This window comes from Varanus komodoensis, unplaced genomic scaffold (assembly GCF_004798865.1).
Source record: "Varanus komodoensis strain SLA01 unplaced genomic scaffold, ASM479886v1 scaffold32, whole genome shotgun sequence".
Classification (NCBI taxonomy): domain Eukaryota; kingdom Metazoa; phylum Chordata; class Lepidosauria; order Squamata; family Varanidae; genus Varanus; species Varanus komodoensis.
In genome coordinates, this window is record NW_025335798.1 from 2438921 (window position 1) to 2687008 (window position 248088).

At 46.9% G+C, this 248088-nt stretch overlaps 7 protein-coding genes across 21 annotated transcripts in view; 4 read left to right on the forward strand and 3 right to left on the reverse strand.

Annotated features, from left to right (window-relative positions):
• Window positions 1-3115: 3115 nt before the first annotated feature.
• ABCB6 (ATP binding cassette subfamily B member 6 (Langereis blood group)) lies at window positions 3116-45494 on the forward strand. 4 transcript variants are annotated; one of them, XM_044438091.1, is made up of 20 exons: window positions 3116-3226; window positions 5035-5566; window positions 9130-9267; window positions 16974-17163; window positions 22794-22886; window positions 24147-24339; window positions 24495-24616; window positions 26187-26296; window positions 26567-26632; window positions 27753-27878; window positions 32309-32385; window positions 34019-34082; window positions 34479-34564; window positions 37001-37058; window positions 37250-37354; window positions 39728-39902; window positions 40968-41080; window positions 41723-41817; window positions 43701-43769; window positions 44681-45494. In XM_044438091.1, the coding sequence occupies exons 2-20, from the start codon at window positions 5051-5053 to the stop codon at window positions 44955-44957; spliced, it is 2673 nt and encodes an 890-aa protein (XP_044294026.1). In that variant the 5' UTR covers window positions 3116-3226; window positions 5035-5050; the 3' UTR covers window positions 44958-45494. The 4 variants fall into 4 exon arrangements, with proteins under 4 accessions (XP_044294026.1, XP_044294027.1, XP_044294028.1 ...); XM_044438092.1 differs by lacking the exon at window positions 3116-3226 and adding an exon at window positions 3795-3951; XM_044438093.1 differs by lacking the exon at window positions 3116-3226 and adding an exon at window positions 4105-4124.
• A 21812-nt stretch (window positions 45495-67306) lies between these two features.
• ZFAND2B (zinc finger AN1-type containing 2B) lies at window positions 67307-78882 on the reverse strand. 6 transcript variants are annotated; one of them, XM_044438125.1, is made up of 10 exons: window positions 78696-78882; window positions 78146-78252; window positions 74284-74378; window positions 72828-72959; window positions 71614-71765; window positions 71124-71228; window positions 70598-70670; window positions 69476-69552; window positions 69030-69114; window positions 67307-68481 (listed from the first exon to the last, which is right to left on the reverse strand). In XM_044438125.1, the coding sequence occupies exons 2-10, from the start codon at window positions 78198-78200 to the stop codon at window positions 68443-68445; spliced, it is 813 nt and encodes a 270-aa protein (XP_044294060.1). In that variant the 5' UTR covers window positions 78201-78252; window positions 78696-78882; the 3' UTR covers window positions 67307-68442. The 6 variants fall into 6 exon arrangements, with proteins under 6 accessions (XP_044294060.1, XP_044294064.1, XP_044294062.1 ...); XM_044438129.1 differs by lacking the exon at window positions 78696-78882 and adding an exon at window positions 78592-78612; XM_044438127.1 differs by lacking the exon at window positions 78696-78882 and adding an exon at window positions 78484-78550.
• Window positions 78883-78901: 19 nt separating this feature from the next.
• On the forward strand, window positions 78902-110841 carry TTLL4 (tubulin tyrosine ligase like 4). Of its 4 annotated transcripts, none has more exons than XM_044438120.1 (19): window positions 78902-79020; window positions 87045-88516; window positions 89290-89411; window positions 92145-92208; window positions 92619-92743; window positions 93920-94030; window positions 95056-95132; window positions 95545-95901; window positions 98709-98791; window positions 99227-99355; window positions 99655-99777; window positions 100056-100154; window positions 100620-100754; window positions 101195-101332; window positions 105346-105448; window positions 107252-107462; window positions 107702-107772; window positions 108226-108308; window positions 110414-110841. In XM_044438120.1, the coding sequence occupies exons 2-19, from the start codon at window positions 87123-87125 to the stop codon at window positions 110565-110567; spliced, it is 3579 nt and encodes a 1192-aa protein (XP_044294055.1). In that variant the 5' UTR covers window positions 78902-79020; window positions 87045-87122; the 3' UTR covers window positions 110568-110841. The 4 variants fall into 4 exon arrangements, with proteins under 4 accessions (XP_044294055.1, XP_044294053.1, XP_044294056.1 ...); XM_044438118.1 differs by lacking the exon at window positions 78902-79020 and adding an exon at window positions 79047-79284; XM_044438121.1 differs by lacking the exon at window positions 78902-79020 and adding an exon at window positions 79049-79284 and having other exon boundaries at window positions 95545-95739.
• An 11133-nt stretch (window positions 110842-121974) lies between these two features.
• Window positions 121975-153151, forward strand: PRKAG3 (protein kinase AMP-activated non-catalytic subunit gamma 3). Of its 4 annotated transcripts, XR_006415510.1 has the most exons (14): window positions 121975-122370; window positions 125002-125041; window positions 125740-125816; window positions 126125-126783; window positions 130955-131036; window positions 131772-131830; window positions 134379-134424; window positions 136655-136709; window positions 137447-137573; window positions 137911-138076; window positions 142966-143003; window positions 143585-143731; window positions 145535-145716; window positions 149754-153151. XR_006415510.1 is itself a non-coding variant. In XM_044438237.1 (13 exons), the coding sequence occupies exons 1-13, from the start codon at window positions 122203-122205 to the stop codon at window positions 149774-149776; spliced, it is 1704 nt and encodes a 567-aa protein (XP_044294172.1). In that variant the 5' UTR covers window positions 121975-122202; the 3' UTR covers window positions 149777-153151. The 4 variants fall into 4 exon arrangements, 1 of the variants encoding a protein (XP_044294172.1); XR_006415509.1 differs by lacking the exon at window positions 125740-125816; XM_044438237.1 differs by lacking the exon at window positions 125740-125816 and having other exon boundaries at window positions 145535-145628.
• Window positions 152256-173045, reverse strand: LOC123027530 (rac GTPase-activating protein 1-like). The gene is made up of 15 exons (XM_044438464.1): window positions 172964-173045; window positions 171200-171402; window positions 170240-170376; window positions 168923-168995; window positions 164292-164327; window positions 163840-163917; window positions 162495-162546; window positions 158997-159172; window positions 157729-157884; window positions 157463-157558; window positions 154866-155067; window positions 153870-153975; window positions 153571-153703; window positions 152510-152621; window positions 152256-152377 (listed from the first exon to the last, which is right to left on the reverse strand). Exons 1-15 carry the CDS (start codon window positions 173043-173045, stop codon window positions 152256-152258), a joined length of 1764 nt encoding a protein of 587 aa, XP_044294399.1.
• Window positions 173046-177320: 4275 nt separating this feature from the next.
• On the reverse strand, window positions 177321-197554 carry LOC123027531 (sterol 26-hydroxylase, mitochondrial). The gene is made up of 9 exons (XM_044438465.1): window positions 197318-197554; window positions 188611-188801; window positions 185359-185558; window positions 183132-183329; window positions 182710-182870; window positions 180299-180465; window positions 180020-180101; window positions 178853-179056; window positions 177321-178125 (listed from the first exon to the last, which is right to left on the reverse strand). The coding sequence occupies exons 1-9, from the start codon at window positions 197552-197554 to the stop codon at window positions 177988-177990; spliced, it is 1578 nt and encodes a 525-aa protein (XP_044294400.1). The 3' UTR covers window positions 177321-177987.
• Window positions 197555-235995: 38441 nt separating this feature from the next.
• WNT6 (Wnt family member 6) overlaps window positions 235996-248088 on the forward strand; it is a 43178-nt gene continuing 31085 nt past the window's right edge. Inside the window, exon 1 of the mRNA XM_044438288.1 lies at window positions 235996-236072. Within this exon, the coding sequence (XP_044294223.1) occupies window positions 235996-236072 (77 nt within the window). The remainder of the gene's footprint in view (window positions 236073-248088) is intronic.

Here is a 248088-nt window from a genome sequence, read left to right on the forward strand (position 1 = left end):
AGGGCACCAGAATGAGCAGGCTGAGGCAGGTGTTGAATGGGTGGTTGGTGAGCAGCAGCTCCGGGTTGTCTTGTCAAGCACTTTAGAACGGCCTTCCCCAGCCCGATGGCCTCCAGATGTTCTGGGCTACAACTTCCATTATGTCCATGGTGCTTGGGGACAATGGAGGTTTTACTCAGATGTGCTGCAGTGAACACCAGTTTGGGAAGGTTGGCTTAAAATCATGGATGGGGTTGGGGTCAAGCTTCTGCTTTCTTTTACTAGTATATTTGCTGGCCTTCCCTAACCTGGTGCCCTCCAGCTATATTGAACACACAACTGCTGTGCTAGCTGGGGATGATGGGAGATGTATTTAACATGTCTGGAGGGCACCAGGTTAGGGAAAATTGTTTTCGGGCATTCAAAACAACTGGTGGGACAATATTCATTTGCTGCTATGTCCCCTTTATACACTACATAGCCCTGGCCTGTAGGAAGTAGAAAAGCTTCATAAACTGCAGTTCTGTATTGTGCCTGTTAGGCATCCTAACAGAATGGGACTGCTCCATATTGGTGAAAATACTTGCAGCCACGGCCTAGCCGGGAGTGAAGGGATTGGTGGGGGTTTACTACCAGCCATGTATTACGCTTGTCTTTGCCCACCTCCATGTGCATGGTACAGCTACTTGCTGCCTCCTGTTTTATTAGTGACACTAGAAAGGCTGAGCTGTGAATATGTGGAGCACTGCAAGTGGTTTGTGAAACAGAGCTTATGTTTGACATCCTGTACAGTGCTATATCTACTGAATAAAGCAGGGTGCTCCATTCTTCAATGGCCTCGATACTTCTGTGGGATTGTCCATCGTCCAGAGTGTCCTACTACCTATCATCACAGTGCTTCTGCAGCATTGCCGGGTAGCTGTGTTCCCCAAGTCAACTTCTGTATGTCAGTTTGTATCCTTATATGGGCTTATGTCAACCACATTCCAATTTTGCTGAAAAGAGAGAAGCTGGTGAATCTCTCCTGGAAACAAGAGGAGCTTTCGAATTTGTTGGCTGCTTGAAGACCCGGATGCCTGTGTTGTCTCTTGAGGCTAGTTTCTGCACACAGAACACTGTTACTGCTTTTAATGTATATTGCTTGGTGTGTTAGTTTTGTTTTTAACCACAATTCTGGGTAGTGAGGGGATACAGAGTATGAGAGGGCATATAAATATGTAAGAATTGTGGCCATGACCTGTGGAGATGCTCTTGACCATGAAATATTCCTTGATCACAATTCCATTCTTAATCTGAAGAACTGATTGCCTTTTTTGAAGGAAGCTGCATTCAGGCCTGCCTAGTAGAGAAACATGCTTAGTTATGCATGAGAGTGCTTGTGGCTTTTACTATTACTGCAATTTTTCAGCTCTGGCTTTTAATTTTAGGATGCCAGGACAGGGGTATGTAAATTAAGTTGCCTATACCAAGATGAATATGGAGTTTCTGTGGGGCTTGGAAAAGGGGGGTGGTGGCTATATGTGTTAGGTCTTGTTTTTCTAATTTGTGTAACAAGAAGTGAAGATCACTGCTTCTTTGGCTCTAGACCTAGACCGGAGGGGGGGGGGCATTGTGCCCCTGAACACCCTTTTTTTGAAAGGGGGGGGGGGGGGGGGGAGGGAGCAAGCAAGAGCGTGTATGGACAGTGATCCAGAATGAGAAAGGTGAAGAGACTGGGGAGAGTTGGCAGACATGAGGAGAAAAAAAAATAGGTGAAATGGATGTGTTCTGTGAAATAGATTACTGTTGGTGCTGAAAACTAGGTTCAAACAAGTTTACTGTGTTGTGGTGGCTTGGATCCCACTTCTGCCTTATACAGAATTGCTTAGATAGGTTATTAGTTTTTCTTTGTTACTTGCTGTGCCTCATGGCATCCATTTTGTGATGCTGCCCATGACAGTTTCTCAAATTGCTAAATGTGTTGACAGGTCAAGACTCTCCTTAATTTAGACAATCAGTCTCAGTGTTACCTTCTGAATTTGTCAAGCTTCTACCAATCACTGTCCAGGTGTTTTTGCTTTTAATAGGTTCACTTTCCTAACACAGTCACAAGAGCATCTGAGAAATATTCTACAAATGAATATGTTTTTGAGTGTATCAAAGTGTCTGAGTGAATCAAAACAATAGTGGCATTCAATATTTCTGATCAAGAGAAATATGAAACATGTCTGTTTTAATTAATGATAACATTTTAAAAGCATGCTTATTTTTTACATTTCAAAAAGATAGGGCTGCATTACTTCTAAAAGGAAAAGTTCAGCCCTCCCAACACTTGCTTCCTAACTTGAGATATCAGAGAATGAGTTCTAGAGTTTTCATTGACTGTGAGAGCCAGGAGATAGTATGTTCATTATATGGGAAGCCACTCCCCATTCATGTATATTCAGAGCTGAGATCTTGTGAACCTCAGCTCTATTATAAAGTTATAACAGAATGCTGTTGCTGATTATTGATTATATATGTATTCCAGAGCTCCTTCGAGGAGCTCAGTAAGGCTTGCAAGAAAGTAAATTATCCCATGTCATTTATTTTATTACATTTCTATCCTGTCCTTTTCCCTCTTGCAAGGAACCCGAGGTGGCTTGCTTAATCCTCATGCTCTCCGTTTCATTATCTCAACAATCCTATGAGCTAGTTTAAGCAGTGTTGTATGTGTCTGGCTGGCTCAAGGTTGCAAGCACCCAGGGTCACCTGAGCACTGGAACCTAGGCTTAAGGCTTCAACTCTTATGCACCTTTCCTTGGAAGTAAGTTTTACTACATGCAGTAACACGGCCTTCCGAAAGCACAAGCATTGCCTTTTGCTGACTCATGCCTCTTACCTCTGTGCAGCGCTGGATTCTTACAAGTATGCCTGGCTTTCTTATTTAGAGCGGTACAAAGGGGAAGGGGGTGGTCTATTAAAGCTGAGCGCGGGATAAGCTGTCATGTGTTTATCCTTGCAAGCCGCTTCATGCACTCGTTTTGGAGCGAAAGGAGGACAGAAATACACATAAAACAGGACAGGGAACGTACCCTGCGCACCGAAACTGTGGCAACTAGGACCCAGCGGGCGTTTTCTCTCAGCGTGGGATCCCGGCGCTAGGGCCCCGGGGAAGCCACCAGGGCCCGCCGCGGCTCCGAGGCTGCGGTCCAGAGAACGCGGAGTGGGACGCGCGGCACCGGCGCCCGAGCAACCAGAGCTGCGCTGGTCGGAACCGGAGCAGGAGGCAAGTGGCCGTTAGATGCGCTTGGGTGTTGGAAGGGGCGTGCCGGCCGACGGGTGACAGTCCCTGCCGAGGGCCGCTGGAGAGCGGGACGGAGCAGAGGCACTTGGGCCACCTTGCGCTGCCCTCGCCGGCTGGCAGGACGCGGCGCGCGGGAGGCGCCCCCAATTCCCATCGCATCGCCCGCACAGCGCACTCGCCCGTTCCGCGGCACCGTGCCAGGAGGCAGCCGCCGCCGCATGTGCCGGGGTGATCGGAGATCCATCTTGCTCTCTCGCCCCCCGTCCCCGCTGCTGCTTGTAATGGGGCAGTGACCCACTGGCTGGATATCCCTCTTTCGTGAATATCCTGCTTCCCGTGCACGCCGCCCCGGCGCTCGGGCCTGCTCGCCGTGCACAGGGGAGACGGGACGGAGCCAGGGTGGGGGGAGGGGAGCCGTGCGTCTCCTTCCCAGCCGCTTGCAGTTAAGCCTCTTGAGTATATCCTGCGGGGCGGCAAAGGACAGCGCGGAAAACACACGCGAGTGGCTATTCTTAGTTGAAAGCAAGCAGCGTGGGTGCTGCTGCTGCAGCTGCTGTCGCCACAAGCCATGCGGCCAGTGCTGGAATTACTGGCACTGGGCTCGCTGGAGTCCCCTGGGCAAGCGGCTACATTCCGTGGGGCCATGAAAATCCTTCACTTGTGCTTAAAAAATGGGCTCCCCTAGCAGCAGACTTCAAAGGGTGGACGTAAGTACGGACGGGAGCAGGATTTCGAAGACCCCCTTGTCTTGAGTGTGCAGCGTAGTCATAACGACCTGATGTGAAGGTTACTATTTTCATGTCGCACGTCAGAAAGGAAAGAGCAGAACAATGTTGAGAGGCAGAGGAAGGCATCAGAAATAGCACTAACCTCCTGCCATGTAAGCAGAGGCTAAAATAATTGTAATAAAAAAAGCTGAATGACTTAATTCAAGTCCCATTAGCTCCAGGCACAGGAGCCAGTGGTCAGCAATATTGGGAGTTGTCGTGCAAAATGTCTGGACAGAGCCAGCTTGAGGAAAGTTGGAATAGTAGGATGGTACAGATGAGATGCAAACAGTTGGTGGATGACAGGGCAAGTTGCATGAACCGCAGAGCAGAAACCAGTACATACCTGACGTTAGCACCACGAAGGTTGTTTGCTCATTGATGGGGTGTGTTTCTGTAGCGCCCCACAGCAGAAGCTCTCTGGCACATTCAACCTATAAAGTACAGGAACATGATAATAAAAACATAATGTAAAATCAAAGACAAATTTAAGCAGCCATAGAGTAAAACCAAAGTCCGGAGGGATTTATTCCCAGGTAAATATAGGTGAAATTATTTCTTGTTCGTTTATGGAAGCTATTGCTCTAGGATCATGCTATCATAAACACGTAGCATGAGTATATTTTTTTTAAAAATCAGTTTTATTAACAGACTCTCAACATCTATAGAACTGAATGATCCAAACAGCATAGAAGTCTTCAAGTCAACATTTCTTTAAGCCAGACCCTGAGGTGAACAAGATGTGTCTTCTTTGCCAAAAGCCATATAATTTCTGCTGGATTTTCCCATGGAACATCTTTCTTCCTCTTGTCTGGGCAATCTTGGGCAGGATGATGTTTTTCAAAAAGTTTGTCCCCGATTGGTGAACATACTCCTGCCTAGATAAGCTTATATGCCAGTGCATGGTGTTCACTTTTGCACTTGCACATGGGAACATGATGTGCCTCTAAGTGCATTTCCACCCATGAGCCCAAGCACGCATCTTAACCTCCTCCCTCCTGTCTTTCATTGGTGTTTCTGCAGTTCTTCAGCCAGCACGATGGTGGTGTTACAGAGCTACTGTGAGGGAAATGAGTCCCTGGCACAAGCCTGGACCCAGCAGGGGCTGTGTCCCTGCTTCTACTTCACACTGGTGCCAGCAGTGCTGCTCAGTGTCTGCCTCCTGTTGGGTGCCCTGCAATATGCCTGTTATGCCCGGTTCAGCCGTACCATGGAACCGAAGTACATCCCACGCTCCCGCCTATACCACCTCCAAGTCCTCCTCTCAGTGCTCCTTGCACTGCTTCCCTTTATCACCTTCCTGTGGCAAATGCTGGGCATGCAGCAACTCTATGGGTATATGGTGCTGTATGCCTGCCTCTCTGCTGTGGGCTGGGCCGGCTCAGTTGGGCTGCTGCACTTGGAGCGCACCAGAGTGATGGCGCAAGACCGGATCCGAGGCCACGGCGCCATCCTTCTCCTCTACTGGGCTCTGGCTTTTGCTGCAGAGAACCTGGCCTTCATCTCTTGGAACAGCCCACTCTGGTGGTGGGGTTTAGAAGACACCAACCAGAAGGTAAGTTATTGGGGGATCGTGGAGGGAAGACCCTGGGGATGTGGCCTGTCTGGTGTTGTGGTGCAGGAATGCAGGAATATGGCAAATTTCCCAGGAAAAGGCAGATAGCCTTTTCCCTTGAGATGCCACCACACTCAAAGCAGGAAGCTGTCCAAGCAGACCATTCAGTTCGCTCAGCTGATACCTGTCAGAGTCCACGTCGGGAGTGTCAAATGTTTTTCAGCCTGAAGGCCTTAAGTAGCTCTTGGGGAATAAGTTTACAGTGGTGAGTGGGGTCCGAGGTGAAAAAGAGCAGACTCAAAGGCACAAAGGGTAGGCAACAAATGACAGCCTATTGAAGCTTTTACTGTCAGAAACTAGTCGTAGGAGAGACATTTCAACATTTCTGAATGTGCAGGAAAACTCTGCAAAAGCCAGGAAACCGCCAGGCAATCAGTGTTCAGGCAAAGGCTGGTGTGGTTATCTGGGGAAAATAGAGGAACTGATTGGGACCTCAGGTGAGCCAAATTTGGCTCCCGATCTATATCAACATATGAACTGACACAAGCGGAAATATCTCAGTAAGTGCACAAATAAGATGTTCTGAAAGTTTTGACACTAAGGAAAACTTTAAGATGTGTTGGGAATGTAGGTGCTTGAGCTAGAAGTGGGCAAACAGTGGGATCTACCCAAAAGGAGGGGGAGATTTCCCTGCCAGTGACACTTGCAAGATTTTCTGCGGATGCCTGCAAGCTGTTCTACTGGATCCTATTTGATCCTTCCTGTGTGAGGATCAAATATGGTTACCACCTTCTTATTTTACATAAAAGTTGACTGAAACGCAGAAAACTAATAACTGAAAGTGAGGCTTTTCCTGGGTTAGAGATGGGGAAAGCCTTACCTGTTGTTTTTTTGCCTCTGAAGCAGCCTCACACACAGCCCTGCCCCAGTACAGGTGGCAGTCTTAGTGTGGAGATCGTTTCAATCCAGTAATATGTCCACATATATCTATGTGGATCTTTCCACATATATCTTTTCAATATATTGTTGGAAAGAGATGGATTTTCCCTCGGCTCCATGGGAGACTAGTTGTTATGCTCAGTCTCAGCAGGCATCCCTACAAGGGATAAATACCCTCAATTTTAGCCATCAGTTAATGCATGTACTGTATTTTTCACAGTACCTTGTGCTGAAAGTGGTTTCCAAAAACATGACAAAACAAAACAATCTTGCCACCATTGCAGTTTGTTTAAAAATTTTAAAAATTGTCAACACACAGAAAACCCCAGAAGTAGATCAGTTACCAATATCCAGACAGTGTTGAGTATTTGGATATCTAGTACCCAATAATATTTTCCAATGTATGGGGACTGTGAGTCAGGAAAGAAGGTATTTAACCTGGATTTTTCTTCTTATAATCATTTAGCAAAGGAGAGAAGCTTGGGGCCAAGCAAACGTGCTGATGTCAGTGAGACATACCCGTGTTTGCTGTTACTTGAGTCCCAGCCGAGCTTGTCTTTCCCCTCCCAGACTACTCTTCTCAGCTTAGTTTTGCTGAGTCACTTTAGTTGTTCAACAGGCTCACGTGAGCACATGGTGCATAGCCATACATGTTCTTTCTCTCTCTAACACACACAACACATGGACAAAGATGGACGAGGCTGTCAACTTTAGGGGACTTTGCCCAATGACTTGGTGTAAATTTTCACTTAAGAGGTTTCTAGCCACAGGATGCGAGTTCCATTGGCAGCCAATATCCTTGCCTTCTAACAACAGGTTGGAAAGAGAGAGATCAAAATCCTGCTGCTGGCTTTGTGTTAAGATATCTTCCAGTCAAGTGATTCAGGTCTTTTCCTCTCTTCCCACTAGGAAGCAGAACAGATAGTGAGCTCTCTCTGCTTTAAGATCAGGCAACTGGGCCTAAATAGACCATCCTGAGACACCAGTAGTTGGACAGAATATAAAAGCTTTCTATAAATAAATAAATTTGGGAATAAGAAATACAGTGTGATGCCGTCAGCACTGTATACCTTCTGCTTTAAACATGGATAGAACTAATTGTCTAATGCTTTCATCCCTGCTTTTTTGCCCCCCTCACACCATGGGTCAAGTAGCTATATTTTATACCATACACTTGTGACCATTTGCCATCAAGCTATTGCTATTCCCACGATAACTAACCTAATTTCACTTGTCACTGTAGACCAGAACCAGCCCTGCCATTAGGCAGAGTGATGTAGCTGCTTCAGGGAATTGGTATTCAGGGGTTGAGAATGGGTGGAACTGCACGGGCCACGTGGCCAGCCCTGTGCCCCCTGACCTGCCTTGTTGCAACGGAAGACTGTCTCCTGGAGCCATTTTTGAAGAGATTCTTGTCTAGCCTAGCTGGCTTTTGTACATGGAGTCAAGATGCCTTCTAGTCCTTTGTCTCAAGCAGCAAAATGCTTGGGGTCATTTGTGGCACAGGCAAGATTTAGGGCTGACCTATTCATATAAGCTGGGGGAATCCGGGATTGTCCATTTGGAGCCGTACAGTTGAGGTGGACACTCTGCAGATGGTTTGGCCTATAACTCTGGTAGCTTACTTTGGTTTTATTGTTTTAAGCCTCATGGTTTTGTGTCTTGCTTGTGAATTGCTCATAGGACTTTGGCTATTGGGAGGGGTAAAATAAAAGCAAGTAATAAATAATAGTACAACTCCCAGCCTCCCTCATCTTTAGCTATACTAGCTGGAATTCTGAAGGGTGTTCTATTCCAAAACATCTGGAGGGCCACATCCATGCCATCTATCCACCAAGAGCTTAAGGGGCCTCAGTCTTATTTAGTCTTGATGGGGGGCAGCCCATATATTCACAAAGGCGGGGGCAGAGCTGGAAATGCTGCTTGGCTGACAGCTGATGTATTCGAGCAAATACTGTGTGATGTTGATGGGACCCTTGTACGAGAGGCAGCCTACCTTTTGACAGCATCAGGCTCTCGTCTGAAAGCCATGGAAGGCATGAGGTGCCCCTGCTCCCCAGGCTTGTATGAGCCAGGCACACGCGCACCCCTCATTCAGAAGCCACCCTCCAGGCAGCTCAAGAGAGCAGCTGTGCCCTTCTGGCCTCCCAGTTCAGTCACATGACCCACCTCCTCCTACTGGCCGTGTGCTGGAACTGCACCATCTCCACCCAGGAGCGGACCTCAGGAAGCGAACTCAGCCAAGCTGCCCCTGCCAAAGGCTTTGGGGGCCAGGACCTCCAGCAAATGCTTTGTGACGTGTCTGGGAGGGACTGGATATGGGGTTTTCTAGAAGAAGGTAGTTGCCTTTTGGGTAACTATTACCATAATTCTTTCTCTTCCAAAAAATGACTGCTATACATGCTTGGCTATTATTTGACCAGTTGGGGATCAATTGACTTGAAGTATGTTTTTGGCAGAATTTAGTGGGTGGCTTGCCCTGCTAATCCAGATCACTTGTCCTAGTGGTTGAACTCTGAGGAAAGAATCGTTGCCTGGTTTGTAGTGGGTGGGTGCTCAGGAGGGGGAAGGACAGGAAGCGGGGCTGCTGGAATAGTAAAACTGACATCTGCTGAACTCCTCAGGTCCAACTGAGCCTGTGGTTACTCCGCTACATCAGCACCTTCTTCCTCTTCACTTTGGGAATAAAGGCCCCAGGGCTGCCCCGAAAACCCTACATGCTGCTAATCAATGAGGACGAGCGCGACGTGGAGAACAGCCAGGTGAGCTTCTGTTCCGCAAGATGGGGTGACCCTCCTGTCTCTCTGTCCTGCTTCTTTCTACTTCCCACCCCACCCTGTGGAGCAAGTACTAGGTGTGGGAGGAAGCAAATGTGTGAGTCATTGCAGTCAGGAGCACCTGTTTGTCAAGAACAGAGCTTGCAGCCACAGCCTCTTGCTTATTGTAGCTGCCACTTGGCTGAAAATCTTGGAAGGGTCAGAACCCAGATCCAGAGCACATGCTACAGTTGAAGCAAACCTCTCTCTCAAAAAGCTTCTCAGACAGGAGAAGACTTTCCCCAGACTATTAGACATGTTAGTTTGCCATCTTTATATTTTGAAGCTCCCGATCCCTCCGGAGGCCTCTTTTCAGCAGCATCCTGCAGTGACTGTCAAGTTTGCTCCAGTTTACATGTCTACTGGAGGCAAGACTTGGGCTGGAAAAGAGGTGGTCTTGATGCCACCTCTTTTTCAGACAACATGAGAGCCCATAGTTGAGTGGCAGAGCAGGTGCTTGGCATGTAGATGCTTTCGATCTCTGGCATCTCCAGTTGGAAGATTCAGATAGTGGGCCTGGGGAAGACGTCTGACTGAGCTTGGAAAGCTGCCACTGGCTGACATGAACCGATGGCCCGGCTTGGTATAAGCAAGTGCCACTTGCTTAAAGCAGCAGTGGGGACCCCAGGGCCTCCTGTTTAACTGCTGGACTTTGGCCACCAGCAGTCCCACCCCGTGTGGTCAATGGTCAGGAATGATGGGATCTGTAGGCTAACACCACCCTCAGTTTGAAAGGCTCCTGAGTGTGTGATGCCTAGAACTTCAGCAGGCCTTTCCTTTCTGATTGTGCAGCTGCAGTGATAAGGAAAAGCAACCCCTGCTGTGATGATCAGATCATGACAGTGTGGCCTAGGGATTGAGAGTGGCAGGTCTGGGACTCAGATGATGTGGGTTCTAGTCCCCACTCGGCCACGCAGCCAAGTGGGTGACTTTGGGCCAGGCACAGAGACTCTCAGCCCAACCTACCTCACAGGGTTGGTGTTGTAGGGATAAGATTGAGAGCAGCAGGAGGAGACTGATGTAAACTACTTTGAGTTCTTTAAAATGGAATATAAATATAATAAATAAATAGCACCAGATTGTCCTTTCTGGAAGAAGTGGCAGACCTCAAACACATTTTAAATGTTAGTGTTGTCTTTAATATTTATTTCATACTTTATATGTGATGCTGTGTCCTGTTGATGTTATCACTGCCCTGAGACATTGTAAAGGGCGGGATACAAAAATTTTAAAACAAATAAACAAATGAAGATTAAAGGAGGAGAGCAAGCTGTAGGGAAAAGTTCACAGAAGCTGTGAGTTAACAGACAGTCCAGTAAATCTGGTTCAGTTATGCAGAGCCCACGATCAGGTTCAGTTGCTTTGCTCTGAGGCGGAGCTGCTGGCTCACCACCCAGCGCCTCTCCGGCACAGTCCCAGCTGGGCGAGGGAAGAGGGGAAACAAGCCTTGCCTCTGTCCAGGCCTTGTGGTGAGCGGTGGGAAGGGCTGAACGAGACAAGTCCATGACGGTTAAACATAAGCCAGTTGTCTGTAAAGCAGGTGTGGTTCCTAATGTTTATGTCAGAATGAGGACATGGCAGCGAAGAACCAAACCTGCTCACTCTTTTGGCATTATGCCAGCAAGCTTGGCCGCTTTAAGCCATTTTCCCTCAGCCCACTTTGCGTTCAAGCGCTGGGGCAGGCCGGGGAAGGTCAGTGTGAAGTGGCCAGGCAAGGTGGAGCATGGGAGGGAGGACTGAGGAAGGAAGAGCTTCTGTGCTAGAGCAGCTGCTTGGCAAGTGGGAGGCTCCATCTCTGGCACCTCCAGGAAAGCTCTGAGAAACTCCTGCCGGACACCCCGGAGAGCCACTTCTGGTCAGTGCTCACAGCACTGGGCTGGATGAAAGAAGGGTCTGAATCAGGGTAGGGCAGCTTCCTACGTTCCTTTGCTGGGTATCTTTCCTCTCCCTTGTGCAATCATTTGATAAAATGCTGGCATGGGCCATCACCCACTGCAGCTGGCGGGGGGAGACGGGGGACTCTGCAGAGGATCAAGGCAAGTTTGGGAGCCAGTACCGCTGCCGCCTTGCTGGGGTTGAACCTCAGTGGTGGGACTTCTGGCTCGCCTCCTTGCAGATGCAGCTCCAGCAAAATGCCCCCCTATCCCCCACCACAACAGTTGAGGGAGCTGGGGCTAGCACTGAAGAGTGGGAGGGTGAGGGCCTCTCGCCTCGCGTGCTGAACAGTGGCCTGTAGGGCTGCCTGCCGCAAGTCTCACGGACGGGCAGTGGCAGCCCGCAGCACCGCAAATGTGCTCCCAGGGAAATGGGGAGAGGTTGGGAGTCAGGAGCAGCCACCGCAGTTATTCGGGGCAGAGGAGGATGGGCGGGGAGTGGCTGTGCTGCGGCAAGGGGTGTTGGCCGTCCCTACCTTGTCCCACAGCTCAAATAACCTGCATGGCTCTGCAAAAGGCCGAAACTGTTGGTGAGTGGTAAAGCAGCTGCACTCCTGGACTTGCTCTGAATGAGCGTGCTGGCCTGACCTCTATTACAGAGACCTGTTGAATGTAGCGGGGGGGGGGGGGTCGTTCCCCGCCGTGTCGTTGAGGGGCTTAGACTTCCTGATGATGCTCAGAGCTCTGCAGGGATGAAGGGCCAATGAAGATGGGCCATCCCAGGGGGCTGATGGATCTGAAAGCTTTCTGGATGGCTTTTAGGACTTTCTCTGTTGCCTCAGCAGGCATTTCTGTTGAAGGCCTGCCTCTGGAATGAAGAAATTACCGGGGTGGTAGACAGAATTGCTCCTGAGCATCCTCTCTCGTGAAGCAGAAACACTCCATTGCCCTGGCTGGTGGCAATGAAAGACGTGCAGTCATGGCTTACTTGGCATTGGTGGAAAATGCAGAATGAATCTGTTTAAATACAGGCTAGTGCCTGTTTGAAGGCCTACTCTGGAGCAATAAGGGCAGCAAAGAAGCCCCCCCCCCCCCGCTCCTATTGAATCTGCAAAGATCTGTCCTGTGGAGCTATTCTGGGTGGTCGGGGGTCTTCTCCAAGCCAGCCCACAGCAGGAGGACTTAGACCTTTTGACAGCTGGCTGTGAATACTTGGTGCAGCACTTTCCAGACAAAGTTGCTCAGATCTGCTCCAGTTGGAATGTTGTGGTTGATGCAGACCCAGTGGATGCAGCTCTCGTTCTTGCTTGCCCGGTATGATTGGATGCTTCAATTTGTGCATCCTGGACAGATTCCTTGGGGAGCCCCCACGTGTGCCCTGGATCCTTGCCCTTCTTGGCTCATAAAAGCCGCCAGATGGGGACTGTGTGGCTAATCCTCTTTTGGTCAAGACAGGGATCCAGCCTGCCTGAAGAAGACGGGAATGAAACCCATGTTCAAAAAGCTCTCCCTGAATCCCACTACACTGGATAATTACTGACCAGTCTCCGAGTCCAGGCTCCCCAACTCCAGGGTTTCCTGAGACGGAGAATCTACAGCCATTTCCGTCTGGCTTCAGACCTTGTTATGGAGTGGAAGCAGCCTTGGCCAGCTTGGTAGTTGACCTGCACAAAGAGCCAGACGGAAGAGTGTGTCCCTGTTGGTTCTGCTGGACCTTTCAGCAGCTCTTGATACCATTTTCCATGGTATCTTCATCAGCTGGAATGGGAATTGGACGCACTGTCCTACAGTGGCCTCATTCCTTTCTGGAGTCATGGACTCAGAAGCTGGTATTGGAGGACTTCTGTCTGACTCCCTGGACAGTGAATTGGGGAGTTCCTCAGGGTTCCCTTCTGTCCCTCATGCTGTTTAACTTTATATGAAGATGCTGGGAAAGGTCTGGAGTTTTGGAGTTCAGTGTCACCAGTCTGCTGATGACACCCGACTCTTATTTCCCCTTTGTACCTCTCTCCAGGGAAGCTGTTTCAGTGCTAAATGAATGGATGAGGGCAACCAAATTGAAGCTTAATGCAGAAGTGCTCTTGGTCAGTCAGAAGGTGCATGAAGGCACAGGGATGCAGCCTGTGCTGGATGGGGCTACACTCTCCCTGAAGACACCGGTCCACAGCTTGCATGTACTTGTGGATTTAACTCTGAACCTGGATGCCCAGGTCTTGGTGGTGGCCAGGAGTGCATTTGCCCAGTTAAAATTAATGTGCTCATTCCTCAAGGTGCCTTGTTTGGCCCTAGTGACACATGCCTTAGTTCCACCCCATTTGGATTACTGTGATGCGCTGTACATGGGGCTGCCTCTGAAGAGTGTTCTGAAGCTTCAGATGGCTCAGAGGGCTGCTGCCAGACTGTTGACTGGCCCTGGCTGCAGGAAGCCAAAAACCCTTTGCCAAAACAGCTTCACTGGCTACCAGTCTGTTTCCAGGCATAATTCAAAGTGCTGGTAATGGCCTACAAAGCCCCATATGGCTCAGGTCTGGGCTATTTGAAAGACTGTGTTCTGCCCTATGAGACAGTTTGTGCCTTAAGATCTTCAGGAGAAGCCCTTCTCATTATTCCTCCTCTTTTCCAGGCATGGTTGGTGGGAATATGGGAGAGGGTCTTCTTGGTGGCTGCCTCAAGGTGCTGGAACTCCCTTTCCGGGAAACTGAAGCGTTTCCTCCTGTTATGCTTTTGGAGACAGGCAAAACTTTTCTATTCCAGCAGATGTTTGCAAATACTCTGGACCTATGAGAATACATAGAACTAGTTCTGTTGATATGTTGTTTTTGTTGCTGCTTTAATTTTAGCACTTACATAATTCTAATATTCTAGCTGATTCAATTATATTTTAACTTGTGTATATTTCTGCTAATGTTTTAATTGTATAATTTTTAACGTTGTAAGCCACCTTGGGTTCCAGAACTGGGAGTAAGCAGAATATAAATGAATATGTGAATGATTACAATAGCAAGAACGCACACACACCAGCCATTGCTTTATACACAAATAATCAAGTGTGTACTTAATAAACATATGGACATCTAGTTTGGTTATACAATAATATTTGTGGAATACTTTGAACATCTGAAATGGGCTGTGTTAACTGCTAAGCATTATTAGTATTGCTGTATTGTGGCAATGATTTTCAAGATGAGGATAATCTTATTATAAATAAAATTAATTGCTCATGCTGAGAGAGCTAATAACCTGAGTTCCAGTTTTGAAAGGGTTCCTTGCCTTTATGCCAGTGCATAATGAAAACAGTTTTGCAATGCTCTCATCCATATCTGATCTATTCCTAATGCTTATTGACCTTAGAGATTTGAATCAGTTGGGGTGGTGTGGAATCTAGCAGATGGGAAAGATCACCAGCAGGTGGCACTGTGGAGCTTTCCCATATGCCTAGTCCAAACTTAATTCAAACTTTTACTGTCCCATGCAGCAAAAGAAGCTGAGTTCTGCTATCAGTATAAATTAAACCCAATTTAATTTTATTATTATTATTATTATTATTATTATTCAATCAAATTTCAAACAATTTCCTCTTTGGTATAATTTTGCAATTTTAAGAACTAGCTTGCATAATTCATTTGGGGTCTGCTTGCCATTAAAAGGGCCAAGGAATTATGTGAGCCACAGAAATTAAGCTGCTAACCACTGGAGATCATTTTTCAGCTGCTCTCCTGGGCTTCTGAGACTTCAGTAGGTATTGCCTTTTCAGCATCTCTTCTCAGCCTTTAGGGCCAGAAACTTGCTTAAAAATCAAAGGAATATTGAAAGCTTCCAGAGATTCCCAGTCAGGCATGCTTCTAGAACATGGGTCCTCAAGCTATGGCCCGCGGGCCGGATCTGGCCGGCCGTGCCCATTTATCCAGCCCGCCATAGAGGTTTTGGACTCACCGCATGCGTACAGTGAAGTGGCGGCTTGCTTGTGTGGAGATCGTTTTGGACTCGCTTGGAGGAAACGATCTCTGCGCATGCACGCCCTTGCCTTGCTGCGTGCGTGCCCCCTCCCCGCCATGGCCTGCGCCCCCCACCCGCACTGCCTTGGCAGCCTGCGCCCACTGCCAGCACCGTTCAACTGGCCCCCTGTTGAAAAAGTTTGAGGACCCCTGTTCTAGAATAATGGCAAGCAGAGAGTACAGCCTGTACCATTGTACCTGCAGAGCACTGGTGCAATACAATTACTTGCTCCAAAATTACACCAGCACAGGGAGGTGAAATAATCCTACTTTCATATATGTGATGATGGGATCTACACAGGCTGTTATCATCCAATAAAGAGTAGAAATGCTGCAAATGTTGTCTTAGTGGACTGTGTACAAGGTAAACTCAGCATTAGGCATGATTAAGAAAGAGGCTGACAAGAAAACAGGAAGTATCCTAATGCCAGAATATACATTTTTGCTGTGCCCCATGGATTATTGTATGCTATCCTTCCCCTAGTCTGGAACCTTTCAGGGGTGTTGAACTACAACTCCGAGCATCTCAGGCATGATGGTCCATCACCACAATGGTTGGAGATAATGAGGTGGTTAGTCCAAAACTGCTGGAGGTTCATCATGCAGTCCTGGTCATTCCAACTCAAAAAGAACTTTATAGAGTTCAAAAAAGGATAGAGGAGAGCAAGTAAAATAGCTTTAAACAAGCTAAAGTGACTGAGGCAGTGGAGTTTGGAGAAAACAGGAAATGGTGATTTATTAGAGGTTTTGAAATAATTTGATTGATAATGAAGACAATTGTCAGAGATACAGTATTCTCTCACAAAAGTCAAGGTCTTATGGTCAAACATTAGAACTGAATGATAGAGGATAAGCTGAAGGAAGTGGATGGGTGGCGAAGTCCACAAAACCTCTGCAGAACGTCAGCTTGGAAAAGGTGCATCATTATTATGTTTTTCTAATGAGTTTCCTCTGGCATTTAATTGGCCAAGGATGGAGATAGAGGCCTCATTCACATATAACATGGCTATTCCTTGCTCACTGTGAAGGAGAGGTGTGTTGGTATGTGTAGCCCCCTTGTCTGAGCAGGTAAAACAAGCCAGGGAGACATAGCTTACGCCTGGCTGAGATATCTGCCCTCAGGATCCTAGTTTATTGTTCCCAAAAAAGCCAGGATTCATAAGCCATCAGGATTTGCTGCCCACTTACCAATTCGGGCTTGTTTGGGAACAATAAACCAGGATCCTGGGCTTGTGTGCCACAGTGAACTGTCTTTTGCTGTAGTTACCCACATGGAGATTGAAGTAAATGGTTTGCATACAAAAGCAGGTTGCAAGGCAGGTTGGCTTATCCTTGTGTGCAATTGTAGCTACAGTAAGAATATTTGGTTTATTCCAGCAGATCAGTTCCTAATTACTTCAACTGTACTAACATTTGGGAGGTCAGTGAATGTCTGTTGTATACTGCAAGGCCACCTACTACTCTTGCAGCAATTTTCTCCTACAATTCTTATTGTCAAATACATTCCTGGCCTTCAAATGTCTTTTTTTTTTTCAAAAGTACTTTAGAAAAGGCAGATACGGGTAATCAACCTTTAAAAAATGTCTAGACATTTACAAGCATGGTGGGTGATAAAAGCTAAAAGTAAATTCTAGGTAAACCTTTAGCCATGCATGTGTCGTACAGGAAGTACATGCCAGCTGTCATTGGGACGGTAGTGGTCATCTTGACTGGGTTCAGGACAGCTCATAAAAATCACCTCCTCTTCTTCCTTCCCCGACTCACTTCCATTTCTGTATTGTAGCCCCTGCTCTCAGATGCCAGGCACCGCCCTTCCACCTGGAAGGATTTCGGCCGGAAGATGCGTCTCCTTACAAAGTACATGTGGCCGGGGAGAAACCTCCTGCTCCAGAGCCTGGTGATCTTCTGCCTGATGCTTATGGGCCTGGAGCGTGCCATCAACGTCTTTGTGCCCATCTACTACAAGAACATTGGTAAGCGGAGCAGGGGCCTTCCAGGGGGGCATAGAACTGCCTCCAGCAGAGGCCCAGAAATGCATGGGAGAGGGGGCATAATATAAATACAGGGTTTTAGAAAGGTGGGGTAGGGCCAGAGCAGGTTTCTTAGCTGCAGGTCAGAGGGAGAACAAATGCTTTGTATGCAGAAGGTCCAAGGTTTAATCCCCGGCATCTTCAGAGAGTGGAAAAACTCCTGCTTAAAACCCTGAAGAGATGCCAGTTGGCAGGAACAATACTGGGCTAGGTGGACCGAGGGTGTAAGGCAGCTGCCTGGGTTCCTGTGGCAGGACGAGAGTGACGTTTTCTGATTTTTCTCATATGCCAAATTGGCCAGCAGAGGGCGCAGCTTGCGCAAGCATTTGCAGAGTGCAGTGGATTTACAACAAGGAAAAGGAGTTAGCGCAAGGATCTTTGTCGAGCACCTTCATGTAAGCCTTCTAATAAATATGAGCCTGGGGGAGCGACAGCCAGCTGGAAGGGCTTCAGTGCATGGATCCTTACTAGAACTTTGCTTTCAAGCCCTGCATGTTGCAGGCACACACTCAAGACGAAATGCTCGAGGGGGATTTGGCGCAACCCCTTTCTTTAGGCTGAGTAACTGCATAGCCCTTGACATACTGAGAGACACGGTGTGCCTGTCCAGCATCCAGCAGTATGAGGACTCGGATCTCCCCTCCCGTATGATGAGAGGGCGGAGGGGTGTGCAGCTGCTAATCTGTTGCCAAGATGGAAAGCAATCCATCTCGGCCTTTCTGATCATGAATGATCAAGTTCACACCTTCTGAGTCAGGCACAGACTTGAATGCAATCTGTGACTGAAGTCTGTACATACCCAAGTTTGCATTATGTCGCATGAACTGAGTTCCCCGCTTTAGACAGCATGTGTACCTTGAAAACCACCCATGGAAAAGTGTGTGGTCTTGAAAAACATGCACAGCATGCTTTAATCAATGCAAGAAGAATGTGTGTGTATACAATTCGTGCACACACTTGGAGAAACACAAACTATTTTTGTTTGCTTTTTGGAAAAAGAAAAAAAGCGCAAAGCTTGCAAGCTAATATAGACGCGGTTGGGAGCAAGCTTCAGGTGGAATCAGGCTGAGTTTTGCTAGTTCACACATCCCTAATCTGGAGAGGTTCTGTTTGCTTACTGAAGTGGCACAGCAATTTTTCAGCACAGTCCTTGCCTGGCAGTGAAATGCAAATGCCTGGAATGTGGGAGGGGGGCTGCAGCTCCATGCAGAAGGTCCAGTTTAGATCCTCGGCATCCCAGGGAGGGACAAAACCCCGAGAGCTGCTGCCAGTCTGTGCTGACGACACTGACCTGGGTGAAGGAACAGTCTGAGTAGGGAGATACCAGTTTCTTATGTTCTGATGTTACTCCTCACGCAAATGAATGGTTGTTTATGCTTGGAGCATGTTCTCTTTGAGGCGGAGCCAGTGGGCAGTGCGAGCGCAGGATGGCCGGATACGTTCCACTCCTCCTGTCCTGTTTCTCCCTATCCCTTCTGTCCTTTAGAGGCGCCCCATGTGCTGTGAAGAACGAGGCAGTGTTCCGGGCTGGAGAATTATTGGGTGTACTAGTGGAATAGGGTCGGTCCACTTGTATGCCAAGTCATCTGGAAGGCCACAACTCCCGTCAGCCTGAACTAGCAGAAAGGGATGATGGGAGCTGTGGCCCTCCAGTTTTGGCCTCCAAGTGGCCCACTCCACGTTGCAGAATGCCCCTCCTTCTGATCAGGTTTACTTCCAAGTTCCTCCTGAAAGTCTACTTCTGCCGCAAAAATTTCCTTGACCAGCTGTAGCCTGGCTTGACCCGTGTGTCCTCTGCGGCCTAACAACCCCTCTCTCACACTCGCTGTCTCTGCTAAACTCCTGAGCACATTCCTGCCCTCCCTTCAGCGATACCTTGTGCATCCCATGCACACTTTAAGCCATCAGCCGGGATGCACGGCTGAGGCGCAGAGACCCTGTGAATTTGCAGGGAGAGCAGAGCGAGGACTGTGTGCCCAGCTGATTTCTGCAAGGTCAGGGTGAACTGCTCAGGTGGCAGCAGAGGGTGTGGAAAGTCTGTGGGGAGGGCTTTGCTCAGTGGAGATGTGGGGGAATGCATTTCCCTCCTGGATCTCCCCAGAGCCCTGCTGTGACCTTCCATCCCGCTTACTCCCAGGCTAACTCTGTGCTGAACCTCTGCAGGGGGAGGGGAGCAGCCTCTCTTTGTTAGTAGGAGCTGCTGGTGTGTGCCAGGTTCCCATGCCCCGGTGGGCGGTGCGAGTGCCAGCTCAGGGCGGCTATTGAGAGGTGCCTGAATAGGGGAGGATGGACTTTGGACCTGCCTTTCAGCCCTGACTTTTAGACTTTACAAAGGAGTCACTGCAGGCGGGAGGCACGGAGTGCGGACTGCATACACAATTGTCTGATGGGAATGGAGCCGAGAACGGGGAAGACTCTGCCCTACATGCTAAACAGCTGCCAGGCAGAGAGATGCTCATCGATTCCACCTGGGAGAGGCTGCACCTGCTCCTCCCCGTCTAGGTGGCTCTGGTTGCTGTTCCTGCCAGTCCTGTGCCCCAGCACCCATCCTTGCTCCTGGGGAGACTGAAGAAGATGAGCATCCCTGCCACGGGGCCAGAGTGGTGTTCCACATAGCTCACCAGCACGTCTTTGCCGAATGAGCCTGATGCGGGAGGCTGACCGTTTCACTAGCATGGTAGCATGGCAGATTCCCCTGCATGGTAGACTGGAATATAGGCAGGGAGCTGCCTTATACTTGGTCCATCTAGCCCAGTGTTGACAACACTGACTGGCAGCAGCTTTCCAGGGTATCAGGCAGGAGTGGAGATGAAAATACCTGGACCTGGGACCTTTTGCATGCAAAGCAGAAGCATTACCACACAGATACAGCCCCAGTTCCTGAAAGCAGAGAATTATCCTGCATCTGCCAGTCCTTTCTATAGGTTTACTTTTCATGTTTGCCTAATCCTTTTCTCTTAATTGTTCATGCAGCCGGTCTGCAGGATGCAACTTCTTGGGGCAATGAGTTACCTAGGCCAGTCATGCAGGGCGGAGTGGGGTATTCAGCTGCACACTAGCTTCCACAGGTGCAGTCTCCTCTGGGATTTGTGTTCCTAAGGAGTTCTTAGGCCAGGGAAATGCTGTCTGGACCAAGTGGTTTGTTAATATTTAGCTCAGAGGCCTACACGGCATAGTCTGTTAAGTGCATCCCTGACGATTTCCCAGCTCTCTATAGTCCCTCCTTCCTTGACTTGCAGGCGTTCAAGTTCTGTCCTTATTATTTCTCATATACACTTGGTGCACCAGATGCTGCTAGATACCAAATCCGTAGCCTCAAGTTCTGGGGTGGTTACATTGCCATTCCTGCCTGTTTCCTGCTGAATGGGAGAACAAACAGTTACAGATGGAGGGTTCCGAGTGCTGCCTGGATCTCCTCCAAAGCTCCATGAATGTGGCAAGACAACAGAGCCGCAACCCCCTTGCGTGGAAGTGAGCTCCGTGAGGCCAGTGGCTCTGCAGGAGCACAAACCCCAGAGAAGCCTCGCGGTGCTTGCAACAGGCCCCTCTCCCTCGGTGGCACACTCTGGCAGGGGGTGTGGGCTGAGAGCTGAAACCCACGTCTGGCACTTGCTCTGCGAGACCCCGCTCGGACTGCCGTCTGTGCCAGAGATCTGCTGCCATGGCCGACCGGCGTTGCTCAGCCTCACTTTGCCCACGCTGGACAGCAGGAACGGCCCACTTCCCCTCTGTGGTCAGCGCTCCGCACGAAAAGGCTTTGGATCAGTTATTTAGCAGCACAAAGCACCACGCTGGAGAAGTACAATCTCAGCAAGCAAGCCTGAGGTCCAGGTCACCTGCCCTCCTCTGAGCAGCCCACCTTGGGTGTCCACCTTTTCCGTGCCTTTTTTCCAAGAGAGCCGTTTCAGTCTGTGCTTGAGCTGCTCTCCGGGGACGGGATGGTACGGGGGGGGGGGGGGCCCCCCCCCCACCTCCCCTGCCGCCAGCAAAGAGAATGAAAGGCGAGGGAGGGGCGCTCCCACATGGGGTCACCCACCCTGCCAGTTAGGATTACCCAGCAAAGTGCCGCTGGCCGGGGAACAGACAAGGGCCCTTTGTGTGCCAGGCCTGTCTCCCCGCAGGGGGCGGGGCTGGGGTGCTGGTTGCTGTGTGGTTCCTTGAAAGAGAATAAAGGGAGCCAAGAGACTCCGCCAGTGTCTCCCCAAGGAAAGGAGAGTGGCGGGCTCTGGGGCCAGGGGAGTGTGAGATGCGCAGCAATTGCGACGGCCCAGGGAGGGCGACCGGCGGAAGAGAGCAAGGTCTGGCCCCAGAGCACAAAGGTTGGTCGTGTAACGCCTGGTGGGATCTGAGAGAACACGTCCTTGTTTCTTCTCTCAAGAACCGCGCGCCTTATCATCCTTGAGGATCCCAGCAATGTACATAAAAAGGCAGAAAGACAAAGATCAATCGGGAATCTACCTTGGTACAGAGTGGTATACAACTACTGTAAAAATACTAGTACAGTATAGCAACCATGATAAATTACAAGAGAAGGAGCAGAGAAACTGCTGCCAGAGACCGCAGTCGGGATCTCTGTGCTCTGCTCCAGTCCAGAAGCGGCAGTGCCTCTGCAGTGGGCTCCGTTGCTGAGGGGGCCTGTGCCCCATTGTTGACTGTGCATGGCTGCAGGCCAACATCTGCTTGAGGCTTTGTATTTCCCCAGGTGGGCCGAGGCACAGGTGGGGGGGGGGGCTTTCCTGCTGCACTGCACTCACTCCCCCAACACACATCTCTCAAGACTCAGTGGTGTTTTCCTGGAGAGGAGAATATCTTGCTTGAAGCCCCCTTGAAGGTCAAGTCTGTTTCCACACGGCAAGCGCCACTGAACTGTGCTGTCCTAGGCAGCTGCCAGTCTGTGCTGTCAAGCTAGCCCTTCACCAAACATTACTTGGGTGCAGATAGTCATGTCCAACCTGGCACCCTCCACATGTGATGGGCTACATGTGGGGTTGATGGGAGTTGTTGACCAACAAATCTAGAGGGCAGCAACTCAAAAAAGCCTGGATTAAGATGCCAACTCCTGTTGTTGTTGCTGTGCAGCTACGTGGCGTTCCCGTATGCGTTGAATCAGATTGGCCCTGGGCCTGGGAGGACATGTATCCATGTGTGAGGTCCTGTAGTGTGGACTGATGCGCATCCTCAGCTGTGTATTGCTACTTAGTGCATGGATACGCATGTCTGCAGGAGTATCCTTTAAACACCTAGAGTAAGTTCTAAATGTACATTGTATGGTGGTTTGCCTACATAGGAAGGGAAGAGGAGGAAAGGTGGAAACACACTATTTTGCCTGTTTCACCTTCCCCTTGTGGAACAGGCCATTGTCAGTTTGTAATGGACACCCAACAGGGAGGTTATAAGGTGAGATCAGCGCAGCATCATAGAACAGTAGCGTTGGAAGGGGCCGACTGATGCGTGAGTTTGTATGTGGGAAAGGGTTTGTAAGCGACTGATACGTGAGTAGGCAAGAGAGGTGCAAGTGAGTCAGGTTGAGGTTAATGCTCTTCTCAGGCTGATTCTTCTTGCCTCCCATTCAGTGAATGAACTCACAGCTGGAGCTGCCTGGCGTATCCTCCTTCAGACAGTCTGCATCTATGTGGCTCTCAAGTTTCTCCAGGGAGGAGGGGCTGGTGAGTCGGCCTGGTGTGTGATGGCTGTGAGTGCGGGTGTCTGTCAAAAACTACTTTGGGCCCAACAATCTTCACCCCCAGCCTCTGAGTGCGCCACTTTCTTCCCATTTCTAATCTCTCCACCCGCTGAGGAAGCAAAGCCTTCCTTTAACCCAAACCTGTTTCTCTATTACCGAGCCACCTGCTGTCAACTGGCAAAAACTGGCAAAAAAGTCCAAAGGAAGGATATTTTTTTCTGTAGCCCAAAGGAGGGAACCTTCTACAAACCCCCACATCCTGGGCTGTCCAAACAGATGTGCCTTCCCTAAGAATCCTGGCCTTCCCTGATTGTGAGGGCACTAGGTAGCTCTTCTTCTCATCTTTGCGTTCTTCTCTCCTGATGATATTGGAAAGTGGGGCTACTGGGGTGAAAGGGATGTTGGGGTGGGGGTGTCCTTCCATGCAGAGGAAGGACAGATTAGATCCTGCGAGAGCAAGTTACCTCTGCAAGGTACACACCCAGCTTGTTAGAAACCCAGTGCTCTGCAGAGTGAAGCAAATGCGTATTTTGGTGTGACAGGAAGGCCAAGAGTCTTGGCCGACATTGCCCCCTGCAACTGCAGCAACCCTATGAGTAGTAAGTGGACTGCCTCAGGCAGCAGTTTGAGTAGAGGTGGGTGAGAAATTTGTTCCCTTCAAATTTCAGTGTGGATTTGCCAGATGTGCACTTCCTAAACTTAAGCATCAACTGGAGCACAATTGCAAGTTACAATTCCTTACTATCCCAAAGTTTGTGGTGGAGTTTCCCAAAAGAGCATATATTTAGGAAACTACACACAAAATAGAGGTACATTTGAAACTGTGCTTGTAAAATGTGTTTGTTTATGTATTTATTTTATTTCAATACTGCCCAATAGCCAAGGCTTTCTGGGCGGTTTACAACAATGCATTAAAAATCCAATATAAAATGCACCATAGCTTCAAGTTCTGATTGAGACCTCTCTCCTAAGGTTTAGTTACTGGCAATCTTTTAGAATGGGAACAAGCTGCACAAAAGACAGGAAACCAACAAACAACTGGGAATGGGGTGAGGTCTGGGGGAAGCACCATGGATACCTGGGGATCTGCTGGTGGGGTACCTTGGTTCCCCATCCTGAGTGTCCCCAGAGCTGCTCTAAAGATCATTTGTCACTTCCTTCCAAAGTATGGCCCTCATTCAAGGTGGCGAGACACCGGTTTTCATTGGAAACATAAACATACGTGCACACCTCCTCTCCACAGGCTCTACTGGCTTCATTAGCAACTTGCGCAGTTTCTTCTGGATCCGGGTGCAACAGTTCACCAGCCGCGAAGTCCAGGTGCAGCTCTTCCGGCATCTCCATGGCCTGTCTCTTCGCTGGCACCTGGAGCGCAAGACGGGCGAGGTGCTGCGCAGCATTGACAGAGGCACAAGCAGCATCAACAGTCTTCTCAGGTGCGTGGGCACATCTGGCCAGCGGGAAACTCATCAGCTGGGCAGCTGAACCAGAGGGACGTGCATTCACAAATTCTCTTTCGAGACCTGTTAGGGTAAGTGGTGGGGGCTTGTGTATTATCTGGCCTGACTGGTCCCCCCTTCCTATCCTGCAGCTACATCGTGTTCAGCATCTTCCCCACGGTGGCTGATATCATAATAGCTATTGTGTATTTCACCTCCATCTTCAGTGCCTGGTTTGGTCTCATCATCTTCCTCTGCATGATCCTTTACCTTGGTGAGTGCTTGGGGAGGCCAGGGGTGAGGGCCTGTGGTGAATGGGAGGGAGAGGGTGATCCACTGATCGGATTACATTGTGCCACACTCAATAATCCATTCTGGGTGGTGAGACATTAAATGCATAAAAATGCAAATTGGCAATAAAACAAGACCAGTAAAAACATGAGGTAAAATTTGATTCACTCAGCAGGAGCACATAATAAAATCAAGATTCAAATGAACAATGGGACGGCTTTGTGTGAGCCATCCCGAGGCTATATAGCAAAGGACGGCATACAAAAACTCTAAATAAATTAAATACATAAATAAAGCATTGGCTGGGTTCAGACAGCACAGTAACCTACATTCAGTGGTTGAGTTTAGATTGAGTGTGGGTTGTTGAATCATGCGCTGTTGTGGAAACATGTTGTCTTGAAGCTAACAAACTGGCTTGTTAACGATGAACAACCCATGAACCCATGTTAAGTTGCTGGGTTGTGAATTCTAGATTGTTCGTGGTTAACAAGCCATGATTTGTTAGCATGCTTGCATTCAGACAACACAATAACCCTTGTTTTGACAACCATACATAGTTCGACAACAGCCCACACTCAATTCATACTCAACCCTCAAGTGTGGTTTATTGTGTTGAGTGAAGGTCGTACGTCTTTTACATTGGCCTAAGAGTAGCTCCTAAAATATAAAGGAAAATGAAAAGGATCTTCAGCTGGTGCTGAGAAGACTGAACATTGCCACTGTCCCAGGCCCACTGGAGTTGAGACCCATAGCCCCAGAGCACCTCTCCTATGTCCCATGGGCCAAACACATCTCTCTTGGGTCCCAATCCAACCCCCTTGTGTTTCCAGAGGCTCATGCCCCTTCCTCCCAACCACCAATCATTTGTGCAGCCTTTTCCCCAATTCTGAAAGCTTGAAATGCTTCTCCCAAGGCTCAGTTGCTGGCAGGAAGAGCTTTCAGCTATTATGTAGTGGTATTTGGTGCATTTCTTACTACCCTTTTAGCCCTGCTTACCCCAAGATTTTCTCCAGCACTGAACTTGGCCCTTGAGCTTGAAAGTGATTCCTTACTCCCACCGTAGCTCCTCTCAGAACCTCCAGAGCAGGGAATGCAACTGTAGAGACTACAATATCCTGCATCCATGCTGTGATGAGTAGCAGCAAAATACATTGTGCCAAGCAAGCAGATCTGTGCTCACGTGCTTAATTTGCTTTGGCTTAGATCCCGGCTGCTTTAGTCCAACTTACATTAATGAGACTTGAGTTAGTTGTTACTGATCTGTTCCATTCATTCCAGCAGGACTGAAGCATGGCATAACTTCCTTTGGATCCAGCCCATAATTTATTATGGCCTTTATAAAGTATGCAAATGAAGCATAGCTGCACAAATTTACTCCTCTTTGGCTAGTCTTTGCATGCATGCAGATGCAGGCAAGTCTCTGCTCAGCTGCCCCTCATCTGCTGCACAGCTTCTGAGAATATCAGTAAAGCTTTGGATATATGCTTTCAAGATAGCTTCATAAGGGCCAGAAACCTGTTGGAGTGATTTAGGGCCTCTTTCTGTCCCCGCAGCACTGACAATCATACTGACTGAGTGGCGAACCAAGTACCGCCGTGAGATGAACACTTGTGACAATGCCGCCAAGTCACGTGCCATTGACTCGCTTCTCAACTTTGAGACGGTACTCAGAACCCCCGACCGCAGGGGCTGCGTGTGGGGAGGACTGGCAGGGAGGGGCGTGCCTGGGAGCCTTTTTGGGTGGCTTTCTTGCCCAGGACATCTACAATGGATGTGCTTCCAGGTTTTGGTTTAGTGGAGGATTCCACCCACTGGTTTACAACTGAAACCTCTAGCCAAGTGCTTGTCTCTTGTTTATGGAGAGAAGCTGGATGGCTTAGAGCGGGGAAAACCTATCCTGGCACCAACCAACCTCTGCTCTGGTTTGTTGCAGGTGAAATATTATAATGCTGAGAACTATGAGGCCAGGCGCTTCAACGATTCCATTGTCAAGTACCAGGTATTGCGGGACCGTGATTCAGTGACGGGGGTTGTTTACTCCATGTCCGTTGGATGCATTCTTTGCCCGGCGTGCTCTTCTCCATGGGGAAGCCCTCTCCCTTCCCCGTCCCCCCTTCACCACCACTGCTGTGTGCACATTGAATATCCATGCGCGCACACAGGGCAGTTTGGATGGGAAGGACTGGACCTGGTTCCTATGGAGGACAAATGCTGCCAATAAATACACAGAAGGAAAACTGGGAGTTGGGAAGGATCCTGATAATGTCAGAGGGGCTAAACTATGGAGGTCCCAAGGGGTTCCCGTTCTCTGACACTGGCATGTTGGTCAAAGGCCATCCTGCCATCAACCCTCGGATGCTGCTCTCCTCTTGGATTTGCCGCCTGAGACGTGGGGGCAGCAGGAGCAAAGAGGATCTGGGGTGTGGGGGAATCTGGGCTGGCTCACTGCCAAAAATGCAGAGCAGGGAGAAGAACCTTCATACGCTGGACCATTTCTTTCCTGTAAGTGGGGAAGCAGCCATATTAGGAGGAGATGGGCTTGGTTTCCAAATAGTATGAAGTGGGCAGACATCAGGCAGACCAGATCTATCCCTATTTTTGTTGTTATTATTTTTGTTACTATAACTCCAAGGCTGGCCAACCAGAGCCAGGCAAAAAGACATACACGTAACATTCAAGAGCATGACACCTCTGAGCATGTTCTGAGCTTCGAAATATGTTTCAGCTATCAAATCCATCAGTACACCAATCCCCTCTGGTTGCCCCAAGTTTTCTTCAGCTCAGCAAAGTAATTCAGGGGAAGGGAGGAGTTAGTCTGTCATTACTATCATTAAACAACTGGAAATCAAGATGCTCTTGCTGATCTACTGCAAATCATCTCTAGGTCTACCAGTAGCATCCCAGTCTACAGTCAGCCTGCTGCTTGGTGTGGAGGACTGTGGGAAGTCCTCCACACCAGGGATGCGCCTCTTCTCCACTGTCTTGCAGTGGGGCAGGGAAGCCCTCCTTCTTTCCCTCCCTTGAGGCAGCTGCCCAGCTATGTGGAGACAGAGGGGAGCCAGGACCTGCTGGGTGTGGGCCGTGCTGGAGCAGCCTGCTGCCTTCTCTCCTCTCGGCAGGACTCGGAATGGAAAGTCAATGCATCGCTGGCCCTGTTGAACCAAACGCAGAACCTGGTGATCGGGCTGGGGCTACTGACTGGATCCCTGCTGTGTGCTTACTATGTAACCAAGAAGAAGCTCCAGGTAAGTCCTTTCCCATGGCAGGCCCAGAGGAATCGGTAGGTTGGGGCATCTCTGGCTACAAGGAACCCACAGCCGAGAGCCAGCGTACAGGTCACCGAAGGAGGTGGCTTTCAGCAGAGTCAGGCCGTTGATCCATCTAACCCAGTATGGCCCTTTACGGTTTCAGGTAGGAGCCTTTCCCAACCTAGCTAGTGATGCGAGGGATCAAACCCAGGACCCCTGCCTGTGCTCTACCACTGAGCTGCAGCCACAGTTGGTGGGGTAGCTGACGACATACATTGACCTCCATTATATGGAGCCTTTCCGCGCCATTGCTGACCAACACCCCAAAAAGGGGCGACCAGGCCGTTCTCCACACAACAGGGCCAATCGTCATGGAGAAATGGAGAGCCGATATCTAGATTCGGACAACACGATAGCTCACACCTCAAGGTTATTGTGTTGTCTGAACAGAAATGAGACAACAAGCCATCATGAACACCCCACAGTTGGCTGCCCGGTAACCTAGTATGGGTTTTCTTCATGGGTTGTTTGTAAATAACAGGCCATAGCTTGTGAGTGCAGCTGGGTTCAGCCGACACGGTAACTCATGTTCCAGTGAGAACGCATGGCTCAGTGACAACTTCACACACCAGAATTAAAGTTTGTGAGGCAGTTTATGAAACAAATTAAGAACTGTGCATAAAAACGTATACAATTGGAACGGTTGCTATAGAAACGTGTGCGTTTGGGAAACATGCACACAAATGCGTTCACTTGAAAAAATGCATATAAAATGTGCACGACAGCATTCTCATGTAGACAGGAAATATTTTGAAATCTGTGGAAATGGAAGGGGACCAACTTAGCAGAGGAAGCACAAGAGCCTAAATGAAATCAAGCTTAAGAGATTAATCCATCCCTAGTGCTCCTTGATGGCTCTGGGGCAGCTGCCGTGCACTTTTAGGGACCAACCACGCTGGGAAGGCGTGCAGGTGGGGTGTTCTGCAGAGAACTTGCCACTTCAGAGCCATGAAAAAGGCTTGCAGGAGCTGCCACATTCAGTGATGAAACATTTGCTTTGCACCCAGAAGGTCCCAGTTTCAATCCGTAGCTTCTCCAGGTAGGGTTAAGGTAGAATGTGTTTATTTATTAGATTGATATCTAACATATCAGAATCCTTCCTGAAATCCTTGAGATCTGCTGCCAGTCAGTGTTGATAATACTGGGCTAGATGGATCAATGGCCTGATTCATCTTAAGGCAGCTCCCTGTGTTCCTAGACTGCAGAACGGAGCCGGATTAAGTCATGGAATGGGGTGGCTGCAGTCGGCACTGGGGGCAGGGAGCATAAGAGCTCTGCTGTTTCTGAAACGTCTTTGTGAAGGTTAATTAGTGTTTGCTGAATTCAGTGCTGAGTGGAAATTGAAGCTAGTGCTTGACTCATGCTGAGAAAAATGGGCAGTCGAGGGTGCCGGAGATTAAAACAAAAACAGATTGAGGAATTAAACCTCTCTTTGAGAACAAAAGCAATTGCAAACAAGAGCTGAGGCTGGAAAAGGTTTCTCACCAATTAGGAGATCTAAAGAGAGAGAGAGCGAGCAAGCAAGTGAGTGAGCATGCATGTGTATCTGCGAGCACTGGAGGTGGGGGTGGACCTATCCAAATGGCAGCTAGCTTCCACTGACATCAGAGGAAAGAGGCCAACGTGTTTTGGGTTTGTATTCCAGATGTGAAGGCACACATTCCCACATGGAGTGCAGTTCTAATGGCAGGGGAGAGCAGGGAGATGTTCCTTTTCAGAAACAGAGGAGGAGGTGAAGGAAGGATGTAGGTATAAAATTGTAAGTGGGCTGGGGCAGCAAATTGAATGTGAATTATAAGGAAAGAGAGCTTAGTTAAGTGCCAAGGAAAGCATCTCTTGTCATATGGAAACTGTTCAGTTGCTTAGCCATGCTGCACTCAGTCAGCTTTGCTGTGGAGCAGTGCAGCCTATGGGCTTTATGCACAGCCTGGCCTGGCCTCAGCATTTGAGGTTTTGGGAAGATCTCTCCCCCTATCCCTTGCCAAATCGGTTTGGCTCGTGGACTTGGGCTGCCTTCCATTCCCTTACCGCAGGGACAGGGAACCTGTGGTCCAGGAGATGCCATTGGACTGCATCCCTCCCATCCTCCCCTTGGCCTTGTGAGCTGGACTTAATGAGAGTAGGAGTCCCAGCACCATCTGGAGGGCCACATGTCCCCCATTGCCTGCTGGAAGAGTGCATGTCATTGCTTCCTTGCATGGGTTACTTGCAACTACTTCTACATATGGTTTGGCCTTGTTGTAACTGGGATGGAGAAGCTATATCTGGGCTGCCGCTCTTCAGATTTTTAGACTCTTCTGTGCCAAACAGATGGCAAAATTAAAATCTCTTCTCATAAAAAATCAGCGTACCAGGGAGAAGGTTCTACCATATTCCTCTCCTTGATAGCTAGTTTTCTGTGGAGAAGAGTTTTTTTGTACGGAGGAGTAATCACACATGCACTGCACCACCGTAAGTCTGAAACACAGAGAGCTCTTGTGCAGCCCGGACACATGGAATGGGCCAACACAGAAGTTACATGGAATCCCTTCCTTCCCGAAAGCTGCTTTGGCAGGCTTCCGTTCCAGCAGAGGGAGGATAGGCAGGGAAAAGAGACTGCTTAATTCTTTTCACCCACATTTTAGCTCACACACACAGAGACCAACTGCTTTTCTTTTCTCAGAGCACAAGTGCAGAGACCTGGGGTAGCATCCAGGGTAGGCATGATTGGGTAATTGGCACAAAGCTTAGCACAGGCCCGCTGACAAGCCCCCCCCCCCCCCCGCCGGCATGTTCCTCCTGTTCTTCATCACACTCGGCTTGCTTCCCTGCCTCTTGCTCTGGCCTCTTCAGCGGTAACAGGGAGAAGAGGAGCAGCGGACGGCACCACTGGCATGTGCAGTGGTCTCTCTGCCTTTCAAGCAAGCAGGTGGGGGCAATGTGGGGAGAGAGGAGGAGGGTGACAAGGCACAGTGGCCAATGAGAAGGGAGCTCGACAGAGGGAGGGAACTGTCTGAGGGTACCTTGCACAACCTGGAGCTGGCGCAGGGGAGACCTCTTACCTCTCGCATGGGGGTTGACAGCAGCTTACAAGAAGAGTTATGATTCTGAACAAAAGACCAGGAGATGATGAGTTAAACGATATACTTTCCACTTGCAAAACAGACAACCGGGCTTTTGATGGAGAAAGAAAAGTATGGCCATAAGAACTAAGTTGCATCTGAATTGCATAGAGCATCCTTCCCCAATCTGGAACCCCCCCCCCCCGAAGTTTTGGACTACAGTTCCCAGCATTCCTGGCCATTGGCCATGCTGGCTAGGGTCGATGAGAGTTGAAACTTAAAACATCTTGGGGATATCAGAATGGGAAAGGGCAGCACAGAGTCCCTCTCCCCAACACATTTGTTTATACATTATTTGTAGCAAATGTCCTTGTGTGTGGTGCATAACCAACCCGACATATGGTCCTACTTTGCTCAAGGAGATTGAGAAACAAAGAATTAAGAGAAAAATAAGATTTTGGTCCTACATAGAGCAGACCCATTGAAATGAATAAGACTTGAGTTAACTATATTTAACTTAAGTTTCATTTATTTCAGTGCCCCTACTCTATGCAAGACTAATATTTTATACTAGCCTTACCTTCTTTAACTTTTGTTTCAATGACATAAGTTTCTGGTCCTTATGATTCAGGGGTGAATGGACTGTGTGTGTGCAGAAGAGTCTGTAGTAGTCTTATAAAGAGGAACTTGGAGTCTTTATAAAGTGGGTCTTCGAGTGGTCTTGAAGCACATACGGTGCACAAGTCTTTGTCCCATCACGTGGATCCATCTCAGCCTTTTATCATTCTGCCCTGAAAATCCCTGAACCACTTTTCCATAGCATGTATTTGTTATTTTTCTGATCATAAATGTGATTTTTTCCCATGATAAACTCTTTTTGATTGTCAGTAAAAACACTTCTCTCTGCTTCTCAGTAGTGTCTTGAGTAAAAGGAACCCATTTTGCTGACCTGGGGCTAACGGTGCTTTTGGGAGACATTTCATATTCAAGACATAAATCCACATTTTCAGCACATGAAGCTGAAAGTGAAAACTCCCCCTTGTAGAGTCACATGTAGAGTTACTGCCAACTGGGCAAGAGTGGTGCACCTAATGACTAGTGAACATCTGTTGATTTATTCTCCCTTGGGAACAAACCTCATTTCTGAGCAAGAACATCGGACTCTGAGATGGTGGTGAGATCCAAGTGTGTCTTGCTGTAAAGCTGCCTCCAGGTTGCCCTGTATGAGCGTGTCCATTACACTTTTCTACAAAAGCTCAGACCACGGCTTCCAAAGTGCTTCCGTGCTCTGCCTCAGGCGCTGACCCACATCTCTGTTCCCTCCAGGTGGGTGATTATGTTCTCTTTGGCACTTACATCATCCAGCTGTACACCCCACTGAACTGGTTTGGCACCTATTACAGGTAACCTTCATGGGTAGGCTATTCTTTTCTTCTCTGGTGGTTAACAATTTGAGTGATGCAAAGAGGAGAATGTAGATGGCATTTGAGAAGGCAAGAATTGGAAGATACACAGAAGCAAACTGATCCTGGTATTGTGCCTGTGCTTCTTCCTCCGAGATGCAGATTCGTCTGTAACAGGAAAGCACCATGCAACTCAGTTTTTATGTAAGGAATACCCACACGTTGTTTAGCATATGTAAGGGGTGAATGAGCTCGTTGCCACCTACTCACTCGCTGTTTCCACTTAATGTCTTCTTCTTTGAACAACTCAGGAAGACCTCAGCAGCCCAGAATTCCAGGTTCAGTCATCATAGGTTGTTTATCTCATATTCCTGGGTTGATTACAAAAGTGGAAAAGTTGTGGAAGCAGCGAGTGTGTGGGAGGCAATGCGCTCGTGCTCACCTTCATGGACCTGACCAGCTCTGGGTTGCTTAACCAGGTGACGGAGGATTACGAATTCTGTGCCGTAATCCCTAGAGGGAACCACTTGTCAGTTAGGTTCAAGCAGGGATGTATGAAGCAAACGAGGCAAGAAGCCGGAACAAAAAGGCAGGGGTGAGAGGAGAGACTAATGGAAGGAGTTGAGACTTTTTTAAAGTTTATTTTGAGAGAATGCAACCTCTTTATCGTGCAAGAAAGGAAGCTTACCAAAAATGTGATGGCACTTTACAACTGTATCATCAGTAGGGCAGAGATGTGTTGGGGTTAAGAGATTATAGGCTAGAATAGCCCGTAACCCATACCTTGTTAATATTTTGCTTGTAAACTAGAAGATGGCTTCTAAAAATCTGGATGAATCCTGATAATTTATTAAGTGAGCCAGAAAACATTTCTGAATTAAAAATAAATAGTGGAAGAGAAGTAATATATGCAATAAAATACATACTAGATGTACAGGGTAGATTAAAAATATTTTAAGTGGAAACATGCACAGTATAGCAATACAGAAATGGCCCCATACTTTCATAACAGTTTCTTCTCTGCTTTTAGAGTAGACTGATACTAATAAGAAACTGAATATTAAGTTCAGAACCGAGTTCCTTACAAGTATCAGTCACAAAGCACAGATGCTTGTTACCCATGTCGTTTCCCTCCAACAAATTTTTTCGCTCCTCCTCGCATGGATTCCCTTTGCAGAAACACTTAACAACTCCAGCAATGAAAAAGGAATGTCACAAAGTCTACAAAGTAAACTTTAAACACAAAGTTTAAAATCAGGCTTGGAAAATTGAAACCTGCCTTGTTGATTGTTCATTTGTATCATGAAAGGTTTCTCTGAGAGCATATGGTTTGCCATCTCGCATCCCCTTCCTCTGAAGTTTCAGTGATTGCTACAACGGAGGTGTGACTTCATTTAGTGTGTGGGCGTGTGCTAACCATTTGCAAATGTTTGCTGGTGGCGAGGAGGCATGGCAGGTGGGGCTTGATTTCATGCTTGCGGTCTAATTGAGGGACATCTTGGAGTATGATTGCGAGGCTGCCCTCACTCCCGTCTCTTTCCTTACCAGAGAGAGAACGGGTTAGTCTCATGCCTCCCCCTTGTACCTAGTTGCCTGTAAAGGATGCAGCAGAGGCTCCGTTTTTCCTTTTCAGAATGATCCAAAGTGCCTTTGTCGACATGGAGAACATGTTTGAACTCTTCAACGAGGAGCAGGAGGTAGGTCCACAGCTCACTTGTGCAGCACCGGATCTGCTCTGTAGGATCTGCATCCTACCCATATCCATGGGGGCAGAGGAAACTGCCTTACTGTATACTAAGTCAGGACGTTGGCCCATGTAGCCAAAGACTAGCAGTGTCTCTCCAGGGTTTCGGGCAGGACTCCTCCTAATCCCAGTCTGGAGATGCTGGGCATTGAACTGGGGCCCTTCTGGATGCAAAGCAGGTGCTTTGCCGCTGAGCGATGGCCCCTCACACTGGGAGTTGTGCCTCCACATAGCTTGTAACTGTGGTCTCTGGGGAAAAAGAGAAACTCCCTGGCCAGTCAGTTGGGATGGTCCAGCTCTTGGTTAGCCCAGCACCAGCCACATAGCTCACAGGTGTGTTAACTTGCAGGTAAAGGATGAACCAGGTGCTGGGGATCTTCGGCTTCTGGCAGGACGCATGGAGTTTGAAAACATCCACTTTGGCTATGTGGATGGGTAAGGAGGAACATGGGGAGAAGTTGGCAGCAGCAGATGTGTGTAATGGGTCAGGAAATGAGGGACTGACGAGAAGTGAAGGGGCTGAGGAAGGCAACCTGGGGAGGTGGAAAAGGCCCAGAGGCCGCAGTAAAGTATGTGGATGCGAGGGCACAGACAGGAGGTGTGTTGCATCTTGCTGAACTTTCCAGTGGAATTCAGTCAAGTGAATCAAAGGCCTGTGGGTATGAAGATGATTGGCAGCTCCTTCCTGACCTAGAACCAGTGGAAACCAGGTCATATTCCTGGGAACCAGAAGTATCCATTTCAGAAGAACACCGAACCCAGTATAAACCAAGGCTCTTAGGCCTCTCTCCTGGCTCAGGAAACAGGTCTGCACCACAGCCACCCTTGCTAAGGGGCTGCTTCACCACTCCACACGTTGGCCGGGCCCCTGGCCAGGGCTGTGGCGTGAGTTGGAGGAGCACTCCTCCACTCTGTACCTCCGCTGGGGCACTTTCACCCCCTGGGGGAGGAACCAAGGCAGGTGAAGCACTTAGTTCTCTGCCTCTGCTTCCAGTTGATAGGAGGACTGGTATCCTAATTAAGGAGACTATTCCTCTTAAAAATAAGGGTGGATTCTTCCTCCTGCCTACCCTTGCCCCCTATAGCTGCATGGGATGGCAACTTGGGGCCCTAAGAGGGAGTCCGAGCCTGGTGCACTGGCGGTTCCCCGTCCTTGTTAGGAAAGCTGTATATATCCTGGTCATAGTTATACTTAGACCTTCCGCAGAGCATCCTGTTTTACTCTGGGTGGTACTTGGAAGGAAAATTATGCCTGAGACAGGCTGGGTCTGGGGGTGAAGTATGGTGTAGTGGTTAGCGTCCGTCCAGCTGGGACACTGGAGAGCTTACCTCTGGTACCCACCTAGCCACAAAGTTCACTGGGCCAGTTTGCAGCTGGGATTGGATACCATGCTATCCACAAACCACGCAGTGGGGATACTTGCCTGTGGCCCCGCAATGTGCCGCCCTCGATCTCCCCCCGGAATCCCTGTGTCCAGAAGGGCTTACCGCAGCAACCGTGCAGGGGGAAGCAGGGTTTGCTTGAGGCAGCTGTCCAGCCAGCTGACATGATCCCTACTTCCCACCGTGGCAGAGAGCACTTTTAAGTGTGCTGCAGTGGTGGAGGGCAGAGATCAGAGAAGCCGCATCGATAGCCAGCTGAGACATTCCCAGCTCCAGTGCACCTTGTTGCAACAGGAAGGGGGAAAGCCTCTGACAGCCCCCTCCGGGTGCCGCTTGGGCACTCTGGGGGCAACTGGCAGTGGCCCATGCCTGCCAGCAGTTTGGCAAAAGTGACGAGTGGTTTGCATGTCGTTGGGCTTGATCCATGATGGCTTGTGCTGCCCAGGTTTGGATGGCACAACAACCCAGTGTGAGTAAAACCCACCCAAGGTTTGGCTCTCAGGGTCACCTATAAGCCAAAATTAAGTCACTGTGACAAACCTGTCCCAGGTTTGCACAACACGAAAAATTACCGTGCCTTCTAAACAATGGTATGTGGTTGTTTCATGTGCTCAGAGCCACAGTGGGCTAGCGTGTTGTCTGAACCCGTGATGGCTTAATTTTGACTTATAAGCCATCCTGACACCTAGGACTCATAGCTGGGTCTATTTCACCCACGAGCAGTTGTCATGTCACCCAAACCTGAATTACCTGGCTCATGGTGGGTCGAGCCAGGCAGCTGCAGAGCTGCCTGCCACTCTTGCCAAGTGGCTACCTTGTGGCAGCAATCGCCAGCTGCCTCAAAAGTGCCCAAGAAGCATTTGGAGTGGCTGGCAAAGGCTTTCTGTGGGGAGAAATGCAAAACAGACAGCTAACTCCCTCCCCCCAAAAAGTAGAGTGTCCTGCTGAGAAAGGGGGGAGCATCCTGTTTTTACAAATAAAGACCTCTCAGTGCCTTGCAAGGCTCTGTTGGTTGGCATCTCGCACTCGTCACAGGCTGGAAAAGGGGGGAAATACTTGCTGGCAGCCTGGGGTAGGCACTGCAAGGATGGATACCTTCTTGAATTGATTGTTTTGGGTAGGGCGGCTTCTAAACTACTTTACATAACTTGCTATGCAATGTGGCTTATGTCATGCAACCCCTCCCACTGACTCTCAACCTAAACCTACCTTGCAGGGTTGTTGTGAGGATAAGATGGAGAGGAGGAGGAGGACTATGTAAGTCACCCTGGGTTCCTTGCAAGAGGAGGAAAAACATATCCAAGTAGTAAAGTGCATGCAAGCATGCATCTCTGTGCTCTTTTGTAATGTCACAGAGTGCCTTAGTTTATAATCTGGAAGGGGGTTCTTGAGCCTCACATTTGGGGTGAGTACAGCAGGGCGAAGGAAGATGAGGGTGGATGGTCTGAGAAAGGGCTGACTTCTCCCTTGTGTCCGCTCTCCCCACAGAAGGGAAATCCTGCATGATGTGTCCTTCACAGTGATGCCTGGGCAGACCGTAGCACTGGTAAGGAGACATACACGTACCCCGGTGGGGGGGGGGGCTCATAGCCCTGCCTTTCCCACCCCCATTTTTTGCATCTCTGAAATGAGGGCAGCAACAGAACCCCAAAAGGGACCCTCAAGCTTCCCCCTGCCCTCCACTTCTCCCCACTGGCTCTGTCCCTATTGACCTCCTCCTACTCTCTCTCTGCCCAGGTGGGACCCACTGGCTCAGGAAAGACCACTATTCTTCGCTTGCTTTTCCGTTTCTATGACGTCTGGGGAGGCTGCATCCGGATTGATGGGCAAGATATCTCCAAGGTAACAGGGATGCCACACTGGGAGAATACATGCAGGCTGTGCGCACAAGGTGTCCGACGGCGGGCCCGTTGTCCATCATGGAGCAAGGAGTGGAGGCAAGATTCATGTTGCTGGGGGAGCGGGGAGGAGCTGTACCCGGAGCAGCAGGTTCTCTCAAGAGAAGATCCCAGCCCTGTCTCAGCCTTTGCGGCTTGCAAAGCCCAGGACACAGTGGAATCCAGGGCACTGTGTGCAGTTTTGGTTGCCCTGGAACAGATGAGCAAATTGTAAAACTAGAGAAGAAGCAGAAAAAGACACTCCACTTCTAAAAAATGGGGTGATGAGCCAGTGACAGCCTCTTGGGCACATGGCGAAGTGGGCAACTGGAGAGGCTGTCACCTTGGAGAATGCAAAGTGCACGTTCCAGGGGAAAGGTTGGTGAGAGCCACAGCAAGTGAACAAGAGCGCACAATCGCAGCTGGGAGAGGAGGTGGAGCATTTGCTGGCGTGATAGCCTTTCCGAAAAAGTTAGGATCTTGCAGCGTTCTAATCCAGGCACACAGCACAATTCTGTACATAGTGACTTAGAAGTCGCACTCTCTGTGTTCAGTGAGGAGCACTGGACGGAAACCTTCGGTTGCTGGTGGCTGCCTGCTGTGGCAAAAGGCACTCCCACACGCACACACGGCACTGTGTAGCTTTGGCATAGGAAAAGCCCAGAGGAACTCCCTGACCCCTCGGGGCACGTGGCACAAGGTTCTCGGGCTGTGGCAGGCACATTCGGGTCAGTCACACATGTTTTCCTACTCCTCAGGACTTCTGCTGCCACAGTCCATCTGCTTTATTCCTGGTTCATGTTCATTGCCCCCAGCAAAGCAGAGACGTGTGATTCCACTTAAGAGAAGGATGAAAGGGTTGTGCTGGGGGAGGCAGAACTGCAGTGTGCCTCCACCCCGACCCCCCTCCTTTTGCCACCCAGGCTCACGGAGGAGGGGCTACAGGGAGTGTACACACACACACACACACACACACACCCCCTAAGTGTTCCATCTGTGTCCCAGGATTTCAAGGAGTTTGGAAGGCTGAAGGGGAGGATTGAAAGGATGGCTGTTCCTTTAATATGTTCTTTAATTTTTAACTATTCTGCAAGGTTCTTTTTAGTTGATCACTGTAGCAATATGCAGTTGGGTTTAAATAGCAGAGGACTTAACAGGAGCAATTGAATGCAGTTTGAAAGATGCAGCACTCCCTGTGAATGCACACAAGACATTTCTTTTGTCGCTTCCCCTTCTCCCTATTTTCAAATAACAAAAACCTACAAAACCTTTTTACAAGAGGCAATGTAAGAGTGAGTGTACATCCCACAGGCTGTGATTCCTCTTTCAAAGTGCCTGAAACCCTTTTGATTTAAACCATCATCCCTGTCTAATTGGTCTCTGTCTTTCTCCTACTGCCTGCATATACTATAAGAGGAAGGACCCAGACATCAAGTTCCCTATAACAGCTTTCCCAACCTGTCAGAGCAATAGTTCCCTAGAGAGGTGGTGGGCTCTCCCACACTAGAGACATTCAACAAGAGACTGGACAATCATCTGAGTGGGATGGTGTGAATTGGTGTCCTCCACTGAGCAACGGGTTGGACCCGATGACCTTCTAGGCCCCTTCTAACTCTACTATTCTATAATTCTATGCTTCTATAAACATGGTACCCTCCAGTTTTGAACTTCAAGTCCCAGCATTCCTGGCCATTGGCCATGCTAGGTGGTGCTGATGGGAGTGGAAGTCTGAAAACATGGTGGGCACTAGGTTGGAGGAGGTGACTCTAGAGCAGGGGTCTCAAACTCAACTTACCTGGGGGCCGCTGGAAGTAGAGTCTGGGTGAGACTGGGCCACATCAAGCGGTGGTGGTGGGCTGCTCATCCCGCGTCGCTCCCGGAGGCCGGCCCAGGCGCCGCCGGTGCTTTGAAGGCCGCAGGGCCCCTCCCCCATGCGCTGCCCGTCCCGGCAATTGGCCCATGGGCCGCGAGTTTGAGACCCCTGCTCTAGAGGGAATATAAGTGATGCTGAGCAAGATAAGACTAAATAACAGAATGTATCCTGCACCCTGCAAGGGCCTGACATTCTGAGTGACTCGTATGCCCTAAAATGCAGAGTTGCCCCAAACACCACCCACACTCTGCATTCTCCCCTGGGTCCTTTGCTGCTACCTAATCTGGGGATTTCCTGGTGGGTTCCTTCCCCGGTTCATCATGATGACAGTACATCCTAAGCTCAGGCCAAGCTCCCCATAAGACCTTGGGCCCGTTTTGGGGCACTGGCCCTTTTCCAACCGCTAACCTTGGTGCCGTGTGCATTCATGCTCTCTCTCTTGCTCACCCCTCCTAATGCCGGCAGGTGAAGCAGGTCTCATTGCGCTCGCACATCGGTGTGGTGCCTCAGGACACCGTTCTCTTCAACGATACCATTCGCAACAACATCCGCTACGGCCGTATTGATGCCACCAATGAAGAGGTGATAGAGGCAGCGATCACTGCTAACATCCATGAACGTATCCTCACCTTCCCGGATGGTGAGAGCCACTTCTCTGGTTCATCCACTCCTCTTCCCTAAGGCCTCTAACCTACCCTGTGGGTGGCGGTGGCAGCTGTTATAAGGAGGCCCCCTGTCCTGCATAGGCAGAGCAGCAGCTTGGTTCAATCCCTGGCATATCCAGGGAGGGCTAAGGAGGTACCCTGGGGTACCACAGAAGGTCAGTATGGAGATAGTCCAAGGCTAGATGGTCCAATGATCTAGCCTGGCGTAAGGCAGCTTCCGATGTTCCTATGGAATCTGAACCGAAAGGGCTTGTTCCCCATGGCTTACCCTTTCCCTCCAAGGAAATAAAGCCAGACTTTGGACTTTCAGGGGAGTGTGGATTGTCACAGGACTCTCCTAATTTCAAATATAATCCTTTTAAAAGTGTTAAAAAAACTAGAAAATAAATGACCATGAAGGTCCAGCCCTCCACCTATAAGCCCAATAGAGTACTCGAAGGAGGGCCTTCTCTGTGATGGCGCCCTGACTATGGAATGCGCTCCCTAGAGAGGTCCACCTGGCACCGTCATTATATGCTTTTCGGCACCAGGTCAAGACCTTTTTATTTGGCCAATATTTTACCACATAGTAATTTTAATTGTGAAATGACTTATTTAGTTTATTTTAAATGATGCTCAGTATGGAGTAGTTAATTTATCTTATTTTATTGAAGTCTGGAATAATGTTGTAAGCCATCCAGAGACGACAATAATGAACGGCCTAAAATTTTTTAAAATAAATAAAATATGAGCAGTTGATTTTGGTTTAGTCTAGCAAAACTAGACTAAACAAAAGAGACCTTGGCCAATGAGAAAAACAAGACTGGCTTTATAGGCTATGCTTTAAGAGTTGTCTCATTTCCTTTTCCTATTGCCAGGCGCCCCAACTAGTAGTCTTTGGGACTGCTAAGCCTGTTTCTGGAGATAGCAACTAATCCTCTTTGGCAGCAAGACTGGGAGGTCTAGCAAGGAGCCAGAAACAGCCCTAGATTTACAGCGCTTTGCCAGTCTGCCCTCCTCGCGTAGCATTCTGCTCCTCCCCATCTGTGTGTGTCTGGCAGGTTATGATACGCAGGTTGGCGAGCGGGGCCTGAAGCTGAGCGGTGGGGAGAAGCAGCGCGTCGCCATTGCTCGCACCATCTTAAAGAACCCCCAGATCATCATCTTTGATGAGGTAAAGGACAAGAATCACTGGCTGTACTATTGGTAGCACTATCAGTTCCCCAAGTGGCAGCCAGTATGTGGCCCAGATGGGAAGGTGTCAGTAGGCCGGAGTGAACCCCAGAGTGTTGCAGAAGTGTCAGCAGACCTTTAGGGGGAAGCCCTCTGGGGGGGAAGAATCCATCCCTAAAGAGCCCAGTGGGGACTGTGTGAGCCCAGTGGACCCAGAAGGAAAAAACAGGAAGGAGGGAGGGCGGGAATGACCCCCGTCCCCACTGAGGTGCTTTGTTGCTGGTCCTCCTTGGAATTCCCTTTCCCCGCTTTCCTTTGCCCTCTCTGCATCCTCTCTCCTGCAGCCTAGTCTCTGGAAACAGTTGGGAGGAGGTTAATGCTTCAGCTGGATGCATGTGGGAGTCTCCCTCCCTCTCCACCATGGCACCTGGCGACCCGATCATCTCCCTTGTAGTTTCTTTTGACCCAGTGGGACCTCCCCACTTCTCCTGTCAGTGCTCTCGGCAAGGGCAAGAACACGAAGGTCCCCCCTCAGGCTTTGTGCCATGGTGCCACCATGCTCTGGGTAACTTGCAAGTGCAGATCTTGAGTGTGAGGGTCCATGACCTTTGCTCCTCTGTCCGACTGTACCCGGATCTTACAGGCAACATCAGCTCTGGACACCAAGACTGAGAGAATCATCCAGGCATCCCTGGCTAAGGTTTGTGCAAACCGCACCACCATCATTGTGGCTCACAGGTAAGTTGAAGTATCCTGCCAAAGGAACTTTATGGGGGGAACAGTTGCCACAGCCAGTGGGATAGGTTGGTAATTGTAGACCCTGGACATAATGGTCGTATGCCCTCCACCCCCCACTGTTTAGACAGCCATGTGAATTATTTCAGTTGCAAAAGAGAGAACTAATGTTTTCATTGTCTTTCTACTCATGTGCGTGTGCTTTCTCTCACACACACACCACCACAATTCTCTGCTTTACAGCTGGTTTTATATTCCTGATACATTAGAGAAGAAAATTCCTTGTGCTAAACCTGATAAAAATTAGAATACTCTGAGCATGTGCTGTCTTGCATTTTAAATTCACTGATTCATGGCAGCATCCTAACTAAGGGTCTAAAATGGAAGTTTGCCTTTGCTGCCCTGACTCTAAGGAGTGCATACTGTTTCGTTCTAGAGAAGGGCAGTCTATTTAAAAGTAAACGATAAACATCTATAACCGCAGGCATCCTGGCTACTCTGAAAATTAAACAGCAAGAAAGAACACTGTGATGCTCTGGTCCAGATGTTGATGCCACTGTCTGGGTGGGCCTTTGGGCACCCTCGGGCTACCAGGCCCTGGGCTTTGGCCCCCAATTCCAGCTCTAGCCACATCACTGGCCAGAGTTTTAGCACAGGGCTGAACAACCTTGGAGATCTGTCAGGGATGAGAACTGGCTAGAGTAGGCATCCTCCAGATCTGTTGGACATCTCCCAGTATCCCCCCTGGGATGAGGCCTGCTGTTGAATGGCCACGTAAGACCAAACTCTTCTGGAGGGTGCCAAGCTGGAGTAGGGGATCCAAAGGACAGGAGCACCAGTAGTGTGGCGGAACCCGGGCAGATGTGGCACTGGTACTTCTTTATTAATGGGGATGTGGAGGTCATGGCTCACGCCTCCAGAATTCCCTGTCTCCTCCAAGTTGCAATTCTTGGAATGCTTGGGGCACAAGGGAAGAATGAATTTTCTCAACAATATATTGTTCCCCCTGAGTTACTTTGGAGGCTACGTGGTGTTCAGTGAGCAATTAAGAGCTATTCATGTTACAAAAGATTTGCTGAAAAATCCTAGAATTAATATGGATCAGAACAGCTGCCTGCATTTCTGGACCCTTCCTGAGGCATGGGTATGGGGACTGTCATGATGAGTGCCTGCACTTCAGTGTCTGCTGTAAACCTCTAAGAAAGCCTTCCCGGCCATGCAGATTTGAAAGCAATCCTTGGTAGTAGTGCTTGTAATGATGTCAAGATGCAGAGCGGTGGTAGTCCTAGAACGGGGTCTGCTGCTTTGCCCTTGTTCATTGTTGCAGCAGAGAATTGTTGCATCTCTGGCTGTTCCTCCAGCTTGCATTTTGGCTGGACTGCCTGGTCTCCCAGCAACTCGCCGTTCTTCCCTCTCCCTGCCCTTTTTTCAGAACCTGGGAAAAGGGGCAAGTGAATGCTTTTGGCCCCAACCCTCCAGAGGCCCCATGCTTCACCTAAGCACTGAACGTGAGCTGAAGACTGGCAGGGTGTGGGGGTGAGGCAGTTGTGTGTGGCAGTACGCCAAGTCAGAATGGTGTTTGAGTGTCCATTCATGCTGGTGAGTCAGCAAGCTAAGACTCTGCAGAGCAGCTCTCCATGGAGCCCGGCACATCTTGTGCCTGCCTTTGCTATCTGCCCAGGGCTGAACACATTCTCCGTGCTGCTGCCGCTCCGCCCGTTTAAGGCCGCTTCATGGCAGCACAGTTGCCTATAGGTAGCTCTTGCATCAGGGCCGGTTTTTGTTGGAGAGGACAGAGCTTCATCCTGTGCTCTCCACTGGGTCGAGGGGGCAGGGATCATTCTGGCTTCTTGGTAACAGCCGTAGTGATGGCAGTTTCTTTGCAGATTGTCCACTGTGGTTAAGGCGGATCAAATCCTCGTCATCCGGGAGGGCCGAGTGGTGGAGCGAGGAAGGTAAAGTTGTGGACTGTGCCCAGGGCTGCATGCATTCCATGATAAATAAAGGCTGTGTTTAGGTATTGCAAGCAAGTACTCTGTATAAATTATACAAATAGAGACAACTTGCATAACGTCTTTATTTTGCATAATTTATCCCCATGTTATTAGTCATGGAAAGTGGCAGCAAGTGACACAAAACACTGGAGCCAAACCATCAGAAGTCCCTGGCTTCTTGGATTTCAGTCTGTTCATATTTAACCATATCTTTATAACCCCAAAGGACTAGAAACTTACTCCTTCTTTAAAAAGAAAGCTGAGAATTCTTGCATAAAGACTCAGAGACACTGAGTACCTTTTTTTTTTTTTTTTGGAATAACGCTATTTTCCTCCTAACCCGGCTTCAACTGGAGATCCCTTTCACAGGACCGAAGGGACGAAAGATGTATAAGCACCCACTCTTTAACACCCATCTGGCCAGTTCGCACAGGAGAGGGAAAACAAAAGCCGCCTCCGTGTTCCAGCATTCCATCTGCTTTCATGCCAAACTCCCACACGCCACCTGCCAAGTCTTTGCCACTCCATCCTACTCCAAGGGTGACCAATATGGAGATATTTAAACTGCAGAAATCTGCAACTGACATGCTGAGTAGCTTTTGCCTACTTGGAGGCAACCCTGCATCTTGGAGGGTTCACCATAAACCTGCCTTTTATCTTTGGTTCCAGCAGTGTTTTCCCTCTTGGCCAGGTTGTGGCGACCTATTTATGGAAGTTGGCCAGATACCAGCAGAGTGGCCTCAGAGTGTATGTGTGTATGTCTGAAAAGACACCCGGTGAATAGTGGGAAATGGTGGCTCTGCGGACGGCTCTTTCAGACTCAATGTGCCCTCCAGGGAGTCCTTGGCATTAACTATCCCTTCACCTTACAGGCACGAACAACTGATGAGGAAGGGCGGCATGTATTCCGACATGTGGCTGCAACAAGGGAGTGAGAAGCCAGGCGGCTTGGATGTGGAGAGCAAGGAGAGTGCAGAGACTGAGAACAAGGCGCAGAGCAAGGAGAACACAGAGGCGGAGAGCAAGGAGGGTGGTACTATCTACAACCAGCCTGCTAGTTCTGAAGCTGCAGCTGAGTCCACAGCTGAGTCCGCCAGCACAGCATCACACCCAAGCACCGGCAGGAGCACCGCCACTTCTGAGTCATAGCCAAGCAAAGGGGTACACTATTGAGCAGCCGACAGGGATGATCCACAGCCCCTGCTGGCTCAAAAGAAGAGGCAGGGACCACCTCTGCCATCCTATTTGTGACTTTTGGTGTCAACAGGGAAGAAGCTGAAGTCCCCAGAGCACATGGCGGCAGATCCACCTTAGAAATGTGCTCCAGGAAACCAGGCATGAAGAAGGCTAGACTGAACAGCTCCCAGTGTTTTCCTTTCTTCATGAGTGGGGTCTGCCCGTAGTGTTAATGTATCCTCCTAGCCGCTGCCAGACATCCAGAGAAGTGTTGCTCCGTGATCCAGGGGTGTTACCAGTGATTACTGGAAGAGGAGACAAGGGCCAGGGCCATCCTGCCCAGCCGTTGTCCTTGCTGAGATGAATTGTGGGAGAGGTGGGGGCATGCAGGAGTGTTGCCAGCCTTTGGTATGCAGCTGCAAAAGATGCCTGGAAAAAGGCTGTGTGTTTTCACAGGTTCTGATGTTGGAATGTCTGTTTTGATTTTCATAAACTCTGTTTTCAGATCCACCCATGGATCCAATGTTTTCCACTGTCGGCTACAATACGACTGACTAGGAGGGATGCTGGATGGTGGTTCATTTTTCCTACTAGTGTGAGGATAGCAAGCAGTGGTTCTCAAAGTAGGTTTCAATACAGGTCACACTAACTTGGGTTGTGGGGCCCAAAAGGCACAGGGGATCCACACACATTGAGTGATTGTTTAAATTTAACATACATGCAATCGGATTCAAGCACACACCCCAGCAAAAAACCTCTAGTATTGGCTAGAAAGGCCAGGGCAGAGGAAGAGAACTGCCCATCTACCTTTCTTCCAGCCCAGCCTGTTTCTTCGGCCTGATGGCTCAGTAAAGCTAACGTGCAGAAGGATGCCGTGTTTATGGCCATCGGTTTCAAGGCCACCCTTGCAGCTTCAGGCATGGAGTTTACAGGAGGGATCCAGTGAATGTAGCTGTAAGAGGAGTCTTGCTGGATCAGACCAAAGCTTTATCTAATCCAGCTTTCTGGGCACCAGGAGGCTGGCCCAAATGTGTGACAAAGGATGGTGCCTAGGGACAGGTTGAGGGCTGTCTCCCGCAGCCCCCTCCCCCAAAATGCAGCAGGGTTGCAGCCCTGCTTAGGCAACTACTCCTCCAGCATGCAAGGCTTTTGAAATAGCAGCAATTTCAAAATGAGCTGAGAACTATGAAGGTGGGGGAGGCAGCACTCCTGCATTACACTGTCATCCTGCAAACAAGCCAATTTGTTGACTTATCTCGGCCTTGGTGCCATCCAAAATGTGTTGGAGTGTAATTCCCATGCTTCTCAGCCAGCATCACTTCTTGGAAACAGGGCAGAAAAATGACTGCATGGCAGAGCTTTAAAGTCAGGGGTCCTTGCTTTCTTCCTTTCCATGATCCAGTTGGTCTGGTGGTTGAGAGCACGGGACTGGGACTCAGGCAACCTGGGTTCTAACTCCTGCTCAGCCATGGAGCCAGCTGGGTGAGTTTGGGCCAGCCTCCTGGGCCGTCACAGACTCTCAGTCCAACCTACCTCACAGGGTGGTCCTTGTGGGGATAAGACTGAGGAGGAGAATGATGGAAGCTGCTTTGAGTTCTTAAGAAAAAAAAGCAGGCTATAAATCTAATAAATAAATGATCCAGACATTGAACCCATTTACCTCCCAGTGCACCTGGAAGGTCTAGCTCCCAGTTTATTCCCATAGAATGAGTCACACTGAGTGCTCATTATAAAATGAAAGCTGCTGCGGGCCATGATTCTCACAGCCACAGAGTGTAGCCAGTCTAGGCCCCAGCCAGTTCTCAGCACGAAGAAAGCCAAGACACAGGGACACAGGCCAGTGAGTCTCTACAGCTATCCATGGATCACTTCTTGGAAACAGAAGAGCAGTGACTCGGAAGCCTGGCATAAAGGTCAGCACTTTTGCTCTGGAAGACGAAGATAGAGAACTTGTGCGATGTCAGGCGAGGAGAACAGTAATGGCCACACTGGCGATGTACCAGATACCAACTAGTGTCCCCCCGCCGCCTTTCTTTCCTCCTGTGCAGGGGGAACAACAGCTGTGTGTCCTTGTGTCCTCCACTGACTTTCCGTTGCAGGCAGGCTTGCGGCTCGCAGCACTTCTCACCCCAGCAATGACGTGCACACGGCAACAGCAGAAGCAACCCAGAGGAGCGGCACTTTATTTCATGGGATTTGTCGTTTCACTGCATGCTCTTGCCCACTTCTTTTTGTCCCCAGAGGGCCTTTCGCTATTTACAGCCAACGAAATGGCAGTTGGGGGGGGGGGGACGCACGGCCTGCTTCTCCAGGTCTAGCACGGAAGAGGGGGAGGAAGCAGCGCTTCTCAGGGCAACGGGGACAGGAGGGCATGTGCTGCGCATTGATGGCACGCTGCCCTATTGGCCCATCCCTGCTTGCCCTCTTCCTGTCCCCCTGGGGGCCATATTCCCAGCAGTGCTATCCCCCTGCGCTGCGTGTGTGTGTGTGTGCGCGCGCACGTGTGCCTGCGGTGGGGAATTCCCTATTTCCACGTGCATACTGTTGGCAGGGCGTTGGGTCAGGATCTTGCTACACCTGGCTTTTTTGGCAGCTGGAGATGGCCTTGGAGAGTCCAGTGCAGCAGCTTACTCCTAAAGGCCTCAGCAGTGTTCAGAACAGTCCCACACGTAGCCCACCGGGGGGCTGCAACAGAGAGAGCCACCCACGGGCTTGGAAGCCGCCTGGGCAGTGGGAGTAGGGGAAGGGTCCACGGCTACAGAGCAAGGCTTTGATCCTCAGGCTCAGTCCTCCTCCTGGGGCAGCTGCTGGTGCCGACTCTGATACCACAGCATGGTGGGCAGGTTCTGGCAGCCCTGGTAGCGACGCTGGCGCTCCTCCTCGCCCAGCGGGGGCACGGAGTGGCAGGGGGCTCCTGCTAGCGTGACGTTGAGCAGCTGGGCTGGGGTACCAGAGGCAAAGACTGCAGACCAAGGGCCCACCTGGAGGAAAGGAGAAGCCGCTTCAGTCTGGATGGCCACTTGGTAAGTCGTAAGCCCGAGGTGAGGAACCACTCTCAGCCAGAGGGCCAAATTCAGTCTTACTGGGCAGGGCCAAGGGCAAAGCACGTAGAGCCAAAACAAAATTCTTGCCACCGGGAACTAAGCTTCGGGAGAAGCATTGCAGCCCTTAGAATGTGCAAGTGGGGACTGCACGAAAGCCGGCCAAATGTCCAAGAACTGCTGGTTGGGGCCTTCTGGGGAACTCGGGAAGGCTGGATTTGGTTTTCAGCCTGGAAGAGCCACACCCCTGACATAAGCATTTATACAGCCCTTTAAGGTGTCTGAAGTGCTTCAACTATAACGTGCTTGGTGATCTGTACAATTACCCTGTAAAGTTGGCCAGCAAAATAAAACAGATTAAACCAGGCTTGCAATTTCTTATCTGCTCTAAAAAGTGCAGATTTTAAATGGAATTACATTAGGTTCTGTTCCACTTGAAATCAATGAGAATAGTTAGACCTTATTTGAGTTGTACTCATTTCAATGGGAATTGGGGACAACTAACTTAATCTGTATCCGATTGATGGATTGCAAATATCTGTTCCAACTACTTCAGATGGCACCACCTTTTTTTCCTATTGACAACAGTGTACTTTCCAAGCAGTCAAACTAGTGAAGCACAAAGTAATGAAACTCAAGTTTTTTCCTGCCCAAGGATTCACAGTGCACATCAAAAGGCAACTTTGCCGCACATTTCCACAGGCTTTGCATATTTTCACTGCAGCTGAACCATGTGCACATTTTAAAAAGCATTCATTTCCTCAAAGTCAGCAGTGGCCATGTGGCAACTTCAGTGTGTCTCATGAAACCGTCTGTAGCTAAGCATTTCTCTGTATTGTTGCTTTCCAGCAACTTTCCCGAGAGGTCGTTTTTGCCCTACACAGCACTTCAGCGGCTGAAAACTAGCCAGGCAGGGAGATCAGAAGACGGCTCAGCTGCGTAAGCAGCAGCTCTGTGCATCGCACGTGCTGCAGCTGCGTTCACCGCTTCTGGCCCTGAAGACACCGTGCCCGGCCTCCTCCTGCCTTTGAACTGAAGCGGCACCTGTTGCTCAGGCCACATGCCAAACCTCAATGTTAGGACAAGGGCCTCCTACGCACTATTTTGGGGACCCTGGTATTGTGATCAAAATGAACAAGCCGCGTTGGGGTCGCTTTAGGAGCGATAGCTCATTAGCAGAGCGATGCTTGGCACACAGATGGCCCTGGGTTCAACCCTGATACTTCCAGCTAAAAGCAGGGTTAGGGTTAGGATTGGGCAGTGCCTGCCGGTCAGTGCAGACAAGACTGGGCTACATGGACAGTCCAAGCTAGTATAAAGTGGCCTCTTCAGTTACGAAGAGCTCCTAACTTGGCACCCTCTAAAGCCAGGGCCCTTGAGAATCATCATGCTGCTTCCCCTGGCTGGTTTTGCTCCTCATGACACTTACCGGCAAGATATGCTGAAGCAGACACTGGTCAGGCTGTAGCCCGGCCCAGAATTCGGCAAACGCTGACCCACCACTGGCGGTGGTGGCAGTGCTGCGCACCAGCACCACATTGGGATGGCGTCGTGATGCCCGCAGCTTCTTTGCCAGCGGGCCCGAATAGCTCTGGTCCAAAAAGAGGAAGACTCTGCGGGCATTGCAGTTCTCCAAATCAGCCAGGAGCTCAGAGATGGGGTACCGCTCCTTAGGATCTGCCTATTGTGGGGGGAAAGGCCAGCTCATTAGCACCTGCCCCTTTGTCACGGCCCCTTCCCTGCAATGCTGCAGTTCAGAGATCAAGGGAATTCCACTGCCTGGGAGTTAAAAGAGAAGGATTAAGTGGGAAAGAGCAAGCCAGGGCCAGCACCCACTGCAGAAACCAGTGTGGTTTTCTCCCCACAGGCACACATGAAAGGACTGGACGGGCCTTTGAAGAAAACCGATGGAGGGGGCTGGAGCCTCCACCTGCAATTCCATCCTCATCAGTCTTTTGTCTCCCAGTTGGACTGTCCAGGACATGCTGGGACAGGTGGGGTGACCCCTCCCCTCTCTCTGCAAGAGGAGTTCAGTTCGTTCTCTATTTGCACTCAGTGCAATTTGGTCACTTGCAGATGGACAAACGCAGGCCAAGAAAGGGCCTTTTAGGAGGGCTGTCACTGCTTGGTGTACCTTTGGGAGCAGCCCAACATTTTCTTCTCCTTCTCTGGCCATCGAATGAACTTGATTGCTGGCTGCAGGTGTGAGAGGAGGCAAAGCCACCGCGGCACCCGCCCCAAACTGTGAGCCTTTCCTGGGCCTCATTTTCACTTGGGAATCAGTATATAATTCAGATTCCATACTGAATATTTTGTGCCTGCTATGTATGCTCCACAGTTGTACACAAGGGCAGGAGAATGGGGGACAAGATGACCTCCTCACCTCACCACACCCTACTTGGATTGTGCCCCCCCCCCCACACACACACAGACAGACACACATTCAGTAGCCTCAGGACAGTCCAACAACAAAGGCACAGCATAATATCTATGATAAAAGCCTGACTAAAATAAATATTAAGTCTTAAAATAATGGGAAAATAAAAAGGGTTTGGCCTGGAGCCGAAAAGAATAAAGTGTTAGTGCCAGGTGCACCTCTCTCTAAATAAAAAGGTCTAATCGGGAAAAGCCACCATCTGTTTTGCGCACAGAGAACAATTTTCCTCGATCAAGACTGGATCACTTTCAGTAAAAGGAAATTTCAGCCAGAGGGACACATTTTGCTTTGGAGAGTCTCCTGAGGGCTGCGTTTCAGGCACAAGCAGACCAAAGGGTAGGTTCTTATTGCTTAACTCTCCAGAGAAAGTCTTCAGAGAGATGTTTCTGCATGGGGGGGAACATTAAAAAAAAAGCCAGGAAACCACAGGATGATTGGTGGCCAGGGGAAGGGGTGTACGGCTGTCTGGGCAATCCTGCAGGGTTGGCTTTGGCACCCACCCCTGAGGTTCTGCACCCTCTTATCATGCTTGGGTAATAGTGACAGAAGGGTTTGGCTTGGTGATACCATCCTGGACAAGAAGAGGAGGGAAGGGTCATGTCAGTGAGTGAGGCGGCCTATGGCATGATCAGTGCCAGGGCAGAGCACGCTTGTGAGTTAGTCCTTCCCAGGAGAGCCCACTCAAGCCGCCCTGTGGCCTAAGTGGCCCACTGGGCAACCACTCCTCCATCCTTCAGGCCAGATCCACTTACAACGCCGTTGCGGTTGGCATCCCACAGCAGTGCAGTCCCATCGCTGGCTGCGGGGCTGTTGAGGTAGAGCACCAGTGAGTCAGCGCAGTGGAGGCTCCGGCAGAGCAAGGCCAAGTGGGAACGGATCGCCAGCTTCTCTGTGGCTGGATGCACATCGCCCACCTCCACGGCTGCTGTGCAGGAGGGAAGGCGCGAATGACCCTCTGTGTGCGGCTGTTTCCTCCCACCCGAGCCCTCAAGGTGCCAGTGGACCTCTTCTCACTTGAGATGCTCACATCCCACTTACCTTGCCCTTTTGGGAAGCAGCCAGCACTGGGAAGGGGCCCCTTTGGATGGGCATGGGGGTACTTGCCCAATAAATTGCTTTGTCCGTGTCATTCACACTGGCCATTGTTGTTAGGGGCACCAAGAGTCCAAAGGCCATACCCACCACCAGAGGCTGATTGCTTGTGCTTTCATACCTGGCACTGGCTATGGCAGGATGGCACTTTCAAATGGAAGACCCCATTTGGCACGTGATGCATGATGGGAGTAGCTGGAGCAAATCAACAGCAGTTGAGGATCAAGGGGTTCCAGCCATTGAGTACTAGTCCTTGGTATCCAAATCCTATTGGCAGGGAAAGGGCACCCACCCGGGAAAGCAAGGGGCCTTCCCACCCCCTGCACTGGCCATCTGGCCATCTTGCACTGGTACCTGAGGCCTGCCCTTCGCTGGCAAAGAAGGCCTTGATGTGCTCTTGGCGGAAGCCATTCCGTCGAAGCATCTGATGGAAAAGCATCAGGTTCTGAGCATGGTGGGGGTAGATGACCTGTTCCTGCCAGCCACCTAGGAGAGAGGCACCATCAACAACCCAGAAAACTGGGGGAAGAAAGCCTGGCTTTGGCTGCAAAGGGTCAAGAAAGAAAAAGCATTAATTCTGCCCCTCGAGGAGAAAGATCCTTAAGCTCAAGCCCGAACAAGAGGGACTGAACATTAGATTGGACACATCCTCTCTCAAGGCATCCATCCCCATCCTACCAGCAACCTCAACCATTGTTCTGCCACTGCAACCAATAAGAAAATGGTGATCTGGGAAACCAGGGAACAAAGTTTGCCCTCCCCTGACAGCCAGCTGGACTATAGGAGGAAATGACTGGCATCCTGCAAGCCACAGTGCTGCAGGCTGTGCGAAGGGCTCAAGCTCCTGCCTTTCCCATCCATTCCAAAGGGAACCGGCACCTCCTAAGAGCCCCCATGTGCTCCTCCCACAGGCCACACCTGCAATCAGTACTGCATGGTCACACGTTTGATACATGCGGCACAACTTGTACATCGGAAGCTGCTGGCGATGGCACCTCCGTGTGTTCTTGTTGAGCTCACAGTAGGCAGCTGTGGAGCTGGAGCTAACGAGAGGCAGAGGCTGAGGGCATGGGCTGTATCCTCGGAGATCTGCAAAAAGGAAGAAACATAAAAACACAAAAAAGAGCGAACCAGGAGGGGTCTCCTTGGCCATCTAGTCTGACCCCGGCTTCAGTCGGCTCTGCTCATGGCACGCTTACCATGCAACAGAAGCGGGAAGAATAGGAAGGCCCCTAAAAATGGAACAAGGAAAGGATGTGTGGGGTGTGGCAGGTGAAGGACAGGCTCAGGCCAGTGAGAACTGAACGGTCCTCCCAATGCAAGAATACAGAAGCTGCCTTATACTGAGTCGGGTCATTGGTCTAGCTCACTATTGTCTACAATGACTGGCAGCAGCTCCCCAGGATTCCAGGCAGGTGTTTCTCCAGCCCTACGTGGAGATGCCAGGAATTAAACTGAGACCCTCCTGCGTGCAAAGTGGGTGCTCTGCCACTGAGCTACAGCCCCTCCAAAATTCTAAGCTCTTCTTGCATATATCTCCTCGAATTTACCACTGCTGCATCTCATCTTGCGTCATGACCTACCTAACAACCTTTCACTTCCCAATTCATCAAAGAAGGCATTTTTGCCCAGTTTACAATTTGGGTGTCGTTTCACTGAGCACTGAGATTCAGAAACATCCCTGCCTGGTTACTATTTGCTTCCTTCCAACTGCCCTTTTTTCCTGGTATTTCAGAGGGAAGCTGCCATGTGGAGGGATTTACATAGCAGAAACTACTGTACAACTGTGGAGAGGCCGGCCACCTCCCCACCTCATAATTAATCCCAAGCCCAATTCAAGTACCTACCCATGCAGTGCAGCTTTTGCAGGTGTTTCGGGTCCTGTGCCACCACCACTGTTGGTAGAAAATGGATTTCACAGAGCCCGACAGGGGGCTCCTCACGGCGAGCACGGCCAACTGACCTCTGGCTCCGTCCTTTGCCGCGTCCCGGCCTACGCTTCAGTTGGTTTTCACAGTGGCTCCTTTGGGCAGGAGTTAAGCATTCATAGCTGCCTGCATGGAGAGCATGACATATTTGGAAGAGCACCCTCCCATGCAATTTGGTTTTGGGGGCTTTTCTTTTCTTTTCTTTTTTGCAAAAACATACAGTATGTTACTAGACCTGTGGGGGCAAATGGTGCTTCTGTGTTAACAGTAAACAGAACAATCAGTTCCTGGTGTTAGATCAGAGCTTTCTTTATCACAGAGATTGGAAGAGCAGATTTGCACAAAATTAATTCTCTTGTTCATTGGCTGTTTCTGACCAAATTCAGAAACCATTAAACTATTCAGAAGACTAGGTCATCAGTAAAGGTGCATTTACTATAGAGATCAAATAGTATGCACAAAGCTATTCTGACAGCGCACTAACCCTTCCTTGTGAACCGTGCAAAGCTAAGTCAGACTCATGTTTCCTCAAGCCAATCTAATGCTGGTTTAGACAGAAGAATGTGACTTACAACCCCCGGCCCCATCACCAAGCAAGCTGACTAAATTGGTACAGGATTGTTCTCTACATGAAAAATCCTTGGTGACAAAGAGGGGGAAGGTCAGTTCAGCTGCAATATCTGGCTGATTAAACCCTACAACCATGCCGGTTCTGATTTACTAAAAAGGTGGCCATGATTAATAACATAGATTTTCAATGTAAATTATTACAAAATATTACTGTTAACTTTATTTAACATAAGTACTCACAAAAACTGTGCACAACAGCCACTGCCTGAAGAGAGACATTTCCCCTTATTTCAGTGGCTAGAACAAATACCTTTTCTAAAATGGGACCTTTTTTGGAATTATTTTCTTTTCAGAATGATGTCCTTTTTCATAGATGTACTTATGTAATTTTGCTAAACTAATAAATTAATTAACTTAATATGTACAATCAATCTACTATATTTTCCATAATCAGTTAACATTGCTACATTTCAGCAATAGCAATGAAAAATTTGAGGAAAAAAACACCAGTGATTAATTTACGTAATGGGAAGTGATAGGATTTAAGCCTCATTCAAAACTTACACTTGGTAGCAAGAAAATATTGCTCAGTTACAGAGGGCTGAAGGAAATACATTCTTTGCAGTCTCATGTATATTCATCATGTCTTAGATTCCAAAGTGGCCCTAGGGCTCGATCCTGGCTCAGATAAAGTCGCCCAGACATCTTAAATGTTATTAGCCCATCAGGCATATCCATGCAGAGGGCTAAGAGAGATTTCATCCCACTGCGCTTCTGCCTGTGGTTCTCTGCATTGCTGCAGCCTGACCTCTTCTCAGTCATCCCAGATTGTAGGATACAGAACAATGAACCTAAACAAGAGTACACCAGGTCCAGGCTAGACTAAAGGAAGAATTTCCTAACTGTCAGAGCAATAGGACAGTGGAACCAGCAGGCAAGAGAGGTTGTGTGCTCTTCCACACTAGAGGCATTCAAGAAGAAAACAGAAAGTTATCTGAGTGGGGTGGTGTAACTGGCATCCTGCACCAGCAGGGATTGGACTGGATGGCCTTCTTGGCCCCTTCTGACCCTACATGATTTCCCACAACAGTCAGTCACTGTGTGCTGCCACAGCCTTAATACATTCTTGGGATAGCCTCTGCCCACTCCACTTTCCTCTCCTTCTAGATCTGTCAGAACAGGCGTGTTGGGCTCTGCAGACCCCTTCAGCACTGTACAGTAGAGAAGAGCCAGGAGCAGTTGCCCCTGAGCCTGGGCATCTTCCACCCTGTGCACTGACATGAAAAAGCCTCACAAACCAGACTCAGATGTCATCACAGACCCCCACAGAACCAGAAAAAGACCACTGAGTGTGGAGGTGGCTGTTCCTCCTCCTGTCCCCCAAGTCTTGCCGGAAGGCCATTTTGAGAGCCTGGGACTTCAATAATCTCCACTGTGTTTGCCATCCCCAGGATGAAGGTGGTGTTGGGAAGGCTGTGCAGATTTTTCAACGGTGGGATGTAGAAGGAACAGGAAAGAAAGAAATCCTGGAGAAATCAAGTTGCCTTTCTTATTTCACAGGATCTCAAAATCAGAACGATCAACGAGTTTCTTGTACAGTGAGCACACACCTAACTCACATCTCCTGTGCCTAGCACTAATCGTGCATACAAGGGAATGGCACACAGCAGAGAGCAAGAACCACCATCCCAAAAAAGTTGCAGAGGAGGTAGCTCAAGATCACCTGAGCAAGTGAGCTCGTTCACATGCTCTGGGGAAATGATCAACAAATCAACCGACATTCCCCTCTCCCAAGTCACTAGCCAATCTTTTTGATCCCAGATACAGCCATTAGCTCTCACAGATGAGCAAAACCCAGCCACAGAGACATCATCAGGAAACTTACTTCCCATTTCCAGTACCTTGAGACAGACACTAACGCAGCTTAAATCAAAGTTCAAAAGCTACAAAACCTCTGGACAAGGGATGTGGTGAGAGCAAAGAAGACCGGGGGAGGACACAGGTAGAAGCTTGGGTGCTGTATAACTTAGTCTGGGAAAAGAAAGCCCTGGGGGTTAGAAGGGTCAAATGGTGCAGGAGATGAAATGCCGCTCCAAGGGGGAGACAACGCTAAGCACAGTGCCCGATTTCCAATCATGAAAGGCAGGACTGCGCCTCGCAAATGTTTCCTGTTGCAAAGCACTCACTTTAAGTCAATAATTTATTTTAGGCCAGGCCGTCGACTGCATACAGACACTAGGTGATGGAGGACAGGGAACTTGCTGCTAAAAGACCCCACTCAGCATATGTTCAGAGGCAACATCATCCAACATTATACCAACATGTTCTCGGACCGAGAGGCAGTGAATAGCGGGTGGGCCTGCCGTGAGTGCAGAGAGAGCGTAAGGGCCTAGGACAGCAGGAGCCGAAACGAGCAGCGGGGGATCCTGCAGTCTCTCGTCCGGAGCGGGCGCGAGCCAGCGTGTGCGCGCTCCACGCCGGCAGGGATGTGGCCTTCGGTTCACTCACCCACGTAGAGGCGGTCACGGCTCCGGCAGCGACGCGGGCTGGTGTTGAAGTCAACATAGAAGAGCAGGAGCGGGTGGCCGAAATTGGCGCCGGGGCTGGGGTCCAGCACGAGGAGGGCGTCCTGCCCCGAGGCGGGGCGCGGCGGGCCGCCGCTCTGGTTGCGCCCGGGCACGGCGGGCGGCCGGTCCCCCCAGCCGTCGGGCAGGAGCGCGCGCACCTTGTGGCCCGGCCGGGCGGGCTCCGAGACGTAGACGGCGGGCCCGGGCCCTTGCGAGAGCCGCGCCAGGCGCTGACACTGCGGCCGCGGCAGGAGCCCGCCGCGCTCGGGGCACTGCGCCGCCGCCACGTGCCGCAGCGCCGCCGCCGCCCAGCGCGCCACCCGCGCCTCGGAGAAGCGGCTCCCCGACGGGGCGGCGGCCGCGCAGGTCCACGCCAGGGAGGCAGCCGCCAGCGCCAGCAGCAGCCGCGGGGCCATGGGGCGACCGGAGCCCTCGCCGCGCGCCCCGTGGCAGCTCCGCGCTCTCTGCCGGGCCAGCGGGGCTCCTAGTCCCCGCCCTGCCCCGAAAGGAGGAGGCTGGGCGTGGGGGGAGCTTGCGGCTGTATCCCTCCCAGCCGTCCGATCCCCTCCTGGAGGCTCCTGCTCTTCTCTTTTCTGAGGGTCCCACTGCCCCTCCTCCTTCGCTCCGACGGGGCATCTTATTCCTTTCCCGGCGGGGTCTGACGCGATTCGTCTGCTGTCCACATGGAGAGTGACAGGAATCGCGGACAGACCACCCGTCGGATAATTGCTGGGGCCCGGGGGTCAAGATTAAGAAGAAACCGGGCGAAAGTGGGAGGAGGGCTGGTTTGGGAAACGCTTCTGCGCGTTTTAAAGCGGTTCAAACCCTAGGAAAATTGACCGCGATAGAGGGCCTCTATCCAGGGGCAGAGTGCGCTTTTCAGCCATGCTGCCCATCCGTAGGGCGTGGAAGCAGACGCACGGCGAAAGAGCCGCCAGAGATCCGGCTTCCAGGCGGTCCGTGAGCACCTCCAGCGATGAGGGGTGCTCTCTGGAGCACTTTTACGCAGGAGTAAGACTCATTCGACACGGGTAGGGGTTGTTTCTGAGCAGAAATGCACAGGCTGTCTGTGGATATCACCACATCTGTACAGAGAAGCCTATTTACTTATATCTTCGGGTAATTTACTAATTGCTTCTTTGCCACCCACTTTAGTTCGTATTCCAAGGACACACAAGACTGAAGAGTCATGGATCGTGTCCCTCTTTTATGTCGATCCCGTGCTGAGTCCTTCCCTAGCTTGCCCTTCCGCCCTCACACACTCGAGATCCCGTGGCGGAGATCCGAATGGAATTTCCATCCGAACGATCGACAGTGTTGCCCCATAATATACTTCGGCAACGGGCCCCCAGACTAGTGCTGAGGTGTCCACTTGGCAAGCAAAAAAGCTCCTGCTTAAAGCCCTGGCCTGGCTTTCTCCAGCTTGGCACCCTGCAGCTGTTTTGGTCTACAGTTCCCGGCATTCCTGACCAATGGCTCTGCGGGCGAAGGCTGATGGACGGTGTAGTCCAAAACAGATAGGAAGGCTGCCCTCGCATCTCCAGATAGTGAGAACCAATGGCTGAAATTTCCTGGAGAGCCACTGCAAGGCAGTATTCAACTGGATGCACCGAAGCCGTGGCGGTCCGTACCACGTTGGCGACGATCGCTGCAGTGCTTTTCAATGCGGATGACAAAAAGCGACACAGAAATGCAGCGCCAGAGGCGGGGAACCCCTTAAACTTTAAGGCCGGCTTATTGAGGACGGCTGCTGCTGGAGACAGCAGTAATTCTTCCATGAGCCACGTGGACTCAAGAGGAGCCGCTGCTCACACGCGGTTAAATCAGGGCACGAGGCAAGAGCTACAAAGAAAACATCGGAGGCAAGGTCGGAAGCTGCGAAGGCTCCTTTCGCAAGCGCAGCTTAAGCATTAGGCCAGAGCGCCGCTCGCTTGTTGTTACAGCCGGCGTGAGGGAAGGGCGGGAAGACGCCGGCTGGGCTGGCTTAGAACTTCTCCAGGCAGCCCCCGCTATGCCTGCTTGTGTTAATACATGCTGCTGAAGCGGTGACTAATTTCCAAAATGTGGCGCCGTTAAAGCTTGCCTGGGAGGCACCGGCTGCATTCTCTGACCCCAGCGTCTTACGTTTGATCCCCTGCCATGATGGAAGGCTTCGCCCTCCGTTCCAGGCCCCACGGCACCACATGGCGCTCTGGCCAGCTTGCGGGTGCACGCCTTTTAAGGCGATCTTATGCACGTCGAGACAGGGAAAAGGACCTACAACCCCAGCATTCGCCAGACAGCTAGCCGTGCTTTAAAGAGCCAACAAACCTTGCCCTTGCTGGCCGTCTTGTAAATTGACCTTTCCGCGCGGAATCACACGCCTTCTGAACTAAGAAAAGGTACCCCGCCGCGGTGAGCCCTTCCTAGCATATTTCAAGCTGCAGCTTCGTGGCACGTAAAACATCACAAGAGCCCTGCTGGATCATCAAAAAGAAACTGGACAGCCATCTGAGTGGGATGGTGTAAACTGGTGTCCTGCAACAGCAGGGGGTTGGACCCGGTGGCCTTCATAGCCCCTTCCAGCTCTGCTATTCTATGAATCCCAGCGTGGCCTCTAAGAAACCCACAAGAGCAGGATATGAGAGCGGTGGAACCCCGCTTCTCTAGCGGCTGGGGCTCAGTGGCCTGGCAATTTCCTAGCGGCGCACTTCGGCCTGCCGGCGCGCATGGGCGCAGCACCTGCGACCCTGCGCTCGACGTCTTCAAAGGGCAGTCGGGACGCGGGACGGCAGCCTTGCATTGCGAGCGCACGTACCTGCGTGCAGAAGCGGCGGCGGCGCCCGGAAGCCAATCGGCTCATTGTGCAGCGCGCTGAGCGCCTTTGCTAGAACAAACACAGTAAGCCAGTTAGCCGCTAAAGAGACGCCGCGCTTGTTTCACGACTCGGAATTACCGCGATTCTTTTTTTGATCACTGATGGACCGTCTCACTCTTTAAATAGGGATTAGGGACGGTTCTTCCTGGCACAACAAAAAGCAAATTATCGCCCTTTCGCTGCAGCTTTGGATTCCAAGTATCTCGTGTTTCAGTAATCAGGGTTTACTTTGTGTTTTCTTTAATTTTCACCTTGCTATGATTCGTGGAACCTGCGCGTAGGGTTGCCACCCTTTCGCTCACCTGTCCGTTCAAACGCGACGCACTGAAGCACACCTTAGGCAGGTGCAGGTTCAAATTCAGGGATCAAACAATGTATTAACTCTTAGTCTAGCCTACCTCACAAGGGTGATGTAAGGATAAAACACAGGTGAGGATTCTCATTCTCAGCTCCTTGTAGGGTGGTTAGGATAAAATATAATTAATGCATTTAAGGGGCAATCCTATGCATGTTCAGAGAAGAGAACTACAACTCCCAAGATGTCCCAGCCATTCTAGAAGCCTAAATGGCTCGCCCCCATTAGGCATAATGCCTTGTCTTGCTAGGAAGCCCTCCTGTGACAGCCCCCGAATTCCCTGTGTTGAGCTCCCTCCCGTTCAGTCAGTGGGTCAGGAATCAAGCAAATCTCACATTAGACAGTGTGGAAATTCTGCTTTTCCTTCCTTCCAGCTCACATTAGGAAGCTCCCTGAAACATGAATCCACACAGACAGTTTGGTTTAAAACAAGAGCATGCAGGTTCTGTATGCTATCTATTTGAATACCCACCTCTTTCCATATAAAACCTATTAGAAAACAGTTTGACGTGACTCATAGGCTTGTGACTGATTGTGAGTTTTTGCTGATCTGCAGAAGACACTGTAAATAGAAGAAACATCCAACTGCTCATATCCTTAAACTACCTAATTTGGTCTTAAATGGTGCTCAGTCACTGCACAGGTTTTATAAAGCATGCACAGGTCTTATAATATTTGAACATTTCTTAGAATGTTCTAAACATTATCCCTTCATTGTAAATGGAACACTTATGGAAAATAATAACAATCCACAATTAAACGGCACCCCATTCCCTGAGAACCAGGCATTGCCTGGGGTTGAACATCAGGTAGCAACCCCTGACTAGACTGACTGGGGGTTGAATATCCAGAAAGGGTGTGGAATATGCAAATATTTTACCACCCTTGCATACAAACCACCCTAGCAGCTATAGGACCAAAAGGGAATGCTATTAGTGCACAGGGGGACAGAAAGTAGATTGGTAAATATTTGGATGATTTTCAGCAAATCATTTTTCTAATTCCATGGTTTAACAAGATCAAAAACTACAAAAGTGATTTTTTTAAGGGGAAGGGAATAGAATGATAACAAATTTCTGGACTGAGCATGTACTCACAGGTGCTCTGTTCTTCAATTCGTAATGTTGTTTGCACAACCTGTGCTACTATTTTGTACCCGTTTCCAAGTAGTGGGGCTTAAGGTACTAGCAAAAAAAAAAGGTAAATCCTACAAGCCCACCCACCCTCCATTAGATAGATATATTTATTTTCTTCCTACACTGAAACATCTCCACAGAAACTGTAATATATGAAGGTGGGCATGAGTGGCTTCCAGGATGAGGGAGCTGCTCTGTGCATCGACACCTAAATATATCCCACTGCAATAAGCACATGTGCATGAACTGTCCTTTGATATACTGTTTTTCCCACCACCGGGGAAATGACTGCAGCAGACATCGCCTAGTACCCATGTGAGGACCATGGCTTGTGTGACACATCTCCCACCCCTGCAGTGTAGGCCCAGACAACTTATGATTTGGTAAACCCAATGGAGCCCACCGACCTTATATTGCAGCCTGCCAAATGTTCAATCATCTCCAACTCTCCACGTTTAAAGAAACAGCAGGTTTAAGTCCTTTGAGAATTGCCCTACATAGTTAGTGGGCTATAATGTTTGGCAGGTCCTGAGTGGTGGAGGCCCAGTGGCTAAGGTCATTCTGTGTTCCCTGCATAAATGCCCTAACTCTACTGAAAGTGACACCTGGCAGGGTCCACTACCAGATAACACGGTCATACTTTGGTTCTTGTATAAAAGCTATAATTCTATCGCCCCACTGCCTATTTCCTTTTCCCCTTTATTGCTCGCTATCCAAAGCATTCTGCAGACCATGAAGTACTGGAGAGACTCCCTTGGTAATGTTGCACTGTTAACGTTGCATTGGATTAATCTACTCATGTCAGAGATAGGAAAACATGGAATCTGTTCACATTTAGGGTTAATAAAAGGAGGGGCACAGGAGTGTCGAGGCTGGTAGACCTTAAGGCTTTCAAACAAACTCACATTCATATAAATTGCTGAGGGTAAGCCAGAATGTATTAACCTATTTTAAAATAGTTTTAAATTAGTTGGGTCGTTTGTTTTTGTTTTTTAGTTTGTTTTTATAAGAAACGATTTGTAGTGTCTGTTTGTGAAATTAAGTTTAATTGAAAGGAAACAAATCGACATGTTAAACACCTCTGTATACCTATCTCTACTACCTGCCCAATCTTATACAAGTTTAATCAAAACTAAATTCCACTTTGTTCAATATTATGCACTTCCAAATCATTATGCATAGATAACAGGCTTAACTTTTCAGTAAGCAATTCCTTAGGGTAGTGCCTGGTGTTCTAATGTAAGTCTCATTCACTTTAATAGATCTACTCTATGTATGTATTTAAAGCATTTATATACTGTTTGATTAGAATCATGCTCTCAAAATGGTTTACACAGTATAATTAAAATATACAAAATCCAACAATTAAAATAATTTAAAACAGATTTGCCTGCAATAAAAACATCTGTGTACAATAAAATTTCTGTAGGCTGATGCAACAACAATAATAAGAATGTAGGATGAATACTGGATAGTCTTCTCAGTCTTCATGTGCTCTTGTCTCTTGCCTTCAAGCAGGTACATTGTGGTGCAAAAAATGGGTGGGCTGCATGGTTAACATTTTGAATTAGACTTCCAGATTGTGTAAGGGTCCTGTACTTGCAAAACCAGCCCAGTTGCCTATTGGCCTTGGTCACCCTGGCAACCTTTATCAGGACTGAGGAAGTGCAACTCTGCTGCTTCACTTTCCCAGTGACTGTGGAATTTCCTTGGGAAAGGCTCCGTCAAGATGGGCAGTGCTTTGTGGTGGTTCCTTTCCTACCTGAAGGGCTGGTTCTAGAGAGTAGAATCCTACATTGGCCCCACAGCAGCTGTGCTGTGAGTGCCAGTGGGCACAGCCCTGTTATCAAGGGGATTTGGGGCAAATTGGCACCAAGTTTATTTCTATGCATCTGAGTCAGCCATGCACAGCCCAGACCAGCGCTTGGAAGCCATGACGAGCTAGCTGAGGACCAACCAGCTGAAAGTGAATCCTAGTAAGATGCTGTCTCTGTGGGCTTCCACTTACGTTGGCAATGTATTTGGTCAAGTTGTGGCTGGATCCTGCATGCTCTGCCCCTTATTTGGGTAACGGCCTGATTTTCCAACTCTCACTTTGGAGAGAGGGTTTTCTTTCTTACCAACTACATGTTGTTGCTTTTCCCCCTTTGTCTGGCTCAATGATGACAAGAAGAGCTACCAAAGAGAAAGGAATACCAGCTCCCCCGCCCCCCACCACACACACACTGCACAACCACCTTTGGCTAAGAGGCAGTGAATGACCCAAAGTCACCCATGGAGCTTCATGGCCAAGTGGGGCTAGAACCCAGATTTCTCACTTCCCAGTCCAACCCTGCCACATTGGTTTTCATGTTATTTTTTTCCTTAATGGACCCTTTGGACTCTTCAATTTCTTGTGGTATTCATTTTATTTTTGTTGTACGAGGGGGCAAGATATGGTTGGCTGCTGTTTTAATTGTTTTTCTTTTCAGTTTCCCTTTTAATGTAAGACTTAATTACTCTGGCTACTTGTTATAAGCATCATAGCTATGGTCTTGGATATTTTGATTATGGAATGGTGAACAGCTTGTAAATGAATTGTTTGGCGAAGATGGCATGTTTTCAAAAATATACAAAAGGAACAGTGATTTATCTTCCAACTCCAATAGAATATGATTCCTTATGTATGAGACTTTTGCAAGGCTCTGTAGGTATTGAACATGGAATATTGGGCATACTTATTTCAGATATAATTGATGTGTTTTATTATTTTCTTGGCTGACTCTAACTAGTGTATCATTATCCACTTTAATTACTTGAAATGTTAGTGGTCTGGGTACTTCCAACAAACAAAAACGAGTGTTTTCCAAATTTAAGGAGCTCCAGATGTTGCTGTTACAGGAAACTTATCTTTTGGTGGAAGCAAAGAAAGACTTTGCAAGGATTGGCTAGAAGTTTATGCTAGTGGTGATTCTAAGAAAGGTAAATAAGTAGTTACACCTATTCAGAAAAAGGACCTGTCTCAGTGTTATAGGCAAGAGCTGATCCCAAAGGATTATGATTTATAGTTGCCTTAGTCATTTTCCTTCAATGACTTATAATCATTTGATAAGCAGTGGGGATTTTAATGCAATTTTAGGTCCGGTTTTGGACAAAAGTGATCACCCTCTCAAGTTCTAATCTCATCTGTTGGAGGCCTCTCTCTCTGAGTTGGGTTTGATTGATGCCTGGCATATGTTGCATCTTCTGGGGCAGGATTACACTTTTTTTTCAGCTGTTCATCAGAATTGTTTTTTCACTAGAGACTATTTTCAATCTCTTCTTGATTACTTTAGTGTGTAACAGCATTTGATATTTGATATGCTACCTACTGCAGATCATTCGCCAGACTATTTAGGAATTAAATCCCCCAACTTGATTAAATTTTTTGGCACTTGGCACATGATGTTTCATTTCTTAATGATGGTAATTTTATAATACAGATGGCTTCTAAACTTAATGAATATTTTGAGATAAGGATACAACCATGCCCTGTGCTATTAAATGAAAGGCCTTATCTGAGGAGAAAGATTATTTTATTTGCTTCTTATAAAAAGCTTAAGTTATCCATGAAGTGAAACCGGATAAAACAGTGAAGTCTTTCTTAAGTTCATGTGCAGCCTGTCGCCGCAAGACCTGTATCAAAAGGTATAATGTGCCAAGTAGGACTATATGGACTGATAATGGAGTTTATACTTTGGATCATGTTAGATCAGTTTTAAAAATTTCAGTACGGCAAATGAGTATCATTTGTCATCTGGTGCTAGTTGGCAATACATTCAGCATTTTTGGAGTCCATGCACATGCCAGAAGTAACAAGTGCTTTGGTGCTTCCTGCACTGTTGGAAGAATGAATGGATTCCTTACAGAAAACGAAGCCTACAGTAATCAGTGATAAACAAGTCTTTTGGAATGTCGATGTTCAGGTCAGAGAAGAATGGAATAAGGAACTAAAATACTGTATACAAATTATTATATTAGAGATCCCACCTTTTTTCTTCTTGCTGAGGAACCCAAAGTGGCTTCTTCCACTCCATTTTTATCCTCACAACCCTGTGAGGTATGTGAGGCCAAGAGTCCATGACTGGTCCAAAGGCACCCAGTGGGCTTCATAACTGAGTGGGGACCAGAATCCAGATCTCCAGTGTCTTAGTCTAGTACTCTTAACAACTATCCCACACTGGCTCTCGAATCAATGGAAGGTTGCCTTATCTTCCTTATGTACTATTTTTGTAGATGTTAAACAGACTAAAAAAATGGTTAGTGTATACTGGACATTTGTTAAGAAACCAGCTAGTTCAGCTAGATGCTGAGGTCTTATTGAAGCATATGATGTGATCTTGTACTGCAGTGGCTTTTGGGGGGGGGTTCGCAAGTTATTGTTCTTATAAATTTTGTTCTTGAAAGTTCAGTGATATTAGCAGATGTAACTGCACTATTAAATTACATCCCTTTGATGTATGATTAACAGATGAACTGCAAAGTGGATTCTGAGAGCCCTTGAAGTTGCAAATAGACCTCTACTTCAAGCTTGGGGGGAAAAGCACCCATTACCAATCATTCAATTAACTGAAGATAGAAACTTAGAAGTAGTTTGATTTAATGAAAAGATAGTATACAATGAGCACAGGAGCAGTCAAATATAGATGGCTGGCTTGTTTTTGGATGTGCAATTAAAGACTGGTAATAGGCAGTTTGAAACAAAGTTGTATGGAAAATCTATGAAAAGGGATACACATGATGGAATGTTAATTTTGCACACCCTGTGGAAGTAAAAAGACAAGACAGGAAAGAACATGATTCGGAACAATTATCCTGAGCAATCAAAACAAAATGCAATAAACTGGCAGAGGCTAATGGTTACAGGCAACCAGTTCCAGTCATCTGGAGTGTGAAGTACACCAAAGGACTGCCCAAGAGATGGTTGGGTGGCTTAACATGAAGTCTAACTTGTACTGACCTTGTGACATTGAAACACCTTGTGAAGTCTTGGCTGTATTAACAAATGCTGGACACAGGACTATCCTTGTGGGAGGCAATATGGAGTGTGCATTAATGAGTGTCATTTACAAAATGAAGCGTTTATTATTCTTTTTACTTCAGGGAAACTAGAAGACTTTTCCTAAGAAGATCTTAAGTGCACTTGGCTAATATTCAGCTAATGAAACACATGCTAAACCTTGGGCCCTTCACATGAGGAAGAAACATGCTGGCAGAGCAATACTAATGAAAATAGAGAGCCTGTAAATGAGAAAGATGGAGGGAATGTTTATCCATCAACTAAAACTCAAGTCCATGGTATTTATTAAGGCAGCTTGATTTGGTTGTTGCATGTAGCATACTAAAAAGCAGACATCACCCAGCCAACAAAACTGCATATAGTCAAGGCTATGGTTTTCCCAGTTGCAATGTATGGCTGTGAAAGTTGGATCATAAGGAAGGCTGAGCGCCGAAGAACTGAGGCCTTTGAATTGTGGTGCTGGAGGAGACTCCTGCGAGTCTCTTGGACTGCAAGGTGATCAAACCAGTCAGTCCTAGAGATCAACCCTGACTGCTCTTTAGAAGGCCAGATCCTGAAGATGAAACTCAAATACTTTGGCCACCTAAGGAGAAGAAAGGACTCCCTGGAGAAGAGCCTAATGCTGGGAACAATTGACGGGAAAAGAAGGGGACGGCAGAGAATGAGGTGGCTGGATGGAGTCATTGAAGCAGTTGGTGTGAGCTTAAGTGGACTCTGGGGGATGGTGGAGGACAGAAAGGCCTGGAGGAATGTTGTCCATGGGGTCGCGATGGATCGGACACAACTTCGCGACTAATAACAACACTTACTGTTAATCTTTGTTTTCCCCATTGAAGCTCAGCCTGTTCTTGATTCATTCATGCCATTTATAAGTGGCACTGAAGCATATTATTTGTGACTGAAGCCTACGTTTTATGCTGAAAAGTTGCACACCTTTAAAATCTTATCTTTTTAAAATTATAAATCTGTAAGTTGAATGTGTTATTGTTGGTCATTTGCTTTTGGAATGTCATCTCTCAATTTATTCAAAGTGCTTCTGCTGACAATGGAAGACATTGGTTTGACTAGACACCTCTCTGACCACTAATATTGAAAATGACTCCTAGTAATTTTAATTAAGATTTTACTGAGTTGTTTCATTGTTCTGATGATTGGTTTTCTTGTATTTTTCATGATTTTACACTGTGCTCCACTTTGAGATTTTTTATAATGAAAAAGCAGTATAGAGTTTTTGAAATAAATACAAATATAGATCAAATAACATGTTCTGTGTGCTCTGAAACATGAAAGCAAAGGATAAGTTATTTGCATCTATGAGTTTATTGGTTCCCACCAGGAAATATTCCCTCTTACAACCCTGTAGTTAATACAGCAAAGGCACAAACTGCTGGATAGTGAAGAGGCCCCTGTGGAGGGAGACACAATAATTGCTGCTGATCATACAGCTGGAAGCCCAAGGCTGTTAAAAAAGAAAATCTACACCTGGTAGAAAACTGTGTCTGACCACCGCATGCATCAGACAGACATCCATGTGGTCACTGAGGTATGGGTGCCACCTGGAGCCAGCCAGCTTTGAAACATGCAATCTAAAGCAGCTGGTCATCTACTGGAAGTGGAAAATGCCCTTCCCTACCACTACGGTGCCACCAGTTGACTCCTGGTTGCCTCAAGGCGGATCTTTGGCAGACTTGGGGGGTGGGGGCTAAGTGTCAGAGTTCTGGCCAGGGGCTGGCAGCAGTAGGGTTATCCAAAGCACAGAGAAGGGGAAGGTGCAACCCCCAGAGAAAGGATTACATGGAACAGGCCCCAGAGGTGCCTCCTTTCATTTGCTGTGGCCGTTCCATGAACCACATCTCTCCAGGGGACTCCCACATTGCATCATCTGAAGAAATTATAGGGACAGCAGCTTTAGGGAGAGGTCTCCCCCACTTCAGCAAGGTGGGAAAAATCCCTCACTTTAATAGAAGCATTCAGCACCACCTACTGTCCAATTATGGGACTACCACAAGCTGAGATAACGACGAGACAGGGAATGGGCCTCTCTCCATCAAACTCCACTCATCTATGGGATGTTCCCACACAGAACAGCTGGACGTTTACTCAGCTGATGCCAGTGCTGCCTGCCAGCTCATCCCCCTTCCCTGCTGAAACCTGTGCTAGCCCTGGCTCTGGCAGTGGAACTGCGGACTGCCACCCCAAAGTTGCCGCAACTCCGACAGTGGGAGGAAGATTCCACCTGTCCCAGAAGGTGTGCATGGTCACCATACAAGATACTCCAGCTGTGTGGCAAAGACAGTGACTCTATGAGGGCCAGGCAGGGGTTCCGCCTTCAGTTCACTGTCACAAGCCCTGAAGGAGCAGTGGAGGGAGGTCAACTCTGGCGGGAACCATCACAGTGGCCAGGCATGGTTCCCAGGCTGCCTGATTCTTCTTGTGCTCAGGACAAGCAGCAGTTGGATGGTTTTGTGCTTCGGGCCTAGGACACAAACATAAAAAGAGTAAGAACCATTAGAAATGGGAGTGCCACCCTCTCTCCTCTCTCAGTAGGACTAGGCTGGCCGTTTGCTATGAGAATAGGCACAAAGAATCAAACACCACTCAAAAAGCTCACTTGCTCTGTTATGATAGCTCATCTGCAGGATCTACAACAGCTGGTTAAGGAGTAACTTAAACTGCATTAAGCTGTTGTTGAGCCCCTGCTCCATGAATCTGCCTGAACTTTCAAGATCTTTCCTTATCTCCTATAGAAGAATGCAAGACAATGTATTCTAGTTCATTTTTTAAAAAGCCAAACTAAGAGCCAATGAACTATCCACTATCCATAATTCTGAAAAGTTGTCAAGAAAAAGATCCAGGGGTGGCTGGAAGACACCAGTTTGGTCTCCAGGATTGGACTGGCCTTCCGATTTCCTTGCTGAGACACAGAAGAGTCTTCTATACTCACAAGATAGCCTCGGTGGACTGGCAAAATCTACACACAGAAGAATGGGGGAATTATTTGTGGAAATTCTTCATCTTGTTCACCTGTTGCTGCTGCTGTTGCCGCCGGTATTCTTCCTCACTGGCTGAAATTGCTCGGGCCAATGCTAGGTCTTCTTCTTCCTGGGTGCTGTTCCAGATACAAGGACAGGATGAATCCCGACTAAGATCCTCCTCTCCCCAACTTCCTGCCAGACCCATCCTGAACTAGGAAGCCCTTCGCAGTTCTTACGCTGGTTGCTTATCCCTTGGTGTACACCTAATGCTCAGAAGCATGACAAACAGAGGGGCTCTGAATGCTTAGGCTAACAGAGTCGGGAGGAAATGGTTGACCCCCATGTCAGCAGATCTGCACTCGGATGAGAGGCAGCCCTGCCAGCACTGCAGTTTGGACATGATCATTACACTGGCCCCTATCATGCAGGTGCAATGCAGGCAGCCCTGAATGATGGCATTTGTATAGCCCTGAAGCCAACCAGTCTCTGCAGTACCTGTGGGGTTGTGGTTGTGCAGGCATGGCCTCTGCCAGGGACATCTCCAAGGCTCGTTGCAGTGCTTCCTCCTCACTCTGAAATGAGACACAAAGCTCAAGTTAGCCTGTACTACCTGTGGGGCAAGGCATATCCCAAGAATAAGGGCTTGGATTTATTTTTTGCTATTTGCACAGTCCACAAGAATTTGTGCAAATTAATCCATTTGACATAAAAACTAAATTTGCATGCACTGGTTTTGCAAATATGAAAGACAACAAAATAAGTCAAAGATCAGCATACACCCTCAAAAACTGGATCTACAAGCTCCTTGAGGCAAGCTGGGTTCCAGAAAAAGTAATGCTCAGATTCTTATTCCTTCCTTTTCTCTAGAAAAGCAGCCCCACAGCAATGGCACACCCTAAATAGATTTTATGAAACCCTACTGTGAAGGAGAAAACCAGTGTCAAGTGTCATCTTCCTTTTCTCAACTATTCACTGAGAAAGAGAGATTTATTTAAAGCATTTCTACGCTGCTCTTCAGTCACAAAGACTCCCAGGACAATTTACAGATAAATACAAACAGACTTACACTGATAAAGACATGACACAAGAAAGAGAGATGTGGAAGAGCAATGAAGAAAGCAAGCTCAGACACTGATTCTGAATGCAGCCTTCCCAGACCTGGTCCCAAACATCTGGACAGCACCATGGAGAAGGCCTTTCTTTAACATTTAGAAGTTTCTTATAATGAACAAATACAATGTTGTGATAACTATAATGTGGTTAGACTCTGCTGGCAGCCTAATTATGGAACAGAAGCAGCTCAGTGACAAGAGGAGCTGATAATTGTTGGTCTCAGCTGAGCCAAGGGAGTAGCTTTGCTTCCAGTCTCTCCCTCTACTGCAGCCTGATTGAATTGCTGCTGGCTTACAGCTAGGAGAGGCAAAGCTCCATGACTCTGGCTTCTCAGGACAGCTGACGGTGCCCCCATTTTCTTTCTCTGTCCTTGCTGCACCTGGCATGCTTTGAGGTGCAATGAATAGCCACTTTCCTGGCAGTTGGAGGGAGGGGCACATGCCTCATGAGAAAGGAAATGTGCGCATAATGGTTTGAGTGTCTTGTTTACTGGCCACCACTTACCAGTCCATTCTGCAAGGTAATGGCTGGTGGAGAGGTGCTTTGGGGCCGAGGTGCTCTTGCCATCTCGCTGGCTCTGTGTGCAAGAAAAGAGATGTCAGCTGGCACAACTCATGAGATGTGGAAGTTGGGAAGAGAAAACCCACTGGCATTATCAGTCAAGGCAGCCTTCCCTTAACCTGGTGCCCACCTAATGCATCAGATCACAGCGCTCATAATCTCCCAGTCAGCTCTGCCTTGCAGAGGCTGACACCTTGGGTGGGTACAAGGCTAGGGGAAATCTGGACTAAGGATTTGTGACACAAACCCAGGAAATCCATGAGGAAGAGGAAAGGAGGACTGAACTGAGACCTTGTTTTATAACATGCACAGTAATGGTGGATCGGGTTCAAAGGTACTACCAGGCAGGCTTAGATAAATGTTAGCGGAAGAGAAGGGTCAGGGATCAGAACAGTGACAGTGTCTATGGAGGCTGCAGCTGCTAGAGGAGAAAGAGTAGAGAAAAGGAAGAGGTGGGTCAGTGGTGTACCGGCTGGCGGTTGGTGGGTTCGCAACCAATCCCACAGCTCCGCTGGTGGATGTAGTGCTTGTCGATGCTTTGGCAGACTTCTGAGCCCTGGCAATGGCAGCATTCCTGAAACAGAGGATGCAACCTGCATCACCAGAGCAACCCATTCTCCCCCTGCTTCCATGAGACTAACAAAATCCCACTTTGGCACCATTGTTCGTTAGGCACTGGCAATAACTTGTGGGACGCTTACGTCTTGCCCTCTCAGCGAACGCACACTACACACACCGCCCAGCTAAGCAAAGCACAAGAAGCACACATCTCAGTAGCACTGCTGAAAGGGCAGGCAGCACCTTGTACTGCACGATACTTTGACAAAGTTGTAAGAACAACCAAAGACGGGCGAGGACGTGTGTATCATTGTCCATTGCAGATGGATGTGCATGGAAAAGGCCGTATCTGTGCCTGTTGCCCACACGTTTGCCCAGAGAGGCCCCCGCCCTGCTGTTACCCTGCCTTGGAGAGAGAGTGCCCGGCCCCATTGCAGCCGTGGTCCAGTGGGTGCCGGTGCTTGAGGCAGAAGTTGCCATGACACTGATCGCAGAGAACCTTCATCATCTCCCGCTGCTTGCAGCCAGGCCGCTGACACTTGTTGGTGAAAATCTAGGTAGAAGGACACAGTTATGACTGGCGGAGGCAGAATGGCTTGCTAGTGCGGAGGGGGATCGAGACTCGTCTGCTTCATCCTAGGTGAATACCAGAGGCTAGGAAGCCTACACAGCCACAGCCTCTCTAAGCAGGGGAAGGCAGCCTGATGCCTCGAGACGGTTTGCACTACAAGTTTCAGAACCCCTGTCCATGGGCTGGATGGGGCTTATGGGAGTTGTAGTCCAAGGACATCAGGTTGCCTACCCATGTAGTAACGGATGAAGAAATGAGTTAAAAATATTATGTAGCTGTCATTTATGTTCTTAAATAGATTTTTAAACAATATCTATTGTCTAATATATATATGATAATGTCTTGTTGTTGCTTGTACGCTGCCCAGGGAGTCCTGTTTGGGGCTACTCGGTTCTATAAATCTAATAAATAAATAAACCCAATTAACAAAAACATGTTAACATCTGAGTCCACAACAGCATGACTTGTCCATTTGGGTCAGGTAACTATAGGCCTCCCTTAAGCTTTAGGTCAAGCAACTATATAGCTGAGAACGTAGTAAACTAACTAGTTTGGACTGGATGAAGTTTAGGAGGCTACAGTTTAAAATTATATCTGTTTTAGTGTTGGTCATTTGGTTATTTCCTTGTTAATTCTTGTGTACATTGCTGTGATTTTTATATCCCCATTGCACTATTCATTTTATACATTCACATTTCTTCTTCCAATCACTCATTACACATACCTGCTTTTTCACAGATACACAGCTCTCATGTCTCATTGCTGTTTATCACTTGTCACTGAATATAGTCTTTCAACAATTTTCTGATTCTGGTCCTTTCTAGTTATCCCTACTAGTTCACAGAAGCAAGTTTGCATGGAAGAACCTATATCCACTCCCCTTGGGGGACATCTCATATCCCCTGGGGTTTAGCTCCTATCAGGCTGTCCTGACTCAACAGACGATGCCCTAAATAGCACACAGTCTAGTGGACTCAAAGCAAAAGGTCCACAATCTGGTGGACTCAAGCAAAAGGTAGCAGAGAAGGGTTTGCAGCTTCCTACCTTGCGCTTGCGCAGAGCTGGGTCCGATTTGCAGTCCTGATCAATGTGTGCTCCCACGACAATATCAGGCATCTCTCCTCGCTTCACAGGGATTGGTGTGCTGCAAAGTGGGCACACAGGGACCTGGACATCCTGGGGACAGAATGAAGGTCGGGCTGGTCCATAATGCCAGTCCCTTTACACCTTTATTCAAGACTATGACAAGACAGACCTACAACAAGAGCGCTCCAGTGGTTTACGTCCTTTTAATAGGAGTGCTCCTGTTCAAACTTCCAGAGAGCCATTCTTTCCAAGCAGGGTGCTCTGGGCTTTCTTCCTCCTATTTTTTCTTTTCTTTTCTAAATAAGAACACTCAGTTTTACATTATTAAGCTGACTTTAAAAAACACTGTTAAGCATTTATATCTATCCTCTGAAAAGCTCAGGATACCTGGGATATTCTCTGTTATTTCTCAGCGTCCTTTTTTGGCTCAATTTCTGTCAACAATCACCACCTGAGTTTGCTATTAATGGGACTGATAGTGGATTAACAGTTGTCTGTAAAAAGCCCAGACAAATGACCAGCAGTCAGCTCAAGCAATCATCAATCCCAGAATAGCCTTTTGCCCCAGCTGCACTGGAATGTGCTCTGCTCCTGCTCAGACAACTTCTAGGAAACTGAAATTGGCCCTCAGGCTGAAAAGCCTTGACAAACATGATGTAAAAGAGAGCTAACAACCTCTGATCACCATTCACTAAGAATTTACTGAATGCAACACAAAGGACACTGGTGGCAGGTCCTTCAACTATGTCACTCACACATTTTGATTAATGGCTTCAAAGTTCAATAGAGCAAGGCCTCCTGTTGACCTTCTGGCAGAGATCACCATTCAAGGCCAAAAACAGACAGTGTCAGTTCCCTGCTTAGGTGGGAAGACACCATGGTAGGTGATCAAGGATTTAACAGGAATCAGGTGTCCTTTGAACTGCAAAACCAGTTTCTTTTCCAACAACTTTCAGCAAAAACAAAAGGCCGGATGGGGGCAGACAAGCAATGAACTGGACATTCAACCTCAAGATTAGGTATTCTGAGCAAGAGATGGTCTCCTGTGGGTTTTTAGATATGTGACACTTGACTTTCTTTGAGAAAAAGCACTATCACTTTCTTTTCAGGCAAGTGAAAAACACAATACCTACTGAGTTTCATGGCCTGTACACCATCTGAGATAGAGCCACAGTTTTGTCACAAGGATCTCCTGCATCAGCATGGAACAGGGCTATATTACGTCTAACCATACGCTTCCTTCTTCACTTCTCTTTCTGGGGTTCCAGCCAACCAGCTTCCACCACTACAGGGATTCAACTGCCCTTTGCTCTTTGGCCAGGACAAAATCAATGTTCTACATGATTGCTGAGAGTGCATCTGATGTCTCAGAGAGCGCCTGACTCCAAATGCTGTTCCCACCAATTTTACGTACCTTCTTGTATGCAGAAGTGCAGTGGTGATGGGCGTAGGCAACATGGTCAGTGCAGAAGAGCTGTTCGCAAGCATCACATTTCAGAGGGAGAAAATCTGAGAGCAGAAAAAGACCACACAAGGAACAGCTATCACTGTCTCTCCTTCAGCCCTTCTGTGGATAACTAGGCATTCTACTGGATGCCATGACAGAGGGCTTCCAGATTAGCTTTATTTATGGACACATGTCATTTTCTTCACCCAAGAATGTAATGGGTAGGTAAGAATATGCAAGAACATAAGAAAAGCCATGGTCGATCCAATTTAGCAATCTGTTCACATGGTGACACACTGGCTGCCCACCCTCAAGCAGGATCCTTCAAGCAGGATGACTACAAGCGTACCACCTGCCCAAGCTCTTCAATCTGGTGCAAACAGGCATACTGCTTCTACTAATGGAGGTAGCACACAGCCAGGAAGGCTCATGGCTATCGATAACCTTCTTCTTCCCTTTTGTCTAACCCCCTTTTAAAGCTCTCCAAGTTGGTAGGCATCACTACTTTCTGCAGCAGAGAATTCTATAGTTTAACTCTACGCTGCATGAAGAACTGCTCCCTCAATTCTTCACTTAGCTTCATGGGGTAACACCAGGTTCTAATATTATGGGAGAGGCAGGAAAATGTCTCGCTCTTCACTTTCTTCACAGCATTTTAAGGACCTTTGTCATTTCCCCCTTAATTGCCTTATAGCTAAGCTAAACCATCCTAGTAGTTGTAACTGTTCCTCACAGGTAAGTTGCTCCAACACCATCATATTTGAATACAAGCAATGTGTTACGATAATCAGTGACTAAAGGAGACTGCAGATAGAAAGACCTGGTTAAAAAAAGAAGGGGGAAACATGACACCCCTTCTTTTTTTCTGATGTTCAGTTAGATAATAGATGGAATATTCTTTCCTCTATTATCCACCCAGTGCAATTTAACATATTAATGTCACATTCAAAACTCCATTTCCCCACAGGATCTTAAAGAGACAAAGAAAAATGCTTTTACGGGTGGAATTGAAAGACACATTTTTTGGCTATCAAGGAACATAGCTAGAACCAGAGTACACAGCAGATGGCTTGGTAGGCAGAAAAATGTGGCATACAGTAGAAAAAGTGTGGGTTATCAAGAAAAATGTTCCCAAACATGAAAACCTGGCCTTGCGAATCTCTTCACATTAGGAGGAGTTTGCTTTCAACTGCACAGGCATTTCAGCCCCAGGTCTGACCTTCAGTCTCACAAACTATGAGATTTACATCATAAAATAAGAAATGCACTGCTGGATCAGACTGAAGCCCTATCAAGTCTAGTGTCTTATCTGCACAGTCATTAATCAGGTCTCTATGGAAAGCCCAGCGGCAGAATGTAAATACCTCCCTCTTGTGCTTTCTGGAAACTGGTATTCAGAAACATATTGTTAACCTCCTTTTAAAGCCAACCAAGTTTAACTTTATTATTCCTTATGCACAAAGTGATAGTTCCAAGATTTGTATTTCATCCCAACATACTACACAAGACTGCAAGAAAGATCAGGCCTCCTCGGTGAAACTTCTTACCATAGACAGATTCTTAAGCACTCTCTAGTCAAACTAACAATATCAGAGAATTCTGCACAGAATTCAGATGGGTGCAGATACTTCAACAGATCAGCTTTTTCCAAGTCACATCAACCTTCAGACCAGCATTTTTCTTGGGTAGGGAGGTGGGATTTGCACAATTTAGTTAAACTGCACTTGCAAATGAACAAAAATCTTGTGCAAAAAATCCATCAGATATTCAGCTATGAAATCCACCAGTGAGAAAACAAGAGAATGAAAGATGCCTGACAATCCACAAAACACAGGGAAAATAGATTGGTCAACATATGTACATCCCTAGTTCAAGCATATATCAACATTATGAGGTAGGGAGACCCCTTCAAGCTGAAGCAAACAAAATCCATAAGTATTTCCAAACTCTAAGCATCATATTCATCATCTTAAATTAGGGTTCTCTGAAGTTACATAGATCTGAGCCAATACCCACAGGACATAGGCATAGCTAATAAAAAAACAAGGGCTGTATCATGATCATCAGTACTCGCCTTGTTTCTTCTGGAAAAACAGTGTATGCCACTACTTTATGTACCAAAGCAAAGTTCTCCACTGGGAAAATACCAAAGATGCATCTCCACAGAGAATTGTTTTAGAAAGCAAAGTATCTACATTTATGCAAACACAATTTGAGCCAGGCTTTTAAAGTGTTGTGCTTCAGATACAAAGGATGTACTACAGCCAATATCTGGCATATCACCCAAGCTCCAACATACTATCAATACAGTTGCATTACAGCAGACCACAGAAAACACTTCTGAAGTCCTCCCAAGTCAATTCCCACAAGTCAGCAATGATTACCTAAACATGCTACTTAACTACATGAAACCTCTGGGTAAGATCATCCAGAGTTTTGGAGTAGGTTGCTATCAGTATGCTGATGACATGCAACTCTACCTCTTTCCTTTTCATCTTCAGCAGGTGAGGCTATGAATGTGATGAACTGGTGCTTGGCCACAGCAGTGAACTGAATAAAAAACTGAAATTCAGTTCAGACAAGACTGAGATGCTGTTGGTGGGTGGTTCTTCTGGCCAAATGGAGGAAATCCAACCTGTTCTAGATGGAGTTCCACTCCCCTTGAAGGAGCAGGTTTGCAGCTTGGGGCTGCTCATTGAGCCATCTTTGTCCCTTAAGGCCCAAGTGCCTTCAGTGGTTTGGAGTGCCTTCTGCCAGCTTCAGTTGGTAGCTCAGCTACACCTGGAGATGGCTTGCTATCAGTGATCTATGTTCTGGTAACCTTTAAGCTAACTACTGTAATGTACTGTACATGGGGCTGCCCATGAGAACTGTTTGAAAGCTGCAGCTTCTACAAATGTGGCAGCCAGATTAGTCTAATCATATAAAAGCAATTCAAGTAGTTTTGACTTATAAAGCCCTACATGGCTTGGAACCATGATACCTGATGGAATGCCTCTCCCAACATCTATCTACCTGGACGCTATGATCAGATTCTGGGGCTTTTCTCCAATTGGCACCTCCGAGGGAGGCTCAGATGGGGGCAACAAGGAGAACAGTCTTTTCAGTAGTGGCCCCCAATTATGGAATGAGCTCTCCACTGAGACCCACCTGGCATCAACTTTATTTTCTTTTCAGCATGAGGTAAAGCCCATCCTCTATTACAGGGTATTTAATAAGTTACTGGGCCCTGCTGATTGTTGGACAGGATCTAACTGGGTCTTATTAATGCATAATTTGTTTTTCTGTTTTTTATTTGGTTTTAAATTTCATATTGCCAACTTTTAATGGTTTGAACATGCTTAATTGGAACATTTTATATATATTTTAATATGTTGCAGTGAACTGCCCAGAGAGCTTCTGAGTATAAAACATCTGTTGGGTGGTATAGAAATTAAACAAATATCTTATGGGCTGCTAACAGAAGCCTTTGAAAAGTGAAGACAACGTGCCTATTATGCTAATACAGCAGACAGCTTGTCTTTACTCAAAGCTCCTACACATGTACAAGGATTATTTTAGCAGGAAATTTTTCCAGAACATTCCTCACAGTTGTGCTTGGCTTAAGGCACACCCCTTTATGGAAGTGCAAATACCAGATGTGATTCCTTCCACAACAAGCCCTAGACCATCCAAGTTCCCATGCTGCAGTTACAACCACTACTCTCTCTCACTATTCCTCAGATGCTGCCTGCCTGGGAGCGGTTTTTGGGCATTCCTTCAAACTGCTAAAGAGAAACAAGCAATGGGTTCACATGTGAGAGCCGACAGGTCGAGAACGAGTTCTCACCAAGACGCTTGCAGGACGGTTCCGAGCAGTGAGCACCGAGATCTGGGAACTCCATGGAGCCCTTTGTGGGGCTGGATCTGGTGGGAAGCGGAGGAAAGATCCCCTACCTGTTGGGAAGAAAACAGAATTAGAGACTAAAGGCTCGGAGCGCTAGACAGAGATGCTCCCAGGGAGGGGATCCAGCAGCACCCAAGGAAGAGGAGGAGCTACTGGCACCCATGGGTGACGCTGGAAGGGCCAGAGACTACAGCACTCAAAGCGAGAGAAGAGCGAACACCGGTAGCTACAGTGATGAGACCGAGGAAAGTAATCCCTACACGGTAGGAACAAACAGATACCCAGCCTAGCACGTAAACTCCACGATTGCAAAAAAGGAAACAGCAGCATCCCTTTCCCCCACCCACTTCCGCTCCTGGCTCGATGACGTCATTGGGCAATGACCCTACTATGCTATAGGCTTCAAGAACTTCTACGACTGGCCCGTTCCGACACAACCTTCTTTCCAACTACACCCTCGCCCCCCCCCCCCCACGGAAGGAATTCGGTTTACCTTGACCCTGCGGAATGCTGGGAAATGTAGTACAATGAGAATGTATAATGAGCCAAAGCCTGTAGAGAGAGCGGTGCGTTAGGAAGCCCAAAGGTGTGTTGGATGATGGTAATTAAAGTCAGTGGGTTCGTTTGTTCCCGCCTTTTCCTTGTGCACGTCATTGACAGAAAGTTCCGTCTGTGTCCGTAGCAGCACGGAGCGTACGATAGAAGAAGTCGCCACATGCAGGGTTCTAGTCCCGCCTTAGCCGGAAGTGCCTCCATGGTAACGGCGGGCGGATCGGGTTGGGCCAGAGGGGGCCAAGCCACCGCCCGCCGCGGAGCCGGTAAGTGAATGGGCTGCTGTATTTGTCGCCCAAGGTAATAGTTCATCTCCGTCTCCCATCCCTCGAGCTCACGCACCTTCCTGCCGAGTTTGAGCCGGTCCTGCCTCAGAGTGAGGGTTAAAGTACCGGGCTCTTTTTCGCAGGCGTTCATGTGATACTCGAGATAGTCTGAATTAAGCAGCCGGTGCTCATTTGGAAGACTGCTGCCCTCTTTCTCTCCGTCGCGTGTGTTGGGCTCCTTTTCTTGGGGCATGCCTCTGTGTTGTACGTACACCTTCTTTAGTCGTCCTCACCTTCGCCCCTTGCCCTATCACCCCCGGGGTAGTTTTAAGAAAGTTGCGTTTTTGTATTCTTGGTTTAAGGAGTGGTGGGTTAAAAGGAATTCCCGTGATCAAACACGTATGCAGAAGTGTGCGCTGAAGAGCCCTTCAAGATGGTGCGGGTGGAGCGTGGGTCATTTGAGTGTACGTCTTAATAGCATTAAGAGTGGTGGTCTCTTCTGCGACTGGCCTTTCTTAAGCTGTGAGTGAGTCATCGGCATCTCTTCCTTGCCAGTTTTTGGGTCAAATCTATGGCCCGTGTGAAAAGCTCACGACCCAATGGCAGGCTTGTTCTTCTGGAATGCTGGTTCAATGAGGATGGGCTGTTTCACATGATAAATGTGGGCAGGTACTTTATTGGTGTTCACTGACTCATAGATGTATTACTCAATTTTGTTGTACATTTTGCTGTTGGTGGGGATGCATTTTCTTGTGTTTAAAATAACGTGACCACTTTTGTCATAATTCTCCCAGTAGCCTGCTAGGCTTTTCATTTCTTTTTTTAAACAGATTGTGAGGTAAAACTGAGAGAAAAAGTGATTTACTGAAGTACTTCCACCAGGTCTGGGCTGAAATTCCCACCCGTCAGAGTGATATATTTAGCAGAACTCATATATCTAGTCAGAGTGATATATTTAGCAAAACTGATTCTAGGTATAAGATGTTTGCTGTTGTCCTAGCCCTTTTTCATTATTCATATGAACTGTAATATTAACATTTTGGAGAAAGAAGAAATATAGCCCACTATACTAAGTACTTAGGAAAAGGACCTTGGCAATTTAATGAAGCACTACATTAGCCAGCAGTCCAATGCAGCTTCTAAGTAAATTAATGCAATATTAAGTTGTATTACCCTGAGCATAATATCTAGGTTACAAGAAACGATATTCTTCTCCATTCTGTACTGGTCAAACTACAAGTGGAGGACTGTGTCCAGTTCTGGGTGCATCATTTTAAAAAAACTACACTGATAAAATGGAGGAAATTAAGCAGAGGGGTAGCCAAGATGGTGAGGCATCTTGGAAACCAAGTACTATGAGAAGCAATTTAAAGAACTGGATATGTTTAGTTTGGAATATAAAAGGCTAAGGGGAGATATGATTGTCTTCAAATATCTGAAAGGCTGTTATACAGAAGATAGGTCAGGCTTATTATTACATTGCATTTACATTCCACCTTTCTTTCTCTTGCAAGGAACCCAAGGTGACTTATGTTTTCCTCCTCTATTTTTTATCCTCACAACAACATGGTTAGGTAGGTTAGACTGAAAGTCTGACTGGCCCAGTGTCACCCAGTGAGCTCAGTGGCTGCATGGGAACTAGAACCTAGATCTCCTGACTTCCAGTGCAGCACTCTAACCATTGCACTATACTGGCTTGTTGTATGTGCTTTGTTGTTTCAGGAGTTGTGGCTTGAATCAATAGATTCATACTACAGGGAAGCATATTTTGGCTAGACACTAGGAAGGACAACTGAGTAGCAAAGGGTTGTTCCACAAGGGAACAGATTTCCTCAGGGCGAACTTGGTGGTTCTTTACTGGAGGAGGCATTCTAATCAAAGACTTGGATGACCATCTGTCAAGGATTCTCCAGTTGTATCTGGCAAAGAATTTGATGTAACGGAAATGGAAGACTGTTTTTACAGAATCCTCCTCTCAGCATCCTGTATCACCTGCCATGCTGTTCTCAGACACTCAGCACTCTGGAACAGATTGGCCAATTTCTTTCCCAGCTTTCCTAGAAAGTCACTTTCCCTCCCCTTCCCTCCCTTTTCCATTTATGGAGACCTCCGCTGGATCATAAGACCTCCCTCAAGCAGAAGTGTGCCACTGGACACAAGCCATGTTATGTTAATCTAATTTTATCTTCAGCTGGGTCCAGCCACAGATCATTCTAGTTTCTCACACAGGCTGATTTGAGGTGTGTGTGTGTGTGTGTGTACAACAGTGTATGAGAGCAGTTCTCACCAGTTGCTGTACCAAACTTGCTGTACTCAGTAACAAGTTACTGAGTACAGCAAGCCTCTGGCTAGGAAAACCTTGAGTGTTTCATTTGTGGTATATTGGAAAGTCTGAATTGAGATTTGGTTAGCATTTCCCCATGTGTAGTGATTGGGATACTTAATTCATTACTATTTAGCATTGAATGAATCTCAGCAGTGTGCTGGGTACTTTGCAGAATTTGCACATGACAGCATCTGCCCAGGTGGTTTGTAGTCTTCTTTCTATGCAGATCACTGGAGAAGAAGCATGTGTGACTAGTACCAATAACATAAGGAGATTAGGAGAGATTTCTTGAAATACTTTGTTGGTGATGTGGAATTTGAGGAAGATTTTAAAGAGTGGAACATGTTGGACAAACTGAAAGCAGGAAATTGGTTTCAGGTAAAGGAAGTTGGGTGTAGGAAGTTTTATGACATGAAGAGGAGACAAAACTACACAAGCTTCCATAAAACAGGGAGAGCATGAGAGAAGAGTTACAATTATAGCAAGAAAAGAGACAGAGAAATGGGGGGTGGTAACAACAGAGAAAAACAATGAGGTACAGAAGTGTTGTGGCTGAGCTTGTGTTTGATATAAAAATGTCTTGCTGGTGAGTGATACTTTACTATTGACTATGATGGTAGAAGATGCACTTTATTTTACCTGGATAGTAAGGAAAATCAGCTTATCTGTTAGTCAATTCTGTGACCTTCCAGTAATGCCATGTACTCAGAGCTGCAGAAAGGCAAGCTAGGACCTGTTAAGCATTTCACAGCTTTCTATGTACTTTTCAGGATTACTGAGAAACAGTTTGTTTTTCATGTTTTGTTTCTTCATTATAGGAAGTCATAGCAACAACTAGAAATCCTTGGTTTGTTTGGTATACTGTTCAAACATCATCTACTGTCCAATCTACCTTGTTTTATTTGTGGCATAAACTTTTTTTCAAGGAACACTCCATCTATATTTCTGGTTTTTCTTCAGGGGAGTATCAATCCAAACAAGTAATCTGTTTACAGGTCTCTGAGGTTAATATTAGGGTGACATGGTGGTGAGTTCTTGCACCTGGTTTTAACAGAATGCAAGCACCATTCTATTCCTTAAAACATTTAATACAGCAACAAGAAAGGAATGACTCTTCCTGGCAGCATTTCTAGTGAGAGTGCAGGAACTTTGAAGGATTCATGGGGTGGAGAGAGAATCAATCAATGTGCCTTTAGTACGCAGCTTTAAAATATTAGAAAAATAAGCCCTGTTAGCATTACAATTTTTGCACTTTAAAGAGCCATCAACTGCTTATTGCACAACTTCTTTTATTACGATGTGCACCATATTAAGACTGGTGGGCAATTCTGAGAAATCACTTCCATGGTGACAGCACTCCTTGGAGAAATCTTGGCTGTGAATAATAGATGGTTATTAGGGTTCCATTTCCCTGGTAAATCCTCCTAAACTGCGTTTGAAAACTGCTGTGATGATCAAGGGAGTAATGCGCTATTTCTCTGAGAGACTTGGCTGAGACCTATTCTTTTTTGTCAAGAAAGGAGCACCTTTTATTTTTTTTGTAAAATACAGTAGCCGTTATTCAAATCCTGTTTATTAGGAACAAGTGAAAATTTGCAGGGTTGCTGTGGTACACTTAAAACTTCTGCATAATTGCTTGCTCGTCAAGTAATCTTGATTATGCATAGCAGTGGGCCATATTTGCATTAGTGTTTTTATGAGATGCGTGGAGGGAAGTGCTATTGAGTCTACCTTCATATACCATTCAAGTCCTATAATAACTAAAATTTATGGAAAAGCAGGGAAATATTCAGTTATCTTGGTAGAATTCTATGCTTTTAATCTGAAAAAGCTATTTGAACTTTCTGAATGTAGGAGGATCTGTTACATTCTGAAATCGGGGCATCTGCTCAAATAAGCAAGTCTTTAAGAAAGATCATATAGCCTGAGGTGGCCCATTTTATATTTTGGTATCTTTAGGTAGAAAATTCAAATAGCTTTCTGCATAATAAGGAACATACAATAACAGCCTATTTGCTGCCTTTTAATGGTGCTCCAGAATTGCTCACCTGACAACCTCACCTTAGCTGAGGGTGGAAGGAAACCTCCTTCCAAGGAATGTTTAAGAAGATTGGAAAAGCATCCCAGAGGACAACCCTTCGAGAAATAGAGCTAGAGGAGTCTAGATGGATCCTGAAGAATCTTCTGGTTCTGTAATTGCATCATCTTACTGCTGTGCTCTTTTTGTTTGGTTGGTTTCTCAGAAATGTTTGGTGTCAATTTTTCTTTAGAAACTACAGGAGGAACAGTACTTGGCAGAGAGCAAGCAACCTGTTTACAAGAGGAAATTCTATCTTTCCAAGTGCTAGTAGCTCAGTGTAGTCTCTTTGTTTTTATTCTAATCTGCCTGTAGGAGTTGGATGTCACTACAGGTTGGAATTTGTTGCTGGGTGTAGAGCGGGTAATCCAATACATGCAGCTGTATCAAGTGCCACCTTCTAAACTGGAGCACAGCTGCACTGGCAATCCATGACGGGAAATGGATGAGTACTGGAGACAAGGTCTTTCAGCAGCAGATAGCAGCACTGTTGTTTATCTCTAGGTTCTCAAGTACACTAACCCTTGGCTAACAAACTCTAACAGGTTTGGAATAGGAGAAACCAGTCTTCCAAGATGGTCCTGTGAGATGGTGTGTGTTGATGAAATGTCTAAGAGTTCATCTGAAGGCAGGCAGCACACTCCAGCCTAGAGCCACAATAGTACACAAAGTCCTGTTCTAGAATGTTGGTGTTGGCAGTTTTCTTGATACAGAAGCTGTTTGCTTTGGGATAGCACAGAAGTTATTGTCAGAGCAAAGATCATCTTTGTGAACTAAGATCTTAGAGGCTGTATATTGATGGTGGGTGCCTAGTATACTAACTCTGAAATGTTATTTCTGGGACTTCAGTATTTTGCAAGGAAAATGTACTGCTAGGAGCCTAAAATATGTCCAGACACAAGAGCCATTTTTTAAAATTGAGTTAAGAGACAAGCTGTCTGATGTAGGTCTATTTCAAGCTGCATGGAGTGTCCATCTAATACACTGTTTATAGTTTCTAATATAATCTAGTATGGATTCTAGTATACTGTTATATACACTGTTGCTAATTCTGTGAGCTTCATGAATAGTCTGCTCTGGGATGGGCTGTCTGCCCAGGGCAACTGCATTTTTGGCTGTGCGGAGTAATATCTTCTCAGTGTTCTGTATCAGTATCTTTGTTTTCCAAGGACTCTGCATGCTACCTGCTTACAAGGCAATGAATGTGTGACCACTTTCCTCTGGATCACCATACGTACATCATAGGCATTTTGGTTCTTTTCACAAGTATTGCATGTGTATGCCCTGATGTCCTTTTCCCCTTCCCACCTTTAAAAATGCTATCATCTGTTTAAACAGTTTGCCTGGTAAGCTCTCTAGATGCTAAAAGATGAAAAAGCCAGTCATCTCTTTACTAATCTTCATTAGCTATGTCATTTGAAAATTGGTGGGTGTAACAGAGCTGAAATTGGGGCAGGTTTTCCTTGTGCCTCTTGCTGCCTCTGTTGGTGTATTGGAAAACAGGCTGTATGCTTAAAAGTAAGACTTCATTCTTTGGGCACTGCCTCTGAGTGGGCAGGCATCTGCAGCAAAGAAACATCCAGCCCACCAGTAGTAACTTTGTAATTAAATTGTCAGATTTCCTTTGTCTTCATAAGAGACCCTGCATAAGAGACCTTATTCCTGAGGTTATATTGTGCAAGTGGAAGAGCAGTGGAGAAATAAGCCACTTAATGCCAGTGTATCAAATAATGAAGATGAGTTAGCAATGCTGCTGATACAAGAGGTGAATGTTTAATAACAGAACTAGCTGCTTTTTAGCATGGGACTTGGCACCATATTTACACATCTACTCATGTTATATTTGCTTGCTGTGACTCCAAGTTGGAGGCAAACAATTGCTTGATGCAAGTGAATTGTACATTGTACCTTTTATAAGTAGCATAAACTCTGTGATTTTTTGATAGCTACTCTGAAGCTCTGTCCTCAGTTTTAACAGTCACTGTTTGAACACCCTTTCTTACATAAAAATAAAAACACTAGCTAGCACAAGATGAAATCTTATACTTAAGTGTTTATTTCTCATTCTTTCCATAAGCAGGAACACTGCTTACTTACTGCTCATATAGCATAGCAAAGCAGTAGAGTTGGAAGGGGCCTATAAGGCCACTGAGTCCAACCCCCTGCTCCACTTCAACATATGGTCACCCATCTGGCTGCAGGCCCTTGCCTTTGCAGCTTAGCAAAGGTGACTCAACATGCTACCTTGGTATATAGCTATGCAGGTGGGCTGTTTCCATTATAAACAAATGTTTAACACGTTAAACCAGGGGTCCTCAAACCTTTTCTAAAGGGGGCAAGTTGACAGATGCCAGCAGTGGGTGCGTGCCGCCAAGGTGGTGCCAGCAGGGAGGCGTGCAGGGCGAGGCACCAGCTTGCTCACAAGGAGATCATTTTCTCAGAGCTAGTCCAAAATGACCTCCTCACGAGCAAGCCACGCGCCCGCACGTGCCCGGCAAGTGCAAAACCTGTGGGACAGGCTGGTTAAATGGGCATGGCGGGCCGGATCCGGTCCGCAGGCCTTAGTTTGAGGACCCATGCATTAAATTCTGTTGCCTTGTTTGAACTTCAAAACATTTGGGCCATTCTTTCCTTTGTAGAAGAAGACTTCCCAGTGATGCAGTTCTTTTCTATAGTTTTTTTGTAAGTAATTTGCCCTCCAGAAACTTTGCTGTTCTTCATGGCTCTGCCATTCATTAGTCATTAGGCCAGTTTGCATTATTATGGGCAGCCCACTTGACTTAATTTAAGCCATGATGGATTGTGGTATATGCCAGCAGCTATTATGAATAGGATGCAGCTTATCTTGACATCTGCATCCAGTGATGGTGGGTTGTTGCCATGGTTAACAAAGCACCCCCAACCCATGGGCTCTTTCGGAGTTGTGGGTAGTTTGTTAACTATGGCAAAAATCAACCCTGTTCCAGGTTTGTATATTACAATAAGCTACCAAGAGTGCCCACCATGGCTTGAATAGTCCCTGTGGTTACTGGCACATACTGCAATCTACTGCGGACCACAGCAGCACCATGGACTATGGCGATTATGTAAACCTTAGTCGCAATGATAAAGAAGGTCATAGTAGAATGATTGCTCTGGACTAGGGATGTTCAAGGAATCCATTTGGGGCTGGGACTCCGTTGGATTCTCTGGGCTCAGCTCCCTGGACTCCAGTCTGCTTTGCAGAGGTTATGAGCCTGAGTTCCTGGCAAGATTTCCCAGTGTTCGGTGGGCACTCACCAGAAACCGATCCTCACACACTGTACAAGCAGTGCCCAGTGCTGTTTCTGCCAACTGCCCCAAGGGCAGAAGAAGGTTGATTACCAGGAATGGCACCTGGTGCAACCACTTGCAGGTCCCCTCTTATCCTGCAGCTGCTCTTTGGGTGACTGTACCTGATGCGGGAGGTTGCTGGTTGCGCAACTGGGGCTCTGCAAACATTCGAAGACGGCTTGGCTTGGCTTGCTTTGCAGGATCTGGCAGAGCACGGAAGTTTGCAGGTGCAAAAGGGACAGATTCTGAAATGGTTTGTTACAGCTCTTCTCTGGACCTTCGCGTGATTACTGTGTTTTTGTTTTTCAGGCTGTTCATGGTAAAGATGCCTCTCTGACTGACTTCTGTTCACCGGCTGTACACATTGAGGGTGTGGGATGGCTCTACATGGCCTCAGTAGGGCCAGATGCCTATAGCCTAAGCCTCAAGAGGGGGAACCAGTTCCCGGTGGGCCTTTCATCAGGGCTGACAGTGCCTCCACTCACAGCAAAACTTCATGAGAATAAGGCCTGGTACCTTGCTAAGCAGCAGGTGAAGCCCATTTGGCAGCTGGAATATAATCATGTGACTACTTTTCTGGATCATCACCAGATCCACTCAGGGATCTCTTCGCAGCATCCCCGTCTTTTATATCCAGAATCGTTATGTAGTGAGGCAGTTCTTCTGAGCCCACCTCCACCTCAGCCCCACTCTCTCCCAAACTTTCTTGGTAGCACCTTGCTGTATCGGCGCTCTTACTTCAGACACAAGCCATACCGGCGGCTTGAGTCCATCTGCTTGCAGCCTAGTACTTTGGAGACAAAACCTCTTCGCATCCCACCCCCACCTACTTACCGGTCTGTTCTCAGCAACACCATGTCATCATCAACTGTGGATCCATGCCTTCTGCCTAATACTGTTGGTGGGCACTCCAGTCCAGTGTCAAAAGGGTTTCCTCTCGGCTCAGGGAAGCAGGGCTCCAGTGCATATAGACCAGTGCTGAACAACAACTCTTTCCTGAGGCCAACTAGTGCTAAAGTGCCTTTGCAGCACCCCCATCTACCGCTGCCACCAGAAAACAAGAAGCTCAAAGGCTTTTCAAGGCCTCCGGGATTCTCGTGGACCCATTCTGGAGGAAATGGGGATGGCTCTCCTGTGAACTTTGAGAGGAAATTTGGGAAAGGCAGCAGCTACTCTCTTGAACAAGTTAGTGCCAAATCTTCTCGCTCACCTGTACACAATGGTCTGGTTCCCAAAGCAGAACGCCCCTCTTGGAGACTTGAGGACGGTGAAAATAGGTCACAGAACCTGAAAGAACAAGATGTGCGGTTGATGGAAGCCATGAGGAAGCTGACTTCAAGTGGTATCCGGAAGGTTAGTACATTCAATGAATTTGGTCACCGCATTGACAACTCCTGTTTTATGAATACAAACTTCCATTCCAGTCTGTTCAGTCGATGGAAACCACACATTGTAGCACAGATCACTCCAAAGGAAGTACCAGCTGCCACCTCCTTGAATCTGGAGCCTGGTAGTTGCCACCAGAGCCTTTCAGGCACTGAAGTTGCTGATGTCTGCAGTAATCGTGTTGCTTTGCGTTTCCTTGGCTCAAATCCTGAACCTTCCAACCACAGCACCTCAAGTCAATCAGTCAGCTCTCCATCGGTGAACACTGCAGAACAGGTGCTAAAAACAGAGCTATCCCCACGAACTGCTGTCTCTGAGGTAGAGACAAAAATTTCCTCTCTCCAGTTGGGCACAGATACAAATTGGGGGCAGCCTACTACTATGAAAGATACTGAGTAAGTACTATGGTAGATATGTCTCTTGTGCTGGCACAGTGTTTCCTCCAGCATCCCTAGGTAAGGGCTTGATGTGATAAGGTATAGGATGAGCTGAACAGCATTCTATCAGGATATTTCTGTTTTCCCTCATATGGTATACTTCACGTAAGCAGGAATCCATAATACTATTTTTTTCTATTGCATTTACTAACCTAATCCTTACCATCTTTCTGCTAGCTTTATAGTTTTATCACTCTCTTAAAAACAACTCTTAAATCAGAGTTGACAATTATTGTTATTATTGGTAGACAACTTTTTGACAAGTATGTGAGTAGCCTTTCTTCCCTTCCTCTGCTTCCAGTTTCTGTCTCTTTTACACAGCAGTAAGTGACTCAACCTTGCCTACATGGTAAGCTGCCAATGTCTTATTTTGCTTCAGTGTAAGGAGAACATTGTAGCTGCATGTACCATTTTGTTTGGGGAGGTAATAGTCATATAGGAAAGCAGCCAAGCCTGAAGCTTCCCCTTAATCCTGGGAATGAACTGAAGTGCAGCAATGTGCTCAGTGCTGTGGTTCTTATTAACTTCCACAAATGAAAAAGATAGTGGAGAATGGGCCTAGAAATAGCTATTTGGGATGCCTTTGCTTTGTTTGCTCTTGTCTAGGGAGTGCTTCATCCCAGCGTGTTGGTTGTAAATAATTCCTTGCCATCATCACTGAGCAGGAATTACAAGACCATATCTGAGCTCCTTGAGGGTTCCACTTGTGGCTATAAGCTTTTGTGTTGTAGAGCTGCAGTCAGTTTGCCCGTGCTGGACCAAGCAGAAGTGGAAGATGTGGAGGAAGAACTCCCTGATGGCTTAGAAGATGCTTGCAGTCAAGATGAAGAGGTGGAAGAGGAGGATGGGGAAGGTCAGTGGTTTTTAGCACTTATTTTCTTCAACATGCAAGCTCATCCTGTTCAAAATACTCTTATTAGCATTTCAAGACACCGTTCAAATCTATTAAAAACTTAAAAGATTCCTGTCACAGTAGTAAATATTTACTATTGGCATCAGGACAACACATATGCATTCATAATATAATACTGGGAGAGAAAGAAACGTAATGAAAGATTTATTGCAACCAGAACTACTGCTAACATGAATAGAATAATTTACCACCTGGGTACCTTTAGCCTATATATTTCACATACATTTATGAATATTTCATTTGTGAATTAACTAGTTAACCTCTCTTTAAGGGAGAAAGTGAGTTGGATCTTTTAAGTTTCTTGTTCTGTTCTGTTCCAGTATATGGTAACATGATTTTAATTGATCCTAAAACAAGCTCTTCTTTGACATTTCTTAAAACAGTGGAAAGTGAGTTAGCCAATTTCTTGAATTTTCTAGTGTTTTTCAGTAGCAATACTTTAATACCTAGAGTAAATCTATGCTTGAATTATGGTGGGGGCAGGAAAGGCCACTGCTATGCAAGAAGAATAATTGCTGTCTCCTATATGTGCTTATCCCAAGAGGGTTAAACCTGTAATCCTGGACTTTTACACTCTTTGAGTTATTCTGTTGGACTGTGTGTCATAGTGATGAAGCTTCTACAAAATCTTATATCGCCATAGCCAGTTGATCTTGAAGATTGTGCCCTCAGTGTCCATGCTAAGAATATTCTAAACTCAATACATATTAGGGAGAGGGGATTTTGTTCTGCTAAATACCTTGCTGCTGTTCAGAAGAGCATTCTCCTTATTAGCCCTGACTCATTCTAGGGCAATTACTACCTCAAAGGGTTGGAAGAAAACTATGCTTAGACTGTCCTGGTTTTTCTTAATATTGTGATGTATAAACCAGAAATGTTCATTATTCTTTATTAGCTTAAGAATACATTAATATAGTTATTATATTTATCTGTGTTTTGAAATGTCATATTTAATAAAAAAATTGCACCGATGCTTATCACTCTTAGGATATCCTTATTTAAATAGAAGGTGAAAAGGCCTTGAGTTTTGGGATATGAAGCAGTGGGCAATGCTTTGTGTAAAGAAATATTTTACCTTTTTCCACCTTAATCTTGGGGATTTCAAGACTATGTTACAGAACAGGCAGATACTGACTATCTTTAACTTCATTCTTCATTCTAAAGGATACCAAGCCTGCTCTGAAGCCATTGCACAGAACTTATGTGCTGCAGTAATTAAGGTGTTCTTTCAGCCATATGGGAACTACTTGGAGTGTCAGGAGAGGTATTTGGGTCAATTGCATAGTCTCTTGCCATATTTATTTACAGTTTTTAAATCCCACTTTTCAGCTAAAAGAAACCTCTTAGAGCAGCTTAAAAAGACAAATAATGAGACAATTATTTTATTTTATTTATTTAAGATATTTGTATGCCGCCCTTTGTGAGAGCCTCAGGACGGCTTACACAAATAAAATACCAATACATAAAAGTATAACATAAATTAACAACCCACTCTGGCTGCAATTAAAATATGGTAATAAAATTCAATATTAAAACTTGTTAAAATATTGATTAAATAAAAAGATCTTAACCTGGCACCGAAAAACATATAATGACGGCGCCAGGCGGACCTCTCTGGGGAGCTCATTCCATAGATGGGGCACCACAGCAGAGAAGGCCCTCCTCTGGGTACTCTGTCTCCTAATATCTTTCACAGAGGGTTTCTGGAGGAGGGCTTCTGCTGCCGATCTCGGGGCGGGAGGGCAAATAGGGAAGAAGGCTTTCCTTTAGGTATCCTGATCCCAAGCCATTTAGGGCTTTATAGGTAATAACCAGCACCTTGAATAGAGCCCGGACTTTGATGGGAAGCCAATGGAACTGATAGAGGACTGGGGTTATATGAGAATAACGCCCAGTCCCCAACAGCATCCTGGCAGCTCTGTTTTGCACCATCTGAAGTATCCGGACTGTCTTCGAGAGCAGCCCCACATAAAGCACATTACAGAAGTCCAACCGGGAAGTAACCAATGTGTGTGTTACTGTTGCTAGGCAATCTTCCTCCAGGTAGGGACGCAGCTGATGGATTAGCCGAAGCTGAAGGAAAGCGCTCTTTGCCACCGCTGTCACTTGAGCTTCCAAGGACAGCTCCGGGTCGAGGAGCACTCCCAAGCTGTGGACCCTGTCCTTTAGAGGGAGTGCAACCCCGTCCAGGGCAAGGCCCAAGTCATCTACCCAGGAGCTTGAATCACCCACCATCAGAACCTCCGTCTTATCTGGATTGAGTTTCAGTTTATTGGCCCTCATCCAGCCCATTACCTCAGCCAGGCACCGGTTCAGTACAATTCCTGCCCTCAAGTTTACAATCTGAAAGATACCATACAAAAAGGAAAAAAAGAATTGGGAATAAGGAGAAAAAGTAAAAACCAGACATCAGTTCTTACTTTCAAAGTTTATTTTGGGATTTTTTTTCTGACAAGGAAGACTGAAACAAGCTGTTCCTTTTCTGGCCAATGTATGAGGCAAGTTGGTTTCCCACTTGTGATATAAGTGGTACTAATGGTTAAGCAGCACCCAAAGGACTTGTATACCCATTTTTGTTGTGAATTAAAAGGAAAGGATGTTGAATTTTATCAGTGTGTTGCTGGAGTGTGGCCAAGGTTTCATGCCATCAACAATCTGCGTCTGTCTCTTCAGGTGAATCAGATGGCTCATCATCATCTGGCTTATCTCCCAATGGTTCTGTGGCTATCATATCCAGGTTGGTTTCAGAAAAGGACTAGATGTGTTTTCTGTCAACACAGTATTGGACACTTGTGTTCTTAAACCCAAACGGTGGGCATGCACAGGACTTTGGAAAGGGTCTGCTTGTTTTGGCAGCTTACACTGCCTGGAAATACACTTTGCAAAGGGAAACAGCAGCTAAGCAGTTGCACTGAAATCAGCTTAATTTCCTTTTCTGAAGAACATCATTTGTCAGTGCTTCTCTGCGAAGCAAGGCTCACTTTCCCAGCCTGTGTTGTTAAAGACCTTAAACCTGACTGGGTATAATGGAAACAGATAACCCAGAAAAGGTGTTGCACTGCTGGTTCCCCCAACTCTGCTTGGTATTTCAGTTGGCTTCTTTAGTCCTGTGGCTGCATATATGAGCAATCCTGTTTCTTTTCCTAGGAATTGCATTGAGGGGTTGGTGCCTCCACTTGAGGGGCAAGAGCGAATTCTCAAGCCAGCTCTCATATGCAGCCTGTTCCCTACTGTGTCTCCCACCTTGTATTTTGGTACCCGGGATGAGAGAGGTAAGATGGATCTGAATTGGTTGCAGGGAGCAGGCAAAGCCAGAAAGTATTAGTGCAGGGTGGACATGGAGCTTAAACAGAAGAGTATAGTGTGAGGTGACAGTGGGATGTATATGGTGATGTCATTTTAAATAAGTCATATATTTATTATGCATTGCATTTGTATGCCACCCCATAGCCCAAAAGCTGTCTGGGCGGCTTACAGAGAGAACTAAAACAGTCATCATAAAATTGTAAGACCATAAAACAGAGTTAAATGCAATAACCAACAGAAATTCCAAATAACTAATATGCCAGATAGGAGAACATAAAGCAAAAAAGCAGCAATAATGGCATAATAAAACAATCAGCTATTAAAAACAAGAATTAAATAAAAATGTCTCAACCTGATGGTGGCATATACGTGATGAGGGTGCCAAATGCACCTTCTTGGGAAGGACATTCCACTAGTGAGGTGCAATAGCAGAAAAGGCCCTTCTCCTTGCCTTTTTCCCTTTTAGCTCATTAGGGGCTGGCTCATAAAAAAGGGCCTCCACTGAAGATCTTAGTGGTCTGGTAGAAATATATGGGGATAGGCATTCCTTCAGATATCCTGACCCCAAGCCATTTAGGGCTTTATATGTTAATATGAGCACTTTGGATTGGGCCCAGGTGACAAGCAGCCAGTGCAGCTGATGTGATATGTTATCTAGTATTGGTCTTCATTAACAGCCACATTGCTCTGTTTTGAATTAGTTGGAATGTCCAGACTGGTCCTCATCCAGTCCATTAGTGAGCCCAGGCACTGCCTCACCTGGATAAGATGAGAATGAAAGGTAGAGCTGAGTGTCATCTGCATATTGGTGACATTTCAGCCCAACCTCTGGATGACCCCTCCTAGCATTTTCATGTAGATGTTAAAAAGTATGGGGACAAAATGGAGCCCTGCAGGACTCCATGGTACAAGTACTATGGCGCAGAGCAACAGTGTCTCAACTTCACTGTCTGGAGATGGTCAGACAGGCAGGAGCAGTGCCACCAAGTACCAACTGGCCAGAAGGAAACCATAGTTGATGGTGTCAAAAGCTGCTGAGAGGTCCAGGAGGATCAAAAGGGTTGCTTTCCCCCTGTCTCCCTCCTGGTGGGGTGGGGGGAAGTGGGGAGAGAGAGAGAGCTTAGAGTTTGCTTTCTTCCTAGTGGAGAAGCTCCCTTGGGAACAGAGGAAGATGCTGCGATGGAAGATGAGTACAGTGACTCCCAACATTGTGAAGCAAACCGTCGCCAGGTCCCACTTCAAAATTAGCAGGAGTGAGTCATTTTCAATATGGAAATGGTCTGTGGGTGCATATTTCTTCCTGCCTTAGATACACCCAAAGTTGTGAAAGTCCACAGCTTTGCCTTGGGGGGTAGTACAGGTTGTCTGGGAATTCATTGGCTCATTTTGAGGATGTGGATCTGGGTAGCAGAAAGAACAGAAGACCCCACAGAATTGTTTCCTCCAGTGTGCATCTTTTGCACGGAGGTTTTTTTCATGACACTGCAAATCAGATTTAATTGTGGGTCATACACTTGACTGCCATGTTTTGGGGAAGCCTGCTGGCTCTTGCAGCTCTTCTGCTTTACGGCCCTTTGGCAGCTCTCACTACAGTGGTCCCAGGCCATGAGGTGCTAGAGCCATCTAGCTGCAGCATGGTCTGTGCTTACAGAGGGCAGGAAAGAGAGTTCACAACATGGGATAAAAGGCTGTCTGCTGTGCATACATTTTAGCAAATCTTTTCAAGTTTATTGGAACAACTGGTGACCAACTGTGGGCCCTGTGTATTACTACATACACCAGTCCTTTTCCCACACTCCTGAATAGAAGGACGGTTAGTTAGGATGTGGTTGATCAAGGAAAAGCGGTAATGGGCTTTAATAGCACATCTCTTAGCTGCCCACCTTTACTGTAGAGATGAGCACATGTGATCCCTCAAATTATTGGATGGCAATTCTTGTCATCCTTCATGATTAGCTGCATTGCTTGAATTAATAGGAGTTAGTCTACCAATACCTGGAGTGCCAGACCTTCTGTTTTACTTAATGAGATTTGACCTCACAGTATACACTGTGATATCGATGCTATAATACTGCAATTGTGTATAGTTCCCCACAAAGCTTAGTGTCTCTTGTACAGTGCTACCCTTGGTTCTGGTGGGAGGGAAAACATGGGCTAGCCAGACATAAATTTCCAATTTATTTTTGCCAAATTGTACTCTTAGTTGTCTGAGACTAAACTTAAACTGTCAGTTATGATGTTCAGATAATTCATCTCTGGACTGCCCTATTGCCCACAGGAAACAATGACTGGCTGGGCTGCTGGGGCCATCACATGAAATCTCCTGGGTTCAGGGTTATCAGAGAGCATCAGAAGGTATGAAATACAGCCATATGCAACAAGAACATTGTGGCAGGTGAGGAGAGAAGATGAGTTATGTCCTTTCTCTCTGATCTTCTCTCCAGTTTTCCCCATCTGTATGCTGCATGCAACTGATCCTTTCCTGTTTTCTGTTGCCATATTCTCTTACCCACTTCCTTCATGCTGTGGTTTGAGGGCAGACGCCTTGATTTGCAAGACGCAGTGTGGTGAACACATGAGTGCTAGCATGCATAGCTCTGAACTATCTGTAGGGAGTACCAGATGGGCTTGGTGGTAGCATGGGCAAAGCAGGTTCTCAGGGTCATCCCTGAATTTGGAAGAGAGGATAATCTAGGAGCTGTTCAGCTGTTCCAGCTAGGAGATAGCAGGAACCTCATTGCTCAGTTTTTGCCTTTCATCCCTGCAGTTGAACCACTTTCCTGGCTCTTTTCAAATTGGTCGGAAGGACCGTCTGTGGAGAAATGTGTCCAAAATGCAGCAGCGCTTTGGGAAGAAGGAGTTCAACTTTCTGCCCCAGTCCTTTATCCTCCCTCAAGATATCAAGCTGCTGAAGAAGGCTTGGGAAGATTGTGGGAGTCGCCAGAAATGGATTGTGAAGCCGGTGGGAGCCCACAGACACTCTGATACAGATATGGATGCTCTTTGGAGTCCTTTGCTGTGGACAGCTGTGCTGTTCTCTGCCTATCCCAGCAATGCAAACACATCCCGTCTGTTCCCCTCTTGCAACTGTACATGCTTGTTTTCCAGATACATTTTCTCTGAGGTGAAGATATGACACAGGAATAAAGAGAGAAGGATGGGATGCATGAATTAGACAAGCAGAATTGTAAATGCTAAATGGTTTTTTGCTCCCTGAGCACAAAAAGCCCATTTGGTCTCTGCACCTTTAAAATGTTTCTATCTTCATTATTTTTTCTCTTTCTACTAGGACTAAAATAGTTTTTTAAAGTAGAAACTCCTAATATGTTTGCAAATGCCACCCTTTTGCACTAAATAGTCAATCTAAATTGTGCAGCATAGCTGAATCCAAACATGTTTTCAGAAATACTAAAGATTTGATATGTTCCTTAAATTGAGAAGTTCATTAGACTTTTGAAGTCAACGAAAAAAAAAGATCTCCCTTAGAGGGGATTCTGGAAAAAATAAAAATTTGGGAAAAAATTGAAAAGCATGCAATACTTTTAAAAAGCATTCTTTGCAAATCTGAAGTTACTTTAAGAAGTTAAAATGTATTGGGCTGGTTCACATGATTACAAAGGGAAAATAAGTCACAGTGACTTGTTTTTCCTCCCCTAATTATCTGGGCATTAGTAGTTACAACATCAGTCTGGCAGGTGTTGGTGGCTGGGATGGTTTACAAACCATCTTTAACCTTAGAACAACTCTTGGTTTTCAGGGAGGTTTATGAATCACAGTCATTTATGTTTACTCAGTTTGTGTGCTACGACAACCCACAGCTGTTGGTGGCTTGCCACCGGCATGTGTGGGGAGGGAAGATAAGCCTCTGTGGTTTATTTTCTTCTGTTCTGGTTAGTATGTATAACTTAGTTTTCTCATAAAATTATCAATAACGTTAAAAACGTTAAAATGTAAATGTAGTTAATATGTAATTATTGGCTGAATGAGCATGATAATATAAGCGCACCTAATTAGATATAATACATTTTTGGTTCCTATTTTATGTCTAACTGAAGTTAACTTCAGCAAGCTGCAAAGCTCCTGAAAAATTCTAGAAAGCAGAGGAACAGGAAGAGCTTATGGCAGAGGAAAGCTGGTGTACTGCATCTGTTCCTGTTTGTGTGGAAGCGGTTGGTGTAAAGACCAGGGAAATCTAGTCTAGAGGAAATGCCATTAAAGGCGTATTTAGCTAGGGGAGACCCTCTTACCCATTTGCAATGGTAATCAAACATTTAGGAATCTCTAAACTCAAGCTATTGTTTGCAAAGTGGTAGTTGACTATCTTGTGTAAATAATTACTCTTAAAAATAAGCATCTTTTGAAGGGTTGTCTCAAGCAGTAGTGGCAGTGCTATTATTAAACAACAGGAACCAGGCTATTGAGTTGTGCTTAGATAGAGAGGATTTTCTTTGGTGCCTATGGGTAAAAATTGATAGTTGTAGCAGGATTCTCTAAAATCTATTTGGATACTTTATTAAAATCTCTGGTGATGAGTTTCATAGATCCAAGTCTTTCTTTTTTATGTAAAATAGGTGGGATAACCCACCCATTTATTTTCTCTTGCCCCGTGTATGGTGGTAAAGTTGGGACAATCCACAGAGTTTCTTTAGCAGTTTTAGAATTACATTCATTGACTGCTACAGCATCTCAACAGAACATGCCCAGGAATGCAGAGCTCTATAAAGTGAACCCCAAATTGTCAAGAATGCACATTTCCTTGACAGAGTATTATACAGCAGCTTGACTCACATGTTGAGAAATTAAGCATGATTTGTGGCACTGCATTTCTTCTTACAGTTTCATAATTTTTAGGATCTTTGCATCTCTAGTCTTATACCATGTAGAATTAAAAATCATTTTGGGAAGTAAAGACCAGATAGCAATTTATGAACTTTTTGCCCCAATCATTTTTCTAAAATAAAACATTTTGTAATACTTTTTTTCCCAATTCTTTTTGGAAACAAAACGGGAATGTCTCCAGACATCACAATCTCCCCATTTTAACTCAAGTCTTCACATCTCTTCTACAGAGAATGTTACATGTGGCAAAAAGGAATTTGATCCTGTCTATACAGAATAAACTATTGTATACCAGCATGTGAATATATTCAGCCTTTATTCATGAAGCCTGTTTAAAAGGTCAAACAATTTTCTGCCTTCTTAATTTTAGGCACAATCCTGTGCTTGCTTAAACAGAAGAGTCCTGCATCTCTCAGCATGCTGGCTGTGGAATGCTGGATGTTATAGGATATTTTTTCTGTCTAAACATGCATAGGATAGTGCCCTTTGGGCTCAGTCCTATTGCAAGCCCCATAAGCCCTTGAACTTTGAGACTTATGGATATCCTGTGCAGAGAGGAGGAGTGGTGGAAGTGATCTTTGCATCCTCATCTTTCTGCCCTGTATTTTCTGCTAGTGGGGCATTTTCACCTGTCCAGCTGATTGAAGTATTTTGGAGGGAGAGGACAGGATGCTGGATTTGCCACAAGATGCCTTGTATCCTGGCCCTTCCAGTTCTGCTGAAGCACCTCCTTTTCCAAGTCCCTGAATGTGCTTCACCTCAGAGAGCTGACAGCAGGCAGGCTTCCTTCCATACTGACCACAAGGGGTCAGTGCTGCTGTTCCCCCGTTCCGAAGACAGAGTGCCCTCTCTGACTCTGGAGCTGAGAATCCTGACTATTGTATAACCGCTTGCCTCTCAGAAGCTCTCTCTGGGCTGTAGGATTTTTCCCTCCATTGATTGAAGTTGAATTTAAAACTACATTGAGATCTTTGTGAGCTCTCTTTGTGATGTGTCTTAAAGCTGACAGTACAAAAACAGATCTATCCTCCAGTTTTGTACTGTAAAGAAGTAGCAAATGGATATCATGTGCATCTTTCTTTCTCATTTTAGCCAGCATCAGCTAGAGGCATTGGAATTCAAGTTATCCATAAGTGGAGCCAGTTGCCAAAGCGCAGGCCACTGCTGGTGCAAAGGTGAGGAAAATTTTCCCTTAAAACATGCTGTGTACTGGTCTCTCTTCATCCAGCCAACAAGGCAGCTGAATAATTTCTTGATATATTCAAAGAACTGACATGTCTCCAATAATACTTCCCACCCTTATAGAACTAAAGCTGTTCTGTTCAACTGGTTTCTTTTGCTTCTGCCTTCAACTAAAGGGCAGGGAAGTTATGAAGGTACTACTGTATTGAGGTGTCTTCAGAAACCTGACTGTGGAAGTCTTTAGCTGGGGTATAGACTGGTCTGTCTTGAGAAGGCTGAAGTTTCTTCCGTTGCCTCTCACATATTGCAGTGTGAAATCCATTTTTATCAAGCCTGTCCTCTGACGGCAAAATCCTGAATTTCCTGAAACTAAAACTCAAGCCTGTTCTTTCTGTGTTGTGTTCACATTGCTTCTTTTCCCATTGCAGGTACATACATAAACCCTACCTCATTGGTGGCAGTAAGTTCGACTTAAGGATTTATGTTTACGTCACATGCTATGATCCACTTCGTGTCTACTTGTTCAAAGATGGACTTGTTCGTTTTGCCAGTTGCAAGTAGGTTCCTCCAAAATTAGTGCTTACAAGAGGGGGTGGGTATTTAACAACTTGAATAAGAGGGTCAAGTTGATTTCTGCTTCGAACACCAGTTCATGATTCACAGGTGAATAGGTTGGGTTTTTTAAATGAAGTATTCTGTGTGTGTGTGGAGAGAGAGAGACTATGCTGCAGAAAGAATATGCTGAAAGATGTAGCTCTGTCTTGTACCTCTTACATTGCCAGAGAAATACCCTTCCCATTCATTTCGCTGATTTACCCGTGTTTCATGCGAACATTCTGCTATTCTTTTACCCCAGATATTCCTCCTCTATGAAGAGCCTCAACAACAAATATATGCACCTGACCAATTACAGTATCAACAAGAAGAATACTGAATACAAATCCAATGCAGATGAAACAGCTTGCGAAGGTCACAAGTGGTGAGTATCACTGAGCAGGAAGGAAAGCTCTTCATGCCATTTGTGCTGTTCAAGGCACCCAGTCAGCAGAGGTTTTCTTGTTGATACAGTTCTGAGTAGCCGAGGTGTAGTCCCTCTCTTTTCAAAAGAAAGGAGTTAAGTGAATCCATAGTTGCAGAGAAAGGCAAAGAGCCATGTTGCCTTTTTCTTTCAGACATGAGGGAAGAGATGTTCATGAATTTATCTGGATTAATGCTGATGCACTCATGTGTGAACACACACATTCTCTATTTCTGCAGGGCACTGAAGGCGCTCTGGAGCTATTTGTCCCAGAAAGGAATCGACAGCGAGGCCATCTGGGAGAAGATAAAAGACATTGTTGTCAAAACAATTATTGCGTGAGTTTTAAGATCATGTTCTTGCTCCTCCCCGTTTTTTGGTAGCAACCCCCCCACACACACATTTGGCTTTCCAGTTTATTTTTTATTGGCTTTCTTATCTGCTGGCATCCATCAGTGCTTGCTGTCCTCTGTGGTACTGTATATGTTGATTTAATTTTTATACCTCTATACCTCTGGAATCAGATTCTTCTTTATATTGGTTCTGGGTTCTTTGGTTCTTGATCCAAAAATTATTTTGACTATGCTGTCTTGCCTGGATCTTATAACTTACATTGCATCCTGAACAGGACCTTCATGAGGCTCTTGCCTTAGCCGAATGGAGATGCCATTGTTCACACTCTGTTTTTTTGGCTTGCTAGGATCACACACTTAGGTTGTTTAACAGAGCAGATGCTAGGAAGTAGCATCTTCTGCTGCAGGTTTTCTTCTCAAGAGCAGCCAAACTCTTCATTTGCCTTCCAGATCAGAGCCCTACATAACCAACCTTCTAAAGATGTATGTACGGCGCCCTTACTGTTGCCATGAGCTTTTTGGGTTTGATGTCATGCTGGATGAGAACCTTAAGCCATGGATCCTGGAAGTCAATATCTCTCCTAGGTAAGCTGTGCTAGATGTGCCATCCAGCACTGCAGTGTAGATACTGCTGATGTATGTTATCCATCAATGCATGTTAGACCTGTTTTTTGTTGAACAGACTGTTTGTTTTGTGCTTATGGCTCCCTCCTCAGAGAGGCAAGGGAAACTAGAAGTTCATGAAGCATTACAGAAGAGAGCAAAGAATTGAGATTATGGATCACGGAGGGCCAGGAGTGTAGCTATGGTAAAGCAGTGGAATTTGAGAACAGTGGAGGTGGGTCTACTTTTGTAGGACTAACATTGGATACAGCCTGTCTTGCATTGGAGTCAGAACTCCTCCTGTCATCCATTCTGGAGAGCTGTAATTCAAACTTAACAGCTATCAAAGCCCGGAGCAAAGTAATTGAGGATGTGCCTGTCCGTTTGAGGTTTGAAAAAAAATATTCTCCTTCTCTCTGCAGCCTTCATTCAAACTCTCCTCTAGATGTAAGCATCAAAGGCCAAATGGTCCGGGATGCCCTTAACTTAGCTGGCTTTCTGTTGCCGAGTCCGGAAGATGTGGCATCACCCTCTGGAAGTGCCAGCAGCTCTACAACCAGGTCAGAGGTGGTACATTGCACACTCAAAGTAGTTTGCCTGTGGCCCTCTTCTTGTTGGTGTGTGGTAGGGTAAAGTTGCTGTGACAGTAATATGCATGAATTCATCTTTGAAACATGGATCTAGTGATGCATATTCAGTACTGCGCTAGTACTGAAACTGAATTGGGCACATACGTCAACATCCAGGAACCACTTTTTTCTTTGCTTTAACGTTGAAGCAGCTTTCCTGTCACTATGACTGCAAAAGCCTGGGTAATGCATTGTGAAATCTTGGAAGCAGTGCTTCCAAGGTAACATAGAAACAGAGCGAGTCAGAAGGGGCCTCCCGGGCCATCTAGTCTGACCTCCGGCACCAGCCGGCTCCGTTCACGACATGCCCACCATGTGGACGTCCAACCTGTCCTTGAAAACCCACACCAATGGGGCCTCAGTGACCTCTCGTGGAAGCCCATTCCACACCCTTGGGGTCCTGACTGTCAGGAAGTGCTTCCTGGCATTCAAATGGAACCTTGGCTCCCTGAGCTTTGCTCCATTGAAGCGTGTCCTGCTTTCCTCTGCAGGGGGAGAACAGGTCTCTACCCATCTCCATGTGACATCCCCTCACATACCTGTATGTCGCTAACATATCCCCTCTGAGTCTCCTCTTCTCCAGGCTGAAGAGACCCAGTTCCCTCAGTCTCGCCTCATACGGCATCCCCTGCAAACCGCCCACCAACCTTGTGGCCCTGCGCTGCACTGACTCCAACCTGGCTATATCCTTTCTGTAATGAGGGGCCCAAAACTGAACACAATACTCCAGTTGCAGGCGCACCAGAGTCGTGTAGAGTGGTAGTAATACCTCTCTTGATCTAGAAGCCACACTTCTGGCTATGCAACCAAGGGTGGCGTTCGCCCTCTTGACCACCACATCACACTGCTGACTCATGTTTAGCCTGCAGTCAACCAGTACCCCGAGGTCCCTTTCACAAGTGCTGTTCTCCAGCCACTTGTCACCTAACCTGTACTTATGACAGCTATTCCTATGCCCCAAATGCAAAACCTTGCACTTATCCACATTGAACGCCATCCTGTTGTCTCCTGCCCACTTCCATAGTCTGTCCAGATCCTTTTGGATCTGGAGTACCTGTTCCTCAGTTGTGGCCACTGCTCCAGTTTTAGTGTCGTCTGCGAATTTGATCAGCAGACTGTTCACCCCTTCTTACATGTCGTTAATTAAAAGATTAAACAGGATCGGCCCCAGGACAGAGCCCTGGGGGACTTTGCTTGTCACTGGCCGCCATCCTGATGATTCCCCGCTAATGGTTACCTTCTGCTTTTGGTCAGTCATCCATGCCCTAATCCACCAGACAGTGCTTTGGTGTATCCCAAAACTCCTCAGTTTCTCCACCAGGATATCATGGGGCACTTTGTCAAAGGCCTTGCTGAAATCCAGGTATACCACATCCACTGCATCCCCTCCATCTAGCCATCGCGAAACCTTGCCATAGAATTCCACAAGGTTTGTCTGGCAGGACCTGTTTTTGCGGAAGCCGTGTTGTGTGGCTGTCAGCCTCCCTTCCCTATCTAGCATCACTAGATTTCTCTCTATTATGAGCCTTTCCATTGTTTTTCCTACAATGGACGTAAGGCTAACTGGTCTATAATTCCCCATGTCCTTTCTACTACCCTTTTTGAAAATTGGGACCACTGATGCCACCCTCCAGTCCTCTGGATCTTCACCCGTTCTCCACGAGGTCTCAAAAATGGAGGCCAGCGGGCGTGAGAGAACCCCTGCCAACTCTCTAAGTACTCTCGGGTGTAACCCGTCAGGGCCTGGTGCCTTTGTAATGTCCAATGCCCTGAGGAGCCCCTCGACTTCAAGGGGGGTGACTCTAATCTGTGCCCCTAAGTCCCCAGTCTCATCTAATCTCCTATGCGGATATCTCCTGTCCTACTTTGGGGAGAACACAGAGGCAAAATAGTCATTTAGCATCTGTGCCTGTTCCCTCATATCAGTCACTGGATCTCCTTCCTCCTTATTTAGTTGTCCCACCACTTGTCTCCCCTTCCTCTTCCTATTTACATGCTGAAAGAAGCCCTTTTTGTTACTCTTGCTATTCTTGGCAAGTCTCAGCTGGTAATCAGCCTTAGCCTTGCGAAGAATCCTTCTGCAATGGGCCTCCTGCTCCCAGTATACCCTTTTGTCTATTTGCCCCAGTACCCATTTCCTATGGAGGTTCCTCTTTCGTCTAATCCCTCTAACCACCTCCTTTTGCATCCATGGCAGCACTCTCCTCCGCCTCCCTACCTTACCGACTAGAGGTGTCGTCAAGGCTTCCAAAACCTCCCTTATGAGTGCTATCAACTATAGTTATCTGAGTGAGATTGCCAGGATAATAGCAGTTAGTAGCTGGCTTGTATTTTCCCCTTCTTGTTCTGCTCCGAGGATAGTAGAAGTAGATTAATTTATACAAAGCACTGTTGATATATGCATACATTTGTGCAGGTTGCAAAACTGAGTTTTTCTTTGTGTAGAATTTAAATCTATGTTTAGAGTAGACACAGAATTATTCCTGTTTTCCATTAATTTTGCTGTACTAGTGGGTGACATGGTATAAACAGTACTTCCAGGCTAATCCTCAGAATCAGCAGCCTTGGCTTCTCTTGCACAAACTATGGTGGGGATGATGCAAATACTGCAGGCAATGGCTATATGGCATCCTTGTTTTCAGCTGCCACAGCCCAGGACTTTCTTGAGATGGTAACAGTTCTAGAGAACCTAGTTTTTATCAGCATGAGGGAATTGTCACATTTTTCTTATGGAGCCCATAGGATGAACGTAAAGAGTATGGGCTAGTCTGCATAACACAACAGCCCATGGTGCATTATTTATTGCACAAATTAGGCCTGCTTATGCAAAAGGAGTAACTTGGCATAACTATTACACTCGATTAGAATTCAAGTTGCTTTAGGGTACCTGTGCCTAACTGCCTTTGCCTAAAGACTGTTGAACACAGTAGGGTTCACTTTTAAGTATACCTGCATGGGATTGAGCAGCACATTGTTCTGCAAATCCACAGCTTGCATTCTGATTTTTGGATGCAGATCAGAATCAGCTCTGATCTGTCCTGGGCCTTTGTCTGCTTCTTCTATCTTTGTGTATCAGGAAGAAAAGTGCTTTCCTTATCAGTGGTTCCTTATCACCTGATTCCATGTTTGAAATTACTGACCATTCTGTGCTCTGCTTGCTTTTTGAAGATTTCTGGTGGCTCTTTATTTAAGATGGGGGTGTGCAATCTAGGGCTCCCCAGGTCAGCAGTGCCCCACCCACTTTTGAGGTCTGGGTGCGTTATATGGTTCCTTGGTTTCTGAAACAACTATTTCCTCCCTGCTAGCAGCACTGAACAAACAACAGTCCCTGAGAAGTGTGGGAGGCTTTACCTGCCCTGCTTGCAAACCCTGGCTCTCAGTGGGCAAAGAAGGGAAATGGGTCTGGGCCAGAGTGCATGTGCTTGTGCACCTCAGGTTAGGAGGTCAGTAGGGATAGCATCAGTGTGCTGTCTGGGGCTGCGTATGAACAGCTGAAAAGAAGAGAGGGATCACCAAAGGATAAGCAGCCAATCAAATGGCCTCAGAGCCAATAGAACAGTCTCAAATGTATGCTACGGGGCAGGGAGGTTTCTGTCTCTGCTGAGGTATATCGTACACCCAGTGTGTTCCAGCACATCACAACCTTCAGGGGAAAGACCTTATTTCATCTTAATGTAGCAAGTTCCCTTGGTGCAAGCAGAGACAGGCCACATTCTGGGGGCCACATCTGGCTGATGGAAGCTTTTTGCTTGGGCCCTGACCTGCATCATTAGCGCATGCTGTTTCAAAGGTATCAAGCATCACGTTGAAGCGTTGCCTGTTCTGTTTCTGAATAACGCACCATACATCATCCTGCTGGCTGAAGATTTTGGTTGTAAATGGCTGAATAGAGGGTCCAGGCTTGAGCATCTCTGTGTATTAACTTCAACTGTCATTGTGCCCAGTTTGAATAGTATCATGAAGGAGAAGAACAGGTCATCTGCAGAGATGTTCATTGCTGAGAAGACAAAGAAAGCTTATTACCTGACCCAGAAAGTGCCTGATCAGGTAGGCAAGGTGAAGCAAGCCTTCCCCAACTGTCCTTTGCCATCCCCCTGTCTTGCTAAGGTAGGTGCAAACCTGAGCTCCTCTGCTGCTCTTTGCATGGTCATTATCCTTTGGCTTGAGTAGCTGGATCTCAAGCAAGCACTTTTTATCAGAAAAGGGGCCTGAGCAAGCAGGGTAATAGCATTTACAAGTAGGTCTAGCAACAAAAGGTTGCACTGCACCGCAGAGTTCTCATGTTCCTTATGTCAGCTCATGCCCCGTCCATGTTATTCCATCCCACTCTCTCCCCTCAACTGTTGGCAAGTATTCCATGGCCATTTGGTGCAGTTAGTCCTTTTTTGGGCTGTTTCTGGAGTGCTTGTATATTTGTTTACTTGTGTAAATCCTGGGGCTTCTCTCAGTAGGCTAATTGTGTCTCCATAGTCTAATCTTGGATACATTCAGCTGTTGTAACGCAGCATCTGCATTTACTATTAGTACATGCAAACGGGATCAACTGCCAAATGTTGCAGTATATAGTGCTGACACCTCCTCCTCATGCTAGTGGACAGTGGTGGTAATGTTTTGTGCTTTGTGGGTGGTTACAGCAGCAGCATCACTCAAAGAATGAGTTCAGTGTTAGTATATTGATATGACTGGGCTGCCTTTGTTGCTGAACAAGAATTAAAGTTCTTATCCCCACCCAAAAGCAGTCAAAATCAGCTAAATTTTCAGCTATTTCCAGAAACAAAATTAATGATCAGTGCAAATGCTAGCCTAATGTCAAAATGTTTAGCCCGTCCAACATAATTATTTACTTAATCTTTTTACCAAAAATGACACTCCAGGTGGGTGCATACAACCCAGAGTATGTCAAGATGTATTGTTCAGTATATTTTTTCTTTTTGTAATTAGAGAAATTATAGTGTGCCTTAAAGCAGTAGTGCATCAGATCTCTCCTTTGTACACATGCCTTTTACGTGTGGCCTGATTTAGCAGTAGCAAGGGCATTTCTCACTCCCAACAAATTTCCATTTCAATTTTTTGTTTAAAAAATTATTGAAATGTATTATTGTTGTAAACCACTTAGAGAGCTTGCACTGTGGATGGAATAGAAAGTTAATTAATTATAATTATAATTTAAAAACATTGCAAATATAGAGATTCAATCAAAAATGAACTGCATCTGCAGTAAACCCAAGCACATAGCTTAATATTAATGAAAAGAGAGAGTACAAACATTATTTTGAAATTTATCAGTTGGGAATATAATTAATTTTTCAACGAAATTATTTTCTGGTGATTTTCTCTTGCACAAATATGTCAATTTAATCTTTGTAGCAAAGTCACAAATTATGTCTTTCATCGAACAGGTATGAGATTTTTGCAGTAGTAAATAAATTAATGCCCATTTCTATATCACAATCTTCTGTACAGTCTATAAACCCATTTAACAAAGCTCTCAATGGATCAGGCAACTTTTTTTTATCCCATGACTTGCTTAACATATGGTAGAATACCAGTATGCCGGTATGTTTTGACTTTTTCACCATGCCAACATGATGTTCCTTTAGTTGGTCCATGTCTGCTGCATCTGTTATAGTCTTATTAAAACATCCTTTAAAAATGTTAAGTAAACAAATTTCCATTTTTTCATAGCTCTCTCCTGTCTTTCCATTCCTCTTGTGGGAGGAATGTCCATTGGTGGGAGGACCATTCCAAAATGGTGGATTTCGCAGTGGTGGTAGAGGAGTGGGATTAATGTGGGCTTGTATGTTTGCCTTCTGGAATATGGAGGTATTTCTCTGTCACTCTTGGCTGCAGGAATTCTACTCCACCATCCTGGATGTCCTAACTCCAGATGACGTACGTGTCCTAGTGGAGACAGAGGATGAGTTTGCTCGGCGTGGGCAGTTTGAGCGAGTCTTCCCCTCACGCTTATCCATGCACTACCTGCGCTTCTTTGAGCAGCCACGATACTTTAATATCCTTACTGCCCAGTGGGAGCTGAAATACTTCTTGAATAAGGCCAAAGGTAAATCAGTGCCTACTACCTCATTCCAGGGATGGGTTGCTCCTAAGGAGTGATTTGGGCCATCCTTTAATAGGCAGACTGGGCAGGTAGCTTTCTGGCCTGTCCCTGCTGCTTCAGTTCTCCTGCTGTGAGCATATTATCATGTGTGCCTGAAAACCAGCTGTATGTGCGGTTGCAGGCAGTGCAATTGTTTGCCCCTCTGCACTCTTCCATGTGACTGTGTGGCTTTTCTTTTGCAGGGGTGGACCTGCTCAGAAACTGGTGTTACAAAGGCTATCACAATGGAGTAGTGACAGATTCCACAGTGATGGTAAGGGTGGAATAGCTTAGCTCTATTTTATCCTTTCATGAGGGTGCTCATCAGAATTGCAACTTCCCTGATTGTTTCTAATTCGGCATGTGTATATTTGGTGCAATGATTTATTCATTTTAGAGGCTTTTTTCTGCTGCTTTATCAATTTTTGTGCTATTTATAGCTTTTCATTATACTGTATTTTAATCTTTTAAATGTTGTTGTGTATTTTATTTTAAATGTGCTTTAAAGGGCCATTTTATTTTCTTAACTGGCTATTAGTTATTGAACAGATTAGAAATGTGCTAAATAAATATTTATACAAAAAATGCATGTATTAAATAGCTTAAATGCAAACCCAGAGCTCCTTTCCCTTGATCCAATAACTTTGGGGATTTCAGGGCCTTCTGGAGAGGGAAGGAATCTCAGCAGTCTGTAAGTTTCACCTCACATGTGCTTTCTTCACTCCAGTGGACACTGCCAAGACCCCACCTCTACCTGAAAAATGATCTCCAGGTGAATGGCTTGAGCAAGACAGAGTCAGGCAGAACCAGGTGAGACGATGTGAAATAAACAGACATGGGGTGTGTTCACATATAATGTTAAGGAATACTGCCAAGTCCCTTCTTACTGTGTGTTCTGTGATCACACATTTGCAAAGTGTGGTAGTTCCTGCATACCTCCATCTTCCCTACAAATGGCGGCATGCATCCCGTTAGCCTCATGGCTGGAAACCAGTCCCAGTGCGCACCACTCCTGTCTGCATCACCAGTCTCCCCCGCATTGGCCTGCAGGCTCCCCTGGATGTGTTCTCAGCTGGCTGCTGTTTTCTCTTCCTGCTGCTCCACGGAGTCCCCATCTGAGTAGCACGGTGGCCCCATAGGCATCGCAGAGCAGGAACCAGGCAGGAGCACCACACACAGCTGCTCCCGAGGTCACTGCTGTAGGAGGCACCCCTGTCCTCCCTCCTGGCACTTGCTCCCTGATTCACATGTGCACCACCTGGCCCATCACCCATCTGGCATAGTGCCCAGCCAATCACCAAAATGTCCACCTTGCACACCAATGCCGTGCTTTTGCCTTCAGCACTGGCCCCTCATGTGAACTCTTGCACATTGCTCCCATGTCTCTGTCCCTCACGTGAGGGACACAGTGCGAGTCCCATCCCTCATCCAGTGCATTTCTGGTTGGCGAGTCTGGCAGTGGTTTTTAATCCCACCCCTGAGGGAGCAGCCTTATGCATGCATATGCCAAAGCGAGCCCTGCCAATGCAATGGGGCTTGCTCCCAGGTGATGGTTGATAGGATTGCAGTTACGATACTTCAGTTTTAGCTTGTTTATATATTTTTAAAATGATCTTAAGATTTTATTTTATTAATGTTACACCACCTTCAAACATTTTATGATGCTATTTGATATATAACATAAAACCTATGGAACAATTGCAATCTTGATTATTTAGTTCTTTGTTGTTGCTGTTATGTGCCATCAAGTTGTTTCTGACTTACTGTGACCCTGTAAAAGAGAGTCCCCCCAAATGTCCCATTCTTCACTGCTCTGCTCAGTTCTTGTAAACTGAAGACTGTGGCTTCCTTTATGGAATTTATCCATCTTTCATTTGGTAGTTCTTACTGGTCTGGATGCACCCATAAATCATAGTTTAGTGCTACAAGAATGAGCACACTTGAGCCTTGGGCTCAAGTACTTCTCTTCTGGCATGCACCAGTGGAGAAGATTGGAAGCATCTGCTTCTGGAGTTAAACTAACCATGCTTTGCTCTTTGTTGGGAAGAACAATCTGTAAGGAGCACTCTGGGAAAGGAGCAGAGTGCCTTTTCTTCCCTGTTTCCCAGCTATCCTGATGCAGAAAGCTCCTGCAGATATCCATTCCTCCTTTCCCTTCCACAGAGATCCTCATGCAGATCATTCTTTTCTCCCTGAAAATATACTTGTGTGTGGCATGCAGGTTATGTGCCTCTCTTCCCCATGTTGTGAATGCCCCAGGCCCCTGGAGTAGACTGTAGTTTAAACTAGTCACAATTCCTAATTGGGATGTACCAGTATAGATTGCAACAAGAAGCAGATGACTCCTGCCTTTTTTCTGAGCTGTGGCGTGGGGTGGTGGTGGTGTTCAAAAGCAGGCTTGATTGATTGATGGATTTATATCCTGCCTTTTTCCTACAAAGGGCTCAAGGCAGCTTACACCTCCTCCTCCATCTTATCCCCACAACATCCCTGTGAGGTGGGTTGGGCTGAGAGTCTGTGACTGGCCCAGAGTCACCCAGTTGGCTCCATGGCCGAGTGGGGACTAGAACCCAGGTCGTCTGAGTCCCAGTCCCATGCTCTTAACCACTACACCACACTGGCTCATGTAACACTGAACTACAGTTTAAGATTAAGTTTGGATTCAAGCCATTGTTTCTGGTTTCCTTCCTTGTATCTCAGTATTAATTTTAGCATAATGAGACCTAGGCAATAGGGAATCATATGTCTCAAATCCTTGTTTTCTACCAGGGACAGAAGTGGCACAGCAGTAATAAGATCACTGATTCGGTCAGATTGGTGAAGCTGGTGTGCTTTGGAAATCTTTGCCTTACAGGAGAAAGTGTGTGTAGAATAGAGATGCATCACTTTTTCAGCTTCTGCTTTCTTTCCAACAGCAAAGTTCTTGTTCAGCGAGATGGAGAAGAGTCATCCCGAAGCTCTGAGCCAAACTCTTGTACTCAAAGTTTACCTCAGATTAAATTTACAGCTGGAACTCTCAAGAAATCAATGCTCCCGCTGGCCCTCAGCAACTCCAGCCTGGTAAAGTGACAAGGGACTGAGCTGAGTGGCCAACTTCCCCCTCTTGCAGTGTCAGGAGGGGCATCTGTGACCTACCTCAGTGGAAGTCAGGAAAGCCAGCATGGAAAGCATGGAGAGGAGCTCGTGTCCGGCATGCCCACTGCAGAACTTTTTTTTTTTTGGAGGGGGAGTTGGGACAAAGAAGAGATGCTTTACATGGTCAAAAGGGACAAATATTCTGTATAGAGTTTTTTTTATTTTAATGGCAAAGGAAGTTTCTAAACACAGACGCTTGGAAAACCTATTTAATTTTAGTGTGAGTTCCTTGTAGTTTCTTGACCATGCCATCTTCCTCACCACTTGTGCCATAAGTGCCTCTCACTATTAAGTGCCAACATGTTTGATTAGGTCAGACACTGCCAACTTCAGCAACAGTTTATGAAAAGCCCTGCTATCATGGGGCAAGGTCTGGTATATGTTTGTAGTCAGCTTGCAGTCAGAAGTCCCATGCATTCACCATGAAAACCAGCCCCCTTTTAGCCAAGTGCTGTGGGAAGCAGTCTTTAAAATGTCTTACCTAGCCCTAGTAAAGCAGGCAGATATGTAAAGGCCCTGGTGCATGATCTTAAGAGAAATGGCCAGGGGTGGGTATTAATGTAATATTCTTACTCAGTGAGAGCTTATGTCCATATGCTTCAGTCCTTGAAGGTATTTTCTACTTATTTGTTACTTTGTTGAGAAACAGGCCTTCCAGTGTGTATAAGTGTAGCACAAGGGAACCATTGGTGCTGGCTTCTCCAAGGAGGCAGAACATCTTTTTAAGGTTCTAGTCAGGTGCATTGACCTGCTGCCTCTAAACAGTGTTCATGAGCAGAGCATGCTCATGAGTGGATATTCCTTTTTCTCCTGTAATGAACCCTCCAATACAGGCACAAATCCAAGATCATTCTTCAATTTCTTTCTCCCCTAAAGGAAACTTCATTAAAATGTAGCACCTGAGATTGCTCAGGTATACGTTCATTGTTTTATGTACTGCATTCTCACACTTCTGTTTCTCTGGTCAGCTGAACATTGTCTCTTTCTCTTTTGTTGCTGGATAATTCTGCCCCTTCAGGTTTTGTCCAAATCTGTCATGCTTTTCTTGCGCATAGTTTGAATCTGATATTGGACACTCTCCAGTTGTATAAACATGCCTGGAATGTGTTGGTGAACTTGTACTTTCAGGGAGCATGGGCTATTTACTGCCCATATCCCTAGGCAGTAATAGACTGGCATGATCATCTACTTGACACCTGAAACCTTGACACGTAAGAGCATTTCCCATCTGTGTTTAGATGCTACTTGTAGGAAGCTGCTAAAGTAATGCAAGGAATGACTCTGGATGGTGAACCTGGCAACTTTGGCTTGCAGTGATATTTTTATTAACTGAAAAGAGAAGTCCTTTTGTTTTCCCCACTTGCCAAAAATGGTGATTATAGCGACATAGAAACATAGCAAGTCGGAAGGGGTCTCCTGGGCCATCTAGTCTGACCCCCAGCACGAGCTGGCTTTCCTCATATAATGTCCAACATGTGGGTGCCCAAACTTTCCTTGAATGTCCTCACTGATGGGACCTCCACCACCTCCTGTGGAAGCCCATTCCATATCCTAGGGATCCTAACCATCAGGAAGTACTTCCTGACATCCAACCTAAAGTCTGGTTCCTTTAGCTTTGCTCCATTGGATCACGTCCTTCCCTCCACCACAGGCGAGAACAGGTCATGACCCTCCACCATGTGACACCCCTTCACATACCTGTATGCCACTATAAGATCCCCTTGGAGTCTCCTCCAAGCTGAAAAGTCCCAGTTCCCTCAATCTCATCTCATATGGCACCCTCCCCAATCTAGCTACCATCCTTGTGACTCTGCCCTGAACTGATTCCAACCTTGCTGTGTCCCTCTTGTAATGTGGAGCCCAGGATTGGACACAGTAATCCAGTTGTGGGTGCACCAGAGTCTTACAGAGCAGTACCAGCATCTTTCATGTATTTCTTATTGAGGTAGTTAAGGCCACCCTCCATTATTGTTTCCAGTTCTGAACCCACCATGACTACTTCACTCTGCACTGAGGAGCACATAGGTTATGACTGGATAAAAATTGACAAGGAAGAGAAGGAGGCTGAGCTGCTATGCTGCAGCTCCCAAACAGATTTGGTTCTCCATTAGCAGGGGCAACATTAATGCTTCGAAGTACTGTGTACTTCCCTGTGTGACAATGGAAGTGTGTGTCCCAATAACACAGCCCCTCCTGCCCCTAAAATCTGGCTTAAGTTACAGCATTGTTTCTGGCTCCATTCCTGTCTGAGGTATATGGGGCTGATTAACCTCCTGGGAAACTGCAGTATGTTGGAGATGATATCAGATAAGGTTGGTTCCTCTAGGAGAAAGGTGCTGGACAGACTTCCTTTGTTTAAAAGTGGTACAAATCTCAGTGCACAAGATCTCTTGACCACATAGCACCAAAGCAACAGAGGACCTAAATTTTATTGCAGTGAGCATTTACAATCCGTTACCCCCAGGTGACACTTAGGGGAAGAAAGTTTAGGCAGACATGAAGAAAATGAGGCCCTCTGGTGATCTGGAGAACAGGCACACTGGATATAATAATTCATTCCCAAGAAGTTAGCAGTAGTGGAAGTAGTTTTCCTTGTATATTGCTGGCAGTAAAAGCTTTAAGTTAAAATGTGCTGGTATGTTTTATTTTGGCCCCATCTGTTTTGCCTTCAGCCTTGTGCACCTCTGGAACCTGGCCCCTGAAAGCTTACTGAAAATGGAATTCAGCCCAGAGGCTGAGTGCAGCCCTCCATCCCTGCCTTGAATCCTATGAATTGTAGCTCCTTTTTTGTATGCCTTTTTATTTCCACCTCCTGCACATTCTTTTCTTTCTCTTCTGTCCCTCTTAACCAGCTTGGCTCTTACTGAAAATGAGGAGGCACAAGTGGAGATGGCTAGCTTAAGAAGCATGCTATAAATGTTCCTGGCTGCTAGCTTTGTTAGTGGGCAGCCCCTCCCACTCTTCTCTTCAGAGCACACAAATAGGAACAGAGGAGTTGTTGCGCTGACTTCAACTGTGAGACAGTCTTCTCTCCAAAAACCTGGTAGAGGACAATCGCATCCTTAAGAAAACTTGCTTCGTTTTAGCTTTTACTTACACAATCTGAAAGTGAGATCTGGCAGCTGCTGAGATTATGGCAAGGTTGTGAATACACAAAGGAACAAAATGCCAGTATCTGATATGGACTAGAATAATGGTGGCGGCGAGTTGCTTCATGCTGCTAACAGCCAATTGTGGTTTTAGCTCTGTTAAACTTTTCTCTCTTGTTATCCTGATGCATTAAGGGGAAGCCTCAGGTTCTGAATTGCTCAGTTAGTAACCATCCTCTTTATCCTAGTGTTGTGACTGCATTTTAACTTTGTGTCGTCCCCTGTTGAAAACTGAGTGCCATGTCCCCTGCCTGGGGTTCCATAGGGTGTCAGTGCCTAATGTGTCTCTCTCAAATCCCATAGCAACAACCTTCTGTGAACTAGCCTGACCCCTTGGATTGTATCGAATGACCTAAAATAGCTAACTCTGTATAAGTGTGAAAGTGGAGAGGGCCGTTCGGGTATCTTAAGGAATTGCCCAGCTGACAGTTTCTGTGCAATGCCTTATACTCTTCTCACTACCCACCCTTCCCCATAAATTAAGAAATTACTACCAAACAGGTGCTCAGCACTCCTATCTGGTCTTCACTGCTATCTCCGTTTCCTGGTATTAGCAGCCATTGATGCCTCTCTCAACTACCCCCAAAAACCACTTGAGTTCTGTTACCTTAGGTGAATGCAATTGTTTCAAGAAATTTTGTGGCTCTTTCTATATAAATGAGAGGATCTCAGGAGACCTTGGGACTAGATAGTACATGTCTGGACATATGGATCCCTCCAGCTCAGTGGCAGAGCCCTTGTTCTGTATGCAAATGGTTCCAGATTCAGTCAGTAGTATCTCCAGGTAACTACAGGAAAGACTTTTGTCTGAAATTCTGAAGAGCTGCTGCCAAGCAGTACTGCCCCAGGTGGACCAGTCATCTATATCCTATGGAGTATGTTCCATATTCTTTGTCACCCTAGTGATTTGGAATCCTTCAGAGCAGACGGTTGCAGCAAGCAGATGCCTCATTCATTAGTTTTTTCTTGCTAGGATGGTTTGAATAATCAAAGCAGCATGCTAGAAACACTGCATTTTGCACAAGCCTGTAAAAATTTGCCCAGGTGTATTGGGAATGAACAAGAACTATACTTGGGCAGAGGACAAATCATCAGACCATTCCAGCCCCTCCCTCGTATTAAGATGTGAAGTCTGTTTAGCTGCTGTCTTAACACAGCAAGATTCATCTGGAATATCTCCTTTTGCTTTTGCACAGGTTGAAATGACTGGTTCACTACATGCTCTGGGGGGTGGCGTGAGTTTTTTAGGAGTATGTGAGAGGGATCAGTGGTGGGTAAATATGCACCCTGAAAGGATATCATGAGTCTTATCTCACAATAAAGGTTTAACTGCAAGTATGTGGTCATGGCTGTTGTGATGTAACTTGCCATTATTAGGTGGCAGTAACGGCCGTTATTTGGTGATTTGGCACTTTGGCATTCACATAAACCTTGTTACTTCTCAAATTCCCTTAAGCAAGGTTCTCTTTGCCCTTCTCCTCAATGTTGGGCTTTTAGCCCCAGCCCTTAAGATCAGCAAACGAGCTTCTCTTTGGCCTTTACCAGTCTAGTTTTTAGTCTGATCTTCGTTGCTTCCAGATGTATTGAACAACATCTGCCAGACCAGAGTCCCTCAGCCAGCCATGCTGGGTTGTAGCTCAGCACATCTCAAGTGCGCCAGGTTGAGGAGGGCTGCTTTAGTCCCTGGGGAGCCCTGACTCTGCTCATTGGGCTGCTTGGAGAAGAAGCCCTAATTTATGTAGAATTTGCCTCATTTTCTTACCCTTTAAGTAGCCCTGTTTATAGTAAGCTGATGGAAGTTAAGGTGAGATGTATACACTTCTAGATAGGAGGGGGCAACCTTTCCCCCCCCCTAAAAACAGCATGCAGTAATGAGTCTGCACCCTCATATGCACTCTACCGTACATCCCTGAGTACTCATAGCTCAGGACGTTGAAGCCTGTGTTCCCTGCCTGAGATTGCTGAGGTAGTGATTAACTTCCCACCAGCAGTCCTAATTGAGGTTGATGCCCCAGCATTGCTAATAGCTCTGAGAAATGGGTGGGGCTCCCCAGACTGCATGGGGAGTAGATATGGCTAGTATATGGCCCATGGCCTGTTGGTGCCCACCTGTGTAGTCGATTGACCTCCTCGATTGTTGCTGTTCCTGCTTTGGAGTAAGGGAAAGTTTTGCTGCTGATAGGAAATGCAAACAAATCATGCCAACTGCCAGGGATTTACCCAGCTGCAAGAGTAAATGTAAGAAGGAGTAAATCTGATGACCTGAGCACTGCCACAGCAGGCTGATCAGATCTAATCAACCTTTATTTTCTAGGCAAAAAGAAAATAGCCCTATGATATTTATCCTCAAGAGCACTATATACTGTATGTCATTATTCCCCTCAAAGTATCCAGTCTCCTATCCAGTCTTAACTGGGATTTGTGACTACTCTTGGAAACAGCTGCTTCAAAAGTGGCATTCTTGTCAGCATCAAGAGGCATATAGAAACATGTCTGCAAGCTAACCAGCTGTTTTGTCCAGATAGGTATTCAGTAGTACCTTTCCCAGAGATCTGTACAAGGGGTAACAGAATATGTAATGAAGATATTTTCTAATTCTGGAAGAAAAAATGTTCTTTGTTAGAATAAGACTGTAGTGCTCAGTTTTAATGTCCATGTCTACTGGATGGAGGCAGAGCCCAAAAGCCTGTTTGAAAGTTAAAAGGGTTTTAAATCTAAGACAGAGTTTGGGCAACTGCTGAATGATGATGATGATGATGAAGTAAGATCTTAGAAATCCCATTACTTAATTTGCTGCTTAATTTCAAAATGGCCTTAGCTTTCAATAAAGCCAGATTTCATAGGGATACTTTAGCAAAGCCACAACTTTTTAGGATTTTAGTAATCTGGAGTAGTTGAGTATAAATTCCAATGGTGCAACATACCCACATTTTTACACAACTGGGGAATAAGGATTTGCCCTGATTTTGAAAAGAATGCATTGCACTATTAGTCAAACTCTGCTCCTGCATAGCTGAAAAAATGAATTGCTGTTTTGAGAAAAGTGGGTAGGCAAGTTTCATTTTGATTTTGCTGTGAAGTAAAACATTTGAAGGAAGCACTTGTTTCAGTTTTGTTCATTTGTGCTCTGAATAAACAGGGCTGAATTATTTCCGAAAACCTTATTTTTTATTGAGGATAGTTTATTGTCATTTTTCTACATAAAGAAATTCCTCCAATGTCATTAGTATGCACTGAAGTCTCCTCTTCTGTACTAGAACTATAGCAGCTGTAGGTAGCAGAACTGATGGGCAGGCCATTAATCCTAACTGAAAAAATTCTTGACCCACTTATACAGTACAAATGTGGGCTGTTAGTTCCTCACCTGCGTGTTAGAGTAACCTCACAGATTGTCACTATTTCTGCTTTGGAGCAAAGAAAGTTTTGCAGCTAATGGGAACTGCTGACAGATTGTGCCAACAGTCCCAGGATGTAATCCTACTGCAAGAAATGTCTCTAGTGGCTTAAACTGTGCCAGAGCAAGGTGATTACACCTAACCAGTCTTTAAGTATTTAGGAAGTATTTGTTTCTAAATGATGGAGGAGGGAGTACACAGCCTTTTCTGTATAATCTTGAATAGGTTTGCTCAAAGCTAAGTCTCAGTGCAGCATACATTCTAGTAAATGCAACAGGATTGCACCCTAGCCATTAGTAGACATACAACTTTATCAAACCAAGCAAGTATTTTAAGTTGCACTGAATTTAGGTTAAAGATATGTTTCATTAATATAATTAACTGCCAAAAGCAAGAAATGAATGCTTTCCCCCTTCTAACATTTTTGAATGAAGTAATTAAGGGTAAAGTTATAGATCTGCCTTTCTGAAATTTTGCCCATGCTTTTATATATAGGGTGGCCAAATGAAAAAGATGAGCCTCTTGCTGAATTCTATCTTTTGCAAAACTATTGAAGATGCAAGAGCCCTGACTTCTTTTGCATTTGGCCACTGTACTTGTACAAAGTTTTCCATTCCAGTTTTTAAATGATTGCCAATCACTTAATTTTACAGGGATAGCAATGAGATTAACTGTACGGTAGTTTGCTAGACAAGCTGTATTCTCTATAAGAGGATAAGAGTGAGCAAATCAAGTTTTCCTACAGCTCAACACCATCACTTCGCTAAAGCACAAAATACTCCCTATGTCCTTTGGGGGTGGGGGAATCAAAGCTAACAGTAGTTACTACCGTTTTAAAGATCAACTGGAATGTCATGGAGCAATACAGTTCCGCACAAAGTTTCTGGAAACAGGGTTTTATCAAAAAGAGGAGAAAAACTCAGCATGACAGAAAAGCACCTCCCCCGCCAGAAAATCCCTACCACCAACAATGCAGACTTCAGGTTCTATCAGGGGCTGTTGGGAAAAAGAAGCATGAATGGAAATGCCAGGCAAAATTGAGGCAGTTATCCAATTGGTCCTCCTAATGGTATTACCTTACTCTTACTTGTGGACCGTCAGGAATTTGGAGGTATTTTGGAGATTGTGACTATCCAGCAGAAGGATTATAGATCCAAAGGAAGATGCCCTACTACATGTGAATGCTACAGTACAGAGCAGCTGTCTAACTGCTGAAAAGAGGCAGGCAACACGCCCTGAAACTTCATTTCCTGTTCTGCAAAGTACAGAATTGGGTGCTTATATCCTCCATCTGCAGCAAATGATTTTCCCTGGGAAAGATCATTTTTCTTGCTTGCAAGAACAGGTTGCCAGTGCTGATAAAGGAGACCCAGGCAGCAGGTGCTTATACACCATTTCCTTGCTTGTCGAGAAAATCTCCTTGCGTGGCCTCCAGTGCTTGCTGAGATCAGGCTACAAGTAGTGGGAGAAGCTGAGAGGGGAGGTGAATGCCACTTGCTCTTTATAGAGCCTGACTCACTTTCCAGGAATTCTGCACAGCGGCAGTGGGGAAGGGAGCCCAGGCCCAACAGGACTACGTTCTGTATGTGTGGACGCTTGTGGAGTGGCTCAGAAGCCAAAAGAAAGGGCACTGATGATAAGAACCAGAAGTGGGCATAACGGTAAAATTCTCCCTGCCAAAAAAAGTTTTTTGACCCAAAAAAAGAACCTGCTTCAGGTAGCACCCTGAGGGGGCAACTGGTGTTTGCCATAATTACAGTTTGTTTCATTTTTAAACATGTTTAAAAATATGCCTTGCTTTTCTTCAATGAGTTCAAAGCAGTTTCCTGCAAAATAAATAAAGCAAAACATTAAATCCCAGTATCTATGTCTATTTTTCAGTGCTATATTCGATTAAAGTTAACCGGGGGGGGGGGGGGGGCTACAACAAAGCACAATACAAACAAAACAGAATAGAAGAAGAATTTAGCGTGGTTAGGGGCAACACTAAAGATCATTTGTTGCATGAAATTTCTGCATCATTTCTGAGTGAAAAAACCTCAGAAATTAAAAGTCCTATCTGTAAGTGGCAGGCAAGCTTCTCTGGAGAGCTTCAGAAACACCATTTTTGTCTTACAGGGGCCTGTTTCATGGGGAATTTAAAGGTAAGTACTGGTGTTAAATAATAGGAAGCAAGTGGCCCCAGAGTAATACAAAAGGGGAAAGGAACATGTTGTCTGCCTCAGGCACCTCATCAAAAGCCTGTCATAACTGAGCAAGGAAATCAGAGTGAAGAGAGGGCCAGGTGGGCTTCCTGGGAAAGAAACTTCCCCAATATTGCGCCTGCTTCATTGAACGGCCTTGGTGTGTTCATGAGAGTACATAGGTGGGAACATATGGGAGAAGAAATCCTGAGGAACCTAAACCGTTTAGGTTCTAAGCACAAAGAAAAGGACTTCCTGGCTTTGGTAGTATGTGCCATCTCAAGGACTCAGGCAGTACTTAGAAAAAGAGCAGCTGCTGCTCCCAGCTCCCTCCATGTCCGTTACCTGATCAGCAGTAACACCCAGGTTTATTCCAGGAGGCTGTAAGGAACACAAGGAGGTTCTATAGGCTTGGATGCGGAGGTTCTGTGGGCCAGAGTTTGAAAGGTAAGAACTAGCACCTCAGATTGCTCTGGAAATGGACAGTAGCCACTAAAGAGCACATAAGATCAGAACTGTTTGCCTTGTCAAGTCAGCCTCAGACAATTCAGCCATTCTTGTCCTCTAAGCTTCAGCTGTTCCTTGACTATTTTTACAGAGCTTCTGCAGAAGCTCCCCAGAAGCTTAAAAACAAAACCTTGAATTTAGGGCAGGCTGTTGTCACTAAATTTTACTACTAGTAGTAGGGCTTCTAGTAGTATTTCTACTAATAGGCTGCTCTATACACTACAGTTGCTCCTGACCCTACTGCAGCCTGAAGGCTGTTTCCAACTGCAGTACAATCATAATCTGTAGACAGCTCTTCATGGCACATTAATCACAAGAGCTCTAAATCGCGGCATTGGGTATAGTTTGCAAGCTGCCAACCTCAGGGAAAGCAAACCTAGTCCATAGGCCAGATATAGACCCACCACGCAATCTTATCTGGCTTCTGGTGGCCTTGCCAGCTATAAATGGCTACTTGCCATGTTGGCTTTATATTACCTTCAAAATCAAGAGGCAGTATGCTGGGGTAACTGAGCTGTTGTACTCCTGTCCTGCTTGTGGACTTCCCATTAGGGGAGCTATGGTCACTGGGCAAGCAGAAGGTTGGGCTAGGCATTCTGGATCTTGGGTCTGATCCAGATGGGCTGCTCTTGTGTTCTTTTAATCAAATAATGCTGAACATTTCTATCCAGAGAAAAATTGCTTCCATCTCTTGCACAAGATAGCCATGTCCTACTTTACTGTTCTCTCCTCTCTTAGCCTGTGTGTGCCCCAGTTTTGACTAGTTCTACGGTCAGATGTCCTACTGCCTCTGGGTACTGCTGACCTTATGGTAGAGCTCAGCAACCCTAGCAGAATTAGGATTGGACATAAGAAAGGCCATGCTGGACCAAACCAAAGGTCCCTCTAGTCCAGCACTCCATACACATGGTGGCAAACCAGCTTCCCACAGGATCCCTCAAGCAGGACAAGACATCCTTGTGTAAGACTTCCACCTGCCCAAGCTCCTCACAGTACTCTTTGTATTCATGGCCTGCAGGTTAGAAAAACAGAATTGCTCTCAAGAATTCAAGTTGGTCCACAGTGTTCAGTGGAGTACAACCATCTGTTTTTTGTGTGTAAAAAAATGTGTTGTACATATTTCGTTTGTTTCCAGATAAGCATGGTCCTGTGCAAAGAAAAAAAGTACCCCTCTTTATTCAGAACGCTTTCTCAATCCTTGGTTGGAGATCATAATCCATTAGAGTCCCATGTCAGAGCTAAAAGGCAGAAATGCAACAAGTTTTAAAAAATTACATCCATATTCCAACTTGTTTTTAGGAGCTTAAAGAAGTACACAATTCTACCTTCCCCTATTCTATTTAATACTCACAACAACCCTGTAAAATGGGTGGATCCACTGAGGTGGATTTGAACATGGTGGCATTGACTCCAGGCTAGCATTTCAAGGCTCAGGCGATGGGGCGGCATATAAGTTGTATAGATAGATAGATAGATAGATAGATAGATAGATAGAATAACACCGTGGTTCTTAATACTGTGTGCATGCTTACATTTTTCATGCTTTAGGTTCTGATATATGGATGCTGATGGACAAACAGCTGGATTCCAGAGCTTAATAGCCAGGTGAATTATTCCTAGGCAATGGAAAGCAATTATTGCATTTGAGATTAATGAGGAACTAGGACATGAACTTTGCTGTTTGGCAGCAAGTACACTGCAAAAAGAGAGACTGCAGGGAGAGGCATAAGCAGCCTTTGAGTAGTATATGGCCTTCACTTTGCTCAAAATAAATTGAGAATAGGCTGGAGATATTGGGTGGAATGGAAACTAATGCGCAAATAAAAAGGCGTGAAGTAGCCCCAGGGAAATGCGCTGCGGGGAAGTGCCCAGTAAGATTACAGTATGATCTAAATTTTGGGAATATTGTAAAATCATTGGATATTGTGGCATGCATTAAAAATGAAACGGATGAAGTTGCGTTTCTTTCCCCTCCGTACCATGCGCAGGCGGGCACGGCTTCCCTTACCGAACGTTTCATTAAGGCGCACTTGTAAAGGGGAGGGACCCTCTAAAGAAAGCAGAGCTGGGTGCGGCGGGACAAACCAGCGACAGCCGTTCATGCAGCCTCCGCCGGCGCGGAGCTCGGTGCTGAGCCGCGGCTGCACCAGTCTCGCTGGCAGCCAGGCCGCTGCAAATATCTCCCCTGGGCACAAGGGTGGGGCCGCGAGCGGGGCCTCGAAGCGCCCTTCTTCTTCCGCATCACGGCGGCCATTGCGAGCGGCGCTGCGCTGCGCTGCGCTGAGCCCGGCAGCGGAAGGTCTAGCCGAACGCTGCGGTGGGTGGCGGGCATCCGATGAGCGGTGGCAGCCGGGCCCTCCCTTCTCCCTCCCAGCGGTGTACGTGCGCGTTTGCGCCAAGCCCGCCGCCCCAGCCAGACAGTCAAGCTCGTCGGCCAGTCGCCCTAAATAGAAGCTGGCCCGGCATGGAGCGGGTGGCGGCACCGGCACCAGCCTTGGAGCAGGTAAGGCGCGGAGACGGAGAGCTGGCGGACAACAAAGAGCGCAGTGCAGACAAAGGGACCCTGCGGAGCAGCTGCACCGAGCAAGCACCTTCCTGCTTGCCCAGGGCTCACTTCCTGCCGCAAACACTTCCTGCTTTGTCCAGCAAAAGGGAGGTGGCTGGGAAAGATCCCGCTGAGGCGAGGTCGAGCCCCCCAAACTGTTTCCAGGGCCTCGGTTCAGTCCTGGATCGTAAACAGCGGACGAGCGCGTGCGGAATGCACCCGGGCTGCCCCTCTCCCTGGAGGTGTGACTTCCATTCGTGTTTGGCCCCTCGCATTTTTCATTTTACAGCTGCATGCCGTAGCTTCCTTCTTAGCTCGCTGTTTCTTTCTTTTTTTTCCCCCTTCGCCTCTCGCTCCCTCCCCTCCCCTTGCTTGGAATCTTTTTTTTTTTTTTTTGCATTTTCTGGAATGGCAACAAAGCGCCCTCCAGATGTTTTGGAATGCAGCTGCCATCAGCTCCAGCTAACGTGGTTGGGAAGAATAGGAATTGGAGGCCCAGACATCTGGAGTGTACTGGATTGCCTTGTCTGCAGTAGACCGAATAGGGAATGGACTGAGTCAGGAGATCTAGGGAAAGGTGCCTAGCAAATCGGAAATCCCTTTTAGAAGTAAGAGAACTAAGACACAGGACAGGAAAGAAAAACTGAGAATCATAGTGTTGAATGCCACTTACCTCTCTAATTTCTCTTGGGACTCAAACATTCTTCTAGCTCAGTAGGTTTCACTTCACTTCAGCCAGAATTGAAAACAAAAACCTTGTTTGGCCACCCTGACATTACTGCAGTTTAACATGAATAAGGTACAGAGGAACGAGCAGTCGCTTCTTAATTCCTGAATGTGTGCTCTTGAACAGTGTTTAAATTTTAATTTCAATTTTACTGAATTTTGAAAATCTTAGCTTTATAAATACTTAAATTAATAATGAATTATTTATTTCATTTTTAATATCTGATGACTTGACATTTAAAAAGTGTTTTGATTGATTGATTGATCGATCAACCAAATGCTGCAGCCCTAGATGAAGAGAGATTTGTAGTACCTGGATCACATTTCTATTTGGCCCTCCTGCCATCTTCCAGCTGTCCTTGTTCAAAGGCAATATTCTTAATATTGTTTATGTTTACCAGCATGAATCTGTTTTCCATCAGTCAGCAGGAAGCTGAAGGCCCAGTACAGACTTGACCCAGGGAGCCATTCCCTGATACCCAAGAACTGAGCCATTCAGAAAGGAAAGGTGGGCCAGAAGAAAGATGGGAGTGCATGGTGACAGATTGTGTCTTATTTTTCTGGAATCTGGATGAGAGAAAGTATGAGCTTTTGGCTACATGTTTGCTCAGTTCACGTATCTGTTTGGGGTTTGTTCCCTGGACAAGTGGCTGGGTCCAATTGCATTCTTCTCTTATTTGGGTTTCCTTCTCTTTTGAAATATCTGCATCAATGTTTGGATTGGTTGCCTTATGTTTATGACTGGGTGTTTGTTTTTTGTTTGTTGCATTTATATCCTATATTTTTTCCTTTAAGGAGACCAATATAGTGTGCATGGCATCTTCCTTCTCCTCTCCATTTGGTCCTCACAACAACTTTTTGAGGTAGATTAGTGACTGGTCTAAAGGCACACAATGAGCTTCATGGCAAAGCAGGGATTCAAATGCTGGTTTCCTGAACTGCTGTCAAGTACCCCCACCACCAACTGGCTCTCAAGGATAGCTTTTCCACTTCTTGTTTTATCAGATGGTTCTTAAGTTTCTTCCCCCAACACCTTTCATGGTATGATGCAGTCTTTACCAACCTGTTGCTTTCTAAGAGTTTTGGACTACAGGGCCCAGAAATTCTGATTATGGGCCTTGCTGTCTGGGGCTGGTGGGAGATGAAATCCGAATTATCTGGATGATGCCAGGTTTGGGAGGATTGCTGTGAAGCATGACAAGACGGTAGAGTGCTTACAGCCACTAGTTTTAGGTGCCAACTGGAGGGTTGCAGGCATGATTGTTGGGATGTAAAAGAGCTGGATGGTCCATTCCTCTCACATTCTCCCCCCCCCCCCCAACTCATCATGTTCTGCTTGCTAACTAATCTACCATTTCCCTACCATGGAAAAATTAGGAGGGCACATGGTTAGCCTGCTCAAGCCACAGGGTACAATACTATGAATGTTCAGAGAGAAGAAAGCCTGTGTGACTGACTTTAAATCCATCATTTTTGCCTCCTCCATATGTATTGATCAAAGTTGTTTGCAAGGAACATGTCAGACCTGCAGTAAGGAGAAGGAGAGAAACTGCAACCAGCTAGGGCTGCAGGAAATACCATGTTCTGCCTGCAGAAAGAAGCAAAGCTATAGTTTGCTTGTTCTTAGACTTCCCCCATATTTTGTTGGAATTAAATGTAGCTTAGTGCAATTAAATGCATGTCAGTTTGGGCCTGGAGAGAAGACTGGGTGTTCCCTCTCATCATGCTCCTCCTCCAGTGTAGAATCTAGAATTGTAGCACCCACTTGTCATGTTATGAAACTTCTTGCATTTTGAACTCCCGCATGTTAAATGTGGTCCATCTAGCCCTGGCCCCCTTAACTCTCAGTTTCTCCGCTCCCAGGCAGCACCACTGAGCAATGGCCTCCAGCCTCAGGAAGCAGGTGGGTAATGCACTGCTTTTGCCTGCCTTGGGTGGAGTGACCATTCCCAAGTACCAACGCCACTGCTTACCAGCCATTGAGCTCCTGCCAGCTGTACCAGGAAATGGCTTTGGATACTAACTGCTCGCTCGGGTGTTCTGGACCTGCTTCTAAACCTGCTTATCAGTAACAGCATGAATTTAGTACATATGATTTGGAAAATTCTTTAATGTCTGCAGCACCAGCTCCGTGGAGCTACAACTCTGACCTTAAGCTACTTGGTGGCATATTCTAGTGTTGGGAAGTCTCTTGTGTACAAGATTCCACTTTCCCTCGATCTCAAATCACTTGGCTATTCTAGTCTAGTGGATTGCAGTTCTGCTGGTTCTGTGAATTCCAGTATAGTGCCATCTTATGCAGTGACTAGAGGGGGGGACCTGGGAGATCCAAGTGCAAAATTCAGGCTTACCCCTGGGTTCCTAAGGTGGCATTGGAGAAGCCCAGTGTCTTCCACCCTCTGTTTTCCAGCTGTCAATGGGAATACGGGTGACCTACCTCACAGGGTTGTTGTGAGGGCACTCAATAAAGTTTATAAAGCAATTCAAGTGCCACAGAAATGTGTTAATAAACATAGAGCCCATTTGTGGGCTGTTTCTGCTTTTTCAGATAAAGTCATTTACCTCCTCCCCTTACTTTCTCCTCTACTATAACTGTTGCAGGAGACCCTTCATCTGTTCAGTTTGGGGCCCTGTTGAAACTGGAGAATGCCTACAGACCATCTTTAGCTGAAGCCAGGGTGCGTGTGTCCTGTGGCTTGTTGGAAGACATAAGCTGTACAGTAGCTGGGTGGGGTGCTCCATATTGCAGAGCAAGGGCGGTGTAATGAGAGGTGGCCGGCTGGCCCGTGCGCTTGGTGCAAGTCTTGGCTGATTCTCTGCACAACTCGGGCTGGTCCAGCCCAGCATGTGTGTGCCTGCACTTTGTAAATACAGATCTTTCAGTGGGCCGAGGCAGAATGAGGGGAAATTGTGTGAGTCCCCAGGGCCAAGATTACTTAAATGTTTCACCTACCAAGAATTTGCCATGCTTCCCCTTACCCACTAGGCCCTGGCCTCTCTCTGGACATGAAAGAATCTGCTTTGCAAGCCAAGGTTGTAATGCGGGAGGCAAAAGACTTGGCTACAGATGGCAAAGGTGCAGAGCTGGACATGATGAATGTGATGACAGGTGGCAGGACCACGAACTGGGATGCCACCCCTATTGTGCTGGATTCCAAGACGGCAAATCAGGATGGCAGCGTGACAGCTGAGGATGCTACTGCTGCAGAACCGGATATCCAGACTGGAAATCCGGAGGTCAGAGAGTTGGGTGGAGCTGACAGCAACGCCGGTTCACAGCCCACAGCTACAGAAAACAAGCAAGTGAGGCCGCAGCATGAGGACGCGATGCCGAGAGTCAGGAATGAGGGCTGGGATGCCAAAGCAGCCAAACTGAATGCTGAGGATGTGGGCTGGCAGAGTGGAGGCGGCTCTGGTTCGGATGCCACGGAAGCCGCTACAAGGGAACTCACCAAGCTCAAACAAGATAGCACTGCAGGTGATGCTGACATCATTTCTCTTGACTGTGAAATTCTTGGGTTTGGTCCCGATACTGATTTCTTGGGCCCTGATGCTGAGACCTACATGCATTTCATGCGGAGCCACCGCTGTTACGATGCCATTCCCACCAGCTCCAAACTGGTCGTATTTGAAACCACTTTGCAGGTGAGGGGGGTGCAGGATGCGTTACTGTAGCCAAGAATGGAGTGGGGTGGAATCTGAGTTCAGTTGCTGGATCTACTGGAAGCTTCACTTGTTACAAATCCTGTCCTCCTGTGACCTGCAGTGACAACAGGACAGTGCTTTGTCTGAGCCAGTGTGCTTCTTGATGCTTCTGCCAAGTGATGGTGTTTTTGTTCTTTCAAAGCTATTTCTCATGAGCAAGAAATGCAACACAGGATGGGCTTGCACAGATAAAGGGCCGTGCAAAGGTTTATCTGAGGCGAAGATCCTCAGGGGCAGCAGAGGGCAGGTTAGGCCCTATCCTGGTGGTATGTGAATTTTTGCTCTTTGCTTCTGGGGGGAAACGAAGCACTGTACTTGGGAGCCTAAGTTAGGCAAGAGTAGAACGTACCTTCCACCCACGACAGGGTGGCCTGCCTCTGCTTTATGGATCTGGGAAGGGAGGGTGGCTTTCCTCCTGCTAGGCCTCTTCTTCACATTGGTTCCTCCCCACCTCAGCATGAATTATAGGTAGGCAGCCGCCAGTCAGGCTGAACTTCTTGGCATTATTATTATTATTATTATTATTATTATTATTACAACATTTCTATGCCGCCCCTTGCCGAAGCCTCGGGGCGGCTTACAACACAAAATACATTGAAATACAATAGAACATAATAAATTACCATAAAATACAAAAATACCAAAAAATACATTGAGTCACAAACATAATATAAAATTAAAATCAGTATAAAATAAGTAAATAAATAATATAGGAGGGGAAAAGAGAAGGAAGAAGTTGCCCTTCTTTTGAGCTTGCTGGGGAAAGTCCTGAGCCTTTTGGCCAAGCCACCATCCCTTCGATTCAGCTCAAGGGAAGAGGAATGCCTGTTCAGGGAACCTTCTGACTAATGATGCAGGATTAAAAACCAAGTAAATGAATACATGATCACGCTTTTTGTGCCCCAAAACCTACCAGATATATAAATTAACAAAAGCTCTGTGAAAATCTTAAAGGCACAGTGGTAACCTTGTAACCATGCTATTCTTCACATGAGCATGGGATTTTATGAGAGATTCCTCTTTGAAATACTTTAGAGCCAGTGTGATGCAGTGGTTAAGAGTGCAGGGCTGTGGCTGTGGCAATCTGGGTTCTAGTCCTCACTCAGCCATGGGACCAACTGGGTGACTTTGGGCCAGTCACAGACTCTGAGCCCAACCTACCTCACAGGGTGGTTGTTGTGGGTATAAGATTGAGAGCAACAGGAGGAGAATTATGTAAGCCACTCTGAATTCTATGTAAGAAAGAAGGCAGGATATAAATCTAATAAAAATGAGAACACAGTAAAATATGCAAATATTAAAATGTTTATTTGGAAGAAGGAAGGGGAAAGGAAAGATTTGACCACAGAGAATTCCAACTAGTAGGGTAAATCTAACTTGGGGGCAACCCTATGGCCTCCTAGATGATGTTGGGAGGTCATAAGACTATTTGCATGCAGTCTCTGAGACCCTGCCCAGCTCTCCATGGAAAGAATCGTAGCACCTGCATGCCTGGCTGAGGGTGCAGCTGGGACCCGGAGGAGCAAAATGGACTGTGCTGTGATGGGGGAGAAGGGAGGAGGCTGGTGTCCCAACAGAACTTTACCTAAATTCTGAGGATAGGATGCAAGGAAGCCTCTGAGCTTTGAGGCATGTGTCCACTGAGGGTGCAAGGCCTAGGTTCACACCCTTAGTTATTTACATATTGCACACTTCAGTAGAATATCAGGCTTTGGAGCATTATTATTACTGCATTGCATTTATAGTCTGCCTTCTTTCCTCTTGTGAGGACCCCAGTGTGGCTTACATAGTTCTTCGCTCAATTTTTATTCTCATAACAACAGCTCTGCAAGGTAGGCTAGACTGAGAGTTCGTAACAGGCCCAGTCACCCAGGGAACTTAACGGCCAAGTGGGGACTAGAACTTGCATCTCCCAGGCCCTCAGTCTACACTCTTCACCACACCATTCTGACTCACAAGTGCACAGCTCCTTGCAGGGAGGATGGTCTGAGAGAAGAGCACCTTGGCTTCTCAACTGGAAGAGAATGAGCGGTGACTCTCGATTGTGCTACACCTTCTTTTTTAATTGCAAGCAGCCTGGTCAGCAAATCAAAAAACACTTGGTGCCTAGATTCCCCCTTGTAACAACCATAAATGTGTATCTTTAAAAAGACAACCAGTTTCAACTAGGTTCTCTCTCTCTTTCTCAAAAATGATGTTTGGATTGAAAATTAAAAGGAGATAACCCAATGCCTGCTTTCTGGGGTCATGCCAATTTATCAGACAATCTAGGGGCACTGTTGAGCTAGTCACAGTATGCTGGTTTGTTACAAACTCACTAAAAGAATTTCTCAGAGAAGGATTCCCCAGGACTCATTGCAATCCCCCCTCCTTGTGCATTCAAAATATCAAATTGAAAAATTTCCCCCTAAATTGTTAAGGACTTGTCTTTATGCTATGGCAGAGAGGGAGGGGGAGAAAAGGTTTTGGGGACACAGCAGAGCTGGAACGCAGGAATTCAAAATTGCCCAGCTTGTCCTTGCAAGGAACCCTGAAATTGACAGTAGGTAGGTAACATTTTTTATCTGCTCCATCTGGTTGCTCCTCCTGCAATTCCATTTCCTTCATATATGTTGTGGCTGATCGCATTCGTAGGGTATTCTTACTGAGTACAGCAAAAATGGGGGACTTTTTGCTCCCTGAAGGCTGAATTTGATTTTGGAAAAGTACTCTAATAGGCCACACTCCAGTGGTGGGTGGGGCAAAAGCAAAAGGGGTGGGGCCAAAAACCAACAACGCCCCCCCCCCCCCCCCCCCCCCCCCCCCCGCAACATATTGCAGCTTAAAATATTTGCTGCTTAGTAATTCAGCCCTAGAACAGGCACTTCAACCTCTTAGAATGGGGAGGAAACTGTACAAACGCTGGAAACTGCCAGGCAGTTGGGCCAGTGAAGGGGACATGGCCAGCTGGAGGAGCTGGGCAGACTGGATTTGGCCCCTGGGCCTCTGTTTCCACAGCCCTGCAGCAGACTCACAGGAAGGGAGAAATAGGAAGCAAAGAGAAGCCCTGTCATTTGCTGGAAAGGACTTTATTTTATTCAGATTGATACACCGCTTTCTACACAAGTATCGAAGCAGTAAGCATAAAACAGAATGCCATAAAAACAAACCTAAACATTTTATTTATCTAATTTCTATACAATCCAGTAGCTGAATTTCATTGTGCTGCATGCAAGAACATAACGATAGAAATGACACCGTACAATTAATCAGCAATAAAATGGTCCCTCTCAGAGCGCTATTCAGACCACAGCTGCATGGGTCACAGTTCAGGTGAAACATGTGTAAAGAGATGAGTTTTAAGAATACATCAGCACTGTGAGGCCTGCCTGCCATCAGCTGCTTCCTTTGCTTTCGTCAGGCATTCTGGAGGGTGGGTGCCACCCTGACGGCTCTTCAGCAAGTGCTCCTTCAGCAAATTCCAGAGATTATTTATTTGCTTGTTTTATTTATTTTCCGATTTATATCCTGCCTTTTTCCTACAAAGGGCTCAAGGCAGCTTACATCATTCTCCTCCTCCATATTATCCCCACAACAACAACCCTGTGAGGTAGGTTGGGCTGAGAGTCTGTGACTGGCCCAAAGTCACCCAGTTGGCTCCATGGCTGAGCAGGGACTAGAACCCAGATCGCCTGAGTCCCAGTCCTATGCTCTTAACCACTATGCTATGGGGATAAGATGGAGGAGGAGAATGATATAAGCTGCCTTGAGCCCTTTGTAGGAAAAAGGCAGGATATAAATCGAAAAAATAAATAAAATAAATGCCACACTGGCTCTCAGACAGAGATCAGACAGGGGCATAAGGAGTGAGAGAGTTCCTAGCACAACCTGGTCCCAGGTGGTCTGGAGATGTCAGTGTTAATCGCACCTTGCTCTTGAACCAGTAGCTTATTGGATGCCGAGAAGACTAGGAAGATATTTGTCTTCCAGGTCCACCAGAAATATTGAGCAGTGATAAGGCTAGCAGAAGGGGGTGAGAGGACCGCTCTATGGGGCACGGACATGAGGAAAACAGATTTCCCCCTGCGCAGCCTGCTCTGCTGAATGCAGCTCTTCTCCTCTCTGTCCCCAGATTAAGAAGGCCTTCTTGGCCCTGGTGGCCAACGGGGTGCGAGCCGCCCCTCTCTGGGACAGCAGGAAGCAGTGCTTTGTGGGTAAGTGATGCAGAGATAAGGTCTTTAGAGGGTAGCAGTGGCTGGGCATAGGGCAGTGTGAATTGTGACTGAGGGTGTCATGAGACTTCTGGCCACTCAGGCTGTGTAAGGCATGACCAAGAAGGCAGAACTTGAAGTATGCCACGATCCTGAGAGTGATTTATTTAAGACTTGCATCAACCTGGGCCTGGCTCTGTTGCCCCATGAACTGAGCTCAGGCCAGAGGGGCATGGGCTGCAAGTTTCCTAGGGGCCTTTTGTACAGTCCCCACGACCCACTTTCTGCCTTCACTAAAACCACCCCCCAAATGCACGCAGATCAGACTTGCGGCTTCCGTACTGCTGCAGCAGCAGAGAAGCTGCGATCCCAAACAGGGTGGCTGGGAGGCAGCCTCAGCCTCTTCCTCCCTCATTAACCCCCAAAGCAGCCCACCCAACATCCCAACAAGCTTGAGCAAGATCGCTGGAAAGGGTTTTAGACTGAAGTCTCCTCCCACGCTAGAGATCCCGAGTCTCTCTCTGCGCTGTGCGTCCTGATCCCACTTCCTTTTTAAGCATTTGTGTACCCTCCCCAGCTGACAGGGCAGCAAAGTTGTGAATTCCTGATATAGGTCCCTTGGTCTGTCTGTCTGTCGCATCTGTATGCCACCCCATAGCTATGTTGTTGCAGGTTTTCCAGCCCTCTTCCTGTGTGGTGCGTGTTCTTTCTCTTTCTCTTCTTTTCCTCTTCCTGCAGGTATGCTGACCATCACTGACTTCATTAATGTCCTACAGCGGTACTACCGATCCCCTCTGGTGAGTCTTTCCATACATCAGCCCTCTTCTCAGAGTCAAAGCAAACCAGTTTGCAGGATTTCCAGAGACAGATAGTTATTGAACGGGTTAGAAATATCCCAAACAAGCAAACAAATCTCCAGCCAAATGGAGAGAGGACAGGAACGGAGCAGGACAACAGAGGGATAAGAACCCTTGAAGTACAAGCAGAACCAGCATTTCATTCCCAGGATCATTCATGCCTCAACTCCCAGCATTCATGACCATTTCTCATGTTGGCTGGGGAGGCTGGGGATTGAAGTTCTCCCTGGTTGGGACAGCCTGAAGTTGCAGGTGTGGGTGCCTTAGAGCTCTGGGATTTCAAGAGCCAAGTCCCATCACTTGATGGACAAAGGTTTTTAAATGTAGACCAGGGATGCAGATGAGGCACCATGTTTCCCCCACAGGGTCATGTGGACATGCCAGTTGTATTGAAAAGTTTGTTATTTCAGTTGAACATAGTGTTTAGTTGCTCGTGTTTATTAACAAATGAAACATAAAAGTCATTGTCATTTCAAAATGTTTCAGAAATTCTGAGTAATATCATGGGGAATTTCAGCTGACACCCAAGTGTTCAGCCTTAATACAGATTCAGTTGTCTTGCCAAGAAGCACTGTACAACTCTGTTGCGGAGTCTCAAAGTCGAATAATAGAATCGCAGCTTTGGAAAGGACCATAAAGATATCTAGTCTGATCCCCTGCCAATGCAGGGAATAGCCATTTAAGAGCAACGTGGATCAAATGAGGTTGTTAGCCCAGCATTCGGTTCACACAGAGGTCAACTAGCCCACAAGTAGGACAGTACCCCCTTGCCTGTTGTCCCTGGTGCCTTCAAACCATTCTTGTAACTTCCTCCTCCCCCCTCTTATTCCTGGCTGCAGGCTTGGGATCAGCAAGCCTAAACCAGCGTCAAAACTGAGGAGAAACATCTCCTTAGGGAAAAGGGCACATTCCAAGCAAAGAGTGAGTGTGTGTGATTACATGTGCACAGATCTGTCTCAACACAAGCAGGAGGTCTACTTCTTGGATCTGAGGGGTTGCCACAAATGCATCTTATCAGGGAAGGGGAGCAATTTAGGGTCTAAGAAAACAAGCCAGGGGATAGGCAATTATTGGGTGTGATGCATTGCTTCTTCAATCAGGATTTTGTTTCTCTGAAGGGCCCATTCCCTCAAGAGGTGTTAGGTGTTGTGCCCCCGAATGACATAAAAACATTAAAAGAGCCTGGCTGGACCAGAGCAAGGTTCCAGCTAGTCCAGCGTTCTGGTCACGCCGTGGCCAGCCTGATGCCCACAGAAATGCACAAGCAAGAGATGGGTGCAGCACCACCGATGTTCCTGAGCAACTTTTGTATGCAGCCATACGGCTTCCGACAGCAGAGGTTGCGGATAGCCATCAGAACTAGGAGCCCTTTTAAAGTCATTTCTTAATTGATGGACATCATTGCAGTTAGTGGTAGCAAATTCCATCATTTAACTATGTGCTGGGTTAAGAAGTGCTTTCTTTTGCCTGGTTGGAATTTCCCACCAAACAGTTGATCAAGAAAGGGATCTTAGGTTGATGGTGGACAGCTTGATGACAATGTTGTCCCAGTGCACAGCTGCTGTGAAAAGACAAACTCCATGGTAAGCATAATTAGGGAAGGAATTAAAAATAAATCTGCCAAGATTGTACTTCTCTTATGCAAATCTTGGGTGCAACCACACTTAGAATATTGTGTACAGGTCTGGTCAGTGCACTTGAAAAAGGACATTCTTGAATTGGATAAAGTGCAGAGAAGAGCCACAAAAATTATCAAGGAGTTGAGGAATGGTTGCAACAACTGAGGTTGTTTAGCTGAGAAAAGGGTAAGGGGAGATGTGATGCAGGTGTTTAAATGTATGCATGGTGTGGAGAAGGAGACATTTTTCTCCCTCTTCCATAATACAGTACTAGAACTTGGGATCTCCCCGTGAAGCTGATTGGTGGGTGATTCAGGACAGATAAAGGGAAGCAATTCTTCACACAGTGCATAGTTAAACTGTGGAATTCACCAACACAGGAAGTAATGATGCCCACTAACTGGGATCTCTGATGCCCACTAACCTGGGGATTGGACAAAGTCATGGAGGAGGAGGAGGCCATCAAAGGCTACCTCCCTTCCTGTCTTTGTTGCTCCCTCTGTCTTCAGGGGTGGTATGCCTGCTTATTCCATTTGCTGAGACGCTTGGACAGGCAGGACTCTTGTAGCCAAGCTGTTTAAAGATTTTGTGGACAGATGGTTTACCTCTGTGTGGTCTATTTATTTATGTATGTATTAGTTAAAAACTTTTCTATGCTGTCCTTCATATAAATATCTCAGTATGGCTTGCAGCAATGGAGTGCTGGACTGGATGATCCATTGGTCTGAACCAGCATGGCATTTCTTATGTTCTTAATACCGTCAACTAACTCAGATATAACCCAATAAAAACTACTCTAAATTATCTTATCCTGTTGGACTGTGATGTTGTCTCTTTCGTCTCACTGGTGTGATTTTGTGTTCTTTCAGGTTCAGATATATGAGATCGAGGAACACAAAATTGAAACATGGAGAGGTGAGGTGGGCACCGCTAAGGGGAGTAACAGATGCATGGAGACAATTCAGTATAATTGCTTAGCATCAGTGGCACAAGCATTGCCCTCTCCGTGCATGAATATATGTGTGTGTGTTTACATCTGCCTGTGAGTGGTTAGTCCAGATTAAACTCTTTCTCCCTTAACAAGAAAAATGCCTAATTGTCTGATGTTCTCTCTTTAGATCTGGACATTTAGGTACATGCTCTTTTGCTGCAGTTTGGTGGAGGGAAAAGTTTGCTTATGTTCATTGGAAAGATCCCCTCCTCCCTGACCTTTCCTTCTTCCATGCTGTTCATATGCTTTCACGACTGGACTGTTGCTGTGCTTGGGCAAATGCTTCCTGTCTGTCACCACCCTTGCTGATTAAGATAGCAGAAAGAAATACAGTGCAGCACAATGAAGCCATTGCAATGCTTGTCGCTTGGATGAGAGAAACAGCAGCTGCCAGTTCGCCTCCTCTGCACAACTGTTGCATGTTTTAGGATATTTCTAGGATATTTTGGGTTTTAGCCTGCTGCCCACCCCCTGCCCCAAGTTTGCTGTTTTTCACATTCAACCCCCTCCTCATGTGTCCACCAGCATAAGAAGGAGGGGGCTGTGGCTCAGTGCTGGGCAGCTGCTTGGCATGCATGCAGAAGATCTCGGGTTCACTGCCCAGCACTGCCGGGAAGGGTGGGAAGGAATCTGCCTGGAATCCTGCAAAGCTGCAGCCAGTTGGTGCCGACAATTCTGGGTTGGGTGGAGCGAGGGTCTCCACAGAGGTTGCAGGGTTCCTAAGGGACGCACCTTCATTTAAGTGGTGGCTTAAAAGGGCAGGAATGGGGCAGCCAGCATCTAAAGCAAAGTGGAAGCAGAAGTGATTTAAGGTTTGGCGGAAGCTTCCAGGGGGGTATTGTTCTCTTTTTTTCCTCTGCCCTGGTCACACAAGAGGACATAGTTTGAAGAAAGAAGCATTATGTGACAGATGACACCACCGTACAGAATTTATTTCCCCAGTTCATATTATGTATTTATTTAAAGCATTTATATACCAGTAGATTAGCACAATGGTGGTGAACCTATGGCATGCATGCCACAGCGGGCACGCATAGCCCTCTCTGTTGGCTCGTGAGAGAGCGAGAGAGCCCTCTCTCGAGCATCATGCCAGCAGCTGAGCATTGGATAACAGTGCACACAGGGGCCATGTGCATGCTACACATTAGTCGCGACTCCTCAGAGCTTTCGCATGGCTGTTCAGTGCACTGCCAAGGATATACTGTGTGTGTGTGTGTGTGTATTTGCTTGGACTGGCTATGAGTTATTTTTTCTAAACTAAAACCTCAGTTTTCAGGTTTGATTGTAATGTTGGTACTTTGCCATTCATAAGTGGGTTTTGTGTTGCAGTTTGGGCACTTGGTCTCTAAAAGGTTTGCCATCACTGGATTAGCATAACATTCTCAAAACAGTTTACACATATATGCAGGGCCACAGTGGGGATAACAGAAGAGTGATGTCCTTGCTTTTAATTAATTACTGTATTATATTTATATTGCACCTTTTTTCCTTTCAAGGAACTCAAGGTGGCTTATGCCATTCTTCCCTTCCCCTCAGTCTTATCCTCACAACAGCAACCCTGTGAGGTAAGATGGGGTGAGAGTCTGTGACTATCCCAAAGTCACTCACAGCTGAGTGGGGACCAGAACCCAGAGCTCCTGAGCCCCAGTCCCATGCTCTTAAATGCCACACCACCCTGGCTCTCCAGTGTTACCGTCTGCTACAGCAGAGAAAGGTGCCTCTTTCTTCTGGAAGTGATACGAATGGAACCAGCTCCAATACAGGCTTCTATGAGGCCTGCACCAATTGCTGAGATGCCTCCAGGTCACATGTTATAAGCAGGATATTAAAAATATCCTATTGATAATCTATCACACAGACTGTATATGATAAAGCAAGCTATTCCAGCCTGATGCCCTCCAAATGCATGGCTGGGAATGATGAGAGTTGGAGTCCCACACATTTGGAGGGTGAGCATGGCTGTAATGCAGTGATCCCAAGGCAATTTATACTAACATGGGAACAAATCACCATCCTTCTAAATGGGCTGGACGTCCATCGAAGCCCTTCTTCCAGGTTTGTTTTCCAGGCAGCAACCCTTTCCTCAACCAGAGGCAGGTGTTTTCCCATCCTGTCAAGGTAATATACTGTACAGGTGCTTTTTCTTCTCCCCAGAGGTGTATCTGCAAGGTTCCTTCAAACCCCTGGTGTTCATCTCTCCCAACGACAGGTACGTCATTCCTGGTGCTTTCCTCGCCCCTTCTGTATCAGAGGCTGGAGTGGGGTGGGGAAGGCAACCTAGCTAACCTCGTGCCTCCTTGCTGGGTTGGACTGCAATTCGCATCATCCCCCGGCCAGCTAGCTACTGCAGCCCCTCTGTGGGGGCATGGAAGGCACCAAGTAGACGGAAGCCGCTTTAGAGGCTCACCACCATGTCCTGCTGGGTGGCCCATTGCAACGATTCCCACCCCACCACCCGTACACGACCAGATCCGGGCCATCCCTCGTTGTGTAAGAGGAGCTGGGCAAGGCTTGAGGAGTGAAGAGGCCCACGTGGCTCACGACGGAGAGGCAAAGCTGCAGAGTGGGAGATCGAAACAGGTGCCCTCCCTGCCAACACGAGAGCCACCCCCGTAGTGAGAACTGCAACGCCCTATTGCCAGGCTTATATGGAGAGAGACTTGGTGCCTTTCAGAGGTGCACCATGGGCAGCAAAGAGTGGCCCTTGAGCCATCATTTCCTTGCCAGAAAAGCCTTCCCCTCTTGATCCCTGCCTGTTAAGCAACTTGTCCACAATGGGGTGGCACTCCTAGTTTCCTCCCAACCCATCCTCTTCTTCTCAGTCTTCTTTATCTGTGCCGTGTGGCAGTGGTTGAGCAGATCTGGTGAATGAATTGCCTGGGTATGGGGCAGTTGCCTAGCCAGTCGCCAGGCAGATCACGTGGCCCGTTTTGTCTCCCTTTCTAGCCTCTTCGATGCCGTTTATTCCTTGATCAAGAACAAGATCCACCGGCTGCCTGTTATTGAGCCCATCTCGGGGAATGTCCTCCATATCCTGACCCACAAACGAATTCTCAAGTTTCTGCATATCTTTGTGAGTGCTTCTCCATTCTCAGAGAAGGAAATACCTCTCTTAAGTTTTAGCCAGTGGCAGGAAGAGCTTTAAGCTAAATTTTGTCAGTAGTCAGATTTTGTCCTTGCTCTTTTTACCATTGTTCCTTCCTGCCACTGGAATGTGGCCTGAGAACTTCTGCAAAATGGAATTGGCACTTGGGCTGAAAGGGGTTGAATGCCCCACTTTAGGGGAAAGGGACAAGCACTAGGGAAAATGGGTTCAGAGAGCAATATCACACCGTGCTCCATAGTGGCCTGCCCTCCTCACACACCGCTTCAATCTCCAGCTCTTACAGCAGCCTCCTCTCTCCCTGCAGGGAGGGATGCTTCCCAAGCCACGCTTCCTGCAGAAAACCATTCAGGAACTGGGCATTGGCACCTTCCGGGATGTTGCCATGGTGCTGGACTCGGCTCCTGTCTACACAGCCCTGGAGATTTTTGTGGACCGCAGGGTCTCAGCGCTCCCTGTCATCAACGAAAAAGGTATTGGTGTGGGGTGCCACCCCGCATTGCTCTTCCCTCCCTTTGCAGCGTCAGCTGGGCTTCTCTCTCATGTGCTCACGCACACACCCAGCAGCCTCCCTGCTTTTTTACCCCACAAACCCTCTGTGCTGTTTGTCAAACCATCAGAGCTGTTGTGTCACATTTTCCATTTCCAGCTAAGCACTTGAACCCTAATGAAGGTGAATCCCTATCTGTTACCAAGAAGTTATGTGCCTGCCTCTGGTTCTCTTGGTGGTCAAGCTATCAAGCTGCATTACTAGTGATTATTTTTATTAAACAAATTACAAACAAGCAGGCTACAGTCCTTCACGGCCAAAAAAAAAGTTCCAGACAGCCGTTGCATGATGCGGTATCTTGGAAGCTTCAGTTGGTTCTCCAAGGACGTGTCATGAACGACTTACCACAAAGCTGACATTGTCTGCTACAGCTCGGCCTTCTCAAGCTGAGGGGGTGTCCTGCCCTGTGCCCGCACATGCCTAGTCTTGGCATTACCTTCCACAAAATCATCCGTTCAGGCCGAGAGTCAAGGCCACATGGATTGTCAGTGTCTGAAGTTTCAAGTCAGGTGAGGATGTCCGAAAGAATGTCCAGGAAACGAGCCAAATGTCTAGATAACGATTGGTTTTTAACGGAGCCAGAGAACTTGGAAAGCAATGCTTGTTTGCCACATGGAGCAGGCTCTGTCTGATCTAATTTATAGCCAGCTGTAAATCACCAGAGCTGACTAATTAGGCCAGCATGCTGTCTCATGGAAGGCTCCATGCTGACCCTGTTGTTTGGACTCGGCCGGAGCTGGGAACTCCCCCTCCTCCTTTCTAAGGGCTGAATTCCCTCTGCTCCAGGGAGTGCCCAAGAGGGAGCAGACTGCTCCTCGAATGGAGGGCCGTCATTTGCAGCCTCAGCCCTTGCACTGGGCTGTGACTGGGGCCCACTGAACTGGTACTCTCCATCTGAGGAATCCACCTCCAGGTAGGACATGACAGTGGCCTAGAAGGTCCCTCTCTCAAGAAGCGCTTTTCGCAGGTCACCTCCCTGGTTGCGAGTCGCTTTAACTGCCTTGTGGCCCTGCATTGCCCCTCCTTCCGCATCTGACGCCTAACTCTTGGCCTCATATTGCCACCTCTTCCTCCTCTTCATTAGGAGCTGGTGTTTCCATGGATGCAGAAGCCCAGCTTGCTGTCTTCTGAATTATTAGACATCAGCTGGGTCTCCTCACTTGTATCTCCGCTGTCTTCACTGATCTCCTGCTCCCATGACCTTGGAGCTCCACAACACTCCCCCTCAGCCATTGCCCTTGCCTGACTCAAAATCAGTTCCCATGTCCTCCTGAGGTGTTTCTACAGAGATTTTGGGCCCAATTCCTCCATGTGAAGATGAATCCACAGCCCCTCCCCTTGACATACTAGTTCTGAACTTGCAGGAAGATTTTGCACAGGGAGTGTTCAAAATGACCAGACCCCTCTCCTATGGGGTGCCATTAGCCATGCAAAAGCTGTTTAGCTACACTTCATTGCAGGGCCAGCCTGAGAAGACAAGATGGCATCTCCTTGCGTTCCATGTGCAAAAGCCAACTGGACTGGCAGCTGCGTATGTTTCAGCACAGGGACACCACTCTCCAGCACACCTGAGAGCAGGAGCCGGATTTTGGGGGTGAAGGGCTGGACCCGTGGCATGGTTTTGATCACTCTGCACCCCTCAGCGCCTGCTACAAGAGGTGTGAGTGGCTCTGCCTAGTGTGAGGGCCGGTCCTGCTCAATGTTAAATCTGGGCTGGAACGTATGGGAGCGCTCTTGTACAGTCCTCTCTTCCCAGCTCCCTCTCTCTGTGTCTGCCTTTAATGGTCTCCTAGTTTCAGGAGCTGGTTTCCCTCCTTCTTGCTTTCAAGCAACACACAGTTCTTTGGCAAAAAGCACTTTATTTTCAGTGTGCAGCCAGCAAACTCATAATAGAGAAAAGAGTCTCTGAACATGCAAAGAGCAGTTTGTTGAACCCAAACTAGAAACTATTTCTGAGAACCCTCCTTTTCAGTAACCCTGGGCTCACCCTTTGGGTGTGCCCCTCTGGCAAAGGGTGAGCCTCCTGGATCTATGTAGGCCCCCTAGTTGGATAGCCCTTCTCTTCTGACATCACATCATGGGGTCAGGGACTGGACCAGGCGCCTCGTTCTCCTCTCCCACGTCTCCTCCCAGACTTCCAAACCCCGTCAGTTTCCAGGGTCTATGTGAACACTTGGAGATGGGGGCCTTGAGAAAAGCGCTCTCCCCCATACAATCTCTGTGCCTGCAGACCTTGTTTCCCAGCCATCCCTTCCCTCATCTGAAGAGTCAGTGCCTGGCCCTGAAGAGCATACCAAGAATAACCGCCTCTTTCATTCCCAACAGGTAGCATTAAAATGTGCAGGCACATACACCATGATGGGAAGGCCTGTGTGAGAGACTGTGTATGTTCCAGTCCAAGAGAATTCAGCTATGCCCATAAATCTGTACACTGAGTGAGGCAGCCTGCCACAGAAAAGACAATTGCCTGTATGGATTGTGGGATTCCATCCATGTAAACCACATAGATATATTTTTAATTTTGACCAGTAGCATATGAATCCATTGATTAGGTAAAGAATACATGGCAGATGGCCAAGGGGCTCACTTTACTGAAGTCTGATCCAGATCAAGGATTGTCTTCAGCTCACCCCTGACGCCAAAGTAGATGGCTCTTTACTTGAAGACTCCACTGTCCGTGCCATGCTAGGCCTGAATAGCTTGTGGAAGTTGAGTTCAACACCTTCTTCAGTGACAGATATTGACCTTTCAAGGCCGTGGTAAGCTTCCTCTATGTACTGCCTCCTTGGACTGCAGAAGCAAAGTTGTGATCAGGTCACAATCCATGGTTAGTGGTGTTCGTTTGGCTTTTCATTGTTGCAGGTGTACATAAGTAGTATTTTCTACAGCATGTGTCAAAGCCAACATTCTTTCTATAAGCAATTTTCCTGACCTCCTCATTATTTCTTGGCACCCCAGCCCTTCTCCTTTCACCATATACAAAGGGTCTTCTGCACTTTTATATTTTAAAAATATATTTTATATATTTTTTGGTGATGGCATTAAAAAGTTGGTACGACACTGGGAAAAATGCATTGCAAAGGAAGGTGACTATGTAGAAAAGTGATGTAATTTGTTTTTGAAATTCTTAATAAATTCAGCTAAAAGTGTGGAAACTTTTTGAAGAACCCTCATATTCCTGAGTGTCCAGTTTGCTGCTGATCTGACTTACATGGTTCCCCCATGAAATTTGCTTCCTGCCGTTGTCTTGCTTTCTTCTCCCCCACACCTGCTTTATTAACCAGCATGCTTCCTCCATTGCACCCAGAACTGGTGGCTGTCAGTTTGCCAGAGAATACAGTTTGTCCAGCATCCTTGCCTCAGTGCAGCACTGGAGTATCTTAGGTCCGTAGGTCAGGTCTAGTCTGCAAGGGGTGTCAGTCCTGGGTTTCGTAGATGGCTGTGCTCCCTGTCCCCTTTCCCCCACAGCTTGTTTGGAGGTTTCCCTGATTTGTGTAATTTTTCTGCACTCTATGGCCTTTTTTAAGGCTTAGTTACTGGCAGTGACATAAGTTACAACTACCTAGTCGTATTGATTTCAACACAAGCTAAAGGCTACTAATTCACAGCACAATCCTATGTAGAAGAATAGGAAGTAAGTCCCACTGAATACTATGAGACTTGCTCCCAGGTAAGTGTACGTCACACTGCAGTCTTAAGTTGGACCCAAGACCAGAGCTTTAAGTTGAAGGGAAGCAGTTTCAAAGTAGTATCTAGAGAATTTCACAATGTTGAAATTTCTATCACTTATAAAATAGGCAACAGGAAATGCTGGCATTGCCAGGCACATCAAGGGAGGTTTGGGTTTTTTTTGTGGGAGGTGGGAGACAGCTGCCACATCTGGTGGAATTACGGGCAAGTAACTGGACCCTGAGTGACGGTGATGACCATTTTTAAAGAAATGCTGTTGATTCAGCTCCTTTCAGACCTGCTCTTACATCCCCTTATCCAAGTTAAATGCATTAGAAGAGCCATTTTTATTTGTATTACCGATTGCTAAAATCCTGCTTGCCAAGTAGTAGAGGCAAAAGAGGGAATGGCTTAATGAGATACATAGTTAGTTAAATGGACAGTGCCACTCTTTAACTTCAGAAGACAATACAGTGGTACCTTGGCTCACGAACTTAATCCATTCCAGGACTCTGGTCGTGACCCAAATTGGGTGTGACCCAAGTTAAAATTCCCCATAAGGTTCAGTGTAAATATGGTTAGTCCGTTCTGTAACTTTTTTTTTAATCCGAAAAATGTGAAGCAAAGTGGCAAAGAACAACAAAGATGGTGGCCATCTCCCCGCCCCCCCCCCCAGCACGATCGCGACTCTTGGGGGGGGGGAGATGGCCACAATCGCGGCTGCCACCCAATGCGGAGTTCGCAACCTGAGTCAAAATTTTTGTTCGTGACCCGATTTGGTTGTGAACTGAGCCGTTCGTGAGCCGAGGTACCACTGTATAAGCCGACATTATGAAAAGATGCTCTGTGAATGGAGTCCCCCTACTTTCAGTGGACATGTGGCAATCCTTTCTGTAGCTCTGTAGAAATGTGAAGGCCCAGAAGAAACAGTTTCTCCCATTTTTCCATTCCCCCTCCCCACCGCTGTGCTTCACAACCGTAGACATCTTGGGTACCTATGGAATACTTGCTTAGTTAAAATCTCTTTTGACATATTTTCTCCTTTAAAAAAGGATCATAGCAATGTGAACTGGGGTAATGGGTGGGCTGCCTCAACTGACTGGAACGGTTCATAATGCTGTCTTCCCTTCCCTTGCTTTTCAGGGAAGGTCGTGGGCCTGTACTCCCGCTTCGATGTGATTGTAAGTACAACACAGGCCCCCACTTCCCCGCTCCGGGTTCAGAGTGTCAGACAAGCAGGAGCATAATCCAAGCGGCTTCGCTGTCTTCGCTGACAGGGCAGCGCAGTGAGGACTGAGAGCCTGCCAGTCTAGCATGTGGCGGGGGAGGCACATACTTAAAGAAGTGAAGCCAAAAAAAGTGGGATGCTTCCCTGTCTTGCCTCAAGGGGTGCGGTGCTGCTTACCTTTGGAGACGGGGTCGCTCAAGCAGGAGAGAGAGACGGAGCAGTGAGAACACCCCACAGCTGTTTCATTGACAGGGGGCTGGTGGACAGCATGGAAGGACCTGCGCCTGACTCAGTTAGCAGCAGCTTGCTGGAATGTGTGCTCTATTTAAGAAAGGGATCCATCCCAGCAGCATTTGACCAGTCTGGGACTCCTGAGCCCCAAGCCATCTTCTTGTGTATCAAAGCTTGAGTTCTCCCACTGTAGGCAAGCAGGCTCAGGGTGGCTACAGTCCCTGGCACTGTTAATTCCCCTGCCTGCATGATGTGCTACCTGCGCTCCCAACCTCGCCTCATCTTTATGCTCCCTCTCCATAGCATCTGGCTGCCCAGAAGTCCTACAACAACCTGGACATAAGTGTGGGGGAAGCACTGAAGCAGCGCAGCATTTGCCTAGAGGGGGTGCTTACATGCCAGCCTTACGAAACCATGGAAACCATAATCGACCGCATTGCCAAGGAGCAGGTAAGACAGAGGTTCTGGGAGAGGGGCACAATTCTGCAGGGCTTTACTTTAGAGCTAGTCTTTGGCAACAACTTTGCTATCCCTCAAGGCCCCCAAAATCTGGCTTTAGATTTGGTTTCCTTTTAAGCAGAGTTGAAACCTCTTAATCATTGCCCGCTGCTGCCCCCAGCTGTGCCAGGAGTCGCATTCTAAAGCTCCCAGCCTCAAGCTTGTCCTTGGGCCAAGTTTGCAGCATTGGCACGTGCCTTGCAGTAGCAGTTAGTGTATGCCTCTTCACATGCCCCATATGGTAGGAGCTCCTGGCTGGAGACCTGTCAGCCTGGGAGGTATCCAGTCGCCCAAGAATCGCCTGATTGTGCTTTCAGGTGTGGAGAAATGCAGACAGGTTCAGTAAAGCAGTGAGGCTCTGGCAACCTGCAAAGGCCACCTCCTCAATATTAATGATGAACACATGACAGTCTTTCCCAATCTTGGGTTTCAAAGATTTGTTGAACTGCAACCCCCATCATCACTTGCCAGAATGGTCAATGGTTAGGGATGATGGGAGGTGTAGTCCAACAATGTGTGAGGACCCATGGTTGGAAAGGGCTGTGTTAGACTATTGGTGGCTCTTCCATGGGGAAGATGAAAGAAGCACGGAGGGGAGGGCTTCCTTCCTTCGGTTCCCTTTCTTGGCCCAAGGCACAGCAGGGAGAGTCCTGCTGGAACAAGGAAGAGGGCAGTAGCGGCACTTACTAGTCTCTGATGCATGGACTTGCTCATAAGGCTTCCTAGGGTGAGCCAGAGAATTGGAATTAGGAGATTTCCCCCTTTACCAACCATCTAACTTCTTTTGCTTTTACATGTTGGATTCAAGCCGAGAAACGCTTTTGCGTCTTGCTAAAAACCCTGACTTGTTTATCCACTTTTCCCTGCCTGCTTGCCCACCACTTTCCTCTGAGTGGTGGGCAAAGAACGTCCATGCTTTGGGCCAGGAAGAGGGGGCAGTTTGTGGAAAGTTCCTTTAGTTTTGGCAAAGGATGCTCATATGGGAAATGCCCTGGGCAAGGCCCCTCCAATGACCCACAGAAAGAAGGATGATTGCCCAAGAGGCAAATGGTTCAGGAGTAAGGTCTCTAACTTAAGTGGAACCATCTTGATTGAGTGGTGTGAACTTCATGTTCAGAATCAGGAATCCGAAGGCCGCTGCACGTATTATGCAGAATCAGCAGGTCTGCAGGATGCCTTGGCAAGTCCTGGCTCCTGCTTCATGGCTGGAGCTGCCTGTTCATGAGGTGGAACAATTTACAGCCAACAGAGGATTCCAGCCCACATGAATGCACTTACTTTTAAAGACTGTGATGTGGCTCTAAAGCTTGGCTTAGGACCAGCATTTGGCACTTTCATCCCACACAACACCTTTCAAAATTATCCAGACCGGTTGTACGGCACAATATACCTTACTGTTGCTGTATCCTAAATTTCAATCTACCTAACACTACCTCTATATTCTTAATTTTTCCCCAGAATGCCCTATACCTTAAATCTCTTGCTGCCCTCGGGTCCACTATGGGAATGCTACTACTAGTACTATTCAATAAGTTGGATTCATACTTGGAATAGAGCTGCTGAAATCAATGGCACATTTAAGCTGGTCTGCTCTAGGTATGACTAAGTTGGAATCCAGCCCATTAGTAATACTGTGCCCAAGGGAAAGAGTGCTGCGGCTTTTCTGTGGCTGGGGTGGTACCGCTGCCATTTGGCTCTCACAAATTCATCTTCGCTCTTCACCTGGTGATGCTGTGTGGCTCACTTATCTGGCAGGTCCATCGCCTGGTTCTGGTGGATGAGAAGAACACCCCACGGGGGATTGTGTCCCTCTCTGACATTCTCCAAGCCCTGGTGCTCACGCCTGCAGGTATCGATGCCCTAAACTCTTAAGCTGCTCGACGCTCCATCCTTCCTCCACTTGTACCCTCCATTTCCTCCGCTTCTCTCCAGCTCAGGTAGGCCCCTGGCCCTGGCCTCGCCCTTGCTGCTCATTTTTGCCTTGCTGCTGGGTCTCTCTTGTCCGTCCGGTCAAGCCAGGTCTGTATTTCTGTCTGAGCACCAAGCATCCAGCCCGCAAGGGAAGCCAGTGCTGCTGATGGCGGACCTTGAGTGGCAGCCTTGTGGGTGCCTCTTTGTGGCCTATACACATACACAGAGCTGTTAGCAGGCGGGGCCTTGGCTGGGCACCTGCCAAGTGCCTGCACCTCAGCAGGGTGCACCAAGAGCCACCCCGCGGTGTTGCCCCTCCTCCTTGCTGCTGCAACCCGCTTGTTCACCAGCCCTCTCACTCTGGCCCAGACGAGGGTGAGAAGCAGGAGCAGGAGACGCCACTGTCTCTCTGGCCTCCGGCCGGTCAAGCAAGCAAGGGGGAGTGGTGCTGGGCAAGTGACAGAGCTGGGGGCGAGAAAGTGGGCTCAGTGGGGCAGCACTGCACCTCACACAGGCCGAGTCCCAGCTTCCCTCGGCTTTCTGGTAAGAAAGCATCTTCCTGATACACCCAATGGAATTGGAGCTGGGCTCCCAGCCATTAGGATTAGCTGCATCCCTTTCAACCCCAGTCAGCTGGGAGTTTCTTTTATCCCTGTTCATTTGGCACTTGCACAGTATGTGCCAACAGATGGAGGTATTTGCTGTGTGGGAAGAGGTGAAGAACAAATCTGGGTGTCTCTGCTTCAGGCAACAAACAAAACCATCCCTGCACTGGAAAAGCAATGTGTGTGTTTCATGGGAACGTCTTTGGGCAGAGCAGTAACAGATCTGTTGCCTGTTGGAACCATTCCTAATGCAAACACAGAACAGATTTTCTTAGCAGAAGCCTCATTATTTTCAGTAGGACAATGTGTATTTTGCAGCAGCTGGTCTGTGCACTGCAGTTGGGCATATTCCACCGAACGTGGTTCCCAAGTGGCCAGCACCTGTGACATGCTGTGTCATGCTCTCCTTGTGATGCCACTGAGAGACTGGTGCAAGTTTAGTGTTGCAACGCCTGGATACTTTTCCTTATACTGCCAGCGAGGAAGAAAAGTACTTTCCAAGAACTGGGACTATATGAAGAAGAACATGAGAGCTTTTCTGGATCAGCCCAGGGGCCCGTCAAGGCCAGCATCTTATTTTATAAGATGGCCACTCAGATGTTCTGGGAATTTTACATGTACAGCATGAAAGCAGGAGGGCACCCCTCTTTGTTAAGAAACTCATAAGTTAGTTTTAAGGCTTTCCTTAGCAGAAGCAATGCTGACTGACTCCCCATTGCCCCACAAAGCTGTTTCTCTAAGCTGAAACTTCACCACTTTTAATAGAGTTATCATAAAACACTAAGACTAAAATTTCTGCCACTCATAAAAAAACAGCAGCAGTAAAAATATCAAAACAGTCAGTGAGGGACAGGCTAAAAACATGGTATTTTGAATTACAATAATTCACTATTCAATGTTTCTATTCAGAGGACACATTCAGCACCAGCTACACTATCTAGCAGTCTATGAATTCCTTCCAAATGAAAACTTTGTGACCCCATCAAAATCCCACTTTAAAAAGCTAGTTTGGAAAGCAGAGCAGACCTTCAAGCATCCTTTCTGCAGTGGGATCCTTGGCCTTTTTTCTGGGGGGCGAGGGGAAGAATTCATGTGCTCCAAGTGTCTCCAAGATACTAGCATCTTAGGAACAATGCAAAACTTCCAAGACCCCTGTTTATGGAGTTACTCCTCTTTTATGAATCTGCTGATCTGTCAAACCGGAACCCTCCATTTTTAAAGTGAGGTTTTTAAGGCACCCACTAAGTATATTTATGGCAGGAAAGTATACAGATATATTGCTATTTATACTTGTATTCTTTCCAGCCCTAAGTATGAATGATCCGCCTTGTCCTTACCTGGTACCATCCACTCCCTGGTGCAGGTCTGCCATCTCCCAGCATTAGTTGTGTGTATGGCCATGTCTGCGTGCTCTTACATGTTTGTATGGTCAGCTGGCTGGGGTGGATTTATGTACTATGCATCTAGGCTATCTTGCCTTCCCTCCAAGGCTGCCGCCAGCAGCTGACCTGCCTCTTTCCCTCATTGAAATGGATGCACTTTTAGACGGAATAGAATGGAAGGCTGGTTAGGAGATCCGTCTGGGAAAATACAGGCTTCTGCCAGTGCATGTTACGCTAGGAAAAAGCAGAAGCATAAAGCTGCATGGCTTGGGATTGTTCCATCCTCCGCCTGAAGGGCCTTTTGGGTGTTGGTGGATTGCCGCTCCCACCCGCATGGCCATGGGAGTAGTCCAAAATCATCTGGACTGCCACTGGGTTCCCAGCTCTTCCTTACACAAATTCTGCTTTGCTAGGCCATCCCTCCTTCAGTGCTACACCAAGGCAGCCATGCTCTCTGTGCAAGCTGTTGCTTGCTTCTGGCACTGACACTCAAGTGCCTGGTTTTAGTTCCTGTCTGTCTAGTTTAGGATGGAGTGAAACAGGCAAATACAATGCCTAAAATGTTGAAGTTGGCTATGAGAAAACCTTTCCACAAACCTCCTTTCAGTTATAACATGCCTGTCCTTCATTCAAAGAAATCAGTGCAGTTCATACATCGGAGATTTTGAACTTGAGGCCTGTGTGCCTACTTTGATCCTTTGGGGTGAGCAGATGGCCTGCAGTCCTTAGTCTTCCTAGTTTTTGCTTTCCCCTCCCCAAGTTGGAAAAGCCTGATCCAAGGCTTAGCTAGAGCAGTAAGAGCTGGAAGCTCAGCTATGACGGTAGTTTGGTTTCACCCCTCTTCTTTTCACTTCCACCACTAGGCTGCTACAGCCAAAATCTTCCCTGGTGTTGAATTTGTCTCAGACTGCAAAAGGGCCAGGCCCCTTGCTGTATGTGCCTCACAAAGAGCCTCCCATCCATGCAGTGCTCCGGTCCAAGCCTGCTTGCTTGAGTTGTCCAACTGCATTTGAGCAGGACTACCCTCCCTGCCAGGGTCACAGGATCACCTGACAGAGCAAGCCATGGGCACTTCTCTTCCCGCCTGCCACACAATTGGCCCAACTGCTCTCACAGTGCATGGACTGCCATTCATCCAAACCTGCTGAGGTGCAACAGGTGGGCATGGCTTCCAAAGCACCCCAGAACCCCACAACGAGTCTGGTGGGCACCCTGGCCCCACACCTTGCTGGGTTCAGATGGACAGCATGTGACTGACCTACCTGAGGCATGTGGCTTCTTTACCTGGGGACTGTGCAACCCCAGCCCCAGCGTGTCTTGAGAACCACCTTTCCCTAAAGGTAGGTGGGGGATTAAAAACGGCTGGCAGGCAACATGGCCAAGGAAAGCAAGAAAACAGGTAGGATCCTGCATCCATTAAAGGCAAGCCACATAGGAAGCCACTAGCGCAAACCAAAGGAGTTGAGAAGCAGCCATAGGGTCGTTAGGACTTTTATTCATCACTACTTTGGGCCTTTTTCTAGTGGAGAGCCCATTCTCTGAGCCAAGGAGAACGTGTGGCCCTCCGGGTGTTGCTAGACTACCACTGCCCCCAATGGCAAGGGCTGATGGGCATGGTAATCCAGCAGCTGGAAGGCCACCTCAGACCTCTTTCATCTTTTAAGCCAAGATGAAGTGACAACCCTAAAATGATAATCCCCGGGGCTTGCTGGTCCAGTATTGTGCTAACATGCCATGGAACTCAACTCCACAGCAAAAGGATCCAGAAATGTCGCCAGTGAATAATGCAAGCCCCCGCTACAAAGAAAGAGGCACACCCATGGGACCGAGGCCTGCTTCCCCAGTGGCAGCTTGTTATAGCAGAGTTAGAAAGGTTACACTTACAATCAGTTAATTAGCAAATGCTAAAAACAGGGGATACCAATACTTGAGGGTGCTGCAGTAGCAGAGAGGTTAGAACTGGTCCTGTCACTGATGGAAAGAGATGGCATTCTCTGCAGCATTCTGGTCTTCCACCTGAAAGAGGCCGGGCTGCCACACCTGCCGTGCTTTAACCTCATTGGTTCCCTTCTGCAGGTATTGACCGCTATTCACTTTGATGATGCTGCTCCACCACTGCACGCCTCTATAACACATAGGCGAAGGTGTGGGCATCTCCAGCCCATGAAGAGAGAGACATCTTCTCCTAATAGGCCACAGGGGTGCTCTGATTTCAAGTTGCACTTTCCCGCCTCTCCACAACGGGGAAAGATGTAGAAAGGAAGAGGAGAGGAGAAGTGCTAAGGGCAAAGGACCTGAATTTCAGAACTGTCAGAGAGATGTTCAACTCCTTAAACCTGTGCTAGCCTTGCTTCCAGATGGCCAGAAAGCTATTCATAGTCTGGTGCTGCACCTGTCGCTTGCCTCCATCGTTAGCACCTGCCACTGACCGGAGGGGACAGTATCCAGAGTATGCCAAGTTCCAACTTGATTCAAGACCTCCTCATTTCGGCCAAAAGCATGTCCCGGAGGTGATGGCTGCTGCTTCAGATTCAAGGACAACGAAGATGGCTTTTCACCCTCCTAAGAAGCAAGAGCCTACTAAGCAGAGACCTATTAGTCCTGCTTTAAACCCACATCCTATTAGAAAACCTGGCTTTGCAGAAAAGGCAGGTTTTTAAATACTGCCTTCAGCACAAGACTGAACATGTCTTGCTTTTTAAAAATCATTGTACTTCAGCCGGCAATAAAATGTGGGCCTGGCTTTACCTTAATACTGTCCATGAGGGAAGGGAGACCTTAACATTGATAAACACTTTAGATACCACCCTACCAGATACTAGTGCCACTATAATTTAGATTTGTGCTTGAAAAAGCACAAAGCCAAGGGCATTGGCTGGAATTACAGCCTTTCCCAGAAAACCTGTCCTGCCTCTTAACACTGTTGATTCCTTATGCAAGCACAGCATAATTTGCATATGGGCAGTATCCAGTATGATGCTATTGCTAAAGTTCTTAGCAAATAGATCTCTGCTTGTATTCTATACTAATACTATAGCATTTGAATGAGATTGTTATAATATCTCTTTCCTTTATGATTAGAAGATGGCCAAAAAAAAAAGATTCTAGTGTTTGCCACCCAATGGTGGATAAACTTTCCTATTAAGTCAAAGGAATTAACAAGGCTTTGCTCTTGTCCATTTGCTGCACTTAAAGGAAGTACACAGACGACATCCTTAAGACCTCTTTGTGAGGTTTCACTCCAAGAAAGGGAATGGTTTCACTTCCTGTTGCTCTTATGTCCATGCAAAGAATGTTTTGTATTAAACACACACTGTAGAAAAGAAGCAATATTAGCTTGGCCAAGCATGAGGTAATTCAACAGGGGTGGGGGAGCTTGGTGCCTACCTGGTGTTGGAATCCCAACTCAGCCACTGGCCCCAGCCAGGTCAGGGATGCTAGGAGCTGTAGTTCAACAGTACCAGGAAGGCACTAGATCCCCTACCACACTGGAATATTCCAAGGAGCGCTGTAGGAATTAACACCAAGATTCTGAAGAAACCTGCACACATTAAACTCTTCTTTAAGTGCAATCTTACTTCAACTGCACCCTTCCCCAACTAGGTGGCCTCTAGAAGTTTTTGATTACTGCATCCATCATTCCTGTCCACTGCTGATGCTAGGTGGGGCAGATGGGTCTTGTAGTCAAAATCTTGTATAGGCAGTGGGGGAAGCAGCTGGGCAAGGCCACCAAGAGCAAAATGCTTCACGTAGTACATCCAAGACAAGGCTGGAAAAGAATTTTGAAAGCCCCTACACCTTTCATTGCTACAACAAATGACTTTCTTCCTTTCCCCAGTCATCACATAACACCATCAAACTGTCATGCAAGTGTAACAAATAATGGACAAAAAGAGGGGGTGGGGAGAAAAATTGGGTGCTTCTCTGGCTCCCTTGGCCCCACCCCATGCATAGGCAGCCACAGCGGTGTCCCGAGAAGAGGCCTGAGTTCTCCTGTTCCACTCCCAAGTCTTTGATTCACCAGGAGAAAGTCCAGGATTTTGCTCTTCTGAGGATTCCCATTCACAGAGCAGGGCAAAGTTGCAATGACCCCTGTCGAGAAATAAGGCAAAGCATCCACTTCCATCACCTGTGACAAACTCAGGGCTGAGTTGGCAGTGGGAAAGAAAAGGTTCCCGGGTGGGGCTGAGGGTTCATAGTGGGAATAAGAGCATGCTCTTCGTTAGTGAAGGGAATGGGGGTCAGCCACAGTGGCTTCCTTATTTTGGCGGTGGTACAAACTTGCCCATCTTCTTGGTGTGGGAGCCACTCCTGGCAGGAGACAAAAGCAGAAGAGATCGGTCCATGGTTGAACAATTCCTCTACTGGCACAACCATGTACATCTGGGAGGCAAAAGACAGGCTGGGACACGATACGGTACTCCCATCTTAGACAGAGCCAGGCATCTACATGTCTAGCCTTTCCCACGAGTCTTGGATTGGCCTTCCCAATAAAATCGTTCCACACCCTGGTGCAGCATTACCAAGGCCCCCACCCTGCCACGTACAACCTGGTTGTGTGCCAGTTCCTCAGATCACTCACGAAGGTGGGAAGGTGGCAGTACCAATGCAGTCCCGCAGCTTATTTGGGAGGCAGCCACTTCCTGGGCTCATCCGGATGGCATAGATTTCAGGGGGAGAAAGAGGATGGAAGAGACGCTCTGTGAATGGAGGGAAAGGGCAGGACTAGAGGCAGATCCTTCACCCTGGTCTTTTTGAGGCTTCCAGGAACTGAGATATGCTGGGATCCTCCCTCACCTTTCTTCCTCCCCAGAACACCCCATCTAACTCACCTTGCTCATATGTTACATTAGGTTTTTGCGCTGATGGCACTAGGTTTTCCTGCTCTTCTCCCACAAAACGTCTCCAGAATTTCAGGGGCAATGCCAAGAGATGGGAAACCACCTGTGGCAAAGAACTTGCATCAGCCGTTGTCAGCTTCCCACCATGGAGCCCAATCAGCTAGCTCACCCTCACATGTCATGTTCTGTATATACCAAGCCCCCGTTTCTGCACAGGTTCAGATGATCACACAGAAATCCTGAACTTGGTTGGGGCCAACATTTGCAAAAACATGAGCTTGAAAGATAATCTTGGCTAATCCTAAACCAATATTTTAAGCTATACCTTCAAAATTATTCTCTGGATTTTACTACTTGAGGTGCAGAGGCACTAATTAAGCAGAAGCCAATTAAATGCTTAATGATAATCTTTGGGGTTCTTTTCCTCACAAGAAATCTGCTGATGCTCTGATGAGATTTTATGGACTCACAATTCATAGACATGGTTTGGTGTGCTGCACTGTGCAATCCCACATGCTCACAAAATTTTGTACTGGGTGAGAAATGGTCCTCCTGAGAATATAAGCTGTTTCTTTTTGTTAAAAATAAGCATACCTTTAGCCTTTGCAGTACAAATAAAGGGTTGAAAATATGTATCAAGTGTTTGGTGAAGTCTTTGAAGCAAAAAAAAGAAAAAAAGAAAGAAAAAAAAAGGCTAAACAAGATTTCTGGTGGTCAGAATTTCTGTATGGAACATAGTTCTCTATTCCTGCCTGTCCAGCCAACTAGGAGAAGACTTGAGCCAGCTCAGGGCGGCCTCTGCCCCACGTTTAACCAAAGCAGCAAGAGGAACATGGTGTGACAAAAGGAATTAATCTTCGATTCCCCAGTGCTCTCTTGATATAGAGACAGACCACTGCTTGGCATCCCTAATATGGGTTGGGGTTTTAGTATATTAATAGTTGGATGCTGTGGGGTTTGTTTTATTCTACTTATTTATTGTAAGCCGTTCCAAGATGTTTGGAAGAAATTAAGAGACTGTCCACATGCAATGTCTGTATCCCACCCGTTACCAGGCATTGGCGTGGTGTATCCTCCATGATGGCGAGCGGTGTGGGGTTGGGTGTACCGTGCCCCACTAGTGTTGGTCCAAAGATCCGTGCCAAGTTATGCCTGTCCATTCGACACTGAGGGCTCTGCATGACCCTGAGAATGAAGAGTGGGATGCAATCCATTAGGACCCCAAACTGCCTGAAGGAAGGGACTCCTACAACCACGAGTGGGAAATGATGAGCACACAGTAAATACTTTGGGCAAAAAGCCCTGTGCTGGTGTAATTCCCTCCTAGGTACGGCGCTCCCCAATTCCTTACCTATGTAGGTGGAGCATGAGAAAAGCCAGTGTGTCTCTGTTTGCTTGAGGCAGCTTCATCACAGCATGGCAGAGCGCGGTGTGGCGGGCAGATTCATCCGGAATTTCTGGGTGGGAGGAAAGCAATATGCAAGTCCTTAAAGCCCTTCTGTCGGAGCTCCCATTCGGCCACTTCAGCATACGAGCATACCATGCATATGAGTCTAGAATCACTTAAGATTTGGAATGGAGGCAGATGGGCCTGTGGTCTGCCACGTAAGTATTCCCCGCCCTGCAACACTTCTGCCACAAAGGCACACAAGGAGAGACATTCCCATGTGCTCCCCGGCAGAATCATAGAAGACTAGAGTTGGAAGGGGCCCTGGCGACCATCAGGTCCACCCCCTGCCGTTGCAGGACACCACGTTACACCGTCCCACTCAGACGGCTGCCCAGGTTCTTTTTGAATGCCTCTAGTGTCTCTAGGAGGAGACGTCTGAGAAAATTGTTAATGTTGCATTTATACCCTGAAGCCCTTTCCCACTTCACAGAAACATTTCTTTTTATTCTTACAGCAGCCTTGCAAGGGAGGTTAGGCAGAGAGTCAGTGACTGGCCCAAAGGCACCCTGTGAACTTCAAGGCCTGCGGGAGAATAGAACCCCAGCCTTCTACATCCCAGTCCGACATTCGACACATGGCACCGCACTGGCTTTCTATGTGGGGGCACGTGGGTGTGCATGGCTTGGCTGTGGCCTCTGACCCACCACCACTTTCCTCATGTGGTCCTTGAGGGCCAAAAGGCAGCCAAAGCCAACTTACAGTCACTATGCTTACAGTTTTATGTACATTATTTGCAATGAAAGGGATGTCCACAAGGAATCAGTCACAGAAGTCGCTTGGCCTCCTGATTCCAGCTGCCAACCTCCGAGTCTCCTCACGATGACGACCAGGCACAATATATAGAAGTTTGCCCCCTGCCACTACAGCCGTTTCTTCTGTGGCCCTGCCACATCTCACCTGCAGCACGCAGGAAGGCAGAGTGCAGGCAGAAGGTAACTAAGGGCTCCTTCAGGCTCCTCAGGAAGTCCTTCAGGACGCCACAGATCACATTCACATCAGCCACGTGATCGAGGGAGGGAACGGCTCTTCGGGCACAAAGCAGCTTGTTTTTCCATTCACGCACGAGGTGTTCCGCACCTGGCACTCTGTACAGGCCAGTCTTCAGGCGACCAGCGAGGGACAAGAGAAGTCAGTCACACAGGGAAGAAACAGCCACAAGACCTGACTGCAGCCGGACTTTGGCTGGGAAGCAGCAGAGTGGCTCCTCAGAATACCAGCAAGTCCAGCCCACTGCTGTGAAGGGGCCACCCAGTCATCCAACAACCACCCACAATCATCCTCAAGTCCACCACATGTGACAGACAGGGCACTAATTTGCTTTGTACGTGCTCCGTGGTTCACCCAAGATGACCTCCCCTTGTGAGCAGCCAGCCATGATGGGTTGTCCTGTCATGCACACCGGGACCATTTTATGCAGGGCGCCTTGCTCTTCTTTAAGCAAGCTACCCGACAGCCTTTGGGCTGTTCTAGGGGCTGTTTATGATATGATGGGTTGCTGCATGCTCTGAGCCCAGGACAACAATTTCAGGGGAACAATTGGCTGGAAATGGCCACCGAAAAATGCACCAGGAGTGCTCACACTGCCACCAGCGGCTGCCCCTTCACCGATGCCCAAGCAGCATTCAGGAGCCACCATCACTGGTTTGCCACCTTTCAGGTCCTGACACTTGCACTAATATTTCTTCTGACATTTTTTGCTAGTGCTCTTTTGCAAACCTGCAGGGGCACAATTTGCGGTGGCCTGACATGCATAGTCTTGCATGGTCAGTTTCCTTGTGCGTTTCAGCTGTCAAAGGAGGAGCATAAGGTAGAGTAAGAAAGTACAAGGATACTGACAAGGCAATAGTTATTATTGTACGGTGCTTCCTTCTATCTGTCTGTCTTTCAAGGCAGCTTGCATAATTCTCCTCTTCCTCCTCTCAATTTCATTCTCAGAACAACAGCCCTGTGAAGAAGGCTGGGCTGAGAGTCTGTGACTGGCCCAAAGTCACCCAGTTGGCTCCATGGTCAAAGGGGACCAGAAGCCTGCTCTCTCATGTCCCAGTTGGCAGGGACTAGGGAATGGAGGAAAGCATTTGTGCTACGGAAAAGTACAAACAGGGGAAAGGAGGTGCACAAAAGGGGCAAGGAGAGCGTCTCCCGTTTAGTAATGTAATTTTCTTGATATTACTTGTTGAACTGACAGATCTTAGTGCCCTCTATCTTTTGAACACTTCTCTGACTATGCAGCTGCTTCCAGAAGGGGAGATATTAATGCCCCACCACCCTCTCTGTGAACCCTTTTTGGAGCACTTCCTGCTGCAGCTCCTCCAGCTCCCTGCCAGTTTCCCTCCCTGGAAAAAAAGAGGGCCAAATAGTATCCAGGGAACGGCTCCTCACACAGAATCAGTGGGCACTCCACCCTAAACCTAAGCCTTTCTTCTACCTCTAACTGGCTTTTTTTAAACCGTTAGAACTATTTGCATGATTTGGGGAGGCCTGGGAAATATATACAAACCGAACGGCAGGGAAGTAAATGGAAGGGACATTTGCACAACTTCACTGAGAGCTCTATTAGTGCAGGTGTGCAAATTTCTTCTCCACTGACTTCCCAAGCCCTTTGATCTTTCTAGATTTTCCTTCAGTTTACTTCCCAGTTGCTACATTTGAATATATTTCCCTTCTATTTACTTCCCAGCCTCCCCCAAAGACACACATATTCCTGTTTATTTTAAAAGACCCTTAGAGCAGCCTTTCCCAACCAGGTGCCCTCCCGACACATTGGAGCACAGCTCCCATCATGCCCGGCTAGCAAAGGATGACCTAGCAAAATAGAGCTAAAAGGGGGCTGGTCAATTTTCTTGTCTGTTTCTGCTGCCAAAGGGAGCCTTGAAGTGAAGTAACATACAGGAATGTTGGAAAAAAGAGGCTGAATATCCACTGAACTGTGCACAGTTGTGAAGGAGCAAGAGAGATATAACAGTAAGGAAAGAAGGGCCCATTGGCCCAATTCAGAAGCACCAGGCATGGAGGGGAGTAAAGGAGTAACTGCACCAAAAGATGGGGGGGGGACTCCCCCCGGCAATGCAATCCTCAGGCTTTTAAGTGTTGAGCTGACACTTCTCAGCATCCTCCACCTGTTCAACATTTCCCCAAGTTTCCAGCTACTCCAGAAAGGCGAGTTGTGAACTCTCCCTGCCACTGGCTTGTTGTACCTCCTTCTCAGAGCTCTTATTGTTCCTTTCTTCTCTTCGAAGCAGAACTTCAGAAGCTCCTGAGGCAGAGCCAGGCCTTTGGCCCCAAAGCCCAGGACTGTCAGCACTGACCAGCAGTGGCAGCCCAGGGTTTTAGGCATGAACCTTTTCCAGCCCTACCTGGAGATGCTGCAGGTTGAACCCAGGGCTTGCGGCCTGCAGAGCAGGGCCTCTTCTATGGGGCCATGGCCCCTCCTGAAAAATGGCGGCTCAATCAACCCTTCATGCACCACTGCTGGGCCTCACCCCCACCCCACTCACCTCCAGCAGGCCACGCTTTTCCACTTGGCTCACACACTGAATCACTATGGGGGGCACCAGAGGTGGTGTGGAGGGTGCAAAATCTGCCAGAACACCCTGAAGAAGAGGAGACACATTGCAGTGGGTAGAAGAATCCTCAGAGACTCCTCTGATCACGTGCGACGCCCTCTGGTCACCACAACTGCCTTTCCCCCGGGGCAATGCCACCGAAGATGCTGGGGCGGGAGCCTGTTTCCCCCCGCAGGCCCATCTGGCTACACACCGACCTCTTTCACGTGAGGGCGGGCGCCTGGCACGCACACTGACGGGCAGCGCTCTCTGCACTCTGGGTGCACTAGAAGCTGGCAGGGCCGGCATTTCAGGGCCACCTTCCCAAAGCGCAGGCGGGACTTGCACAGTGAGCAACACTCCGGGCGGATTACCTTGGGCAGGAAAGTGGGAGAGGGAAAAAGAGAGGAAGTCAGCCGAGATCCAGAGGAAAACCAAGAAGAGGTCAGCAAAGGCTAGTTCTGCAATATTCAGTCTAAGGAAAATGTCTGAGTTCGTCTCCTGGGGCTGCTATGTGCCCCGCTTTGCTGTAATTCAACAGAGTGTACCTCTTGCCCTATTCCCTGCGGGACCACTGGCTAAGGAGAAGCCTTCCTAAGAGCATCTGGGGCGACACAAGAGCAGTTGTGCAGCCTCAGTGCCCTCCGGTTATCTTGGAGTTCACTCTCCATCAGCCTGAGCCACCATGGCAGACGGTCAGGAATGACGGGAGTTGTAGCCATCTGAAGGGCATCACTCCAGGGACGGCTGAGCAGAGGCCTGGGACAGGGTCTTGCTCTCCTGTGCGTTAGTGGAAAACTGCATATTATTTCGTGCATAGCTCCGGCGTTGAGCAGAGTCTTTTCCCCACCAACTGCCAGCAGGAGGCACTCTGATCAGGGCTGGAAAGCTGTTTGGGAGGTAGGAGGGCTTCCCTCTCTTTCCCTGCTCCCACTCTGGAGTGGGTTCCCCCTGCCTGCAACAGGCACTGAGGAAGAAAGAACCGTGCATGTCCTGAGCCAGCCCAAGCAATTTTGCTGCCCGAGGCAGAGAAGCAGATGGTGCTCCTCCTCTCACCAAGGCAGGTGTCCTGTTTGTGGAACCACCAAGTTATTTTAGCCCACCTGAAGCAGAAACCTACCAGGGCTTCTTCCCTTTCAGGTCAGTAGAAATGAAGTCACTACAAGCTAAGCACGGTGCAATTTACTGGCCTTTCGGGATACCAAAATCTGTGGCCTGAGGCAGCCAGCTCTTGCTCCTTAATTGGAGGGCTGACTCCGTTCAGAGGAGGGGCAGCTGGAAATGGTAGGTTAATGCTCCCCTGCCTTCCAGGCTGCAGTCGTGATTTGGATTGCGGCCTGCACCGGCAACTTGCGTGTGGGCAGCTTGTTAGATCTGTGTCCGCACCATCAAGATTGATTGATTGCAGGGGCAGCAAGGAGGCAGCTCTGCCCTCAAGGCCAGAATGACCCAGCTAAGGTAACACAGAGTTTGGCCTCTAACTTACTGTCTTGGAAGTAAAGTGGTGTTGCTGGGCTGGTGGTGTTTCCTGTGGGGAAGAGGAAGAGAATGGATCCAGGACACCGCCTGACTCAGGCCCAGCCCCTGGGCCAACAGGGTCACTCTCACTCCGGCTGCCACCACTGCCTGACTCTTCAGTGCTGCCCCAGATGGTCGTGAGTTCTGTGGGAAGAAAGACCACATTCTGCACAAGGAGCACAACCGAAGGCCTCCTCCGCCATCTTCGTAATGGACACTTCCCAGATACACTGCTGGACCCTGGGACTTGTGGGTTTATCTCAGGCTGCAGACTCCACGGGCAGGTGGAGAACGCCACATGGCTGCTCTGTGCATATGCAGCTGTCCAGAAGATCTGGCTAAGGAGTGGGAAGGCATCTTACTCAATCTCCTCACACAGAACTGCATTTGGGAACATGATGGCAGTCAAACTCCAGAGGATAAGAGCAGAGAAGGTTTGAAAGTCTCTCTAAACAAAGGTGGAGCCCAGAACCCATCTAAGAGTTCCCGAGGAGGAGACATGGGACCTCCCCATCCCCATCAAGACATTCCTATAATGGCAACTCTGATAAACACAAAGTCTCATCTTGAAATCACCATGGAACCTGTTCAGGCCTACTCAAGGCCTGCCTGCCAGGCTCAGCAGCATGAGCAAGAGTAGACTCTTGCGGCTACAAGAGTGTGTGTGTTTGTGGCCCCCTCCCCACATTACAACACCCGTAACAACCTTGGCCATATCCACCCTTGGAAAAGAGGCATATGAAATGGGAATACTTACTCTGAACATACACAGAATACATATCCCATACACATGAACAACTGTGACCTGTCCCTATTCAGAGTTAAAAATAAGAGCTTTCTTCCAAGGAAATGGCAAGAGCCCACACTGACCTGAACTCCAGAAGCTTTGGTACCAGCTCTGCCACCACCTCATTTCTGTATTTATTTGTAAATGATGAAAACTCATGTAAATCTATGAGTTTCAAAGTGGCGTATACAAAGTATAGAAACATACAAAGAAAGGCTAGAAAATATAACTGTGTAAGTTGGTAGACTACACAAACCAAGGAAGTGCTGCATGAAGAGAGGGGTCTTCAGTGCCTGCCTACAAATAAAAAGTGATGGTGCATGTCTAACATCACATGGAAGATTATTCCATTCAATGGGAGCCACCACAGTGAATGCCCTGCTCCGAATAACCGCAAAGTAGAACTCGGAGGACTGCAGTACCACCTGGAGGGCCTCAGCTGAGGTCTTCAGAGAGGAAATGGGTCTATAGGGATGGAGTGGCCTCTCAAGGGGAACAAAAGCCACGTTGATAGCATACTGGGAATGCAGCTGAAGATGGGGGGGGGGGTTCTTTTAGAGCACATAGTGATACTCTAGAACCATTGATAAGCTTTCTGCCAACATCCCCTATGGAATCATACCTTTTGACTTTCAGTATTTGCCAACCCCACCAAATCAAAGGGACAAGGAGTACCTGAGCGTGTGGAAATACAGCGAATCTGCTGGGATCGGCGATGTGGTACCACAGAGATAGGTATCAAACTCTGGCCAGTTCCTCTGTTCTTTGCAATAGCTCCAGATCTCAGAGTCACCACATGCATCTCATTGGCCTGACAAGATTAAGGAAGGGGCAGGAAAGAGAGAGAGTGACAAAGACCTCTTTTGATCATATCTACTCAGCTTATGGAGGTAGGCCTATATACACACACATGCACACATATGTTAAAGGGAACCTTAAAAACCCTGTTGTCTTCATATTCTTCACCCCTACTTGATAGGTTTCCATTAGTTTAAGACTGAGATCTATATGCAGTGAGTCTGTCCTACTCCTGTTTGGTCCATGTCACTTTGTACCTCTTCTATATATTCTGTAATCTTTTCTGGAAGAAGGTTTCACCTTTTCGCTTTTGATTTTTACTAACTAGGTTTTTTAAACTAATAGAATGTACTATTTTGTTTCAAAAGTCCAAACTAAATAAGCCATATGTACATAACCTTGGGTGCAATAAATGTTAGCACTGCACATTTCTAGATTGAAAAACTGATAGGACCTGTACACACTCAGTCTTATTCCAATGGCTTGGAGTCAAGATGGGCACAACCACTGTTTTGGGGGCAGCACCACCAATTCCAATATGAAATATTCATATTATTTTACTTCCTTTTGTCTGCTGGAAGTTTGGAGGGATGCTCACCATTATCCATTTCCTTTCCAAATAGCACATTTCACTACAACTCTAGGGACATGGTTAACAAAGGACATAATTCTATGTGTTCAGACAGAAAAAAAAATCCTAAGACATTTTCTTCCCCATCTAAACTTGCATATGACTGCACCCAAAGTCTCTGAAAATGATCACAGGTCATTTGAGAACCTAAGCAGGTCCTCATCCAGGCATTTGGCTGGCCAGGTCCCAAATACCTATGTGCATAGTGTGGCCTATATCTCATTCCGTGTGTGCAGATAGGGACCATTCAATACATCCTGTATGTCATTTGTGAATCATTGTGCTTCCCTGTTGTTGCCATATGTATATGCTGCCAATTAAATGAAAGTTGGGTATTATGGAAAATGAGCATTGTTCTTATCACCAGAGAAGTCCACATAACCTCCCATGCTCTGCCTCCTCCTGCTGCTCTTCTAACTTCTTGGTGTCTCCTTCAATCTGGCAGCTTTTCTACATGAAGAATTTTCAAAGCACTCATCATTCCCCCTTCACAGTTGTTTATGCATTCCTTAGGTGATAGTGGACCTTCCAGTTTCACTCTTGTTTGTAGACAGCACTTTTTGCAGGTTTTTTCCTTCCTTTTTGAGTGGGGAACATGGGATATTATTTCTGATCTGGGAAGGAAATGCTGTTTCCTCACTATTTGTGCTATGCCACTGCAGCAGAGTGCCACCTAGAGGTGATGTAGTGGAAAGGCAGGAATGGAATACTACTCATGTACTGCTTGGATCTCAACACTGTGATTAAACTAAAGCAGATACAGTAATTAACATCCTTGTGTCGAAAAACCTTCTGTTACTTAGTTATTCCAACTCTCATTTAGTTTCACTTGAACTGATAATATATGTCCAATATAATATAATATTGTATTATAATTCTATAATATAAGTAATCTCAGGGTATGCAAGACAGCCAAATAGAGAAATTACTCAGTCACCCCAGTTTTAGTTCCACTCATTCTAGCCTCTTGTTTCACCTCTTCAGAAACTTCCTTCTGATAGGTTTTGCTGCCTCATCAGCTGAGTGGGTTTGCACAGCGATGGGGCAAAAGAAGCCACAGCAGCTTCTATTCCCTGCCCCTCACATACTGGTCACATGCTGCATGATTTGCTTTATTAGCTATGGGGTGCACAGCTTCCACGCCATCTGTACCTGGTGGGGTGCTGGGCTGGCAGTGGCTTCAGAACTACCCCAGAGCCCCACACCAAGCCTTGGGGTGGGTTCAAAGCCACCTGCGCTGAGCAACTCACCTGGTTTGGATGGCATGAGAAGCCATGTGCCTTGAGGTGGATTAGGCAAATTCTGCAGGGGCAAGTGGCACCCAGGGGGCAGCAAAAAGAAGCTTCCTTTCTCCCATGGTTGTGTGAACCTGGTCAGGGTGTCATGTAAGGGTCAAGCTGGATGCGTCTTCAGAGCAGGGGAAATCAAGTGCTTTCAGGTAACCCCACCCTCCTCTTTGCCTTGACCAGAAAAAAAATGTGCTGGGGATTGCCACGCTGCTACAGGAGCACTAGAGCACCTTGGTTTGTGAGATGCGACCACAGCATCACTTGCCACTTGCTGTTGTTGTTAGTCACGAAGTCGCGTCCGGCCCATCGCAACCCCATGGACAACATCCCTCCAGGCTTTCCTGTTCTCCACCATCCCCCAGAGTCCACTTAAGCTCACACCAACTGCTTCAGTGACTCCATCCAGCCACCTCATCCTCTGCCGTCCCCTTCTTTTGCTGTCAGTTGTTCCCAGCATTAGGCTCTTCTCCAGTGAGTCCTTCCTTCTTATTAGGTGGCCAAAGTATTTGAGTTTCATCTTCAGGATCTGGCCTTCTAAAGAGCAGTCAGAGTTGATCTCCTCTAGGACTGACTGGTTTGATCACCTTGCAGTCCAAGGGACTCACAGGAGTCTCCTCCAGCACCACAATTCAAAGGCCTCAATCCTTCGGCGCTCAGCCTTCCTTAGGGTCCAGCTTTCACAGCCATACACTGGGAAAACCATAGCCTTGACTATACGCACTTTTGTTGGCAGAGTGATGTCTCTGCTTTTTAGTATGCTGTCTCTGCTTTTTAGTATTCTGTCTAGATTTGCCATAGCTTTCCTCCCAAGGAGCAAGCGTCTTTTAATTTCTTACCTGCAGTCACCGTCTGCAGTGATCTTGGAGCCCAGGAAAATAAAATCTGTCACTACCTCCATTTCTTCCTCATCTATTTGCCAGAAAGTGATAGGACCGGATGCCATGATCTTAGTTTTCTTAATGTTGAGTTTCAAGCCAACTTTTGCACTCTCCTCTTTCACCTGCATCAAGAGGCTCTTTAGTTCCTCTTCACTTTCTACCATTAGAGTGGTGTTATCTGCATATCTGAGGTTGTTGATATTTCTCCAGACAATCTTAATTCCAACTTGTGATTCATGTAGCCCCGCCTTTCTCATGCACCCAATACTTCTGTTTCATCTGAGTGTGTCAGGCATGCATACAAGTTATATCATTGCATCAGATCACTGATGCCATACTTTTCTAATATGTACCCCAGGGTGCAAAGGTACCCCTTTACACCCTGATCTTCCTGCTTGCACAGGTCCAGGACTTTGACAGGTACTTACACTGGGAGTAGTTGCCAGGGAGGGCCGTGCACGCTTGGCTGCTACCACTGGCTGGATCAGGGGTGCCAGGGAGGATCTCTGAAGCAGAAAAATGGGGGTGAGAGCAACATGAAGATGGGCCCATGTAATTCCAGGGGTGTCATATTCACTTTACTGCTGAACATTCGCCCTGGCCCACAGAATACTGGGAAGGTGAAAGAACCCACAGGGTGAGGTACAGATAAGCTTTTCAGAGACCTGAAGCAGAAAAATAGAATGGGTGGGTACAAGAGTTCTACTTTTCCCTATCCAACTGTGGTTTCTGCCTAAATGGATATTTGCAGAAACCACACAAAGCTAGTAGGAAGGAAGGAGGAAGCCCCCATTTACAATTGTTGCAGAGTTAGAAGTTTTCTAGCTCCTGGTGCCATAAGGGACTAATCAAAGGTAGATATGCAAGTTTCAAAACTTACCCCTCTGCCTCTGGTGGGTTTTATCATATCCAGATCCTTGAAGAAAAATAAAAGGAAGTGAACTTGAGAAAAGAGTTGGGAGCATAAGTAGTTCATGGGCGACTGAACAGTCGATTCCCATCCTGAATTTATACACATCTTCCCTCCTTGTTCCACCCCAAGTTAGGCTTTGCACTGGATGTGTGTCATTTTAGAAGATATAGCCAGGAGCAGATTAAACCAATGCTACACCTTCTTCCCTAGCTCTACACTTACAGCATTTTGGGCAGGATTCAGGAGATCAAACAGCAGGGATGCACTGAGAAGCTCACTTAGTGGCAACCCAGCATTGTAGAGCTCCACTTCATGCCCTGAGCAGAATCCATGCATGTTTTAGAAGCAACACGAAGCCTGCATTTTAATTTAGAGGGGCCAGGAGTAAGTTGAATAGGCTTGGAATCAAGTTGCAATTTTTGTTTTAGTTTCAAGTTAAAACAAGATTTCATTTATTCTTAAAATCCTCTTGTCAGCCACCACCCAGTCCTCAAAATGGGACATAGTAGAAGTCAGAAGCATTGAAGAACACAAGAGCAACCTTGCTGAATCAGTTCAAAGGCCTACCTAGTCCAGCATTCTGTTCCTACAGGGGCAAAGCAGATACTCCACCAAAAAGCCTACCAGTGGGACACGAGTGCAATAGCACTGTTCTGCCCATGTTGCCCAGCAACTAGCATACACAGACATACTGTCTCTGATACTGAAGGCAGCATAGAGCTGGTAGGCACCGGAAGCCTTGTCCTCCATGAATTTATCTGATCTCTTCTCAGAGATCAGATAAAATCCAAGGCAGTGGTCATCACCACATTTTGACACAGCTAATTTCACATTCTGTGTGTTCCATGGAGAAGGACTTCCTTATATTTTCCTGAATCTCCCACCATTCAATTCCACGCAGTTCCTGGACACAGAAAATGGGCTTGCAACAAAGTGAAACTACCCACTCCCTAATTTCCACCATTGCTTGGTAGGCTAAAGATGAAATGCTCATATGCCATTCATACTCTCCCTCTTAGTATTTCTATTTTTCAAAGGAGAAAAGCCATAGCAATCTTATATGTGGTCCTCTGTTTCACCGTTAGGGCACCTGTGTAGTGTTCAGCCTCATTTAAATTTACTGCAGGATTAGCAGATTTCTAATTTCTGGTGCCGCTGGGAACAGAGATATGCATTTCAACCAGGTACAGGCTTATATCATTAAGCATGCGAGTTTCTTAGATTTGAGTTGTTGCATGCTGGTTCCATCACAGCAAAATGTTATGGTTGGCTGGCATCTTTGACAACTAAAGAGTTATGCTATGTGTTGGTGGAACAAACTGTGAAAACTACAGGACTTAGACAAATGGCCTGAACAACTGAAAAAACAGACGGATTTGGTATCAGGACAACATTACATCTGCTTCAAAACTGGTTCCTGGCTGTTTTCTGCACTGATCGCCAGTGTTGATTTTAACCTTTAGAACCCTAAATGGCTCAGAGTCTGGCTAGCTCAGGAGCCTCTGGCCCTGTTATGAGCCTGCCCTGTTAATAAGATCTGCAGGAAAGACCTTCCTGAGGCAACACGACCTGCAGAGACCTGTCTGTTGGGCACACAAAGCAGGGTTTTCTCCTGTTTTGCTCTCAAACTATGGAATGTGCTTACTCAAGATCTACAACTGCCCCATCCCTCGCATTTTGGCTTTTAAAAGGGGGGCAAGACATATTCTTTTAATGTACCCTTTAAAGTTTCGTAGCTTTCCTATTTCACTGTTTAAATAGTCTCATTTTCATTCTGTTAAGGTCTTATTGTTCTAAATTATTATATATTGTCTTGACGGCTTTTTCACAAACAAGCCAAATATAAAAGTTGATCATGATCATTATCACCTTTATTGATTGATTGATTGATATCCTGCCTTTTTCCTACAAAAGGCTCAAGGCAGCTCACATCATTCTCCTCCTCCATCTTATCCCCACAACAACAACCCTGTGAGGTAGGTTGGGCTGAGAGTCTGTGACTGGCCCAAAGTCACCCGGTTGGCTCCATGACTGAGTGGGGACCAGAACCCAGATCGCCTGAGTCCCAGTCCCATGTTCTTAACCACTATGCCACACTGGCTCTCCAGTTATTATTAACTATTAATAACAATGGTGATAATCATCATCCTGCTATTAAATGTCAGGCTGACAATTCAAAAAAATATCTAACTGCCAGATTTTGATGGTGGAGGCAGAGAATGATTTGGCACTTACTACTGCAACCTAGCTTTGTCCGTGTTGCGCAGCCTGCTCCTATTCCAAATCCACTGTCAGGCCCTGATATCCTACCGGAAGAGTGGGAAATGGATTTCCTGCAGGTTTACCAATGTGCGATGAGCTTCTCAGATGGCATAGCCAGGAGCAGACAGATCCTCTGCAACCCTGACAGGCAACTCAAACAAGACAAGAGGACCGCTGACACGTCACACTGGATGAGCAGTCATGCTGCACGTAGACTGTTTCAGGTGGCCAGAAGACCGCTAGACAGTATGGGCACTCATGCCTGATTTGTGAACATACATTTGGTCTCACAGAGGAATTATATTCACATGTGATGCAACAGTTAGTTCAAACGATGGCGTCCCTGCTTCTCTCAGAGCCTGCACAACAAATACACAGCCGACAGCCCTCTGAATTTCTGGCATGATCTATGGCTTCCTGATCATCTGAGCTCACAGCAGAACAAAATCTCTCTTCTTCACCCTCAAACGGTAAAGAGATGCTTGAACCCATGTTGGCATTTTGCAGTTTGCTTTACACAGACACACCTCTTCCATCCTACCCCTCCCTTTGTGCTTCAGCCAGGTAGCCTGCCTTCTATTAAACAGTTTAAACAGAAACATACTACATTCATCCTACCTTGATTTTTTATTTTTATTTTTTTGTGTAGAGATACTTGCAAATCCGCTCTGAAGATTTGTGGGGCGGGAAGGTGTATAGTTGATGTTACAGATGTTAGCCAATAGGCACCCTTCACTGCTGGCTTCTTTTAGAAGTAACCCCACCCCATATAAAAAGCTCACTCTGGTGAGGAAAAGGGTACATTTGTACTGCAGTGAACATAAGGACATGTAGAGAGAAAGTACTTTCAAATTGACCCCGTTGTTCTTAATGCCACATCCTCTATCTCCCTTCCGTGACCCAGCACAACTCCTCCCTCTGAAACACTACTTCTTTGTTTCAAAAATACTTCCATGTTTGTTAATCACCTTAACAATCACCTGGTCTTAACAATCCATAGGAAATTCTGAAAAAAGCTTCTATACTGTAATCCAATTACTGCCACAGGCTGCACAGCTGGCACAGTCCATTTCAAGTGTGAAGTCTTTTTTTCTGCTGGTGCAGAGTAGACAAAACTCAGAGCAGAGCTTCAGCAAGAGCTTGCCTACACACCAATTCTGGATTCCCAAGCAGGAGACACCTCCCACGGTGCTAGTCAAGACTTCCTGGCCCCACCAATGCAAAAGGTCTTCCCTGGTAGCCAGGCAAGCTGGAAAGCAAAACTCCGGCTTCTTGACTATCACCTTTACTTACTCCAGAATCATTCTTAGAAAAGTAAGATGGCGGGTAGCCCAGCATGCTGCTTTAAGCATGACCTGATTGCCTAGGAACTCCACTCCCCCCCACTCCACACCCAAAAAAAGAGGAAATAATGGAACCTACAGCTTCCAGTGTTGTCAAGCAAGCCAAGGTGGTTGGGGAAGAAAGAAGGGATGTGCACGTGTGAGAGAATCTGTGCATGTATGTACATGAGTTGTGCATATACAGGTGGTGATTCTGTGTGTGCAAGCATGCACGAGAGAGAGAGAGAGAGAGAGAGAGAGAGATGGTGGGGTGAATTGGCTAGCTGAGAGAGGAAGAAAGTTAGCCTTCCATGAAATAGGCTTACTGTTGAAGGAGAAGCCTGTGGGATTGAAGGAGAGGTTGTGTGTGTTGGGGTTCAGATCCCATTTCTGCCTTATATTTGATGGTAAGTTATGTGTATGGTAACTGGGTTGGGAGGGATGACGTATGAGGAGAGATTAAAGGAACTGGATCTTTTCAACCTGGAGAAGAAGAGACTTGTGGAGGAGGGGTGTGACTTGTTCTTCCTTGCAGTGGAGGGCAGGATGCTTTTCAGTGGGGCAAAGCTCAAGGAACCAGGCTTCAGGTTGGATTGCAGGAAGTACTTCCTGACATTTTCGACCCCAAGGGTATGGAATGGGCTTCCAAGGGAGGTGGTTGAGGCCCCATCAGTGAGGGTGTTCAAGGAAAGACTGCACAACCACATGTTGGAATTACCTGAGCAGAGCTAGATGGGGGTCAGACTAGATGGCCCAGGAGGCTCCTTCTGACTTGCTTTGTTTCTATGTGTTTTTCAGCTTCATCAGTCTGGCTTTGTGAAAATGGCTTTTTTTACTGGCCACACCCATCAGGGCAGCCATGATATACCTCAAGCCTCCCATGGCAGCCATTTCGGGGTAGTACAAAGTATGACAGCACACAACATTACCCACTGACATGAATTGGTTGGGGCCTCTGGCCTGTGTCTTCTTAATTCTTCTGTGCCAGGCCTGGGAGGAAAGGACCATACTTACCACTTCATCATCTGAATGGTCAAAACTGATGTCAGAAATGACTGAGGTGCCAAGTTCTTCCATTGCAGACAACCTGCCAAAGTGGGATATAAAAGTCAAGCAGAGGAAAGCAAGCGGAGCAGCGTGGCAGCCCTTGCCCTGCTTCTCCCTTCCCAACAGGGAAAGGGGGGCCTGGGGCGGCAGCAGCTGCCTCCGTTTGCACTGCTGGTGCTGCCAGACAAGGGGAAGCCATGGCTTGGGGTGGGGCAGCACCCCTCTGCCCAGTGCCAGTGGGACCCCCTCATAATGGTGCCAGCCAACGTGAAGAAAAGATGGCGCTTCCCCACCATCCTGACCTCACCTGTCCTGTGTGCTTTCTCCCCGAGACAGGTGGCATTTCTGCTGCTGCCTGCCTGGTGCCACTTTCCCAAGCCCCACTCCAACTTGGGGAGGGGCACACAGCAACTGCTGTAGGGCTGGCACATTTTGCTGGGCCTCCTTCCAGGGGGATGGTGCACAGGTGGGAATTGTGTGTTCAGGCTGGTCTCCCCAGAAAAAGGCCTGGCCAACTGCACCTCTTCCTCCACTCCGCCTTCTTTGCTCGTGCCCCTGCCAGTGCTGGGAGAGTCAGATTCGCCTGCAGCACTGGAAGGAGTGCAGGGTAGGGACGCAGAGGACAGCTGCCAAAGTGCTGACTGGCACTTTCTACAGTGCCCATCCCAACTCCGCTCCCTTCACTGTTCCCATAGTATCCACTTGGGATACCAGGGGGACGGACTAAGGGGGAGGCAATCTATCCCTGCTATTAGCTAATCATCTGCTGGGCATGAGGGAATCCCTTGAGGCTTTTAGCTACAGTGCATGGCTAAAATTCCCAAAGGCTTTAGAGTGTCACGTGAAGCCACCTGTTCCAAAGCAAGCTGGCATTTGGTCAGCGGGCAATTCATACACTCGTATTTTAAGCTTTTTGAATATTAGATTGCCCAGTGTCTGGTTCAATGCTTGCTTTTGCTGTAAGAGATCTCAGTCTCCATTTCCAGTTTCACTCCAAGCATAAACTCTCTGGGTCCATTCAGACAATCCATTCTCCATCTCCTGACATAGGTAATGCAGGCCTTATGGAAATGCTGTAACAAATTCTTTTAGGGTATAACAAATCCACTGAAATCTTCGATTATGACTTTGAAAATCTCAGGTTTATCCAATATTGCCTTTGACATTCATTCATTCATTCATTCAGCTAAGGAACTTATGAAGTGGAAAATTTCCTGCCCACATCCCCGGGCCAGGCAGCCCTTTCCGCGATCGCGCGGAGGCCTCGCCCGCCTCGGCACTCACCGTTTGCCCGGCAGCAGGCTGCTGCGGCTGAAACCGGGCCTGCTGAAAACAGACAGGGCCAACTGCTGCTGCTCATTGAGAGGGCTGCTTTGAGGATCAGCCATCAGGTAGTCATAGATAAGCTGCAGCTTGCGCTCCTGAGGGAATGGAGGGAGACCACAGAAAGCCTGTCAGCAGGAAGGAAACAGCAGTGCCCAGAAGGCGCTTCCATGCAGCTGCCCTGCGTTTGGAGCACTGCATCCCTCCCGTAGGTGAGCTGGTGGGTGGGAAGCAGAGATGCCCAGTGTTCTCCCAGCCCAGCCAGGGCTGAGCGCACAGTTCCATCCTGACTGGGCTGCACATCCAGGACTGCATTACACTCTGCATTAAGGTTGTTCAGTTTTTGTACCTCCAAGTCAAAATGCTGAATGCATTTAACATATTAAATGCTTGCTTTGCAGTTCAGACTCTGAGCTGCTGTGTTACACCGGATCCCAAAATGTCTTTTGAGGGCTAAATGAAAGCCACAATTACACCAGACTGAGTGGGAAGAGATTTCATGGGGCAGCCATAGAGCATAGGTCATATTTCCCTAAGCTGGATCCCTCCAAATCTGCTGGACTACAACTCACATCAGTCCCACCAGGTTGGCCAAGGGCCATGCTGGCTGGGACTAATGGGAGTTGCACCCCAATAAACCTGGAGGGCAGCAGCTTGTGGCAGGCTGAGCCAAGTCATATTGTGCCATATAGTCCAATGATTCAAAGAACAGGACCTACGTTTCTTTTCAGGGGTCTGCAGCCAGAACTCATTCATTCCCAGGATCTGTGCAGAGTCAGCCCAGTGAGCAGTTCAGTACTCCTAAGAGCAGCAAGGCCAGTACAGCCTTCAAGTCAGGAGGCTGTTTTCCCAGCATGCACCACCTGATCCAATGCATGCCGCACACTTGCCAGCTGTGCCGCTTCCCCTGTCAACAAGCACCTGCTTTTCCAGCTCAGCCTCTGCCAAGTGCCTTTTCTTCATCTCCACTTCCACCTGGTTGCGGGCATGCTTCAGCTTTACCTCCAGCACCGAACGCTCAAACTCTGACTGGCGCAGCTGCTCCCTTGCTCCCTGCAACTCATGGTTCAGCTGGCAGCATCGCTGGCGCATTCCCTCAAGGCATTGGACAATCTGGAGGTAGTCTGGGAGGGACAGGTTAGAAGCACCAGTTATACTCGTATCCTGCCTTTTGTCCTTCAAGGAACTCAAGGTGGCTTATGGAATCCTCCCCCTCAATCTTATCCTCACAACAAACCTACCAGGCAGGCTAGGCTGAGAGTCAGTGACTGGCCCAAAGTCACCCTATGAGCTTTGCAGCTGAGTGCGAACTTAGAACTGGGATCTCCTGGATCCCAGCCAACACTGTAACCACTATGCTACACTGCATCAGCATTTGGATTTGAGGGTCCTCCATGGGACACACAACAAGAACTGCGTATGTAGAGGACACTTTGCCAGGAAGCATATCACTCCAGGACAGAGCTGTCTAAATGATTTCAGCCCAAGGGCCTGATCGATTTTGGAAAAGTTCTCAGGGACTTCCTTACAGTGGAGGGAAGGGTCAAAAGCACCGGTATATTTTAGTTTAAACCACTTGTTGCTAATAATTACACTTTACCAAAGCTATGAAACCAGGAAATAATTTGGGCCCAGGGAAAGAAAATGTGGCTCTTGGTCCTATTCACCCCTGTAATGCAGCTCCTGAGAACTTTTCTAAAATTATGTCCAAGACCTCATCTGGACTAGGCTCGGGAGAATAGACAGAGACAAAGAATTAAGGAACAGGGAGACTCCAAGCACATGCCTACCCCAGAAGTGTGTGATCCATACCAGAACCACGCTCGCAAATGCTCTCACACAAATGTTCACTCCTGGGCTACCCCTGCCCCCGCTCCAGTTTTATTTTCCTACAACCTAATTTACAGAAGGGGGGAAAGAAGCATTTTAGGGCACAATCCTATGCACATTTAGACAAAAATAAGTCCTACAATTTAGGATGCTGGCTGGGGAACGCTGGGAGTTGTAGGGCTACCTATAGGCACAAACCCCATCAGTGGCTTCTAGTCCTGATGGTTGTATGTTACCTCTGGTATCAGAGGCAGCATTAGGGTGCTCTGCACTCATGTTCTGCGTGTGGACTTCCCACAGGCATCCCACTGACTGCTGCATGATTAGAAGCACCTAGCTGGTCCCTTGGACTAGGTGGACCCCTGGCCCCAGCATGACTGTGCTTGAAGGTTTCCTGTATGGGCCCTTGGTCTTATCCAGCATGGCTTTCTCATGTTCTCACACATTGTGCCCTTACCTGCTGTCTTACTAGTCAACAGAATTTACTCCTGCTGATCTACTGCCTCTCAATCTACCTTCACCTAATGTACACTCAGCAGTATCAGCAACATGGTCGGAGGTACATTTAATTTTTTTTCTGATGCAAGAGGCTATTTGCCTATTTCAGAATCGCAACCAAGAGCTACTGTAGAACAGAACAGGGCTGTTGCTGTCAAACGCTCATATTTTGCACTAGCACGACAGGGTTGCATAAAAGTAGAGAAGATATTAGGGGTAACCACATCCAAAAGGGAGTGAGCTGTAACACTGGAAAGTTGGGTTGGGAAAAAGAGAAGAGAGGAAGAGGAGAGAAAGTTGCTTATTAATATACTTTGAGGCATGGGGCCAGGAAGAAAGGAGCTCTAGCGAACCCACCTAGTTCGATGCTGCTGTTGAAGTCTATGAACTCCAAGAGTTGGTCCAAACGGTGCATAAGCGGCGGCCCCAGGCGATTCATCCTGCTAACGACACACACTTTGCGTGTCAAGAGAGGCAAAAAGAGCAAAACAGAAGCTCGGGGGAGCGTCAGTTCGAGCCTAAGGCATTGTCCGGGCTGAGCTATCGCGTGCGGGAAACAACAATGAAAGGAAGATTACCCTGAGCGCGTACAGAGAGCCTGCGGGCTATGGGGCGGTACAGAAATGTGATAAATAATGAGTGGTTACACTCAGCCTCTACTCTTTCCAACAGCTTTCCTGGATGGAGTAGAGATCACGGGTGAAAGAAATATCCCCCCTCCCCCCCTTTTTTTTTTGGTTTGGAGAAATCATCCTTTCATTAAAGTTTTAGGCATGACCAAAAACGGATTGGAGAGAGGAAGGAAACATAAGTCTTTTTTCTCCTATTCATAAATTCCTATAGGGCATGCACACGAATGAAACGAATCTGGAAACGCGCCGCTCAGCCGACGCGATGCGATTGCCACGCGCCAATTCATCCCTTACGCAGCAAACACCTTTCCTCCCACAAAGCGCATTCCGCCATCTAAAAATCGCGGCGAGCCCCTCTGCTTTTAAAAACCCCGCCCATTTTCCACGCCCACCCATCAAGCTCCTCCTTCCCAAGAAATAAAGGTCGTGAACCAAGTCAACTTCACTATGAGGAGTGGTTCGAATTTTGGCAAAATTCTGCCGGGTTCCTTTAAGCTTGGAAGCAGCCCCTGGAGCCAGAGGGCTGAGGAATTTAAAGTTTAGGGTGTCTGTTAGCAACCCGCTCCCAGGCAGGGTTTCCCAGAAGAAAGCCTTCTTGACTTCAACCCAAGTTTGTTCCCAAGGAGGCAAGTGTGCAATTGCAGTCTTAAAGTGTCAATGAATCCTTTTGTTTGTTTTATAAGCAGAAACTGACAATCACCTTCATCTGACACCTTCTGACAACAGAAGAGGCTTGGTTTGTAAGGAACAAAAGTGCAGAACTGATGCCTTAAAATGATAAAAATGATAGGACATTTCTGTCTGATCCAGACATTTTATTTATTTATTTATTTATTTAAAACATTTCTATGCCGCCCCATTCGTTGAAGCCTCGGAGCGGCTCACAACATAAATTAAAATATAATACATTAAAAATATAAAACATAAGAGACAAAGCATCCCAATCCCATTATGCATAATAGTTTAAAAAATTGTTGGAGGTTCCTGGGTGATGTGAAGAATAACTTACTTTTTGCACCCAGAATGCTAGAATAACTGCCACAAGGCAGCATCCCCATTCCTTTGGTTTCCTTTTTTATTTATGTATTTATTTCCCCTTAATACTGCCCAATATCAAAGGTTCTCTGCAAGGTTAACAAACATTAAGCAAAACACACAGACAAAATTTAATTTATCTCTCTCCTGCTTTGGAATATCTGGCCATGAAACTTTAATCTCAGGATAGTCACAGTTCTATACTAGGAGCACTTACCATCTTTTCATCTGTGCCTTTAGCTCAGGTGTGGACAGTTGAGGAACTGTCAGAGATGCCCTCTATGGAGCCCTTAGTCTGTCTAGGCCAATATCACCAACACTGACTGACAGCACCTCTCCAGGTTTCAGGCAGTCTTTCCTGCCCTACCTGGAGATGCTGGGAATTGAATCTGGGATTTTCTGCAAGCAAGGCAGGTACCCACTTGGGGTCCTCCAGATGTTTTTCCCGCAACACCCATCATGCCTCACCATTAGCTCTGCTAGCTGTATGGGAGAAAAAGGTGAAAAAAATCTGGAGGACCATCCTCACTTGGGCTGATGTCTTTGAGATAGAAATTCTATGAATGGGACTATTCTTGACATTCCTCTCCAACCTGCGCTGCATTGGTTTCTTTCACACTGCTGAGGACACAATCCTTCGGCTGCACATTTAGACAAGTCCTAAACCTCCATCAGCTAGCATGAGTGGATTAAAGGTAAATAATAAAACAACCCAATTTAAACAGGTAAAGGGGGCACACTGTTGTTACTTGCTGTTGTTAAAGAACTGGGAGTCAAAAACCATTGTGGATCTCCTGCAAATTGTCCTGAGATCCACCAGGTATGAGCTGCCTTCCGACAACCATGCCCGCTGAAGGCATCCCTCTCACTTGCAGAGCTATCCCAGTGGAAGGGGCAGGCATGCTGAGTATGTTGCAACAAAAACAAGAGTTCTGTGACATCTTAAAAATTGACAAAAATATTCTGGGACACTACCTACTCTTGATTAAATGGATGGTGGCCATAGAAAATATATTGGAATTGGTTGTCTTTAATATTCAGCAAGACTTTTGGTTCTTTTGATCACAATAGGAAGGGATTACAGCCAATTAAGAACAGGTGCTGGTGATAGTCCCTAGGGCAGAAGGATGTCTGTTCCAGACTAAGGTTGGCTAGAACAAGGAACTTCTTTCAAGTCAGAGGACCAAATTCAATTTTGGAGAAGTTCTTGGGGGTCACATTCGTGGGGTGCAGCCAAAATATATCTCCCCCTTCAACAATTCAAAATGTTGTAATTTAAGGATCTCACTACCAGTACTGAGGATGGGGGGAAGCTGCATAGAAACCATGAATCCACCCCACAATCAGTGCTTGGAAGAAAGGGAGTGGGGCCTGTTGAGGAACCAGAAAGGGCCAGATTAGGTCCAAGGGCCTGAATTTCTCCATCCCTGGTGTAAGGAGTAAAGCCTTGCAAACATTTAGGGTTTGCAAGAGGGTTTGAGGGATTTAGAGTTTGCGAGGCCTTGACAGGCCTTTAGGGTTTGAGAAGCCTCGACAGGGTTTGAGAGTTTGAGAGGGTAACGGTTTGAGAGGCCTCAACAGGCCTCACTTTATCTCAGAGCTTAGAGTCTGCTTACTGCAACAGCACGGTTCAGGCTAGGGTGATGCAATCTAATAAATGAACAAATATCTTCTAGTACCTTAAGTGCTATGGTGGCCCATGTTTTCATAGACTAGACTCAAGTGCATGAAATGTTCACCTCAACTAGGAGATGTTTACATGTACTTGGAGGAACAAAATAATGGAGTCTAAAGAAAAGGCATGACTTGGAAGAAATGTGGCCTGTATTTATCTTGGCTGTGCATGAATTTTGCAGAGAAATGTCACAGACCCATTGGAGCTCTGCTGAGTGCGCATGTGGTTGGTATAGTGGAACTACAGTGAGTGTTCAGTCATTTTGGTGTAAAGCTCAAATGCATGCAAGATAAGCATCTCATGTCACGGGTTGGACCTCTTGCATTTTATGGCAGTTGGGCTCCACCAGTTCCTTCCTCTGTGTATGTCCACTGCACACCTGGATTCTACAAAAAGAGTGCACTTGAGCATAGGACAAGAAAAGATGACAATTTTTCAACCCGTCTAAGCTGCTGTACCTCTCATTTTAGCGTCATCTGCAACAGCTGGTGATGTATGTGGTGAAATGTTGATGTTTGTTGGAATTATTTTTCTCAGATGAAGACCCTTAATGTAGGCTGTGCATTTCCTTCTTAATGAGGAAGTAACCATTTCCACAGATATTAAGAACAGGATGTCCTGAACTGAAAGCAAAAAATGTAGGCCCAACACCCTCTTTCCTTCCAGAAATTCAACCAGCCTGACAGCTATAACTGCAACATACTTGAAATTGCTGAAGGGCTGTGACAAGATTTGTTTCTCTGTCTGATTTATAACTTTCCCTATTCCAACATTCCAGCAATGAGTTCAGTGCTGAGAACATAGTTCCTCTCCTGCTTTATCTTCACAACAACCTTGTGAGGTATGTTAGGTCGATCACCTAGTGAGTTCTGTGGCTTAATGGGGATTTGAATCTGGATCTCTTCACTAAAACCATGAAATTGGGAATGAGTGGCCTTCCAGATATTATTGGACCACCTCTGCCATCTCCCTTCCTGGCTATGCCTTATGGGACTTGTAGTTCAACAACATTGGGAAGGTCACACATTCCTTACACTAACCTTTAACATTCCCACCCTGAATCAGGTGCCATCTGGATATTTTAGATTACAGTTCCCTTCCCCACAGCCAGCATAGACAATGGTCAAGGCTAATAGCAGCTGTAGCACAAAACATCTGAATTGCACTGAATTGGATAAGGCTTCTCTAACCACTGCACCCTGTAGTCTTTGACGCAAGGACTAACCCTGACACACATATCTTACCCCATCCCCCTACACTCCCCCATCTATGCTTTAGGCATATATCCAAGCTTCCATTGGATAATGAACTTCTCCTTGGGCTGCTTTACTTTAGTTGCCCTACAGCCATATTAATAAAAAGCTAAGAATTATAATCAGTCAGCTTCTTTATTTCTTTCACCCTCTTGTCCTTTTGTTATGTGTATTCTTTTTCTGTTGCTTGTATTTTTCACTTTTATTTCAAAATAAAATACAATTCCGTGGGGAAAATAAATGCACCAAGAGGTCTAGCTCCTGCAGTCAAGCAAAGAGCAGGAGGCAGTATGTTGTGGAGGAAGAAGGGATCGTTTTAGTAACCGCTACCATATTTCTGTGAGCTTAAGTGGACTCCGGGGGATGGTGGAAGACAGGAAGGCCTGGAGGAATGTTGTCCATGGGGTCGCGATGGGTCGGACACGACTTCACGACTAACAGCAACAGCAACCATATTTCTTGGCACCAACATCTTGAGAACAGGAACAGGGAAGCAGCAGGAGAAAAGGAAAAAGGGAAGCAGCGAATCAGCCAGTTCTGCAGGCACGGGCTAAGCTATCATCCCCACTGGCGCATGCAAGTGCACACTGCAAGCATGAAGTGGGAGCGGAATGCAGTGCTCAGCCTCCAAGGATGCACAGAAGAACTCAATAAAACTGCTGATGCAATCAGAGGCTCACGGTGATCTGGGCATGGAAGGATCCGCTGGCTGGCTGGCCAGGGCAGGAGCACTTCATACAATCAGTGCTTTAAGTCTTTGCAGTCTGTCCAGAGGATGCTGGAGGTTCACTTGAAGCTCTGTCTGTCCATCTGTCTGTCAACCAACACCAAGTTAATAGGTTTGTCTGGCACAAGCACAATGCGGGAGAGGGCCTTCACCTCTGTGCGCTGGGGATCACGCTCAACTGAGAATGTCCGGATGAGCTGGAAAGAACCCAGAGAGAAGCTGCTTGTTATCAGGGCAGGACCACTGAATTTCAGCCTGAGGGTTGAATTCTTGGTGAATTCTTGGCAGAAAGCATTCCACGGGAGGGTAGAGCAGAAGGGAAAAGAGATGGACAAAAGCTCGGTGCTAAGCAATATGATTTGTGCACACTGAGCCAGCAGAGGTGGGTGTATTTTTGTGGGGACTGGGCCCATTTCTCCAGCAAAAAAACCTCCTAGGAATGTGAGAACAGATTCTGACTCTTATAAGGAGGAGGGGTTGGACTCTGCAGCTGGGATGCTACAGTCAGCAAGCCTAGGGATAAACTGGACAGGACTGGAGAGTCACTCGGTTTCACACATTGTGGGAAAGCAAAGTGATCCTGCTCATGAGAGCAGTTCAGCCATCAACTCATCCCAGGATCTGATGTCACCTGTTTTAAACATGCCTGACTGGCTTGCATTAACTTAATCAAGTGTTTTAGTTAGAAAACCTCTGTCTGGGCCTGCTTGGAAGGAGGGGAGGCAGGGAAATTACGGCCTTGACAATCCTTCGCTGCAATTCTGGTGGGTTGCGAAGGGCCTGATGTTAGTCCATGGATCAAAAATGCGACTGAAATTCCTCGCCTATGTTCTGCAATGATGGGGGGTGGCGGGGAGTCCTCCAAGCAGGGGATCTCAAGGCTTCACTTGACTAGGCAGACACAAACTGTATAAAGAAACTTACCCGGGCAAGTGCCAGATGCATCTCGAGCTCAGCAATGCGGCGCCCCACACAAGCCCTCACTCCGTAGCCAAAGGGAATGGAGCTGAAGGGGTGGGGGGACAACTCCCTCTCATTTCGCAGCCAGCGGCGTGGCTTGAAGCACTCCGGCTCAGGGAAGTTGGTCTCGTCGTGTGACAGAGCGTAGTGGGCCAGCACAAAGAGGGTCTGCCCCAGCAGAAAGCACAGACATCAGGCAAGCACCGTGATGAACGCTCTGCTCCTTCCCAGCAGGCTCCCCAAGCAAAATTAAAGGTGGGGGCTAGAGGCACAGCCACCACAGGAAAGCTCATTTCCCATTCATGCCATCTAGCTGATCAGTTCCTGATATTCCACTAGTACTCCTCAGTTCTGAGATCCAGCTCTCATCTAGTCCAAACTAAGTTTTACCTATCTATTATTGTATTTATATCCCACCCTTCTCCCTCTTGCAAGGAATCCAAGGCAGTTTATGTGGTCCTTCTCCTCTCCATTTTATCCTCACAAGAGCCCTCTGAGGTAGGTTAGACTAAAGGTAAAGGTAAAGGTTTCCCCTTAAGTCCAGTCATGCTTGACTCTAGGGGGCGGTGCTCATCTCCGTTTCCTAGCCGAGGAGCCAGCGTTTGTCCGCAGACAGTCTCCTTGGTCATGTGGCCGGCATGACTAAACACCGAAGTGCACGGAATGCTGTTACCTGCCCACCAAAGTGGTACCTTTTCATCTACTTGCATTTGCATGCTTTCGAACTGCAAGGTTGGCAGGAGCTGGGACAGAGCAACGGGAACTCACTCCGTTGTGCAGATTCGAACCGGCGACCTTTCAATCAATCAGCCCAGCAGCACAGCGGTTTAAACCACTGTGCCACCTGCAGTCCCAAGGTTAGACTGAGAGTCAGCAAATGGCCTGAAGTCACCCAGTGAGCTTCATGGCAGAGTGAGGGCTAGAACCTGGATCTTCGATTGAACAGTCAGCATTGGAATTGCTATGCTACTCTGGCACTCTAATGCTGCTTTTGCCTGTCTCTCTTTCTAGCTTGAGGTATTCATATGGCAAATCCAGTGCTCCCCCCAAATTTCGCATCCATTTCTGACCACTGAATCTAGGCCGTCAGCAACTGTCTGAGCTGCAGACAGGGAATGCATCTCTACTCACATTCTTTGGAAACTTGTATCCTCCAACAATTGCATCATCTTTTGCAATGATTCGGGCATTAGTGGGAACCACAGGATAGAGCCTGTAAGGATATCAATGGAGGGGGTCACTGTGTGGTACAATAGAGTGGCTCCCCAGAAGCAAAGAAGCACACATGCAAATGGATGGAGCAGTTTTCTGGAAGTTGGGCCAGGTGACAGCCATGGACAGTAAGCGCTGGTGGCCATCACACTCTTTGTCTGTGCTCTGTTCCTTCAGCCAATCACAGAGGCTGCTTACCTGAGGGTCTCCTTGATTACAGCCTTAAGCAATGGCATCTTGGTGATATCCTCAGCAGTTGGGACCCTGTCTTTGGGTACCACGTTGGTCACTTCTTGGTATAAGGCTTCCTGGATGTCCAGATTTTTGGACAGATGGTACATGGCCCATGAGAGGGTATTGGATGTCTGAAAGGGCAAAGCAAGTGGATGGAGTGAAGATGCTTGCTCTGGAGGAGTAAACAGGAGGCAGCATCCTAGAAGTGACTTCTGCATGCCAAAGATGGTTCATTTTCATGAGTCTGAGGTGTAGCAACTAGCCTGCAGCAGCTCAAACCTAGGTTCAGATTCCTACTTTAACAGCTGAAATGGGTGGCTTTGGCAAAATTCCTCCTCTAGTTTAACCTTACTCAAAAAATTGAAACCTCTGCCTTAACGGAAGGATTATAACAAATATGAATTTTAAATTATTTAATCAAAACAATTGAAGCCACTGTGCATAATAGCAAAAAACTCACTATAGATGCTTTCTTCTAGAAGTACTGCAATTAGCATAGGATACATTGTCTCTCTCTTAAAAAAACTTCAAGGCAGTTAATGCAACCAAGCAAAAGTTAATACACAACTAACAAAAACTATACTAAACAGTAACATCTCTATACCAAACAATAATGTCTCTAAAAGCGGCAACTGCAGGCAAGTTCAGTCCCCTTCCTCAAGAACCAGGCATCTGCCATGTGGCAGGAGCTACATCAGGATGGGAGCAGGTGAGCATCCTTAGGCAGGGCATGTCACAGCATGGGTGCCATGACCAGGAAAGCTTTGTCTCTTACAGCCACCTGCTAGTTTTAGTTGGTGAGTGAATGCAGAGCAAGGCTTCAGTTGCTACTTTGATCGTGTGGGAGATACAAATGGGAGGTGCAATCCAGTCAAACTAACACAGCCTAAGAATTAAGTAGCTATGCCCTTAAGTCATAACCCCATTGAGCAAATATTTTTTCTGCTGAAGCTTTGACTGCACTAAAATTTTGACTAATCTACAGATTAAAACCTATAGCCCACATTTAATGTATAATATAAACCCTTTGCTCCCTTTTTCGATTCCCTAGCTTTTTGCAAATAGGTAAAATTGCACCACCCCTGCCCCCTGTTTTATTGGCACTTATGTGCTCCCCAGAGAGGTCCGCCTGGCGCCATCGTTATTTGTTTTTCGGCGCCAGGTGAAGACCTTTTTATTTAAACATCATTTTAATTGTTAACAATATTCACTTATTCATCTGGCCAGGACGACTTCTTTTCTTTCCTTTTCTTTTCTTCTTTTCTTTTATAACTTCTTTTATATCGTTTATATTTTTTATTTATTTATTTTATATTATTAATTTTAATTTTATATTGTTATTTTGTATTGTATTGTATCTTATTGTGTTGTAAGCCGCCCCGAGGCTTCGGCAAGGGGCGGCATAGAAATGTTATAATAGTAATAATAATAATAATAATAATAATAATAATAATAATACTGCACTTACATACAGATATTATGTGAAGATTATATAGCACAAAATTTATTCAGTTAGAAAAGTTATAACTGTGCTTGTTTATTAATAATGCATATTAAACAGCTAATTTATTATGTTTATATATAAACTGCTTAGACATTTTATTATATTAAGTGATATAACAAATAAAAAATAAAATAAGCTGTTGAACAGATAATTATTTTGCACTGAATCAAAAAATAAGAACAAAGAAAACTGGAATTCATTGTTGGATCGAGAATGGTCATACCAAAAGAGCTATTTAAATGAATGGGAATTAAGCTAGTTAGTCATGACTACTAATAACTTCAGTCAAAGTATGACTCATCAAACACTTTGTGATTAGAGTCAGTGGTTCAGAAAGAAATGTTTGCTTATCAGACATCTGTGTTGTCACACGGCTAGTTCTAAGGAGAGGCTAGCTTTTTCAGAAGCCTTGTTTTCCAGGTGTTTTCTGTGGGTCATTGTGGTGGCGGGTCATCAGGGTCAGCCTTCCACTGGAGTGGAAGCACCTGATGATGACTGCAAGGCTTTGGACATGACACTGACAGCAAGGCACATTCTTCCTCGAGTTGCATAAACCAGGGGCAGGCAACCTGGTTGGACTACAGCTCAGTTCCTGATCATTGGACATGCTAGCTGGTGATTATGGGAGTTGAAGTCTGAAGAAATCAGGGATGGGGTCTTCAGGTTGCCCACTCCTGGCCTAAGCTCTGAGAGGCATGGGTGAAGAGCACCTTCTTAAGTACTGATGTTCTTCAGCTTCTAGCACATATCAGGAATGGCACAATTTAATGGGTATCATTGTACACAAGGTATATTAATTAGTCAGTGACAACAAGCTCTCTAATGAGGCTATGGACACTCCCACAGGCAGTCGAAGATGTCTATATCCTACCGTGTCCACACCAGCCATCAGGAGCTCAGCTATACTGCCATAGACTTCTTCACGACTAATCCTTCCACTGGACAGTAGGTAGGATAGGTAGCCTGAGATCTCGTCACCCCGTGCCAGCTGCTCCTCCAGTTCCAGCATCCTCTTATCTATCATTTTTTTCCCTACAGCAATGAAAGAGAACATGCTACAGGGGGACAATATTTGGGCTTGTTCTAACAGTGTCCATCCCAGGGGCTGGGGATCTCCTGCTGACCAATCATTTCTTTGCTTCCTGCCGTCTTGTACACATTGTAATGGTCAGGGTGATCACATGTCCTCCCACTTTCCTCAGGAAGGAAGACTAGATCCCAGCTTCTCAAAAGACACCAACCTAATTCTGGCTCCAGAGGAAGAGTTATCCTGGATCCCTGCCTTTCACATACCGAAGCCAAAGATAATATCCCAGCCCTGCAGGTAGCGGTTCCAGTAAGGCAGCACATCCCGGGTCCACTTGGGTAGGATGGTGGCATAGACAGAGTTCTTAAACATGAAGCCAATAGCATCAATAAAGCGCTGTGTCTCGCCAGGAATCTGCTTCTCCAGGCAGCCAATGCGGGTCTCAAAGAGGATGTAGGAGATGCCTGGAGGAGAAAAGCAAGCTGGAAGGTCTAGTGGAAATCCTCCCTGAGTCATGCTACGTAAAATGGCAGCCATCAGAGAAAGAAGCTGCAGAGGAGTGAGAATGGGCCTTATCAAACCGTGGTATGTGCAGAATGGTGGCTGAGAGGAAGGAGAGCTGAGCCTGGGACACCAGGGGAGAATGACACTGGGCTAGCCATGATGACAGCAAGAGGGCTGTACTCTGGAAAGCAACAGACCAAGGACGGGAATGGATTGAAGGGCACAGTGTAGATGGTGGCCCCAGGAAGAGCAATCTACTGTCCTTTATATCAGGAGTGGGCCATTTGCAGCCCTCAACAAATAATCCCTGTGATAAAAAGCAAGATCTTGGAAGGCCAAACCCATGTTATTTAATTGGAAGTTGCACCTTTTTCAAGGAAATTTGCGGCAGGAAGGAACCCCATGGAAATTTATGGAACAGAACATTATGTTTTTGAATGTACTTGCTAGGTAAAAATAAAGGATTCCCATGGAAAACTTGGACAACCATGGGTATGATACTCATCTTTATCAACTTCACCCCACAAACCCCATTGTAGAGATACCCATTGAGCTAGATCCTAAGAGGTCACATTAATCTATTTACTCCAATGTAGCTTAATCATTTGGGATACATTTCTGGGAATAGGCATTCATTACATCATGGAAGGGCGACCTGCAGCCCGCCAAATGTTGTTGGACTTTATCTCCCATCAACTCTCAGCATTAGTTGTTCTGGCAAGGGCTGACAGAAGTTGCAGTCTGGCAACATTTGGAAGGCTGCAAATGGCCAGACCCTGCTTTACCTGATTTCCCTAAAGGTTCATGGTGGCAGTGCCTATCTACCTGCTAGTTATATCCTCCATTTTAGAAGAACTTTAACCTTGTGTTAATAAGATCTAATACACAAACACCTGCCTCCCCAAATGGATTACCTTTATTTCACAATATGTCACACCATTCCCTCCTCTGAAGTTTCTATTCTGACTGCACTACTTGAAAGACTGCTTGCAACTTACAGCATCCCACCTGCTTGATTCAAAGATTATTTTTCTTCCTGCATATGTTTATTTTAAAAACCAAACAAAAACAACCCCCACAGTTTGAATAGCTGAGTATTTTAGAAAAGGCATCCCATCCTAAAACTCTCCATTCTGAAATAAAAGGAGAAAAGTGAGGGGCGGTCCCCCAAGGCTTCATATCCATATTTACACATGGGCATGCAAACACACGCTACATATAAGTACTAATTCAGGTTCATAACTGCATTGGAGCCCCTCCCTGAACTGAATCCCAGGATCAGTTGCCTTGCTTAGTTCCACTGACCTTGAGCAGCTGCAATTTTAACCCCGTATACCTTTCTGAGAAGAATGTTACCAGCAGCTCCATGTTTCCATGAAACCGCAACAGTGCCATAGCAAATGAGGTCCTGGCTTCCTCCTCCCACGTCTAGAGCAAAGCTTACAGGCAACTTCACTTGACTCCACTGTTTGCTCTGCAGGGTCTTCCTCCAAACCATTGTGGGGCAAGGAAAGTGCCTCAGGGTCAAACTGGACACGATCTTCTTTGCATTTAATTCCATTTCATTTTTTTTAAAATGGAAATATAATATGCTTCCTATATTCCTGTCCATGGAACAAACAGTTTAAGAGAAAGAAGGTGCATTTAACTTTATGCCTAATTTGTCTAGGTGTGCTGAGATCCCACTGATATACCTGGGATTATTCCAATACCTTCCAGATGTTGGAAGGGCTCAGCCTTCACCCGCACATCACCCAGGATAAGAGCACAAGAAGCTACCTGATAACAAGCCAGACCATCTGGCCCAGTATTGTCAGCAAGGACTGGCAGCTTCTCTCTACCTGAAGTTGCATGGGATTGAACCCAAGGCCTTCAGTATGCAAAACAGGTGTTCTGCCACTGAGATTTGGCCCCCTCCTACCATGAGAGCCGCAGAACAATCACAGAAAGGAAAGAACTTGCTGTCCTACATCATAATGGGCCACACACCTTCCAAGGCGAATCGGTAAAATATATTGGCCATATCTTGGACCATTACGCCCGTGGGGCTCTTTTTCCTCTCATTCTCCAGAAGCACGATCAGGTCAGACACCACCTCATTGATGGCATCTGCATACAACACAGCCTCTGAGGGTTTGAGCATCCTCTTGTTCAGCACCTGCCGCAGGCGGTACCAGCGCTCCCCTTCCCTGGGAATGAGAGAGAGGGAGGGGAGGGCATGTAAGAAACCCAAATGTCCTTTGGAACTCAGGCAGACCACCAGCCAGCCTGAGCACATTTCCCCGATTGCCCAGTATCCACTCCTAGTTCTTGTGCTGTCCAATGCACCTAGTTCTTCCAGCTATCCCAGAAGCTGGGATACGTAGCTGTTGCCCTCTAGAAGTTTCTGGACTACAATTCCCATAGTTCCTCACTGTTGACCATGTTGGGAATGTGGTCCAAAGCATCTGCTGGACACCAGGTGCCTTTCTCCTGCCATGGGGTATGTTCAGGCAGCTCCCACCTACAAGGAATGAGAGCACCGTCGGGGTCCTTTCCATCCCTGTAGGCAGGCTGAAAAGCAGGGGTATTTTTTGGTGCAGGGGCCAAACTCAACTTAGGAGACACTCTTGGAAGCCATACTGCCCCAGAGGTGGGTGCAGCCAGAAGCAACATGTGAAAGGCCAAAATACTTCCATATGTTGGCTTAAAGCATTTCCGGCCAGTAATGACACCTTAGGCTGGGAAAGAAACTGCAAAAGCTGGGAAAGCACTGAAGGAAAGGGGAAAGGAGCAGGATCATTGGGGAACCTGCAGGCCTAAGTTCTTTAGTCCCCAAAGGCTGGCTTGCTCACTCAGCTGACCAGGAGAAGCATGGGGCTACAATGGGGTACCACTTCCCATTGGAACAAGTGTGCTTCCAGACAGAGGGCTCCGAGTACTAGCAACCAGAAGGCACTGGGCAACTGTTCTAATGTTTTCTCCTTAACTAATTTCCTGTGTTAAACAAAAAGACAGAAGATTTGTTAAAACAAACAAACAAACAAGCAAACAAAAAACCAGAGAACTGTCACAAGTAGAACACAATTATAAACTTTTGGGAATGAGGAAGGGCTATGGCCAGGGATGTACAGATTTTGTTAAATTCCTTAACAAAATTGCCAGGCAAACAGCATTCATTTTGTTGTCTGCTCACTGATAGAATCAGATTTTTTTAGGGATATGCAAAACCATTGTTCCTGTTGCAAAGGTGCACTAACACTAATGCATATGTGTGCTAGTGTGTTAATATGCATTTGTAGAAGTCTGCACATGTCCAAATCTCTCCCCCACCCTCCAAATGGTGGAATCTATGCAATTCAGAAAAAAATGGTCTACTGTGGAATCCACAGGTCAGATTCAGGGCAACCCAACCTTATTTGAATCTATTGTGGATTTATCCAACATCTGTAGTGATGGTACCATTACAGTCTGATCTAGAAGCACCTCAAGTCCCCAAGATCTAAGAACATGGCTAAGGGCCTTGGCAGAATGATCACATGAGAGGGACCTTGGGGATGGGAATTTTACAGCAGGGAAATAGAGAAATCCAGAGAGAAATGGTCATCCTTAAAGCTCAGGTATGACTATTAGTACTTGGCTGGGTGCCATCTTCATCAGTGCAAAACAACAGAGCAGAGACAACCACATGTGTCTGAGAAATCCATCTTTGTTCTCTGCTACTGGGGTAAAAGAATTGTTAGACTACCCAGGGAACCCAAAGAAGTAGTACATGACCTCCATAGGGGCCATATGATTTGCGCTGGAAGTGCTTTATTATTGGTAAATGTGTGATATTAATGTACTTAAACTGATTGATTTGTGAATTTATGATCCAGTTTTACAAAGTTTTCTCTCTGTTTCACAGGAATCTAATTGAACCTATGCCTGGCTACCTAAACTGAATGCAAGTAAATCCCAAGGAGGGAAAGTACCTATCTTCTCCTAGGATAGCCTCGAGAACTGGCTTGGTTCCCTATGGGGCAGGGCACCACAATAATTGGATCTGATTTCTTTAAATGTAAAATTGCAGTTTGCTTCATTTAAAAATAACCTATTTTAAAATCAAATGTTAAACACAAGTTCTAAGCCTACTAAGGCTTACATCTGTTATCTTTTAAAGTTGAATCCATGATTTCCTGATAAGTTTCAATAGAGCAGAGGGAGAGAAATAAATTCTTTTTAATACCATGCTTAATTCTGTGCATCTCTGTTATGCCTCTTCTTGTCTTTTTTCTAAGCTAAACAGTCTCAGAGGACTTTAGTCCTTTGGTTATTTGGTTGCGCTTTTTTGCACCTTTCCTTGCTCTTTAATATACCCTTCAAGTCACTGTATACATTCTTCTTCTCCCTCCCAGATCAAAAATGGGAAGCACGTAGCAGGCAAATCCAGGGTTTGTGCGATCACATTACGGAAGCAAAGCATTGCTACAAAATTCAGTTTGGCCCCATGAGAATCTCAGCTTTCATGAGAGAAGCGTGTTTCTGTAGCAGCTCTCCCCAACCCCCCAGAATGCCAAGTCAGTGTGGCCAACACAAAAGCTTGAGCAAAGTTGTGCTATAGAATAGTGTTGCAAGTACACAATGCTTTGTGGAATCTCAGGACAACGAGTGGCTGAGCAGCTTTTCCAGATGTACGATCAGCAGACCTTTAGCAGCTCTCTGCCTGGTGACTGCCAGAAGCACTCCGACGCGTGCACAGTCTGCATCTGTGATTAACCTGTACAGGTTGCACCGTCTAGCTCGTTGGATGGTTCTTTTCTTGATGTTAAGCCCCGGCTACTCACAGCCTTAGCCACATCTGCCAGCCTACATAAAAAACAAACTGGCAGACAGACAATGCATAATACATTGTTGTGGCGCTTTGCTGGAATACTTTATTAGTTTTAACAGAGCTGCTAACTGCTTTGTTTCTGCGACAGTGGGCGACTTTCTGGAAATTGTTACAAGGGAAGGTGGCCTAGAAAGGCTCATGGTGTAACGCTGTGGGGTGGAACAGGGACTCCCTGAGGCGTTGTTGGACTGCAACTCCTATCAGCTCTCCCCAAGCAGAGCAGAAGGTGACCGACGATCGGAGCTGCAGTCCAACCACATCACGAGGGCTCCACATTCTCTAACCCTCACGGAAGGCCTCTGTGTCTCCTTGTTTATTTGCATAGAAGCCTTGGTATATCTGCGCAGTGGCAGAGTGGTCTAGGATATATTTGGCTAATGTATACTCACTCTGTGAAGGGGCCATAAGGAAGCTGACGTTTGTCCCGGTGTTCCTTCCAGAGAGCCATGTCACTCCGCATGGGATACTTCCCTTCCTGACGCAACAGCTCCTCTAAGATTTCAGGACTGCCAATGTTGATATTAACGTAAGAGCCAAACTGGGATCTCCAAATGGGGCCATAGAGCTTCTTGGAAATGACCTGGAAGAGATAAGGTCATTGGGGTTAGCCATGCCATGAGGCCATTCCCAGAGGTCAAACAAATACGTTTGTGTGTGTAGGGGGTGTTTACATATTTGTCCTTTATCATGGATTAGAAGCCACTGATAGCCTTCTCCTGCAAGAATTTGCTCAACCTCCTTTTAAAGCTGCCCAAATTTGTAGCCATCACTTCACCCTGTGGGAGCAAATTCCAGAGTTACCTGTGTGCTGTGTGAATAAGTATTTCCTTTCCTTGGGCCTGAACCTCCCACAATCAGCTTCTTGGGAAGATCCTCGTTTCCTTATCATAGGAGGGGGAGAACTATGTCTCACTATCAACTTTCTCCACACCACACATAATTCTGCATGTCTCAGTCAGGTCTCCCCTCAATTTTCTTTCTTCTAAGTTACTCAATCTTGGCCAGCAGGACATCTTTACATGAGGCATTTTTGGTGCTTTTGTGATCATTCCATCATAGAAACTTGGAGTGCCTTTTCACACTATTGTCATACTCAAAGCTCTGTTTACTTTTTTGTTTAGCAAGGAAAATCTGGTATTAATTTTAAATTGCAACATTCTGGAACAAAAGTCTTGAGAGAAGTCACAAATTTGCTACAGTGCAACTCCAGCACAATGCCATCCTGTGGTTGCTTAATAATATATACAGAAAAGCTGAGAAATACAAACCTCGGGGTGGGGTGGGATGGGGTGGGGTGGGGTGGAGCCTGCGTAAAGGATGCGTTTTTTCCACCCACAATGAAAACAGAAGTCTTAGTAAAGCAGCAGGTTAAAGCACTGCGTAGAGAAGCCATTGGAGAGTTGCTCCTCCCCTTGATCATTTTAGCTGCCCTTTTCTGCACTTCTTCCAACTCAATGATATGCTTCTTTAGGTGTTCAGACTTGAACTGTACACAGTCTTCAAAGTATGGTTGCACCATAGATTTGTATAAGGGCAGTATGATATGGTCAGTTTTAGTTCTAGTTTCTTTCCTTATTATGCCTAACATGGAGTTTGGCTCCCCCCCACCCCCAGCAACCACATTTGGACGACATTTTCTTTGAGCTACCTTCTGCAACCCTGAGATCTCTTTTTGGGTTACTCACTTCTAGCTCAAATCCCATCAGCCTAATCCTGAAACTGGGATTTTTTTCCTTTAACGTGTTATTTTACACTTGCTTGCATTGAACCACTTTATCTATTTTGATGCCTATTCTCACTGTTTGGAGAAATCCCTTTGGAACTTCTCATAATCCCTTTTTGTTTAAACCACCCTAAATAATTGGGTGAAATTAGCAAACTTGACTACTCCTAATTGCAGATCATTTATGAGTCAGTTGAAAAGCATAGTCCCAAAACAACCCTGTAGTTACATCTCTCCATTGGGAGAATTTATTGGGAGAACCATAAAATGTCTCCTTTATTCCATGACTGCTCAGTTTGTTCAGCAGTTTTTGGTGAAGGTTTTTATCAAAAGTTTTTTGGAAGTTCAAGTAGACTAAATTCAAGTCTACTAAATAATCCCAGTCTACATGTTCACTGGCACTGTCAAAGAATTATTGAAATCTTACGTAAACCACACTTACCTTTGCAGAAGCCATGATAATTCTTTCTCAGCAGAGTTTGTCCTTCTAGATTATTACCTTTCAACTGATTTACTTGGAACAAAGGTCAAGCTTAACTAGCTTGTAATTTCCTGGATCCTGATTAAAAATTGGTACGGCATTGGCCATTCTCCAGCCTCCTGGAGATTTTTGTAAGAAAATTTATGTTTCATGTTACCCATTTTGTAAGTCAGCAATTTCAAATTTGAGTTGTTTAAGAACACTAGGATGGATACCATCTGATGCCAAATGATTTATCAACTTTCAGTTGGCCAGCAGGGTTGGGAACTTAACCTTTTGTCTCCACTATCTGCCTTACTTGCTCAGATTGTCCTCCTGAAATCATCACTTCAGGCCCACGTATCTGCCCTTTATTTTCTGCTGTGAACACAAAGCTGAATACATTTGGTTTCTTTGCAATCTCCTCAGCTTGCACTGGTATGTCTTTAACTCCGTTCTCACCCAATGCTCCACCTACCTCTGTAGCTGGTTTCTTGCTTCTGAATTACAGTTAAGTAATCCTTTATCATTGGCCTTGATGTAGTTAGTTATCTGCCTCTGTAGTTAGTTATTTTGTAAGCTGCCCTGAGATGCTTTTGGGTATAGGGCAGGGTATAAATATTTCAAACAAACAAACACTTTTTCACATCTCTTATTGGCTGAGTTCCCATGACTTGTTTAATCCCTTGGAGGTGGCCATGCCTTACCGTTAAAATCCCTCTGGGCCTGTCAGACAAGGCAGCAGAGCAGGAGCTGCCCTTTCCTCAGGCGCTCTCCACTGAGCAGTTTGCACAACTGAGGGGGCATTTGGGCATCCTATTACTCCCCCCACAACCCTGGATCCTGCTTGGAAGATGGAAGGAACTGAAGAAATGCCCCCAAGACACTAATTGTTCAGGTTCTTGGGGTTCTTTAAGGGGAGCCTCTGCTATGTACATCCTGTCAATGCAGACAAGTGTCCAAGAAACATTGCAGATTCGCAGCCCACTACAATTTCTTTCAAACAGCATAAACAAATACATAAAAGCAGGGGGTGTGGAAAGCACTCTTTGCAACAGAATCTCAGCAGACTGGGTGGTGGTCATGTGAGCCTGGGCTGCCCTCACTTTCCCTTGCCTGGATAACACAGAGGTACTTCTTTCAAAAGTCAACCTGCAGCTGGTGCTAAATGGCTCCTGTGACATCTTGATGCTTCTGCAGTGTCCTCTGTGAAACTGCAGGACTACGCGGGGTGAGGAAGGGGAAGAAGAGCAGGGAGGCTGGCATGAGGTTTGTGACTGCAAGGACCAAGCCTGCTCCCAGGATAGGGGATACCCCCATTTTGCAATGGGGGAGGCCATTCCCAGCAGTCTTCAGGTGTTGTTTTGGCAGATTGAAATTCATAAGAAAGGTGGTTGCTCACTAGCCCCTTGGTTTTCTGTCATTCTTACCAAGGGACTCTGGTTTTTGTTTTTACTTGACCACAGCTTCCAGGTGTGGGTTTAATAAACCCTACTACAAGCCATGGCTAGTTGGGTGGCTTATAAACCACCTTGTGGAAAGATCACTGGATTCAGGAAACATGCTAAACCATCATGGCTTAATGAATTGTGTGAACCCCGTCACTGTCTGCCTGCCTCTCTTGTACAAACTTGTTTTTCTCATTTAGGTAAGACTTCTATTTTCTGAAGGTGTAGAAAGCCTTCTTATTACTTAATCTTGCTTGATGCTGCTTATAAACCATGCTGGTGACCTCTTGTACTTGTGTTACCTTTCCTAGCCTGTGGTATATATTCTAGCTGAGCTTTTGAGTAATTGCTGAACATGGAAGGCCTCTTGTCTTCCCCTTTTGGTTTTCTTTTTACCAATTCTCTTCTTTTAGAGAAGCTTCCTGTTGTAAAGAGATTGCATTGGCCCTCTTTGCCAATGTTTTGCTAAAAGATTTATTAAGTCTGATAGCACTGTGGTCATTGTTTCAATAGCATTTACCTCTTGTAGTAAGTCCAGGGCAACCCAACATTGAATTCAATCCAGAATCCTGTTCCTGACCTTGCTAATGGATAATATACCACCATGTGGAATCGCTGGGCTCAATGTGGAATCTCTAGAATCTCTGGACTCAACTAAGCAGCTTCATAAATCCATCTAATGATCCCTAATCCACTGGGTTATTTGGCTAGTAATATAATTTGATTTTAGATAGCTGGTTTCTATACTTTGTGACCCTGCAGTCATGTATGTGGCAGAGGACAAAAGCCAAGTTCTGTATCTAGGAAAAAGAAATCAAAAGCATTGTTACAGATGGGGAATGCTTGGCTCAACAATACTGCAAATGAGAAGGATCTTGGAAGCTGAATATGAGTCAACAATATGATGTGGCTGCAAAAGGGCCAAATCCTATTTTAGACCGTATCAATAGAAGTATCACTTCCTAATTCTGTGAAATACTAGTCCCCCTTTCCTCAGCACTAGTTAGGCCTTGTCTGGAGTATTGTGTACTGGAGTACTGGGCACCTCTGAAGGATGCAGAGGAGGGCAACAATCCAGGTACTAGAAACAAAGCCCTATGGGGAGAGATGAAAGAACTGGGCATGTTTAGTCTCAAGAAGACTGAGGTTGTACTTGAAAGGTTGTTACACAAAGGAAGACCAGGATCTCTTCTTGATCATCCCAGAGTTCAGGGCGTGGAATAATGGGCTCAAGTTACAAGAAGTCAGATTCCAGCTGAAGAACTTCCTGGCTGTTAGGACAGTATGGCAACGGAACCAGTGACTTAGGGAAGTCATGGGCTCTCCCACACTAAAGGCATTCAAGATGCAGCTGGACAGCCATCTGAGAAAGATGGTGTAATTTGGAATCCTGCTCTGAACCGATGACCTTCTTGGCCCCTCTATGATTCTTTATGTAGCTGTCCAGCTATCAGGGTTCACTTCTCTGAGAATCAGCACTACTGTATCCAATAAGTTCCAATCAGAGTTGTTCAGAGGACTCTGTTCATTGCCTTGAACTCCCTGGAGGAAAGCCAGGATATCAGTGCAATTAAATAATGTTTGCTGCTGCAGACTGTTTACTTTGTACCACAGAAGTTGACAGGAATTGCCAAATACTGTGTTCTTTTCTCAATAGCCAAAGCTTGGGTTGTTTCCTGAGTCATTCTAAGATAGGGATAGGCAACTGGTACCTTCCCATCAGCCTCATCCAGCATGGCCAATTGTAACCATTTATTTATTCACATATTTATATGCCACCTATAACTACCAAAGGTCTTCCTAGGCAGCTTACAAGTAACAGATGACACCTACAGGGAGAGCATACCGATATCTGGTCCTGTTCTATGGTGTAATGGATGTTGGGGAATGGCTTTTACAGCTATTTATTATTACTAAAATCTAATGAGAGCAGCACAATGTGTTTTCTTCTTTCTATTCAAAGTTGCAATCCTATACACATTGCCCTGGGAGTGGAGCTTACTTCCAAGTAAATATGCATATAGTTGTTCTGTTAGTCTGCTATCACCTATGTAGTTTCACATCATTAAATCAGATTAGCCTCAGCAATGTAACTTTCTTCAGCCTAATGTTTAGAACAACTGATAAGCAACTGGACACATAAAGCTATTTAACTACTAAATATATTTTTGTTTATTAGGAAACAGCCACGTTTCCAGGGGAAAAGTATTTTGTAAAACAAAACAAATCAGAGCATTTTGTTTCTCACAATCACCTGCTGTATCATTGGCAGGTTTCACAAGACTGCCTGGCAATCCAAAACATGACCTCATGACCACACCTTTAGGTGTGGCCACCAATTACTTCTTTCATTTATTTTCTTCTTCACATCTCGGCAAAACGTTTTAGTACCTTATTTCTAGAGGAATGCAAAACATAATCTCTCAAGCAAGATTACCTTCTTGAACCTTTTGTCTTGCTGGCTGGGTAATCCTACCCAGTTTTGTGTTTTGCACAATGTGGCCAAACTGCTCCCCCCCCCGCCCCCGCTACCCCTTATCATAATATAGAATCACGCCCTCTGAACTGTTACACAAATCCCCTGGCAGAAATTTGACTTTGAAAGCATTGCCAAACTCAGCATATGAGAGCGAGTGAACTTTTGTTTAACTCTTGGGCCCTGGGCAGATGGCTGCTGGAATAGGTCCAGCCTTCACTCCCAAGTGCTGGTTCCTGTACTAGTCTGTCGCCAACCCTGCATTTCCCCCCTTATGCCCGTATACAGGATTTAAAATTTCAGCCATGCGGCAGACCAAAAGCCTGGCTTTCTGATCACGTTGGCAACCCTTGCGGTCATTTGCGTAATTCTCTTCTGAAACAGGGATAGGGAACCTTTTCTTCCCCGTTTCCTCATGTGCAGTCTGCTGGGGGTTGCATGCCAGTGCTGGTGGGAAGCGTGAGCCAAAGACAGACAGGGCCATCCTTCTCTCTTGCTAACACCCCGCCTCTTTTCTTTCACTTTTTCTCCCTGACTCTCTCGCCCACTCCCTTTTTCTGAGACCCCATCTCTCTTTCCCTCCTTGTCCAGCAAGCTGCTGAGTGGGGAAGGGATCACTCCTGGCAGAAGCCTGAGCTGCCTGCTTGCAGAGAGTTGCTGAAGGGAGGCCAAGGGCTGCCAGCTGCCTACCTGTCTGAGAGCACAAGCACCAGGCTGGGGCAACAGCGAGTCAGGGCCACAGTGTCAGTGCCCTTGTGAGTTCCTGTGCAAGCCATGCCTGCAGCCAGTGCTGCCACTGAGGATGGGGCAGGACACACGGTGGTGCGTGCAGAGCAGTGTTCCAGCCTGCCCGTTTTCTGTAGCCTCCCTGTCATCACATTCTGCTTTTACTGTGATCTGTAGGGGATCCTGCTTTTCACTGAGTCACACTGTAGCATTATGATTTTTTTTTAGGCAGCACTATGCAGCAGGTGGCACAGTGGTTTAAACCGCTGTGCTGCTGGGCTGGTTGATCGAAAGGTCGCTGGTTCGAATCTGCACAACGGGGTGAGTTCCCGTTGCTCCGTCCCAGCTCCTGCCAACCTTGCAGTTCGAAAGCATACAAATGCAAGTAGATAAAAAGGTACCACTTCGGTGGGCAGGTACAGGCAGCACTATCCGTCTAAACCAAGCAGGAACAGATACAGATTCAAAAGGATGGGAGGCAGCACAAAAGCCCAGGGGAAACTTAACTCTTAGCTCTGAGGAAAGCCATCACATTATCTGCAGATGGGAAAAGATATTCAGGGCACAATCCTATGCATGTTTAGACAAAGAACAGTTCAGGCTTTTTCAGCCAGGTTCTGCAACTGGACTAGGAGTGTCAAACATCTTGCCCAGAAACTCCTGCCAGGAACTGCAGTAAAAGTGCACAATTGCTTCAAGAATCTGCTTCTACTTGCACTTGGCCCTCGATTTCCCATGTTCTCAAATTAGTTCCATATGCCTCCTGCCCTCCGTGCTACAACACTGAAGCCAAACAGAATTTATTTGTAGATGAGAGTTGGTGTGATATAGTGGTTAAGAGCATGGTCTGGCACTCAGGTGATCAGGGTTGGAGCCCCTGCTCAGCCATGGAGCTAACTAGGTGACTTTGGGCAGACTCTCAGCCCAAACTAGCCCACAGGTGGGGATAATATTGAGAGGAGGAGGAGAATGAAACAAGCTGCTCTGAGTTCTTTAAAAAAGAAAAAGGCAGGATATAAATCTACTAATTAAAAAAAACCTTGATCAACCTTGCAGATGGCACATGAATAAAATTAAAGTTTGACTGCATCTGATCATGTAGAGTTGCAGAAGCCCATTAGGGCTGGAGCACAAAATGTATGGGGGGAAACCCACCCCACCTGCTGTCCATGGGCACTTGCTGAAATAAAGGTGCAGGGGCCCTGATGGTCTTTGTTGGATCTGATCTCCCCAAATTATCTGGCCTTTTGCCCCCATGTGTTTCACCTCCTGCTGCCTGTCCCCCTTGAATCTTTCTGCCTGGTTTTTTTCTTAAATAAAATGCTCTAATCTCCCCTGCCAGCACATCTTGTTTTACATATAAGGTAAAGGTTTCCCCTTGACGTTACGTCCAGTCATGCTGGCATGACTAAACACCGAAGTGCACAGACCACTGTTACCTGCCCACCGAAGTGGTACCTTTTTATCTACTTGCATTTGCATGCAGGAACTCACTCCGTTGTGCAGATTTGAACCAGTGACCTTTCGATTAAGCAGCCCAGCGGTTTAAACCACTGGGCCGCCTGCAGTCCCCTGTTTTACTTATAGGAGTACCCTTATGAAACAGTACTTTAAAGATACACACAGCAACACAGAGACTTTGTAAGTTAACATACGGAAGCCTGTGGGGGTTTTTTATGGGGGGGATGGTCCTCTGGGCCTGAGCCCCAAATCATTGTGCTCCTGAGCGGCAGGATAACCTTCTTGATCTAAGGCCAGTGGGTGGGTAACCCTGGAGTTTTGGACCACCACTCCCAACAGCCCCCACTACCACTGCAAATATTCAGGGACTATGGTCACTGTGGTCCAAAACACCTGACGAGTACTGGATAGAATAAAGCGGTGACTTGGCTATCTGTGCCAAAATGCCCCATCCCAGTACGTTGGAACTCCAGTGCCCATGTCAAGCACTGACTGATGCCAGCCAGCTGCTGTCCTTTCTCCACCAGGTCCTGAGGGTCGCGCAGTGCCCCGCTTGCTTCCGGGGCGAGACGTCAGCTTTCTGGGTCCACCAGGACTTGCAAGGGAGCTGGTCCCCGCAGCCTCAGGGCCAGCGCACCGGCCTTCTTCCTACCTGTGCCAAGCCGGCCGGCGCTGGGGGAGACCCAGACGGGCCCCCCGCCCGAGCCAGTCGCGCCCCGCCGAGGCCCGTCCTCTCCTCTCCTCTCCTCTCGCCCGCCCCCGGCCCGACGCGCCCAGGCGGGCGAGCACCTCCTTCCCACACCTGCAGGCGGTGCGTGTGCAGCAGGTAGCCCCTCAGGAACAGCCAGTAGATGGATCCAAGCACCCCCGGGCCCGGCAACTCGTCTGGCCGCTTCAGTCGCTCCCGCGCGGAGAAGGAGGTCGGAGCCGCCTCTGCTGCGCCGGAGGCGCCCCTGCGAGCGAGCTCGGGGCGCGAAGCCGCGGGCGGCGACCCCAGGCAGCGCCCGAGCCTGGCGGTAAGGCGCCCCAACTTCACCATTGCTGGGCTGGATTGACTGGCAGGCGGGGAAGAAGCCGGAGCGGGGAGAGGGAAAACTACTCCGAGCGAGCGCGGGTGGAACTTGCCCGAGCCGCGAAGGGGAAGGAAGGGGGCGGGCACTGCTGAGCCGGCCTTGTTTCCCCTCCCCTCCCCTCCCCTCTCCTCCCAAGAGGCTCCGAGCGGGCAACCGACGATCAGAAACAAAAATAGGACTTGCTTGCAAAGCTGAACAATGGACGGCTTTATTCAGTCAGATACGATCATGTTTGGAGAAACTGTGGGATTTAAGACTGAAGCTATGTAACATTTGTGTAAGTTAAAAAACAATCAGCAGGGAATTCGGGGAAGATCCTTGCTATTTGGCACGGAGAGGCAACTGCCCTGCAAGTGAAGGTAAATGACTGGCCAGGCACTGTAACATATCTGGGAGCAGCCGTGGCCACCAGCTCTCTTTCAAAAGCACACTGTTTATTAGGATTACCCACTGGGAAGACCTAGGATGGAGGAGGGGAGGGATCTGAGGAGAGGAAACAGATGGAGTTTAACTAAACATTGCTCTGTGCCCTCTAGCCCAGGGCTGTTCTGATTCCCGAAGACTTTGTGCAGGGCTCAGCACTGGGCCAAGTTCCTGCTGCAAGGAATGACGTCCTTCCAGTTGACTCATGTGGTCTGTTCAGGCTGGCTTTGCTGCTAGAGGCGACAGACTTAAGAGCGACTTTGTGAAGCCACTGAGAAAAGGGGTGCTACTTCCAGTGCCAGCTGAAGCTACTGGGCTCCCCCCAGCCACTTCTGTGCCTGTAATCTGAAAGTCTGGTTGGCTGCCATGGCAACCTGATGCTGGATTTGGTGACTGTTCTTCCTGCTCAGCATCCTATTCTGCTCCTTTAAAAAAAAAAAAAAAATCAGGTGGGGTTGTAAAGTTACACTTTTAATTCACACTTACTTGGAAGTATGAGCCATTGAACTCCGAGGCTTAAGATGTCTTGCTTAGGAGTTGCAGATGGCTATGACTGAGGAATGGACTGCTGAGCACCATCTTCGAGAGCTTGAAAGAGGGAAGTTAATTCATCCTTCCACCTTTTTGGAACATGTAAAGACAGAACTGTAATTCTTGTCTTTAAATAAATATCCATAGGATCATGCTGAAAACACACATTCCTCTATATTTCTGAAATCTTTTATATGATGAATGTATAGACAGAATATTTCCTCAAATATTAAGGCTGCATTCACAATTTGTTCTCTACAAGAACAAAGGGTTCAAATGCCCTTTGATAATGCCCTTAGTGAATGTTTACCTTTATCTTACTTTATCATCATTAAACAAATTCTGTGCAATCCCTGTTGATTCTGCTGATAGAAATCTCACAGTCTAGTTCTTTCCTTGCTGTTTATTAAGAGAGGAACACACATTTATTTTCCAGAACTCACTTAAACCTGTCTGTTTTATGGGACAGAATTCTCCCCCCCACCACCACCACACCGCCAAAAAAAAAAGAAAGAAAAGAAAAGAAAAGCCAACATGGAGTAGTGCTTATTTTATTTATTTATTTATTTATTAAAACATTTTTATGCCGCCCCATTCGCCGAAGCCTCGGGGCGGCTTACAACATAGATAAAACAATAAGTTAAAATATCCATATAAAATAATCTTAATTAAAACACACATTATAAAATAAGCCGCCCTGGCCAGATAAAATTCAATTGTATTTAGCATTTAAAATGTTGCTTAAATAAAAAGGTCTTCGCCTGGCACCGAAAAGCAAATAACGACGGCGCCAGGCGGACCTCTCTGGGGAGCGCATTCCATAACTTAGGCGCCACCGCTGAGAAAGCCCTTCTCCGAGTAGCCACCCTCCTAATTTCTCTCACGGGGGGCTCCCGGAGAAGGGCCTCTCCCGCCGATCTCAGGGGGCGACTGGGCAAATATGGATGTAAGCGCTCCTTCAGGTAACCTTATAGAGTGCTAGACTGGGTTCTAGTCCCCAAGTCACTTGGCCACGAAGCTGGCTGGGTGACTTTGCACCAGTCACAAACTGTCAGTTTAAATTGCTCCACAAGTTTGTTGTGAATAAAAAATGGAGAGGAGGAAGACCATGTGAGCTGCCTTGAATTTCTGCATAGGGAAAGAAAGGTAGAATATAGTGTAAGAGATTCATGGATTCATAGAATAGCAGGGTTGGAAGGGGCCAATAAATTATTATAATTATAATTAATTATAATCCGTTGTTCATTAATTAATAATTAATAAGACAAAGCTGTTTGTAATGAAATTAGAGAAAATTCTTTACATTTCTACTCATATACAAGTCCCACAGAGTTCAGTACTGTTTGCTTCCAATGAGAGCCAGTGTGGTGTGGTGGTTAAGAGCATGGGACTGGGACTCAGGCGATCTGGGTTCTAGTCCCCGCTCAGCCATGGAGCCAACTGGGTGACTTTGGGCCAGTCACAGACTCTCAGCCCAACCTACGTCACAGGGTTGTTGTTGTGGGGATAAGATGGAGGAGGAGAATGATGTAAGCTGCCTTGAGCCCTTTGAGGAAAAAGGTAGGCTATAAATCGAAGGGAAAAAAAATCCAATGGATATTGCATTGCAGGCTTGATCCAACATAACTCCTGTTCAAACCCTTATGCTCTTTTGTTTTAAAGGGCATTCAACTTTACCAAATTAGTATTCTGGGCATAGAAAAAAGTGACATCTTTGCTGAACCTGAAAAGAAGAAAGAACTCCATCAGGTGATTCCAGTATTTTGAAATCAACTGTACAGTCATATCTCTTTCATCAGTGCAAGTACTAGGAATTCAAACCCCATAATTACAATACTCCTATGCGTAAACATGTATTGGCAATTATGTTGGACAGAGGTCAGCTCAAGGCAGATTCATGGATTGCAATTTAACAGGCATGTGTCAAGGAGCCACCAGAGCTAAAGTTGCTGAAACCCCCGCATGACCTGTGAAGCTCAGGCCAACTGTGGCCATCCAGAGCGAGCGCCCATGATGCAGGTCAGTGTGTATTTCAGATTTTACAGATCTGGTAGGTAACTGTTCAGGTCACAGTATGTGAGCAGGCCTACATCTGCCCTTCTTTGTCATAGTGTGGGACTTAGCATTATTTTCTTTACTGCCCAATAATAAAGCTTTCTGGGGGATTTTATAGCAGTAAACAAAACAATGCAATAAAAATCCATGACATCTTATCAAAAATATATATTGAAGAATTTCCTCACGAAACTAAAACACCTGAGATGGGTAATCTGCTCAAGACCCCAGACAACCAAGTATATCTTCAAAAGCTTTAGTGTAAAGTGGCCACTAAGCTGCTTTGGGTGTTGCAATCAAGTGGCAATAGAGGATACAGATGTGATAGCTGCAGTCACTTTCCTGGTGTCCTTTCAGCTATACACAAACTTGCCTTGCAACAGACAGTTCTCCCTTTCTCCAGTATCTAGGAGGATGGAAGCCTCCCACGGATTCTTTCATTATTGGTGCTTTGTAGCACATTAGCATCTGAATGACTGAAGTTTTGACATCCAGTTCCTACCACAGCTGACAAAGAGAAGTGGTACAAATTCTATCTGCATAAACAGCTCACACACCAGTGGAGCAGAACCACTGGCTTGCCAAGCTCTTTACTCCGGCCTACAGAGTCCCCAGAGGAATCTTCTGCAAAGGGAAACCCTGTCACTGGGCTTCTCTACATGAGAGGTTTAACCTGGTGCTTTAATGAGGCGTCTTCTATTTTCTTCATGGGAGTAAGAGCATAATTCTTACAAGTGGCTTCTTTTTAGAGTCCTTCTTTCTTTGCCTTCTTCTATGTTGTATTACATAGCCACAAAGTGACACAGTGGTATAATCCAGTTATAGAAATACGTGTTTTAGCACAATTTAGTGTGACAGCTAAATCATAGTTCATTGCCTTCGTTCTAAAAATAAAACAATAACAACAACAAAAATACAGAAAATATTTGGAAAGCACAGCAGAGGTTCTGGAGGGCAATAATGTTGTGTGCAGCCCCTGCAAACTACTGTGAGTAAAGAATCATGAGTGCACTATAACCAACCACAACAACCAATATCCTGGATTTTAGGAAAGTCAGTTTTAATAAACTCAGAACAATGATAAGTAAAGTCCCATGACAAGCGACTCTAATGAGAAAAGGAGACCAAGATGGGTGGGAATTGTTAAAATAAGAAATTCTAAAGGAACAATGACAAACAATTCTAACAAAAAGGATAGAAGACAACAGAAGAAACCTATAAGGCTTCACAAAAAAACTTAGGGATGAACTGAAAACACAAAAGGCCATAATAAGGAAGTGGAAGAAAGACCAGGCTACAAAGGAAGAATACAGGCAGGTAGCACGGAATTGCAGGAATGATGTTGGGAAGGCTGGGAATGAACAGAGGCTAGCATAGGAGCTAAAGGCAAAGCCTTCTTCAGGTATGACCAACGTAAAAGGTAGAGGAGAGAGATGTGGGTTCAGCTATGCAGTGTGGATGGCAAAATATAACAGATGTTAAAGAAAAGGCAGAAGTACTCGATTCCTACTTTGGCTCAATCTTCTCCCAAAAGAAGATTTATGACCTTCCTGATAAAGGGGAAGTACAGGCTGAAAGAGTGGGATGACAGTTCAAGATTGATAGGCAAATGATCATGGATCATCTAATTGGGTTGGATGAGTTCAAATCTCCAGGACCCAATGAACTTCTTCCTACAGTCATAAGGGTGCTGGCAAAAGAACTCTCAGAACCACTCCCTATTATCTTTGAGAAATCATGGAGGATGGGGGAAGTGCCAGATGACTGGAGAAGGGATAATGTTGTTCCCAGATTCAAGAAAGGAAAGAAGAAGAATCTGGGAACTGCAGACCAGTCAGTCTGACATCAATCCCTGGGAAAATTCTGGAGCAGATTATAAGAAAGTCAGTATGGAAACACCTTGAAAACAACAGAGTGATTGCTAGAAGCCAAGATGGATTCCTTAAGAACAAATCCTGCCAGACTAATCTGATTTCAGTTTTTGATTTTGGAACCTCCCTGATTGACTGTGTATATATCCGTATAAGGAAGATAAAGCAGCTGTGTGGATGAATGCAGGAGCTGTCTGTCCTGCTTTTGCAAAAAAAAGTCAGGAAAGGGAGAGTAAAAGGCTTGTTGGTTTTTTTTTTTTTTTTTTTTGCAAAAAGGATACAAAGTGTTTTGTGTACTGAACATTTCTCAAGGCTCCTACAAGTGGCTTCCAAAGTTACTGATGGGGTTGCTGCTTCAGGCAAAAGTATTCTTCCTTCCTCAACAAGAAATGGTTTAAGAAATAAATCTCATAGTATTCAATGTACTTAGGACTGCAACTCTGTCATCTGGTAGAACAGATTCATAATACATTTTTAAAAAAATTCTTCCTACTCTGTGCACATGGGTCAATATTCCTGAGAACTGTAGAGGCAGGAGTCTCTTCCCTTCTTTGCCATGGTCAAAATGAAACTCTCTAGTAGTTAACAGCAGCCAGAGTGGGGTAGATTTGAAGGGAAAGGGAAGAGTTAGACCCCTAAAACTATACTTGATAATTTTAAAACTCTGCAACTGCTGCTAAGCTTCATTGACCTTTGAATGCTTTCTTTAAATCAGTAGCTTAACAATTTTGTTACATGCTGAGTTAAGATGTTGCCCTCTTTAGGCATTGGGCACTCTAATGTGGCCCCTGTGTTCTAGAAGGTTAGGGATGATTGCTCTGGAAGTCAGAAAGAAGCTTCAAGGTGATCTTGATAGGTCGGAACGCTGGACTGAAACTGAAAGAATGAAGTTCAGTAGGGCCCAATGCCAGGTTCAGCACCTAGGAAAAAGAAACCAAATTCCTTGTTACAGATGGGGAATACTTGGCTCAACAATGCTGCAAGTGAGAAGGATCTTGGAATTGTTGTAGATCACAAGCTGAATGTGAGTCAACATTATGATGTGGCTGCAAAAAGGGCAAATCCTATTTTAGGATGCATTGATAGAAGTATGGCTCCAAATCAGGTGAAGTATCAGGTCCCCTTTACTCAGCACTGGTTAGACCTCCAGGTGAGGAGCACTGTGCCCTGTTCTGGGCAGCACAGTTGAAGAAAGATGCAGACAAGCTGGAAAGGGTTGAGAGGAGGGCAGCAAGGATGATGCAGGGACTGGATGCAAAGCCCTGTGGGGAGAGATTGAAAGAACTGGGCATGTTTAGCCTCATGAAAGCACTCTGCGAGTATTTTGACCCAGGGAGGTTGTGGGCTCTCCCACACTGGAGAGCAAGATGCAACTGGACAGGCAGCTGAGAAGGATAGTTTAACTTGGTGTCCTGCACTGAGCACATAGTTGGGCCTGATGATCTTCTCGTCCCTTCCAACTCTACTATTCTATGGTTCCAATAAATGCTTCATATGGAGAAGCCCTTTGTCCTGGAGATAACTGTGGGAATGTGGGCACTGATGATTCTGATTCTAGCCCCCCAGCATGAAAGTATTCTGCACTTTGTTGTTCAGGTACAGAGAAATACAATTTGTATTACCCAGAGCTTAGTTTCTACTGTTTGAAGCTTGTTCTTAGATATATTGGAACTGTTTTTGAGTATAAATGTTGGACATATGTACAAAGGCATTTTATTAATCTGTGTGTTTGCTTGCAGGAAATCTGGTTTTGTTTTGCAAGAGGTAATGTACACAGTTAATCACAATCAACAAGACTGATCAAGACAACTTTGATCGATGAAAGGGATGCTGTGAAATTGCACGTAACCACACACAGAAGCAGCTCTTTAAAGTAGTAATTCTATAAGCAGGGATGAGGAGCCTGTGACTCATCCCAGTTCCCACCAGCACCAGCCAGCACAGCTAGTGGGCAGGGATGATGGGAGGTTTCAGGCACAATCCTACTTGGCTGGGGCATGCTGGAACCTGCGGGGCTTTTCTCTGTCTAAGCGAGAATGGGATGCTGCCTTTAGTCGAGCAGCACCTGGAGTATGACTGGCAACGTTGCCACTTTAACATAAGCCCTCATCTCAAGAGACTACAAAGAAGATGACCTGGATTCTACTGAGCCCAATTAATGCTTTCCAAGAATTCATTAGCCTGTTCCAGCTTGTTTCAAAATAGCCTGCTCAACTATTTTGGCTACATCTCATCATCTCCTCAAGCACTCCAAACTCCAAGCAAGTATTTGGAATTTGAGTATTCTGGATTGGATTAGTTTCTGCCCAAGCCACATGTTTTCAGATTGGGAGCTGACACTGAAACTAGATTCTGTGGGATGAAGTGGGACATAAATAAGTACAGCAGGGGGCATATTGACGCCAGTTGCCCCTTTTTGTAGTTTCTCAGCAGTGCTGCTGCTCTGCAGCTTCCTTTCCTACTTCTTCATGGCCCTGTTCAGTTTAGCCAAGTGGTCAGGTTTTGTTCTGGGGCATCTCCTGGATTCAAGCAACTTACCCAATGTATTTTAATTAGGGTTTGTACCTTGGTTCCAGCTGGGCTTCTGTGCCCTAAACAACTGCGTAACCAGCAGGTGAAGTTGTCCAAGTCATTGCATCCCTCTGTTAAGTAAAGCTTCACTACAAATTGTCCTCTTCATCCACCTGTTTCTTTTAAAACACAACAGGAAAAAGTGATGGTAATGCTAGCTATTGATTAAAGGCACAGTAGGCCTGTTAGAAAAAGGTGGAAATCCTAATGGGACCCTTATCCTTGGCAGCTGAGCACATGCACTGAAGGCTTTGAGTGAGTGGGTTGGATTCAGGATCTGCTGTCCAGTGATGCAAAGGCTCCATTTTCAGAAGGTGCTTCTGCCCAATATTCATAGATCCCTGCAACACAGTTTATCCCATTGAGCAGGGCTCCCTCTGTTGTTGCATGGTGTCTGAACTTCCAAATTCTGGTTTGTTTGTGGGTTAAACAATTCAGAGTTAACCCAAAACAAATGATTGGCAATTAACTCTGGATTGTTTAACTCATGATGAATCAACGTTTCAAGGTTTGGAGGTCACTAAACGTGGCATTCCTGGGTTGTTAGTCGAAAAGGAAATGGCGGCTGGCTGGCAGGCACACACCCTGCACAGTTCCTGGGTTGAACTGGCCCTTGGGAATTCCTCAGATGGCCACAGTGCCTTCCCTCCATCCATTAGAAGAATGGAACAGTTAAGAAGCATCTGGAACAACCATGTCACATCACAGGTATTAAAGTTCTCCAACCATCAACCTGGACTCCTGTCAAAACTACACAGGTTTTCTTTATAGGAAGGTCAATGAATGTGATTCCTCACTTAGGGCCAAACTAAATTTGAGTTTTTATGAGTTGTTGTATTAAGAATGTATGTTGTTTTGAAATGCAAATAGATGTGGCATGAATGATAGGGAGTTTAACCATCTCCATTGTCATGTGCTCAAGGAAAAATTGCTCCCCCAATGCTGGGGGAGAGCATTATGGGTGAGGGATGGTATTTATTAGGATCGTGGGGGTTGGGCTAAGCCACCAACCAAGTTCCCCATCTTGCTCCAACCCCATTGCTGTGGCTACTCGCATTTCAAACAAACTTGTGTATTAAATACAAAAATGCTCTGAACTTCATATTTAGCTTGGGACAGGTTTAGAAATGCACTGAGAATGCACAAGTTAGACTTGTGTCTGGGAGGATGAGGGTTATTATTTGTGCTGAAATAGTGTTAATGAAGTGGGATGGACCAGAGTCAGGGTCACTGGTGACCCAATTAATTCCTATAGATGAGATCAACTAACCATTAATATAGATTGGAGATGAGACCCTTCATGGAATGAATCTAGGGGCAAGCACACATTTTAAAAGATAGTAGAAAAGGAATACCTTCTTCTCTAGCTAGTGTTTTAGCACAATTACCATATTTTTTGTTCTATAAGACTCACTTTTCCCCCCCTCAAAAGTAAGGGGAAATGTCTGTGTGTCTTATAGAGCGAATATGTGTGTGCAGTAAGTCTGTTAGATGTGCAGCCCATGGGGAAGTGATGGGGAATGTGCCTGTGATTATGTGCCCATTTGATTCAGAATATTTTTTTTTCTTGTTTTCCTCCTCTAAAAGCTAGGTGCGTCTTATGGTCAGGCACGTCTTATAGAGCGAAAAATACGGTAGCTATTTGCTATTTTTGTAACCTGGAAGTCTTTACCTTTATAAGATGGGTTGTTCTCTTATAAACAAATTTATAATATGGAAACAATTTCTTCTCCCTCCAGTGCTGTAACTGCCCTGCTTTGTCTGGATCTACAAATTCAGGGTGGTCTAAAATTGTGAATAGTCAGGAGAGTGTGGGAGAATGGGATTGGGCCCAGGGTTTCCAAACTCTGGCTTTTGGGTTGCAGAAGGTTTTTTCAACTCTCTCTCTCTCAGCCTTGGTAAACTTCTCAACGGGAAGTGCTAGGTGTGGGAGGGCATGATTTAATATTTCCATAGAAACCCAGGATATGCCTGCATCATTCCTTATGATGCATGTTCATTGCTAGATCAGGAAAGAGGCAAAAGCAATCTTAAATTGGGTATAGCAGCTCTATCACTTGGCTGTGGTACTGTGCAGTCTTTTAATTTAGACTTTTATTTATTTATTTATTTATACAATTTTCTCACTTGGTGGTAAAACTCTATAGCAGTTTTGTCATTTTTTTCAGTTTTTTTTTAACTTGCTGGGGCAATGGAATTTGTGTGAAAAAGGAAGCTTGGGCAGAATCATCATTTTTTTTACAGGCAATGTTGCCCTGTAAATCAATGCTTTTAATTGACGTTTCATCCATTTTATAACAGTTGTGCCATTCTGTGGAACTAGCTGCTGCAAGTCCTTTGGTACTTGTACACCCAGGTATTTTAGGCAGGAGTGTTTCAGAGTTAGTTAGGATAAATTTGGAAGGGTTTTTTTTTTTTTTTTTTGGACTTGAAATTCTGGTCTCTGTAGCAAAGAAAGTCAGATTTGTCATAATTTAAGACTGGAATGGTATTGGAAAGTGGCCAACATTTATTTGCATGTCAGCATTGCTGTTTCAGGATTGGAAAGAATTAGGGTATCATCTGTAAAAAGATTGGTCAGGTGTGCAGTAGGCCCTATCATTACCCCTTTAATGTTAGGGTGACAACAAATTGTTTCTGTCAGGGGTTCTATAGCAATGGCAAAAAGAAGAGAGAGTGAACACCCTTGTTATGTCTCCACTATGCAGTTATATAGGTGGAGAGCCAATTTTATTTGACACATTATCTTAGGGGGCACCTTACGCCATATATTTCTGCCCGTTATCTAAGATCATCAACTAAGGCTCTCCTACAAGTCCCTCTCCCTCGGGTAGCTAAAGGGGAGGCTGTAAGGAGGAGGGTCTCTTCTGTGGTGGCACCCCAATTATAGAATGCTTTACTGCCAGGGATTCATCAGGCACCTACCTTGTTGAGCTTCAGGCACCTAACAAAAACTTCCTTTTCAGCACACCTATGGTACCTCTTGGACCATTGATATTAATTGCACTGGTTTTAATATAGTAATTTATGGTTAATTTAATATAGCCAAGTTACATTTACTTGAGTAAGCATATTGCAGTTTTATCTTGTCTTATTTATAATATTTTAATTGTATCATTTTACTTAATGTTACTGTAACAGTGGTAAGTTCTATGGGGCTAATTTGCTTACTAATGAACATTGCAACACAGCCTTACATACAAAACGAACCTCTTCTTATCAACAGTTTTATAACAAACAGCATGAACAATTATAATAATAACAGCACCAATACAAAAAAACTGGCTGTAGAACTGTACAGTCAAGTGTCCTTTTGAATCGACTCAAACAAAAGAATCCAAAATGTCCTTTTCAACTGGTCTGAGTATCCACAACACAGAAGAGTCAGCTGCATGTGCAGAAACTTCAAAACCCTGAAATAAAATGCCAGTTCAATTGTATGTACATGAATTCATTATGTGGATTCACCCCCCAACACAAACAGTAGGAGTTATACCAGGTTGGCAAGGACCTTAGTGGCAACAGCAGTTCCTGCCTCTCCAGCTCTCCCACTCTTTTTTAATTCATTTCTTAGAGCCTCCACTTTCTTGGCCCCACCCCTTTGGGCTGTACCAATATTTCATAGGGACTGCATTACTATTGGTGCTTTTATTGTAAGGGCAGTTCAGACAGCATGATGCTAACGGGAAGTTTTCAAACAAAGCCACTAAACAAACAAACAAAACAATATGTGTGGCTGAATGCCTCCAAGGCAACATACAGCCAGTGTGGCGCAGTGGTTAAGAGCATGGGACTGGGACTCAGGCGATCTGGTTTCTAGTCCCCACTCAGCCATGAAGCCAACTGGGTGACTTTGGGCCAGTCACAGACTCTCAGCCCAACCTGCCTCACAGGGTTGTTGTTGTGGGGATAAGATGGAGGAGGAGAATGATGTGAGCTGCCTTGAGCCCTTTGTAGGAAAAAGGCAGGATATGAATCGAAAAATAAATAAAAATAAAATAAATACAGCTGAGCCACTGTTATCTGGGAACACTCATCCATAGCTACTCTTTAAAAAAACCCTTTGAGCAGACAGGGCCATTCCACCTTATCAGGGTCCGTTAGCCCAACTAAGGTACAATTGAGGCCAGTGATTTAGCAGAGCTGCCTTAATGAACCGTGGTTAAGAGCCATCACATACCATCAGCCTTCTGACAGCCTGAGGTGAACCCAATTCAATCCATATGGGTGCACTGTGTGATGAACGGATTGAGTCACTTGACCAGGGAGGGTGCAGAAAGCTTAGCATCTTGGTTAGGCTGTGTCACTGGGAGTTTTAGGTCTTTGCTGTCCTTAGGAATGACCACCACTCTTGCTTTTTCCAAGATGCTGCAATCCTGGCACTCACTAGGATTTCATCAAGAAGGCCTCTGAGTGTCATGCTCCATCAGGGAATCTATCATCTGTTGTGGGCAACAGCTCAGACAAGGAGGGTCAGTGCAGTCAAAATGCCTGGAGCACATCTGGAATTGAGGTTGTGTTTCAGGACCTTGGTCAGCAGTCCTGGAACTAGAGGACAACATGCTACTCCAACTGGCAAGTTTTCATAGTCAGGCCCGGAGAGTCTCCCTGGAAATCCCACCCCTTCCTGCGCTGCATCTGACTTTTAAAGGGCCAACAGCCTTTCCTTGCAGGTATTGGCTTCTCCTAGGGAGTGAAGGTTGGAGAAAAACCAGTTGAGTATTCCTCTCCAGTGTCTCCTTGTTCCCTAGGGGAGTCTGAAGTCCACTCCTTGGAGTCAGAGGGTACTGGCACCTCCTGAGGGTTGTGTGTCCAAGACTTGAGGTCTGAGACCATGGGCCCCACTTCAGAAAGATCAGGAATTGCCTGATTCTTATGCCTCCCCAGACTCATTATCCCTGGAGTCTTCAGTTTCTGAGAGATACCAGCCCTAGGCTATGATAATAAGGTGCAGCAAGATTGAAGTGGCAATGACTGTATAAAATCCCCTTGTAAACTATGAGTGCTGGGAAGTTTGCCAATGGTTTTTTGTTTCCTAGATCTCATGTTCATTACAGGCTGGTTAAGTACTGATTTGTGTTCAGCTTGAATTGCTTGTATACTTAAGGAACCTATCTACAGCCAATAGCTCAGGGTTTTCTGATGTGAATAGAATGGCACAGAACTCAAAAAAATCATAGAATTATAGAGTAGTAGAGTTGGAAGGGTCCAGAAAGCCATCAGATCCAGCCCCCTGCTACTGCAGAATGCTAAGTTACTCCTTCCCATTCAGATGACTGTCCAGACACTTTCTGAATGTCTTTAGTGAGGGAGAGCCCCCAACTTCCCCAGATAATTTGCTCCACTGTCATATTGCTCTGACAGCGAGGAAATTCCTCCTGGTGCCTAGTCCAAAGCTGGTTTCTTTTAACTTAAGTCCATTATTCCATGTCCTGTACTCTGGGATGATCGAGAAGAGATCCTTTCCTCCTCCTCTGTGACAACTTTTCAGGTACGTGTTGAGTGCTATCATATAACTGCTCAGTCTTCTCTTCTTGAAGCTGAATGTGTCTTGTTCTTTCAATCTTTCTTCATAGGGCTTTGCCTCCAGTCCCTGAATCATACTTGTTGCCTTCCACTGTACCTTTTCTAGCTTTTCTGCATCTTCTAAAAACTTAGGTGCCTAGAACTGGACAAGTACTCCAGCTGAGGTCTGACTAGTGCTGAGTATAGGGAACTAATCTTTCACATGTTTTAGAAGTGATCTTTCTGTTAATGAAGCTCAAAATAGCACTTGCCTTTTGCAGTTGCATCACATTGTTGGCTCATATTCCGCTTGTGATCTACACCAAGATCCTTCTCATTTGCAGTAATGTTGAGCCAAGTATTCCTCATCTTGTAACAATGCATTTGGTGTCTTTTTCCTAGGTATATAGCTTGCCATTTGGCCCTTCTAAATTTCATTCTGTTGTTTTCAGCCCAACATTCCAACCTATCAAGATCACTCTGAATCTTATTTCTGTCTTCCAGCTATCCAATTCAGTGCTGTGTCATCTGCAAATTTGATAATTGCGCTCTGCACAAATCATTAATGAAAATGTTGAAGAGCCGTAGGCCCAGGACTGAACCTTGCATTACCTCACTTGTGTCTCCTTAGTTTGAGAAGGTACCATTGATGAGCACTCTTCAAGTCTAATTCTCTAGCCAACTGTGGATCCGCCTAATTGTGGTTCCATTTAGTCCACTTTTTGCTAGTTTGGTAACCAGGATATTATGTGGAACGTTGTCAAAACTTTGCTAAAGTCAAGATAGATTATGTCCACAACATTCCCACAGTCCCTTGGGGAAGTTACCCAATCAAAAAATGAAATCGGATTAGTCTGGGAGGATTTGTTCTTGAGGAATCCATGTTGGCTTCTAGTAATCACTGCATTGTTTTCAAAGTATTACATTCTTCCTCTGTAGCCTGGCCTCCCTTCCACCTCCTATACATGCCCCTCCTCCCAATTATCTCTTAGCTTTTTGTGAAGCCACATGGGCTTCCTCTGTTGTCTCCTACTCTTTTTCCTTGTTGAAATTGTTTACAGTTGCACCTTAAGCATTTCTTGTCTTTTTAAGATATCCCACCCATCTTGGGCTCCTTTTCCTTTTAGAGTGGCTTGCCAATGGGACTTTGTTTATCATCACCCTGAATTGGTAAAGGTTGGCATTTTTGAAGTCTAGGTTATATGTCTGGCTACATTTAGTTTTAGCTTCCTTTATTATTGAGAATTCAAGTAAGGCATGGTCGCTTTCCCCCAGAGTTCCATAACTCCTGAAAGGTTTTGCTACCAAATGTAGGATTAGTGGTTATGACCCTTTCTTTCTGTGTATTTATGTTTATATTTATAAGCCACCAAACAGTTCAAGTGGTCTTTCTAGGCGGCATGCAGTTAGAATAACGGATTGTTGTTCTAGGAGTGCTTTATTTGAGGTTCCTAGCAAGTAGCTTTGTTCCCTTCCTTCCAAATTCATAATAATTGCACTGTAGATAGAATAGGGAGAATTCTTGCCAATTGCATACACTTTAAACTCTGCCTGTTTAGCCACTACACTAGAGTGCGTGCGTGCGTGCATGTGTGTGTGGGAGGTTGTTTTCTCTTCATTTAAAGGCACTTGTTCATCTCAGTTACAGCTAGCAAGATACTGAGATGAGATCTATTCACGAGCACATACCCTGCCTTGGGGAACAGTAAGTGTAGTCACGCTTGTTGCCATGTAATATTTTCCATGAGTCAGTCAAGCCATGTTTATCAAGGAGGCTTCTTTTAAAGCAGTATGTGCCTTGAGTGGTTGGCCAGCACTAGTGCTTCCATCCAAGGTGTGATTAAGGATGACATTCACGTCTCCAGCCCTCTATTTATGTTCATCATAAACAGAAATTGCACCTGGTTTGAGGCACGCAAGGTGACTAGTGTGAAGTGACAAGATACAAAGTTACCTTTTAAAAAACGACAACAGAGCGTTCTTGTGGATCCCGGAAGCAGTCTTCTGCTTCTAATGGGCAGGTCTTGCTGAGAATTATGTTGCCCCCCTCGCCCCCGCTGCCCAATACTGACCCTCTAGAGGGGGTGGGACAGACTATTTTGCACTCTGGGGCAGCCATGGGTCTCTTAGAGCACTCCTCTCTCTGCATGGTTTAATAATAGAGTCCATCTCATCCCCATTCAAAGCTGCAATTTAAGTTATCAAACTGAGCAGGAATCAAAGTGTCTGGTTGTGTGTTTAGCCCTGGCTGTTATCTGTTTCCACAGTGAAACCTGAGCTCTCATTTTTTTCAAGGTTGGAATGACAGCTAAATTGACTAGCTTAATTTGCTTTTTTAACACAGGAGCACATCTTTCGGTAAATGTCATACCTATGTATAAAGTTCCTATGAGTTGCACAGGCAGAAATCAGTACTTCATTGAGAGTCAAAGGGTTCTGAATAAACAAACTTTTAAGCCTGTGCCCACATCACAGCAGCTTCGCAGGCACCCCAGTTCCATATGTGTTCTCAGCAGGGCAACATTATTTTGCTGGAAATGCTGCCCACTTCTTCCTCAGCACTGCAACAAGAATCTGTATTTTTTTCCCCCGAAGTGGCGCATTTTCATCCACAGGATGGCAGTAGCAGTGCGCTGTTTGTACAAAGACGGACAGGTCACTGGGATTCCTGATTCAGGTGTTACACTGGTGTTGTTTCTTCGGGTGGCCGTGTGCCCCACTTTACGGATGAGAGCCCTCTTTGAAGGGACGCCAACTCCAATCTGGTTTAAACATTAAAAAATGGTGGGGGTGGAGAGCAGCCAGGGCCTTGAAGATGCCCATCAACGATTGCTACCTAAATAGCAGACTGAGTTGGCCGGCACACGCACCAACTGATCACAGTCTTCCCCATATGCTGAGATATACTCTATTTAAATTATAGCAATCATTTCTCAGTTTGCATCTATCTATATAAATAAGTATATGCAAATTTTATGACAATCTGTTTTCTCTGTCTTTTGCAATGTATGTAATGTATTTTCTAAGTTTTGGCAATGTATAAGTGACCATGCTACCCCTACTGCTATGCAGAATAAAAAGCATCAGAGCCTTAGTTATCTTAAGATCAGAAATGAAATGCCATAATGATATTGCTGCCTTCCTTGGGAATGGAACTCATGTGTTTGCTTAAAAAAAAAAAAGAGTCAGGTGGAGACTGGAAGCAGGAAAATGAATCTACTACCTATAACAACTGCTTGGTTTTGTTTGCTTCATGGTAAATCTGGCTTTGTAAACTATATTTCTGGTAGCTTTAGTGTTTTTTCTTTTTTCTAGTTCTTCAATGATTATCCCTGTTTTTATGCCCAATAGGCCTTCAAAGATGCATGCAGTTACTAATACACAAAACAATCTAAACAATTGAAACAACATCAAACAGTTGAAAGTGTTTTTAAGATATTAAGCCAATGATACTCTAGAACAAAACTCCATTATTATCTCCATGATAACTCCTAACTCTATGAAAATTTATTTCATCTCTACTGTTTCTATTGCACTCATGACACACAACACTTGCACAACAGGAAGCTTGCACTTCTAAAAATAATCCCAGAAACTATCAGGTATGCTTGTTTCTGGATTGGAAATAGGTAATTGGATCTCTGTTCTGTGAACAATGCTGACAAGGCCCAGTCTGCAGAAAGAGTTTTGCTTTGGTTTGGGTGACTTTCACACAAAAACCCTGGTGTGAAAATGGTAGGTTGTGTGAGCACATGGTCACAATAGGATACTATCCATTTTTTGCACAGAAGATTAAAAATTCAAGGGCCCTAGCAAAACTATCAATCTGGCATAGCTATTCCATGCAAATAGTTCATTTTTTGTTTAAAAAAATGAGCCTTCCATCTGGAATGGTAGAAGCCGAACCCATGTTTGCTGCCTCCATGAGAACTAGAGACAACAGTGTCTTTCAGAGGAGGGATTTTGATAAAGAGATACCCTGTATGGCAAAGGTAGCTAGAACAAAGTCTTTTGCCAGATCATTTAAACTCAGCTTTCCCCAACTGGCTGAAGTTTAGACATCAATTCCTATCACCCCTGGTCAGGATTGCTGGAAATTGTGGACCAAAAATATTTGGGGGTGCACCAAGTGGAGGAAATCCAATTTCAACCCACAGATGTGTGTTTGTTCATTAAAGAAGAAGGCAGTCCCTGCAACACATAACAATGAAGGACTTGATACTTTTGGTACTGAGGCAGGTAGGGTTGCTTGCAGCAGCACTGAGGCTGGCCATGGGAGATCCCCACTCCACATGAAGACCTGTGCTGGGAAGAGGTGTGGCGAACCGTGGTGAGCCCATGTGTGGTGGCATGCCCACAGCAAACGTAGTCTGTGCTCTGGCTCCAAGAAGAGGGAAAGTGAAAGAGTGTGAAACAGAGGCAAGACGATGCAGGAAGCACTCCTTAGCTGATTTGTGCATAATGACGAGCCACCATGTGTCCATTTCCCTGCAGGTTTTGACTGTTGTTGTTGTTGCATCAGCAGCCATTGCTTTGAAATTTTAAGTTGTAGTGAGATAATGCTGCACTTTGCCATTGTGTACAAACCTGGCCAGGGTGGTGTGGGCGATAAACCATCTACAAACCTAAAACAGGCCTAGAAGAGGCCGTGGGTACTGAGCAGTTTGTGAACCACCCCAACAACTCATGCTGGTTGGGTTCACATATAAGGGCAAGCTATGGCACATCCACATGATGGCCTGCCTTCTCAAGATGAAAAATGGCAATGTGTCCACACATGCCTTTGTCACCTAAAAACTATAAACTACCCAGGAGACCAACCAAACTCTTCCCACCCCAACAAAAACCTAGCATTAGTTTCATTTCATTTCATTTCAATTCTTCAATTTGTATGCCGCCCCATAGCCCATAGGGCTTACAATATTTAACTGTAAGTGATACAAAAATTAAAAACCTTAATACAGTAATATGATACATAATGCAATCCCTAATATCAATACAAAATACAATGAATAATATCAATAATATCAATATCAATAATAATAATAATGCCATAAGATCTAGTCAGTTGCATTTGGGCTCATTTCAGACCCCAGAGGAAAGTGTTTCAGGCAGGAAAAATGCAACATATGGAAAACCTTTGAAATGTCCCCCTTGTCTATATAAGAATGATTTTCACATATAACTATGTACAGGTAATTTCAGGTTTCATCCTGAAAACCTACATAACACTGCTTGATCCATTAACCTTTTATCTGTATAGCAATAGTTTGGCCTAGGAACGGTTAAAAAATCATTTCAAAGGTTTCTGTCAATGGATTTCAATTCTGTTTGCTGGAGGTTTTAACTATTTGGGAGTATTGTTTAGGATATAAATATATTCCATACAACTATTCCTATGGAGGTTTGGAGAACATTTGTGCTCCAGGAAAGTTTTGGTTTATACAAAAAGAAAACTTCAAAAGGCTGAAAGCTTAAATTTGGAGATGTTTTAGCCTAGGTACTTTGTGGCAATCTCCTACAAAGACAAGTCAGTAAGACAGAATGTGATCCATGGGGTATGCCAGTTACCCCACAATGCAGGATGAGGGATATACCAGCCTCTCTCCCATTTGATATATTCTTTCCAGTGTGTAGCTCTCTGCATACAAATGGAAACTAGAGATAATACTGTAGAAGAGGCAAATGGGAGGGGAAAGGGGGAGGGGGGAGGGAGAGAGAGAGAGAGAGATGCCCTCAAAGTGCAATACATGTAATTCTCCATTTTCCTTCTGTGCTTTCAAAAGGGGAACAAAAGGGTGTTTCTCTGCCTGGCTCTGTGTAGGCTCTTGAATGCTCAGCCATGCTCTAGCTGTGAATCTGCTGCAGTCCCAAGCCGGGAGGCACGTGGGGTGGACAGGAAGATTCAGAGAGTTGAACTCCAGGTGTAACTGTTGTACCCTAGCGACATAATTTCATGCCAAATGTACATTTTGTGAGCCACATTATTATTTTTAAAGCATATATATTCGTGTGGTAATGATGTTGCTGGCTGTGGATGAGAGATGGTGCAGCCCAACACATCTGGACCATAGCAGTTTGGGGAAGGTTGTGCTTCTTGTGACCCAATTTGAGATCAATAGGTCCCGATCCACTATGAATTGAAGACCAATGCGTTAGATCAGCCTTCCCAGACCCAGTGTGCTCCTGATGTGTTGGAGGCCAAAGCTCACCATCCTTATTTAGAAAGACCAACGTCCACTGGGCCCTGCTGCTTGGGGATTGTGATCCACGACAGCCGGAAGGCACGCAGTTGGAGAATGTTGCCCCAGGGTAGAGCAGAAAAACACAGTTTCTGCTTCTCCTGCCAAAATCACTAGGGGGAGCCAGAGAACCACAGTTTTTCTAGCATGGCAGCTCCCCCTCCCCATTTGTCAACTCCAGGTTTTCTTTCTATTGTATTCCCTCCCATTCCTTTGTAATATAAAGCACTAGCTGACCCCCCCCCCCCCACCCCCAGACCATGGCAGGCTGCAGCTGCTACTCTGTGGATTTAAGAGTGTTCAACAGCACTGGCTGGTGACCTTCTGCCAGAAATATCTGAGATGGTTGTCCTCAAGCTTCTGTCTCTATCTTGGTCTTGCTCGGGTGGAGAAGATAACAAGCTTAGAAACAATGTTTGGATTCTGGAATCAACCATTGGTTTTGTTGTTGTTCTTGTTGTTTTAGTTTCATTCCTCAGTTTCATTCCTTATCCAGGGACAAAACAGAGAGAAAGAGTGTAAAATGCTGCAGCCTGCATCCCACTTTGTTCTGCTATGGACCAGGAAGGAAAAGGCCAACGGCATGGCCCAGGGGCTGAAGCGAATCGGACCTTGAACCGTGGCCTTCCCATCAGGAGATCCCGGCGGTGATGAGGCCCAGTTCTCAGGGCCTTCTGCGTCTCCCTTTCAAGTGGGCTTGCTGCACTGGTGGTTACGGTTTGGAGGGCCTACAAGTAACTACCAAAGAAAGCCAAAGGGCGGCGTGCCTCATCGTGGAGCCACCACTGCTCCCAGCAAGTGGCCCCCGCCCCTTGACCCTGTGCTCTATGGCCACATCCCAGCCCAGGGCTGTCCAGTCTGGTGGAGACTTACAAGCCCCTGACCGCGGGAAAGCATTTTTCTGCATCCTACAGGCTTTCTTGCTCATTCTTTTTAAAAACCCTCTGGGGGGGAAAGTGAATTTGCAGAGCCAAGGAGGCAGCCTTGTTCCTGCCCCTGTTGCATATGGCTGCTTGCCTTCAGCCCTAAGCAAACCTGATTTTTATCTCCGACTCCACTCAAAGTTGGCTGCCTTCCCTTGCTAGATGCCTCCTACGCAGGCGAGGCTTGTAATTGTAAAACACAATCAGGGACAGAAGGAAGCTGGGTGGATGGTTTGCAAGCTTCGCTGCCTGAAAGATCCGGCTGAAATAGCTGCCGCAGCTGCAAAACTCCCCACAACAGGATCTATTTGGGCTGAGTGAGAAGGTGGCTGCTGGAGCTGGCCTCCCTTCAATTGTCCAGAAGTGGGGGAAGAAGACTCACCCAACAGGGTCCAAGCAAACCCCAAAGACATCTGAGCTGTTGTTCTGCTGTGCCCATTGGACCATGCTGCTGCTGTTGCATGTCTCTCCAACTCCCCCCCCCCCACACTTCTAGAAAGTTGAAGATAAAAGGCAATGATTCTTTCCGTGGGATGAATCTGTAGAAATCTTCAAAGCTTCCCATTTGGAAGGCAAAAAATGCTCTGTCCTGTGCCATGCTTCCACCTGAAAATTATGTGCTTAAATAGTGGAGGGAGGGCAAGATGCAGAACTGGAGCCAGGCGGTTTTGTGAGGCCCTCCTCCAAGCTGGTTTCCAGACAGACCTGCATGCCCAGCCTGTGACACACAAGCGGCTGGGCTGTATAGCGATGCACCCCATGCTTAAGGCAAAAATGATGGCTCAAAACAGTTTGAAAGGGGACCAGGCCAGTGAGACTTCCTCTTTCTGCTCTGGGTGCTTCCAGGCTGAGGGCTGCCAATCAAAAAGTATCCTGCAGCAATGCCATCCTTTTTATTTCAATGGATTTTCTGCAGGAAGAGAAAAGAACTGATTGGAAAACGCAGGAGGATTGGACATGGAGGAGGATGTTTGGAATCCCTGGAAAATTCCATGAAGGATGCTGGGCAGTTACACAATAAAAGCCACATCTGGAAGCCCCCGGTGTTTGCATCCTCCCTTTCTCGCAGATAAAAGTCAGTGTGTTGGACTGGGACTCGAGAGATCCCACTTTAAGATCTGGCACAGACTTGGAATCTCACTGGGTGACTTTGAGCCAGTAACTCACCCTTAGCCTAATCTATTTCACAGGTTTGTTGTGGGGATAAAATGGAGAGGAAAGTTATATAAGGTGCCTTTGATTCCTTGAAGGAAAACAAGCGGGGTATAAACATAATTTAAAAATAAATAATAAACATTTCAAGACAGTGCAACAGAGCATTCCAGTTACAGGGGGTCACTCCCAGATCCCAAAGTCTTATGTGCAGGTTTAGTGCTCTGGATGTCCTTTTTAATGCTTTGGACTGTGCATTTCTGAGCATTGTAATAACATAATTGTCTTTGGACCAGAGCAGTCCCTGGGAAGGGGGATTGCATGCATTTTGTGGCCCCATTGGCCAGTCAATAAAAGAACGCGACTCCTCCTCTTCCTCTTCTGGGACTCACTCAAGGGAGCTGGCACCTGCTTTTCAGCCAGTAGCATCCAGCCAGACTGCCTCACTGTGCACACTCTTTGGTACAAGGAAGCCTCGTATGTGCTGTTATTACCGTGGGGTTTGGTGAGGAGGAACAGAGAGAAGGGGAGCAGAGAATGAAATGGTGCTGAAGAAAGCACAGGCTGGTCGGGCATCTGCCAAAAGCCTGAGCCCACACCCAGTGGGGGCCCGCTGGTCCGAGGCTGCTGGAACCACGCCTCCTCCTCCTCCTCCCAGCTGCACCCGGCTTGTTCAGCCTACTCCTCGCTGTGGCTCAGACCATGGCAGTGGTGAGAAGAAGGAACAGCAGTGCGCTCATCTAACAGATCCGTGACCAGATGCTGAGAAGGTTGTGGCAAGAGAGCAGATGCTGAGAAGGTTGTGGCAAGAGAGCATGTGTTAGGAACACACACACACACACACACACACCCCACGGGAGCCCTGGCCTGTGCGTTAGGCTGAGTGGGGTGGCTGTCACAGGAGCCGACTTGGGGTGTCATGGAAAGATAGCACGTTCTTCCTTGTGCTTCATTGCAGTGGTTGTTGCACTGGTCCTCCCAAGGAGAGGCATTTGTTGGATTTTCCGGAACAGATGCCAAATAGCTTAGCCAGCTTGGGCTCTATGCCTCTTGACTCAGAGTGCAGGTCAGGTGCCATCCGTTGCTCTGGCTGAAGCAGCAATCTGCCTTGCAGCATCTCTGGATGGAGAATACGGATGGGGGAGCACGGATGGGGGTGCTGCCAGGCGATGCATGCTCCAAGCCAGAGCAGGGAAGGAGAGTTAACCAGGAGGCAAGAAGATGCTGGGTTAAAAATGCTGAGGAGGCAAGATGCCCACTCATTGCAAATGTAACAGGATAACCTTCTTGGATTAATAAAAGCTAAAGAAGAATTGCCTTCAGTTATTGGACATATGAACCCCTGATGTCCAATGGCCAGATTTAAGCTGCGGTTTTCTGAGATGGTGTGACATTCTGCATCCTTTGAAATTTACTCTGAGCTTTTCTACACGATGTTGTTAATCTGTTGTATCTACTTTTGGTTTGTTGCAGAATTGAGAACTGAGCACTACACAGTGTTTCCCTCCCTGCTTTTCTGCTACAAAGCATCTAGGTGGCACAGTGATATAGCAGAATGGCACAATTACTAAAGTAGAAAAGGCAATTTCTTTTGCGATACTTAATACCACATTTTCCCTGCTCTAAAAAGCAACTAATCAACCAACTAACCAACCCACCAAAATAAACTAAAACAAAACAGCACTGTTTAAAAACAAAAGCAAAACTGGAGGGTCACATCATCTAAAGAACCTGTAAACAACCATAAGTATGGCATGATAAGTACATGTAAATACCTCAAGTAGAAAAGCTCCAGCTCATCCTACCATCCCATTAAGTATATTCCTGGCTGATTCCTACATTGCCTTGTTTTATTCCCTTACCCCTGGCACTGGCTCCTGTACTCTTTGCCACTCCTTTTTCTGTTTCATCCATTGAATCCGCTCCTGCGCATGCAGGCACCCGCACATGCGTGCACAGACTCTCTGTGTGCCTCCTTTCTCCAGGCCACTTCAAATCTTGCCCGAGTTTCATGGAATTGCAGAAGTTAGGGACTCAGGAGCCTCTTTCTTCCCTTTCAACAATTGTTTCTGGGGTCATGATCCACACCCTAAACTGTAACTGTTTCCTCTCTCCTGTGTTCTATGGCATGAGAAGATTAAGGTTAGACCTGGTTATTGTCTTCAGGTGATGGAAGGGCTGTGGCCTGCACTGGGGATTTGCACTGAGCATGCAGCTGGACTCACTGATGTCCAGGATCCTTTCAAACTTTATTGCCTGTGGTTTCTATGCCCACCCAAAGTAGTACATTTTGACTTGCATTTCCACCAGTCTGCCAGACTAATAATCCAAAAATTATATTGAGCAGTGACTGGCAGTGTTTCTTGATCAAATTATAAATTATCTAACACTTAAGAGATACAGCCTTCTTCCCCCACAGAACCTCCAAAAGGCAATTTAATTAGGTTTTGCAATCTCCATGTGTATTTAAATTCTATCTGCCAGTTGGTTGTATGCCAGGTTAATCCAATGATGTTTTAAAAAGTAAAGAAAAAGAGGCCCTTTGTGCATTTGACACAGGCTTCTGCAACATCCTTCCATCCCACCTCAAGCTCTCAGCTGCAACTTAAGAAAATAAAGCTGTAGGTTGCAGGAAGACAGATGGGGTTCTCTCAAGGAAGATATCGCTGGTGATATGATGGTCTTGTCTGATGGACAAGGCGCTCAAGTACATGGAGAAGCAGGGAGCCTCCTACAGGGAACTGTGCACAGGCTCTGGCTCAGCTATCAGACTCCCCCGCTCCTGCCCGCTACTGGCAGCTCATCTGCCTGCCTGGGCCGGCAGGACATGAAAGGGCCTCCCGCTCTCTCTCGATAAGCTCCCAGCTGCGGAGGCCCTGAGGTGCCTGGGCCCAGACCACGCCGCCCACACGGCTGCAGTTGGGGCCTCAGTGGTGGCTCCTGAAAAGGGAGATTATGCAGAGCCTCTCTGCTCCAAAGCATTTGTGACATATCACCTCGGGGTTGGGGATTACACCTCCTCCACCTGGCAGTGCATCAGACTGCCTCTTGCAGTGCGGCTGGGAGCGCGCTGGAAGGATTGTGCAAGTGTGAAACAATCTGCCAGTGTCAGCGGCTGTTAACCTGTGGGGCTAGCTAGCGACTTGAACTCGGGACCTTGCCTTAAAGTGGGAGGCGTTGCTTCCCTGCAGCTTTAGCTGAAGCCAGACTTTTTATGTCCATGTACAACAAGACAGTCCGTTTGTCTGCTTAGTTGTCGGGGCCAAGGGAAGCACATGCCTTCCCAGCCCAGCTGAGCTCACTCGTGGTCTTCCTGTAATCAGATAACGAGAGAGAAATAACATCTGCTGATGTCTAGAAGCATAACGGTTGTCTGAAGCAGCCTTCTGCAACCTGACAGCAGCCTCCGGATGTGCTGGTCTACCCATCCCATTACCCCCAGCCAACACAACCATCACTCATGATAACTGGGGGTGACGGGAGTTGTAGCTCAGCCCACCTGGGGGGCAGCATGTTGCAGGGAAGCTATCTTACAGCCATCATAGTCAGGACTCCATGTGGGACAATATTGCCAGAAAATACAGAAGGCTGCTTTGCATTTCCTGGGGCATTTTGCTTGCTGAGGCAGAACTGCAAATGGTACCTGCACTAACTAAAGGTGCCTAACACCCTTCCAGAGCAGCTAAGTCATTTTCACATCTTAGAAGTGCTAAAATAGAATTATGCATGGCATGGAGAAAGCAGAGGAGGAGTTATTTTTCTCCCTGTCCCATAATGCCAGAACCTGGTGTCATCCCATGAATCTGAATGGTGGGAGACTCAGGTTGAAGGAAGGAAATACATCCTCACATAGCACACAGCAAACTACGGAATTTGCTACCACAGAGTGGAGTGATGGCCACCAACTTGGACAGCTTTGAAAGAGGATTGGACACCTTCATGGAGGAGAAGGCTACCAATGGCTGCTAGTCCTGATAACTATATGCTGCCTCCAGTATCAGAGGCAGTGTTTCCATGTAGACCAATGGCTAGGAAACTTGAGCAGGAGGGGCCTGTTGCGTTCACATCCTGCTTGTGGGATCCTGTGGGCAGCCGGTTTGCCACTTCATGAACAGATCACTGGGCTAGATGGGGCCTTGGCCTGATCCAGCAGGGCTCTTCACTTGCATGGCCCACAGCTTTGTAGGTGGAAAACCTCATGAGACCTTCCCTGGTAGTAAAACAAAGCAGCAATAAGAAATCAAATAACTGGTCGGACACCCAAGTCCAGCTGTTGGAGCTGCTGCTACAGCCTACCTAACAGTGGGGCTGTCCCACTGCTATGAATATGACCAATGTACCTTGTGCCACAGGGTTTCCCTCATGCCAGCAACTGAGATGGTGCCATGGTATTATCAGAGCCAAGCAGCTGAGCCATGAATCAGAACACCCCTGCTATGGACTCACTAGGTGGCCTGGGACCAGCCACTCTTTGCTAAGCCCCTGGACTTGCCCCCTTCTTAGCTGCAATCTGGGGATAACAACACTTCCCAACCTTATGGATTTTCTGTAAGGATGACAGACTTTGTATGTGCATGGAGTGCTCTGAACAGGCTAGAATGTGCTTTATTAGTTTGAAGCCTGCTGGCTGGTTCTGATCTCAATCCTGGAGGGCACGGGGATGCAGGAAGAAGCTGCCATTAGCCCCAGGAATGGTGCTTAAATGACTGTGAGAGAACAAGGCGTCTTATGGAAACCATTATTAGAGCAGAAAAGATAAATGGTGGAATGTGGGTCATTATACAACTGTGTAGGTGATGCTTTTATTGATGCTAAGACGCAAACATGCATTTATCATGATCATCAGGACCATTGTGAGATATTTTGGTATCTGAGGAGGAAAATCCAAATGGGGTGCCCAGTGGTAGTCACATTTTTAAAAACACAATCAGCAACTGCTGATTCGCTGCCCTTTAATGGTTCCCAGATTCTGCCTCACCCTCCTTTACTGTATTCCAGTGTGGTGAGATGGAGGGGAGAGACGTGATGTGGATATTGGAGCTGTTCAGCCATGCTATTTCTCCTTGCTTCTCAGGAGAGGGTGGGGATCTCTTTCAGCCCAGGGGTGGGTTCAGCATCAGAGAAACTCTCAGGGGCCATGTTCTCTCAGGTGGGCGAGGCCCAAGCAAAAGGGATGGGGCCACACTGCAGAAAAACACAGGCCTTGTTTTGCTTACAGCTCACATTCTTAGGAGAGGCATTTCGACTGTTTCTCAGGGACAGCGCCGACTGCACAGAAGTCAAGAAACCGTCAGTTAATCAGTAGTCAGGAGAAAGGGGTGAAGCCTGGCAAATGGGGTGTGGCCATTGGGAAGTTATAGAGGGCTTAATTTCACCCTCAGGAGGGCAGAATTTGCCTCCGGGGCAGAATGTTCTGGAGCATTTGGGAATGGCCAGCGCTGTAATTGTCAGCTCTTACCACTCAGGGTGGTTGTTGCTTGGGCAGGGAACGCATATGGAGGCTGGGGTGGGGGTGGGGGTGGGATTTGATCTCCTCACACATCAACCACATACGTGGAAAATACATGCCAGGATTTGTGTGCTAACTGGTAAGAAGTACAACAAAGCACACAAGGGCTGTGAGGCCTAAGAAAGCCCAAAGAGGCCTTCTCTGAAGACAGACTTTCATAGGTCACGGTAGACCTGAGCAGGCTGGTTGCATGAAGGGTGTTTGTCCCTTTGCCAGGTAGCAGGTTGGGGTACTGCCAGCTGGAATAGGTAGTGGAAGATACAGAGATTCCCCCTACAGCTGCCTCCTCCCTGCAAGGCCAACAGCACGCAGCTCACGTGGTGCCTGAGGAACAAGCGCATCATTGGGCACCACAACTCTGGACGTGTGAAGGCTTGTTCATCTGATTGTGTGTGCGTGTTTAAAAGGCCTTGGCGTGAGCACAGTGGCTCGCTCACAGCCAACTGACTTCTAATTCATCCCTAGCTAACGGGGTCTGGCTGAGCTCTGCACCACTCAAGAACAGCAGGGTGGCCAGCCAACCCCTGGGGCTAGGAATGGTAAGGGGAGTCCAGGCCCAGAAACAGCCCCGCCTTCGCCAAACCGGCTCCCTCCCGATGTGCTGGACTGCGACTCTCCTTTCCCCACCGGCTATGCTGGCTGGGCAGGATGGGAGCTGCGGACCAACACTACGGGAGAGATGAACCGGCCAATTCCGGCAGTCCCCTGCTGCCGCTGGACGCGTGTGGCTGGGCAGGGCAGTTCTGGCCGCTTCCCTCGGCTCCGCCGGGTCCACATGCGGCCTCCACGCGGCAGTGGAAGGTCCGCGGTTGCTACCTTCTCCGCCGAGGCTTTTGTTATTCCAATCAGATCATCCCTTCCGCCCTGCCGTGAGGTCGCAACCCCGAGCTGATGACATCACAGTGCGCTGCCATGGAGACGACTGGGATGTCACAAACATGCCTCGATGACCTCACTGCAGGAGCTGAGCCCACCGGCACTCAATCACCAGCGGGCCTGGGTGATCAAGGCATCGAGGAGCCCTGGGAAAGTATGCGGCTGCTGAGCGGGCGGCTGTTTGACTTGGAGACAAACGAGCGTTCCCCGCAGCGGGATGGTCCATTTCCGTCCCTCCCTTGGTCCGCGGAGCGGTGGGGAAGGAGGGCGATCCTCTGTCAACACACAGCAGCGCCTCGGCAAGCCGGGCGGGGGCCGAGGCAGAGCGGCCAAGCAGAGCTGCCGGGAACGGCTCGGAGGCAGGCGCGGGGCTCCGCGCGGCCCACGCGGAAGGGAGCGCGCCGCGGGCGACAGGTGGCACTCGCCCCTGGAAGTCGCGCTGAGCCCCGCCGCCGAGCGCTGGGCTGCCGGGGAGCGCGGGGCTGCAGGCAGATGAAGCCGGCAAGAGCCGCCGGGCCGCTCCCCGGCGCAGGGCTCCAGGCTGCCTGGGCGCGCGGAGGAGCGGCAGGCAAGGAAGCGACTCCCGGGAAGTTTGTTTTCCGCAGCTGACAGATAAAGGAAGGACCTTTTCACACCGCTCTGAGTTAAAACTGCGGAATTCCCGTCCGTGAGATACGGTGATGGCCACCATAAAAGAGGAGTGGGCAAACTGAGGGAGGAGAAGGCTATCAGTGACTACTGGGCATGATGCCACCGCCAGTATCAGAGGCAGTAGCCTCGAGTATTCCAGATGCTGGAAAAGTCCTATCCTGCCTGTGGGCTCCCCACAGACCAGTGGTTGGCCATTGTGTGAACAGAATGCTGGACAAGATGGACCTTGCTGTGATCCAGCATGGCCCTTATTGCAGCGAAGATGATTCTCACCTTCACCCTCTTCTCATTTCCAAATCCCTAGGTGAAAAGTGAAAGTGTTATGACCTTTGAGGTTACTCATTACAAGTGTTTGGTATGTAGATTAAAAATGTCCTGGGATCAAGTGTCCATTTGTCCGGAAGCAGCATCTTCACTGATTTGGAACTCTGACTTGCAATAAGCTCGGATGCATAGACATTTATTGAGCTCAGTGGGGAGGAGAGTGATACAACTGAATTGTATTTCATGGGCACTTGGAGACTTCCTTTGGCCTTGTAAAGGCATGACATTGATATGGATTTTGAATATTTTCTTTTGGAATTCGTCTGCTATAGCTTTCTCCAACCTGGTACATTCCAGATGCATTACACTGCAACTCACCTCATCCCCAACCATGGCTGAACAGTGATGTTTGTTGTAGTTCAACCCAGCAAGAAGGTGCTACGTTGGGGAAGGTCCTTTATTAAGTCTTCCTTTGCCTCCAGCAGAAGCCCTTGCCTTGAAAATGGGGGTGGCGGGGGGTGGTGGCGGCCAGGAGATTCTTTGGGCAAATGAAGGCCCTTGCTCATTTTGGGATCCCTCTTTATTCTAGCATGGAGGCATTGTGCTTCACTCCTCATGCACCATACACAAGGCTGTACCATATGCACAAAATGATTGTGTGTTTGTGGGAGCACCGAAAGGGCCAAGTGCATTTCTGGGAGAGTAAGCACCCCAAGAAACAGGCAAGTTCCAGAATGGCAAGGTTTATACACCCTTAATGCTTCACTGAATAGCAACTATTCAGTCACTACTAAATGGACAAATATTTTCCTGAGTAGTCTCAGAACTGGCCAGGCGTACCTTTGCTCAGGTGAGGCTAGTGTGTCAAGGTGGCCATAGTCACACATGCCTTAGTTACCGCCCATTTGGACTACTGTAATGTGTGCTACATGGGGCTGCCTAGCAAAGGCACTCCTGGCTCAGAAATTTCACCTGGACCGGACTATTGATCTGGGCTCATTCCAGGGAGCACATGACCATCTTGTTGCAGCAACTTCACTTCACGGGCTACTGGTCTGTTTCCAGGCAAAATTCAAAGAACTTGTTATGACCTCTCAAGTCCGATACTGCTTGGGGGCTGCCTGAAAGACTGCCTGCTCCTGTATGAGCCTGCGTGGCATGCAAGAACTTCTGGAGAGGCCTGTCTGTCGAGACCACTGCCTTCAAAGACGTGCCCAGTAGTGACCTCAGAGAGGACCTTTCAGAGGCCTTTGCAGGGAACTTTTCTGAGGACATTTTCAGGGGCTGTGGGACTCCCAGTGGCTCAGCTGGTCCTTCGCCACTCACGCTCTTCACTGGCAGGCAAAGGCTGTTTGAGTCAAGGAGTGGCTCATGTGTGGGTTGGATGCTGCTTATTCCTATTCTTACTTTGTAACTGTATTTGATATACCTTGATTTAATATGTCATTTTAATTGATTTTACTTGTGCCTGTAAACCAGCCTAGGTGCCTTTTTTGGTAGAAAGCTGGGATATAAATCAAGTAAATAATGTATTTAGCACCCAAAATAGGATTCAAGGCATGTTTATACCATGCATTATTCCATGATCTCTTAAATGCAAAGAGCCAAAGGTTCCACCTCAAAGTATACACTTTTATCCAATTATTTTATTATTTCACTCTAATATCAACTGATGCTAACACAAAGGCATTCTGGGCATGTGAAAAATGCTTTTCCTTCAAGTAACCATGGGAGTCTAGTGGGGGGGGGGAGCCCTTGCTCCTCTCAGCCCCTTCCAGGACTGCCTATGCTGTATGCATGTCCAGATTCACAGTTTAGGATGACAGAGCTAAAGAAAAGTTTGGGATTTGCCACAGGCTATACGGACAGGACAACCTGTAGATAAGCGCACATAAAACACTAATTGGCTCCACCTGTAAGAAGTCACAAACTTGAACCCCACTGTTCTGTAACAACCTGCAAAGATGTTTAAAATGTGGATAAAGTGGAAAGCTATTTCAATAGGGCCACAGAATTGTGGGCAAGGATTAAAATGGAGACATGAGTGCAGCGGTGCACTCATGACAGGACATAAGGGCAGAAGCCCAGGCCCCACTCTGTAGACCAAGCAGGAGGGGGAACAGGAGCAAACTAGTCTGGAGAACCACATTTTAAAGAGTCAGGCCATTAAGTGTAAATTGACTAGTACATCTCTGTAAGGGATGCCAGAGGTCATGGGAATGCTCTATTCATGTATACGTATGTGATGTGTGAGAGAATGAGAACAAGAAGACTTGTAATACATTTGAAAGGCTCTTATGGCTAGGACGGGAGAGAGATGGTTTCTTTTGGAAAGCAATTGGAAGATTCCATGGCGGGGGGAGGAATATATTGGACTGGCATCCAATGTTCATGGCATTTTTAAAAGGCTGGGTGGGTGGTTAAACTGAAGCTCAGATATCTTGCCAGAACTACATCATCACATGCATGGGTGGATCCTTGGAGCAATAAGCACCAGCTGAGCTGCTTTTCTAACTTGTGACAGGCAGAATATCAGAGATAACGCCTGCCCTGTTTTTAGAAACAGGTAGCAGAGACCTGAAGCCATCTCCCTCCTTCCTAGCACTTGAACAGAGGAACCCAAGAAGCTGCCTTGTACTGAGTTGGGTCCTTGGGTCCACATAGCCCTGCACTGTCACTACTGACTGCCAGCCGCTCTTCAGGGTTCCAGGCAGGAGTGTTCCCAGTTCTACTTGGGGACGCGAGGAACATCTCCTTTCTCTAGGTATTTTGGTGCCCTAGGCAAGATGGTGTTTTGGCATCCTGGTAGGCATGCCTCCATTACCAACTCCCCTTCTCTGCCTACCGTACCCAAGCTACATCCCTCTCTTCTACCCCCATCCAGTCACAGCTGGGACCACTATCCCCTCTCCCTGATCCAGCCTCTTCTCCAGCCACCAGCCGCCTCCATCACTTTATTCTCCGACTTCCCCCTCCATTCCACATTTGGAAGAGTCCCACCATAAAGTGGGGCATTCTGGATGAGGTGGCCCCAGATATTACTTGTGCCATGGCAACACAGATGATCTCTCTGGCCACCTCGCACAGAATGCCTTCTTTTAAGAAAGAAGCCATCAAACATGGCATTTCAGCCTGATCGGTTCTCTGATGAGCTCTGTTGGCTGCTTTGTGGGGCCCCTGCATCTCCCCCAGGAAGCCCATCTGCTCTCTTGCTGTGGGAAACTCTTCAGAGTAAGAAATTGGGGGATATCTTGCTCTCTGGGCAGCATGGATGGGTTGGTGGCAGGCATGCGGGAAGTTGCCAGAGTGCCATTGCTATCTCTGGATTTGGTTTGGCCACCCCAAGATTTTGGCACCCAGACCAGTCATCCTGTCCACCCCCTGATGAAGCAGGCTTGACCCGGATTTGACTTGTCTGTGTGCAAAGTGTGTGTTTTACCACTGAACTGCAGCCCCTCCCTGCTCTGGTTTGCCCTTTGAAACCGACTGGCAGTAGATTCAGGACAGATGCAAGGAAACTCTTCTTCACAAAATGCACAGCTAATTTACAAAGTTCACTTCTTCAAAATGCTGTGACCATGGGCTTAGATGGAATTAAGAGGGGATTCAACCAGGGGTGAGAACATAGATTGAAGTCTATGGGTGGATAATTTGGGGGATTTGCAGTGCTTCCCTTTCCCAGTTATTTAAGGAGCACAATAAAATTGCCAGATTTTTTTTTTTTTTGATCTCATGCTCCTGCTATTTGCTTATCTCCTAGCTTATCTCAGTGATCCTTGCCATTTACAACATGAGTACTAATTGGCCTGCTGTGATTCAAATGTAGATTTGTACTTGTACATGCACATGCAAGCTCCTTCCCTGAATGGCTCTTGGGATGCAGTAGGTCACAGGCTCTGCCCCAGAGCCTCCATTTGGCACCTGGTCCTGATTGGTGGGCCTAGTAAAAAGGAAAGCAGAGCCTGTGAAATCTACAGTCTGCCCACCCAACATCAAATTTACAGAGAATGTGTCTGGCAGTGGCCATTGCCCATAATGCCTAAATAGAACCTCCATGTCCAGAGGCAGTGTATCAGAAAATATCACTTGCAGAGGAAGCAAACAGTGGAGGAAGTGCTTCCTGCTCGCTGTGAACGTCTCAGAAGCATGACTGCCTACTAACATGGGGCAGTTGGGGGGGGGGGGGAGGAAGAGATTAAAAAATGCTGTTCTAAAAGGACTTTTAGTCTTATTCAGGAGGGCAGCTGTACTGTCCCTTTGCAATTCCCCTTAGTGGGTAAGCCAGGTTTTTTCTCCAAGGGTGATGCAAAAACATGAAAACTCTTTTGACAGCAGAGTTTAAATACCTGCAGAGCAGTAGCTGATTTCTTCCAAGAGTACTGTGCCTGGTACTCTTGCTTCTTAATCCCAAATGTGTTGAGTGTGTGCATTTATCAGAAGAGGTGCTCACCCACTATGGCACTTCCCTCCAAGGGCAGAATTGTAACCTGCCAATACCCTACCCACACATTTATGCATTTATCATAATGTAATCTGCTATAGCATCAGAAAGAACCTGGGTTTGTGAGCCCTGGTTCAAAGACTTTTGCTCTGGCTCAAATGAGGCCCCACTGTAGGGACAGAGGAATGTCTGAATGATGCGGTTCGATGTGAGAAGGTCTTATTGAGTAAGACAGTTTGTGGACTGCCTTCCCCAAGCAAGCTCATCTGGCACCCTCAGATACTTTTGGAGACAAGTCAGTGCATATGACTCCAGTTCTCCGTCAGCTTCACTGGCTCCCCATTGAAGTCTGGGCCCAATTCAAGGTGTTGGTTATGACCTATAAAGCCCTAAACGGCTTGGGTCCTGGCTACCTGAACGAGTGCTTGCGTCCATATATGCCCGCCCGCCCCCTGAGATCTGCGGGAGAGGCCCTTCTTCGGGAACCCTCTGTGAAGGAAATTAAGAGGGTGAGTACTCGGAGGAGGGCTTTCTCTGCGGTGGCGCCCAATTTATAGAATGCGCTCCCCAGAGAGGTCCACCTGGCATCTTCGTTATTTGTTTTTCGGCGCCAGGCGAAGACCTTTTTCTTCAAACGTTATTTTAATTGTTAATACTATTTATTTTATTCTTTGGCCAGAGCGACTTAAATTATACTGTTTTATATTGTGTTTATTTATTTATGATTGTGAGCTGCCCCGAGGCTTCGGCGAAGGGGGTGGCATAGAAGTTCTCTAAATAAATAAATATGTCTTATTGAACTTAAGGTCTTTTTATTTTATTTATTTATTTATTTATTAAAACATTTTTATGCCGCCCCATTCGCCGAAGCCTCGGGGCGGCTTACAACAATAAATAAAAGTAATTATAATATAAATTACAATAAATATAAACATTAAAAATCCAAAAAATACAATATAAAATAAACCGCCCTGGCCAGATAAGATCAAACAATACTAACAGTTAAAATGCCACTTAAATAAAAAGGTCTTCGCCTGGCGCCGAAAAGCAATTAATGACGGCGCCAGGCGGACCTCTCTGGGGAGCGCATTCCATAACTTAGGCGCCACCGCTGAGAAAGCCCTCCTCCGAGTACCCACCCTCCTAATTTCTTGCACGGAGGTTTTCATTAATGCATTGATTTTTAACCTGTTTTCTTTGAGACCCTCCCTGAGAACTTTTTGCTATAGGGAGGCTTATAGATAAATTAACCAACCAACTAACCAACCAATGAGTTTTAAAATAACACGAAAAGATGCCACAGGACTGGAAGCAGGGCAGCAGAGCAGCGTCAGGAAGTGAGGAAAGAACAGTCTTTGTGGCACCTCTGGGGAAGTTGAAGTTGGGTTTCCTAGGATAGGCTGATGAAGGAAGAGTAAAAGTCCACCTCTCCCTCTCTCACACACACACCGTTTTCTTGGCCATCCACTTGTTTCAACCCAGTGGCATTTCCCGCTGTCCCAACCCTACCGTAGGCTGGCTGGGGCCGTTATGCCTCCAAAAAAAAGAGTCGCTGCGAGGCCACGCCCACGCCCGACGCGGCCCGCCCCCTGGCTCTGATGTCGAGGGGTGCGCGACTGGCCCTCTCTCTCGCTGCTGCGCCGGTGACTTTCCTGCCCCGCCGGGAAGAGCCGAGCTCTGGTATGCCCGCACGGTTCTGCTCCCCGGACTGTGCCTTGCCGAGTGCCTCCGGGCCTGCTCGGATGGCCTTGGGCGAGCCGCCATCCCTCGGCGTCAGTCAGCGCCCTCTTCTGGCCAGTCACTCAGCCCGCGAACCGGCTGCAGCGGCCGCTCCGTGAGGTAGCGACGGCGCAGGAATGCTGCCACTAAAGCGCTGGCGTTAGCCAAAAGCGACACGGAAACCAACCGATGCAGCAACAAAACTGTGTTTCGGATCGCGGGCGGAGGCTCCTAGGCGGCCTGGGATGCCCAGCCTGGGGTCCCGGAGTGTGTCTGGATGTATTTCGGACTGCAAAGAAAGCATTTCTTGAGCCTGTCCGCCGGCTGCCCGCGCCCCCTCCTTTCCAGCCCGACGCAGCAGCGATGATGAATGGGGATTTGCCGTCGGACGCACCTGCTGCTGCGTCCAACAGAGTTTCGTTTTCTTCCTGCTTTGAACTCCCCGGGACAAGGGGCATCAAAGGGATTTTTGGGCGGTTAGGAAATCAGATAAAGGGGTTTCACCTGCCCCGCTGGCCCCTTGCTAAAACGGGAGGGGGCGTGGCGCAGAGGAGGCATGGGGGGGGGCAAAGGATACCCGCTCCCCCAGACCGGGCCTAAATGGTGACTGTTTGCTTGGAAGAGCCCGGGATGAGTGAGAGGGTTTTAGGATTTACAGTTTTTGGAAGCTGCATTTATAGCCCTCCTGCCTGCCAACATCAAGGTGGCAAGTCTTGCCCTTCAGCAAACATGTAGGCATAAGAGTAACCCTTCCTCATCCCCAGAGATCTTTTTATTGGGGGTTCCCTGACCCTGCCTGTAAAAGTGGAGGGAGGACTGTACAGCTAGAACAGCCTGTCCCAGAAACAGCAGCGGGAATCAAGGAGTGGAAAACATGGTCAGACAATATTTGCAGGAATGTGCATGTGTTGAGGATGGCGTTGTGAAAATTTTCAGTGGGACAGATTTTTCAAAAGTCTTTCTGTGGAGCACTTTAAACAGAAAAAGGAAAACAACAACACTGCTGAGTACTAAAATTTTTGTAGCCAGGAAGGGTTTCATATGACTCATTTTATATATATATATATATATAAGGAGAGAGAGAGAGAGAGAGAGAGAGAGAGAGAGAGGGAGAGAGGGAGAGGTTTACCATGCGTTTTATGCCAGCCCAGGCGGGAAAGCTTCAAAGAAGACAAATGCTGATAGTTGATTGATACATCTGTACAAACTGCATACTGGGATTAAGTGTTCTTGAACCTGGGAGACTTGAATTCATGTGCCAGCTCATTCAGCAGGCTTGGTTTGGGCAAACAAGTGTGTTTAGGTTTAGGCTTTTCCCATGTTTCTGTAAAATGGGAACAGAGATGCCCCACCTTGCAGGCAATGACAGTGGAGAATGGAGAAAGAATTCCCAATCATATTTCTTCTACGAAGTTCCTGAGTTCACAGGACTACTGTATTTACTGTTTACTCCCAAGTAAGTGCATAGGAATATGTAAGCCTTACAGTATGATGCTATATATATATATATATATATATATATATGTTTTCTCATAAGTTCTGCCATGTTCAGCAAGACCTAATTGCAGGTAAATGTGCTTTGGACTTCAGCCCCCATTGGAGTATCTGTGTATCTAATGGAGGGAAGTGGCTGGTGTGTTACGTGCCCAGAAACAGTCAAATAAGGGAGCAATAATGTACATGGTCTCAGAGTCAAAGTAAATGCACAGTCTCATAGATGCTGAACTGGAACCCCCACTCATGAATGTATCTGTTGTTTTTCAAAGCTTCAACTTTGCTGAAGATAATATTGTGAATAAGGGAGGGGGAGAGATCCTATGAAAGATCTTCTTTATGTTTTTAATAGTAACAGTTTTATTATTGTTATGATAAGTAACAGCATTTGGGATTTCTAGTGTACTCACAAAGCTTCACATATATTCAGTAATCTTCCAAACAACAAATTAACTAGGCAATTGTTATTCCTGTATTACAGATGGAAGGCTGGAGCTTGTCCATGGCTGCAGAGAGTGCAAGAAACTCTGTAGAGGTTTGCTCATGCAGTGATTTTGGAGAAATGTGGCTCATTGCACATGCTTTTGACTACTATGCTGCACTAGTTCACCTGCACTTTCTTTATAACAGTTAGAAAGGTGTGATGTTTTGAGAAGATCGACTCCCACCTGTATAGTCTGGGCACTGCTGTCGCACATCATGCCTAGCAGGTATGGCCTAGCTGTATTTCGGAAATGGGAATCGCCTGAACTTGCTGGACTGACTGCCTTGGGGCTGGGAAAATTCCCTCTGAGGGATACAGTGGCCAGCTAGACTGGCCGTGACAGGAGCTACCTGCATGATGGTGGAAAGCTGTTTGTGTGGCTTGAGAGACAGAACAGACTGCCAATAAGAACACTTCTGGGGTTGGGGTTGGTTTTCTCAAGGGTTTGAGTGCTGGACACGTCTAAACTAAAGGCTTTGCAGTGTGACAAAACCAATGGGTAGGGACCCTATCTCTTCTAAGTTCTGTACACCACCAAACCTACTCTATTAAGTCTTGGTTAACAGAATAGAACAGGGTCTTCTTTTAGCAGGTGAGGAACAGCACGACTGTGCAAAGGCAACTTAGCCTCTGAACAGTGCATTTCCTCAGGTGTGAGTGCCTGTGTATTTCTGTGGTAGGGGCAGCATTACCCAGAGTTACGTGAAAAGACACACTGCACTCGCTCAGAGTTCCACTTAATCCTAATGTCCCATGGTCCTAAGATTTCAAAATAAGGCTCAAGAGCTAGACTTGGCTGTTTCCAGGGTTTCAGCGGAAGACTTTGGGATGAGGTCGACAAGGAAGAAGCCAAATGGAGTCCTTGCTTCAAGTACGAAAGAAACTGAGACCTCTAAAAAAGTGGGGCATCTGTGGACAATATATCTGTGAAAATGCGGGGCATCGAAGGACCATTGGGGCACAGCTTGGTGTAGGAAAAGCAGCTGGACAATGTACCACCAGCACCATCACCAGCAGGGCCTGCTCTCGCCGTTGGGCAGCAAGGAATCCCAGAGAAGATGCAGGAGCCGTGCTGGTGGCGTCGCCACTTGGCCAGCGTAAGGGAAGAGGCAGCGGAGCCTCGGCTGGCAGCGGCGCCCCTGGCTGGCCAGGTGTGGAGGGCCGGTGTGCCAGGCTGCAGGTCCGCGCGGGGGGCTGACGCGGGGGGGGGGCGCCTTTTCGCGGGGCTGGCTCCTTCGGAGAGAGTCCCCTGCAGCCCTCCCCGCCCCTTCCCCCGCCTCCCAGACTCGGTCCTTCTGTCCGGGCTGCCGGAGGGAGATGGCAATCGCGGTGCGCTCGGAATGCGCCGCTTGGCACTCACTCAGCCCCCGCTCCCCCCTCACTCCCGCTCTGTCTTTCGCCGTCCCCTCCCCGCGCTCCGCTTTGCCTGTCAGGGGGAAGCAGCCTCGTCCGTCCGTCCCTCCCTCCCTCCCTGCCTGCCTGGCTCTCCTCCTCCGCCCGGGACAGGGCTCTGGAGCAGCAGCCGCTCGCCTAGCCCCGCGAGTGGCTCGGCACTCCCGCTGTGCCCGGCGCACTCCGGCTCGCTCGCTCCGCGCCTCCGAAGGCGCACGCTGCGCCGCGCTGGAGAAGGGGCCGGCGCCGCAACCGCCGGCGATCTTCCAGCCCCCGCCGCCGCCGCCGCCGCCCCCACTCTAGGATGTTGCCCCCGTCGCGGACGCAGCTGGGGCTTTTCTTCATCCTGCTCTGCCCGGCCAACATCATCGGGCTGTGGTGGTGAGTAGCTGAAGCAGTGCCCCCGGGGGGTCCCGAGAAGGGGCTCTCCAAAGGGGAGGAAGAAGCCGGAGCAGGCAGGGGAGGGCTGCCTGCTCTCCGGGCTACTTCACACTTGGGGCCAGGGAGCCCTCGAGAAGAGCCACGCCGGGGCAGCGGCCAGGCTGAGGTTTCCGAGGCGAGAGAGCGTTCTTCTGGGAGGTCGGGGGGCGGGGAAGAGCGGCTGTCCCGCGGAGCGGGGCTATCCTGAAAGAGGTTTCAGAAATGCGAGGCGACCGCGGTCTTTGGCCAGAAGCTAGCGCCGGGTGTACAGTCTTCAAGTGCTTCCAGCCGGCCTGGAAGGAAGGGAGGCCGTATGGAAGGTAGTCGAGAACCCCGAGGAAAAGACACTGTCCCGGCTTCAGAGATGCCCTGGGAAGCAGATTTTCCGCACCCTCTAATTCAACAGGGTGCTCTGGAATAGTGCCCCGGGCTATATAGACTTTATAGCGCCAGGGCATATACCCTCTTTCAGACCCCCGTTGGTTATCCTCAACACTGCACATGCGCGCGCGTTCCTGGAGACCCCCCAAGTCCCAGGAGAGAGTTCCCTCAAAGACACCCCCGTTCTCGAGATCTCCCGCATAGAAGAGTAATCCCAACGGAATGGACTTCCTCACGCCCAACGTGCATACATCTCCTCATTCCAAGGGCACAGCCGCCCCATAGGACGGTCTCATACAGTCCCCGCTCCTTGGAGACCCACAGAAAAGCTCTTCAACTTCAGAGCGCCCCCTCCTCTCTTTTCGCAATCTGATTCTCCTGTCTCCCCGCCCCGTCCAAGCCCTCGGGGATCTTAAGGTAAACGCGAGTCACTCCTGTTGGGATGGGGAGCCGTCGCCAAGCGAGCGCTGAGCTGTCCTCGGGCTACATTCCTACATAAGGCCAAGGGAAGGAGGCGGCGGCGGAGGGGGGGGGGGGGCTCGACCGACCCCTTGTCGAACAGCCTCCGGATCTCTGGAGATGCAGGCAGGGGGCACCTTGCCTTGCCTTCCCTCCAGTAAGTCAACTTTAATTAAAAAAAGACAGTGTGTAAGGAAAAGGCGAGGTGATTCCGATAACACCCCCCCTTCTGCACCTCTTGTCGTGGGGCCTTCATCAAAGAGTGCGGGGGAGACAAGCCACGGAGAAAGAAAGAGAAGGAGGGGAAGGGGGGGTTCATTACACCAACCAGCTCATAGCTGGGACCCAGCCTCGGAAAAGCCCAGGTATCTGTCGAAACATGACCTATTTAAATCTATTAAGAATTTCACCCAACCTGTCCTGATCCCTTTTTAAGTGCTTTCCAGCCTAGCTTCCTTCCCTGCAACCAGGGACATAATTCATTAGCTAAGGTGATTCATCTCCAAGTTGTCACACTTGCCTGACCTCCCAAATCAAGCTCTGGATAACCCTTTCCCTGCCTCCTTGCCCCTCTTCCCTGGAGGGGATTCCTCTCCTCCACAACCCACCTGCTTGTTGTCCCAGCCAGTTTGAGAGAAAACAAGCCCCCCTCCACACCACTGCCCCGTGCCTTCCCCAGCAGCAAGGGCTTGGTGAGTGTTGGCTTCACGTATTTTATTTAAGGGCTCTTGGGCAAGGCCTTCCCACCACCATGATCACCAGCGGCTCTCACACCTCCTCCTCCTCTTGTTCCTTTGACAGGCAGGGAGCCAGAGAGCAAACAGCACCTCCAGCTCCTCCATCTTAGCACCATGGCTGTCTGAGCCAGCGCAATGGGCAGGTGAACCAGCACGTTGCAATGAGCAGGAGGGGCAAGTTCAAGGGACTCTGGGCCTTGGCTAGTACAAGGGCCCTAGACAGGTGCCTGGCCACATCCCTACCCTTGGTATTGGCCCTGTCCTGAGGGACTACAACTTGAAGGCTTTAAAATGGGGAGGAAGGCATATGTTTTGCCAATGAACACATTGCCTCGCCAAGCTTTCCAAAGAAATCCACAGTCATTGTCTGGGTGGAGAGTCCAAGACAGATGTTAACTCCTTAGTGGTACTGATGGTAGGGACAACCTCCATGCCTCCCTGCATGTGTCTTAATGGTTCCAGGAGATCAAGACTGGATTTTTTCATGCACTTGCGAACATAGGGCTGATTCACAAGTGCAGGTTCATAATGATCCAGTACTTGGTGACTGAAGGGTTAACTAACTGACTCCACCAAAAAACCATGGTGTTTGAAATAAGGCCATGTCATAGGAATGTTCTATTTATCCTTTTTTCCCCTCTGGGGGCCTCTTCATACATGCAAATTACAGTAGACACTGTAATCACCGAGTGCAGAGCGTGCAGGTGCTGCTGACCCTGCCTACCTAATGTTTTATTTGCTGCCCCACCAAACAAACAGGATCCGTTCCGCGTGTGGGAGAAGGCATGTTTACTGATGCCAGCTGCATCCCACCAAGAGCAGCCAGCAGCTTCTTTTCCTGGGAAAGCATGGTTATCTGAAATGGTAGGGAGGAATCTACATGTGCGCAGAGACGTCACAGCTGACTTTTGTGCAGCGGTAGGCTGTGTGGAGGAACCCGGGAGTCATCTCCAGGCTTCAAGCCTCAGCGTTGGCAGATGGTCCCTCACTTGGACCTAGGACTGAAGGCCAGATGAGCCTTCACAGTACATAAGGCTGGACGCCCAGTTTATGCCTCCTGCTCCCAGACATATATACCTTGCTTGGGCTCCTGCAGCAAGACAACTTGTTTTCCAAATAAAAAAATAAATGTTTAGTAATAAGTGATGGGTGGCTTTTGTGCGGAGAGAGAGAGAGTGTGTGTGTGGCGGGGGCAGAAATTGAATGCAAAACCTATAGATAAAGTGGGCCAGCTTGGGGTGACTTCTGGGGTTTTCCATGGCCACACCTCTTTTCACCTGACCACCATTTGGTGGTTTCCTGGGTTTTGCAGCTTTTACCCTTTCCAAAAGATCTAAATATCTATCCTAAAGATTAGTTACTGGCAATGGCAGCTTTAAGGTAAACTATGTTGGTGGTTTTGATGTTTTGGGCCTATCTCATTTGCCTTCAGCTGCACCTACTTCTGGAATGCATCCCTTCAAGCATCTCCAAAAAGAATTTGGTCCTTGGGCTGAAAGAGGTCCAGCGTCCCTGACACAGAGAATCAAGTGCAGTGGGATCCCTTCCGGTTAAGGACCCTAAAGCAATACACCATGCAGAAGTTGAGGGGAGGCATGTCTTCATTTGGCTTGATACTGTGATAGCACGTGCTTTTGCTTGCCATCTCCATGGTGGGGACACGACTACTAGTATTTTATGCTATTTTATTTCTATTCTGCCCAGTAGCCAGAGTTCTTAGGGTGGTTCACAAACATGACAAAATATACAAAAAATGAAATACAAGATGTTTAAAAAAGCATTTAAATAGCTAAAACAGTTACAATGAAAGGCTAGGACCTGATAAAGCAACTAGCATTACAATCCCATGAGATGCCATCAAATGCCTGGAAACGGAGAACAATCTTAGATGGAGGAGCGTACTCATCCTCGGTGGGAAGGGCATTCCACAGCTGGGGGGCTGCCACTGAAAAGGGCTTTGGAGGAGGAACCTGTAGGAAAGCCTCGGACCACAGGGTCTGGGTGGGTTTGTACTGGGGGACTACAAGTCAGTAATCTGACTGGGATTGCACTCCAAAGCCATAAGTCAAAACCAGCACCTTGAATCAAGCTCTGAAATGTACAGGAAGCCAGTGCAAGCAGGCCAGAATGGGTGGTAAGTGTGATTGCTCCCTCTACTTGCTTTTCCTCTTCTTGATCAGGTCAGGCACAAATTTTTCTGGCTGAAGTGCTTTCGTTCTTCTTACAATGTCGCACTCCTGGCTACTCCAGACAGCGAACTCTCTCTCTGCGAGGGCAGGCTCAAGCCATTGTGCTGCCTGCTGGGGAAGGGCCAAGGGGCGCCACCCTCCACCTCTGTAAGCGACACGGGAATAGAAGACACAGGGCTGCTTTCACTAAAATAAGCCAGGCAGCACATGTGCTCTTTGCTGCTGCTGCATTTATTGGTTTGTTTGTTTATTACCTTCACATCCCTCTTCTTTCTTCTTTTTGGGAGGAATCCAAGCCAATTTACACAATCATCTTCCTTTCCATTTTTTTCCCTATGATGAAGGTAAGGCTGAGAACAAGCAATTAGCCTAAAGTCAGCAAGTTTCATGAATGAGTGGGGGTGTGAACCCAGGTCGCTGGAGTCTCAGTCCAGCACTCTAACCACTGCACCACACTGGCTGTCTTGTGTGGACCCTGTTCATTTCAGTGGCACCTAAACAGTGCAGCATCTGAGAGGTCCTGCTGCCTCGTCAGCAAGGCCAGTGCCAGGAGCTGGCACGGTTGGCGCCTGCTGAACCTCACACCCCAACAAAGGCCCAGCTCCTGGAGCTGCACGCTTCTGCTGCTCCTTGCTTGTTCACCATCCCTCTCCAAGCATGGAAATCGTGAGAAGAGTAAGGGAAGGGGTGGCAAGAGACTCCACTGCCATGTGTGCTCTCTCTCTGCTGATCTTTATGGCGCTACCCAGTGCCTGCTCCAGATGGCTGGCTGAACTGCCGCCAAAATGATGCCTTTTCCCAGGCTGACTAATATTAAACCACACAAACAAACAAACAAACAAACAAACTGGTGATTTATCAATGCTAATTATAAAGACACAATTTAAAAATGGTTGCTCCATTATTCAGACAGCAGTTCCCACTTTCACCTCTTCCTGCCCCTACTTTCATGGTGCTGCTTGAAACAAGGGGGAAGGTTTGCAGCTCAGTGGTAGAGGCATGGCTCAGGTTTGATCGCTACATGGATCCCCAGCGTCTCCAGACAGGGTTGGAAAAAATCCTGCCTGAATTCCTGGGGAGATGCTGCCAGTCAGTGTTAACAGCACTGGGCTAAGTCAGCTGTCTGTGTTCCTATGCAGGGCATGTTATTAACTCCCCTCCCTCCGGACATATGCAGCAGCGCTCCTTGGCAGCATGGACACAAGCATCAGGGTAAGGGGCAGTTCAGCTGGCACCTACAAAAGCCCTTTGGGCCCAAGCAGCCCCATCCCCACTTTGGCTTTTAGAGCAGTGGCCATCTTGTGAGAAGCAAGTCTTCTGGAAGCTTGGAGGAGGCTCGGACCGTTGTTTTCTTGACTTAGGCTGGATCACTGCAGAAAAAGTGCAGAGCACTCCTGCTGAGGGAGATTTGTGAATGGGGTTTACATTTAATCCACACCAGGAAGATCACGCTGGGTTTTCGCTTTTGGCATGGAAATGTCCTTACCAAGAAATGGGCTGGGCTGCTATGTGCCTGCATGCTCCATGTATGCCAGAACTAGGCATATTAACTCCCTGAAGCTAATTCTTTTCCTTGTGAGTGGCCAGCTGGGAATTTTGCTGCAGTTTCTAAACAGGTTTTCATGCTTGTAGTTCCTGCTTTTTCATTGTTCTAAAATTCCAAACTCTTGCTGTGCTAACACACTCCAGAGCACTGCCTTTGATGTAGCTGGTTCTAGGGTCTAGTTGGTGGTGGTTTGTAGAACATTTGGCAGCTCCAGAGAATGGAGAGACGATTGGGCAGTTACCTACAGCAAGGGTGCTAGAGACCCAGAGCTGGAATTTGAGCAGGGATGCTCAGGATGAAAGCAGCTGAAATCTTGGCGGGCAAGAGAGGGCTGGAGACTCATCTGGAAGAAAGGCTGTGATCATCTTGTGTGTATTGGCAGAGCCGGTCCTTAAAGCTTAGGCGGATAATGCAGAGGAGGGCAGAGGTTCAGCATGGGTTGGCTGCTTCTTAGTTTTTGTTTAAAATTAATTTTAAAAAATAACCCAGCTGCAAAACCATGAAGAAAACAACCCTGGACACAAAGACATTGCACAAAGAGAACCTATCTAGGCCATGCTGGTTGAACTCATTTATAGCACAAAAAGGCAAAAATAATCCAGAAGAACTTTGGCATTTCCTTCTCAACATTGTTTTTGCTCTGCTCATGGTTTAGAACGTCAAAGAGGATGGGTCTTATAGAAAGGCTAAGCAACAATTAGTGCACAGAGTACTTGGGCAGCACTGTTATATTTTGTGATTGCTTAAAACAAGCAGAGATTTGGTGCTGAATTCATCATTCCAAAGACCAAAATTCATGGAAGAAATCCCAGGCTTCTAGCTCTCAAAAATGTGAAAGACATTTTGACATAGTGTGGGTAATAGTGGGTAAATGCTCAAAGAGTCAAGTTGAATTTTCAATAGTCAGGAGATGGACTCCCATGCCTGGAATGCTAGTGACTTGTTTTTAAAGCAACAGTGGTAGAAACAGTGCCAAAAGGAAAATTTCTCATGCATTTCTTTTCAGTTTCACATTTTTTCAAGAGTGCAGATTTTCACTGTGTAAAATTTAAGTTATGTTAGCACACATATCCAGTTAGAACCCTATCTAGAGGATAATGCTATTTATTGATCCAATGTAAGCTTTCCCAGTTTGGCCCCAAAAAAAAGTGTGTGTGTGGGGGGGTGGGGGGAGAAGAGCACAGTGTGGGTCCAGTAAAACTCTTGTGGCAGTGATGGAAGACAGGTGAAGTACACAGTTGTTCCCAAGTTCAGGTGAGAGGCGTATATGGGTAGCAATTGCCCACTGAAAGCTATGGGATTTTTTGAAGGACTGCATACACAATCAGCAATCCTGGTAGAACAACCTCTGTGATATCTCCAACTTTGGATTTGCTTATATCTTCCAGAGTGATCTGGAAGCAGAAGTGAGTTAAATATATAATGATATATTTAGATCTCCAGCCTCTGGCAAGTCTTAATTTTGTGATAACTGGGCTGGTCCAAGACATTTTGATACCTTTATGAGAAAACCCCAAAACAACTTCTCTCGTAGTAGAAAGAAATTTAATAATTAATAGTTATCTTGCTGTTCTTTATAAGACTCTGGTATTTTCTGCTTGTAAACCTCACTATTACTGATATGTCTGCAGCTTCCACAGGGATGGGCCTACCAACCTATGTTTTGGTAGGGTTGGCCCCAAAAGAAATGTAATTATGTCAAATAGAGTTTTTTGATGATTAATTTCTTTCTTAAATTTACATCCCACCTCCTGACTTTTAAAAGCCCTTCGAGTGGCTGACAATGAGATATCAGACAGATATACAACCATATCAATAAGAGTTGTGTATTTTAAAACAGAACCTAGTAGATTGATCATTTAAAGCCCATTAAGCTACTCAATAAAAAGGCAGTAAGACTGGGATGCAGTTGCAATGTGCTGAAATAAACAGCCTTCACTTATTTCCTGAGGGAGCATAAGGGAGTGACCTGGGCAACTTTCCTCCAGGGAAGAGTTCCATGAAAGGTGCTGCTGCCAAGGCTTGGGCCAGCCAGCTTAACTCCAGACAGCTCTGGCATTCCGATCAGGGTCTTGGGCGCAGTCCGGCAGGTCCCAGCCTTGCCTTGATGCATGTAAACCTCCAGCGCTGGAGATTTACATGTATCCAAAGCGCAGCACAGGCATGCTTTTTGCTGTTGCCACACCTCATGCTCTGTGTTTCATTTAGATGGCTGTTGTTGGCTTCCTAGAAGTGGGCCAGAGGAAGCAGGCTGTGGGTCCATTTGGGCCACATGTAAGTCGTTGGCCCCAGCCTCCCCCCGGAATGCCCCCTTTGCTTCTCTCTGGGGCTGACATGACCTCAGAGAGGCCGCAACTGTGAGGGGGGCAGGGCAGGAGCTCTGCCTCCAGCGTCCCAGCAGTGATATCCCACAAACTTGGAAATGGGGCTCTAAAGAATCCTCTCCCCCACCTCCCATGGTGTCAGGAGGCACAGAGCGCTGAGCTGAATGGGAACATATGAAGCGCCCTGATATTGGATCAGATTCCTGTTCCACCTAGCTCAGTATCTTGACCACCTGTAACTGCTGTCTAGGTTTCAGATGGGGGTCTTTCCCAGCTCATCTGCACGTGCCAGAGCCTGGACCTGGGCTTTTTACATATGAAGCACAGGCTTTACCACTCATCAAGAGTTGGCCCTGGGCCCTGGCATGAAGGCAAAGTGAGGGTGGCCACTAGTGAATTGCTTACTGCCACCCAAAAAACAAACAAACAAACAAACAAACTCTGTCACCGACACAGGAGGAGAGAAAAGGATATCTATTTAAATAACATTGGCACATGCCAGCTTATTTGTATAGAAGGGAATGCAAAAACAATTCCTATAATTTAAATAGAAAAGCAAAACCACTCACCATAGCGTGGAAGGCAGTGGCCAGGTGACCTGCTTGCCTGCTGCTCATTCAGCTGGCCAGGTAGTGTCAAGGGTCAGCTCCTCCTTCTCTGTCTCTCGAGCTCTTCCAATAACCCCTCCCCCCACTTCAAACTAAAGGACACATGGTCACTATACCCTGGTGACAAATGCTGGGGGGCAGCAGCCACAGTCCCTTGACCATTCCTTGTAAGTGCCCCAGCCAACCGCCCCTGTTGGAAGATGGAGCTGTGTGTGCCACACGGCCTGCCTGGCATCCCGTGAGCTCTCCTGCGCTCCCTGGACCTGCTGCCAGATGCAATCTGTTGCTGACACTGATCTGCAGGCCCAGTTCATTTCTGTACATGCAATGGGTGTGGAGCAACCAGCTTTGTCCTTTGCCTGAGGGAGCATTGGCAACAGTCCCTCCCCAAACCAGCCCACAGTGACTATCATAGAAAAAGGCAGCAAAAGCTGTGGGCCAGCAGGGGAGGAACATTACCAGTTCTGGCAGTCTCATGACCTGCTGCTATGCTGCCTACATAAGTTTTCAGAGCATCTAGTCTGGGGGTGCAAAAGGGGTGGCTGTCCAAATGCCGTTGGACTGCAACTCCCACCAGCCTTATCCAACATAGCTAGCAGTGAAGGGTAATGGGGGTTGCAGTCCTACAACATCCAAAGGCCACACATTCCCCATCCCTGATCTAGTGCCTCATATATCAGATGGGAGCTTTTCACTCTGCACTGATCATTTAACCAGAATAAGTGAACTCCATTCAATAATCAGTATGGGTTGCACTTCACATTTTATTCTGAAGCATCAACTGGAGAGCAAGGGAAAGACACTCCCTTCACCCTCCCACCTTTAACACTCTTGGCTGTGACTGGGATGGGGTGGTTGAATAATGTTGTGACGTTACTAATCCTCATTGAGTGATTTTGAGTGTAAGTGCCCCAAGGCTGCCTCTCTCTCATGCACTGTCTGTCCTTTGTGTTCCAGGAAGTCAGGCACAAACAGAGTGTATGACGGACAGAGTTAATTCAATTAGATCTTGTTGGGGAAATGTATAAGCGTTCACACCATCGGGCAGACTTTCTGCTGGTGTAAAGATATGATAGGTGCTCAAGAGTCTGCTCTTCTTGGAGTAATCTAATCACTCATGAAAAGCTTGGCCACCATCACCATGGGCTCTGGGCACAATGTATGATTGATCTCATCCAGTGGTTTTGACATTATCGCTGTCTTGCTTCTCGAGGGACGAGAAAACCCTAATTGCGTCATCTGAGATCTGAGGAGACATAGTTATTCCCACCACAAACAACTTGGCAAAGGAGTCTAGCCCGTTGATCTGCGTCACGGTGGATTTATCGCAACACAGATTAATGCCTGCCATGGTCAGTGCTGGGGCTTGTGGGAAATGGAGATGGAGACTTAATAGCCACATATGCCAGGAAATGTGCTTTGGATCCCTAAAGAGACCTATGGTCTGTTCACTCTCTTTAACAGCAGCCAGGGCATGCTTTGAATGGAGAATGGCAGCATCTGTTTAGGGTTTATCAACAGCCAGCAGAGGGCAGCAGCAGAGGCAGTACCATTAAGGGCAGTACCATTCCCAGGTCCCACAGGTGGCCAGTGGTGATATTTGTTAAGCCACGCCCTCTTCCTCTAGGTCCCTCCCACTGAGGCCTGTGCAGAACCTGTTGCATCCTTTGGGAGCAGGGAGTTCTGCTTGCCCAAAGGAGCCTGCTTAGAATTAGGGGCTGTGTGGATAAAATGATTGCTCCCTGCCTTGTAAACCTGGTGTGTTTGCAATCTATATCAGGCCTGCCTTGGATCCCCATCTGGTGCTCCCCAGGGGGGCACATCCCCATCTTCTGGTCCCACTCCTTCTTCCAGTCAGTGGGTAGTTTCCTAGCATTTGCATGTCCAGCAAATCCCCCCCCCCCCGGCCCCATTCTGACAGTTTGAAATGCCTCTCCTAAAGCTTAGCTATCAGTAGCAAGATCTGTAAGCTACAGTATGTGGCTATTTTGACTCTGCTCCCCTTTCCTCTGGCCCTGCTCACCCCTGGAATAGGACTCCAGAGCTTCCCCAAAACGGTATCCTTGAATGTTGTTGTTTGATACATTGGACAAGGAGCAGTGGGCTTAACTTGCTGGAGAGAAGGTGAATCAAGGGGGAAAATATAACTGTTGGAGGAGAAAAACAGGAACCTGCTTTATAAAAGATCAATATTGTCACCTCTGACTGGCAGTGGTTCTCCAACAGAGATCCTCCTCCTCACCTGCTACCTGATCTTTTAATCTGGAAAGGTCAGGGATCAATCCTAGGACCTTCGATATGATTGCAAACCACATGCTCTAGCAACAAGCTATGATCCCTCTCAAGTCTGTATTCAACAGAATGAATTTTCCAAGAAGGAGAGATCAGCTGCAGAGTAAAACCAGGGCAATAAAGGAATTAAGCGCCCAGAAGATATTTTAGAAAACATTTGCCTGTTTTGAAGATGAGAATATTCAGACAGGAGGTGCCCAAGTAAGGGTGCAATCCTTAAGTCCTCCAACTCCCAGAATATCCCTGCGAGTCCATGAATCTGCAGAGGAAGCCTTACATTCAGCTAACCTGAAAAATTGTATGAGGCATATTTGCAGGCAGTGTTCCTTGCTTGGCCAGTGTGCCGTTTTGAACGATGGTGGATGTACCAAATGGGACAGACACTCGTGGCTGTAGATATTTCTACTGCAAAACCTATAAGCGCTTTGTAGAAGGGAATAACAAGCATCTTGTAGTGCTTTAGGGTGTCCACAGTGCTTCGTATGTATTATCCTATTGCTAGCTGGACAACAGCTATGTCAGTAAAGTCAGCATGTATTATCCCCATATTGTAATGTGTAGCGTGAAGCTTTCAAAGGGAGTGCCTTCCCCAAGGCCCTCCAGCAAGTTCATAGCAAAGGCAAAACTGAAGCCAGGGCCTTCTTGTTTAATCTTCCCTAACCTGGTGTCCTTGCTCCTCAGGGGACCAAAAAACCTGATTCCCCTAATTCCTGACCAATGACCAAACTGGTAGGGACTGATTAAAGTGGTAGTCCAGTATATCTGACGTTCACCAGGTTGGGGAAGGCTGCTTTAAAATGCTGCACTACACCATACCAGTTCTTTAATCTAACAAAACAAGTTTGAGAAAATCAGAGTTTTGCTGTCTAGAATCACACAGCCTCAGTTTCCCCTTCTCTCTTGACAGTGATCCTGCAAATCTGCCAGTCTGGATTTTACCAGTGTTCTTCTCCCCCCACCATTAAGATGTCAAACTGTTTGAATCATGTAGACCTGCTTTAATAAATAAATTCCTTCTCCTCCAGCCCCATCTTGGCCTGTGTTTATGACAATTTATAATATCAGTGACATGAGTTTATTAGCTTATTTAGCCAATTGCTGACTCATGAGCAGATGCAACCTGAGAAGCAAATTTATCTGGTCCCTGGCAGCCCGACCAGATTTAAGAAAGATATGGCAAGCATTTTGCCCACAGTTTCCACAAAAAGAAAAATAGGTTCAGCTCTTGTGTGTGAGACCCTAGCACATTTTGAGGCACACCTTGAATATTACACCTCTTTGAGGACTTGTATGTGATGCCTCAGTCGTGCCTGGGTGCATGTGCTCCATTGCTGTGAGGCCCCTTATTACTAGATGTACTGTTGCTGAGTTAATTATAGAGCCTGACCACCCAGGAAGAGAGGTGTGTGTGTGTGTGTGTGTGTGTGTGTGTGTGTGTGTG

Coding starts and splice junctions, on each gene's coding strand:
- LOC123027531 (XM_044438465.1), bottom strand. CDS start 197,554: ATGGTGAAGTTGGGGCGCCTTACCGCCAGGCTCGGGCGCTGCCTGGGG. Junction 188,802..197,317: donor TGCACACGCACCGCCTGCAG/GTGTGGGAAGGA, acceptor TATCTCTTCCAG/GTCATTTCCAAGAAGCTCTA. Junction 182,871..183,131: donor GGATATTATCTTTGGCTTCG/GTATGTGAAAGG, acceptor TCATTGCTGTAG/GGAAAAAAATGATAGATAAG.
- LOC123027530 (XM_044438464.1), bottom strand. CDS start 173,045: ATGAATCGCCTGGGGCCGCCGCTTATGCACCGTTTGGACCAACTCTTG. Junction 171,403..172,963: donor CAACAGCAGCATCGAACTAG/GTGGGTTCGCTA, acceptor TGTCCCTCCCAG/ACTACCTCCAGATTGTCCAA. Junction 155,068..157,462: donor AAAAGCGTGGCCTGCTGGAG/GTGAGTGGGGTG, acceptor GGTCGCCTGAAG/ACTGGCCTGTACAGAGTGCC.
- ABCB6 (XM_044438091.1), top strand. CDS start 5,051: ATGGTGGTGTTACAGAGCTACTGTGAGGGAAATGAGTCCCTGGCACAA. Junction 22,887..24,146: donor TCTCCAGGGAGGAGGGGCTG/GTGAGTCGGCCT, acceptor TCCTCTCCACAG/GCTCTACTGGCTTCATTAGC. Junction 26,297..26,566: donor CGCTTCTCAACTTTGAGACG/GTACTCAGAACC, acceptor GGTTTGTTGCAG/GTGAAATATTATAATGCTGA.
- TTLL4 (XM_044438120.1), top strand. CDS start 87,123: ATGGCCTCAGTAGGGCCAGATGCCTATAGCCTAAGCCTCAAGAGGGGG. Junction 88,517..89,289: donor ACTACTATGAAAGATACTGA/GTAAGTACTATG, acceptor TTTGTGTTGTAG/AGCTGCAGTCAGTTTGCCCG. Junction 98,792..99,226: donor AGGCCACTGCTGGTGCAAAG/GTGAGGAAAATT, acceptor TTCCCATTGCAG/GTACATACATAAACCCTACC.
- ZFAND2B (XM_044438125.1), bottom strand. CDS start 78,200: ATGGAGTTCCCAGATCTCGGTGCTCACTGCTCGGAACCGTCCTGCAAG. Junction 72,960..74,283: donor GCACTTCTGCATACAAGAAG/GTACGTAAAATT, acceptor TTCTGTCCCCAG/GATGTCCAGGTCCCTGTGTG. Junction 69,553..70,597: donor TTACCTTGCAGAATGGACTG/GTAAGTGGTGGC, acceptor GTCTCATTTCAG/AGTGAGGAGGAAGCACTGCA.
- PRKAG3 (XM_044438237.1), top strand. CDS start 122,203: ATGAGCGGTGGCAGCCGGGCCCTCCCTTCTCCCTCCCAGCGGTGTACG. Junction 136,710..137,446: donor TTCATCTCTCCCAACGACAG/GTACGTCATTCC, acceptor CTCCCTTTCTAG/CCTCTTCGATGCCGTTTATT. Junction 138,077..142,965: donor CCCTGTCATCAACGAAAAAG/GTATTGGTGTGG, acceptor CTTGCTTTTCAG/GGAAGGTCGTGGGCCTGTAC.